The sequence below is a fragment of the Amblyomma maculatum genome, chromosome 1 (genome assembly GCF_055883805.1).
Source record: "Amblyomma maculatum isolate TAMU_Amacu chromosome 1, ASM5588380v1, whole genome shotgun sequence".
NCBI lineage: Eukaryota > Metazoa > Arthropoda > Arachnida > Ixodida > Ixodidae > Amblyomma > Amblyomma maculatum.
Window position 1 is genome coordinate 277260255 of NC_139344.1, and position 288358 is coordinate 277548612.

Consider the following 288358-nt stretch of genomic DNA (forward strand, 5'->3'; position numbering starts at 1 on the left):
ACGAAATTTTAAGGGCTGTACGAGTAAGTACATTCGACACATTAACTAGGAACATTTCGAAATCGCTTAACGTCACTGTTTTTGCTGCGTGCGTTTATTCGTGAAACATTCTCGTTCTCTATATGGCTAACGCGTCATATCATTTTTTACGAAATATTTTATTCTTTTTTTTCTTTTAACATAAGAGCTTACCCCAGGAATCAGACTGCGAAGGAAAGTGACGAAGCCCCTGTTCTATGGGACATAAAAGACAGCGCTCTCGCAGTGATCAGCGAAATTAAGTCAAATAAATCAGATTTGAACCTAACAGGAACGATGTGCTAAGTATGGTAGCGCAAAGGGAGGTACGTACTCATCACCTGGTGTAAAGATAGTTTATTACACAAGCCTTCATTTGTATAAGTCGCAGGCCGAGAGGCCGCGGCTGCACCGAAGATAGGGTGCCTCGATAATACCACCTGCAAATTAGAAATGTACCGTTCGCATTGTTCGATCAATGCGTTTCAATATTTTCGTCAAAATCACGCCGCCTGAGAACACTCGAAGACGCCAATGTTTGTTCCAGCAATTAGGTCTCATGCTGGCATGAGCGCTCAAAACAGGCGGTGATGAAAAGTTGTTTGCTGAGCCTTTTCATCCCTCGGGGTGATCTAGGTATAGCCAAGCCGCCTTTTCAGACTGGTTGGACCGAAAAGAGAGGAGGATACATATCGAAGGTAAGAACCTAGATACTGTGGCCACAGCTCGCTTCCCATGTTGCCCACGCGCTGGACATTACGGACGCCCATTTATCAATTTGAGGCGACGACCCAGACCAATGTCAACCAAATGTTTCGTCTGTCCAAGTGATATTTCTGGTTCTCATTATGGGTGTCAATCAACTGACATGACCTCGCTAGAGGTATGAACTATCAGTTTGATTAAAGTTGTTTTGAGATGTGTCTGGCCGTTAGTTTTTTTAATCTTCAATACAATAATGCCACATTTGTGTATTCTCACGGTGTAATGTCTGTCAACTACTTGCTTCGGTTAACTGAGCTGTGTGCTGCCTCGGGTAGACAATAGAGTGCGCTCACCTTGCATCGTGTGGTCAGAATACCAAACCGGCCGCAAGCAGGTATTTATCAAGAAGCTAGGAACGTTTGTGACTGCAGCATGTTTGAAAAAACGAAATACTATTTTCAAGCGTTGATATCTATGCCAGCATATCCTGCCACATCCTCCCTTTCGGACTCACAACGTACGTAATATTAAAATATTAATAGAATTATGTTTGCTCTGCAGTTTATACTCACTAAATAAATTTTAGTTCGTAATTTAGTTAAGCTTATTTGCTATTATGTCTACTTTAATCTCCTTAATCCGGAGCCCTTCACCACGACGCCTCTTCTAGTCGATGCCACTTTGGGACGTTAGATCCCATATGCCAACACAAATGCCTACTTTAAACGGTTCTCTCTTAGGACTTAGAAGCGAAGTGTGCGATAAGAACCGACCTTCAAGCAACGAAAGCGACAGGAAGTGCCTACAGCTGGGAAAGGGCCGCAAGATGGAAATAAATGAAAGCATGGTAATTAGGAGAGATCACCATTGCTTGAGTAGTTCATCTATAGAGCTGCCAAAAGAAGAGATGAAATTAGACTTAATAATGTGTCCTTATTTCTTTCTTCGCTGCCGTGCGCATTTAAGCAAAAGTGTCTGCCTTCTCTTCGGCAAATTTGCTTTACTTCCATCTTTTTTTTTTTTTTTTTCCTGAAAGGATTCCTGACAGCTGGCAGTCCACGATGGCACTTCATCCCTCCCGTGTCGAGCATAACTTGAAAATATTGGGAAATCTGTATTCTAAATGCTGATGTTTGTCAGACTGCACTAAAAGTAAGGAAACGACTATAGAACAGAGGTGTATAGACTACATTAGGTGAATGCATTTTGTATAGACTTAAAAGAAAAAAAAAAAGGTCCCTAGGTCAATGCTGTGAGAATGATCGTAATGTTAAGAGCATTCTTTTCTTCTATAGAATGTGTTGGGAGAATAATTCTTTTATAGACCTAAATAAAGGCCCGCAGATGTGAAATGATGCATATTGTTACAGCATTTTTTTATTTTTCAACGTCACCACAACAGCATATAAAACCCCTGGCAAGTTTGCATGAACAAGGCCAGTAATCCTTTTGAGACTCGCCGTACAGCTCGGGCCGCTTTAATTATGTTTTGCTGTTTTAAAAAAAAGACGTCTGCAAAGTGAGTATTTTCACTGCATGACAGCTTGTGTCACTAAGATGTCACACTCAAACTGCCTGTTTTTATGTGATATAACAAATACTGAACACAATGTCAAGAAATGTGATGCAAGTTACGTAAATACTGTCAGTACTACTATTAATCATGCTTAATGTGTTGTGAGTGGTGTTAGGCGGTCATGCGTGGACGTGACTCCCCCCCCCCCCCCCCCCCCCCCCTTAAAAAAAAAAACAGAAACATGGCGGCTGTTGACGGCGTTCACTGGGGCTCTTTCTGCGGTCGCAGCTTGGCCCGATGTACGCGCTGCCTGAGTGTTCCAATTCAAAAGCGAAGGAAGTGCTCTATTTCGAAATGATTTTCCGCACTACGCATTGAAGTGTCAATGGCGGCACTCGTTTACTTTGATGCTTTCACTGTCCGGGTGCCGAATGGTGTGCTCCTACCCTTGCCGAAAAGTACATCCGCCACGTTTCCGATTTTATGGGTTTCGGCGTAGTATGAACAGGGGTTTTGAGCGAACTAGGTTAGCATCGGTGACAATGTTTTGCATGTTTTGATGAAGGCGTCTCAGTTACACGCAGCAAGCAGGAGAGAATTGTGCCGTCTTGAGATAAGCTAATCTTGTTAGGCGGCTGAAGGGATTCATTTTGATATAATTTGCCGGTTGCTTAGTAAAAGCGCGAGCCATTTAAGCAGCTGGCGTGCAGGACGTCTTCGTGCGCTGCCGGGGTCGAATTCCAAGCGACATACGTCCATTGCAGGCACAATGTGTCTGACAAGCTGCCCATCATCTGCCCTTGAAGCAAAGCGCCAAAATGTTGGAGCGGAAACCGCGTTTTGAGGTGCACAGAGTTTTATCTCATAGCCAAGGTACGCAGCATGTTGAAACCGGCATGGCATATAACTTGACTTCGATAGCCAGATTTATTTAGACGCCTGCGGATGGCAACAAAGTCCAAATGAAGCATTATTGGACCTTTTTCAACAATACTGGGTCGAGTTTGTTATACTAATATCATCACTGTTTTTCATCGGGGAACTGTACTTAGGCAATTTTGGTGAGCCTAAAAATAGAAAGTGGTGCTAATAATTACCAGAGGACAACTTTTGTTGAACTATACTTACGTGCAGCACTCGTTCCCCTCGCATCTTGGCTGCTAAGAAACCCTGTGCACGCTCTACGCTGCCAACATTTTGCGTCCGCGCACTGCGGGTAAGCGGATGAGGGGCCGCGGAGAGTATAAGTGGCACGGGGTAACCCACCAGCATGGAGCCTGTTTGGGCAGCAGACGAACGAAGTCTTTCCACCTTAAGCGATACTCGGCAGTCAGCTCATGAAGACACCCTACAAGGAAACACGTTTGATGGTACTCTTTTAAACAGTGATTCAATCGCAGCACCCCTCCATTGTGCCTTGTTCGTTAATCAGGCCATTGCGGGTGTCCAACACCTGCTTACGACAACCATCAGGCGTCGGTGTGCGGCAATCTTCAATGGCGATGCCTGCGAGAACATCATGCACTGTGACCAGAATCTGCAGTAGTTTATTTGATCAAAACGAAGGTATTGCTAGGTTTATGCTCATATATGTGGCTACTCCAAAATTAAGAAAATCAGAACCTTCTATTCCTTTGCGCTGATTTTTGTTCGTTCTATAGGTTGGTAGTAAGGTGCAGTTGGTCATAGAGAGAGGGAAAATAACGGATACCAGGTCTCGTTTTTGCGCGCCCCTGTTTGTACAACTCTTCTCATTTACTGCTATTATTTCGCAGTAATTTGAGTTCAAATCACTGCCAGGCATAAGTCAATTCATTGCTCCATTCTATCCGCTGGTCGACTTTTTCGACGAGAGGTCTTCTCTTAGCGGTGGTGGCAAAAAACGTTTTCAATGTGATAGGGAGGTGCTACGTGAGGCTTTAAGAAGCGTGCTGACTTTTCCTAACAAACACCACGCTCCGCGATCGCGTCTCTGTTATCGCATAATCAGATGTTCCTTTGGCTGCATTAAAGTTTTAGCTGTGCGAGAATGGGGGAGGGGAGGGGGGTTATTTCGTCAACGTGAGAAGTTGGGCTAGTTGGTAAGTATTTATGTGAAAAAAGGTGCTCCTTGAAGAAACATTGAACGTAAGAGTAACCAAAGGCAATCCAGCGTCGCGCCCGCTTTCAGGAGACATTTTTAGATTTTGTTAAAATATAAACATGTTACCACTTGGATACCTACCCCAGTCACAACGCCCTGAGGATAATTCTAGTTTGTCATAGCAAAGTCCACGAGGTCTAATGAGCAATATGGCCTCACTCGCTCGCTACTTTAAAAGGCGTTTTTAAAGGCATTCCCATAACTAATTGTTGAGGTTGCACTACCATCAAGGTAAAGTCAACATCTTTAGAACACTAGATATGGCTATCAACATCAATGCAAATATCAGTTGTGACACTGGGAACACGGCAACATGCTCATTCACTCTTGCTCATGTGAGCGTCATGGGCTGCTACTCTGCCACACGCACCGAAAGCATATATGACACCTTCCTCTAGGCGGGGGCATCCTCAGCAGGGTCCCATACTCACGGACACATTCCTTCCTGCACTTGGCCTCTGTGTCGAAGCGGTTGTCGTTGCCATCGCAGCCGCCGTACACGAACAGCTTGCACGAGTTGGTCTTGCTGTCGTAGTACCACTTGGTGGACGCGTCCTCGCAGTTGCCGGGGTCCTTCTTCAGGTTGCACGCCTTGTTGTGCGCCGCATGGCCTGCGCAGAGATTCGTCCGTCATCTCGCTGTGGAAGTTTTTTTATGTCACTGGTAAACATTAGGGATAAAAGACGGCAAAATCAAACGCACTCTTTAATGCAATCGAACTCACATACACACCGACAGAGGTTGACAAGACTGGATCTTTGTAGCCATTCTAATATTTTGGTTTTATTGCCTTCGAATATATATATATATATATATATATATATATATATATATATATATATATATATATATATATATATATATATATATATATATATATATATATATATATATATATATATATATGCGGGAATCAGACTATGAGGAGGTGGTCGCGGTATTTGCGAATGGCCCCGGTGGAACGGGCACAACGTGGTTCTTGCAAGTGGAGTCCTTTCTCAACTAACAGAATTGGCTCACCTCCTTTGTCGAAATACAAATAAATAAGTGCGTAAAAATATTAAACGGGCTTAAAAATATATACGCACAAAACATAGCAGCGTGTCTCTCCTTTCTGGCTTTGATTTACTATTATGAGAATTTGTATGCAGGAAGGGCGCTTATTATAACTAAGTAAAAAACGTTGTTTTCCGTTTCCTTCTTAGTTTACTCTTTTTCCTGTTTGCCCGGGACAATAGCAATGAATAAAAACAATGGTCCCAAGGCAGAAAGAAGGCGCCTACCACAGAGTAGTGCAAACTGGCTGCTTCGCGAGTAGATGAGTATCATTTCCGCCTTATCTTGAAGGCCTGCCGCGTTTACGACGTTCACAGAGGTAGCCTTTGCCAAGACCTTCCATTCAAAACGTGTGGATAGACCAACAAGTTGTCTATAAAGAGGCTCGTTCTGCCCAGCGAAAGCAGTGTTTTAGTCCAGCGACGACAAATAGGTGTTGTTTTCGTTCACAGCAGAAAGACATGAATATCGCTCCTGGTCATTTCCATAACGCCATAACGTTAAAGGCCCGGCCCGCTCGCCGGAAAAATGAAGTGTCGGCTTTATCGGCGTTATCAGCGAAAACTCACCGGGCATGACCCTGCCAGTTTGTAGTTAGCAGCCAGTCGGCAAAAAATACCACAGGGTCGTGTCAAAAATGCGATAAAATACTCTGTAGTTCTGTTGTAACTTCAGTCTTTTTTGTAGTTCTGTGCTGTTTTTCGGTAGCACTTTTCTGTTATAACAACAGAAGATTCCGATGTTATGACAGAAATTCATGTTGTCACAACCGGTTCATTGTCGAAAACCGCGAAGAAATTCTGTTGTTTTCTGTAGTATTTCCCCACTGGTAGCTGACATGGTCGGACACTGGTTGGTCAGAGTGTTGTATGACGTCACGAAAACACGTCAGATGGCAGAGGAGTGACAATTCAATTTTCTCCTTTGAGATGGAAGGGTGCTTCGTGCTTGGAGCAGCAGACTTGAGCCCTCGTATTGAAGTAAACATTTTTGCAGGCTAGTTGGTTCATTGCAGATAAAAGGTAAAACTGCGCGAAGATACAGGACAAAAGACGAAGGAACAAAAAAAACGACAACACGGGCGCAGACTTCCAAATGCTTCATCATGAACGAAAATACATGCTATATAGGTGCGGAACCAAAGCGCGCAACTATTGCTATCATTCACATAAGACGAGATAAAAGGTAAAAAGATAAAACAAATACTATCGTAAGCTTCTTTTACTATATGAGTAGACATCTCATCATTGCAGAAGGCCAGACAAAAGGCAGAGCACTCAAACATCAGATCCCAAGAAGTATAACATGAAAAAAAAAAATAAATAAATAAACACCACAATCAGGTTGAGCAAAGATGAGTGACAATTTGCAGATTAAAGAGTCGAAAAAGAAAAACAAAACAAAGTAAGGTTATAGTAGGAGGAAGATGAGGAGGAGGAAAGGCAGGGAGGTTAACCGGTAAGGTAAGGCTATAAAAACGTCATGTAGGTGTACGGGTAAAACAACGGTGCGTGAAGGTATTAACAGAGCTGAAAAGAAAAGGTGACCATTAAAACCAGGGGAAATACCCTTTAAGGTAAGATAACAATGGCAAAATGAAAAAACAGCGCCTTAGTTCGTCATGTATATAGCATGTGCTTTCGTGAATGATTAAACAGCTGGAAGTCTGCGCCCGTGTTGTCGTTTTTTTGTTCCTTCGTCTCTTATCTTGTTCCTTCGTGCAGTTTTACCTTTTACCTCGTGTATTCCTCATGCGTTTTCACAGATTGTGTCCTGTCTCTCATCTAATGCATGCGAATTCGAGAAAAGCAGCATTATTTCCTTGTGGACTGCCATTGGGGTTCGTTGGTGTCACTAGTTCTAGTTCTAAAAAATTGTTCACATATAGCTAAATCGTAACTTTGAACATTTCTTCACAACGTAACACCACACTGCTGATCTCTGCACTCACGCAAAGACTTGTGACCGTGAATATGTAAGCGCCTTGAGGTGTTTGTCAAAAAGGGAACAAAGTTTTGCTGCCGTTCAGAGCCGAAAATTGTTTATTAAGCCCAAAGTATATGATACATCTCAAATCTAACTATTCAATTTTTGCTTTCACATTTAATAGTTATTTTCATACTAAAACTGCTGTCACGCCACCTTAGGGCTGTCACATTTCGCTTTGAGAACCTAATTCGGAGTTGCTAACGGCAGATTTTCTCTGAGGCAACGTATTTGACAGTCCATCAGCCAACAACGTGAAATTAAGATGCGTTTCTTTTTTCTTGGCTGAATAACAGTAACTGTGGTGTTCAAATTGGGTTCTTTTTTTTTTTATTAAAATGTATATTTGCAACAGCGATGCTGCTCAATTAAGTTTCGAACACCTTTATTTTCTGCTGAACATGCCGCACTTTCCCCGTATATGATAATCACCGCCATAAGAAGAAAATATTGTGGCTTAGTAGTTGCAAGGACAGTAACACCACGGACGCGGTAAAACCTCCAGGTTGACCCTGTGCACTCAACGTTGTGCTGAGGTATGCTGCTATTGCGCTCTGTGTCAGGACAGGTTATTGGGGCGTCTGGCAAGTGCGGGGGTTGTTAATCGCATAACGTAACGTCTCTCCTTGCCTCAAACTTAAGGCTAGAAAGAGAGAGAGGGTGCGAGATTCCTAAGCTAACTGCACAAACCAGTTCCGCGTTTTATTTAATTATGTTTCGCCGTCGTCATCGGTAAATGGCCTGCAAGCCGGTGCCATAGCCGGCTAATACCAGTCCGATGGGTTCGACCGCTGCTTCGAGAGATCCCCGCTGCCGCCGAGCTGGACGCGCGCGCTTTCCCACGCTGTTCTCCGCCGCAGCATCCCGAAGGCGCAGAGGGGACGCGCGTAGCCTTGACGCGCGCAAGGATAACGGGTACGGCGCTTCGTTGGCCGGCGCGGTGCCGTCATGGCCTTCGGCCCCTTATCTCGCCATCGCGTGCGCGCGCCAGAGGTTGCGTGGACTCCTTTCGAGCGATTGCAACGGCATTCCCGGTTAGCAAATGGCACAAAAATCAAAGCCGGCGGGTCCTGCTTCTGTGGTCGAGTTCCAGAAAGCTCACCCACGAACAGCGCCAGCTGACGTGCGTGTCATGTTGATGGTGATCTGCCGCCCTGAGACCTCTGCGACGCGAGCCGAGAAAGTTCATCTCACCTATCTGCTGCCCCGCTCAGCATGTTTTGTGCTCGATATATATATATTTTTTTCTGTCCTTTGAGTGTAGAAGATAAGGCGGGGAGCAATTCCGCTGCAAGCTCATATACCGCATGCGGACCACGACTCATCGGGTAAATATCGAATACTGCCGCCTGCCCGGCAGGCGCAACTTAAAAAGCCCGCACGCCAGCTGCGAAACACTCTTCCAGCTCGCGAAAGTGTCGGCAGCCGGCACCCCGCGTCGCGGAAGAAGTGGGCGCACCGAAAGAAACGCATCAGGCGAAGATGGCTAGGCTTAACTTCAATGAAGACACACAGCGACGCTTCCTGCGGCATTGCTGGCAAAAGGATAGCCAAATTGAAACCTTACTCCTAACCTGTGTGTTTCTTGCTTGACTCTGCCAAGGTCACATACTATCGCTGCATCCCAGTCTAAACACACACACACACACACACACACACACACACACACACACACACACACACACACACACACACACACACACACACACACACACACACACACACACACACACACACACACACACACACACACACACACACACACACACACACACACACACACACACACACACACACACACACACACACACACACACACACACACACACACACACACACACACACACACACACACACACACACACACACACACACACACACACACACACACACACACACACACACACACACACACACACACACACACACACACACACACACACACACACACACACACACACACACACACACACACACACACACACACACACACACACACACACACACACACACACACACACACACACACACACACACACACACACACACACACACACACACACACACACACACACACACACACACACACACACACACACACACACACACACACACACACACACACACACACACACACACACACACACACACACACACACACACACACACACACACACACACACACACACACACACACACACACACACACACACACACACACACACACACACACACACACACACACACACACACACACACACACACACACACACACACACACACACACACACACACACACACACACACACACACACACACACACACACACACACACACACACACACACACACACACACACACACACACACACACACACACACACACACACACACACACACACACACACACACACACACACACACACACACACACACACACACACACACACACACACACACACACACACACACACACACACACACACACACACACACACACACACACACACACACACACACACACACACACACACACACACACACACACACACACACACACACACACACACACACACACACACACACACACACACACACACACACACACACACACACACACACACACACACACACACACACACACACACACACACACACACACACACACACACACACACACACACACACACACACACACACACACACACACACACACACACACACACACACACACACACACACACACACACACACACACACACACACACACACACACACACACACACACACACACACACACACACACACACACACACACACACACACACACACACACACACACACACACACACACACACACACACACACACACACACACACACACACACACACACACACACACACACACACACACACACACACACACACACACACACACACACACACACACACACACACACACACACACACACACACACACACACACACACACACACACACACACACACACACACACACACACACACACACACACACACACACACACACACACACACACACACACACACACACACACACACACACACACACACACACACACACACACACACACACACACACACACACAACGAAGCCACGCCAAAAACCTGACACAATATCTTCAGTTTTGTCGTCTTATCATTACGTATAAGGCTTTTCTATCGCTGTGTAGCACTTTTTTTTTGTAGTTCTGTAGTTTATTTCTGTGGTACATTTCTGCAATCTGCAGTTATGTACTACTTTTCTTAGTAACTATATTAAGTTATAATCTTACTAAATAAATTTATACTGTCACGACAGCTTCAAGGTCGAAACCCGTACTGAAATTCTGCAGTGACAATACAAAATGTCCTGTATTTTTCAACTGGGATTTGAAAGCGCGTGACTGCGGCGCCATTCAGAGCAAACCATCAAAAACATTAATCCTGCAGCTGTTCGCACTTAGTTTTCTTCTTTTCTTTTTTTTTTACCTTAATGGAAGAGATGAGATAGTGAAAGACGGAAGCAAGCGCACTGCCGAGAAATAAATTTACCAATGAAAGTAGGACTCCTAGTATTCGAGCACTGTACGCAGACGTCATAGACAGAAAATAAGTCTGTGTCGTCTGCGTACCGCTCAAATAATTTTATTCTTACCCGCACGCCCAAATTTCCGCCGTTCTGGAGCGCGACACTAACACCAACCTCCGTCTTTCCCCTCCCCCCTCCTCTTCCCAAAGAAAAAAAAAAACGTTATAGCGAGCCTTCTACGTAGAACGGAAGTCACTGTTGTGATGCCTCGTGGGGTACGATAATAAATCCGGTTTATGACGGCTACTATCTTTCACTGGAGGTTTTACACGTGCTAGGATATTACTCCAAGACGTTTCGAAGGTACTAGATACTTGCCGGCGTCGCAGTCGAAACCAGAGTGGACTGCTGTGGCGACATACCAGCGATGAACGAGACAGATACCCAGTTTACGCTGTAGAGTTTAGCCGTAGATTTTTATCCCTACGCAGGATTCGTATGCAGTGCATCGCATACTAAGGAGTTTCTCGCTTCTTTTCCATCGTCCACGGCTTAAAATGAGTCCATGCAGTGCACCTGACCTGCCACATGTTTCTTGAAGCGTGTTTCCGTACAAAGTCTCGCCTACTCGAATTTCATTGCCTATATTGACTGCCTTTTTTTTTTTTTCATCAATGTAAGAAACGCTTCTTTCAGGAAGTCGAACCCCGCCTTTAGTGTCTGCCATTCGGGTGAGTACAAAACCAAGAATAGTGTAACCAATGGCCAGCGCTACGGGAAAAAAATGTGGGCAGAATAGAAAATGTACCAGAACGCGAACCGCTTTTGGCGCACTTGGCCGTTCTCGTTCCTGTTTTAAGCATTGCCCATCCTTTTCGAGGCAGCGTGCCAGGTACATACATTTCGAAATACACGCCCTCTTTCTCGTTCATCTTTCATGGCGGTCCTCTGAGGGGGCTCAGCAGCTAAAGCGTATAGCCCTATACTAACTGCGACGCCTCAGTTCCGGCTTTGTTGCGTGTGAAAACTGAGGTAGTTGCCAAGTGCTGACAGTAATTCCGAACAAAACTTTCAACTTGATTCAATGCGATGTGCGGCTTTCAATTAGCAGCCTTTTTATCAAACTGCAGTGAATGTGCAGTTGTTCAATTGAAAAAAAAAAAAAAAGTAGCGATCACATCCACCTCCGTTATCTCATAAACACTTTGCACTGCACCACGTATGAGCTATGCGGTGAAGCTTATGTAAAATTCGTTTGCGCCTCGTTTGTTTGTTTGTTTTTCTCATTATTTCATTACATGCTGTACGTTTTATATGTCCCAAATGTTATTGTTGTAATCCCCACTCCCCTCTGTAATGTTGTACCTTGAGGGTACCAATAAAATAAAAAATAAATAACCAACGAGAGAGTTGAAACGTTTAAATACGGTAAATGATTAAGTAATCGATAGAAGCCGCATTATTTAATTTAAAAAGAAAGAAAATCGAGGCAAGGTGCGAAGAGAAGTGCATCAACCCTGCTAGATGCAAGGGGTCCTCCCGGGGCCCACAGCTGAGCAACGAACAAGGACGACAGAAAGACCACACACAGGCGCTGATGCCCAAATTGCCACTCTACGTGATTTCTCCTCCTATACACGCGGTATGTGTTTCAGGATGAACCTTTAATGCCACACGAGAGCAGTGGTGCATGCAGTGCTATGTCACGGCACCTGCATAAGGGACTGTAAGGTGAAACCGTATCAACGCACCTCATGATATAAGCTATAAAACTTAGAGACAAAGTTGACAAGGTCGCACACCGTTGTACATAATCCCGGAACAATAGAACATGTGTCGGAAAAGACTAACCATCAAGGTTTCTGGGTCTTCTGCGTGCTAAACTAAATTGGTCGGAAAAAATCCAAAATAAACACCACCAGTGATAAAAGTTCACATACACGCTATCCATTTCCTTGCAGTGAACGGTCGTATCTAAGTTTGTCCGCACCGCACAATTTTAGGCATATGTAGAGATTAACTAATAAAAGAGGAAAAACACCAAGTGCGTAAAGGTCACAATAAAAAAGGTCATTCGCAGTACAGATCTGATCGCCATCAGGCAAGATCCTCTGACAACAGGCCACTGACATGTTGCGACAAAGCATCGAAGACCTCGGAGATGAAGTTGGTGACCAAGATGTGACACAGGAAGCGCAATAGATTACAATGTTTGTGGTTCGGATAAACAGAGGCGAGGGGCAATACCGGCTTTATGGCCTTCAGCATCTCGAAGGCCACTATGAATAAAAGTGCTCTAGTGAGGCTATCAGTTGCGAGCGTACACAAGTGAGCAAGGTGACCAAGGTGAGGCTTATCTGCCCCTAAAGCCTTTTTTTTTTTTTCTTTTTTAAGAAACTTGGAGGAAACAAAAAAAAAAAACGTTGATTGCATTTGCACTTAAGGATACGACTTCGGCCCGAAAATCTCGATGTCACAAGTGTGACGACTCTCTCTTAAAGAACATTAGATTTACTTTTGCCTTAGGGGGAGCGGAAAGAAGTCAGTTACGAAAACAGGTCTGCAAGTGTTGGGGGATATACACACACCATTAGTTTGTCATTAAAAATAGTAAAATTGAGTTTATGAAGCTAACGATGGCTAACTAAGCCAACGATGACGCAGGGAAGCGTGTCATACCGTAAAGAAACGCCTCAGCCACAAATTCGATCGTCGGATGCGGACCTTGAAATGTGCTGCAAGTAAAACGAAATTGTGGAAACCTCTCGGCTTAGGCTTTTGGGTTACTGTGATCAGCATCGGAAATACATTTGAGTCCAGCTTTTGAGACAAAATATAATGGCCAGAATTTTTTGCACACCATAAAATGAGCAATTTCATAAGATAAGAGTGGCACATTATCTTTGTGCTCCGCCGGCTAGCGGTATTCCGCAGAGCAGGATTTCGCCATCTATCGAACTGCCGATTCGTTGAACTCGTTCGATATCGTCACGCTGATGCTGTCTTGTTCCACAGCCTGTTAATTCATGCCTCCTTCGCCTACCACCAATCCAACGGTGAAAAGGAACACCTATATGTATTTCAAGCCGTTTGGCCAAATAAAAGGGACGTCACAAGTAGAAACGGTTGCCATCAGCCTCGCTTACCATCTCTCTCAATGGAGGAATTTGAGCGCTCACTACGCTAGTAAAATCCTGCAGTAATCTTGAGGTTGCATTTAGCGGGCCTGTAGCTGCTTCCACGTGGATACGTTCATTCTCACCCGTTGGTGCGTTTCGTTACACGCGGCGCCTTTCGGGTGGCAGTCTACTGCACAGATTGCTCCGCAGTTCAGACCCTTACTAAATGTAGCTGCTGTCTTTGGTGCGCTTCACACAGCAGGCAGAATGGGATCCTCCTCGCACTGTCTCGGCATCGGGTCTCTGATACAAAGCTCTCTCGCGTAAATACATTCGTATTCGATACTATAGGTGCGCCTATACGGTGCGCGGGTGTTATTCAGGCATGCACATCGAACGACACTTACGACTCGGTCGGCCCGCCACGCAGAGCTTGCTCGCGACTAGATATCGCACATACAGGAGATATTTGTGTTATCCCGCCTTTAGCCCCCATTCCGCGATCAGCAAACCGGACTTGACGTTTGCGGCTTTTCCGCTAAGTAGAGCGCACGAAAAGAAAACGCAATCTCTGATCGGAAAAGCACTACTGGGACATCGCCCAGGTCGGTAGTCGCCGCACGTGTCACCCTTGTTCCTGTAGCTCGAACGCAAGTTGATTGTGTCCGCTGTGAAGTTTCGGGCCGAGTCAATCGCACTTGCTTTTAATATTAGGCACAGAAATTCCAGCCACTCCTAATTGAAACGGCAGCTCTGCGCGGTACAAGATGTCACGCCAGATTACCGCTTCGATGTAGAGATTGTCTCTCCAAGTGTGTTTGTGAAGTACGTATTTCTGCTTGAAGCGCGAAATTGTTTTCGTACCGGAATATGAGATGCTCATTGGACCGCATTCGCCTACACATGGTGAAACAAGCAAACTACAGAATATCGCCGAAACTATGTGGCACGTGGTGTCTATGTCAGAAACGCACAAGATGGTTAACGTCAGCCGAGCAAGAACTGGGTCGCAAGTTCGCGGTCGACTGAGAAAAAAATCGCATGCACGTAAACTGGTTCCAGGTAGTGATCTCCATCGGCACCGCGTCGCGCTGCTGTTTATTTTTTTTTTCTTTAACAGTAACGGTATGCGACTTGGAGACAATGAAAACTATCCACTAGAGCTGCGCTTTTCTCTATACCTCAGTCCAAGAGAAAAGATAAGATTGAGAACGAGTCCAAGAAAGACTTGTAGCGAATTGGAAGCTGGAGAACCCAGAAAAACTCTAAACGTAAATGCAAAAGCCAAGAATGCAGGCCAGAAACGCGCATTAAAGAGCATGCGAGAATGTCCTACGTGAAGAGATGAATGCACTGAGCTAGAAGAATTGAATGGGGACCAGGAAACATTCAGGACGACATTAGCAACACAGTGCGAGAATCCCGGCCGACTATTTCGGTGCCCATTTCCTCATAATATGCGGTAACATATCTTCCCGTGGCGAATGGAAAAAACAGCAACCACTGACATACAAGTTTGCTTGCCCTTTTATTGTATGTATAAAGCCCTCTGTAACCACTTTTTACAATCCGACAGATGTTAAAGCTCAAGTAGAGGCTTTATTACGTAGCGGCATAGCGGAGCTTAAAGAAACTGTGAATCTAGCTGCTTCACTGGGCGGCGTAGCCCCAGAAATCTATGAACGCGGGCAAACAAATACATCTCGATCAGCGTTAGAAGTGTATTCTGTACGTGTAATGAACACGAGTTACCGCCGACAAACGTACATTGAGGACAAGCACGTAAGGCCCAAAATGGAATGATTTGCGAGCGTGTGACGATTCGAGGTATTGATTACCCCTCAACGGTGCCGTGTTCCGCAAGAAGCAGACGGGACAAACTGCATGTCCCGTATGCTTGTCCGATGAAGAACAGCCAATTAATCGAAGCGCCGTGGACGAAACTGGTCGCCTTTTCACATGGCCGACCAACGGTGCAACGCGTTCCCGTAGACCGCGTTCTTGCCACATATAACCTAGATGAGACTCTAAATTCAAGCCCCAAAGAAAGCATCACGCAACTTCGCAAGGGATCTGACAACTGCCGCATAGCAATTAACGGTGTCTACTTACACACTAGTGAAAGGGAGATGATGAGGAGCAGACAGACCAGGGACTTCATGTTGGCGGCGCAAGAGGCACAAAAGCGAGCCCTCTCCTCGGCGGCTCGTTTAAATACAGCGCCCAACCGGTTGCACTCGGGTCACCTGACGACGCGAGCACCGCGGCGGCAAAGTGGAACAGCTCCCCCACCGCACGCCGCCGCTAACGACTTGACGCGGGAACCCGGAAACCATCAGCCAGCGGTCGCGCCCTTCAGCCCCGCGACCGCGTCTGACCTACTGGCGACGCTGAAGAAAACCGAATCAAAACGCCTCGGATTAGCAAGCACACAGGACGTGGACCCGTTGTTCCTCCCACATTGCCCACACTATCGCGCTTTCGTCATCCCACACGCGGGTGGGAGAAACCAAGGTTACCTCCTCCACTCTCATCTCGAGGGTCGTCCTCTGGCCGATCAGAGCAGCCCTCGCAGCAGTGCGCGGTCGGAGGCGATGCATAGCGAGAGTGAACAACCGTTGCTCTCCCTATAAGCCAGACGAAAGAGCATATCCTATTAAACGACGCTGATAACAAGAAGATAGGGACATGCACGATGAGGTATGAAAAATCAATTCAAGAGGCGGACGGAAGTGATTAAGAATAATTAAATGTAGCCTAATTTAAATGAAAAAAAAAAAAAAAAGCACCGCTTCTGTTAGCTCAGGAGCGCAACTGACGGCACGATGCACGGCTCGCTGCAAACATGCTGCGTAAAAAATCACCGTGACGAAAAAAAAAAAAAAAAAGCTAGAAAAAGCACTGTAAGTTTCTTCAGCCCCTTACATTTACCGGTGACGTCCCCGAGAGCAAGTTGCAGCGCTATTTGTTATCTTGGTTTTTATTATTCTCCCGAGGCCCACTTTTTTTTTTTTTTTTTTTTTTGTTGCCCTCGTTATTTCGTCACTGCTGCACAGAGCGCATCTATGGATGTTTTACGCTCCTTGTCATATTATGATTTCTGGACACCGACGGTAGGTTACTTTTTGTTCTAAACGGCGAGTGTTTCTTCGCGTACATACGCGCGTCATGTGCATACTTAGCAAACATTTCGCGCAACAACCGCGGACCCAATCCTGGATTTGGCCTAGTTGGTGCGAGATGTAGGCATTAAGCGCTGTGGCTAATGAGGAGTGAATTGGTGGAAGTTGGTAGATGGCGTGCACATCAAGCACGCAAAAACATGGAGTAGCTAACAATGAGTCTTCGCACGATTTGGCAAGCCCTGGGAACACTTTGGCGTTAACCATGGGCTCCTTGTTCCTGGGTTTGTTGCGTAGCATGTAGTAAGCCACCATCGATCAGTCGTGACTTCAGGCTCCCACTGCACGGCAGCAACGTGCCGGCAGGTTGTACTCGTTGTGTTCAAAGCTGTTCTATCTTTCTCGTTTTCGTTCTCGCTCATCATCATCATCAGCCAGACCATACCCACTGCAGTGCGAAGGCTTCTTCCATATTCCTCCAATGAACCCGGTCCTGCGCTAGCTGCATCCACTTGAGCCCTGCGAACTTCTTAACCTCATCCGCCCACCTAACTTTCTGCCGCCCCCTGCTACGCTTTCCTTCCCTTGGAATCCAATTTGATACCTTAAGCGACCATCGATTATCCTCTCTTCGCACTACATGCCCTGTCCATGCCCATTTCTTCTTGATTTCCACTAGAATGTCAGTGGCATGAGTTATTTCTCTGACCCACTCTGCACGGTTTCTATCTCTTAACGGTATACAGATCCTTTTCCGTTCCCTAGATTTCTACGTTGTCCTGAATTTAAGGGGAACCATTTTCGTTAGCTTCCACGTTTCAGTCCCATAATTTTTCTCTGCTAGCTTCAAAATCAGTTATTCAATCCAGAATATCAACTTGGATTTGGTTTTCCATCTAGAACTCAACAGCGTAGGAAACATGCACTGACTTTCAACACCTTTAGACACTTTACCTCCGAAAGTAGCAGCTCGATTAGCAGGACATGCACCATCTGTGATAGCCACGGTCGGAGATGCCCAAGATTCTGAAATCAGAGTGACACTATCATATCGGGAATTCCAGCACCTGCGTCTCCTCGCCTCCTCGCCTCCAGCCGCCACTGAAGAGACGCTTTCCACGCTCTCGCTCCCGCGCGGCCCTCCTAGCATGAATTTCGTTTGACACAGCGCTTCCAAAGTTTGCAGGTTCGCCCTCTGTGCACTGTCACCGGCGCAGTTCTCGCTGGTCTTCAATGACCGCCCTGCTACGCCGCCAATGGGCCTCTGACTCGGCGCCGAAGTGGAGCCTCTCGAGTGCGATGCATTTCCTCCGCATCATCCGTAGCTGCACGCGACACCGCGGCGGCCATCCGCGCGGGCTGATTTTTTTTTCCCCTCCTAGTTCTGGCCGAGTTCTCTCCCGTTGAGCGCTTACACGTCCTAGTTCCAGCCACTGACATAACTCATCAAGACATTTAGACCCAAATAAAGACAGGAGTGAGATATGGCAATAAACATTTCGCGGCCCTCCTATCAGCGATAACATCACTCCAGAGCCATGGGCGAAAGCGAAAAACGGGAAAGCCACCATGCCAGCCTTTTTTTTTTTTCTTTTTTTCTTTTCGCCTCCCTGTCTGTGACCACTTCTCTCCATCTTCTCATCCTACTTCTTCCGTTCTTTCTCTTATCCCCGTCCATCTCCGTTATTCTATCTTTCATTCCATGCTGCTTCGGTCGGTGACCTTGAACGGACTTCAGCCATTAGACGGCTAAGGGTGTGCCCTGTATAAGGTCTCATGCCGCAAAACGAGAACAAGCGCTGGTCTCATGTCGCTGTTCTTGTGTTCTGCGCTGTTAACTCCTAGGCTACAATAATTTAAGCTCACTGAGAGAACCGCGAACGGCGCTTTGAGCGCCAGATTTTAGAGTATTGCGCCTTTATGAGGGCGTGGAACGAGCGCGGTGGTCAAAACAACCTATGTTCGGGGCCCTGTTTTATGTTTCTGCTTTTATGAGGCATGTTGCTGAGGCCAGGTAGCATCACTGCCGCAACCAGTGACAGCACATTAGACCTTTTCATATGATCGGCCTGTGCACGGCCTATTCTAGGCAAACTCGTCCGAGAGTTACCGCCACCGTTGCTCAGATAGTGTTGATCGGTAGCCGGCGGCGCTCTCAAAAATGCATGGGCTGTCGGTTCGTTCCTATCTTTAAAAAAAACAAAACAAAGGGGGGGCTTTCTGGTGAATAAAATGCGCTCTATGCAAAAAAAAAAAAATGAATGATGTACTGCATAGCGTTCCAATTATGAAGAAACATGCACAGAATTGGCCAGTGCTAAGGAAAAGAAACGCGGATTGCAAACTAAAACAAGGAACGCAACAACCCCTCCTTTAGACCTGATGACGTCGTTTTGCACAAAATTTGCGTCGTTCCGCGCTCATAGGCCTCATGTTTTCATTGCGTCACATTAATTTGATGATTTTGTTTTTGTTGTTTGCCTTTTCACCAGAGTGCGCGTGTCTCCGCGGCAGTGATAGTTGTAAGGGCGTCAGGCAAGCATTTCGCCTCCTTAAGTGTCACTGTGGTGGCAATGAGCCACACAGGGAGGGAAATTGCCATCGGGAATGTACTTTCTGAGAGCAACGTACAACGCACGCCCTTTGTCTCGTCCTCTATTTTTGTAAGGCGACAGCGCTGCGCCTGTCTTCTACGACAGGCGTATTGCAAGGCCCAGCTGCGAGGCGGTGTGTTAGTTGCTGAGCTGGCACTTTCCGAAACCGCACAGATGAAAACTTTCCACTCTGAGCTGGTAGAAAGGAAACACCGCCTGGCTCGCAATATCGTGCTTGGCACGAAGATGTACAAGTTTAAGTTCGTTAAGCATGGCACTGACACAGGCATATTTAAAGGGGTGGCGGGGGGGGGGGGGGGGGGGGTACTCTATAGGAGGTCACCGTCACCCCTCCAATCAAGAAATTTCACATGTAAAATAACACTAGCTGAAACCCCCCCCCCCCCCCTTTTTTTTTTTTTTCTTGTGGAAAAAAGCTAGAGAATCATGGTTCAAATTGGTCTAGGGGCAGATTTTAAGGGGGGGGGGGGGGGGGGGGGAGCAATAAAAGAGGTCACCCCTCCAATCGAGAAATTTTACATAAAATATCACACTAGCTGGACCCTGTCTACATCGCCTGTCCTGTCTACATCTGTGTTGTCCCCGTCTCTTTTTTGCGCTATGTCTTCGAGGGACCCCATCTGTTACTGAAAAAAAACAACTAAAAAATACATGCTGCACAAGGGTCCTCCCAGACAACTTCACCATCTGGAGTTGTTTGACATGTAGTAAAGTGAGACAGCACTAGGGCGCCTTGCGTTTTACCTCCATCGAAACGCGGCCACCGCGGCCGAGGCCGAACCCACGCCTATTATTTCAGCAGTCGAGTGCCCTAACTACTTATACACTGCGGCCGGAGTTTAACAGCAGAAAAATAAAAAAAGTATATAAGCGCCTTACATGTATGTTGACGAAACAATAAACATGATCACAACGAAGTGGTCAGCTTGATAGTGGGTACATAGGGCACAGAAGGGCCCGTCGAAACTACCTTCTGCTCGGTCTGTCTTAAGGCGGACTCATGGGATTCCGAACACAAATGAGAATATGCGATTTCTGGACGGTTGCATTGAGATGTAAGTACGGTAGTGACATATTCGTTCTTCTTTGACATGTCGCTTAACGTTATAGCTGTGACACAAGCGATGATGCCACAGCCTCGAGCCCCGATGACCGACGGAGAATGTCATGATCCCGCATTAATGTACTCAATGCCCAGTGTACCAGTGACGAAGGACGAGGTCAAGAAAGCATTAGAAACTATGAAAAGGGGGAAATTAGCAGGACAGGATCAGATAACTACAGATTTGCTGAAGGACGGGGAGGATATTGTGCTTTAAAAACTGGCCACCCTGTATACGCAGTGCCTGGTGTTATCGACGGTACCGGAATCATGGAAGAACGCAAACATTATCCTCATTCATAAGAAAGGGGACGCTAAGGACCTTAAAAATTACAGACCAATCAGCTTACTGTCTGTTATGTATAAGGTATTTACTAAGGTAATCGCTAATAGAATAAGGGCAACTTTAGACTGCAACCAAGCAAAAGAACAAGCAGGTTTTCGGAAAGGGTACTCTACTATCGATCATATCCACACCATCAACCAGGTGATAGAAAAATGCTCGGAATATAACCAGCCCTGATACATAGTATTCATTGATTACTCATTACGTTATGCCTTCATTTAAAGCGTGGAATGATTCCTTGTTACACTTCTTTCGTAACAGGCATACAGGTAAATACGTACACCAAGCGCCCGTGGTGTACGTGTCTTCCTTCTGTGTGTCCTGTCCTTTTGCGCTAACAAGATGAATTTTGAGGTAAATAAAAGCGCATCGGAACCGCGAAACAAACAAACAGCAGATATTTACGTCAAACGCGTGCCCGTAAACACTAGTGGATAGCAGACGACGTGAGCGAGCGTCCACACTCAGGGCTGGTCACGAGGGGAGCGCGCGCTTGTTGCCATCTGTTGGGATCAAGCGGTAGGTGCATTTACCTCGATGGAGTCGCCCACTGCTCCTTTTGTGCTGCCAGAGCGTGCGCTCTATTTCTCCCTTTGTTGGGTCCACACAGAGCGCGTAATTACATTGCGATGTAATAGGCATAAAATAGCAGATTAAATTAATTATTTAATTGATATAATAATGAACAATAACTAAACATTAAATTGATTAGCCCGCGCGCACGCTCGACTGCAGGGTCACATTAACCTTCGGGGTCAACTGCATCAACACACAGCCTGTGGAGTTTTTACAGAAACAACGCTGTCAACCTTTGGAGTTTGCAAGGCAATAATCGGTGGCTACGATTTAAAGCATATCAAGCTAGCTTCTGAGCAGTGGGATTCTAAAGCGCAAATAAATCTCCTGAAATCTGAAGCGCTGCCCTTGTCGTTTTGCGCGAAAGCGGCATCAGCGTGAATTCATAACGCTCCACAGATACAGAGCAAAGAACCAAAAGGTATTCACAGTTAAAATTCCAGCTACTCAATCCAGTGCACTCTTCTCATTAAATTGGATATGCTTTAAGTTCAGAACTTATCAGTTGAATGAAGGCACGTTGTGTAGCCTCGCTATTGACGCACATTTATGACAGATGTAGACGGTTTAATATACGAGTAAGCAACGACTACTTATGGAAAAAAAAAAATGGGCATGTACAGCCCTGCAGAAGTAAGGAGAGCGGTAAATCTCGAGCTTACTTTCCTCATATCATTAAAAAAAAAAGAGAGAGAAGTGAGCCAGACAAGATAATCCTTCTAGCACTCTAAAAACCTTACTTTTATAAACATTACAGAAATATGTCGCCATCTTGCTTACAATGTAAGAACTAAAAATTAGGTTTTGAGATGTTTACAGTCTAAAAAATCTCGAAAGGACCACGAAACGCTGTGCACTACAACTAGAAAACTCGCACCAACAATCAGTAATTCATCAGTTATCTATGCAATGCAAAGATCTTTGTGCTAGTTTCACTAAAATAAAAGATATCGGCGAGCAAAAAGGATGCTCCTCCTAATCCCTCTCAACTCCGTGCAAGCCGGCACGGAAGAAAAGAAAAATAGCATGGTTTCAGCTAAGGTTATACCAAGTTAGACGTGCGAAAGCACGGTTTAATTCGGCTTAGCCGTTGTCGGCATTTGTTTTCTTTTCTCCAAGTTTCGATTTGGTTACGCTCTAGGCTATGCACACACATTAGGCAACGCGTTCACGTTTAAGGCGTCTTCTCTCCCCTTCCAACTCAGCCCGCCGGACTTGGTGCGCTTCTTTGGCCGAGACAGTAGAAGGAGCCGGCTCACTCGCCATCCTGGCCTGGTCTGGCGTGCCGTAGCAATTGTGCGGTGCGCCTATGCAGGCAACCATGGCACGCAGCAAGATGTTATTGTTTTTGCTTGTTATTTTTAGTTTTTATATTATTCTTTTATCCCACCAATTATTATGGACTATTTTGTTAGTATTTGTACCATTTTTACATGCCTTACTAATGCTTTCATTAGTTATTGGTTTACAGGAAAGGAAAGGCGCAGTATCTGTCACGAACATCCTGGTGACCCGGACCTCGTCAAACAGTAATCAGGTCGTGACTCGTGACGGCGCCGCACCGCACCCCGTCCCTCCGTCCACTTTGGAGCCCCCACGAGAGGGCGCATCAAGGACGCCGAGTTGACGTCAACGGGAAGAGGGCCCCAAGATCAACGGGAAGCGTAACGTCCTAATTTGTTGCAAGCGGTCGACACGAGTATTTTTTTTTTAATTGTTCGCAAATTACAGGGCCCACGTACAGCTTTTAAATTTGACTCCAATATTCACAAAGATCACCTCTACTGATTTTTCCCCCATTATAATATTGCCATAGTAGGGCAACTTAAGAAAACGTAACTTAAGAAAACGCAACTGCATGGCGGAGGGCGCAACTTCCGAATCTCCCGAAAAGAACTGCTTTCCGCGGCAATTGCGCAAACCGTAGGAAAGAGTGCATGTTCCTCTCGAGACCGGCCGTACCCTAATAGACACCCTCGTTCCCATGGGGGAAAAATCCTTCTTCCTTCTTCCATGCCCTCGCCACACTGAGCAGGGTTCGCCGCAAAATGGTGACTCTGGTCGACCTAGCTGTAGGGTGCTTCGATAACAGCGTCTCTATGCTGACCTACCAGCCATTTGCTAACTGCGGAAAAAGTTGCGAGTCAGGTAACACAGTTTCCCACGAACGAAGACGGTCGCTCGAATGCGGGTCGCAGCCGCATTTTCGCTCGGTGCAGTACTTGGATTTCGGAGCTGTAGTGTTGAATCACGGTGTTTTGTTCAACTCGAGCAGATTATAGCGCGACCAACAACCTTATCTCGATCGGACTGAAAAACCGCAACCATGATCGGGCCAAAATCGTCGGCTTATGCGCACAAATTTCCGACTTGCATGCGTGAGCCTCACGAGATCTCATTTAGATAGAATGTTTCTCCAGTGCGCCCGACGTAGCACTAGCCTTTTTGAAAGGTATAGATAGGCACCTACATATACCACTTATTCACTGCTGCAGGTAATTTGCTTCACGGTTTACTTCAATCGACTACCGTGCCTAAGGATGAGGGATCGAATCTCGTTCGCGGCGACCGCTTTTCGTTGGAGGCGAAAAGCAAGGCACCCATGGGCTGTGCGATGTCAGTGCACGTTAAAGAACCTCAAGTGGACGAAATTTCCGGAGTCCTCCACCGTGGTGTATCATAGCCTGAGTCGCTTGGGAGGATAAACCGCACAAACCAAACCACTTCAATCTGACTTCACTTGTCGTGACCGCCTGAGCGGCAGCGGGAACCGTTGGCTTTTGGAGCGGTTAACTGCTTGGTTATGCATGCTGCAGATGGAGCTGTCCGCAGCTCCGTTGTCCATGCTTTGACTCAAGAAGTCCCGAAACTACACTTCCACAGCTTCTGCTGCTATTTCAATCGCACAGTGTGCCCTGAAGTGGTCCACATATAGTTTTCTTAGAAGTGAATAAGTAAACTGCATCGAAAAAAGGTATTAGCTACATTTAGAAGGAAATTAATTGCTGCATTTAGAGTGAGAGAGTGAAAAGAAAAAAACAAAAACTTGCATCGTCTTGGTCTTTTTTTTTTTTTTCCTGCCCTAAGTTTTCTTATCTATAACGGTCCCTGAAGCGCGTCGTCTGCATTTGTCGGGAAACGATTACATGATATAGTGCGGTTTTCCAATCGAGACGACCAACAAAACGGAACAGCAGAACTCCGTTTTTTTTTTTTCCATTTTTGTTTTCTTGCCCTCACGTGGCGGCATAAAGACTAGTCAAAATCAGAAATGTCTTTTCACAAAGTAAAAGTAACAGACACCTATCGAGCACTAATGTGCTCATAGAGTTTAGAAACGCTATGACTGCGCCGACCCTGATTAGGAGGCTTCTCGCGAATGGCGCCTAGGTGGAGAGGAATGACCTGGAGTTGCGAATAGGCCGTTTTCTAAAGTGCTCCACGGAAAACCAGATGTGAGGTCCATGTGTTACTGCCAGGACAGCCGACGTTCACGGAAGCGATGTTTTTTTATTTATTTTTTTTTTCATGTTCCGGCCGATTTCTTTCACTATGCATGGCCTGCAGTTGAAAAAGTACGTACGCACACCCTTGTAAAAGTATAAGAATGTCGATGACGCAGTACCCGTCTAGGAGAAACCGATGCATACACCAGCCAGACGCCTCCTGCAAGCAGCTAGCAGCAATGTGAAACGCAGATTCACTGAGTTTACTTCACCGATTTTAAGTTAATTTAACAGATGCGTTCGTCCTCTCTCTTTTTTTCGTTTTTACATTTGAGCACGCTTCTGCATTACAAGTACCTATCACGAGCGCATGCTGTGGCACCTCGGCGAGCCCAGTTGAGACTCGAGTTGAGCCTGGTTGGCCTCTGGGACAGGTCAAAACTCGCGTCTACCCTCGTGACTGCCATAGTCGCCATTCAGTCCAGCCCTCATGTACGTTGATGGGCTTGCGCTCAGTCTAGTGCTCGGCCGATCGCGAACCACCATTCGGCCCTACACGATTGGCCGATGAGGTTGACTGCCGGTCAGAAAACCACGCTCGACAGTCGGCCAGTGCCGTTTAGGTCCAAGCCCCTGGACGGCAACCAAATCTTTGATGAACACGACATCAACATGCTTCGCTGTACAGATCTCGCCGGCTTAAAGATTTGCGTGAAGTAAGCCCGAGTTCATGATCACTTGACACGAGGTCTCAAAAAGCATCGGAGAATGCTACCGATAGCAAGTTGAAGGAAAAAGCTCCATTCGACGTCGTTTCGACCTGGCACCCCTTAGTTCTGAGCCCGGAACTGCTGGAACCGAGAAGCTTCTCGCTGGTCGCAACGTCTCGGAGAAATATGCGAACAGTGGCGGGACGACGGTTGAGCAAGTGTGCGTGGGCTTCAGCACGCCTTCCGCGAGCCGCCGAGGCCTTTGCCCTCGATGTCGCTCATCTGTGGGCTTGTGAGCGGTGGCCTGTGCTAGCCACCCCATGTGTCGCCCTCGCACCTCGAGGTCACCGTTGCATGTAGGTCGCTTAAAGCACCCTGGGCGAGGGGTGTCGGCGCCGCCTCTGCAACTGCGCTACGCTAGAGCCGTTCAAGTAGGCTTGCCCGTCATGAGATACGGATGATGGCGCATTAATTTGCCGAGCTGTCACATCGGCTTTCTTTCGGGTGTGTGTGTGTGTGTGTGTGTGTGTGTGTGTGTGTGTGTGTGTGTGTGTGTGTGTGTGTGTGTGTGTGTGTGTGTGTGTGTGTGTGTGTGTGTGTGTGTGTGTGTGTGTGTGTGTGTGTGTGTGTGTGTGTGTGTGTGTGTGTGTGTGTGTGTGTGTGTGTGTGTGTGTGTGTGTGTGTGTGTGTGTGTGTGTGTGCGTGCGTGTGCGTGTGTGTGTGTGTGTGTGTGCGTGTGCGTGTGCGTGTGCGTGTGTGTGTGTGTGTGTGTGTGTGTGTGTGTGTGTGTGTGTGTGTGCGTGTGTGTGTGTGTGTGTGTGTGTGTGTGTGTGTGTGTGTGTGTGTGTGTGTGTGTGTGTGTGTGTGTGTGTGGTTGAAGACACGTACTGCACATATATGGCATGTAAGTCACCTCATGCCCTTAACTGTAGAGTCTGAGAGAATTGAACACACAAGTGACAAGTGGTGCGTGTTCAAGACATATGGGACATGTTGCGTTCTACGAGTGTGCATGGTTTCCTCAAGTGCGTGAGTGCCACCCGTGTATGTGGTACTTTGAGGTTTTCTGGTGAAGTGCATCGTGTGCATGTTTCTGCTTTTGTACTGGATGTGAGAGTACAGAGTTCTTTGTAATTGTGACGATGTTTGTTCAGTGACAAGTGATGTTTGTCCAAGACATGTGCGGCATGTTGCGTTTCACGAGTGTCGTTAAATGTGTACATGGTCTCTTCAATAACTCGGACCGCAAGTGAAACCTCACTGTACTATGACATCATCACCCTTCATTCATACCCTCTCTTTTACTTCCTCTTCTCCCTTCTCCAGTGTGTAGTAGCTGGCCGGGGTCTCTTTACCACCGGCCGACCTCTCCACCTTTATTTTCATTAAATTACTCTCTCTCTCTCTTTCTCTCTCCGAGAGCACTGCAAGTAGTACGTGTTTCAGTCACAGAGTTCTTAATGAACAGCAGCCATGTCCAGCGAAGACCTGCAGGACCAAGCAATCAAGTCCGGTTGGCTGACCACGCATTCGCTGCAGCCGTGGACGCTGGAGCCCTTTACTAAGGGACCTGCCGCTCAATTCAACGTTGAATCCTCTTCAAAGGCAGTAAAATTTCGCTCACTTAATTAACAACAATATCATGTCCAGAAATTCTGGACAAACCAAGCGCATGTTTTAAACGCAAAGCTGCAATGAAGGCGATTTTTATTTTTCGTAGATTAAGATTGCACCATGATAGTTGACATACCCGCTGATGACCCCTCGCAATCCACCAATATATTTGCATTTTTTTAATCAAAAACGAACCGCATTGGTTTTCTATGGGAGACAGGACGATGCCATTACGGAAGAAACTTTAAAATCAAGATGCAGCGATGCATTGCAAGGTTAGACCATTTCAACCAGTATGTTCATAATAGTTATATATATATATATATATATATATATATATATATATATATATATATATATATATATATATATATATATATATATATATATATATATATATATATAAGGTCCCGCTGTGGTGGTGAAGTAGTTAGGCCGCTCGACTACTGTGCCCAAGGATGCGGGATCGAATCCCGGCCGCGGCGGCCACTTTTCGATGGAGGCGAAAACCATAAGCCAGACCAAACCATATTCGACTGTTGCCTTGCGATTAAAACTGATATCCTGGAAAGCTGGACTTGTTTGACGCACATAATAAAATATTTTCACATGTTACCAGAACTAATATGGCACATAGTGAATACACTAACTGTGGGCACAATAGGCACATAATACTAAATTCAGGTGACTGCTATAGACTGTAGTCGCATGCAACTTGAGAAAAAAGTGGCTTAATTGCCCCTTAAAAGGATCCCCCAGCAGCTAATGGCGTCGACCTATTCTCATGACCGTCTTAGTTGGTCCCCTCCCTTTAGACCTGCTAGGGGTGCGGTCTGTATAGACACCATTCTAGGGGCACAACGCAAGGTGGGCCAGATGAAATGAGGTTCGTCACGGCTTGATCAGATGAATGCCGGCTTCATGAGAGTAGGTCGACGGCATTGGGTGCACGGAGTTCCTCTAGGGGCAAAAATGTTTTTTTCGGGTTGTATCCGACTGTACTAATGAAAATCTTTCGCTGTGCCAAATTATCTGCTGATGCCTCATTAGTTATTTTTATACATACAGATTTGAAAGCTGCTAAATAACACCTGAAAAAAGCGTTCGTTCCTAATCGTAATGCGTTAAGGAAGGATGAAGAGGAGAAAGAGGAGAACAGGGAAGAGAACCGGAGCGACGACGAACAGGGTAATATGGGGACAGGAGACTGGCCTGAGGAGGAGGAGGAGGAGGAGGAGGAGGAGGAGGAGGAGGAGGAGGAGGAGGAGGAGGAGGAGGAGGAGGAGGAGGAGGAGGAGGAGGAAACGATTAAGATTTTGTTTCCGGAGGTAGCACGATTCCTTTGCAACCCAAGTGACGATGCGGAGGGCTCCTCCGGCATTCCACCGCAACTCCTCAGGAGATACAAGAAAGCTTCCGAGGGGGTGACTGGTAGATGTGTTTGACTGTCGCATGGCAAAATTTATCGGTCAGGTGAGGAATTAAAGCCATGCCTTGTGCATTCTCAAGAGTAAGTAACTCGGCGATGTAGTCTGCAAAAGCAGGCCATAAGGTGGTTCTGCGCAAGCCTGGATAAGCTATAGTAGCCAAAAATGGGGGGAAGCAATCCAATTCCTTTTTTATCAGGCCTTGAGCGAGGTGCGAGGAGGTTCGCCGTGCTTCGCAACGTCAAATGGTCCTTGTTCTCCGCTGCGCTTCCTTGAATGTTATTGCAATGAAGACTTGCGACTATTCTAATTCAGGGGCACGTGTACAAGCGTGTCGAAGGAAGCGTTCTAAGAAAACTGTAAAGTGGGGAGTTCATTTGTTTATGTTGCCAAATAGCTGAACTCATCTTGCCTATCTTCCCATTCGGTCCCTTTCCATTGCCGGGGATGAACAAATCTTATTATGCGTCACAGTGATTATCCGCACGTCGGTCGCACGTGCGGGGGATAATTCCTTTCAAAGCGCCAGCGTTAAAGGCCCCGTTCCACAGAAAATTCGGAGGTGTCGATGTAGTGAGCGAAAAATTCCTATCATGTATCTGACGAGTGGCAGGTGACGTGGCCGGTACTGATTGGTCGATAGGTTGTGTGACATCACGAAACTACATGACATGCCAGGAGCTGCGTACCTTGGTACCTATACTTTGAATCGGAGGAAGAGTTGAGAATTTTCCCCTGTTTCAGTGCTTTCCGAAAACTAATTTGCGTTCCGCTATTCATGCGTCACTCTATCAAAATTGCTTTAACTCACAAAATGCCTTCCTTTGCCACCTCATGAGTGATTCCATTTCTCTCCAAACTTTCTATTGCCATTTAACTTGCTCGTTGCAGAGTCTTCGTCACTAGTAGTGTCGGAAGAGCTCATGGCAAGCGACTATTGGTACCTGAAGTTCGCACCAACAAATTTCTCTTTACTACTACTACTTTTACTACTGATAGTTTTCGTTTACTCCACCCATATTCTTTGTAGCTTACTGTACCGCGACACCTTCAGCGAATTCGATTAATCTTTCACTTGACGTAACTGCGTCCATGCTGAAGCGCCCATGCTGCGTCGCAAAGGCCATTACACTCGCAAAGTTCCATCGACGTCTTCGTGCAAATTTCATAATCGCGTATTACGGTGTATCGCTGCCCTTGGCGCAAATGTGTGCGCGTGCATGTAATGAGCGGAAAACACGGGGATATAAGTGGGCACGCTGCTTGCACTCGAAATGTTGGGCAGCGAGGAGGGAACTGAAAGATGGGTACAGAAAGAGTGCGAAGAGATAATTCCCCCCCCCCCCCCCCACGGGGTCATGGCCAGAGGGAGCTGTCGAGACGGCTATGCATAACCATGATTTGCCGCCCACGTATACGGTTAAGGACCTGTACCTGTGGCCCGACAGATGCCCCGTGATCAGGGGATCACCTCTATGGCGCTAATGGCGCATCGGGAAAAAAAAAGTAAAAAACAAACATCTTTCACGCGTTTGGATCAAGTATCGCGTTATAACTGCAGCTGAAGCCGCAGTAGGAAGTAGTTTTTGGAACGGAACGGATTTACTTCGTGCGCCTCGCGGAGGGCTCGAAATTTGCTACTGTTGCTCAGTGGTTTCTAAGATATATGTATACCTGCCTCGAGTTCGTGGTATTTGTCTCCCTGCTGCAAGGCATTTAGCAAGGACCACAGAAGAAAGACACCCTTGGGGAGGAAATTTCTGTGGGAAAATAAATCAAAAGCGCAAAACTTTACCTTTCCCTCTTCCCCCCCCCCCCCTTTTTTTTTTCTTTTTTCCGCGAAGAAAACCTAAAGAACGCGTTGTGCAAGTAGTATTCTTTTCCTCCTCTAAATTCCTCCCGGCATAAAGCCAACAGCGTACATCTCAGCCACAGACACACAGAACTCCACAGTATCGGTTACGAGATATTAATGTTGTTTTGTTTTGTTTTGTTTTTTCTAACATATGACCAGAAACTGCTGACATGTCCATTGCCGACCAACGCTTATCGGGTAACGATTAAAACAGCATATCACCGACGCTGCAAAACAGCCGCCGAAAGACTGCAGAATGTGACGTTCAGGACAATTAGGCATGCATAGGGTAAAGCCGCTGCGCAATATTTATCATGTAGTGAAAAAAACCGTAAACGCGCCTCTAATGCGATACCAGCTAGGTTCAACAGATTCCTCTGTGATGTTTAGTTCGATTATAAAAAGTAACGTTTAACAGCTCTCAGCTGACAGGTTTAAGCAAAAACCTAAGAGTGGCGGAATACCTGCGCTTTTCAACAAAGATCTCAGCTTCTTATGGCAGCCCGTTTTTGGTGGCAGGGTGGATTAGGCGACCTCTGCCCCTACAGCGCTTTGACATCATCTGCTTCAAGCTCCCAAACTGAAACAAATCTACCTACAGAAACACAAGACACATGCACAACTACTATTTCCTTTTTTTTTCTCTCTCTCTCTAGTCTTTTTTATTCGCAACAGGTGCACCCTTGCGCAAAAGAGGAGAGACCACGCGTTTTGACAAAACTGCACGCCAGCTTTTTCTGACGATGAAGCGGTTATTTCTAAGGCATGCATGCATAGGGTAGCCTCAATAATATGCTTGCCACATTGCCCAATCAAAGTCGTCAGGGGTATCTTTTGATAGAGAAGAATAATAATTGCAGCGGGTCACGTGGTCTCTCCGCTTTTGTGCAGGTGTGTACCTGTGACACAAAACAAAATACGCTCCTGCCTTTAATATCTTACCTGTCCGCGGCTCCTCGGCTCTCGCGGATCTTCGTTCGCTTCCACTAACCCATCATCGGCATGCATTTGGCAGCTCGCTTAACCACTAATACTTTAATCAGAGCCTTCCACACACACACTCATTAATATCTCGTCGTAAGCAGCGCCTGTGCAAGATCATCGCACGCAGGCGCACAGTCCCACTTTAACCAAACCCTACACGAACCTGCCTGCGTGTCATGGCCTAGGAGCCTCGCTCGGAATCCAAAGATCCCTCCGGGTTCGATTCCCAAGCCAAGTGATGCCGGAAAAAATACGCTCGACGAGACAACGCGCTCGAAATCACTCACCTCCAGCTGCTGCTCCTTCTTTGATACGGAAGAAAAATATCTGGAAGCGTTTTTTGTTGTTGTCGTTGTTGTTGTTGTTGTTGTTGGTGGTGGTGTTGTTGTTCTGCTTATCTATTCTGAAGCATCTTTCTCGTCTTCTCGGTAAAGCTCCCATTATAAGAATTTCAGTGCGCGAAGTTTTTGCGACTTATTCAATTTCCTGGAACCCCGCCGGGATGGCGCAGTGGTTACGGCACTCGAATACTGTTCCCAAGGATGCGGGATCGAATCCCGGCCTCGGCGGCCGCTTATCGGTGGAGGCGAAAAGCAAGGTGCCCGTGTGCTGTACGATGTCAATGCACGTTAAAGAACCCCAGGGGGTCGAAATTTCTGGACTCCTCCACTACGGCGTCTCTCATAGCCTGAGTCGATTTGGGACGTTAAACCCCACAAACCAAACCATCATTTCCTGGAGAGATTCCTGGGATGTTGAGAGGGAGGGATAAAAATAAAGAAAAAGAAATATGTAGAACGAAATGTCTCGGCGGCGCTATGGCAACAAGATGATGGCACCGAGGAGAATGCAGCACCCTCTATCGAAACCAGCCTTATTCGATAACTTGTAAAAAAAAAAAAACAATAATAATAATAATAATAATAATAATAATAATAATAATAAAAAAGTTAGCGGCGACGGATGGTTAGTTGAAACAACTCCGTTCATCACGATGTCGCCGCTTTCCGTTCAGCTTGACAGGAGACAGGAAGCAACGCGGGAATTTTTTTTTTTTTTTTTTTTTTTTTTTTTTTTTTTTTTTGCGCGCGTTTCTAAAGAAAATTGGGTCCGTCCGGCCGCGCCACCAACTACGCCTCCGGAAGCGACGCGGGATCAGAGGGACGCAATGCGCCGCAGATTGCGCGTCACGGCCGGTGCGATCCGTGCGTCCGCTCTCGCCGAGCGGGCGAGATCTCGTTTCGCCCTGACTGTCGAAGGTCGCGAGAACGCCGTACGATAGGACGGCCGTGAACAGATGCTGGAGCGTGCGGTAGAAGGTGCACACATAATTTTACGAGTATCCGAGCTCGCATTCCGGTTGTGTTGCTAAAGGTGCTTCATCCTTCGCAGCTTACGTTCTATCGGGGTGGCTTATCTTAAGCAACTGAAAATAAAAAAGGCACCGACCTCGGCCGTTTTTTTTTTTTTCTTTTTTTGACAGCCGCAAAATAATAAATAAAAACAATGCGGCACAAAGACTAAAACGTTTTATTCCATGTAAAACGCTGTCTTAGGGCAAACATCCTTTGAGGCAAGCGACCTTAGGACACTGTGCTGTGTTGATGTCGCCGCTCTCGGCAGCCCTCATAGTGTACTGCTGCAGTGACCTGCGACTTTCAGACCACGTTTCTGTTTCCCTTCTTAAACGCCAATTTTCCCTTTTTCCCGATGCAGGGTGTCTAACGGGAACACCCTTCCGGTTAACATCCCTGCCTTTTTCTTGACCATTTCTTTATCTCACATGGTCTTTACCCTAGGAAGAGCAAGCACACTTTTTACACATACAGTTAAAACTCGCTTTAACGAAGCTGCGAAATATTTCATTAAATCGGGAACATCGTTAAATCGAGGAAGACGTCTCAGTCACTTAATCTGATAAAGTCTATTATTATATGGTGTCGCGGTATCAATGAAGTACCGCGGCATCATATTTGCGAAGCGTAAATGCGCTGAAAATTGAATCCTGCTTTTGAAGGACCTAACTTAAATGAAGGCCCAAGAAAGCTTAAGTGTTACGTCATCTTTAAACGCAATACCACACTATTCTATGTTGCTACAATGAAACTGCGGCCCGCGCAACTACCCACAACGATATTTCATGAAAAGAAACAACAAAAATTTTACTTTGACAAGAAGGGTCCCAAGCGACTAAATTTCTTTCCCAGCAAAGACGTCGCTGATTTTTGCTTGCTTGTGGTTTGTGAGCAACATCTGGCGGGATTTTTAGTGCGTTCTTTTCTCATATGTTCCGGCAAACTGCCGCAGCAGATTAAGGGCAGCCATATATTTGCCCCGGTGTTGGCATGCAGCACCGCTGCTGACACCGGGTCGACGCCGGCTCTCTACTGCTGGCGAAATCTCGTGAATTAAAATACTTAAAAGTCGCATTTCGCACCGCGCAATTTGGCAAAAGCGGGACGTAGTTGCTGTACCGTGTTACCGTTGGCTCGCAGTCAGTACATTCTTGAGCGTTTTGTACAAAATAGACCAAAAACAGACATTTTTACCTTCATTTTTCCGCAAAAGGTTCGTTAAATCGGTACGGATAGCGAAATTAGTTTCGTTATTTCGAGTTACTGAAAGCATTGGACCATATGAGCGTCTGAGGGGGAATCCGGATATATTCGTTAAATCGGGACTTTCATTAAATCGGTTTTCGTTAAACCGAGTTTTCACTGTATTCCATGAGTCATGCCTATGAAATTCTGTTACAAACGAGATCTACAGAACATCTGGTTCACCTGTACAAAAATAAATTAACGCTTATAGTCGGTAGTTTAACAAAACTTATAGTCGGATTAGTTTTTTATTGGTTACCTGTTAACAACCAACATCGACATCACTAAATTAAAGGCTAGAAGTTAAAAACGCAGCGGCCAGTGATTACGATGGTACATTTTTATGCTTTCTAAAAATTTGACCTCACAGGAGATCACAAAAATTTGTCCTCTACGCAGAAAACTCGTTAGAACCCTTCAGGCGCGGTCCAGACGCCACCTGTCAAATTTTTGAAGTGACCTACGTCAGAAGTTTTTTGACACCAATTACTCATTACACAAATTTGGTATGGGGTGCCTGTCCGAATTTACGAAAAAAAAAATCCAAGCACATTGCACTGCAGGGACCCTTATTGAACATCCTTTACTCCACTTTTCCGCGAATACGGAAATATCATACATGGCATGTCCCAGTGCCACTAGTGCTCGAATTTTAGAACCGAAATGATAAATATTACTAGCTTTCTTCCTCCCCTCAGTCAACATTCCTTAATAGAAAAACTCCTGAATAATAATTTTTCGTTTTCTGGTTTTTACAGGAAAGGAAAGGAAAGGAGCAGTATCTGTCTCTTTTTATGAGGACACCTGAACCGCGCCGTGAGGGAAGGGAAGAAGGTGGGAGTGAAAGTGGAAAGAAAGGAAGAGGCGTCGTAGTGGAGGACTGCGGAGAAATTTGACCACGTGGGGATCTTTAACGTGCACTGGCATCGTACAGCACACGGACTCCGTTTAGTCTCCATCAAAACGCAGCCGCCGGCGGTCGGGTTCGAACCCGGGTATCCGGAGTGGTAGTCGGGCGCCCTAATCACTGCGCCGCCGCGGCGGGCACCTAAATAAAGCAGACGTTGTAAACTGGAAAGTTTATTTTTTTTTTTTTCTTCTCGGGATGCCTAGCGGTAACAAACGATGCAAAGAGAATTTCCTCAGACGTTAACAGCATGAACTGCAATGTCCACCTTGCAAAAGTAACTTACGCCGGTTAGCATAATTATCTTGTTACCGGTGCTCTGACAGCCTTGTCGTCGTGTTAAACTTTGCTTCTCTTTTCCGTTTCTGTCAGATTCATTGCCAAATAGAAATTTGTGCGAGCTGATGGAAAGCTTTTTTTTTTTTTTTTCATCAACCATCTCACAGCCCATGGCCGTCGCCTGTCGTCCTAGTCAAGAAAAAGACGGAACTCTGCGGTTTTGTGTTGATTATCTCAAGTTGAATAGCATCACAAAAAAAGATGTCTACCCGCTACCCCGCATCGACGACTCCATCGACAGACTTCGCCGGACTCAGTATTTTTCATCCATCGACTTGAAAAGCGGTTACTGGCAGATAGAAGTTGACGAATGGGACCGTGAGAAGACAGCATTTGTTACCCCCGGTGGTCTTTACGAGTTTAAAGTACTGTCTTTTGGCCTGTTATCCCCGGCGACTTTTCAGCGGATGATGGACTCGGTCCTCACTGGCCTTAAATGGTAGATTTGCTTAGTTTACTTGGATGACGTCATTGTGTTCTCTGAAACGTTTGAACAGCACCTTGGATGTCTGAGAAGTGTGCTGGATGCTCTTTATTTGGCTAATTTGACACTAAAGCTGGAGAAATGTCTCTTCGGTTACACAAAGCTGAAGTTTCTTGGCCATGTGATTGATGCAGACGGCGTCAAGCCCGATCCCGATAAAATTGTCCCCATAGCGAAATTCCCTGTTCCCACGAACAAGAAAAGTGTAAAACGTTTCCTGTGTTTCTGCGCCTACTACCGCCGCTTCATACCTGACTTCACGATTTATGATCCGCTGACATGTCTGACACTTGACGAGTTTGTCTGGTCCTCCGAGCAACAAGAAGCTTTCGAGGAGTTGCGCAAACACCTCCTATACTTGCGCACTTCGACGGGACAACTGACACCGAGGTGCACACTGATGCCAATGGCGCTGGACTCGGTGCTGTACTCGTGCATCATCAGGCTGGCATCGAAAGAGTGATAGCGTACGCGAGCCACACTCTTTCTCGTACTGAGCGGAATTATTCCACATCGGAAAAAGAGTGTCTGGCCGTTGTGTGGGCCACTATGAAGTTCCGGCCCTACCTTTATGGTCGCCCTTTCAAGGTGATAACCGATCAGCATTCCCTGTGCTGGCTGGCGAGTCTTCGAGACCCATCTGGTCGTCTGGCCCAGTTGGAGCCTGCGGCTGCAGGAATTCGATTACACAATTGTCTATAAATCTGGGAGAAAACATGAAGACGCCGACACGTTGTCACGTGCCTCTATAGAGAAAGGTGATGACGAGATGGACGGTGAGACAAATGAAAGTCATTTCCTTGGTGTGGTCAGTGACACACAATTGATGACACGACATCAAGCAGACGACGAATTCCGACCCGTTATTGACCACCTGGAGGGTCGTACTGCTGACGTGCCCCGTCATCTTTCCAGATCTCTCTCTTCGTTTTATTTGCGCAACGGTGTTCTGTTCAAACGCAACTGAAGTACTGGAACTCAGCCCTATCTCCTCATTGTTACTTCAGATCTGCGTGACGACATCCTCTCGCTTGTCACGACGAACCAGCCGCCGGACATTTAGGTTTCGCCCGCACGCTTGCTCGAGTTCAAATCTACTACTAGCCAAAATTTGATTCCACTATTCACCAGTACGTTAGGAGCTGCCGCCAGTGCCAACGCCGTAAGGCACCACCGCTCAAGTCTGCAGGCTTGCTGCAGCCAATTACACCCCCCGCTGCTTTCTTCAACCAAGTCGGTATCGATCTTCTGGGCCCCTTCCCTAGGTCTGCAGCCGGTAACAATGGGGTGATAGTTGCGACCGACTATTTAACGAGGTATGCAGAAACGAAGGCGGTGGAACTGGGCACTTCTTCCGAGGTCGCCAATTTTTTCATGCATCAAATCGTCTTGAGGGTGCTCCATCGTGATTACTGACAGAGGCACAGCGTTTACGGCACAGCTTATTCGAGACATGTTCGAACTCAGCCAAGACGGCATATCACCCTCAAAGCAATGGGCTGACGAAAAGATTAAATAGGACCATCGCCGATATGATCTCGATGTATGTGGACGCACAACACAAGAACTGGGATGAGATCCTTCCTTATGCATACGATTATAACATCGCCATGCAAGAAACAACTCGGTTCACTCCGTTTCGTCTCATCTACGGAAGAGACGTCCAGACGATGTTGGACGCCATGATACCGTTCACTTCTGAAGACAAGCCGTTGGCGCTGGAAGCTGAGCTATTCTCTCAACGCGCTGAGGAAGCGCGCCAACTTGCACGCCTCAACATTCAACACCAGCAGTCTGTGGATGCGCGCCGGTGCAACCTTCGACACCGGCCCGTCAATTCAGCACCTGCGGAACAAGTTTGGGTTTGGACTGCAGTGAGACTCCCGGAACTGTCGGAAAAACTGATGTGCCGCTACTTCGGTCCCTACAGAATACTGCGCCGTGTAACGGACGTCACATATGAAGTGGTTCCCAACGGTATTAGCCAGCCTAACCGTCGCCAGCCTCGCTCCGATGTTGGCGAAGGAGATGATAAAGAGGTCGTGACAGCCACCGCTGAGAAGATAGACGATGTTCAGCGACATACTCTTCGATTTCCCTGGCTCGTTGTCCGCAGGGTGGTCGTCGCGCGGTGGGGGGAAAACCCTGCAGGCCTAGTTCACGATAGGGACACTGGCAAAAGAGATGGCCAGGCTCGCCACAGTGATAACAGAGGGGCCTTCGATCAATAGTACGCCAGATGTCTGATCTTCGCCGAGGCGGTCGTGTACTGGGCCGGCTGCATGCATGCCAGATGATCTTGAGATACAGGAGAAATTGGCGCCGGAGCTGGTGCAGTAGACAAAGGCGGCGTTGGAGCTTGTCGTACACGGACAAATGGCGCTCATGATGGGGCAGAAGGTCCCAAAACATCCGCGTATTTTGGAACTCTGCACTCTGCTGGGTAAGATTGTAGGTCATCACCCAGTGACTGAGGCCTGATGGCTAGACGTACCTCGTCGCGAACGATATCAGCAATAAAAGCACCCTGCGGTTGAGGCACAACGCAAAGCTTTTGTAGTTCGTCTCACATCACAGAGCGAATGAATTCGCGGAACGATTCACCGGTGACTCCATAAGCCGGAAGCGACTCAATAGGGGATGCAGAGAAATATGGTCTATTGTAAGCGTTAGCCCGCTGTTGAAGGACCTTCTCCATTGTCGATGCCTCTGACAAGAAATCGGTCACGGTAGCCGGAAGACTGCGCACAAGGCCAGCAAACAGCTGTTATTTTACGCCGCGCATTAAATGGCGCAGTTTCTTGTCCTCCGTCACGGCGGGATTGACACGGCGGAACAGTCGCGTCATATCTTCCACGTACATTATGACGGTTTCATTTGGCATCTGGAAACGAGACTGGATTGCCCGCTCAGCTCGTTCTCGGCGGTCTGGACTAATGTAGCCCTCGAGAATTCGACGGCGAAACTCGCACCAGGAAGACCAAATCGCTTCGCGGTTCTCGTACCATGTGCGAGCACCGTCTTCGAGGCTGAAGAAGACGTATCTAAGCTTCGCGGTGTCATCCCAGTGATAAAGAGCAGAGACTCGCTCGAACTGGGAGACCCAGTCTTCTACGTCTTCCTCCGGTTTACCGTAGAATGACTTCGGTACTCGCGGAGTGTGCAGGGTGTAGAGATGAGTACCTTGCGCAGGGTGTTGAGAGGCAAGCTGCAGCGGCCGGCTCGGGTTACACTTGCTGTTGGGCTAGTTGGTTCAAATCCATATTTGGGAACACAGCGCGGAACAGGACGCAACACAAGAGAACGAAGGTAGCGCTCCGTCCTGTCTACCTTCGTTCTCTTGTGTTGCGTCCTGTTCCGCGCTGTGCTCCCCAATTACGGCTCGGGTTGCTGCGACGCCCCCCCTTGCATGGCTGCTCGGAGGGCAGGCCCTGAAATTGACTCCAACGGTCCATGTTCGGGTGGCAGGTCGAGGTTGCTTCGGCTAACATGGTGGATCGGTGTCTCAAGAAGAGCAGAGATAGAGTCCCGGTCGAGAGGAGGAGTGCGGGACATAAAGTACTGAGCCGCTACCCAGCACCTACACCAAATATGTCACAAATATCTAAAATCGACACAACTCAGTTGACAGAGACAGTCTTGTGGTCAGCGCTCGTAGCTCCCAACTGCGCGAGCTCTTTCTTCTTTCTCTGCCAGCTGGTAAACTGATGGCAATATATCATCAGTCTCCGTAAAACGCTCCCACACAGTGCAATCATTTTCTAGATTATGCCCAATAATAGATTTATAATTCAAACCTTTATTGCAAATTGGGCTGCTCATAATTTATTGAAGAAAACATAGAACAACGGTCATAAGTTAGAAATGTGAGCATTACTGCGCGAGTTATTTCTTGTGCCAGAAAAATATTTGTAACCTTAAATAATTTGTTTAAATCGAGAAAAGCTTGTTCTTGATTTAAACAAATTTGGAGGTCAAATATGCATGACTGCTGCGACACCTGTGCGCCAAGGTGCGTGGCGTCATATTGACTGGTTAATATTTCCTGTACATATACATATATGGCGTAGTTATGGAAGGTTACAAATATTTTTCTGTGACAAGAAATAACTCGCGCAGTAATGCTCACATTTCTAACTAATGGCCGTTGTTCTTTTAGTTAGCTATATTTTCTTCAACAAATTATGAGCAGCCCAATTTGCCATAAAGGTTTGAATTATAAATCTGTTATTGGGCATAATCTAGAAAATGATTGCACTGTGTGGGAGCGTTTTACGAAGACTGATGATATAGGAGGCGATTCATTCAATCTTCCGCGGCTCTCCAAGGAGATCACCATGCCTGATAATTAACTCCTTACCAGGATATCGAGCTAACACGTTGTTTGACATACTAATCAATCTTCCCATAGCGGTGCCAAAATTGAACTAGCTACCACTGAATTTCTAGCAAGCACAGACAGCGCCGTCAGTGTGTTGTCATGAGTACTTGTATTTTAAATGTGGCTATATAAACACAAAATTCATTTATTGTGCTCCGAAATCCTAACCTGAAATTAACGGGTGTATATATATATATATAGTTTCATTTTTGTGACGTAATTAAGTACACCTGCTCTTACATTGTACTAAGTATTGCTCCTTCTGCCTGGCCCTACTAATTATTAAGTGCATGATTTAATTCTACAAAATGATCCGTGAATTTTCATGTTCTCAGCAAGTAAAAAAAAGAAAAAGGAAGAGCGTGTGCTTATGCTGGTAACTTTCAATCCAGCGCGTTATGCCGAAGTGCATGATTTAAAATTCACTCACCTAGGACCAAAGAGTCCACGTTTTTATTCGTAACAATTTTTATGCAGTCGCGTGAAAGTGTCCTATTGGAAGTGCGCGCACAGTTGTGCTCTTCTAGTTTATCGATGCGGTTGATTTTCAGGCGAACAACGCCGATGTATTTGACTGTGCTCGAAAGCGGCAGGTAAAACACTTTTTTTTAACTCGACAGTTCTCCAGAAAATCCAGCGTCGGCGTACGTGGAGTTGGCAGGTGACATGGCGAACCACTGATCGACTTGTCACCAGGTTGTGTGACGTCCCTAGACCAGCAGCTGCAGGCAACTCCTGCAGTGAGGTGGGAATGGAACTATCTGGGAGTCTTAGATTTCGTGTTCACGTTCGTACGGCGTGGGTAAAGCAGGGATTTATATCTATAACATCGGATGGGCTTTCGTATACAATGCGCTATCTTTTGATTGTATGCTATTGACTATGTGCGAGAAAACAGAGACAGAAATTAAAAGATTAGCGACTAAGCGAACAGCAAAGTGCGCGAACGATGATCCGTGAGGGGAGCCGCGGAGGGATTATGTACTCTCCAAGGCTGTAACTGCGGCTGTAGTGATGATCGTCTGGAGGTCTGAGTGCGTGTCTGCGCGTGGCGCGGTCTGAAAAGCTCGTGCACCTAAAATGACGATTGCGCTGAAGAATCTTAGAGAACACGGGAGAAACAAAGAAAAAAGAAAGAGAAAATCATTTTCTGAGGCGCGCACGTCAAGCTGTTCTCCAGGATTCCACCGCGCAAAGACCAGGGTCTTCCAAAAACTGCGTACCAGTTTGGCCACGCATGGTGGTCGAGGAAGACGTAGTCATCGTTTCGCACTTGCGGAGCGCTTGCAGTTTATGCGAACTAGAAAAGTGTGCGCGGTTTCAGAACACGCACCGCTATGTGTCTACGCTGAGAATAGATAAGGCCACTCCTCAGCGAACGCTCACCAATGCAAGCGCGCAGAGCCGTACGCGATGCCTTGTACCAGGCGAACAATTAGGGACACTATTTTTCAACTGATATATACATTCGGCCGCGTATTTCGCGCTGTCCCTCTAATTCTCGAGATTGGGTTCCACGCATGCGCGTGCGTGGGCTTGTGTGTGTGTGTGTGTGTGTGTGTGTGTGTGTGTGTGTGTGTGTGTGTGTGTGTGTGTGTGTGTGTGTGTGTGTGTGTGTGTGTGTGTGTGTGTGTGTGTGTGTGTGTGTGTGTGTGTGTGTGTGTGTGTGTGTGTGTGTGTGTGTGTGTGTGTGTGTGTGTGTGTGTGTGTGTGTGTGTGTCTGTGCGTGCGTGCGTGTGTGTGTGTGCGTGCGTGCGTGCGTGCGTGCGTGCGCGCGCGCGTGTGCGTATGTGGGTGACCCAGATAACTTGAGCCAAGGGTTAAAAGATGAAATATTTGAGGTAGGCCAGGGAAACCGGTTGCACACAGCTGTCAACAGTCTTGCGCACCGCGGACAATTGTAGCGAAAGTTACACTGCCCTAGGTTTTCAACGCCGGCGTGGCACCGTACGTGTGCCGTTGCCAAGTTGGAGGAGGAAAGAAGAAAAAGAAGAAGGAAAAAAAATAAGAAGAAGAAGACAGATAACTCGGTAGTTGATAGGGGCGAACGAAATACAAAGAGTTGTTGCTAGGACAGAAGTTTCGTTTGAACCTTGTGACGGCGGCACATTAAATCCTGGTGTCCGCAGAAAATTTCGCTGCAACACAGCTTTCGTTCTATCACTAGGTTCGAGCCATGCTTAAACCCTCACAATTTTTCGTTTCGGGGTTACTAAATTACGTTCAATTGTTCTAAATTACGAAATATTGACTTTAGACAATAAGTGTAGTTTGCAGTTGGCGAGCACCTTCAGAAACCTCCATTCCCTTATTTGCGATAAAGAAATCCTCACGTGTATCTTTTTTTTCCGAGCTTAAAAGAAAGCCCGCGAAATGCAAATAAAATCACGTGACTAGCGCATTCGCACTCGAATCTTTGACGAAGCAAACCTACACAGCACCATGGACAGAAACATTGGTAACGGATCCAAAACCCCTTCCAGCCAACACTGAAGGGCCAGGAAGAGATCACCGACAACGCCACATAATTGATACACATGACCAGCACATCAGTCTCTGCATTTATACCGACGCCGCCCTATATCATGACGATGCAACCGGCATCACGTTTGCAACCACCGCTTACTACCGGGAGGGTTCACAGCTGCACCACAGTGGTCGCAGGTACTGGTCCGCAACTGAACTCGAGTTAACGGCCATCGATGAGGCCCTTCAACACTGCACCAAAGGAACAGATCGTTTCATCCACATCTATGTGCACCGACAGTCAAGAGGCTATAAAAACCCTGCAAGTCCGTTCTTACAAGACCTCAGTACAACAACGCATCAAACAGCGCTGCCGCTACCTGCGAGAGACCTCACAAGTCTCGGTACGGGTTCACTGGACACCTGGACATCACGCACAAGAAACTGGGAACAGAATGGCCCACGAGGCCGCTGGCACGCAGCTAGAGGAAGACCGCCGACATAGTCTTGATGTGGGCCCGTCCAACTCGGACCACCCTTACTGTTCTCCCGTCTCCTTCATCATACTGGACTCTGTCATCACGCCGCTTAAACATGAACGGAGGGGTTTGTTGTGGGACCTTGTCCTCGATATTACTCCTCCGATCCCTTCCGGCCTCTCTCGTCCTGCCCAAGTTCTAACTCACAAGGCGCGAGCCGGTGCAGGCCATACACACCGGACATCCTGAGTCAATGGCGCCGAACCAAGATCAGCTGCCCCAACTGCCCTGCTGACTCCGTTGTCCTGCAGCGCTTGATCTGGACCTGTCCTGGCACGGCTGGCCTCCGCGCACGCTACACATCTGCTCACCACATTCAGAGTTACGAAGACTGGACAGCCCCCAATACCAACGCCAAGCGCAAGCTTAGTGCCCTGCTAGACTTCATGTCGGAGTCTGGCGCCCTCAACCTCACCTAACCCACCCCCTTCCCCTCTAGGCCTCAGGTAATCCTCATAAATAAAGGTTTTTGAATGAATGAATGAATGAATGAATGAATGAATGAATGAATGAATGAATGAGTCGACGGCCCCTTCGCAGCGGCAAGGTGACATGTTTTAACCCTTGCCTTAAGTTAACTGGGACACCCGGTCCCAGTTAATAAATGAATGCAGCCCAGAAACACTATTTTAATGAGGCAGTTCTCCATGCCCTTCACAATTTTTCCACTTCACTAAAAATTATCTGGAATAATTAAGTTGCTTGCTCATTGAACTTTATCGTCTTTCTGTGTAATCTGCGTTATGGTGAAGGTGATCCCGAAAAACGTCTGTGTGCTGCCAGATACAGCGCATCAGGAACACTACGCGTACAAAATTGATTCCGAATCATTCACTGCTGTATATATCTTTGTATATACATGTATATATCTTTCATCCTTTTTTGTAAATATATTTCTCCGTGAAGTAAAACTTGCTGCTGGGCTAGTTGGTTCATGATCGTACGGGGAAAAATAAGCGCAAAAAAAGACAAACACAAAAGAGGAGATAGGACAGCAATTACTTTTCCCCGTACGATATTTCTCCCTGTTACAATAATATGCCAGAATTTAAAAATCGTTTACATTTAAAAAAACCCCTTACCATTTATTTCCGATAAGGAAAGCCTCACGTCGTTATATATATATATATATATATATATATATATATATATATATATATGGTTGGTTTGGTTGGTTTGTGGGGTTTAACGTCCCAAAGCAACTTAGGCTATGAGAGACGCCGTAGTGGAGGGCTGCGGAAATTTCGACCACCTGGGGTTCTTTAACGTGCACTGACATCGCACAGCACACGGGCGCCTTGCTTTTCGCCTCCACCGAAAAGCGGCCGCCGAGGCCGGGATTCGATCCCGCGTCCTTGGGAACAGTAGTCGAGCGCCGTAACCACTGCGCCACCCCGTATATATATATATATATATATATATATATATATATATATATATATATATATATATATATAAGGGAAATGAGGGTGCTCGTTATAATACATGAAGGAAAGAAGCCAACAGTCGGCGAGGCCAAGGAAAGCGTTGGGGATGGTACTTTGTCTTTTTTTTTTTTTTAATGTTTACTTGGATAATCACAGAAATTAGTAATGTAATCTGTTAGGGGAAAGATAATTAAACACAAAGTAGAAGAAAAAACAATGTGCCGATGGTGGGAACCGAACCCACGACCTCTGAATATCGCGTCCGGTGCTCTTCCAACTGAGCTACATCGGCCGCTGTCCCGCCTGCTACTTGCTTGGGTATTTATGTTGTCTGTATACGAACCTTGAGAGTGTTATGTTGTCTGTATACGAACCTTGAGAGTGGCGCTGGTGAACACTCCCTTGGATTTAGCAGAAGGCACTATTGTATCATTTCTGTTACGTGTTACCGCCAACTACTGCACATTTGAAGCCAAGAGCCACTGGAGACAGCCCCTTCCCCCCCCCCCCCCCCCCCACAAGAAAAAAGAAAGAAAAAAAAAACATCTCTACACTACAAGAAATACCATTGAATAAGAGCGTATTGCATTACAAATCTTTGGGTATTCAAAAACATAAAGATGTACAATAAACAGGTGTCTTTTTCAGTCTCCATAACAATGCAGAGAGCAGCCATGAGTTTTTCAACAGAATATTGTTGCACAAGAATCTGTAGATTATTCGTTTTTCTGCCCTTAATCACACAGGTTCCTGTGGTCTAGTCCCCGTTAACAGTCACTGTGCGTATAATTAAGCAAATAACTTGCCTCAAGAGCTAATTGATAATAAGGAGCGATGTTTAAAATCCCTGTAATCCACATCTTTTAAACCTGCATGAGGACAATAGCTTTAACTAAAATGACTAGCCAGAAAATTCTTGACCAAGCATTTGCTTCTGCCAATACTTTAAGAGTGCTCCCCTCTGCGCCGAAGAATATTATGTCACATTATTCTCCCATCTTAATTTGTTATTATGTACCATTTAAGCAGTATTATTTATTTAATTTAACAATATTATCAGTCCTATGCAGGGCTAAGATAAGAGTGTGTGGCTTATATCAAAAGTACACTCACAGTAGTAAACTAAGACATTACACATCAATTACAGTCATAACCAAAGGAAAAAAAAAAGTGAACAGCATACCTACCATTGCGGATCCAGCAACTGAGACAACCGAGAGAATTACTCACGGCACTTAGCATATACAATATTATTGGTAAGTTTATTACAACCTCACTTCGGACACAGTGGCTAGCACACGTGGAAGACACATACAGAAGGTAGGTGGACAGTTCATCGTGCGATAGCCACTACATCTGACTCTAGCAACCAACAAGCCCAAATATGAGCCTTGGTAGTGCAGTCTCGCGCTCTTTCGATAAAAAAAGAATACTTCATGCAGTCTTTTGAAAATCCTTTTTTTGTTTTGTTCTTTTTCCATGTGCTTAGAATTTTCGTTCCGCATTATTCGGGATGTGGACTCTGCTATATATACCGTTTGATTTAAATCAAGACTAGGCCATTTATGATGGATTAAAAGGAGCTAAGCTTTTTTTTCCCCCTTAACTGTACATTTTTAAGGAGTCGGCGCAAACTGACTGCCGGGCCTAGGCTGGGCCGAGTCTTTGTAGCACGGGCCCGGGCTCGGCCCGGGCTTCCAGCTATGGGCCAGGGCTGGGCTCGGGCTTCAAACAGTCGGCTTGGGCCAGGCATAGGCCACAAAATCAGGCCTGTGCAGTGCTCTATGCACAGCAATGACTGCCTCATATATATGAGATTTATCTTCATTGCCAGGCAAGTAAAAAGTAAGTGCTGCTACAAGAAATATAGGTGAAATGTTTTCTGTTTGCAATCGACATCATGTCCCTTAAGCACTCCATATTCCGGGTCTTTATGTCATTGTTTGTCACGAGCACAACATCAAATTCAAGCCGGTGGAGCAAGACCAGAGCTCCTTCACTGAGAGCCACACTGTTTCAAAGTAAGATCAAAATATTTCATTCGCCCAATATTCTGAACACGTAAGAGCTTCCAGTGCCTTCTCAAGCTCAGCATCATTAGAAGCATTATGCAGCTAGCCGCGTGTTTCATTAAGGGTAAGTGCTTTACCAGGATGTTTTATGCCAGTTTATTTTCTGCAGAGCCACCTCAGCCGTGCTTGGGCTGTGTGAAAATTGTAGATACAGTGAAAGCTCGTTAATTCAAACCTTGATAATTCGGTTTTTCAGATAATTTGAAATACACTACTTGGTCCGTCCAAGCTCCATAAAGATCTGTGTATAAAAAAGCTCGTTAGTTCAAATGCGAGTCGGTTCCACTACGAATAATTCGAACTATGTGCCGCCGCGTCTGGGTGGCTTGGCGCACATCACGCGGCAAAAAAAAAGGAAAGAAACATCTCCTCGATCGGAAGGCATAATTAGAGGCTCTGCACGGCCAAAATGGGGACAGAACATGGAACCAGGTAAAACCATGGATGGGGGTAAAACTTAAATGGAGCCATGACCAGCGTAGCGGCCGGCGGCGTTCGAGAAAGGGGAAGGCGGCTGCGGCAAGGTCAGTGCATGGCCGCGGTGGCGGCTGCCTGCTCTTTCTTCTGCTCAACCTCCGTAGTTCGCAACTAAATACTCGTTAATTTCAGCCCTGTTAATTTGGAAATAGGGATAAGTACAGTCGGCGCGGTCCCAGCCAACGCCCGTGAAAGGCTATGATCTCGGACGAGCACTATGGGTTAAACTTTTTTTTTTCGATAGCCATCTATCTTTCCACCCATCAGTCGCCAACAGAAGCACGCGAGTCAGCCGCGATCATGATGCAGGTTTTTAGCACCGCTCGCTTCAAAAGCCGCTTGTCGTGCATTCCAATAATTGGAGTGGCAGTAGATGGCACCCGCCCCAGTCACTCATAGCATGATAAAAAGGAGGCTTGCACAACCGGACAAGCGCTGGCACTTTGCCACGTTTGCTCCTCCCCCTTCCCCCTGCTGGAGCTAAAGTCAAAAGATAAACACGCCCTTATTGCTGCGCAGCATCTTGGCACACTGCCAAGAAATGTGTTGAGGACTGTGAGGGCACGAAACAACAAAGGGATGCGCTGACGTCTTATGTTTTTTTTTGTTTTTTTTTTTTTTTCAGATTCGCAGGCACAAATCGGGGCTGGGTAGGTTCATTATGTGAGTGGGTTCGTTACGCGACTAAATACAGTATATTTACTGTAATATACAAATGGTTCTTGTCAGTTTTTTTGATGACATTCGATAATTCGAACATTAGATAATTCGAACTTTTTCCCCCGGTCCCGTGAAGTTCGAATTACCGAGCTTTTACTGTATATATTTCACTACATGGAAAAGCTTGATGAATGGCACCCATCTCTGTTTGGCTATAATCTATCAGCCACTACTGCAGAGCTACAGCTAGATTATCGCACAACTCTTTGAACATATTTAGAGCTTCAGAGGTACAGGAAATAGCCTTAAATTACCATTTCCTGTACAATGTACAGCGTTTGTAAAAAATATACGGCCCAAGGGGCTCCAGAAAACTCTCCTGGGATACCTAAGTGCATTAAAAGTGAGGACAAGGTTTTGTCATCACATACAAGATAGCAAAAGCTGGATGTGCACTACGAGCCCCATCACAGAACTTGTAAGCGAAACCCTTGGGCCGTATATTTTTGACAAAGGCTCTACATTACATTGATATGTTTCACAAAGAAAATTTTCCTCTATTCAAAATATTTTAGGAGTCACGTTTTGCAAAATGGGAATCTTTACGGATTTTCATAGCAGAAATAGGAACCAGCCTGTTTCTTGCATGTTATTGCAAAAAGGACTCAATATAGATTTTTTTTCCTCAAACAAGAGAACTCTACATTACTTGTGTGAGTATATAACAACATTAGGCAATTCTCGTGAACCTGTGCATTCGGCATACATTGAAACAATAAGAGGCACCAGAAATCAGACGCAAAAGCAGTCGACATCATGTGATCAAAAACAAAGTAAACTGAGTGAGTAGATTATAAATGTTGAGAAAGAATATAGGAACCAAAATAAAACTGAACACAACAATCAAGCAAAGTAACAGTTAAGGTCAACTACTGTTGCCTACACAGCTATATTAATTGTAGCAAGCACTGAAGACGACGAAGTCCAGAGGTGTGAAAAAGAGGAAAAAGCGCGCTAGCTCCAAGACTGAGCTCAAACCCTGTTACGGAACCTTGAGCCCTGCCTCGGATGCAACTGTGAGGGTCCTCGTTTACGTGACAATATAACATTATGTTCAGTGTTCCACGAGGTGATTACAGGACATTTTTAAAAAGACATAGATTATTAGCACTGTCTCAGTTATTGCATACCTCTAATTTTACTTGGTAGTTCTGCTTACTGGAAAATAGCACAGCTGCAATGTTGGCATATACAGTACAAACATTTAGAGAAGTCATTTAAGCATAAAGAACATGAAAAAGGCCTTATTAATAGACTGTTGTGGCAATCCATGTGAAGTGTTGAGAAATCGTAGGCACCATTTTAGTTCATTATGTGTGCTTTCATGGAGCACTCTGATAAAAAAAAAATTTGACGGTGCATCACAAAACTATCACGCCCAAACTGTTTCCTTTGCATGTAACAAAAATTACGGCACTTCAGTTCTCCTTAAGGGTAGATGTGATAGCATCTTTAGCACCTCCTTATCATTCAGTGTAACAAATTCTCACTTTAGTGAGTCATATGCACCGCAAAGCTTTCACTAGATGCCCTCATAACACGCTCGATACCAACCACCCTTTGTTACTTTGACTGGCTGCGACGGGTCTTTATTTGCTATCTACTAGTCGAAGATGAGAGTCTGGTATCGCATGTCACAAATACAGTTATGTGCCTCTACAGCCTGGGGAAGACAAGCAGGCAAGAAACTCATGTCGAGGAAAATGTTGAATATCATTGCCAGTGTGAGATATGAGCACGATGTTTGCAGAGCTCAGCCTGAGATTCCCAAATAGCAGAGCCTTGACTGCACTGAAAAAGCTCTAGAAGAAAGTGTCAACGCATGTTTGGCACGTCCTTTTCCTTGTACATTTGTGCTTTATTTATGTTAAAGCAGTGAAAATAAGAAATTACCCCTTGCGGTGTATGCGCTGTGTGCCTGCCTGGCATGCAGAAAACCAGAGTTCAACCCCAATGGTGGCAAATTCATTTGGACACCCTCATAGAAGAATCTCCTTGTCAATCTTGGCATCATTTGGACCCTTCCCCAAATTTTGCAATTTATTTGATTGTAGAGAGTTCGAAATTCCCCACAGAGGTGATGTGATTGTTGTTGACATTGGGATTTTTTTACGAGAATGTTGACATGCAAATGGTTTTGGATCGATGCCAAGCCAACAGCAACGGCGGTGGCTTTTTGGTGGAACAAGCTGTATACGCTATCGCACATCATTTTGACATCATGTGTGACAGCTAGACTTGATGATTTCCTCAACCTAAAGCCTTGTTGACATATTTTAATAAAGAAGCCAATAATGCACGAAAGAAATAACAGTGGCCACACAACCAGCGTTGCACTTGTGCCGGTAGTATCAAGCTGCTAGAGATCTCTTGTGCCCCGTCACGACTGCACAAAAAAAAAAAAAAAAAAAAAGAGAATAACAACAAATGAGCCTGGAAGTGTCATCATTTGGAGAGCCTGGCAGAAAAAGATTAGTTAATGTTACAGAAATGCTGAATTTGAATGCCACCTCACACTGCTTTACATAGCGCATTGTGAGTCACACTGATCGCACAGTCATCAGTGTGATTCGCATAGCTAGCAGCACAGCTCACTGATAGTTTTCATCAAAACCTAATATACTTCTAACAAGACAGCAACACTGATTGCGTTACCCATATTACAAGTAGCGTAAAATTGCTGGAGGTTTACGAAGTGGTACACAGCGTTGAATAAGAAAAATTCGCATCGGGAAATATATATATGAATTGAATTTAGTATGTCTTCCACAGACTTGGAACCCCACGACAACCGCTCTGGTCTAAAAGGCAATATCCAATCCAAGTATGTTATCGACAAGGGCAGCAGAGTACATGGGTCAGGGTTAGGGCTAGTGTGTAACTTGCATGAGATTCTAAAGTGCATAACAAAGAAGGATACAACAAGAGCGCTACATGGTTTTCAGTATAAAAGAAAAATGCAGAAAATTTCTCCAGTTGTATGATAGACACTTGCCGCAATAGCACAGGCAGATAAACACCCAGTGTGCCTCTCCACTTCTCGTGAAGGTCAATAGTGCCACAGGTTTAGGCAGAACTCTGCATGAGAAAGATTTTTCTTCAGAGCTTTAGGGCACTACACTGTAAACTGCAGTAAAGAGATTTAAGGTAGCAGAATATGCTCACTTGCTCAATTTTGACTCTGAGAAGCTTAGTAACAAATGAGAAGCTAAGTTTCTCATTTGTCAAAACAGAAATAAAAAATAACATGCATGAAACTTCTAGAAGTTTTGTACTGTGAAACTCCAAGCTTTGACTCGGGCACAATGAAGCACAGTTTTGACCAATTTAACCATTTCAGATAATCTGAAGCATAAACAAAAATTCATCAGATTGGCAGAACTGGTACAGCTGGAGCCACCTTTACATATGCAGTTCCTGTGATAGATAACACTGTAAAGCATTTTAGAATGGCATTGCCATGGAATAAGCAACAACACAGCATTTACCAAAGTAAGTTTATACACGTTAATTTGTACAGGTTTGCAGCACAATACTCATGCACACTTTGCAATAATGCCTACTAAATCACACAGCACTGTGTAAAATAGAGCCACACTTTGAAGAAGAGCTCACAGTAAGTAGCTGGCCATACATACAATGCTGAAGTTGGATGGTGGCAGCAGTGGTGGTGATACCAAAATGATATCATGCTATTTCCATAAAAGTTGTATGCTGGTTCACTTGCTGGCTGCCATCTGTGTTCAAAGCTAATACGCAGCAGTTGCAATGGCCAGTGTCAAACATGGCTGAACAGTGTAGCCACTGTGATGGATCCATCCTGTGAAGCAGTGGCACAAGTACTGCAGTCCACAGCCAATGACCAGTCTACGGTGACAACATGGCTCTTGTGGTTGCCAATAGACAGGACATTGGTGAAGCTGCCATTTTCTTCCTGCATTGAGGTGAAGATGTGAGTACATGTGAGAAAAAAATGTGGCATACGACCAGTAATGGCATCACCCCTCGCCACCCCAAAAATTTGCCAGAAAGCCAAAAAATGTGCCGTGCCTCAGTTGGACACTGACGAGGTTGGTGGTTCATGATTGTACAGCCTGATTGGTCCCATGACGGGTATGGGAATCTCTCACCACTGCCTTTTGTTCATTTACCCTTGCGAAGAGAAATGTACAAAGACAACATGACTGTCTAACATTTTGTGCCTTATTCCCTCCATCCAACCCCCCCTGCACCACCCCATCGAGAACATCTCTGGCACCGTCACTGTCTATGACAACTAAAAATATAATATTAAATATTAAACTTAATTGCATTTAAGTTAAGCTATATATATGGTACCACTGGAAAGCTATCACATGTATGCTATAGCAATTGCATGTTATGACTCATGAAAAATGGCCAATAACTGGCTTAACTGCTATAACTCTTTATAATTTTGAGACTAGAGACTGAATGATTAGGTAAATGATTTTACTATTTTCGTTAGGCAAAAAAAAATTAAGTCTGAACTGCGCTTCAGGCATCAAAAGCAGTCAGCTTCGGCAAATGAACAAGCAATTGCTGAAGAATGGGCATGCAACTAGAGAAAATTCCCATGCACACAGCACTGAATGATATGCAAGCTTTCCAAAATGCCTATAAATTTGCTGTTAGTCACTATAAGAGAAATCAAAGCATTTAATAAAGCGAAAAAATTTCTAGGATGAAATTAATTCATGTAAACATCTTGAAAACACGGTCTGCAGTAGGATAATGGATGCCACAGCAAGCCATGAACAAATCGTTACACATCTCTCAACATGTCAGTGCTTACAAAGCACCCTTTTGTGGTCCTTATGACTGCAGATTATGCTTTTGTGGAATGCACATAATGCCAAATCATAACGATATGCTTGTCTGCCAATACAGGCCTCTCCCATCGGAGAGGTGAGATATGAAAGTGGATAAGTGGGGATTATTCTATTTGGCGCATTTTACCAAAGGTCAAGTTACGCAGAATTAATTGGTTCTTAATCCCAAGAAAAGATGACTTTAGGAAAACAGCAAGCATCTGTTCTGTGAGGCTCCAGGTTGTTGGCGTTTTTAAAGGTATTAAATTTGCACTGATAATGCGGTTTAGCTCTGTTAGAGATCGATGCAGTGTGTTTCCATGCTTGATAGAGTAGTGAGACAAAATTTTATTATGTTACTGATGTTGGTCAAATAATGTGCAGAACAGGACTTCACTTCCCACAGTGAATATTAAATAATTATTTAGGTCATAATTTATTTACACTAGCTTTGGTTTTAACTGCAAAACGTGTCAACTATACTGTAACTGTCACAGTGTACTTGTGACGAGGCACCCTGCCAAACACAGCTGGTGATCATATAGACTAAAAAAATTTCTGACGTGACAGCTATGCACCACCCAAGATGAGTTAGTAGTTGTAGTTCTAATACTCAATGTCAGCATTTATCATAGCTTGTCCTGAAAGCTTGTGGATGCTGTGGTGCGTACCGATCGAGTAAACAAGTTTCATTACATTGACAACAGTGTCACAAGGTGCTGCTTTTTAAAGACGGCCACACACAATCTTTAAAGTGCGTGCTCTAAGCTATGTTCAATATTGATACTTTATGAAACAGATGTACGTATAAGTAGAAACAAAATGGACCACAGAGATATCTGAACTCTGAAATTTTATGTCAGGGCCCCTTTAATTGCACAGCCAATTAAATGAACAGCTTATGATTCCAGTCACGATTCACCTCAAATTCACTAGTTCTGATGAATGCAACCCTGACAAGTTCAGGATGTTTGGTTATCATGTCGACTACCTGTGAAACAAAAATGCAATATACACTGAACATTTCTTAGTGAAAGCAAATCTTCAAGAGTTACTCTTATGATGTGTTTGTAACTTGTCATTACCCTCGTGTAAAGTAGCATCTAGGCTGAGGTCATTATGCTCATAGCCAAACTTATCAAAAACTTTCTTTGAACCTAGTATTTGTAATTATGGATTTTTCTGTTGCTTTTCTGGCACTATTGCATGCATATCTCCACTGCACCCCCTTTACACAACAGCTTGCTGAGAACCTGCAGGGTAATGTAAATAAAATAAAGCTTAATTCTTGCTGAAGGCACCACAGAGTCACAGAAAGCTTTTTGCATGTCTGCAGAAGCAGCTAGGCAGGAAAGGGAAGAAGACACCTCTATCACTCTGCAGTGGCATGTGTAGTTCGGAGTAGGTGGGATGAAGTGGGGAGTTGAATGAAGTAGCCCATTCTCAATGGGACATGGACAAAAGCTTGCCACCTTTCCTCTCCTGCATGGCCTTCACTGTAGATCCCCAAAATATTGTCAGCACGTATAGTAAGTCATCAAAAAGAAAGGCACATATTGTTACAAACCTTGTAAACAATCCCAGAGTTGGGTGCACAGGTTAAAATGTGCTCACTGTCAGCACCCAGTGAAAAGAGTTTTCCAACTGGCCGGAATCCTGACGGTCCCATACAGCCAGCATGGAGAGGAAAATTGGCCACTTTTTGGCCTGTTTTGTACACATTCCACTGCCTTAGCTGCAAAGGGAGAAAGGAAAACAATATACTTGCAGTAACTCTTCAGATATTATTCACAGTTCACCAAGTAAGAGCCCAGCAGTGATGCCCAGAAGAATGTTGATGCAAAAAGCTGTATATGTCAGCACCAACCATTCATGAAGGAATGTAGTTTTATTTTGGACAACTGAGTGTACTCTATAGCCTTGCTGAACTTTCAAGCAGCTGCCCTCTGCCAAATGAAAAGATGACTTTAAAAACAAAATGCCTTCAGTTGTATATAAGAGGTAGATAGCTGCAAGAATTTTGGGAGGAGATCAAGAAAAATTCCTGTATGGAGCATGGGGAGGGAGGGTGCTGCTGGCACTGGAGATACATTACTAACAAAAGCACAAGAAAATTAGTGGGGAGGAGGTGAACTGAATTTCAAAGGAGGGGAAGGGTTCATTTAGGCCTCCTTGGACACATGCCTGGTATATAACCAAGGACTACCACCCAAAGTATGACTTGTAATGCATGAAAACTGGCCGGAGCTCATTGTAAGAGAGGCTCACAGCACTGACCCATGGTATGTCTGAGAATCAGAAAAATAAATGAAGCCCTAAGTGACACGCAGGATATGCTCTTCACTGAAAGTATTTGCGGGAACCCTTTTGAGCTTTCTCCAGCAACTGCTGTTGAACCTCACTCAAGAGAGGGTGAAAGGCATAGTAACTGCCGTGCAAAGTGAAGCTTCCCAACCTCTTCTCCTTTGGCAGCCCATCCTCTTCACTCCATGGTCTGGTGGCACTGTGAGCCACATATAGTAACTCCCCTGTCCTACAGTCACTGGATATTTCTTTTTCAGAGCACTTTGTGCCCCACCAGCTAGCACACCATTGCAACAAGCATGTTCCTAGTAGTCTTCCTCCCTGCATTCACAGTGCCGTAACTGTAGTGGTAAACTTATGGAACTACTATAACCAGTTGGTAAAATAAAAATAAACCATTCTTTACTTTTTTGCAATTAACATTCAGATGAAAGTGGGAAGAGCAACTGGCACCCCTGTGCATGTTTGACATGAAAGCACAGATGCATTGAAAAATGTTTGCTAGTGGGGAAGGAAATGAAGTACAGTGGCTAGCAAGCAGCCATCATTGTCACTTCAGTGAATGCAACGACCAGTGATGTGTGTCCTATCTCTTCTTCTTTCACTTGTCTTTCTCTTTGCTCACCCTTTCCTATATGCACATGGCAGTAATAATGGTAGAGATCGTGCCAGCTGACAGGCGCCTGCCTACATTCCTCTTCATTTCATATTAACCACCTATTCTGCTACTTGTAAGGGGGGGTAGGGGGTTCAGGTGTGATGTAATTCATGATATTGATACGTAGCAAGAAGGTTAGCTCGAGAATGCAACGGCTGATAACTTAAGTGAATGTTCGGGTAGGCGCCAACCTTCTCGTAGCACCAGCTACCGTTGATACAGATTCGTATTCCTTCCGCGTCACTACTGTTGATCGTCGTCTTCTTCAACATCCAGCGATGCAGGGCATATATGTAACATTACCCCCCCACGAAAAGCACAGTCCTGGTGTGCATTATGTCGAACTACTGCAGGTGTAGTACGGCTTCATTCGGGCGACATGAACGATCTCGGTACATGGCATAGCAGACTGCTACGGCGGATGCACAGGGGTGACCTCGTATGTCACGGAAGTGACTGGCCGTAAAACACGGTAAGGACCTGCGTAGCGTGGCAAGAGCTTCTCACACAGCCCAACTCTACGAGCGGGAGTCCAGAGCAAGACGAGAGAGCCCGGAGAGTAGTGGACATCCCGATGACGAGGATCATGGCGGTGTTTCTGGGAATTTAGGAAGGAAGCTAGTCGGCGGCGAGCAATAATACGAGCGGCGTCAGCTCGAGATATGGCGTCACGAACATAGGAGCTGGCATTAACGGTGGGAGGCAGTACGCTGTCAAACGGAAGGGGAGGGTCACGGCCGTATAGAAGATAGAAGGGTGAGTAGCCCATTGTGTCGTGATGGGAGGAATTATATGCGAACGTTACAAACGGCAAAGTAACATCCCAGCCACGGTGATCATCCGATACACACATTGACAACATGTCCCTGAGCGTGCGGTTGAGGCGTTCGGTGAGGCCGTTCGTTTGTGGATGGTAAGCGGTGGTGAAATAGTGCTTAATGGAGCAGTACCGGAGAATTTCGTCGACTACTCGAGCAAGAAAGCAATGGCCACGGTCAATGAGCAGCTGGCGTGGAGCACCATGGAGCAGGATGACGTCGTGGAGAAGAAACGCAGCCACGTCAGTTGCACAGTTGGTGGGTATCGCTCGGGTGACAGCGTAGCACGTAGTATAATCCGTGGCCACCGCAATCCATTTATTCCCCGACGAAGAGAGTCGGAAAGGACCGAGGAGGTCAAGGCTAACTCGGGAAAACGGGTCTACTCGAATGTCGATCGGCTGCAGGTATCCAGCAGGCACCCCCGAGGGCTTCTTCCATCGCTGACACCGGTCACAAGAAGCCACCTAACGACGAACAAAGCGGTAGAGGCCTGGCCAAAAGAAACTGCGGCGGACGCTGTCCTGCAGGTATCCAGCAGGCACCCCCGAGGGCTTCTTCCATCGCTGACACCGGTCACAAGAAGCCACCTAACGACGAACAAAGCGGTAGAGGCCTGGCCAAAAGAAACTGCGGCGGACGCTGTCGTACGTGCGAGATAGACCAAGATGACCCGCAGTGGACGCGTCGTGCAGTTGCTGTAGAACGGTGGCACACAGGTGTTCGGGGACTATGAGCAGAAGCTCGGCGCCATCTGGTTTCATATTCCGCCGGTATAAGGTGCCGTTGTGGAGCACAAACAAAGCAAGGGTAGCATCAAGGTGATTAGCGCTGAGGCGATTGATAATGCTGCAAAGCTTGGGATCTAAGCGCTGTTGATGGCGAATGTTTAAAAGGTCAGAAATGGCCAACACACATGTGTCATCGTCACACTCGCTTGTAGGTGATGGATCTACCGTGTTGCGGGAGAGGCAGTCGGCATCACCGTGCTGCCGGCCGAACTTGTGGATGACAGAAAAAGTGTATTCCTGAAGGCGGAGGGCGCAACGCCCCAGGCGACCAGTAGGGTCCTTTAGCATAGAAAGCCAACATAAGGCGTGGTGGTCGGCGATGATGGAGAACGGGCGGCCAAACAAGCAAGGGCGAAACTTTGTAATGGCCCACACGAGGGCTAAGCACTCACGTTCTGTGATCGAGTAATTCCGCTCAGCCGCGGAAAAGAGGCGACTGGCATAAGCAATGACGCGAGTGTGACCCATCTGCTGTTGGGCGAGAATGGCACCAATACCGCGACCATTGGCGTCGGTGCGTACCTCCGTTGGTGCCGAGGGATTTAAGTGTGCCAGGATGGGTGGGTTGGTGAGGGCCACAATGAGCGCAGAAATTGCTTGAGATTGTTCTTGGTCCCAGCAAAATGGAGCATCGTTCTTGAGAAGATTTGTGAGTGGACGAGCCATCTCCGCAAAGTTGGGACGAACTGCCGAAAATAGGAGCAAAGGCCTAGAAAACTATGCATGTCACTGATACAGCGGGGTGTAGGAAATGCACTTACAGCACATATTTTATCTAGGTCGGGTTGAATGCCCCGTGCGTCGACCACGTGACCGAGCACCTTGAGTTCACATCGGCCGAAGCTACACTTCTTCGAGTTAAGCTGAAGGCCAGCTCTTCGGAAGACTCCAAGAATGGCATCAAGGTGATGGAGATGGCTCTCGAAGGTCGAGGAAAAGACAATAACGTCATTGAGATAACATAAGCACGTCGTCCATTTGAAACCATGCAAAAGAGAGTCCATCATGCGCTTGAATGTTGCGGGCGCATTACACAGACCAAAAGGCATCACCTTGTATTGGTACAGGCCATCGGGTGTGATGAAGGCGGTCTTCTCTCAGTCCCGTTCGTCAACAGCGATCTGCCAATAACCGGAACGAAGATCAATCAAAGAAAAATAGCTGACACCGTGCAAGCAGTCAAGGGCATCATCTATCCTGGGGAGCGAGTAAACGTCCTTCTTTGTAATTTTGTTGAGGTGTCAGTAGTCAACGCAGAACCTCCAGGTATTGTCCTTCTTTTTAACAAGCATGACAGGTGATGCTCAGGGACTGCTGGAAGGCTCTATAATGTTCCTTGCCAACATCTTGTGGACTTCATCTTGTATGAGGCGACGTTCAGAAATGGCACTTGGTAAGGTCGTCTGTGAATTGGGCAGGCATCTCCGGTATCGATGCGATGTGTAACAAGGGACGTTTGACCCAAGGGTCGGTCACCAAAATCAAAAATATCACTGTACGATGTCAGAAGGGTCGTAAGTGCTTTAGCACGATCAGGGCGCCAGTCAGGAGCAACCATGCCGGATATACGGACCTCCTGAGGTGGGAACGGTGCAGGTCATGTCAGCACTCCAGCAATAGGGTCACGTAAAAAAGCAGCCACATTAAACTTCTGAGAAATGCCCTCAGGAAGAACTTGCACAAAAAAGCTGAAGTTCAGGACTGGAATATAAGTGCTGTTATTCGCTACATGCACTATATTGTGAGGTAGAGCGATGCTACGCTGAAGTGTCACGTCGGTTATGGGGCAAACAACGCAGTCGCCATCCGGAACGGAAGGAAAAGGCGACATGAGCACATACACTGCGGCTTCTGGTGGTAGACGACTAAATGTAGCGGAGCGGAGAAGGAGCGTTGAAGTTTCAGGAGCTTTGTTGTCAGGGCAGAGGGGCAGGTCTAGATGAATCAGTCCAGAAGAACAGTCAATGAGAGCGGAGTGCTCTGTTAAAAAGTCGAATCCTAATATAATTTATTGAGGGCAACTGGTGAGGACTGTAAATAGCACAGGGATGTGGCGGTCAGAAATGGTAACTCTCGCAGTACACATAACAATGACAGTAGCTGTGTTGCCATCAGCAACACAAACGGTAGACGAGGAAGCAGGTGTGAGGACTTTGTTGAGGCGTCGACGGAGCAAGGAACTGAGAACAGAAATGTGGGTGCCAGTGTCAATAAGGGCAGAAACTGAGACTCCGTCCACAAGAATATCAATGAGGTTACGTCTAGGTGCGGGGGTCAGTTCCGAGTTGACAGTCCAGGTCGGGAATGCAGCATCACTCCAGGGCGCTGCACTCGCTAGTTTCTCGAGTAGGTGCCAGCGTAGGTGCCATGGAGAGGAGTTGTGGCGAGATACCGGTGAACGGGATCGACGAGCCAGTGGGGATGGAGATCGGCTGGAGCGACAGGCAGTGGGGACGGTTTCGTTGCGAGGCTCATCTTGTTGAGAAAGATCATTTCCAGGTCCATCGTAGGCAGGGCGGAGCTCCTTTGGTTGGGCAGGGAAGTGTCGAGGTTCTTGGTAGTATCGGTGGTCGGCATTGTAATAGGAGCGAGGAGCGAAGAAGGTACGGCTACGGCAATAACGCGATGTGTGTCCGGCACGACAGCAAATCAAGCGAATTGGCCTGCCGTCTGAGGTGCACCACTCAGCAGGATTGCGAATAAGGTAGCGACGTGGAGAAGGTGGGCTGGCAGTAGCAGCAGCCATTACAGGAACAGAGTGGTATGGTGGCGTGGGCGACACGGGGCTGGAGGAGAGGCCGACGTTTGCAAGTCCTTCGCGAACTACGGCCTGTATCATGGCCACGGTGTCGGGTAGCGGAGACTTGAGTGGTGTAGGAGCTAAGGCCTCGAGTTCTCTCCGGACGATCCGAGTCATGTTCGTGGGATGAGAAGGCTGTTGCAAAGGGGCCATATCATCGCAGAATGATGTAGCTGTGGTGTTTGGAAGGCGCTCAAAGCGATGTATGAGGCGTCGTTGTTTAGCCTGCTCAAATTTTCGACAGACTTGAAGCACTGAGTCGACGGTGGAGCAATTCATGCAGAACAGGATGTTGAATGCATCATCCGCAGTGCCCTTGAGGATATGGCCTACCTTGTCATTTTCCGTCATTGAGCAGTTAACCTTGCGACACAACGCAAGCACGTCTTGAATGTAGGCAAGGTAGGACTTCGTGGAGGATTGGATGCAAGACGAAAGTTCTGTTTTTGCTGCGACAGCTCGACCAATGGGCTTCCCGAGCAGGTCCTGAAGCTTTTGCTTACAGATTGCCCACGTCACCAGCTCTCGTTCGTGATTTTGGAACAACGTGCGAGCTGTTCCCGCCAAATAGAAAATGATGTTGGCCAGCATAATGGTCGCGTCCCAGTGGTTGTTCTTGCTGCAGCGCTCGTACTCATCCAGCCAATCTTCCACGTCTGTCTTGTCTTCGCCATTAAATATGGGAGGGTGGCGGATTTTCGTGAGCATGACTGGCTGAGCCGAAGTTGCCGTGGTGGTAGGGGCTGCCTCGGAGGTCATAGTGGTAGTTGTCGATGTCGTTGAGAGGCCAGGTAGATGACGGCCACTGCGCAAATCCAGCTTTTGGCAGCACAAGGGGTAATCTGTGCGCACGGGGATCTTTGGTCACCTCCACCAAGATGATACATAGAAAGAAGGTTAGCTCGAGAACGCAACGACTGATAACTTAAGTGAATGTTCGGGTAGGCGCCAACTTTCTCGTAGCACCAGCTACCGTTGCTACAGATTTGTCTTCCTTCCGCGTCACTACTGTTGATCGTCGTCTTCTTCAATATCCAGCGATGCAGGGCATATATGTAACAATATCATCATTACTTTAGCTCATAACCCTTTCAAGCAATGCATATACATTCGTACATACGAGCTCATCAACGTTACATCCTTGTAGACCTTGGAGGACCCAGCAATGAAATCCACTCCTGTTCTTTGCACAGGTTACACTATGGATAGCTATCAAGTTCACGCCGATGAGTGACGTGTTGGGCCCCACAAGTGAAATTTTCAGCAGAGTGAAACATGTGCACATCAATGCATGTTTGAGCATCATGATGCAGCCAGCCCATGCATCTTCTACACCAGAGCCATAACCAATGGCATATAAAAGCTTCTGCATATATATTTACATGGAGCATTTACATGGAACACCTCAGAGGGCATGGCGAAACCTTGAAGGATGCAGGGATGAATCTGCTCCTGTTCTTTGAACAGGTTCGTGTGAAACTTACACCCTGTTTTCGCAGCGACGATAGGTTAATTATTGTCCTATACCGTGCCTGGCTCAGTGCATTTTGTTGCATGGTGAAGCATGAAGTGCGTTTCTAATTTTACTTGCTGGGGACACGGAGGTAAATCCAGAGCTAAATACAGACATGCAAACTTTCTCATGAAAATGAAAGCGAAACTGCAGGCCTCAATTAATGTCATTCCTTTCTTCCCGTCTTCACTGGAGAAAACTGAACACTAAATTTACAGAGCTAAACAAGACGCTTAGCAAGTATAGTTGAAAGAAAGAGAATTTGCTCACTAGCAGTTGGAGGTTCATTCTCTTCTTTCAGCAACAAAAAAAACTGAATAACTTAGAGGAGAACTCTACAAGCTTGAAAAGAATTCTAGGGGGCACTTTGGATCACTAAACTGTGATGAGGTGAAAGCCCCTATCGCGTGGTGGCCCAAAGACATCCACTACGGCACCGCTTTCTCTCTGTTTTCACTCCCACCTTCGCGATATATGCCATTAAAGAGGATGACGATGGATAACAGAGAGAGAGACGACGACGCTGAAGCAACGGTTGGTGCTTGCCAGAACACTTACGTCTGTCATCAGCTGTTGTGCTTTCCCAAACTAACCTTCTGCCACGTATTATCTTGGTGGAGGTGAATCATGATCCCCGTGCGCACCGATTAGCCTATTTAAGCTGCCAAAAGCTGGATTTGCGCAGCGGCCGCCACCTACCTGAGATCACAACAACATCAAAAACAGCCATGATGACCTCCGAGGCAGCCCCTACCACTGCAGCAACATCACCTCAGCCAGCAGTACTCAAGAAAATTTGCCACCCCCCCACCTTGAATGGCGACAACAACCCAGACGTTGACGATTGGCTAGATTGTGAGCACTGCAGCAGGAACAACCACTGGGACGCAACAATCATGCTTGCTAAAATCATCTTCTATTTGGCGGGAATAGCTTGCACATGGTTCCAAAATCACGAACAAGAGCTCGTTACTTGAGACATCTGCAAGAAAAAGCTTCAGGACTTGTTCAGGAAGCCCATTGGGCAGGCTCTGGCTGCAAAAACGGCACTTTCTTCTCGTGCCCAATCCCCCACAGAGTCCTACCTTGCCTACAATCAAGACATGCTTGCGTTGTGTTGCAAGGTCAACAGCTCCATGCCAGACAGTGACAAGGTAGGGCATATCCTCAAGGGTATCGCGGATGATGTGTTCCACATCCTATTCTGCATGGATTGCTCTACCGTCGACTCGGTTCTTCAAGTCTGCCAAACATTCGAGCAGGCTAAACAAAGACGTCTCGTACATCGCTTTGAGCATCTTCCGAACATGGCGACTACCTCATCCTGCGATGGCCTGGCCCCTTTGCAGCAGCCCTCCCATCGCACGACCGTGACTCGGATCGTCCGGAGAGAACTCAAGGCCCTAACTTCTGCACCACTCCCGTCTCTGCTGCCCGACACCGTGGCCATGATACAGGCCGTTGTCCGCCAGGAACTTGCAAATGTCAGCCTATCCTCCAGCCCCATGCCACCCCTGCCACCATCGCACCCTGTACCTTCAGTGGCAGCAGCCACCAGCCCAGCCTCCCCACGTCGCTACCTTGGTTACAATCCTGCAGAGTGGCGCACCTCAGACGACAGGCTAATCTGCTTCATTTGCTGTTGAGCAGGCAACACTTCACGTTATTGCCGAAGCCGTACCTTCCTCACCCCTCGCTCCTATTACAACGCTGACCGTCGGTTCTACTATGGACCTCAACACTTTGCTGCCCAACCAGAGGAGCCCCGCCCCGCCTATGATGGACCTGGACACTTTCCTCCTCAACCAGATGAGCCTCGCACCGAAACTGTCTCTACTGCTCGTCACTCCAGCCGATCTCCATCTCCCCGGGCTCGTCGATCCCATTCCCCTATACCTCGTCGCAGCTCCTCCCCATCATACGCCAGCACGTACTCGGGAAATTAGCAAATGCAATGCCCGGGAGTGACAATGCATTACTGACCTCAGCACCCAGACGTAACCTCATTCATATTCTTGTGGATAGAGTCCCTATTTTTGCACTTATTGACACTGGCGCTCACATTTCTGTCCTCAGTTCCTCGCCTCGCCGATGCCTCAAGAAAGTCCTCACACCCGCCACCTCATCATCTACCGTTTGTGTCGCGGATGGCAACACAGCTACTGTGATTGGTATGTGTACTGCACGAATTAGCATTGCCGGCCGCCACATCCCTGTGTTATTTACAGTCCTCACCAGTTGCCCTCAAGACATTATATTAGGCCTCGACTTTTTAACTGCACACCTGCTCTCATGGACTGTTCTTCTGGACTGCTTCATCTAGACCTGCCGCTCTGTCCTGACAAACAAGCTCATAAAACTTCAATGCTCTATCTTCGCTCCGCTGCATTTACTCGCCTGCCACCTGAAGCCGCTGTGTATGTGCTCATGTCGTCTAAGCCCCGCTTTGACCGAGCCGTATGAACGTGCCTGCGTGTCCTTTAACGTGAATGCAAAGGTCTTAGCAGGCTGATTGTGATATCACCCTCCCATATGAAAGGAGAGCCCCGAGTTGGCAGCTCCTGCTAAATTTAATGTTAGGAAGCCCTATGTCCAGTTAGTGCTCGACCATGTCAGCTGCCAGCTACCGCCTCCCACGACTTCTTCTTCTAGCCTTTGGATGCAACGGACGGACGGTCACCGAGAGTATGAGCCCTTAAAGGCTTTCGCCTTAAAAGCTAAATTTTTAATGATTTGTTTTGTGCCAAACTTCGAGCAACAGCCACATCTACTGAGAGAGTATATAAGTTGGACAAAAAAAGGATAATAAAACTAGACCAGCCATACTCAACTTTTTTTTACTAAAAAAAAAATAGCAGCACTGAATAAATTATTGGGGGGGTTAGCTTGGGGCTAATCATGAATTATCATGTGCTGGTATGGTCAGCACTGGTTTTTCATGGTTTACTTTGACTTTCCACAATTTTTCTTGATTCAAACTGGCACACCTGTAACTATTACTGACAGCACTGAGAAATATTCATTGCTCTCTCCTCAATGTCAAGCAATATTCGACAAGCTGCATCGCATAGGGTAACTGGGGCAAATATGAAGCTTCTCAAAGATTCTCAGATGAATTTTGTCAATTTTATCAGGCCAAAAAGACGAAGATGGAAAATTTAGAACTGCGAAAAGTAAGTTCCTGTACTTCCATTGAAGAAACTTAATTAGAGGCTATGACCAACCAGAAAGAAGATTTAGCAACCTCAAGAAACTTTTTGAACCGTTTAATCACATGCCAACTGGTGTAGTAGGACCTAGAGCAGTTTCTACATGGAAATAGGCTGCACATAAAGCTTTGCTTATGAGGAATAGAGATCTATGTGATTAGTGATGAACTGCTGAAATCTTCACACAAAAAATCACCGTCTCTCCGATAATCGAAAGTAGATGTAAGCATGAAACGTGTTTGTTACCAGTGTAGCACAATGGGAAGCGTGCTCAGCATCTCTTGCTGCGTTTTCTTTTTTCACACAAGCAGTAACATAGTGAACAGCTAGATTAGAGCCCACTACTGGCCGTGCCGATGGATAACGGCACGGGATCTGTCGTGGATAATTCTGGTCGGCACGTGCATTCTGTAACTCATGTGGCACTGTCGCCTCACTTGTCAAGTGCCACCAGGAATGTACATGCACTGCTTGGATTGCTGGACAGCGCATACACTCCTTCACGCCGCACGCTGGCTTCCCCCAGTGCGGGTCTATAAAAAGACAAGTGTTGACGCACGCACTGCTTCAGTATCAGCTCAGCATATAGGCACCAGGGGGTGACTCCCAAAACTTTGTTTAGGTTCACCTTCGCATTCTCCTTTCAATTCGCTTTTGCGTTCTCCTCCAATTTGCTACCGTATTCTCGCTACGCTAGATCAACAACAGGTGCTAAAAGCATTTCATGCTTAATGTTCTAGCCTGACAAATCTCAGGTGAAAGAGTGCTTTCATTGACCTGAGAAACTGTCATTGCCATAAGAAAATAGATACAAATATTGCAAAAAACAATACAATATTTGTATATAAATAAGTCTGCGGCATTCTCTTCAGGCTCTGACAGATAAAAGCATATGCGACATTTTTTTAAAGTTCTTTGTCCTAAGGCAGTTATGACGAATTAACCTTTCAAATGTAAAAAGTTTGAAAATTATAGTATGATAGCCAATAGTGTTTTCATATGTAAACAGATTATGTTTCAACTATCAGTCCTAAGGGCTTACTGGTCCATCCTTTAGCAATTTTCAATGGTCCAGCATGTGAAAACAAGCAATAATAAATATTAAAGCCTCATGCTTCATTATTCAATAATAATAAATTAAGGATGCTCTTAAGGCATCTGCACTGAGATAAGGTACCTTTAAAATTTGGCCCTTAATATTCAAATCATGGTAGGGGTAACATTAAGAGATAGGAAGCGTGCAGAGTGGGTCAGAGAAATAACTCAAGTTACCGACATTCTAGTGGAAATTAAGAAGAAGAAATGGACATGGGCAGGACATGTAGTGCAAAGAAAGGAGAACCGATGGTCGCTTAGGGTAACAAACTGGATTTCAAGGGAAGGAAAGCGTAGCAGGGGGCAGCAGAAAGTTAGGTGGGCGGATGAGATTAAGAAGTTCGCAGGGGTCAAGTGGATGGAGCTAGCACAGAACCGGGTTAAGTGGAGAAATATGGGAGAGGCCTTCGCCCTGCAGTGGGTATAGTCAGGCTGATGACGATGATTATTATTATTATTATTCAAATCATGTTTGAAAATTTTGACATTCAAATGCCTCTACAAGATACCATTTGGAAAAAAAATATATATATATACACAATAGCAATAACTATAACAAACTATTAGTCAAAAAATTGCCTCTTATGCCATAAGCTTTTTCTGAGAATCATTATTTTTTAGCTTTACAGGGTTTAGCTTTCCAAAGTGACTCAGGCTACGAAGGACACAATAGTGAAGGGCTCCAAAGAATTTCAACCCCCTGGGGTACTTAAACGTGCAACAATATTGCACAGTACACAAGTCTCACCTCCATTGAAATGTGGCCCAGCCACCAGGAATGAACTTATGTCTCCTGGCTCGGTGGTCAGATTCTCTAACCTGAGCCAAGTGGCAGGGTGATTATTTTTAATACGCCCTTACTGATGTAACAGGGGCAGACTTCATTTCTCATGTACTCTAATGAATCTGCAAACTGCTTTAGAGAATAAAAGAAAGCCATTCTTGGTAGGGATACCTTTATATCACGAAGACAAGACTTGCATTATGACTGGATGCATTCTTACTATTGAATAAGATGGCACTGAGTGCCTAAACCATGGTCAGAGAAAAAAAAGTTGCAAAGAGCATTCAACTGATTTCGAGTGGGATTAACGAATACAGGTTAGGGGAAACTAACAAACAGCTGTCCGGCAATGAAGCTTTAGTACCGGTAAAGAGGCTGCCAATTATTCTAGTTCAGTAAAAAATTATGACTCAATATTTGTTATTCAGTGTCTGCCCCATTTTAATCTGTTTTTTCTTCATCTTATAATTCTTATGAGTATGCTAGGTTTGATGGTACATTAAAAATTTCTACAGACAATTATGATAATGCCTAATGTGAAATTTTGATGCAGCGTTTTTCCGATCTACTGAGGCCAAGAATTTGAGAGGTGTTTGCATGTATGTGTTAGTAGTTAGAAAGCACTCCTTATTTTTCTCAGGAGTCAAAGAGTATTCCTCAGAAGAAAAGAAAGAAGAGCCATGAGGGAGCAGCATAGAGCTCATGGCTCTACTTTCTCTTCTTCTGAGAAATTCTCTCTGGCTCGTGACTCTCTCATGGCTTGTGGCTCATGACGCTCTTTGCTGCAGCTCTACTGCTGAATGGGCGAATAAGAGCTGCGCCCTAAAACAACCTCCACATTAAGGTGGCGCATATAGAAAGCCAACTGTTTCAAGATTGTATTGAAAAGCTTCCACCAGAAAAGTCTTTTTAAAACAATGTTTGAGCGCTGAACCACACCTTGAATGCAAACATAGAGAAACAAAACACAGCACAGAGCTTCTGTGCAGAAATGATACTTACAGTGCCCTCTGCTCCTATTGTGAAGCACGTGGCTTCGTCACCACTGAACTGCAAAGAAAAAACTTCGGTCTCATGGGCCACCCAGTTTGCGATGCATTCATGTGTTCTGACATCTGCAAAAAAGTCATTTAAGCGCCATGTCATAACATGGAAATAGAAGCACGGCAAACCTTATGAAGTATGCATAGTGGTTTATTAAAAGTCAAACAGAGACAATGTGCTTGAAATGTATTTTCGCTACTACAGGCTGAGTTCAACCTTCCACGGATATTGCACTGAGAAACTTTAATTTGATAGGTAGGGTATATGCAAATATTAGAATCTGAGTATGAATCAGAAATGTTTGTTATTTGATTCATATTCATATTCGAAAAACATATATTCGAAAATTTCCGAAAACACCAAAAATTTTCTGTTCTTTCATCGCACTGTGCGCTTCACCGCAATGATTCACCGCGTTGGCTGTGCAGTGAAGTATCCCCAAAACGCAACGGGGCCATTTTGCGAAGAGGGATCTTCTCTTTTGTGAAGAGGGCCTTCACGACCAGTGTACATAAACTAAAGCACTGGACAAAACCAGGAAAAACATTGTTCTTATTTCAGTTTCATCTAAAATGCAGACCACCATAGTGCAGGAGTTCATCAGATAAAATTACAGCGACGCAAATGGTTTTCGGCAGTTCTTGCAGGCCAATTCGATAATTCGACCTTTTAGTTAATTAATACAGACATTTTATCTGATCCCTTGAAAGCCAAATTAATGAGAGTTTATTGTATTCAGCAGCAATATAATAGCTCCACCTAGTTTCATAAAGGCCCATCCTATGCAAAAAAGAAAAATGGTATGTAGAATCCTGCACAAAATGCATACTGCATTTTTCAGTATGGTATACACTTCTGTGCAATTTTCATTTAAATTTATTTGCAAACACCATGTGGATTTTGACACAAACAAGACGAACAATGTTTGCGATTTTCAATTTTTCATTCTTTCTTCACTGATCAGATACTATGATATTCGATTTGATATTCGAAGACATTTTTTTCCTATATTCGTATTTAATTTATATTCAAAAATTTCAAAAGTGAAAGCTCGTTAATTCGAGCTACACTGCTTGGTCCGGCCAAGCTCCATGTAGATCTGTGTACAAAAAAGCACGTTAATTCGAACGTCAATCGGTTCCCCTAAGATAATTCGAACTACGTGCCGCCACATCTAGGCGGCTTGGCGTACAGTATGCGGCAAAAAAAAAAAACACCTTCGCGAAAGATCGGTGTAGTTAGAGGCTGTGCACGTTCAAAATGAGGACGGAAGAAGAGACCACGTGAAACCATGGCAGAGTGGGTAAAGACTAATTGACGCCATGACCGGCGCGGCGGCTGGAGGCGCCGGAAGGGGGTGGGGCTGGCGGCCGCGGTTGCCTGCTCTCTCTTCCGCGCAACCTCCGAAACTCGCAACTAAATGCTCGTTAATTCGAACCCCGTTCATTCGCAAATACGAATAGGCACTGTCGGCGCGGTCCCAGCCAACGCGCATGAAAAGCAACGTCCGACGGGCGCGCATGGCAGAAGTAGAATATGGTGGCGAAGGCTGGGCCCAAAAGCAGCGCAGCGGTACCGCAGCATAGCCACAGGTCGGGGGGCCAACCACTCAGATTAAGAAATTATACTACTAAAAATGAAAAGTATCAATTTACATAAAAAGAATAGACATTTTGATAACTTCGCTTGTGAATGAGGTAAGGTATTTTATTAAGACATTCTTAATAAAAAAAAAAAAAATCTTGCAGCACTCTTATCGCTCCCCCCCCCCCCCCCCCTTTCCCCCTGATGTTGCATCGGTCAGGCGGCGCTGCCAGAGGTAACCACAGCAACGGAGATAACGAAGCTGACGAAGCATGAAACGGTTTCTTATCACTGTCTACTGTGGTGTGGGCCTTGGTGCGCCCGGGAAAGCGTATAAATTTAGTTCGCAAGTCTGAAAATGTCCCTTTTGCGAAGATTTCGACATCCTTGCTGATTGCTGCTCTGTCGCCGTTTGGTGAGATTTAATATCCCCCGGCAGCCGTGTCTTTTTTTTTTTTTGGTTTCGTGCCCTTCGTCGTGTGGGCAGTGCGAAGCCTTTTAGCAGCATTGTATTGCGCTAAGCATTTTATTGCAAGATAAGCCCGCACAAATTGAGGAAGTGATGCTCTGTGGCACGTTGCGACAGCGTGGACTCGACCGTCGATTACACTGCTCCCCGGCTAACTTTCACCAGTGAGCAGATCTGGAGGTTGCACACAGACTCAATGTATGCTCTAATGCTCCTGTGTTAAGCCCGTTTGTTGATGCTAAAGCTGTCTGGACTGGTGCAACCTTGAAATCGCCTTGAAAATTGCTGTATACTTTCTGCCGAAGAATTTAAATTTGAAGAGTAATCCCAGTGCTCTATGCTCCACGTATGTTTTGATGCACCTACTTTCATGACATTTTTATTTCAATCGCAGCTCTCATAGCTTTGTTTTCTGTACATTCATGTTTCTTATCTGATGATGTTTTGTGGCAGGCACTTCAAGCCTTTTCCATGCCTCTGCTGTGATCATTGAGATGATTAGCCCGCTTAAACAGCGCTACTGTTTGTGCTGTTTGCGACATGCATTTTTATTGTTGTGATTTGTTGCTGTGTTTTATTGGTTGATGCAATAAACCATGAATATGAAAACCATAATTGTTCACTTGGTACACTTGGTACACTCTGTTGTGAACTGGGCACGACTGCCCTGTTGCACCAGTGTTTCTGGACCGCATCTTACTGTGCTGAGGGACAAAGTAAATGGTCAAAGTACTTGCATGACTTGCAGCAGTATTTGTATTATGAATTTGCATGTGTTGCTGCCTTTCTATGCTGCCACCTTTGCCAACCACTTTAATTGTGCTGGAGCAACTGCTTATAAACAAGGGCGTAAACAACAGAAACTCGAGTTCTTTTAGATGGCAAAGGTTGGCGCGCGCTGAAAGGCAACAACCTTCAAAAGATGCAGGCTCGTCGATGCAATGCAGCGGTGTTTTAAAAAGCTTCTTTATAATTCGCGCCAAAGTGAACGTATGCGTGACGTCATGGCCCCCCAATTTTCATTGGTCGCTGGAGCCCATGAGCCGCCATGTTTTGTATGTATGGGAGTCTGTGGAGCCTTCGTTACCATAGTATATATACCTTGGAACGCGTGCTATGGGTTACGCGGGAAAAACTTTTCTTTTTTTTTGCGAGAGTCGTCCATTCTTCCAGCCATCAGTCGTCAATGAACGTATGCGGTCAGCCGTGATTATGATGGCGACTTTTAGAATCGTTCGCTTCAAAAGGCATTTGCTGCTACCGCTCGTTCCAATAACTGAGTGGCAGTCGACAGCCCGCCCCAATCGGCCATGGCATAATAAAGCAATGTACTGTAAACGAGGCTTGCAGAACCGGACAAGCGCTGGCACTCTGCCAAGTTCACTTACCCCCTTGCTAGAGCTAACGTCAAAAGGTAAACACATCGTGATGTTATCGCTGCCCAGCATCTTGGTGCACCGCCAAGAAATGCATTGTGGACCCTGTGACCGTGACAGCGCGAAACAGAGGCACTAGCGATGCCTTCTTCTTTTTTTCAAATTCTTAGGCAAGAATTGGAGGTGGGTGGGTTCACTATGCAAGCGGGTTCGTTACGCGAGTAAATACGGTAAATTTACCATAATGCAAAAGGTTCTTGTTAGATTTTTGAGGCCATTCGATAATTCGAAAATTGGATAATTCGAACTTTTTTTCCCGGTCCCTTGAAGTTCGAATTAATGAGCTTTTACTTTTTTTTTATTCACATACCCCCACTATTTAGCAAAATGAAGATTTGACATGAATAATAACCTTCACTTTGTCAAGAATGGCCAACATTTACTAGCATGCACAGGTACAGTTTCGATATGAGCAGAAAAAGTCAATTTGCACACAAGAGGCAATTCTGTTTTCTTCCCCACTGGAACTGAAAATGTCTAATTGGCACTATCCATCCAAAGAAGAACAATCTAGGGCAAATAAAGAAACGTATGCACTTTTCATCAAGAAACTGTGCAATAAAGACATGAGCGAGAAAGTGAATAGAACAGCTGCTCACTGTCCCAGTCATTGCCTAGCCCATATCTTTTCGACACAGTTTCTTCAACCAACTCGTCCAAAAACATGCTATCTTGTACTTTTCATTCATTCATATATTTATGGTGTAATCTATGGTTGAATATATTCCCTTAGATATATTCTCTTTCATACTGGCGCTACCAGCACATGACCTACAAAGACAACAAAGTCCCGCAAACAACAGTTAAAATGGGTATTCCCATTTGTGCCACATAGTGCTGTGAGACAAGCTCATAGCACCAACATTTCCAATGCACCTGAGAACGAAAATGAGAGGCCAAATATGAGCTCAAAAAAAAAAAAAAAAAAGAAGGTTTATAAATCAATCAGTCAATCAAAATGAAAGAGCTCTAGCTGCCATTCCAAGAGATGCACTTCATTCACTGAGTTTTCTCCCCCACTTTCTACTTCGTCACATTCGTATTTCCTTGAGTGTGGCAAACTGTACAACTGCCTGGCCAAGAATTTTCATGCACTCACTTTTTGAACAATGGCTCATACATAGTAACTAACATGTGAAAAACACAAAGAATGAGAAAAACGGGTTTTCAATGCTGTACCCTGTGTTACAGAAATGTTAGTGCCCAAAGAGTTGGTGCTTTCGATTGCTTTGCATAAAGAGTAAATTGCACTACCACAATCAGCACTAAGGTCACTGAATCTCCAGGTTCACTATGCACAAATCAAGCACGAAAACAAATATTACACGTTTCTGCACACTTGCAACAATGCGACTGGCCTACCACAAGAAATAAAGAGAAGAAAACACAGACAATGGAAACCACGAAGCACTAGCTTCAAACACAGGACAGGTAAGGGACATAGAAACATGAAAATCAGGCCAATAATAAACACTAATCTGTGCACAAAAGCCTCTCACCTGTGAGGCACTATATATATGCTCTTCAAGAAATGCTAGTAATATTTTTATGCTCCCATGAAGCAAGGTTTCTTTTCTCTAGAGACAGCAGCTTACTAACTAGTGCACGTAGCTTGCCTTATAGGCTTTGGTGATGGACAATATGCCTTTGACAATGCAAACTCCAGTGCTTAAGATCTGCTGATTTTTAACAGGAGCACATCCTACTCTTGTATTTTTGTTATATGTGTAAGCCATTTCAAGATGGACTCTATACATTGTCTTAAGACTAAATCTTTCTTGCAAAGTGGCTCTTTTAACACTGTGAAACAACAAACTATCATTATGTTTTCAGAATATGTCTTCATAAATACCTTAAAAGTAATGCTGAAAGGCTGCAGTATGATCAAATATGCTGACATGTTTGATTTGTCTTCCAAGGTACTTCCATGAAGGAAGTACATGCAATGGCCCTTGTCATAATTCCATGAGTATGCTCACCAAAAAGACATATGTCACCTCCTGATGTACCACATAGTAGGAGCTGGCCATTGTGACTGAACACACAACAATTCACAGAAGTGCTGCATTTGAGGTGCCCCTGCGAAACCACACAAGAATAACACATATTAAAGGTCAATCTTTGCACATCAAAATGCATATTTTGCACAATCTACAGGCATGTACACTTGGCTAAAATTTCATCATTACCCCATGCAGCCAGTATTAAAGATCATCTGAATTCATTAAAGCCTTTACAACCTTAAAAAGTGAAAATAAATTATTAACACACAGTTTTCAGCACTCTTCAGTCATTCATTCATTTTAGACATTTAGTGTTATATTTTTACTACCATACTGCATTACTTGAACGGTTTACTGTTATTTTGTCTCTTTGCTAACTGACTATATAATGCATGTTCTAAATACAGTTTTAATCCGGGTATAATGAAAAAAGAAAAGAGAAAAGCACATGGGCGAAAATAAGGCGCCCGTGTGCTGTGCGATGTCAGTGCATATTAAAGAACCTCAGGTGGCCAAAATTTCCGGAGCTCTCCACTACGGCATCTTTAATAGCTTGAGCCGCTCTTTTTTTTCTTTTTAAGCATCCTGTAAGCCTTGCTAGGCTTTTACAAGAGTGGGCGAACTAATGGGGCCGCTATACAAAAGGCAAAACATCTTTGCTTTGGGACGTTAAACACTATCTTTTTTTATTGCTGCGTTAAAGCTGTGACAGTAAAAGATAAAGATTAGTTAAAATTAGCCAGGATTTAACTCCATCTAAACTGATTAAGACATGCGAAAGCACGGTTTGACATGGTTTTGCTTGGCGGTTTAACATTGAGAAACTAGCACCGTGATGTCAGTGCACGTAAAGGTCCTGAGGTGCTGAAAATTATTCTGTAGCCTTCCACTACAGTGCCTCTTTCTCTCCCACCTTATTCCTTTCCCATACGGCATGGCTCAGGAGTCCACTGAGAAGTGTAAAAGATACTACACCTGTCCTTTCCAAAGCACCAATATGCAATTTACAAAGAGTTTGCAAGGCCCCCATGTACTATGTAGTCAGTGCACCTTAAAGGACCGCAGGTGGTCAAAATTTCCGAAGCCCTCCACTATGGCACCTCTAGCTCATAGCCTGAGTCACTTTGGGACATTAAACCCTATAAACTAAACTAAAAGTCCTTGATTTGCTTTTGGGTAAAAAAAAGCACAGTTAAAAGTCCTTGATTTGCTTTTGGGTAAAGAAAAGCACAGTATCTGCCTCACTCCTCAATGGACACTTACACAAAGCGGACATACAAATGTTAGATGATTTTGCTAGGCTCTCAGCCTCTGGGTTAATGCTTTCATGCTAAAAATCAAATTGCAGTCAGCTAAAAATAAAATAAAACGTTTCACACACAGCCCAACTCAGAAAAAAACAGTAGACTTCCTCTGATAACGGAACCTCACAAATGTATTCAATTTATTCAAAGATCAGTTTAAAGGGGGCACAGTTTTGAAAGTGGTCAAGAGATCTTTTTTTTTTTTCTAAATACTTGAATCTGCTTGTACACCTTGTTTTCGATGCTATCCCGAATTTTCATTGCTGAAATAAACTGGGAGGTACCCTAAAAAATTGTTTCATGAACCACAGTCACCCTGCATACTGAGGAAATTTTTGAACAATTGCACTTATCTACGATATGGTTATTTGACAAGGTGATCACCTTGTGAACCTGATTCGTTATGAATGTTTTATCTATACTGACACATATCTTTGTTGCACTCCTGGAACCACACTGAAGGTGAAGATATTGTTTCTCAAAGCTTTAGTTTTAAATGTCTGGTATGACATTTCTTCTCAGTGTAGATATTTCTACAGCAATGGTTGGCAAAAATTCAAGTGAAAATTTGTATCGCATAGAAAAATATCTTGACCTGTAGCGTGCTGGTAGAAATGCAACGAATATTGAACTAGCCTTCAGCCACATTCTGTTAACTCTAGAGACTCTTTGCAAGGATCAAGAAAGAAGTACTCTGTAGAAAAAAAATTTTCTTGATATACAACCGTGAAATTCTGTAACAGTAGTTATAATGTTATTTTCAATAAGTTCAGGAAGTTTTATGCAAACTGATCAAAAAAATTAAAATTTTTGCTGAGAGTTGCGCCCCACTCATAACAGAACTGCACAAAACAAAACAAAATAGTGGGAGTTCAAGCATGCCTTGAACCTAGTGAAAAAGCGAAAGCCGTGAGTGTTGTAACGATAGCCTCTTTAACACCCGCTTTTTAATCCGAGGTTTTTTCACAATTTTTATTTAAATTAGGTTTTGGGGAAAGGAAGGGGCCTGATACTTTTAAGTGGATGCCGCGGAATTGTGGACACCTGCACCTAACCAGGTCAAGATCATGTTTTCATTTTTTTCCTTGTATATTGCACATTGCTTTATAAGAAAGGAAAGGTGCAGTATCTGTCAGACTAAGGAGAAGGAAGATGGGAGTTTGACTTTTAAGATTGTTCAAGGTGAAAACCTTCCTGTCGCTGACAGCTCGAAAAGCTAGCGTAGTGAAGCTTTCGCTTCGAAGTGGACGCCACAGAATTGTAGACCCCTACACCTAACCAAGTCAAGATCACGTTTTCATATTTTTTTCTTGTATATTGTACATTGATTTACAAGAAATGAAAGGCACAGTATCTGTCAGACTCGAGGGAAGGAAGATGGGAGTTTGACCTTCAAGGCTGTTTAAGGTGAAAACCTCTGTGATGCTGACGGCTTGAAAAGCTGGCATAGTGAAGCTTTCGCTTCAAAAGGTTATATGAGAAAATACACATGCCATTAGAAAATCAAGGAATTAAAAAAGCATAAATACATAAATGCAAAGGATTTCACGTGAAAAAATATTAGGTACTCTAAAAAAAAAAAGAACGTTCTCAGAAATTCAACACAGAAACTGCAGGCTAGCCGTTCATGCAGTTGTGAATCTTAGGCTTTTCTCTGACCACTACTTTCCTTTATTGCCTACAGAAAATTAGAATGATGTTAGCCTAATGATGTTAGCCTAAAGACTGCTTGCAACTCTCATGCTTCTGAAAAAAAAAAAAAAGAATACTCCACATGAAGAGGTTATGAGCTGGCTCCAGCTGACATGATGTCTTTTCTTCTACTCAGTCGTATTTCCAGCACTCTAAAATAATTCAACACATTTTTCTCGCTAACAAACAAAAGAAAACAATAAAAGTAAAATTTCATATGCTTTCCTTGTTTTCAAAGACCATCGGGTAAAGACTAAGGGGCCCTCCTGGGAATGCCTGACTGAATTTTCATAAAATAAATTTTTTCCTCCTCCTCCTAAAAAGCTTCCCCCTCCCTCTCCCTTGTTTTTTCATCTAGTATCTTTGTTATATAGTGATGATGTTGGGTAGAAACACAGTGAAGCTAAATTTCAAAATCAAATAGTGACAAGGTCATTTATAGCTAGACAGACTACAATTCACGAATTCCCATGGTTTGCATGGAGGGTAAACGACTGCTCCATTATTTTATGAAGCTTCTTCGATAAAGTTCATTGCCCTGTAATATCAAACACATGCACATTAGCAGACAGTAACCGGGCTCTAATTCAGCGTCCTGAAATATCAAAGCAAATGCACATATAGAACGACTAACCTCAGCTTTTAATATAGGGCAATTTTTTTTTTGTTTTGGGGATAGTGGTTGCAGTACAAAGCATTAGGTGTCTATACTAACTTGTAACTGCTTGCTTTTCAGATCCCACAGGAGTAGCTTTCCAGGGATTGGTGCAGCTGCCATCACTGAAGATTCCGAGCGGAGTGAACTGACCACCACTGGTTCCACTGGACTGCACGCTAGGCATGCAATGCTAGAACCAATAGAAATATTTTGATATGCTCATGTCCTAAAGGTGAGAAGTTGAGTGCTGATAGATGAAGAGACGCATTTCCTATGATGCCATAAACTCACTGTTTGTTGTGATCTGCATTTAGCCCCATTGTAACACAAAATTTGCTGTGACAAAACTGAAAGTGCAAGGGAAGACTGTACAAATGTATTCCCTCACTATCTTTGAACAAAAGTTTCTGCTTTTACATTCTTTTCTTGCCTATGAGAAGGCTGTACTAAATTATGTGGCAAGCCAACAAAATTTCCCACTGAATGTGGCACTGTGTGCATGGTTTCAGTAGCAAATATAAAAACATACTTCTTTGCTTCAGAACATTTAGCATTATTTTTGTTTCATATGAAATTATAGTTGTCTCAGTTCATCCAAAAAAGAGGTATTGTTAATAATGCAGTGACGCAGCTAACACTTTATTACGTTACCGGCCATCCTTCTTTTTGAATTTTCACCCAAAATGGTCTTGAGATAAGTGCCAACATTTGTTGACTGAACAAAAATTTTTGCTGGACGAGCCCTACTCACTGCAGACGGGATACAGAGCGCCACAAAACACATAACGAGCTAGACTCATCTGGAGCCACAAATGATAATCACCCTTTGAAGAGCATGGCATTGTCCAAGCCTGCTAGCAAATTTAACATCTGTCGCAGCTGAATTGCGATAGACACTGCACCCCTAACAAATTTCCCTTCCACCTCTATGCATGGCAGAGTTGGACTATTCCATTCGTGGACCTTCACATAATCCTATGGTCACTCCTAATGGCTGCTGTCATGCATATAAAAATACATAACCTAATAGACTCAACACGACAGCCAGCAACAGTGATAATGCGTGTCAGTTTAGTGAACAATTCTTAATAAGGAATGCACTGCACAGGAGATGTCTGGCAGCAGCTACTAAAGACAATATCTGCTTCGAAATGCAGCCACATGCCCCCACAAGACAGATGCGTATGAACATACACTTCAAGATCACCACTTGCAGTCTAACTTCACTTTTTTGTTGTGTGCAGTACAGCACATGAGCACTTACTCAAGAGCAATGCGCACTGCACTCAGACTAGTCATTTTAAAATAAGTGTTCTTTCTCTTCTAGGTGATTTACAGAACTGAAATACCCAGGTTCAAACTTGATTGCAGTAACGCATTTCGATGAACATGAAATGCAAAGGTGCCCTTGTGCTGTGCGATGTCAGTGCACGTTAAAGATCCCCAGGTGGTCAAAATTATTCTGTAGCACTCCACTATAGCACCTCTTCTCTCACTCCCACGCAACTCTGTTCCCTCATGGCGCCACTCAGGTGTCCACCGAGAAGTGTGAAAAATACAGTGCCTTTCCTTACCTCAAAAACCAAACCGAACACTAAGCTACAAGGCAGAGTTCAGTAGGTGTTGTGTAAAACTTGTAAATAAGAAACTCTGAAGCTGTCAGATTTATCTTACCTCCAGTTCGTGCTAAGGCTATATTTTTTATTTTAACTAGTGCAGCACCCAATTTTGCAACAGTGCTCATTAGTTCTTTTAGCAACACTGAATCATTATAACAATTTAGCTTAGAAGCCATGGTCTATAAAATACTGCTACATAAATACTTCTCTTTGCACTGCACAAGCCTGACTTCATGAAGTGAGAAGGGATTTCATTTTACACTAAACTGCAAAGTAGTTTCCATTGCTCAGTGCTTGAGAGCAACTAAATGGCAGCTGAAGAAGCAGCTTGTCATTTACTTAGTTTTGTAAATGCAATTTGCACTAAAAAACAAGAAAGGAGAAAAGGTTGTGCTTAGCAAAGTTTACAGTCATCAACAATCTTGAGTGCAAGATTTTATTGGTTCGCAAGCAATTACTGCCTGCAAGGGCTACACTAACCTGTGCTCTTTAAGAACTGATGAAGACTCTGGCACAATATCGAAAAGAGGTCGCCGCTCCTTGGTGTCGTACAACCTCAGGTTTCCCTGCTTAAGCCCGTAAACCAACTGGAAAGAAGACAGTAACAATACAGGGGCACATTTATTTCCTCAAATTATTAAATGAATACTCTAGTTGGGCATTTCAAATAGATAACTGTGCCAGAAAATTTGTAAATTAGAGGCTCCGTATTTAAAATTTTCAATTAAAAACTAAAAGCCATTACTCATGTTCAAAAGTCCCAACACTGCAATAACCATTAAATACCTTTTTATCAGCTTTCTTCATTATCCTTTACCATCTATCAGGCTTGCAGCCCTGTAATTCCACTATTCCAGTAGCGGTCAGCGATTTCATTCTTTGTGAAATGCTTGATGAGCAAAGTTTTATCTTTGCCATGATAAAACACCAAGATAGAAGCAGCTCTGCATTAAGAAAGGTGGTCCAGATCTCAGTCAAAGGCAGCACAAGCCAAAGCTTTCTCTTTTCTACTTTTAAAAAAGGCCTCCATCGTATGCTAATTCTATTAACAAAAAATCAACTAAACTGGTCAGCTTACTCTATATCGATCTTGACATTCTACTGCAACTAGGATGTGACTGGCAAACAGACTCACGAGTATTTTTTTTTATGTTTTTTTTTTTTATTTCTCTCATGTTTTGCCTCTGTGCAGCCACATAGCAAAATCTGCTAAATCCCCTTCTCACTGTAGCCATTAACATAGGACTTCTGTTGTGCCAGTACTGAAAGTATTTGTTTGATGCGGATCTATCAGGAGTATGTACCACATGGCTTTTTTCAACTAGAAACCAATGCATGTTGTGATAACATAAGAGCATGCATGCTTTTTGAGCCTAAAGCAAAAATAAATGCCAAAGTACACATACCCCTACTCACCCCCTGAAATGAATGAATATATCTTAGCATATTTGTCTCTTAGCACTCCTTCAGCCTAGTTAGTGACTCACCAAAAACATATTCCCCACAAATATATTTTATACTGCCACTGTTAAACCATCAACACAAAGAGCAATAGAAACAATGCTACCTGTAGCAGAAAAGAAATAGAATGCCCCACTAACGGTGCCTTTCACATGATAGGCTGCATGCCCCTTTGATTCACTGAATCTTTAGAATCATCTTTGCAACAGTTAATGATTTGTTGCTTGCCTTGCACATCTACAAGTGCACTGAAGCAGGAATGCAAGTACCAGAAGTTTATAAACTTTCACTCCACTAGTGGCCTTGTGGATGTTCAGTTTGCTCTTGAAGATAATATTTGATGAACCATTTTATTCAAGAACAAATTTCAAACAATTTCTTTGCAGCTTTTCCACACCACAGACTCATTTTCCTCATGGCTGTCAGCACAACTTAGCTTGTTCAATTAGAATAAATTGCATCAGTTAACATCATTCCTTTTGCGTGCATTCTTTGTGGATCACACAATAAGTTTGCCTTTACCCACATATTGCGGCTACCAGAAAATTTAGGCTGTCCCATCTAAATCGCTTGCAGCAGATCTATTCAGCATGTGTGCTAGCTAAACATCTATACACAAACTGTTACTCAAATTGGGGAAAATGTTAAAATTTTCAGACTTTATTGAAGAGTATGCCAAGACTAAAAATCCCTTCCATCCACCCAGGCACTTAATTTTTTCAGACTAGACCTCATACCTCCACATCATGAATTAACACTGGTTTCAATGTCTCAAATAAACTTCCTGGGTTCGTTCCCCGGACCAGGACAAATTTTTCTTTAACAATGAAGTTTCTGAGAAAGCTGTATAGCTTTCCTTAGTAGCTGGATGGCTGCGCTTGGGTGGTCGATGAATATTTACTCCCTTATTATAAATTGCCTTTGACTCAGTCCTGTCAAAAGAACGGAGTAAACAAATGAGCATGTTTTAAACATCTTAAATCACTCATCTTTGCAAAATAGAAAAAGAAAACAAAATTTGCAATGACTGCAGAATTATCAGAGGTACTGTAAAATGTGGAGGCATCAATCTTTTATTCAAAGCATTTTTTTGCACTCATCCCACAATCCTAGTTTAAAATGGTAATGTGGATGATCTCGAACACTTCAGCACTTAAATTAGTGTTCAAATTTTTGCACAATGCAACTTCTATATAGGTATTTGACAGTATTCATTCAGGAGGCATGTATTAATGTACATGGCACCATGATAATTTCAGGCGATGAGCGTACAAACGTTTACGCAGTGCCTCAAAGGTTCATCTTAGTTTTGTTCAAGTACAAGACCCATGCTTTGTGGATCAACCTGCTGGCACAGAGCACAGCACAACTATGTCAACATTGACCAGGAAATTACAACCAATTCCACTTCAGCCAAGAGCTAGCAACACTACAACAATGCCTTCACATCTGCTGGCATGCACCAGCCATACACACAGGAAGTTCTGCCCTACACAGAGCAGTGCACCCAGCCATATTTGGTTTCCAAGCCCGAGAAAGGGTGTACTGCAGCACTAACGACTATTGTACACTTGTGGATACAACAACAGAGCACTTGAACATAATCACCACTTGCCAAGTGATCGTGCTTGTGCACCCACTCCAAGGCTGTCACACAAGACTTGGAGACAATAGTGGCCAGTGTTCTTGGAGAGGGGTTGGAACTCCAGACCCTACAGTGCAGACAGGAAAAGACTAGCATTTGGAGTCGCGAACGATGCATGCAAAGTCAAGCTGGAGTAAAAATTCTGTCTTAAAATTGTGGCCCACTTTATTACGCCGGCTGTGTCGGCACTGGCCAGTGTGCCTGAATTGCTGAACTTGCAGTGGGTGATGCATGACTGGTGCTCATTGTACTCCTCCTAGAAATCGGGAAGAGTCAGTCTGTGCGGTGGCAGCACACCAACACACTAAACAATGACACTCACTTGATTAAGCAAGAGTAACTTGTCCTCCTCACCTGCCAGCAGGGAGCAGAGTCAAGGCATGGGTGGCATTATGATAAAAACTGGTTTTATTCACAAATGACACAGCTTGCTTTATATACAAGGAAAATCAGCTTTTACCAGAGGAGCTCTTCAAGAAAAAAGTTGACGTAGTTGCTCGTTCCAGCTTCTCTGCAAGCCGACTTAATGCTACATCCTGAAATAGGTGCATGCTGTAGCAGTTCATTCCAGCGCTTGGCAAAAGATGTATTACGTGCATGCAACTCTGGGTACTCGCGACATTTTCACAACGGCAGTGCATTACGCACCTTCAGTTGTAAAGAAGATGCTGCTGAGGAGTCTTGGGACAATGTTTGGTTTTCAGAGGTGCTATTGGCTAGGGGTCGTTTTGTTTTGTCTGCCAGAAAAACAAAAAGAAAAGAAGTGGCAACATTAGCAAATAAAGAAGTTGAAGGCATATCCTTTACATATGCTAATGCAACTTGACTACTACATATCCCAAGCATCTAGTAATTTAACCACATAACATCAACCTTTACCTATACAGGCTCATTTTACCTCCTATAATTCATATCGAGCTAGCCTGAAAAAAACACAGAATATGTCTTGCAATGTAAAGTTCTGCTGCAAGGAAAGATTGCTACTTAAATAGAGCACCTAGTGTTAAGGCACTTTAAATGTTCCTACACGAGCAATCAGTCAACGCTGAAGTAATCATAGCAAGCATAAATTAAACTATGGTGTGTGGCGAGTGCAACAGGCCAAGCTAAAGGTCCATACTCTTAGATTCAGACCCTTGAGGGACTCGGCAAGCTCAACGACTGGTTGAGGCAGTGGAAGCAGTTGTTACGTTCAGCTGCAATGAAAAGTATGGCGTTGCATCAACGGCACCTGTCGGTTAACAAGCCTGCTATGCAACTACTGTGACAATCAAGTTACTTAAATGCCACAATCAATTGTACCAGAACTGGTGCACCTCCAAGACCATAAACACTGCAGCCCCATCCACAGTGTCAGAGGCCACGTAGCAACAAATAGGTTTGCCAAATTAGACGTGTTTGTGTAGCAATGCACGCCTCACGTTATCTTCACATCTGGTCCAACGATGCTTTGCAGTGCAGCTGAGTGGCGCATCTACTTCCGCTACTTCAACCAATCGTCCAGTACTCCAAGGAATCAATCCCTTGGGAGATCAAAGTTAGAATATAGCCCAGTTGAAAACATCTACTCTCAAAGTTACATCAGGGATTAAAAAGAGTTTAAAGGCCAACTGCAACAAAATTTTATTTTGGTTACAATGCCTCAGTGAAATTGATGACCCCCAAGCCTAATTACAAAGAGGTTTCATGCTTCCCAAGAAAGAAGCTGTGTTGTTACAAGTGTTTCAGGTTGCGTAGCAGACAACATGTGCACGGGGCAATTCACCAGAAGTGATGTAGAAAAGGGCACTTGAGAACCATCCTCAGGTTGGACGGATGAAAGGATTGCAGACACCGTGTAGTAAAAGCAGGAGGCAGAAATGAGTCTTGGAGGTTCTAGGTTTGTTACAGTGGTGAAGTTTTATAACTTTCACCACGATTACCATGCCAAAGCACTGTACAGCTGTCGGGGGTACAAACAACACAGCATTCAAGAATGTGCATGATACACACATTTCAGAAGTAGGGAGAACGTAGGATAAAACGAATTGCAGTCTATGCTGGTGGTGTACGTTCACGCATAGTACTGCAAATTCATGTGACTGATATTCACGTCTCTCGCAATACCAGAATATAATGCATAACCACTGACCGAGGTTTCTACGAGCAGCAGGAAGCCACCAAAATGTCACAACTACACTGCCCGATGGTCCGACTATGCCCGTTCCTATGTCATTTCCAGCTCTTAGTAATGAACGCCCTTTTTCCAGTTACAGTTAGAAAAATGACGGTTTTTGTGACCAATTCCTGAAACATTCGCAGCGATACTAGCAGAAAACACTCCTTTAAAGAGAGAAAAGTTTTGTTGCAATTGGCTCTTAAGAAAGAAGCCTGCTGTAGATAATAAATATACAAGGCCAGTCTGTAAGAAACTCAAGTGTCAGAAAATTTATCATATAATAAACTACATGACTGAAAGCATTGAGCGCCGACCAATCATTAAAACAACAATGACATTTAAGCCCCGCTACGGGGGCCTTGTTCACAATGAAAAAAAAGGAACTGAAGTTTGGTTATACATATTTCATGATTTGACGTAAGCAGTGGGAGTACATCAGTGGTACATTTCCTTCGTTACGATTAAACGCGTTTGCTGTCGTTTGAATATGAAGAGATTCCAGGTAAAGCCTTGTAGTCTTGTTCTTTTCTTTTTCAATTATCTTCACACTATCCCCGTCGATGGCATGGCCCTTGGCGACAGCATGCGAAAATCTTAACTGGTCTAACTGGTTTAAGGAATACATTCCCAGTTGATCCCAGTTGGGGATCCATCGTTATCCAACTGGGAACCAACTGGTATGAACTGGAAAATTGTTCCTTAAACCAATTGGACCAGTTAGGATTTTCGCCTGGGAGCCAGAGCATGCTGTCGCCAAGGGCCATGACATCGACTGGGATAGTGTGAAGATAATTGGAAAAGAAAAGAACAAGACTACAAGGCTTTACCTGGAATCTGTTCATAGTCAAACGACAGCAAACACACTTAATCGCAACGAAGGAAATCTACCACCGATATACTCCCGCTGCTTACATCAAACCATGAAACATATATAACCAACCTTCAGTTCCTTTTCTTTCATTGTGAACAAGTCCCCCATAGCAGGGCTGAAACGTGATTGTTGTTTTAACGATTGGTCGGTGCTCGATGCTTTCCGCCATGAATATGCCCGACCAGACGGGTTTCCATCAAACCCTAGATTTCATAATAAATTACAAAATTCACACCTCTCAGACTAGAAACACACATCAACAACATTGTTTATAAAAACATATTCAGTGCCTTGCATTAACTGTACAGTTGGCTCCCCTGTGATTAAGTAATAGATCATGACAGGTAAGCTGAGCTATCCCTTCCGCAAATCACAACATAGTAATAGCAAACTATTACATGAAAGCATGAATAAAATATGTCAGTACGTATCGTTAGCTTGGTAAAAGTGCCACTAACTTTGTTCTTCTGCAGGCTGCTTTTTCGGCTCAGCCTGCAGTTTACGACCTGTAACTGGTGATGTCTGGATGTTGCCAAATGTCCGCATCAATGCGGGTAGAATCCTTCTGCCCCCCTCTGCAACTGGAGCCTCTCTGCAAAATAATGCAGCATGGAAATTAACTAACTGAAGCATTTCATTTATTACATTCCCAACTAAAGAGTCAGCACAGCAAGCATGACCTTAAGCCAGGAAGCAGTTAGCTTGCCTGCCAAAGATGCACAGGCATTCTGAGTGATATTAAATTTGCCCAATGCTGTACCAAGAATGGAAGAAAATAGCTTTGAATTATAAAATAAAAACAAAATTCTTGTACCCAGCAGCAAGAATCACCTGCCATGTCCTCAAAGATACATCAATTTATACATGCAGTGTTAAATTAGATCAGTATGTAGAAAAAAAATATGTGTGTCTATCCACAACTTCAGGTCAATAGCCATCAGCATTATTTTGCTATCTTGTAAAGCAATACACTAGGCTTAAAAGATGTTTCAGTGTCAAAGCAACACAGTGAGGCATGCAATAGTGAAGAACACTGGATTCACTTTCACCACATGAAGTCCTCCAAGATGCTGCAAAACCAAGACACAGAACAGTTTTCATATTTCACCACCAACAAAAAGGGCAACAGCTAGGAAATTCTGATATCAGGCACAACAGCCCAATGCCACTATCACTGAGCTACTGTCATAGGTAAGCGTGACCTCATCGACCCACCACGAGGCTCAATCTGGCTGCTGAACCCAAAGTTACAGGATCAAATCCCAGCCACAGCAGTTGCATTTTGATGTAGGTGAAAAGGCAAAACTCCATGTGCTGTACAATGTCATAGCATGTTAAAAAGTGAAGGTGCTTGAAATTCACCTGCAGTGCTCTACTATCTTGTCCCTATACAACTCATGCAGCTTTCAGACATTAAATCCCATATACCATCAAGCACCACACTATAAAGAGCCTTAGCAGTGGGTGTTTGCTTAGAATTCTTCTACCAAAGTGGATGGCTTGCTTGACTGGAAATCAATGGGGATCAAAATTTACGCTTACTTTTGAGCATCAGAGATACAATAAACATATGACACTGTTTACCGCACCTGTAATAACTCAATAAGTTTTTTGCACAACACTAGCTAGAAGAAAATGAGCTGCCTGAAGCTGTCCAAAAAAAAGGGCTGCAACTGCACCCAGCACCAAGGAACAAAGCAATGTGCTAAGCATACATGAAATCTGCCATTTTTTTTCCTCTAGTACTTCAATGTACAGTTAATTATGCACTGTATTTGCATATGGGATTGAGCCCTGCAGATATACGAATTGCTTACTCTCATTACGCAAGCTATCCACGAGAACAAGCAAGAGTGCTCCACAAGAATGCACTGATCAATGTTGTATTAAGTTCAAAAATGGTCTGGTTTGGTTTAGAGGATTTAATGCCCAAAAGTGACTTGGGCAATGAGGGACGCTGTGATGGAAGGCTCCAGAAATATCGACCACCTGGAGTTTTTTAACATGCACTAACATTGCACAGCCCACGGGCGCCTTGCTTTTCGCCTCCAGCGAAAAGCGACTGCCATGGCCAGGGTTCAATCCCACATCCTTGGGATAAGCAGTCAAGCTCCCTAACCACTGAGTCATTATGGCAGGACAGTTAAAATTGATTTTTAAAAGCTGACCTGCCCATGACAGTGCAGTGTAGTACTTCTAGCATACCAACCCAATGCTCAACTATACTACTCTTGGACAGCACGGAACTTGGACAAAAGAACTCAATATAACCTTTCCTTCTCCACCCCCCCCCCCCCCCCCACCTTTCCTTCCACATTGGTCATGAAACAAAACCTAAAACCTAAACTTAATTTCCAGAGGTGGGAAATAGTTGCATTCACATCAATAGGAAGTCCAAAATTGAAATATAAGAACTGTGCTTGAATAGGCCTAAATATATCAACTAAAATTAAAAAAAGAATAAGATTGAAAAAGCAAAACCTCTTTCAAGAACATGCGCCTTTAATATGGGTCCAGACAAGTACTGCTACAATGACAACACTCAAGTGCTACTTGCAGTTTCGAGCATAAAACACTAGGATGCCTGCTATATATAACCGCTAGAAATGTGCTCCTAATCACTGCTTTCAATCTGTCCAGCTGGCATATTTTGAAGCCTACAAGCACCGCATAGCATGCAGGTAATGAACACGACTGAACTCACTGAGCTATCACATAAAAGTCATCCATAGGCTCTTCAGGGGCAATGAGAACATCTGCTGTTTCACACACTTCTGGCCTGCCAGCTGCCAGCTGCATCAAAAAACAAAGGACAGACATTTAACAACCTTGCCACACAATATGAAAATGCACTGAAAATGCAGCTTATAAGCTGGAGAGGGGGGGCGGGGGTAGAGACTTTGTGCTTGGCATCATTCCTTCAGTTGACTTCACTACAAATAAACCAGTTCTGTGGTAACAAATAAAATAAAATGTGGTGCACCTGGTGGTCAGACATTGAGGACAGACATAGGTAAAATGGTATGGGGAGAAACGACTTCACAAAATTTGAACAGACTAATCTTGTTGCAAAACAAAAGCCAATCGAGCAATAGAAAATGTACCGTTTTATGATCATACTGAAATTCTTTTCCAGAAAAATAAAATAGTAAAAGCTGACAATATTTACAAGTACAAACTCATAAAAAATTACTCTAGAGCGGTACAAGGAAAGCTCGATTCTTTTCTCACACTAGCCAATCTATAGAAACAGCATTATACTTACCCTCACCGCCATCAACTGCCATGGAAAATTCCTTTCTCGCGAACTAACTATGGCCATCAACGAATTGCTCACACACTTCCAAGCACACTAAACGACTTCACAAAGAAAAACATAACCGTAATGGAACTGAGCAAGAAGCATATCTTAGAAATATTTCTGTAAACAGCTTGCCTCAAAGATTAAAAATGGGTTTCTATCCTGTTTTTTTTTTCTTATTGTGAATAAGCCTATATTATTTATTTTACTCATTGTATAATATTCAATGTGTAGTTTTGCATACAATTATATATTATTTGTATTTTGCATCTGTATATGACAGTGTAATCAATTTTACTCTCTACAATCATTGAAGAAAATGTTATACCAAACAGTTGCCTGGGTGGCCGGAGCATTGTGCAGCTTTTTCTCCCGTCCCCCTTTTTCGCCATGTATCCCTTTCTTGGTGAAAATAAAATGTGTGTGAAAAAAAAAAAAATAATAAGTCTTCTGATGTTGTGGGAGCAGGCATATACTGCACACAGGTTAGACAAATTGCTTAATACCACTGTAACTTTTTTATGCTTTCTCAAAGTTATGGTGGGATACCTTAGCTAATTTTTGAAAGTCTTTTTTAAAGACCAATGGAAGCAGATAAATATGAAGGTACTAACTCACATCAATACAGACGAACATATTATTATGATAGAAGTGACCTCAACTGCCTTTTGTTTTTGATATGAAAGTTCAAAGTTTACATATAAAAATATATTAAATATGCTAACACCAATGACACCTCCAGCTGGAGTCCTGTGGAGTTCCAAAAAAATTTTTTTTTCTTCCACATTCCATGCAGTCTTTTTGTGGCAATAGTTTTACCTATTTCTAAACAATGATAAAAGAATATCTAATCAAACACATCACTTTCAGTGCTTATAATAATGTCAGCACTACATAACTAGAAAAAAAATCAAACTAACAGAAGGTAACTAAACTTTAAATGATGAGAAACAATGCCAGAACACAAACTACCCCTGGCAGGTTTCTATGCAAGGCGCAAAACATCTGAACATGTACAAACAGATGCACTTTGATGCAATAGGAGTGCTCAGAGGGCACTGACCTGCTGCTTCAGAGATTCGTTTTCCTCTTGCAAGAACTGCATCTTGTTCATGTCCTCATCATAGCTTAGAAGTGTTGGTAGAGCTAATTTTAGAAAATGGAATACCAGAAGTGCTTTGAATATAATGTTCCCAAGAGCAAGAATAGCTCTACTAATAGACAACTGAATGATAGAAAACATTAGGTTTCAGCCTTCAGGGAGTCAAGCACGTATTTTACATCAACACTGTAGATTGGGGTACCAGTTGGTTAGACATAATATATTAGAAACAGTAATGTCGCCCCCTATTTTACATGGTATCTTAAAGCTACATTCTATTCAAAATTGTGTATTACATTGCTTCTTTTTAACACTAATTTATAAAAATTCCTGATATAATGTTTATACTCTGCAGTCATGGGGGATCACATACCATCAGGAAGCATGATAAAAGTGATAACCAATGCTATCAACACTATGATAAGGCAACCAGCTACTAAAAGTGTGCTTTGTAGTATAGCCAAGAAATGCTGAGATGCAAATCATATCCCGATTAAATTTGCTGCATGAATAAGCTGACCCAGTTATTTTGAACATTCTAATCACCATAATGAAAGATAATTATACATATAAGCTGCTCTGTCATTTGTTCTGTTTGTATTAACTTCCTGCATCGGCATATTTACGAGGCAAAGAAAGTTATACACTAGATCTTAATTTCTGAGAACTCTAAAATGACACTGTACATGCAGCAACTATGCTTTGTTTCACTAATACCACCGAAAGTGTATCATAGACAGCAATGACACAAACACCATATGCAGGACCATGGTCCACAGACTAACCCATGCTTTGATACACGACACTTAAGAAATTCCTTAAAGAGATTATCATCATCTCTTGCCACTGGCGTGTGAAGTAAACTTGAAAATTTGGGTTGTCTTCCACACTCTTCAGAAATGGGAGAGCTGAAAAAAGCAAAAAAAAAAAAAAGACAAAAATGAAATTGTCAGAAAAATTAATGGAAAAACATGACCACCACACCTAGTACTACGTTTTACGTCTTCCTTATATTAATGGCGACATTATAACCCAATTCAAGCTTGGGCACACTCTACTGGACAAGTCGCTAAAAGGACATGCCACTTTGCTACTTCTTTGTACCACCACTGCCAAAAATTCTCTTGTGTTTATCTTTAATTTTCTAACATTCTCCCCAAGTTAAGATTTTTGTTGCTTTTGTTACTTTGCATAGCCCTTTCATATATATATATATATATATATATATATATTTGTCTCCAAACACTAGACTGAACACTAAATATGATACAGAACAGAAAACTTTCTGGGCAGAAAGCTCAGATATCTATAAGGTAAAAACAATGGTTGAACCAACAATCTATTGGAAAGTTTTTTTTTTTTTTTTTTTATAACAGTACACACAAAACATGTCATAACTTAATCAGGGCATAAGGAGCTCTTTACAGGAATTGTTACTATCAAATTACAGCTGTGAAAACAGTCAGCACCTTTGGGATTAGTAATGTGAAGAAAGAGAAATCCCAGGCAGGTTCCACATAAATAATTCCTTTAGTTAACCATCAAAATTAATTGTTAACAAAGCTGAAATTATCAAAACGGAAATAAAACTAAAGGCCACCAGCAGCTCATGTTAAGAGCTGGAAACCAGAGAGAAACTATAAGCGACACAAAAGCACTCTTCACTCATCCTGCTATTTTGCAAGTTGCACCCTTTGCTGCACTGAGCAAATACCCTAGGACAATTATGACCTGACACACTAGCAGACGTGAGCCTGCAAGTTTACAAGTTCTGGTTCATTTAAATGGCGGCAGTTTAGTTTCTAGTCTCAGTAAAGCACCATGCGCCAAAGACTACGCACCAAACCATTCTTTCCACTCAGCCTGGCCATGTAATTCGGCAGCCATCTTGTCGAAGAACTCTGTAAGTTTGTCTTGCCGGCCATTGGTGACACATGTAACGACATACATACGCAGTAGGGCCATCTCCAGCTTTCTCACAGTAGGAATAAAAGACTGCTCAAGGCGCCGGAAAATGTGGGTGTCTAAGTGGCTCCAGGTGTCTCTCAGACCTACCAAGTCCATTGATTCTACACAGCTGCTCAAATGTTCCACTACACGGTCAGGCTGCAAAGAACAAACATGCATCATGTGCTAATGCTCAAAGCGTGAATATGAAAAATAGTTCAGGAGCATGAAACAAAAATCTGGCCAAAAGTCTTCAATAAAGCTGGCCGACGTCAGTGAACCAGCTCCGAAATTGTGATGTTTAACACAGCTGCCAATGAAATTCATGTTATGGAAACAAGCCAGACTATTAACTGGAAAGAGCAGTGAACAGATAAGGGACTGTAATTTAAGAAAGCAAAGAACAAGATAGTTTTTAAGTTAAACAAATTTAAGGCACAAAGGGGGCAGCAGTCACTACAGGTTAAGAGTAATCAGAAATCATGAGGCTGTCCTTTTCAAGGTGAACTCGACACTGGTGGCAGTGTAATGGCAAAAGTGCCTACTGTATCCTTTACTTGAGAGTCATTAAGCAGACATATCATTAAAAAAAATAGCCAGATATTAGCAATAAGAAGCACAGTCAGTTATTTGATTGCTTGCGATGCAACTATACAAAACATTCAAAATTCTTCTCTGCAACACAGCCCAACAGACCTTATCATACCATTCCATTAAAATAATCATGAAGTTCTGAAAACCCTTCCAGAAACTATCAGAGGTGCATCTCATATTGTAACAATGGCAAAATGAACAATGGAACATAAACCTCAAAACAAGTGAAAACCGGCATGGAAACAGCAGAGCAATGGATGCAAACAAATGCAGTATTGCACATGTACATGCCTCTCCCTTTATGCCATATTCACGCTGGCTACTACTTTCTCTGTAATGTGCCAAATGGGAATCTTGTCTGCTGTTGAATGAACAATACTTCTCTAAACAAAGCAAGTTAAAGCGAAGGTTTATAGAGCCACTTCAAAGAACAGATTACTAGTTTCACCATGCAGTCCCTGTTGGTAATGCTGCATTACTATTTTATCACCCAATCTCTGCCTTTTGCATGGGAGCTAATGGCACAGTGCCAACTAACACTTCAGCCCTACTATTACACGTCACAGCACTGTTACGTATGCCTGTAGTTTGAGGTTTAACAGCCCCAAAGCAACTCGGGCTAAGACTGATGCTATATAGTGGACGGTTCCAGACAATTTCGACCACCTAGGGCACTAACATGCACAGACTATGCACACTACAGCCTAGAGTTTGAAAAGTAACCACTGCATTCCAGACTCATAATTTCCAATAATGGGTAAATGTGGACCCATAACAATGCTGCTAGAAGCAGAATATTAACAAGAAAAGACAATACAATGATGCAAAAGGCAAAGGTAGTGCAAATGCTATTACATGCACACTTGGGACAACAAACTGCAGCCCAATGTTATTTGGTGGAAGTGCAAGCAAGTTCCTGGAATGTGCAAGGCTAGCCAAGGAAAAACAACTGCAGTTTTAGTAAAATGCATACCCAAAGCGCATAAGGCTCTAGACCAGTTGTATGCATGAGCAACAGATGACGGCAGTTACGGCACTGCTTCTATCAAGAATGTGGTTCTCTATGACTGTGCAATAGTGTGCCATCGGTGTCTATTTTAACCCTGTATCACAGTAAATTAGCAGAAACTTCTGTAGCCATCAAGAAATGCCACAAACAGGAATGAAATAAAAATTTTGATACCTTTATTACAAAAAAAATGAAGCACTGACTGAGCGACTATAGACTGTTCACATCACTCCAACTCAACTAGCAGCTGGCCCTCATCAACAGTTTGGCCTGGCTTGACGAACACACTTTTGATTTTGCCCATGGCAGCAGACACCAAGCTATTCTGCATCTTCATTGCTTCAATGACACACACCTCTTGGTGCTCTGCAACCATATCACCCACTTTCACAGTCACATGCTTGACAACACCTGGCATTGGTGCCTCCACAATCTTGCTAGTGTCAGCCTTGGGCTTTTCAGGCATTTTGCTCAAGAAATCAGCAGCCTCCTGCAAAAGCACCTTTGCATTCAGTGACGTGCCTTCAAAGGAAATCCTGAAGTTTCCCGAAAAGTCACGCTGAAGGATCTGTAGAATGTACTCATCACCAGAGACTGCAGCCTTCACCAGGGGCTGGGAGAGATCAGCTGGGAGTGTGACGTTGAACTTGCTGTCCCCAATATGAACGCAGTAACTGCTATCGCCTAGCTGACTGATGATAACTGAAGTCGTCTTGCCTTCCACCATCACTGCCACATCCCAGCAGTCAAGCCTCTCTGCAGTTGCAACCTTATGTCCATTTAAAAACTTGCGAGCAAGCAATTCATCCTGTAAAAACAGAGCTGCTGCCAAGCACGAGAAGTGAGTGGTCTCTTTTCCAGACAGTTCTTTGCCCTTGAAGCCATCAGGATAGATTCGTGGCAGATACCCAGTATCAATGTCCCCTTTAATAAAATGAGGCTCTGAAAGAACTGCCCTCAGCAGGCTTATGTTATGGGTCACACCACGGATGACATAAGCATCCAAAGCCTTTAGCATTGTCTGCCGTGCAGCCTCTCTGTCATTTCCATATGTAACCAACTTGCAGATCATTGGATCATAGTAGATGCTGATTTCACTGCCTTCAATGATACCACTGTCACAGCGCACATTCGGAATGTGGTTTGGCTCAATGTACCGATGCAACCGACCAATTGAGGGCAGACCAAAATGCTTGAACGGATCTTCTGCGTAAACCCTGCACTCAAATGCCCAGCCACGGAGAGGAATGTCCTTTTGAGATATTCGCAATGGGTGACCTTTAGCAACCCGGATCATCTGATGCACAATGTCCACGCCTGTAACACACTCTGTGATCGGGTGCTCCACCTGAAGACGGGTGTTCATCTCAAGGAAATAGAAGTTCTTCTTCGAATCCACAAGAAACTCGACAGTACCTGCTGAATCGTAGCCCACCGCCAGTGCTAGCTGCACTGCTTGCTCGCCCATGGCTTTTCGCGTGTCGGCGTCCAGGAACGTGCTCGGACACTCTTCAATAACCTTCTGGTTCCTTCGCTGAATGGAACATTCACGTTCGTTCAGGTAGACAGCATTTCCATGCTTATCACACATCAGCTGGACCTCAATGTGGCGCGGCTTGTCAATGAACTTTTCCACCAGCAGTCTGTCATCTCCAAAGCTTGACTTGGCCTCTTCAGATGAGAAACGAAACCCGTCAATGGCTTCCTTGTCGTTCCAGGCGATGCGCATTCCTTTCCCTCCGCCGCCGGCGGAAGCCTTGATCATGACTGGATAGCCAATCGTTTGCGCAATCTTAACGCACTCCTCGGGCGTCTGGACCACTCCATCAAATCCTGGAATGCAATTCACTTTTGCTGCATTTGCTATGCGCTTGCTTTCAATCTTGTCGCCCATCATGCTAATGGCTTTAGAATTAGGGCCAATGAAAGTGACACCGGCTTCGGTGAGCTTAGCGGCAAAGTCCATGTTTTCGGACAGGAAACCATACCCAGGATGAACAGCATCGGCGCCAGACTTCTTAACAACGTCGAGGATGGCGTCGACGCGCAGGTAGCTCTGACTGGTAGGCGCTGGTCCTATGCAGTACGCTTCGTCGGCGAGCTTGACGTGCAAGTTGCGCGAATCAACGTCGCTGTGCACGGCTACAGTCTTGATGCCCATCAGCTTGCAAGTGTGAATCACTCGACAGGCAATCTCGCCTCTATTCGCGATGAGGATTTTCTTGAACTTATCCTCTTTAGGATCTATCGGGTCTGTCGTGTAAATAGACGTCCATGACTGACTCCGCACCAGCGGCGCGCAGAGCCGGAGCCTATGCCTTCCAAACAGCGACAGCAAATTTGACGTGACAACGAAGCAAGGAGCCATATTGCTGCCTACCCGCTTCGCTGGCGAGTGGAGAGCCAGGCTAGGCGAACATGCCGCTCACAACAAACCGGACTAGCTAACCGCGCATGCGCATCGGCGTGGCAACCACTACACGAACATGACACATGAAACGCCCCCCAGTTACTTTCCCGCGAATTAGTACTACTTAAAAGACTTCATTGGCACCTTGTTGGCTTTCATCGCGATTAGTCAGTGGCACAGCACAGTAGTGCTCAATACAATGTCATCACGAAAACAATTGCAACGGCTTATTACATGCAGTGAAGTTACTTACTCGGAAACCTTTATCTTTGTCAGCCTTAACTTCGGAGTCAAACGCCTTAAGGGACGTGAAAAAACCACGATAGCGCAAATAATCCCGGACTAAATCATCAGCGAATTGTGACGCCGCCATAACAGTACACACACAAGCATAAGACGACGCACAACTGCTGAGTACTCCGTAGGATGCAGCAGTGCGTGTGCTGGCTGTGCGCCGACATATGAGCGGTATACAGTTATGAGGCGACACGTGAGTTCCTGTAAGGTGGACTGTGTTGCCGTACGCACGCAATACGCCCAGGCAAGGCAATCGATATTTGTACTCTCAGGAGAAACCTTTTCCTCCCTACTCACGTTACGTTCCTCTTTCCTTTATTTAGAGAACATTAAGTACACAGCGCAATCACAGCGATAACGTGTGCCCCTAGAGAAGAAAGATAATTCTGAGGTCGCTTTTTTTTTTTTTTCGCTTTAGAAATAAAACACGTAAAGGTATGTAGAACACAGCGATAAAAGTTGAACAATATTTAGTTTTTCCGCTACTCGCTAGAGGACGCGTGAGGCGGACCAAACATTTGTACGATTGTACGGAACGTCGGCGACGTCTGTACTGTCGGTACCAGTTGGTACAGAATGCACAAAGACCTTCCGTTCACTGTTTGGCTTGCAAAATTAGTATTTACTGCAAAACATTTCTCTCTCTCTCTCTCTGCATTTATTTCCCCTGCTGTGGGAAATAAATTTTTACCAAACCAATTTTGTCAACCGCTTTACAGGAGAGCTGGAGTGCTGATGCGCAATTGTTTGTGCGTTCGTCAAGCTTACGAAGAATGCACGAAACGGCAATTTTCTGTCACCGCGCTTTATTATTACTAGTTGCGAAACTTCCCATAGCGTCCTTGCTTAAAAAAAAAAAAAAAAAAAAAAAAAAAAGAGGCTGTCCAAGTCAGTCAAAATTCAAATTCTTTACTAATAGTGGCGGCGCCCGCGGGCTTTAACAGAAACTGTGTCCAAATCGCAAGATTGTTTCATCTGGCAACAAATTTGGTTGAAAAGATGCAGAGAATTATTTAGGCGTAAAGCCTCAAAAATAATTAAAAATAAAAAAAAACAAGGAAATGAAACGCTTTTTAGACGGCAATGACGACAATGATCGATGTAGTGTTCATTGGCAGCTTTTAGATGGCGCTACAATTTATGAGCACTAAAAACATGCTTAAAAGCTAGTCTCTCTCTCTTTTTAAGTGCGTGTGCTTTGATGTTTTTCTTTCATACGAAAGCATGAGATCACGGAAATAATAGCCCTGATGATCTAGAACACTCCTGATAACCAGACATGATCAGACATGCTAGTCTACGGGGAGGCGTTCGTGTGCTGTGCGATGTACGTCAGTGCACGTCAAATCTCCATGTGGCCGAAATTACTCCGTAGCCCTCCACAAAGGCATAACAACCGTACACCTTGCTCGCTTTCCGCTTTTACTCCCATCTTCCTTCCTTCCCTTACGGCGCGGTTCAGGTGTCCACGGAAAGCGTGACAGAGAGACAGATACCATGGACCTTGCAGATACTGCGCCTTTCCTTTTCTGCAAACCAATTATGATTATACAAGACCGTCTAACGTTGGTCCGTGGTCCTTATAGTGGTACCAGTGGTACTGCGTACCACCGCGCTGCGTACAGTGCTCAGCCTGATCATGATATGCATAAAAAAAAAAAAAAAAAAAAGGAAGCTAATTTTTTTTCTTTTTTCCTACCTTTATGACAGTTAGGTTTCCTACCACATAGTGGCGCCACAAGCGCGCGAACGCGCGTTTGACGCGCGTAGAGTTCGCGCGCGCGCGAGTGCGTGGCGTCGCGCCAGGCATTTTTAGCGGCAGTCATCTGGCCACCCCTAACACAGGAAGTGATGTTTAAAACGGCTGTGATGTCAAGATCTGAGAACACGCCTGGTGGCGCCGTTAGCGACTCGCGAGTGATTTCCTAATAATGGCAGGGATGTTGGCGATGTCTTGGTGAGGTCGGTGGTGCGGTGTCTTGTGAGGCACGATGTGGGGACGCTTCAAGTCGTCTTGGAACAATAACTTCATCGTGCTTTTAGCGGCGTTGGACTTTGCAGTGTGTGCAGTGCTGGAAGAGGAGGCAGTAGGTAAGACAGTACTTTTCGTTTGCTGGATTTTTCTCCATGCACTGACGGGAGCATCCCTGCGCGTCCCGTACTTTGAAAAGAATGCTTAAATATCCGGAACGTCAAATGACTTGACAGTGTCGCACCCTCATGTGTTGTAGTAGTACTGTAATGGCAATCATATAGCTGATTTTAAGAAATAATCGAGCTACTTTCCAGTTATTTTCACGTAAGTTTTCAGCGTAGCCCACCGAAGCAAAACAGCCTCTTTTGTCAGCAGCCGGTCACCCCGATTCCTAAAGAAGCCCTGTTCGTTGGTTATTGGGTAATAATCGCTGTGTGGCTTTACTGCAGTGGCTTCAGGTAGCGCGAAGCTCAAGGAAGGCTTATCGTTTAATATCTTGTGTAGCATATAGGAATGTTTTGTGCAGCGCTTGCGTCTGCTGATAAACGAACATTTTAAGTTAATGATCTCGGGGCAATCAAAAGAAGTGCTACGTTGAGAACTTGTTTCCATTCAAATGTAGGACTTTTAAGCCAGGTAGCTCGAAAAACGTCAGTGGCGTGACAACTTTCATCCATCAAAATTCGGCACATTGGACTTGGAGCACTTGCGCATTTTGTCGGAAAGTACAGGGGCATTTATGACGTATCAAAGTCATGTTTTATTGATGGTACCGATGAAATGCTTAGTTCAGATGTGATACTCAAGATTTCAGTTCTGGTTACAGAATGGGCTACTGCTTTTTATTTCTGATGTGCTCGGTACGGCTCTTGCTTGAATTTAATGGGCTCTGACATGTGAAGTCGCCTACAATATGTGTTCATTAGTTCAGTGCGCGAACGTACTATCCCATCTGATGTGTACACATTGCGTTGCTCGTGTCGACCGCCACTGCTCACAGCGGGTCGCCCGCGATGACATTGGTGTCGCGTCTGAAAAAAACAACGTTCGATCGTTTCTCGCCGCTGTAGTGTTAATTTTGCTATGAGATGCTGCGCGCACGGAAGGGAACATGAAGGGAAAGGCAATGGTAAGCGTATTAATCACGGCGTCTGTCACGGCGGAGTGATGCTCCGGAGAAGAGGCCTTCCCTTGTCCTCCGTTCTGTTGCGGCAGCTCGCGCGCTTGCTTGCTCGCGCATCACGGTGCTCCGTGCCTCGTGCGCTTTCGCCGACTGCACTCGGCAAGCAGCGCGACAGGGGAAAGGCGTGTGATAGCCATGCGTGCGCGTTCGACCGTGCCGCGCGGGGTAGCGCCCCTGGTCTTCCAGGTGAACGTGACTCATCATCCGGATGGTGGCCGCTGCCCCCCTGACGACCGGCTGTGCGCCTCTTTGACGCATGCCTCTCCTCTGTTGCGGGGCCAGTTGTCGCGTTACTTTGCTTGTGGCTTGCCCCGCTGAATCACCGCACTTCGGGCGCGCATGCACACGAGTGAGATCAGCGCGATAACGCGAAATCGTGGGCGGCAGGGTAGGGTTGAAATATCTTCGCGATGCGTCTATATCGGTCGTCACTTGCAGGCTCGACAAGGAATGGTCTATTATATGCAGCTCAGGACGGTGCTTTCGGGCCGGTTACAACAGTTTACCACTTGTTTACGCCGCTATCATTAGGCCAGACATTCACCTCATTAATGTCAGATGTCGAAAGTTGATAATTTGTTTTCGTGGAGCTCGCGTGTTGTGAATTTTTCTGCCAGATTGGAGCTTTTTAAATATGCAAGACTGCCTTAGATCTCGCAGAAAAAGCGCCTACATTCAATAAAATTACGACGTGTTGTTACTTGCAAGCTACTCACTGGCCATACCATTTGGGATAGTCGACTCGCCTCGACTTAACCTGACCTCGCTATCGTGAATTTTAAGCACCTACCACCGTTTCAGTTCCACAGAATGGAGTGCTTGGGCTAGTTTAGATTCGAATCACTTTCAAGCAAGCAGTTAATATGTACTAATTGTATTGTATTGTATTGTATTGTATTGGGTTTAATGGCGCATAGGTAACTAAGGCCGTCATGCGCCAAACACAGGGTTGATTGTGTGTTGTGTTAGAAAGACCATGTACTAATCGCTGTCGTGGCATCAGACAAGTTTTATATATCCTCCTTGCATCAGACTAGCGTCATTGTGCATCCACCGCATTGACTCCCGGGCAGTGAATGGTTTCGTGGGCGCTTCGAGGGCCCAGACCGCTGAAGACCCATTCCGTGTATGGTTTTTTTTTTTTTTTTATTCTTTCTGTAGTGTTGTGGTGTGTGTGCCGGCGGAGGAGGCAGGTGATGCGACTACGCGGGGTCGAAGTACGGTAATCCTGTGTAATCATGATAATAAACATTGTTGAAATACTGCAGCTTCGTTCAGCAAAAGCCGCATATTCTCCGAGAATATAGGGTAAACAACACTATGCATCAGTGTAGTTGATGTCGCGGACTAGACACTTTGCAACATGACGCCGCGGTCATTCATCCCCGAGGCAAGTTACGCTTTCTTAACCAAGCGGCACTTACGGTCTGCGCGCCGCCCACAGCACACCAGTTGCAGACACGTTATGGATGAGCCCCTTGCTTGCCTATACTATGTAGAGCGCGGTTAGAAGATAGCGCTTAAAATTAGAAACAAGTTTTCCTTTTAGCTCAACTTAATCACAAATATCTCCATCCCTGTTGCGTTCAGAGTTGGACAGTAATAAATGCTTGCTCTTAAAAGCGTGCAGTTTCAAGTAGTCGGTACAGTTTGATAAAACCAGATACCATTCCGCGAGGCTCTGGCGGGGCCAACTGAAGTCGTCACTCTAAATATTCACCCCCAGGCATTGCAACCGTAGTGCAGATATCGACGAGCTGCGTAGACTCATTATAGAGAAAAGCAAAATATGAAGTTCTCGTAGCCGTTTAGTCTTAAAATGAAGAGCTTTTTTTTTTTCTTTCACTTCCATGTGTCTCTGACACCTTTCTTTTGTTTTATGCGTTTTTTGGGATGTACAATGTTCTGCGACTTTATCGGAACCAGTCGAGGCGGGAAAATTTTCCAAGACGGTTCCGATATAGTTTCAGAACACTGTTCCTCGCCGTATTCACGAATCTGACGTAAATGTCACTGTCGTGCTATTGTTGTCGCCTTAAGCTGCTTATCCGTTGGATACCAAATGTTCTGGAGCTGTTCCGAAGTTCTTTGCGTTGAAATGCGACTGCGCCGTTTGTTGACTCAGATGTCAGGCGCTTGAACGCCTACATCTGCTGCGCGAACTCAGCAAGCACACGTCGCTTACGTTGTTAAAGGTTTTTACCCGTGACGAGAAAAAGGAAGGCACGAATTGCCTTCGTTAAAAAAGAATGGCAGGGCTTTAACGCAATTAAATGGAGTAGGACGTGTGAAAGTTTTTGCGCACAGGTGGGGTTGATGCAGACGACGACGTATGTACAACGCGAGGGCGTGTTGCAGTTTAACAGGTGGGCTGATCGGTTGCAACGATAAGCCGTATACTTGCTCACTCGAGAAATTCCTGAATTCGAATCCGTTCCGCTCTGGCGTCTTTTTTTTTTTCTTTTTTTTTTTTTTCCGAGCTCGGCAGGTGCAAGCCACAACATTTTAGTCTGTGTTTAACTGTGTGAAGTGGTGCGCTGCTTTTGAAGTAAAACAAGGGGGTGTATAGGGAAATCACTGGTTCATTGACCTGTTGGAGTAAGATAAAAAAAAAAAAAAGATTGCATGACTTTTGTGAAATTTCCATGTGGCGCAACCATCCTCTCAAAGCCGATTAGGCAGGAGGGCTTCAGCTGTTATTCCTCACTAATCGACCACGTACGCGCGGAGGAACAATGTCAGCGCCTACTCGTGGCATATTCTTGTTTTCTTCAGATTTTGAGGACGTCTGCGTCCCTGTTCCTCGCCCATTTTTCAAAGCTGTCGGCGGGTACGATACGCACTCGCCGGGAAACGGCAGAGTGACGGGAAGCGGTGGGAGTGGTGGCCAGGTCTTGTGCGATCCGCCATCCGGTGTCGACTATAGACAGTTGCGCGCATCTTTCCACACCTCACATTACCTCTGCGTCCTCGCCGTCAGATAGCTTTGCACCGGCTGTGCAGCCTCGGGAGGGGGTTGCTGTCGACTCTTGATACTGGGGTTCCTGCGAACTCCGTCCGTCGGAAACCCTGCCGTTCTGGCGAACGGGCGCCGAACCGATCAGCGCGTGCTGTACCGGTTGTGCTTGGGGAAATGAAACAAGGTTTCAAAAACGGAAGCCTTCTTCCGATTCCAAGCCAGGTGAATGAATGTTCCTCGAACCATTTTCATGACACTCGACACACAACGGCACGTAGGAACAGCAGCGCGTTGCCGTATTTGGCGCGCGGCTGTCCGGATACGCTAAAACTCTTTCAAGTCGGCTAAAGTTTAAAAAAGCGGAACGAAAAAGAAATCTAGCCTGTGCTTTAATGCTGTCATGTTACTTTTAAATCTTGGGATACCGCAATTAATATTTTCACGGTGGAAACTCCGCGCGCTGAATCTGAGCTGCATCGCGGCGTGATACACATGAACAAGTAATTTTATGGTGGTGTGGTAGTTTCTGTCAGACACCGTTTTTAAATTTCGCGACCTTTCGATAAATTTATTTAACTTTCAGAAAGTATAATAAACTTTAGTTTTCGCGACTTCAGCAGTGGTCGTTATTCGTTTTTCGTGGACACGTCGAGCGTAATGACGGGAGCTTTGCGTTTGCATTTTTCTCACCCCAGTTTGTTGCGTAAAAAAAAAAAAAAAAAAAAAAAAAAATAGCACAAGGCATGGGATCTTCTGGTACGTATTTCTTGAGATTTTAGAAAACATGTTACACTTGTGTGTTCACGACTTCAAGAATATTTTATCCTTTCTCGTGGCACGTCAAGTAAAGAGAAAGGAGCTTCTGAAGGTTTTGCCTACATTTTTCTCAAAACGGCATTTTTGGAGCATTATGTGCCTTGTTCTTGCGGACTGTGGACGTAAACAATTTTCTAGATTTTAGTCAATGCATATTTTACTTGATTGGAACCAGAATCAGCCTAACCCGTTTGTATTTTATGGCGAAAAGAACTTGTTCGAAGCAGTTCTACAGCACCGAGAAGTAAAATATGATGATGATGACGGTGAAAAATACGTTTAGTTCAATAGAAAATTTGGGGAGCTCATTGGATTGAGCTGCACCCCAATTGGACCTGTTGGTGATCACCTCCACCTGTAGGTGCAGCATCTCCTCCCACCTCTCAGTCGTCGGATTATCTGTAATTCTCTATTGCTTGAAACTCATAATTCTCATAGTAGAAAACTCATAAGCTCATAATAGAAAAAGGACACATAAGTGAAAAATACAATTATAAACAAACAACCAATGCTAGACAAAGTATATTAACCCAGTTTTGAGCTCTACTACACCGATTTAGAAGTTTCCTAGCAAATTTCGTAGTCATAGCTTTTGTTCCGGCTACCCTACAGCTAATCTTCGAAAAATCGTGGGAGCGGGGGCGGTTTGGATTTCGTCACTGCACCTCGCATTTGGAGCTCGTCACCTGATGGCGGTACCCCAGTGGTGCAGTGCGGGTGCACGTGGCGCGTGAGGGACCTCGTGGTCACGCGTTACTGTTCAAGGCACACGGTAGCCGGGCGCGCTTTGGCCGAACGTGACTTGTGGGATGCGCAAGGTTTTTGCTCGCCCTCGTTGCACCTTGAGGTGTTACGCAAGCGCAAAGCACGTCGACAAGGGCCGCAGGCGAGAGAAGGTTGCGTTGTCCGACCTTGCTGTGACATTTATTTTTTTCTGCGTTTCCTTCCGCCGCGCTGCCGGCTTCAGCTACGTACAAGAGTTAACCTTGCGAAAGTGTGGCGTATGAAACCAGGACCGGAAATGTTTGCTTGTCTCTGTCGCCGTGAATTCGGGCTGGAAGGCGGAAAAGCGGGAGTCTGTGACTTAGTTTCCGTAGCGCAAAGGGGGTGGAAATGCAAGATAGCGAGTTGTATCAAAGGCATATATGCTGTGGGCAAGTGCACGCGACCTGACGTTCGGCTAAATGTGGAGGCTCCTGAAGCAGGTTGCTTGGAATTTTCACACGAGGTCCCTACTGATGTCTCCAATTTCTTCTGTCGTGTGCCAATACAACTTGCATACTCAGCTTCGTAACTGCACGCGATGGGGCAGGTGAGCTAGATGGTTTCTTTTAGTGCGCTGATAAAAGCTGTTCTCGATTTGCCCGCGTATTCTTTGAACACTTTTGCACGATAGCGTATGCAGCTCGTTTGGTCGAAAAGGTGTCGCCATAACCCAGACTTGAGAACAACGCGTCGGAAAAGATATACGCACGTGATTTCAGATCGAAACTGTGTACGCAGCCGTTCTTTATGCTGCGTTCAGGGTGGTACCATGTCATTTCTCTTCCAATTTAGCTTCCATCTGCTATAGTCAAGTTAGAGACTAGTCAGATAGGGATTCGAACAGACGACATATGTACCTGAGTCCGATCATTGCAAGTGAGACAGATCCTACACCCCGATCTGCCGTTGCCGAAAAGCCAGGCGCCCGTGTGCTGTGCGATGTCAGTGCCCGATAAAGAACTCCAGGTGGTCTAAATTTCCGGAGCCCTCCACTGCGGCCTCTCTCATAGCCTTAGTCGCTTTGAGACATTAAAACCCGCTATTATAACGTTCGTGAGGTCCATGTGACGGGCCTGTGGCGGACTATGTGACGTTGGCTTGGAGAAATGCGCTCTCAGGCGCAAGCACGGTGCGGGACTACAACATAAGGCGTTGGAGGCTGGACGCCGATCCAAAGATGAAAGGCGAAACGAAGGAAGGTCGCAGCAAGTTCGTCCGGTCGCACGCCCAGACCTCGCGGATGCGCTGATGTTGGCAGCCATCAGAAAGGCGCCATTGTCGTGATTTCCGCCACCGCGGTAGCTGGCCACGTATAGTCACGTCGCTTGTCGTAAGAGCTTCCCCTGCTCAAGTTGACTCAACCAACCTCGGCTCCCGCAAGGCCCCGTTCCAGGAAGGTATACCTGGTCGATGAGCAGCATGCTGTAGATGAAAACAGGAGCGCTCGCTAGTGAGGCCACGTAACAGGCGTGCGAGTTTTCAACGCCGTGGGTAACGGCCCACACTGCTGTGGCGTCCATAGCGCTGTACTTCTGGCCGTGGCGTAATAACCGAGGAAGCAGGTCTTCCCTCTTGGACGAAGCTTGTTACACGCTTCCTGATCTATGGTGGGGGCTGAAGCTACATCATTCGGATAAGCAGCCGAAGAAGTGAAGCGTAGCACGAATTGGAACGCTGGTGAGTGCGGTTTTACGCGTCATAGAGCTCGTTCCGCCGAAAAGCAGTCGAATTTGGTGCATACGGATAGCGTATGGCTCCTCGTTCGCGTACATGCACTTTCCTTTAAAATAGGCCTATGTGACGTAGGTTGAACTCTTGCTTCTGTCGTGTGCACGGAAATACTGTTTTCATTCTACGTCAGGGAGAGGTGGGAAGGATTGTTAAGCGAGCATGCCCTATTCGGCTACCCTACACCTTTTAATGCGAAAGCCTTTAATGGCACATCGTTGTCGTCAGCAAAAGTGTCACGCTTTTGCGGCGGCTCTGATACTTAAAAAAATATATTAATAAACCTTGCCTCCCGAATCGAACCTCCATCCCTTGGATCCCAGCGCTTTACCACTGCGCCACGCCCCGGATCGTGAAACGCTCTTCATAACTCCCCAATTCTCCTTGTCTACAGTAAGAATGATAGCAGGATTCCACGAGTGATAGCTACTGCGCCTTTCCTTTCCTGTAGACGAATTATAGAACGCCGGTGAACTTTGATGCGTTCAATGAAATACTGGTTGTGTTCGACAAAGAGCGTGCGATGTACCATCACGACAGGTCATGACGTCACAAGGCGAGTCATGCATATACGAAGCTGACCCCACCGGGCGTCCGATCCAGGCGTCCGTGCGCCCTTTCATTTGCCGCTTCCCCGAACGCAGCACCACACAGCAAACAGAAGCAGACCCAGATGTCTAGGAGGCGTTAGCACAGCAGGCATCAGCGGCGTTTGAAATTGATTTACAGGATAGGAAAGGCGCAGCATCTGTCATAATTATCCGCGGACACATGTACCACGCCGTAAAGGAAGGGAGGAATGTGAAACAGTAGTCACGCACTCGAAGCATCATTCACCGTCACATTCGCAACAAATGAGTAGCAGAATGCGGAACTCAAACTTTCGCCTTTCACCACTTGAGTCGCCAAAGTGTCTCGTATTTTTTTCATTTTTGCTGCTAAGTTGAATGGTCGCACAGGAAGCGGCTCCGACTTTGTAAACGGCGTTTAGGAGGTTGTAAACGGAGTATTCATTATTTGCTGATGACGTACCATCGCGCCTCATGGCATCACGTTCTGAACTGTTCTTACCAACGCACGGAGCTAATCAGTGCATTTGATGACTTAACCATATATCAAACTGTAGTGCTAAAAGACAAGAAGCCAGCGCTAGGAACTGCGTGTGCTTGTCCTGCCGTTATCCTCTCCTGAAGTTCTTTTTGGGCTAATGTTTGAAATGCGCCTGTTTGCAGCTTTCACAGGCTCTTTTACTTTTTACCGTTTCCCGCATGTCGGTTTTGTGTGTGTGCATGCCTCGTAGCACTGCTCAAGCTGCTGGAATGATCTGGGCGAGAAGGAAAGGCGGAAATAGTCGACCTTAGCCTATTGGAGTAGCATGGTAATATGAGCAATGCTAGCATTGGCTCCTTGGTCGGTGACTGTCCTTTTCGAGCGCCATTGTGCACCGCGTCGCACACACGTCAAGAGTTCGTCTCGCCATTGTGGCAGGACGGGCCATCACAGTAACTGTCGCGCTTCGGCCTTGAGAAGGGCTCGTTGACCACGAAGATCGCGTCGAGAAGCTTCATTGTTCTTCCGATGCCTCCCTTCCTCTCGTTGGCACTTTCGTAACGCAGTCGTCAGCCTTGTTCCTTTCGTGCCACTCCTCGAACTGGATTAAAGCAATCAGCTGACGCGGCCGCTGGTGATTCACCGTGCGCCGCGTGTCAGCCAGCGACGGGCGCTGCTGCGTCTCGCCAAGTTCCTCGCCGTCGTCAGTCCGCGCGCGATTATGCGAGGCGGAAGTGGAAATCGAACGCGCCTGTACGAAGTAAGGGAACACGGGAGGCGGTTTGATTGACGCGCAAGCTGTCCGTCGTGTTGGACATTCCTCGCTCGCTGTGTGTAAGTGGGCCAGTAATAATGCCCGGCGGACTTTGCGCGGTCTGATTTCGGAGTGCACGGAGGGCGATCGTCTTGTGCAGTTCGCGCGCGAAAGCAGGCTCAGCACGTTCATATCGCCTTGTTCAGCGCAGTGTGCTGCGACGAAACGCGGGCACTGCTGGCGAACAGTTTGCGTAACCGGGGACTGCCAACAAACGCCTCGATAGCATTTTGACATTCATCTCAATTGCGTAGTAAGCGTGGACAGTGTCGCCAGGTTACGCGGCTCTCGGCGTTGCGCTGCGCCTGATCAATATCGACAGTAAAGGCACCGTTATGCTTCTAGCTCACTGGGATTGCGCAGTCAGGAGGCATTACCCAGACAAGAAGTTGTAGTGGCTCAATTGTTTTTTTTTTTTTTTTTTTTTTTATTTCTGTTAGTGGAATAATAGTAACTACTTTTGTCGCGCTGGCGAGCATATTTGCCCTCAATATAAATTACCTGACAGAAATATAGAAATGCTACTACTTATTTCTGGTGATTTCGGGCAAAGTCGCAAAATGAGACAATCTCGAGTATTAGTTCCGCGAAGTAAAGGGGACAGGTTTTTAGGGCCAAATTTAACAATATCGTTGTAATATTCTGAGACCGGTACACGCCGAGCTGCGGAGCGGTAGAGGTAATAATAATTGGTTCACAGGAAGCGAAAGTCGCATTATCTGGCACACTTGCTGTAGACACCTGAACCACGCCGTAAGGGAGGAAGGTAGGAGAGAAAGTGGATAGAGAGAAAGAGAAGCCGTAGTGAAGGGCTACGGAGTAATTTCGACCACCTGGGGATCTTTAACGTACGCTGACATCGCACAGCACACGGATGCCTCTTCGTTTCAATAGAGCCGAAACGAAGAGGCGTCCGCGTACTGTGCGATGTCAGTTTGTTCAGTTTCTGAGCATCGCCTACACTTAATACGCGCACACATACGGAGCTGTACGCGTTTCTTTCAACTCGGCCATAAAACGTGCTAGGAAAACGCCTGGAAAGCAGTGACCCCGCCCTTGCAGCATATGCGCCAAACCAGAAAAGCTGCGCCATCCTGATGAGGGGGGGGGGGGGGGCGGAATTGCTCCAATTAGCTCCAAACTTGCTGCTTTCGAATGCGCCGGCTCTTCAGGAAGACGTAACTTTGGTCATCGCTGTTTCAGAATGCTAACGTCCGTTGAAGCCAACTCGTAACGAACTTGACCGCCTCGCGGCAACGTAACTTCCATGGCACAGTTCTCCTGCCATAAACGCGAGCCACTATCCAAGTTAAAGAACCCCAAGTGGTCGAAATTTCCGGAGTCCTCCACTACGGCGTCTCTCATAGCCTGAGTCGCTTTGGGACGTTAAACCCCACAAACCAACCAACCAACCATTTTGAGCCACTGGCCTACTAAAGAAGAAAGAAAAAAAACCGAGTAGCGCACATCGAGGTGGAGGCCCATCAATGTCCATAGGCTTGCGTGTCGTCTTGAGATTCCGACTGGTTGGCTGATTATACCCATCAACCGAACGAAGATTGTGTTTAATGATGACTCAGCGGTAATTTGATGGCTTAATTCACTTGCGCAAATATGGCAATTTGTGCGTATACGGCACACTGCATCTGTCAGAATATTGTCTTTGCTGAGCGTTAACGAGAGACAGCTTATGGGAAGAGCTCGCGCCGCCACGTTCTGCGCGGCGACTGTAGACAGTGTTCGAGGCTACGTTGTCAAAATTTTGGACCGAATAACTGGCAACCATTCTATTAATAACTGCCGCGGTGGTGCAGCGGTTAGGGCGCTCGACTTCTGTGCCCCAGCATGCGGAATCGAATCCCGGACGCGGTAGCCGCTTATCGATAGAGGCGAATAGCAAGGCGCCCGTGTGCTGTGCGATGTCAGTGCACGTTAAAGAACCCCAGGTGGTCGAAATCTCCGGAGCCTTCCACAACGGCGTCTCTCATAGCCTGAGTCGCTTTGGGACGTTAAACCCCACAAACCAAACCATTTTTAGCGCTGCCGACGGCGAAAGTGGCTGCGGCGCCCATCCTAATGGGCGCAATCGCATTTGCTTCTCATGGGCTTGTCATTCACTTCAGTTGTGCAAGATGGCATGACCCCGGTGCTCCGCCATTTGTTTTTAAAATTGAAGATTGGGGAGGGGCGCACTGCTTCAAAGTTTTCCAGATTGGAAACTTGGGTACCCCAGATTTCTATACCGGAGTTTGTTCTAAAGCGCTCAGTTCGGAAACGTCAGTGCTCCAAATCGCATTAGCAATAGCATCTCTGAGGAAGCGTCTGAAATATTTAGCGACCGCTGGACTGAAGCAGATATGTTTTACTTGTTTGTGAAACGTGTACAACCACGTAGGTTGGGGGCGGCTGTTTGTCGGAACGCCGCTGCGCCTCGAGTTCACGACAAGCCTCCGCGACCGCATAGTTTGGCGACAGAGCCGCCTTGTCGCCACTTCAATGCTGTAGATGCTCGCGTCTCCATCGATCGCGCGCCTTCCAGGTCGCTGCACTTCGTCTTGGCGCCGCAGCGTGTGTTGCAGCTGATAGCGCGATCATGATAACAGCCACCTATAGCAGCTGTTCAGCTCCGAGCCGTTGTTATCTCTGGGACGTCTGTGTTAAGCCGCCTTAATTGCGTTTGTTTGCGTTGCAGTCGTTGTCAACTGCAAGGCTGTTGCTAAGACGCAAACTGCGAACAAATGTTTTTGTCGCGCCTATGCACTTGGCAATCACCATGAAAGAGGCGTACATGCCATTGAATATAAAAAGCTTATCTCGCCCGGGTCATTTTTCCGCGAGTGTCCTTGTAGCATGTATATACTTATAGGGTGAATACCGATGGAGAAACGTGCTCCTGTTAGTTAAAGGAGTATAGACATCTAATTTTTGCGTTCTTGTTTTATTCTTTGTAATGATGCGTGAAGTATTACTGTGCATGGATTGCCACTTAGTATTCGATTACGACCGCTAAATAATTTGTAATCGATTTTTTTTTTTTTTTGCTCACCTGTTTCGGTTTCAACAGCCGATCGATGGCTGTAACGTCAAATCAAGTCTAGGTCACATGAGCGATGAGCAGCAATGTGATCGTTCCTCTGTCGTTTTAATTCCCCACAACGCTAAATCCGCCCGTCTCAAAAGCAGTTATCGCAAGAAATGAATAAGCGATTATGCCACTGGTTTTTAACCCCTCACGCTACCTAGACTTTGACGTACAGCCATCGCTCGGCTGCTGAAACCGAAACCAAAACAGGCGAGAAAAGAAAGTTGATCATAAAATCATAAAGCGGTTGTAGGCGAAAACCGTGTCCATGTACAATGATGTTTTACGCAGCATTAACAAAAAGGAAGCCAAAAATTAATGTCCATACTCATAATGGAGCGCTTACACGCATGTCGGTGCCCATAGTCGTCAGCGAATGAAACGCGATATTGCTTACACTGCGCGTATTTTTCTCGTCTGGTCTGCGTTGAAAGGGGTGGCACCTGTGAAGCGGCGTTTTTGCCACTGGCGCACTTCCTTCCGAAGCGTCAAATTTACCGCACACCTCGAGCTCGCGTTATCTAGTCGCATCCGTCGACGACTGTTCTACATGCATACGTATCGTGGTAAGACACTGCGTGCGATGCCTCGAGGTGAGCGCGGCCGACGCGTCCGGGAGAGCCTTCGTGCCGCGGCTCACCGCGTATCTGCCTAGACGCAACCCAGCGGGCGTTCGCGCTGGGCTTCCATAAAACTGCGGCCTCGTTGTAGCGGCTCTCCGCACACAGCGATAAATCTGCACACCAAGGTACTGTGGCCTAGCTAAGAACCCTAAAACGCCTCCCCTCTCGCTGGTGTGTATGCTCATCAATCTGCGTGCACCCTCCCTCCCCCCGTTGCCGTCTTTTAACCGGAAACCCCTTCACTCTCTTGTCTCGCCGGAAACACCCTATAACAGTGGGGCGTATTTTGTTTTTCTTTTGCTCGTCCCACTTGGGCATTCGCACCGTTGTGTGAAGAAGTGCAGTCTTTTTTGCAAGGCCTCTTCGTAAATTGATTTAGTGTTGGTTGTGGTAGGCAGCAGTGCACGCGTTCGTAAAAAAAAAAAAAAAAATGCAACGGTACTAACCACGGAAAGGAAATCGTCGTAGATATTTTGCAGAAGTGGTCTTGGTTTTGTATGGTGTGGTGTGAATAGTAACGAGAATGAACATACCGAGGTGCTGCGCTACCCCACTTTTTCTACGAAGCTACCGCGCCGTACAAACTTTAGCACCTCCGCAATCTCTCTGAACTTTTCCCTGCTTCGTCTGTGTACTCTTTTTGCATCGCTCATCGTATGTGTGTATATTTAAATCAAATGTTTCACGTCATTATCGCCCCTTCCGTCGTCGTTGTAAAAGTACTGTGCACGTCTTGCGACCCTCGGATTACTCCCATTTCAGCGTGTATGTAATGTGCTCTTGTGATTAATCACCTCATCCGCGCACTAATTGCAGCTGAGGAGGGGAAAATGGTGAAAAAATTAGCCGAAATTCTCGGATAGTTCGCGCTGGTGGGGAAAGTGGGGCCTATCCCTCGAGTCTCTGATGAATGGCTTCGCGTATCGCGGAAAATGAGCGCCGAAATTGCGAGGCTATCTCGCGGTTGCGTTTAGAGAACACGTGGGTTAATGGGCGCGTGAGAGGGGTGGGGGAAGCGAAAGCTGTTAAACGCAGTGACAGGCCCTTCGCTCTAATTCAACGGTGCTTGAAGCACCGCGCGAACGGCGGACAAAACCCGTTCTCTGCATCAGTTCACTATTCCCTCCCCCTCAACCGCAGTAGTATAGTTTCACCGATGGAACTTAACCCTGCGTTTATCGTTTTTTGAGTGTCTTCGTGCGGCTCCAACCGCCTACCAAAATCGGGCAGACCAGATCGTGGACCTTGTAGCGACGATCGATACGAACCGACCCACGGCCTCTTCAGTCCCCTTTCTGCAAATTTAATTCCCCGTCTACGAGGTACTCGCAGATGCATGGTCATGCAACATGCCCTCATCTTTTCGCATCTGCAAACAAGGGGCAGCATGGCCGCGCTGTATAGTTTTTTTTTGTTTTGTTTTGTTTTTTATTTCTTGATGCGCGCACGCGACTCCTTGTGTTGTGTAGCGGGCGTGAATGTGGACGAAGCGCTTGGTTGGCTCCTACGGATGTTGGTCGAAAAGCCTCGGTCGACACGTTCCTTTCGTCTGCGCCAAAATACTGTGCGCGATGGCTCTCCTGAGAAGCCTCTTCCAGTTTCAGTGGCTGTGCGGTGCAGTAACTATAACAAGTTCTACATAATCGGGGTCGTTAGATGAGGTAGTACAACCTGACCTTTCTATTATCTACACCTGGCTCTGCGTGCCAAGAGGCCGAATGCCGGAAGCGGGCCCTGTAACGCCGTCACATAAGCAGCAGGACCAAGCGACTCACGTGGCGCAATTGCGTCTAACAATGTCGCTAGCTGCTGCACTCGTGACCCCGACAGCTGCTCGGCCTTTCTCAAGAGCTGCCTCCAACGCAACACGTGCACTGCTTCGTGTCGACAGCACTCGGCGGTCGTCGCATTGCGTTTAAGCTCACCAGTTGGGCCGCACAAGCTGACGGTCGCTGGCGAAACGCTAGGCTGCTACCGACTGCTTAGCGTCGGCGACGCGTGGCGACGGTTTCGACAAGCCCGCGCTTCAAGAAAAAGTTGTATGCAGGTCCAACCCTGAACGCCTAAGTGTGGCACGCATCTCAGCTACCAGACCGCTACACAGGGAGAGTCACCTGTGAAATAAATTGCACTTGGTGGGCATTCTGCTCAGGACGACTGATCCTGTTGTAACCGACCGAGAGAAGCAACTGAGCAAGCAATCCTGACAAGAATAAACTTCACTCGCCCGCTGCCCACGGTGTAACAGTCTCATTTGTTTAGAGCTGAAGTGAGCGCGGCAGCGCGGCGACTGACCATCGCTCCTAGGCGGCACCTTTTTCTGAGCTTCGCTAATCTGGAGCCTCCGACACTATTATTTTTCTGTAGAAGTGTGACCATAAATTGGACAAAGCTCTATACGCTTTATTGTCCATGCATTCGAACTCGAGTTGCCAGTCTTCGCCATTCCATACTGTAGCGTGTAGTTGTGCCGAAGCGAAGTAAATCTGTAATTTGTACTTCGGTGGATTTAGGCCAAACGGTTTCTTATTATTATTTTTTTTTTAACTTGTACAACTTAGCCCCGTGACATTGTATAGCTGAGCAGCTGTTACCCTGAACTCCGCCAGCAAGCAGCATTTTCTGGTTGTTGCTCATTTCTCCATGTCACCTATGCGATCTTTGTGAATAAGGTCCTTAATTTTGAGGCTGACGGCGGCGAGAAAGTTTTGTTGACGACCCGTATTTACTCTGACCTCTCGTGAAGGCCTGAAAGAGGCGGGTTTTCGAGCGTCGCAGCCCCGCTGGCCATCGAGCAGTGGTCTCTCACCGTGCAGGTGGCCGCTGCCATTGTGCCGTCGAGTGAAGCTCTAACTGCCCATAAATCGCCCAAAGTACAATTTACTCCGGTGCGCCGCATTCCTGCGCCATCCTCGCTCGGACACTCGCGTAACGTTTTCGCGTTTTGGCGCCGTTGTTTCATGTATGTACATAGTCGGGAGTTCGATGCTTCTGTATGCTGAGCACGCTTCCCTGGATACGAGGAAATTTGAGGACGAGTTATTCTCTGGAATGCACGAGAAATGTGCCCAGCGCTTCGCAGAACGCGAGTGGCAAAACGCAATATCTTTGTCGTTGTCCGTCTCATTTCTGTTTCCATGGGCAGCATTCTCTTCGCTGTTGCTAGGCGCCTTACGGGTCCCCGGTCTAGAGTTCTGTCTGTGGTCTGCGCTCTCACCGATTCAAGCTACATTTGTTTGGTCACGTAAAGGATCGCCTGTCTGATCGATTCTGCCCTTCGCCGCGTAAGTGGCACTTTGTGTCAAGTCTCCTCCATTGACAGCATATGCCGCTCAAATACTTCCATTGCAGAGTGATTGCCTGCGTTGGAAATATATACTCGTACGCCGCGAAGGTCGGCCGCCCGTTCGCAATGTTGTCCTGGCTGACGTCTGTCGTAATGCTGCCGCTGCTACGTGGCTGGACTGTTTCGAGCCTTTCAGTTTACCGCTGCGATGCGGGTGTCTTTTTTGGGGCCCGCCAACGCGCACTTGTATTCGCACTGACCCGTGCCGGGCTAACGTATCTGGGTGGTGGCGCGGCCAGTGCCAGGCCAGCTCGTTCGGCGGGTCGCGCATGCGTGCTTCCCGGTTGTGCGACCTCGCCAGCGCCGGTCAGGGCCGAGCGGTGGATCTGTGCAGTGTTTCACTTTGGGAAATAGCTGGCGATTTCGTTCCACTGTTGTTTTCTCTCTCCGTGGCGCCCAGCGGTCGTACGCTTTCGTTCCTTTCTGTAACATTCTCGTGAGGTGGTGACACAGTGTCCCAACCAAATGTGCTTTGGTTGTGCGAGGTTTGCACCTGCGAGGAAGCCCTCACACGTCCAGAACTATTCTCCGCGTTCTCATTTCGGTGGCCGTTAATGCAGCTTGTTCTGGTGTGTCCTGTTCGCATATCGTCTTTAATTTCCTACACATGGACACAAACCATCCAAGATGATATTGCCCCATCGCCTCCAGAGTCATTGTGTTGAGCTCTGTACATCTTCATCCCATCCAGGCAACCTCTTGAGAGCGCCAAGGGCGCTTAGGCTGGTTGAGTTACCAGGGCAGTTCCGAGGGCGGGTGTCTCTTTTTTGTCGTACTCACCCGCCCCAGTGCGCGCTCGTTGTCCCCTTTCGTCGGCGAAATTCGCGTGTGCAGTGAGCGAGTGCTCGAGAGGGCTTCTTCAGTCGCTTTGCTGGGGGCGTCGCTTCGTTTACTCGCTCTTTCCCGAGCGCCGGGCGTCCGCCGCGACACATGTGCCTTCTCAGTGACACTGCTCCGCTGTTCGCGCCCCTCGCGCGCCAAGGTCGAGAGGGCAGGCACCCGCGACGCTCTCCTAATCCTTTTGACCCTTCTTGCTTGTTTTGCCGCTACTCATGCGCCTTGTCGCATGGAAGAACGATCCCTCCACTTCTACATAGTCGGGGGTACACCACCAGTTCTGTATATTTTAAGCTGCCGCGCCGTTCTCCGGGAACTCTTGCCATTCGGTTTGCAGTGTGCCGTGGGGGGACGTCCAACGAAGGGTTGAAAAAGAACCTCGCAATTTCGCGCCTTCTCGCCAGTGAAGCTTCCTCAAACTGCAGACAGGGCGGCGGCAAGTTTTCCAATTGCGTTCTGGACATCACGTGCATCTCTGCGGCCCATTGCGCCACAATCTGGCTGTCCACATTCTGGACCCTAATCTCGCTTTGCATCGCTACATTTGAAGTGGAGGCGTTTTATTTTTTATTTTTCTGCATCTTGTACGAGCGTATTTGATAGAATGGGAGTATAATAGGGCTAGGAACAAAAATGCGGCGAGGCAGGTGGAGTAAATTTGTTGTCGACACACTAGGCCCCGTCGGTATATTTTACTTGGCCCGTTCCACGCCTAGAAATCTGATTACCGGCAAGTGAAAGCAGCAATGGCAGAAGCCTCTGGCGCCGTCTCTCCTTTCAGGACGTCGCAACGCACGAACTTGAGCAATCCTTGTCTCGAAGCCCTCTGGCGGTCCTCTGCAGAGCACACGAAACGGAACTGTGTGTTCACGCAGCAGCGATACTGCATAGAAATAAAAGCAGATAATGAGCACATTGCCGTAAGCACTGCAGTTACAGGATTAGATCTTCAGCACACCGCTCCAACACCCAGTCTGCTCACAGGTGTGTACACTGACCCGTCAAAGTCCCCAGGCCACGAGGTCCGCTTTTATAAACCCTGTAGTGGGGTATTTAAGACAGCCATGGAGAACTTGATAGCCTGTGAAGTAGTGGGTGAAACTGATAAAAATTCAATTCTGTGACCCAGCAACGTTTGACGGAGGGATATGAGGACGTTGCTATGTCGACTGAAAGTGGTAGTGGAGTTCGCCTTCCTGAACCTAAATCTAAGCAGACGACGGTCGAACGCGAAACCATGGCGAGCCATTTCAGCTTTCAGTGCAAAGCGCCGCATACCAGTAACAACGCAGCACTAAACACAATATTTTCCCAAAGTCCAGAAACACTCTGGGCTTGCTATCTTGACAAAAACGCCCTGTAGGCGGCCGACGATAGTGTGCGCTCAGGAGGTTTGCTAAATATGTCAGCAGTCAGTGAAAAGAAAGGTGAGCTTTTGAACCAGACCATAATACTAGCTGTATAGAATTATTTAAGACCATAGCTGTCTGTCCTAAAACTCACTTGCCAGTCCATCGCGTGCTTGTCCGCTCACTCTTTACGCATGCCGCTATGCTCCCTAGCAATCCTCGGGCGTGCACAGGGCTGTCGTGGTCCATCGCTATTGGCCACTGAACGGTTACCTGCACCTGTACAGTCGCGAGTTCATACCTTCAATACTGCGTACAACCGAAATGTGGCTTTGTTATCTGCTGCTTGTTGACATGGATCGTGGGCGACGTTGGAGACGCAGATGGAAGCTCTGTGTTTCCGGTTTAAAAGGAGATGAGGATGCCACACATGCGTACGTGCGTACTCCGTGACCGAGGTCTGGGCAGCGATCGAGTTTTTCATTGAGCGTTCTTGGCCGAACGAATCTTGCGCCAACTGCCCTCTCCTGCGGCGACGGAGTGCCCCGCGGCCTCCGATTTCCTTTCCTCTGCCTGAGGCGCCGTTGTTTAGTCTCGGGCGGGTCCCAGATGTGTGAGGCCGCCCTCGGATTCTTTTTGTCGCTTTTTTCGTGCAGCGCTCTTCGGCCTGTCGGTCTGCACGCGCGCTGGCGGCCAGCGCTGCCGCCGCGTGGACGGATGATCGACTGAGGAACGGACAGGGGGGTACCATCTGGCCTGCAACTACAGGGTCCTGCCCCTCTCTGTTGCTCGCGGGAGAAATTGAGGCACATTTCGTCGTCTTTTGTTCGTTCATTCGCTTCCCGCGTCTTGCGCATCACGATCACGGGCCACGAAAGCGGCCAGGTGGTGGCCCAGCAGCTGAAGGCGTGCCGTTTACGGTGACGGCGTGCGCAGATTAGGACCGCCATCATGCGCAGCCCGCCTTTTGCGCGCGAGCAATTTTGTTAAGGAACCGGTTCGGCCAACTCGTGCTCAGGCGCCAATCATGCAGCCCCGAAAATTAGCGCTCCGGGTGCCTTTTCTTTTGGGGCCGATGAAAGAGCGGCAGCTCGGCCTCTTGGGCTTCTCGCTTGCCTCAGGTTTGATTTTTCGGTGATCGTATTCGGTCAAGTCATCTTTGTGCTAAACTGGAAGATGCTCATGACGGGCCTCGTCACTCTATTAATCTCTGCTCCACTTTTCAGCCCGGTCAGGTTCGAGCGGGTCGTTCGCATGGAAGTGGCGAGCTTTTAGGAAGACGATGTCCCCGGAGGTTGTGAAATTCCACGGGTAAAATTTTCGCTGCCTCTCCGTGCATTGTAATGCTTCCCGCCATAACCTCCGATTTTTTTTTTACCGTTGGCGCCAAAATATCGACTAGGGGGTATTTATTTTTTTGCCCTTTTTATGACTGTAGATCGGCCTGTTCGCATTTCACCAGAGCCTCACGCCTGGTGTTGTGGCGACATCACGATTAAAACCGGTAAAAGAAAAAAGCCGATGTTGCGATGTCGTCTTCCGTCATTTTGTTTTGGCGTCATCCTCGTGAAGTCCGGCTATGTATAATTTCTCCAGCATATATTGGGCGACGGAATTATGAATTCAAGTTTAGTGCCATGAAATGCTCTTTCTCGGACAATGGGCGCTGCTGAAAAGAAAAAAAAAAAAAGGTCCCGCGGATTCACCCGCATTTGTCAACGGTGCAACCAACAAAACACGCACGTCAGCATTCAAGTCAACTTCACCGTATGGGACAATTCCTAGCAGGCAGCCGCAACTTTTAAATGCAGTAAGAGGTCTTTCAATCATACTTCAGAGCTTAAAATAACTTATCCTAAGCGTTTCAGTAAAACCTAAGACATTCCGGTCGTGAGTGTAGTCTAGGATTCGACGGAAGCTCGTCTGGTCAGGCATGGTGCTGAACAAATGGAAGGTCACCGACCATGTCAAGGAAACAAGTTTCGATGAGGGACCCGTGCGGGTTCCGAAACGTCGAAACTTGTTTCCTTGGCGTGGTCAGTGACCTTCCATTTATTCACATTGGAGTCCTCATGAGAAGATGCAGGACGCTCCAGCTTCTGAATCCACACCATCCAGCGGACAAATGTTTTTCAGGGGCAACGGAAACATCGGTGCACGGACGCATCGTGATGCGGTTGGCGTGTCAGCAGCATTTTGGTTTGCACGTGGTGAATGCTAAGTATGCGATCGAACGTCGAACTCTTGCTTGCTTACCTCGCGTGCTGTTCGAATCTGGCACGTCACCTGTTGTGTACGCATATCGTGTGCAGGCTAAATATGGAGCACATGCGATTTTGTTCAGTGCCTCGACCTGCTGCACTCTTTATGTCGCGGTGCTCAAGTTCCTGTGGAAGCGCTCAAACCCACATGTTTACTGCTTCTAGTCGTAATTATTTACATTTGTTTTTTTACCTCTATAGAAGTCGAGTTATGCTTCTGTAAGACACGCCACACGGAGCTCTGCTGAATAATTCCGACCACTTGGGGTTGCAAAGCGTATAATTTTGCGTCTCGCCTCCACGTGTGGACGCGGTGGCCATCGGTGCGTGCCATATTTCAGTGCACGTCGCCGGGCAGACCTACATTTTTTTGCCGAAAACAGCGACAAGAAAAAAACTTTTTGCGCAAAAGAAAAGTGAGCAAGTACGACCGAATGGCGTTCCAAAAACGACTGGCGACGGCCGTCCTCCGTAAATGGCGAAACACCTGGTTATGATACCAGGAGGAGGGGAAGGAGAGGCGGTGTGGTTAGCTTGAAGAAGAAACCTGTTGGGCTACCCTGCACTGGGGGAAGAGAGGGCGTGAAGGTTTAATTAAAAAAGGTGGTGAGAGGAACCTGAAGACAAAAAGCGTGCGACGAAGTCGTAGCCTGTCGTGCAGGCCCGACGCTGTCAAGAAACGGAGGCTTTTGCCGCCGACGGTCGCCACCGTCCGAGAACCCATCAGCGGGCGTGGATCAAGGCGCTGCAGCGCATGACCGCCTTTCGTCACTTATGCGGGGCGTTCACAAAGAATGCGTACTATGGTCTCATCGAACCCGCAGATGGCAGGCAAATAAGCCATGCTGGTAACAAAGGAGTATAGTGGTTCGTGAATGCACTGAGGAAAGAGTCACCTCGTGGCGTTTAGACGAACTAGGGCATTTTGCAATCTCTACCGCACAAGCACGAAGTCTATAACCAGCCTTGATTGAATCCCACCGCAAATGAACGCGAAATAAACTTTGATGGCGCTTTTCTATTTCGCACGCGACTCTCATGCTTCGACTCGTCACGCCCCCCCTTCCCCCCTCTTTTTTTTTTTTTTTTTCGGCTCCCCACTTAGGCCGAAGTGCCAACCTTATGCAGTAAAGTTTACGGCGAAAGCTTTTCTAGGCTCATGGAACGAAATCCCGTGCGCGAGATCTGTCAACGCCTCCTATTAGGAGGCGTTGGATCTGTGCGCGAGATTCCAGGTGTGCTGTCCTTGTCTAGCGTTTTTTTTTTTCTTTAATAATACCGTAAGCCTTCTTCAGACTCATACTGGAGTGGGTCAAGTCAATCGTACATAACAATAGTGCAAACATCTGCAATCCCACCTCTCACATCTGCAATGCCACACTTGAACGCGCGCCAAGGAACGCCACGCGACAGGAGCAATGGTGTACCGTCCAAACTTGCCGGAGAAAGTGTGATAGATACTGCGCCTTTCCTTTTCTGTAATCCAATTATAATTATATGTAGCACTGCAACGAACGCTGATACGAGGCAAGCGATGAGAGATAAAGATAGGAGAGGAAGGGTATAGGCTTTTGCCATTCTCCTCATAAGAGGCATCTAAAAGACACTCTTAATTTTTTTTTCGTTGTCAGCACCTGAGAGCGGCGCGGTCCGCTGCGTCTCCGCAGGGACAGCGGGTCGCCGCGTGCCGCCGAAGCTCGAAGTTTGAAAAATGTAAATCAACTCGGTTTTGATGTGTGCGTCATGAACGCTCATTGGCATTGTACTTTGCATAATGCAGACATTTTGTAGCCAACCTCATACACCTCTGGTGCTATTGCATATGCCATTCATTGCCTCGCCATTTAAATGCACACTCGTGTTTGGGTGCGGGGAAGTTTTGCAGACTGGCCCGCCATCAATTTGTCATGATGTGCGGCTTTTCTACCCGCATGCATTGCTGTCTGCACGAAATTGTATCGCGCGGCTCTTCACGCCTGAGCTTGATTTCTTGGCGCTCGTTCCTAGCGAGCGATTCTTTAGCGCACTCGTGTCTCTTGCTTTACTGCTTGTTTTGGGATGCGCTATAATATTGTAGTGATTCCTTGCTTTAGTGCACAACCGCAGTTAAAACAGAAAAAAGTTCTTGAAATGGTTAGTCTCTGCCTGTGGTGCGTACAGCCACGTGGCCTGGTTGGTTGGTCAGGCATTTTCTGCTCATTACTGCCAGCGCGAATATTCTTGTCTCGAGGATAGCGCAGCAGGCATTCCTTTTACGCTGTATCCAGCAGTGCGCGGCGAGCGTGGCCTGACTTGGGTTTTTTCGCCCTACCATGGTGCCTGTCGAGCGATGGACGCAGCAAACTGTGCCGTCCGTTCTGCTCCCTCGCGCCGATCTTTCCGTGGCTCCCGGTATGCAGCGGCTGCTGCCTCATTAGCACCGCCGGAGGGCTGTCGTCTATCTTCACGTCCTCAATCAAGCCGTTATGTTTGCACCTCGGCCACTTGACCCGCTATATATCGCGAGGGATGCTTTTCTCGCAAGGTGTGCTCACCGGCGGTAGCTTGTGCTCTCTGTGGGCGATTCTTCCGGGACACTGTCCGCGATGCCGGACTCTTGGGAAACGGCAAGCACTTTCCTTTCTCCGCCTTTGCGTCGTCGTGAATACTGGATGGAGGAGGCGCGTTTTCTCTCCGCTTTCACGCTTCTCGGTACGAACGAGAAAGCATAGACGCATTCCTTGGCTCTTTTTGCAAATTTCCACGTTTTCTTTTTCCTCCTCGGTTGCGCGCTTCCTTTCGCGTCTTCGCTCGGCCGCGGTTGTTTGCGAGGCCGTTATCTCGCGAGCGCCTTGCGCGGTATTCACGCGGAGACTGTGGCCTCTGGTGGCTTCAGTGTCTTCTGACGCGCGGTCTGGTACTTTTGTTTAGGCTTGTTGCACCATCTCCGTAACAATTCCCTGAAGGAACTCAATCCCCCGCAGTGTGTTTGGCGCGCCAGAGGGAAAAGACGGTCGGAGAGCGGCTGCTATTCCGAAGCGCGCCTCGAGTTCGGCGCGGTGACCGCCAGCCCGCGCGGCGGAATTGGTTCACTGGGGCTCCCACGACGAAGGCCGCTGGTATAATCTGACGGCTGACCTGAGAGGCTGCGGCGCGACGCCGGACCACATCATTTGGGGCGCTCCACTAAGATGTCGCCCGTCTTTTCTTTTTCTCTGTGTCGTGACAGAAACAAAGAAAAAAGAAACAAAAAAGACGGGCGCGCTCAACTTCGCTGCGGTCGCAGAAGAGGGTCGCGGCGGTTTCGTTGCCTGGCCCCTTTGGCGGCGGCTCTGCTGCTTCTTCCGATGCTAATTGCTGTAATCGCGACCAAGCAAAGATTCCTCTTGCTGTTTTTAGCCGCCTTTGGCGCTTAGCGAGACCGCCTCTTTTGTCCGGGCTTAGTTTCGTGCCCCCCGGCGAGCTGCATCTGAGCCGCGTCGTTTGCGTTGTTGAAAAGGTCAAGGGTCCACTTTGTCACGGGGGGGGGGGGGGGGGGGGGGGGAGCCGTCGCATGTGCGCTGGTGCTCACACCTTTTCGCCTTCTCTATGTGTGGGGTCTGTTTCCGTTCCGCTTTCTCGCATTTTATTATCAACGAAGGAAGGCTAGCTTGAGAAATTGCTCGTTGAGGCCGAAAGTCCAGCAGAGGCAGGCGTACTCTAGAGTCCTCGGCGTCGTCGTCGTCTTTGCTGGCGCAAGACCTTCCGGCCCAGCTTCCGTCCTGGCCGGAAAGTGAGGCGCGCGGCATCGTCTCGCGCCGCTCCCAGGCCGTGTTCCTGTTTATAGTCGGCGCTGTCGTGGAGGGAGTAGATAGTGAGCCTTTGCAACATGGCTGGCAGCAGATCGATTCCTAGATACCTTAGAACCGCCGGCTATCGTCGATGCGGCCAGCGAGAACGCTTTCGCCGTATATCTTCCTAGTGCAACTGTATCCGCCCCGGGGCCCTGTAGCGCGGCGAATGAAAGGCATTACTCCTTCTCGATATCAGGCTTTTCGTAGAGGAAGCTTTGCTCTTATTAAAGGATCCCGCTGCGCACGCGCAGTGGCTGAGTAGACGCATACCGAATGCCTCCGGCACATGCGGAATGCTCCACCCTGTCAATGCGTGTGCGCAGGGGAAGCGTCCGGTGATCTCCGCCGCGCAGTTTCTTTGCATCGGATGAGGGAGTTGTCGAAATTCCTCCTCTCTGGACAGTCGGAAACCGGTTTCGCTGCAGCTTCCACAGTGCTTGCGCGCGGTGAACACGACTGTCCAGTGAACAATATGGCAGCGCCCAGGGAGCCCAAAATGCAAAGGTCTTTAGGCGCTCGAGAGTGCATGCTTCGGACTGGCACTCTGGGAGAATGTTTTTTGTACAACCCCTCCTGACAGGCGTCGCACGATACCGAAGGCACCCAAGGCCGTGGAGTTGTCGGATCGATGTGGTTGCTTCTCTGCTTGTCGGTGTGTCGGAAGCTGCGCGTGACCGCCTGTTTTTCTTAGCGCACGCAGGCGCTGCTTTGAGCCCTTCTCCATGGAAAGGGCCAGTCTTCGCGCTGTCAAACCCATCCATTACGCTCATTTTCCACAACTCGAGCACTGTTTTAGTCTCTTGCTTTGAAGCGAGCTGTACGTATTCGGTCGCGAAATGGTTTGTTTCGAAAGCTCTCATACGGTCGCCAGCGCCGAGCTACATTCTTGCTTGTGCCCAACTCTTGATTGGCCCGCCAGATCGTGACGACACATTTAGTGCACAGTGCTTTCATTCATTCATTTATTAAACGGTGTCGTCGGTTTAACCTGTGCTTTCAGACTAAAGAGGAAAAAGAAAAAAAAAAAACCGACGGAGTGGAGCGAATTTTGACCCAGGAATTTCTTGTGGGAAGCGAGTACACTAGGAAATGTTAGTGAAATTACAGGCATTTTTAAAGGAAAATTTGTTTCCATCATGAGCCAATAACAGAAACACGTGAACGAAAAAAAAAAAAGAAAAAAGTAATTATCTGTTTTTGGAGACGCTAGCTCACAGACTCGCGAACGACTGGGCACATGGGCATTTGAAGGCATGCAAACATGTCTGTTCAAATTCTTACCGCAAACTGCCTCGGTTAGCAGACTCATGCTAAACGAGAAGCGATGTGGTAAGACACCCACGAAACGCTGTCCGAAAAACGGTTGTGTCAGAATATCGATACGAAGCATGCTAAAAGTGACGTGGAAGTCCGTCAGAGGTGCCTATAGAAGCATATAGTGGGCCAGAACAGATTTGAAGAGAAAATCCCTGCCAGAGTGGTATTTGCATTTCGTTGACCTATTCGCCGCATGGGTGGCTATGCAGCGGCTGTTGCGAGGTCAAATGTATGGGGTCAAATGTTCACAACGTCGTTGGGCTCGCAAAGCTTTCGCCTTTAAAAATGCTGTTAACAGAAAGCGTGTTAAAATACAGCAAAGCTTTACATAATTTTTGTCATTTTAGGCAGAAAAATGTGCGAAATAAGAGAATGAAAACAAAACATAGCATAACAGATCATTTCTGTCAATTTCACGCAAGTTTTATTTAGTCGTAAACAGAAGTAGTTTGAGGTGAAAAGAAGTCGCCTCTCCCGCACCACTAATGTATCACAGGGGAGAAGTTAGCCAATTGTGAAATAAAATAAAGCGGTATAGTACCGAAAATTGTTTTTGTAAGAAAAATAGAAAGATGAAAAAAAAAAAAAGGAGGAGGGAGGAAGTGGGGAAGAAAGGGAGAAGAGATAGTCTACCATCATCGCGGTTCCCAGCCAAGGGAGCGGGCTCGGAGCGGCTTTTATTTAAACACATTTGATTTACATTAAATGATCTCTTCCGTTGTATCCTTCATGTTCGTTGCGATTTTCTTCCTTCAGTTCTTTTGCAGTGTCCGGTCTCTTGGTCCTTTTGTCGTCTTCTTTCTCGGTCTTCGGTCGTTTCTTATTTTCTTCTTCCCTGGTATTTTCTTGTGGTCGACTTTGTTTTCTCTTTCAGTTTCTGTTTTTGCTATCTTTTTTTTTTCCTTTTTACATTTTTCCCGTTCTCCAAAGTCTAGTTTTTGTTTTTCTTTTACATTGTCATGTTTTTCGGTAGCCTTTCTTTGTGCGAGTCATAGGGGCGGGTACGTTTGCACCCACCGGCGTTGGTCTGGGTGGCCCCCATGATCTCCACACATAAGGAATTTTTTTTTTTCCCTAAGCGTAAGAATGCTCCAAGATTTCTTTAATCATTTCTTCTAATATGTTAACGGTTTGTGTCTTTTTAATGATCTCTGGTTTCTTTTGTGAAATGTTTTTGCCTAATCTTTTTATTAGTTTTTCTCTCTGGCTTTTTGTTAATTTCCACTCTTCTAAGTAGTGGTAAAAAAAATTTAATGGCAGACACATAAAAAGAAATCACAGGAAAACATTTCTTACAGTACGCCGTAGCTATCGCCGTATCAGACTGCCCCGCGTGAAGACTGCTTAAGATTTCACGTTAAAACCCTGCCATTTTTTATATGTGTGATCTTTTTACTTAGTGTGTATTCAGATTGCTTAATTAGCGGACAGCGACCACAGGTTTTGTTAGCTTCTTTCTCATGATGGAAAAAGTACTTACCTTCGTGACCGGTCGACACTTGCTCGCGAAGCCTTGCATTGCATTTATTTTGTCAGAACAGATTTTGAGCCGTTTTTAAGTCTGAATATGGATTTTTGCAGATGGGTTTTATCTACTAGTTTTAAATTCTAGACGGCCTGTTTTCATTGCGGCGCGTCAAGACAGTGCCCGCCGTACAGCGTTCATTATATCTGAATCGATTTAATTTGGTTCACCTTGCTGTTTTGTCGCTTTCGCTAGCAGCAGCCGCGTTATGCCTGGGATCTGTGTGTGATTGTGCTCCCAATTTCTTTTTCGCCTCTCCCACATTGCGGCTGAACGCAGCTGTTCTGTTGAACCCGATACATGCCAGACGGTCGCGTTGTTTGCGCCTGCCTGGAATTCGTGATGAGTCAGATGTGTCCATCGTACGTCGCCGCTACTTTACCGCCCCCTCGACCTTCGGCTGTGTTATGTTCACGCGCCGCTCCCGCCTCGCCCTCATATATATTCCGCCCGCGAACACTGCGCCGAATGTGTCTTCCTCGCTTTATTATTTTATTTATTTATTTTTTTAAACCCGCACTTCGCCTCTTCGCAACTTCATACCGTGGGGCACTGCCTCGTGTTTTCGCGCCGCGCAGGATACACGTGCGTGCTTTATTTCCCTCGTTGTATTTGTTTTTCAGCTCTATCATATTGCGTGGTGTTTTTAAGACGGGAGACGAAATAAAACACCGGCACAATTTAAACCAGAGCGCGCATCCAGCGCCTGTGAAACTGGATGAATGGCTTCCACTGTGTCGGTTCCTCTGCCATGCATTTCCCGCCGCCGACACGCGCTCTCGCACATTGCTTACGTCCTGTCAACCTGTCGTGGAAAAAACAGCCGTCGGTTGTGTTGTCCGCTTTTACCTTCCTTCGGATCCGCACGGTGCTCGCGTGGTTGCTGGGCAAAGATACGCGGCGTCCTCTCTCAGCAGGTTTATTGTTTCAAGCGTTTATTGTAGAGAAGCGAGCGCCCTGCGGAGCCATTAGTCACCACGTTGGCATGGCTGCAGTGTGATAGCGCGGTGAACGTTCGATGCGGACGCGCTTCACGTTATAGTTAAGCTCCGATTCGTGGACAGGAAACTGCGACGCGAATGGGGCCCGCTGATGTTCGTGACTGTTTGCAGACCCGCCGCTTATGTAAATAGAAAAAAAAAAAAAGGGGGGGGCGGGGGAAGTGAGCGGTCGCCTCGCAGAAAGTAGTGGCCACTAATGACCGGTTCGCGCCGGCGTCTGTGACAGAGATGGCGCGTGCGCGGCAGAGAGCCGTCGAAAGTGCTCGACGGCCATGTTTGGCATGTCGAGTGAAAACTAAGCGAGGCCGCATTGGGGCTGTTTGGTTCGTGATTCTCTTCTTTGGGCACTCTTTGAATTGTTCAAGCGTGCGGAACTAGGCTGTTTGGTTTGGAACAGTTTCAACGTCAAGGCGATTGGAAGGAGATTGGTGGCAGGGAAAAAACAGTCAGGCGTTGCGCCAGTGACGAAGGACGACGTTAAGAAAGCAATGGAAACTATGAAAAGGGGAAAGCAGCTGGAGAGGATCAGATAACTATAGATTTGTTGAACAACAAGGGGGGGGGGGGGATATCGTGCTAGAAAAACTAGCCACGCAGTGCCTGATGTCATCGACGGTATCGGAACCATGGAAGAATGCAAACATTATCCTCATTCATAAGAAAGGGGACACTAAGGACCTTAAAAATTACTGACCAATCAGCTTACTGTCTGTTATGTATAAGGTATTTACTAAGGTAATCGCTAATAGAATCAGGGCAACCTTACACTGCAATCAAGCAAAGGATCAAGCAGAGTTTCGGAAACGGTACTCTACTATCGATCATATCCATACCATCAACCAGGTGATAGAAAAATGCTCGGAATATAACCAGCCCTTATACATAGCATTCATTGATTACGAAAAAGCATTTGACTCAGTAGAAACCTCGGCGGTGATGCAGGCATTGCGAAATCATGGGGTAGACGAGCCGTACGTGAAAGTGCTGGAATATATATATAGTGGCTGCACTGCAACCATAGTTCTGCATAAAGAAAGTAACAAAATTCCTATAAAGAAAGATGTTAGGCAAGGAGACACGATCTCCCCAGTACAATTCACAGCTTGCTTAGAGGAAGTATTCAGAGACTTGGAATGGGAGCAGTTAGGGATAAGGGTAGATGGAGAATACCTCAGTAATCTGCGATTTGCTGATGACATTGCCTTGCTAAGCAACTCGGGGGATGAACTGCAAATAATGATTGATGACCTAGACAAGAAAAGTAGAAATGTAGGCTTGAAAATCAATATGCAGAAGACTAAGGTAATGTTCAACAGCCTCGGGAAGGAACAGCAGTTTACATTAGGTAGCGAAATACTGGAAGTAGTAGGCGAATATGTTTACTTAGGACAGGTAGTAACCGCAGATCCAGACCATGAAAAGGAAATAACAAGAAGAATAAGATTGGGATGGAGCGCATTTGGCAAGCACTCGTAGATTATTATCGCTCAAGGGGAAAGTATACAACAGTTGCATCTTACCTGTACTAACTTATGGGGCTGAAACGTGGAGGCTAACGAAGAGGGTTCTACTTAATCTGAGGAAAACGCAGAGGGCTATGGAACGAAAAATGGTAGGGGTAACATTAAGAGATAGGAAGCGTGCAGAGTGGGTCAGAGACATAACTCAAGTTAGACATTCTATTGGAAATCAAGAAGAAATGGGCATGGGCAGGACATTTAGTGCGAAGAGAGGATAACCGATGGTCGCGGCGGATGAGTTAAAGGAGTTCGCAGGGGTCAAGTGGATGCAGCTAGCACAGAACCGGGTTAATTGGATAAATATGGGAGAGGCCTTCGCCCTGCAGTGGGTATAGTCAGGCTTATGATGATGATGACGATGGACGTAAAGGGGCGGTGTTGCTGCTTTTGCACTGTCCCAAAGATGACGGTCCTCAAACGACGCATCGCAAACCGTGCTGTAAAATGATTTTCTGTGTGCTGCGATTTTTCTGCTTCAGAGGACTCCGCTGTAGTTTGGTGCGGCACTGAATAAAACTGCATCTCTAAATGTGTTCGCACCGCTCATGTTTTACGCCTGAGGCCCGTTTCACATGGGTGCAGTCGGTGACGCCGCAGTGCGATTTCGCACAGCGCTTTCACATGCAGCGAACCCGCGTGCGAATCCAGTGAGAGATTCCTGGCGCAGAGCATGTTTGATTTATATATGCAGATGTATTTTTAGATTCTCAACGATAACTCGCACGTATTTATGAAAACGGGCAATCTTTCGGCATACAAAAAGCGCGGTGCTGCGCCAAATGAAACCACTCGGACGTGAAAATAGGGTTGTCTCATGGGGGCGCGCGCTCCCCTTGGATACTGGGCCTCCCAGCCCGTTGCACGTCACCATATGTCACATGACGTCGCGGCGCTCCTCGGCTCCTCATTGGTCATTGGTCAGTCGCAGAACGACCCCGGGCTGGAGCGACGTTCACTCTGCGGCTAGACCGACGAGAATCGCAGCGTCGCAGGGCGATAATCGCATCATGTGAAACGGGCCTGAGACGGTCGGATTAGAAGGAAACGCGGTCTCTCTGTTCTCGGGCGCTGTACGGACGTTTCAAGGGCGTCCTACAGTCGATGCCAAGTCGTTCTGTTTTAGCTATCCCGGTGGAGTGAACGCGTTCAAAAATGCCTAGAAATAGCGCATTTTAAATGGAAACACATCATTTGCAGGAATAAATCTTACCCGCGGCGCACATAATTTGTTCAAAACTTTTTTTAATTATACGCCTAATTAACGAACACTCGCCCCTTAAATATTAATTACGCAGTTCGGTGGTTAGTGCCAATTGGTGGTTTGAAGCCGGATACAAGGCGATGCCGTATGAATTTTTGAAACGACGAAAAACTCGATTCGTAAAGCCCTTCCTTCCAACGCGAGGAATACCGGCACTTCTTTCTTTCGCTGAATTGAAACGGAGTGCGCAGGAAGCTCTGCTCGGACGTGACGTCAGCTGATCAGATGTTGCTGTGGTTACGGCGCTCAGTTCGAATACAGTGAAGTTCACTGTAGTTCGAACCACGTTTGAACTGCGGGCCATATGTCATGTACATTATTTTGCTTCGCAGATTGGCGAAAGAAAAAGGGCAGCCGTTGCCAACTGCTTGGTCGTGTACATTATGAGAGCGACGGGGCGAAATAAAGTACATTGCACGTCGTAGTAGAGCAGGCAGTTTGAATTTGGCGCCGTACTCACTGGAACTCACCACCAGCAGACGTCCAGTCTGCCCCGAGCTTGATGCGCGTCTGAAGAGCTCAGTTTCGGTTTCGTGCAGAAAGAAGCTCCGGATTTAATCGACCTGAAGAGCTTTTCAAAACGAGTTTTTATTTGTTTCACAAACTGATGTGTCATGCATCGTCTTGTCCACGGCTTCGAACTTTCCGTGACGCTAACCGTCGCTCTGCGTTATTTAAAAAAAAAAAAATCAATAATGGCGTAAATAGAAGAGTTTCGCAACAATTTTTGATTTGCTGCGGCTGAGAGCTACTCCCTGCAAATATATATTATTCCTTTTTTCGAGTCTCCATGTTTAGGAAATTTTGAGTGTCCGCTAAACACCCGGTATTTGGCTTACACGTACGTGTAGTTTTCGGTTGTAGTGTGTTTGTGCGGCAGGGAAGGTTCTCGTCTCTCATTTCTGTCACACCTCCGCTGCTGGGCGCGGACGATGTACTCTACCCGCTTAACTCATCGTGGTCGCCGGCGTGGAACATCGGGCCTCGCACTGTGTGCAAAGCAATCCTGGTGCAGGCAGCATGCGCTGCTTTTCCGCGCTTCACTTGAAGCAAAGCAGCGCCGTCTCGCCGAGCCTGCAGGTCCACTAGCGAGGTGGGCGGGGTCGGTCATCTGCAAAGTGGGCCAGCTGGTGGCAGAGGCTGTGGACGTCGTCTCCCGCGCACCACCCTCTCTCCGCTCTCTGCCGCCAAAAAACTGTGCAGTGTTGAGGACGCGATAGCCGGCGTCGGATAACCTGAGGCCGATTTCAGTGAGGCTTTATCGATGGCCGGCAGCAGCCGCTGACCGCTGAACGACCCTTCGTAGTTGCTGCGAGTGTTGTATCAAAATGGCTCGCGATTAGCGGACGTGCTGTACGCAACGGTGTAGCTTTATTTAGAAGGGGGTTTCCCCGGCGCGGCCTAGCTGTCAGCCAAACAGGAAATGACCTCTCGTTCCCTGAAGCGGAGGGGGACGATCTTTGCGTGTCTACAGCGCGGCCTTTCCCCGTTGTAGACCGCGTCGAACCCGGCGATTAGAGATAAAAGGACGCTCTTCCCTCCCTGCCGACCTCCCCATCCTTGCACTTTCTGTCGTTCCTGCCGCGTTTTGGCGAGGAAGAGCGCTGTCCTGTCTGACGTGCCCGCGCCCGGGGTGCGGCAGTTGGAAACTGTGATCCGGTGCTATTCTCCCCTTGGGCCCCCTCTCCACTAAGCTTGTGGTGCCTCCGGGCAGTCCTGCGGTCTGTTTCCGAGTGACGAATGGCCGCCTTCGCCCAGAGGGCGCGCGTTCTCCGCATGGTGTACGGGTTGCTGGCGCGCTATTTATTATTGTAACGGATGGCACTACCCTGGAGGAGGAGCAGGAGGAGGAGAGTCATACGTTTTATTTCTCCTCTGTTTTATTTTTCACCTTATTGTGAGTCGTCCGAGCCCCGTGGTACCCGTGGGTCGTTTCTATCGCAGCGTGAAACGCAGCTCGTCGCAGCAGGACTGTCGTGCTATGTGCGCTCGGGCCACAAGTGGACACTAGAAGTCTCAAGTTTGCCGCGTAGGCAGCCTGACGCCTGTTACCAGTGGTCGTTTTCTGCAGACGAGTTCCAGGTGCCAGCGCTCGCTGACATCCAGAGCATAGTTTGTTGACGATTCTGACACCGACAGCCTCACTGCCGTCACTGCATCACTGCCTTGACATAAACGGGGCGAACGACAACGTAAACAGGGAACTCCTGTGGAATATATTAAAAGAATGAGGTATCGGTTATGAGATAATAGTTCCTACGGGAAATATACCGGGATAGCAAAGTAGAAATTACATGGGAAGGGATAAGAAGTACGGAAGCTGTCAAAGTATGCAAAGGATTAAGACAAGGCTGTCCTCTATCACCGCTGCCGTTCATGCTTTATATGATAAACCTGGAACGGAGGATACAAGAAAGTAACCTAGGTTTTAACCTGTCATATAGATTAGGTGGAAAGGCGGTAGAGAAGCGCCTCCCCGGTTTGATGTATGCAGACGATATTGTGCTGCTAGCTGAGAGTCTGGAAGAATTGCAAACTCTGGTTAACTATTGCGGAGACGAAGGGGACGCTCTAGGCTTCAGTTTTAGCGAAGGTAAGTCGGGTCTGATGATTTTCAACGGCTCAACTGATCAGGGTCTTAAAATACTAGGCCATGAAATACCCAGAGTAGCAGAATATAAATATCTCGGGGTATGGGTAAACGAAGGATTGGCATACATTGGAAAACATGAGCGATCACTCAAGGCCAAAGTGCGAAGGAATGCCGGGATAATGAAACATGGGGCATTGTGGGCATACATGGCAGTAATTGAATTACAGTAATGGAATTACTGTAATTTAATTACTTTTCTCGGTAATTTGTAATGTAATGAATTCCTTTTTCGGGTTGGTAATTTAGTAATGTAATGAATTACTTTTTGGCAGTAATTTCGCAGCAAAAGTAATTAATTCCTTTCGAAATTACTTTTACTAAAATGCGCCACTAGGACAAAGTAGAGTGCCGCAAAAGCAGGAACGGCGTGCGGCAAGAGAAGCCAGCGTAACGGATCGGCAAAGGGGGACATAGTTGAGCAGAACAGTGCGTCTGAGACCTCAACCATTCTCCAAGCAGCAGGATACAAGGCGTCAAGGGAATGCTGAAGGGAGAGATGGTGCCAGAAGGCTGGAGCTGAAAACTAGTTTGGAGCGCGGCGTAGCGCCACTCCCTGTTGCGTCGGCTAGGGCACAGTGGTGCCTGGTTACACTCAACACCACGGGGCGAAGGAGGATTGGGGTTGGGGGAGATAGGCAGAAGGGTCCATGACGTGAGGCACCGGGGCTTGAGCATTACTGAGCAGTGAGCACAAATGTGCTGACATCGATTCTTGGGACCGCGGAAGCAATAAATAAGCAAGCTTCTTCGGGACTTTCAAATGGCGGAGACAGCTCCGGGCCAGCAAGACGCTGGGTTCGCCGGTCATTTCAGGACCGTTCGACCGTGTTTTTTTGTTGTTTTTTGCGGTAGTCTTGTTTTTTTAATGGCACGTACTGTAGGAGAGCGAACGAATAGCTCTCTGGGGCGGAATTTGGCGGGAAGACGAAAGATTGTGTGTGCTTCGCGTCTAGAGAACAAGTTGTTTTGTTTACTAGCTTTGCTTAGTTTTTGCATGGATGGAAACTAGATAGTAATTTAAAAGTAATTTAATTACTCAGTAGAAGTAATTGTAATGTAATTTCATTACTTTTTGGGAGCAGTAATGAGTGATGTAATTTAATTACTTTTGTGCGATTTTCAGCAAAGTAATTAGTAATGTAATTTAATTCCTTTTCAAAAGTAATTTTGCCATGTATGATTGTGGGGATACAACAAGTAGGAGGTTTTGAGGGGTATTTGGAAAGGAATTATGGTGCCCGGACTTACTTTCGGAAATGCGGTTTTGTGCCTAAAATCAGAGGTACAGTCGACATTAGAAATAAATCATAGAGCCGTCAGACGATTAGCACTAGGTGCCCACGGCAAAACCACAAATGAGGCGGTACAGGGAGATATGGGCTGGGCATCTTTCGAAGTACGGGTAGCTCAGAGTAAAATATTATATGATGAACGCCTGAGGAAATTGGACAGTAACAGATGGGCAGCTAAAGTATTTAAATACCTATACCTAAAAAGCGCTGACTCACAATGGAGGAAAAGAACTAGGAAACTAACTAAGTATGCTAGTCACAAGGACGGAGAAATAAAGAGCATTAAGCAACAGGTGAAAAACACAGAAGGTAAAAATTTGATAAATTCGATGGAAAAGAAACAGAGTGTGGAATTTTACCGAAAGTGGAAAAGGCAGATTAGGAAGGAAGCTTTCTTTGATAACTCAAGAGACAGTGCCCTACTTTTTGAAGCTAGATCAGGGTGCCTTAGAACACGCAGCTATAAAAAGAAATTTAACAATGAAGATGACACGTGTGCTGCATGTGGTAACTTCAGTGAAACAATTGATCATATTATACTCGAATGTAATGGTATCCATCCGAAAGTCGATGCAGGCGCAGTCACTCTTCCTGAAGCTCTGGGGTTTAGAGATACCAGTGGCCGGGTGAATAAACCGTCGGTGGAAGCTAGCAAAAAACGACTGGAAGATTGGTGGCTTAAAAGCAGAGAAGTGACATAATGTTAGTAATGTAGAAACAAAAATTTAATAAATAGAATGATGGTTTAGTTAACCAATCTAAAACAATAATTATGATATAGGGAGAAAAATGAGCATGATAGCTACTGCTACCACCCCGTTTCAAAGGGGACGCTCCTATATTCCATTTCATTCATTCTTCGATTCTCCGTCATTGGTGGTTGTTTGCAGAGGACAAGGTAGACGCTTGGGCAAGTTGGTTCAACAGCGCTAAGACGTCGAGATAAGAGGTCGATATAATAGCAACTTTTCCAAGCGCCTACCTTGTCTGCATTCATTTCTAGTGCAATGGGCTCAGCGTCTCCTCTCGTCCTCGTCTTATGCGCTGCACCGATAAAATTGCAGAGGACGACATGCTCGTCTAGAGCGTTCGAGCGGTGCGTAGTACGGATAGCGGCATTTCTTACGCTGAGAACAGAAGACTTCTTAACGCGATAGACCCGTTACGGCGTCGCTGTTGTGAGCGAAAAATCACTGGCCATGGCGCTGCCAGGTGGCAGCTGACGAGACCACATGATGCCAGTAAGTTGGGAGGAGCTGCCAACTCGTGCTGCTGTGGAGCTAGGTGGTAAGGTGGAAAAGAATCAGCGTTCCAGTCCTCTTAGGAACGCTGCACCTAGGCTGCAAAGGGCAAGTTCGTACGGCTTTGTTAAAGCGTGACTTGTCGGTCACCTGCGCTATCGCGTCATAAGACGAACCCACGTTTCGGTATGGATATCTTCACGTGTGTCTGCCCGCACCTCTGATAGTGCCGCTTGGCGAGGCCAAGCGCTCGTCAGACGTGCGTGTCCGGCCAATGCACTCCGCGAGGTATCTTTGCCGCGATGAAGCTGTCGTCGAGAGGGGCTCTTTCCCGACCAGTTCATGTATCTGGTAGAAACGCTGAGCGCCGCCTTTGCGGCTTCTCTCCTTCCGTTCGCTTTGGCAGCGTTACAACCGCGAATGGTTAGGAAGCCCATGTAATGAAGTTGAGCCACCCATGTGCGGAGCTGGAAAAGGTGCTTGTTTTTTAGCTTCAAAACAGCTGAACGCCGCACTTGAAATTTATCAAGCGTGTGTTGTCCACAAAGTCGGTCGTCTCGCAGCGCTGCTACCGCCGGAACCGCGAATTCTTGGCCGCGGTTGTGCATCTGAGGGTCCTGGATAAAAATCGCGAGAATAAAAATGACGTGCGCTGTATTGTCATTGAATGAAGCGGCTATCGTTTGTCGTGCCATTCCCGCGTGCTGTGCGGCGCCTTCATATAACGATAGGTTCAATTCAATTTTATTATGTCAGCGTTGTGTACATTCCAGCATATACAATACAAAAGGATAAAAGCGCATTTAACTCGTCGATATGGCTCATGCTTTCCAGCGTTCGCACAATCGATTCAAGAACTTCATTTATGAAAGAGTGGCCGACCGAGCAGTTGAGCAGCGCGTGGTGTTGTAGTCCTCCAGAGTAAAGTCCAGTTTGTTTGTAAATTCGGCTGCGCTGCTGACCGAAAGAGCTGCACGATGTTTGCTGAACAAACGCTAGCGACATGGTTGTTGTTTTTTAGCCAACAGCTATTGGTGGTAACATTTATTTCAGATATAAATGATAATAAAAGAGTGAAGGCCTGATCTGCGTTCGGAATCGCAGGCCGAGAGCGCCCATCGACTGGCGGCTCTGCCCTGCCCGCAACAGGTCGGCCGCCTGAGCGCGCGGGAAGCGCTTCCTGGAAGGCAGCCAGCTGGCCTTGGTCTCTGGCTTCTACTGCTGCGTGGAACTGCGGCGGTATTGACCTGGGGCGCTTCGATGGAAGGCACCCGCGGGCGGAGCCGATGAGACGAGAGTATACGTCGGCAGCGTTGCCGTGCCGAGCTCGCGGCGAGGCATCGCCCCACTAATTCTGCGCGTATATATATTATGCCTGCCTCACCTTCTTTGCGCGCGCGTCATCAATAACCTTGTGGGACGACAGCCTGCTTTGACCTGACGGCTCGAGATAAATTTCGTGCGCGCAGACTTGGTGGAAAGTACGCCCGTGTCTGCGTCGAGCAGCGGTCGCAAGCAACTTCTGCTCTGGCTTCTTTTCGTCCTCGTTCGCAAGAGACAAGAGAGCAGTCGGTTGGTGCGAAGTTACGAGCATTGTAACGTTCTGTTTCGTTTATCAACCCTATCGCATTTTTTGGTCTCAATAACTTCCGCCCCTTGTGCAAAATGTCCGGTTGTTTTCGTTTAAAAACTGAAACATCTGCTTAGACGCTGCCTATTGTTACATTTCAGTTTCTCCAAACTTATTCCTTGCAGCAGCGTTTTTTGTGTGTGCGGGCTAACGTGAAAATGCCGGTGGCTGCGAGTGGGAGGCGCGTTATACCTGCTCCCGTTTCTCGGAAGTCAAGCCTGGCTGCGATACCTTGCGCTAGCGGACGGGGTGCTAATTCTGGATTCCCCTGCAGACCCGTGGTTCCCGCTCCAGAGCCGGTGTGCGTTTCATAGCCTGTCTGCGTTTTGGAGAGAAAAGAGAATGTGAACAAGACGGTTTGAAAAATATGGTGGTGAGATCGTTGTGCGTAATAGGTTAATGGCGAATGGTGGCCATATTAGTGGCCATATTAAAATTGTCGTGTCGCACAGTTCGCACACTTCTCGATTCAAAGCAGCGCTCTACCTCCGTTCTTTTCACCAAAGCATGTAGATAACTAAATATTGTGCTGAACCTCAACTCTGCTCTCGAAAAAAAAAAAAAAAAGTTGGCCGTGGTTTAGCTTTGATTAACCCTATTTGAATTGCGAAAGCAACGGCGGAAGCTTCTTTTGCCTGCTAGATTATTCCCCCATCACGCCCTATCAGTGTAAGATATTACATTATTGGGGACACTTAAGGTCATCCTTTAAGGGTATGACGCGAGAGCATATACGCTACCAGCCCCCATATAAAGTCACGCTTCAACCAAGCCGTATGGACGTGCCTGCGTGTCGCAGGGGTAACGAGAATGCAAACGGTTCTGGTAGGCTGATTCTGATATCCCACTCCCATATGAAAGAAGCGACCCGAGTTGGCAGCTCCTGCCCGTGGCGTAGGGGTAACGAATTCAAATGTCACGGCAGGCTGAGGAGACCGTATACCTACGCCTCTTCACGACGTAGCTGCGGTCACCCGAGGTCTCGATTTGGCTGTCGGGGTATTGCTTTCGCAATATAAAGCACGCAACTTTTCCTTCACCCCTTTCTTCGCTTCTACCCCGCCGCGGTGGTGCAGTGGTTAGGGTGCTCGTCTGCTGTGCCGAAGGACGCGGATCGAATCCCGCTCTTCGATGGAGGCGGAAAGCAAGGCGCCCGTGTGCTACGCGATGTCAGTGCACGTTAAAGAACCCCAGGTAGTCGTAGTTTCAGGAGCCTTCCACTACGGCGTCTCTCATCGGCTGAGTCGCTTTCGGACGTTAAACCCCGTAAACCAAACCAAACCATTTTTCGCTTCGCACCGCGAAAATTGGCAATATATATATATATATATATATATATAATATATATATATATATATATATATATATATATATATATATATATATATATATATATATATATATATATCCCGACAAAAGCAAGCGCTGCTTTACGCCAAGCTTAGAGGAGCGTTGTACTTGCGCAATTTGTGGCAAGGCGACATTGAAATCTGTGCTTACTTGGCTGTGAACATTCAACGCGCCTTCAACAATGCCGAGGGTTGTTAGAAGGAGGTGGCAGAAGTTTCGGGCCTCTACTTTTGAACTGTTAAGGCAGAACTTTGGGCTACTTGTAAATGGTCCCTGCAGTACAGCTACAGTAAATGGTAGCTCACGCTACAAAAAGTAGCGTGAGCTGTAACGTCCACTTTTGCGCTTCAGCGGTGACCTAATAGGTTAACAGTTTGGGCAGCTAATGTCCGTCATTGCGTTTAAAGGTGGTTTTCTTGCCGTTAATTTCGGGTAACGTAGAGGTACCAACAACCAGATTCACTGCATCAAGCTGCAACAAAAATACGCTGTCATGAGTCTCCAGTACGAGTGCTTGGCAGAGCGAAACACATTTCATTTTCATGCGCTAGCAAGTAATCGATTGCATGCTAACGGAACTTTACTTTTCGTACTGCTTCGCCTTGTACTCCAGGTAGTGGGCTATTAAAAAAGTTTAACCATGCTCGTAAACTAAAATGCTCAATGAATTTAGAGCGGTGACATTCTGGAGGATGGGGAAGAGCGGTCAGCCTCGCCTCGCTCTCCCACAGACTGGTCCTTTACGCAGAACCGTGCATTACGCCAAGGTGTATTCGCTCTGATTTTAGCTGCGTCTGGAGTAGAAAGGGGCAGTAAAGGGTCTGTGGACATAGCACGGAGTTTCTGCCTGCACGCGATCTCAAAGTGCACCGCCGCATCTCCCCGCGGGGTGTACGAAAACATCCGAAGCTCCATTCCAAACAGCCTGCGGCGAAGGGAAGGAGGCAGGTTTGGCAATCGATCACGTCCCAACCAATGCCGATTTCCACGCTGCCTTTGCTCGGAGTGCTCGCAGCTTCTTGACGTGCGCGCTCAGTGAACGCGAGCCTCTCGATCGAGCGAGGCGCTCTGTGCGGGTTTGGAAACACATACTATGTAAATTTGCTCATAGACGGCGGCATTTCCTCCGGCCACATTCGATCGAAACTGAGCACTTAGCATGCAGTTTTGCTACTTTGTGAAATGGTGTAGTACATATGCGCATAGCCGCGGCCCGTGTTGTCGTGCTAAAACAGGAACGCTGTCGGGGTCTGTCCCGTCCTGTCAACAGTTGTGTTGTCCTTTTTTTCTTGTTTTTTGAGCGATTTTTTCTAAAAACATTTACCGACTTTCCCAAACCAAGCTTCTGTTACTGTCTTGATCTACTTAGCTGATTTTTGGCGCACCAGTGGGCAGCCTGTTCCTCCCTCTCACTCCCTGCCGGGGTGGTGGTTAGGGCGTTCGACTACTGTGCCCATGGATGCGGGATCGAATCCTGGTCTCGGTGGCCGCCTTTCGGGGGAGGTGAAAAGTTTGGCACCCTTGTGCTGTACGATGTCAGTGCACGTTAAAGAACAGCAGGTGGTCTAAATTTCCGGAGCCCTCCACTACGGCGTCTTTCATAGCCTGCGTCGCTTTTGGACGTTAAACAGCATAAACCGAACCAAACCTCCCTCTCACTCCGTCTTCTTTCTTTTCAACGCTGCTTGTGCTTCACGGAGTCGGTGACCGAGACATAGTGCACCTTGTGATGACTGTTCCTTGTCTGCGCAATGCTCACGTACAGCATGATTCCTAATTTCACTGAGCCACCGACAAAGAGTGTTATAGACCAGATTTTTTTACCCTCACGCACAGGCTGCTCCCTTCTCTACACCAGGCGCCGTCTGTTGGGCGCGCGCGGCCAGGGGACTGCGGGTCGCGCGCCAGACTGCCTTTCACATGTAATATAAGCGCGCGCTTTGCTTTTTACATTTTTGATGTTGCGCATGAGAATATAGAATTTTGAATCTGACTGCATGGTGTGAGATGTAACCGGATCGGCGAGCTTCGCGCTGAAGGTTGCTTACGTAAAACCTGTGTTTTCGGTCACCAGTGGTTCATTTTTCGCTTTCGTTTGCCGTTCCTTAACGGGAGTTTAAGTCCGACTATAACAGACGCTTGGGCCAGTTAGTAAGCCATGAGGGCAAGCAGCGAAAAAAAAAAAAAGAAAAAGCCGTGGACCTACGTCCCCGTTTGTTTTTGTTTTTTTCGCTGTCTTCACTCTCCGACTACAAGCAATCCAAATTGTTATTTCCTTATTTCGGATAGAGGTCGGCGTGCAAAACGGTTGTAGTAGCCCTTTGTTGTTAGTATCTGCCTGAGACGAAACAAACCCAATTTCATTACGTGCTATGACCTGTCCCGAACGGCTAAACAGCTCTTTCACACACACCGATAGCATTGAAATATAATGTACTCGTATTCAGCTGCTACTGTGTTAATATTTGTTCAATACCTAAAAGGATTCGAGAAATGGTGTTGTTCCCTCCAGCAGTGGCTCTATGGTTAGGGCTCTTGAACCGGAAGACGTGGGTTCGATCACGCAAGCTATGACCGCTCTTCGATGAAGACGAAGCTGAAGGCGCTTGTGTAGTGTGCGATGTCAGCGCACGTTAAAGAACCTCAGGTATTCGTTAAATCTCTGGAGCACTTCACTACGGCGTACCTCACAGCCGATGCCACTGAGTTTTCATGCTCCAGCCATCATTTCTTTGCTGCTGTTTCTTCCTTTGGCATATACGACAATGTACGTGCGGGAATTAAAAACAAAAGACATGTATCATGCTTGACATGCAGCCGCTGCTGCGGTTTGATAGGCGTAATATTTTCAGGGGATAAAAAGAAACGATCTTAATGTGGCGGTGTTTATAAATAAAGCGCAACAAAACTTAGCTGCTGTTAATTTGTCGACTCAGATGAGCACACCGCGATAATTTGTTGATGTTACTGGCACACCACGCAAACGACAGCACAGCCTCATTGGTGAGGTTCGAAATTCCTGGCAGGAAAGAAGGAAGAAGAGCTCATTGGAAGTGGAATTATATGCGAGTCGTACGCAAGAGTAATGCTTGCAGTTGCTCACAAATGTTTTCTCGTCAGTAAGGCACTGAAACGGCAGCATTATAGCGCGGCTGCGTGCTAGTTAACGTGAACGTCAAACTAAATCCCACAAATAAAGAGTCAATTTTAACTCTACGACAACGCAAATAAACTTGCTCCAACACAACCGTGCAGTGATTATATTTTTGGCAATATTCTCTAGCGCCCGAAGGCTAGCCTTGGCTACCAGGCAGGCGCAGCTACGGCGATACCGCGACCCCGCAGTACCCAAGGAAGCATCCGTGCGGCAGCGTGCCAATCGGCAAAAAATGGCCGCGCCCGGGAGCGGCTAAAAAACCTGGCGCAAACAGAGGGAGGGGGCATTGTGCTCGCGCCGCGTCAATCAAAATTTTCGAACTCCAGTTTCGCCTAAATGTGATTAATCTGAAACCGGGTTGATTGCACTGCAGGACAGTGCTCGCTCCCAATGAAGGCTCTAGTTCTAGATTGTTGTGTGCGCAAACTAATTCCCATCCGCCAGTGGGTGTGATTCGTTTTTGTCACGCACGGAGGGCGGCGCTCATAGATCTCTCCCGCTGACTCGCTACAAGGGTGACGTGTGCTGCGCGCTGCAGTTGGGAGGCAACCATATGCCTGACGCAAAGCACAGGAGGTCCAATGAAATTGGAAATCGATTCCCTTTTCTTTTCTTTTCTTTTTTTTTTTTTTCTCGCTAGTCTACAGGGCACTACGGCGATGACTGTTTTGAGATGAAAAGCAACTCACTTGATGGGCTGTTTTGTTTGCTGATTTTTTTTTTTTTGGATAAGTTCTACAAATGTATGTCGACAATACGCACAACAAAACCTGTCAATCTTCGAGATTATAATATCAACTCACCCACCAAACGAATGATTTCGCTATGGTATATTACAGTAGTGCAACCACAAAGCATTATCTGTTCTGCGTCGCGTCAGTGTTTTGTCTGTGCCGTCACCGGAGGCGAAATTCCGGCGTTAGGCAGGAATTGGTGGGGTGGGGCCATTGACCACGCATTGGCAGCGACTTCCGGATTAATCCGAGTCCCGTTTCTCCCCCGCTGTTGTCCGCCATGCACCCGCAGTAGGTTTCCGTCTTCGCTGAATAGGATGATTAGCTGCCGACAGGCGATAATTGCGCGGAACATCTGGAGACGCCAGTTTGTATTCCCCCTTATATACTTGGTCGCCCTCTGCTGCGGGAGCCAAACGACAGCTCTGGTAGACAAGATGCTGACGTGACGCCGCCACGCCGGGCAAGTGCCACTTGGTGGTGATCTGCGCCATTCTAGGCATCGCTCGTTATTTCCACCTAAATAGCATTTATAGCCACGTACGAAATATAGTTCATAGTGTCGCAATTTGTGGAAACGGTAATATGGAAGAGCCATGATTTGTAAGATAATACCTAATGTTTCGAAGATACAAACGACGCTGAAATTTTTAAGAGAAAAAATACGTCGGCATGAAAATGGTGGCGGTCGTGCTACCAGCTCCTAGTTGAGTGTTTTGAGAATGTATATTTGCTATCGTTCGCTTGTTAATATGATAAAGCACCTTCTTAACGATGTAAATTATCAGTTTTGTTGGCTTCGCCAGGAGGTTTTTCTTTTTTTTTTCTTTTTTCTGGGAAGCTCTCGGGTTTGCTATCGTTGGCAGTCATACACCCATCCGTGTCAGGTGACATTTTTTATTTGTACATCGCAAGTTATAAAAGTAATTTCTGAGCTAGCTAACCTAATTTTCCTTATGCGGTCGTAGTGCAGAGGTGGCGCAATTTTGGAAAGTGTGGTCATTCAGACGAAGCTTTATTCCATAGGTCGGTTTTCGCAGTCTTTAACTTGAAGAAAACGTCTGCGTGCCAGCGCATTATGTCCGTTCACTCCTTTTTCGTGATGTGCTTTCGCCGTGTAAGCGATGTTCACTTTTGATGACGCACCTCACGCTCATCCATTGTGTCAGGATGTGCGAAGTCGCTTTTCTGACCGGCGGTCGGGAGGGCTGCTGATGAGTCTTGCGATTACCGGGGTGGTCGTTTTTGTTGCAACCAGTGGCCCCTCGAACACATAATCAAGGCCCGCTGAAATGAAAATTGTGCAGTCAGCCCAACTTTCATTGCGAATGTGTGTCTTTCACGTTACGTGCGCTCAATTATGCCAGCCTTCGCGGCAATATTCAGAAATGAGGGGAAATGACTGGGAATTCTCGAGAGGGAGTTCTTGGAGAATTTTGTCGAGGTGCGATCTGACGTTGACGCGACTGTCGAGGATCGACTTCCCTTTTTAACGGGGCTGTGGAGATCACTCGCAGTCGCAAGTGCAACGGTCGGCTTCTGCTCCACTGTGTTGAAGCAAGCTTCGCTGGCGTGCGGCGGTTTTCTTTCTTCGCGTCAGCCGCTGTAAGGACGGGGTGCTCTCTGAATGCATGCTGATGGGCGCAGTTAATTCAAAAGTGTGCAGGGCCTCCTCGCATGACCGGAAGAACCGTGATTTCAGCCTCTCATCGCTCTTCTCACGAGTCAGTGAAAAGTGGAGGGTTCGTCGCCGTTTTGGGCCACGTGAAATCATGAGAGCCGGGGCGCGACTGCAGCGGTCAGTTTCCTTGTTCAGTGCTGAAGTTCGAGTACGCGCGCAAAAAGACAACGGTCTACTTTCAAGTGCTTTTCACTCGGGGCGAGCATGCGCATTGAGGCGTACACGCCATCGCAGGGGCGACAAAGATGAAAAAACTGGGCTACTTTTTGCATTTCGCCCCTGTGATTATTCATAAGTGTACGCACTCGCTCTAAAGGAAAGGCAGTTGGAATGTGGGTTTTGTAGCGCTCTCTGTTTTGTGTCCTTCCGTGCTCTCGGATACAATATCGATGGAACCCCCCCCCCCCCCCCCTCTTCCTCTTTTCCCGTGGCGTGAGCTTGAGAGGAGATATCTTCCGGCTGCGTTGCGGCACTCTTTTGGCGTTTTTCCTCTTTCTTTTTTTTTTTTTTTTTTTTTTTCTGAGGGGCGAAACTGAATGGCTTTTCCTGACTCCAGTGAGACCCTGCGAATTGTTGGGAGAGGGATGCACATGTGCTCTTCACCCATAGTACTCGTAATTACTCTTGCTGGGCATGTTTTGAGCACGGACTTTTTTTACAACTTGCATTCTGTCCCGCCAGCAACGCGATGTGCTTAGGCTGCTCTGGAAAAAGTGCGAAAAGGCTGCTTTGAAGAAAACAAACTGCGCAAACGAGGAGTGCCGGCGTTTTATCGCAACGATGCGGAGCGTACGCACATGCATTCGTACTTCCGGTTTGTTGACTGGAAGGGAAAAGCTCTCGTCGGAAGAGAAGGAAATGGAAAAGTTTGCAGGTCGCCGCCGTCGCTGGAGTCTCGAAAGCCGTGTTTGCTCCCTGTCAAAGTTTCTTCTTGGCGGGCCGCCTCCTTTTTCGCGCCCCTGGTTTCATCCGCGAGGGACACCGTGTTATGTGGTTAGTGCGGAGGCCGTTCGTTCGTCGCGCACTTGTTTGTGCCTGCGCGGCGTCACGGCGGTTTTTCTATCCGGCCGCGCCATATTTACGAGGCTGTTTGTTTTTCTTCTTTCGGTCCGCCTTCTATTCCCGGCACGAAAGCGGGCCCACTCCTCGGCTTCGAGGAATCTGAGGCCGCCGGTGGCAGACGAAGCGCAGAACGCTGTCTTTCCGTTGGTCCGGAAGAGCATGCGTAAACTCTCGAAACTGTGTGTAGCGCGAGATTCAGCTCTTGCGGTATTTGCATTTCACGATATATTGAAAATTGGACGCCCTTTCCGGTTTCCCACACCTCCTCATTTTTCGGCCAGCGCCGTTGACATCGGGTGGCAGCCTCCGCTGATGAGCCCTGCTACATCCCCACGGTAGCAACTTTGCGGATGGTTCCCGCGGCGGCGTGTTCTCCTCCTTACCACCCTTTGTGTGGTTCTTGTAGCAACTCCGGTCGAGCATTCCTTCTCTCGCGAACGGGGGCTTAACATATGTTGCTGTAAAACACATCAGTCGTTCCTTGGCCAGTCAGGGTTAGGTGGCCAGTCAGCTCTGCAGATCTCAGCCAGGCACGCCAGATTGATGGCGGGGATCGAGGGCGATGGGGGTGAGTTGACCGAAGTGGGGTGGGATGGAGCAACTTGGCCAAAAGTGGTCCGAAAGCGGAATAATCGACTGATATGTGTGCTTAGATCAATTTTTCGGAAGATGTGGGTGTGAGTGATGGAAAGTAAAAAGAGAGGGGGCCTGTGGTTGCCCTGTTTATAGAAGCATAATTCGTGGAAGAGCGAATATTCGATGAGAGGTTGGGAGTATGTTGAGTTCGGTCCATGGGATTAATTCCTGCCTGCTGCAGGAGCCATCTAAGTGTGGTGGCTACCGGAGAGTCGAGTTATTTGGCGGCCCTCTCTGCAGTTGAATGCGTTCCAAGATCTGAAACAAGAGACTCGTGGCGTGGAGGTGTGCAATGTGATCCAAGGACAGCCTTATTGTAAAGGATGTAGAGAGTGCGCTCTGTGTTCGCTCTTTCAGACTTGGAAACTTTTGCTGGTCAGTTTGCTGTCTGCTTTTATGCAGTGATTTCCCTGTCTTTGGTTGACGCTATTAAAGAATGCTGACCTTTGCTGGCGTTGTGGCTCGTGTTTGGTCGAGCGCACTTGGGCAACTTGATTACTATCCATATCTCTCTCCTGCTGCATTCCTCGGCGCGTGACGCGAGCGTCTCCATTTCTTGCGACATCGCGAATGTTGCTCCGCCGCGCACGCCCCCAGCTCGGCTGGCGTGTGACGCGACTGATGCGCATGCACGCGCTCATGTTTTCCAATAGGGTGTCCCGCTTTTGAAATGCCTCGCTCGTGTCGACACATTCCGGGACGAGAGCAATCTTTGCTGCTTTGCGGCCGCGTTAATACGCGCGTGTAAACATGCTCGGCCGTCAGCGGAAGCGTGCTTTGACAACCTCGACCCCCGTGTATGGGAGTCCCGCTACGCTGCTATTGCTCACCCAGTCCTAAAGTGTACCTTCACTACGCGATGGAAAGAATGCGCTTTGTAAATTTTCATTTTACATCAATATCTAATGATGCAATTTTTAAGTTGCTTAATAGCGCTTTGGTGACCTTGATGGGAGAGCCGATGGTAGAACTGTGCGGCGCGCTTGTTTTCCCTTTCGTCTATCTTCGCTTGGAGATTCCATCATTTCGCTATTGTCAGCGGAGAACCCTCGATGAGGCCGCTACTCAAATGCGTTTTGCGGCATATTCAGCGGGAGCGGATCGATGTGCCCAATATGTCTGTGGTGCGCGTGATTCATGCCATATATGTATACCTGTATAGTCTCCCTTTTCGTGTACTGACGCCGCAATATTATAACGATTCCCGAGTGGAGCTCCCTACGCGTATTGTGTCACGCGGCTCAAGTCGTGCCGTATGGTTTCTCTGCGCGGATGAGTCACGCGGCCGCTTCTCTTTTCATTCATCTCGGATGCTGCGCAATGCGCGTCTTGCCTCGTGCACGCGCCTTCTTTCACTCGTGCTGGGTTGTCACTGAAGGCAGGCCACATGTGGTGGGCCGGCTCGACACGGCGCTGACTGCTGCGTGCTGCAGAAAGCGTTCAGCTCCCTTGCCCGGTCCGCCACGCCTGAAATTTATGTTCGGCCCCAGTACCGAAGTTACCGGATCGTCTCATGGAAATGGCTGCTCGTGTTCAGTTCAATTCCTGTGCCGCTGATCAGCCGGCTTCGGACATTTAAGCTCCTTGCTTTGTCATTCTGAATGTATTTTGTCGAGCTTTCTTACTGGCATGCGCAAAAAATAAATGGCGGTCGATTTAGCTTGGTTAGGCCAGATGTGAATTAGGTGTCCTAGCATTTGGATTTTGTGTCACACATACTCATGGGCCCTAATCTATCGCATTATTTGAAGGACCACCTGACATAGATATAAAGCCCCGGTTTAACAAGCCTTACGACCGCACCTGCATGGCCTATACAGGATGCTTCACCAAGTATTAAAAAGATTACACGGTCTCTTGAGACGTATCTTCAGAGGTGAACGGTGAAAGCCCAGTAGTAGTCATTAGGAGTAATTTGTCTTTATTATTTATTGCTAAGCTTGTCAGTCATTTCTAATCGCAATCGTTACAAGTCGTCGTCAGACGTATTTGTCATTACAAGTCATTATTGGTCGCTATAACCTCTATGAATCACTATCAATCATATTTTCTTCTTCAATCTGTCTTCATACGGCGGACATTTCCTGATGACGCATCTGGCGGTTACTTTCTGCCGACGTACTTTTCGCCTTAAAAAAAGCGCAGTACAACGAACCTTGGTGAGAGTAGTGGCCTATCGTCGCAAGCTGGCGCCTCTTCAGCCGAGGCTGAAGAGGCGAAGACAAAAGATCCAGCATTTAATGAACTTTACTCACTCACTTTGCTGTCAAGTAGCGTTCCTCGGAGTTTTTCACATTAAGTAGTTAATTGAGATGAATTCTGCAAATGCTTTACTATTCAGTTTGGTGCCAGTGGGTTTCATCAAGTTGTGGATGGTTCGAAAACGGCCTGTCTAGTTTTTTTATTTATTTATTTATTATTCATTTATTTTTTTCTGCCAGCGTACCTCCGACATAGCCGATGTTGTATTTTTTCGGCGTTTGAAGAAAGCCCGCTAAATATTACAAAAAAAAGTCACATGACTGCGCTCCTAAATTATAATATTGCAGCGCTTCCAACAATGTTTGGACTAACGAAACGTGTACTCTGACCACGCCGATTGAGCGGCCGGGCTGCACCACGGTGAAGAAAACCAAGCCTGCCTTGAATTAAGCGACTTCAGCGCTTGTTCTTCCTTTTTGTTTTGTCAGTGTGATAGCTCGATAAAAGCTACGTCCGAGTTGGCTTAGGTGTCGGTGGCCTGCTCATCGCTTATCGTTGGTCCTAGCTCGAGCTTTCCATGCTCCGGCAGAATCTGCTCGCGCACTTTCGGGACTATGCCGACAGTGGCGTCGGCCGCTCATTTTCAGACGGCGAGCGTGCACGCTTCATTGATTCAAAACGCGTTTGGCGGCGCTGCAATACGATAGCGCAAGGCCCAAGTCACGTGGTATAGCTTTTTTTTTTTTCTATTTCGCGCGCTTTCTTTAAATGCTAAAAAAAAAAAAAAAAAAAAAAAAACTGATGTAGGAGGTACAGCCTTTTTCAAAAGTGTAGAGCCCGAGGGGTCTGCCGTGTAGCGGCGCTGATTTAGCGTTAGTGAAGGTCCTTCCAAATGGAGAGGGTAGGACAAAAAAATCTTCTTACCATCAAGAGCTTCGGAACACTGGACATGCGTTACAAGCCACACGAAGCGGTTCAGAAGTAGACCCCCTGGGCTCTACATTTTTGCCAAAGACTTTACATTAGTAAAAAAAAACGTTGAGTCGGTTGTGTCTGAATACCCTCTACAATTAACTTAATGAAAGGCACCTGTCCCTAAACTGAATGTTCAAGTTTTTCATAGTTCATCATAGTTAATTGACTAATTACATGAAATATAAAAAGAAAATGTTCTGTGGAGCAGTGTGCTATACGTCGTTGGTTTATTGTAGCGCTGGGAAAGCTGAGGATTATGTCCCCCAAACCTGTCCCATATCCCAGTCAAACCGGTTTCGCCGAGGCTCGTGACAAGGTCTATAGGGTCTGGCCCGGGATTCGAGCTGGCAAGCGAACCATCGACACAGACCTGTGTGTGTCGCACGAGCGTCGCTGCTGCAAAGAGCCCGGAGGCTTCGTACATCGCACATTGGCTAAATGGCGGAGTGAACCGTATCCATGGTTGGCCTCCATCGAAAAACGCCCGCCGCGGCCAGGATTTCATCCCGCGTCCCTGGGTTCAGCTGTCGACCGCCCTAATCACTGAGCCACCGCAGCGGAGCATCCCAACCGTCCTAAAGCAATAAAAAAAAATCTTAAAATGTGATTCGCAGTTCTACCTGTTACGTGATCTTTTAGGGGGGCGCAGTTAGGAATTCCATGTGATGGGCTCAGTTTTCGCTGCTTTCCGTGCACCTGCTTTTTCCTCGGATGTCGGAAATATGTCACGCAGCCGGAAGGGCGGCACCAGTCTTGCCTGTAGTGAGGGAGTGCACGCGCGGAAAGGTACGAAGCGGGGATGTCGAAAGCCGGGTCGCAGTGAGAGCGATGCGGAGCAACACGCAAGCGCGCTGCACGTGGTCTCGCTGTGCGCGCCCGATTCACCGTCGCCGACGCACGACCTTCATTCGCGTCGTCCATCGAGGGCTTTCCGAAACTGCACCGGGTGTGTCTGCCAGCCGAATGCTGCGTTGGAGGAGCTGTTTTTCATTCGCAGTCACTAGTTAGGAAATCCATGTAGAACCATGGGAGCTCAGCGGTTCTAAACAATTGTAGTTCCCGCGGTTGCTGAAGTCGGATAAAACTCGAGAACTTTACCCCAGGTGGCCGAAATTTCCGGAGAGCTCCACTACGGCCTCGTAGCCTGAGTTGCTTTGGAGCGTTAAACCCCACAAGCCAACTCACTCTTTCAAGAGCGCAGCGGTAAATGTGCATCTACCGATTGTCGTTACGCCATGCATGACCTTGCGTGGCAACGCAGGATGTGGCCGATAAACGAGGGTTAATCATATTAACCGCGCAGTAATGACGCCAATGGCTGCAGCGGGAGAGCACCTTTTGCTTCGTCTGCACCCGACTGTGGTGTGATATCGCCGGTGGCACCACAGATTGCTTTGTACAGCTGCCTCCTTGTGTCGGACAGTTGGCGATGCGGGCCTTCTTACCCAGACACATGTGGGCGAAAGCCATCAGGCAACTTTTCACTTGCAGATGTCACGGTTGGAAAGGGCGGGTGTTCCAAAACAACTCGCTGTCGCTGGAGGAAAGTTTGGGCGTCGCTAGAACAACGAGCCGTAGGCAGGAGGAGGCAAAAAAAAAAAAAAAAAAGAAGAAAAAAAAGCAGGCTTTCAGCTAAGGTCAAACCGAGGTGGACGTGCAAAATACGGTGTAATTCGGTTTAACTGTTGGTAAAGGTGTTCTTTATTTTTTTTTTTCTTCTCTAAGTTGCAGTTAGGTTATACTCTAGGCTATGCACACACATTAGGCAACGTGTTCACGTTTACGGCGTCTTCTCTCCCATTCCAACTCAGCCCGCCACACACGCCACGATCTTCGGCCGGTACTAGAGTCACTAGATAAGTTTTAAAACTTATCTGGTGACTGTAACCGAGACAGTAGAAGGACCGTGCTCACTCGCCATCCTGGCGTGGTCTGACGCGCCGTGGCAATTGCGCGGTGCGCCTATGCAGGCAACCATGGCGCGCAGCAAGATGTTCTTGCTTGTTATTTTTAGTTTTTATTTTATTATTTTATCCCGCTAATTGGTATTTGTACCATTTTTACATGACCTGCTAATGCTTTCATTAGGGATTGGTTTACAGGAAAGGAAAGGCGCAGTATCTGTGGCGCACATCCTGGAGGCCCGGTTAGACAACGTGAAATAGTGCATTCGCATAAAAAATTGCTGTCGTACCGTATGCATTCGATCGAATTTCAGCCTCGGCCCCAACACAAAACTGGATCGACTATGAAGAATATGAGCTGTCCGAGTTGGTGTAGTCGTCCTATATTGTTGTATGTTCCTTTGTCGTGCACGTTCCTGTGCTCTGTTTTTTTTTTTTTTTTTTCGTTAACAAGCACGAGAAAGCAGCATGCACGAGAAAGCTGCAAATGAAGTTTGTGGACAGTGCAATTACCCTTGTCTTGCAGTAAATGCTGGATCTGCCAAACAATTAAGCTGATGCTTGTTTGTGAGCAAGAGGTCATGCAAACGTTAGACTGTTTTCCCAGCCTCTGAATCTTCGGATTAGTGCCTTCGCACTAAAAGAAAAGAAAAAAAAGCGCGTGCGTGTGGCGTTCGCAGCAGCTTTTTTGATATCCATGAAAAGGCAAATTTCTACTTTGTCATTCCTTTAGGAACTCGGTCGTCACTCGTTTTCATAATCATCTGCTTCTCTACTTTGCATTTATTTGATAGATGTGGAGGTGATTTTACCAACAAAAAGCGTCATGTTCGTCTTTCGGGTTTTTTTTTTTTTTTTTTTTTTTTTTTTTTTTTTTTTTTTTTTTAGCGCACGCTCGTGTGCCTGCTCGACTGTACTTGCTCCAAAATAAATTTTCTGCTACGAGACCTGCTCCAAAGGACCTGGGTATATTTTTTTCTCTCTTTGCTTTACCTCCTGCTGAAACTCGGCAGCTTGTAAAGCACAAGCGATACGCCAGCAAATCTTCACTAAACAATCGATTACGTGAAAAACAAACGGGGTGCTGTGGTTAAACACCAAGCATCTCGAGTTTATCGCGAAACGTGTCATGAACCTTTCTTGAACTGAAAGCAGTTCCTTTGCATCTTTCCTTTGACTCCGCCGCGTGATGCGTCCGTTCGTCGTGTGGTCGACGGAGTCGCTGTGACATCGCGCCGACTCATTGCGCTGTTTACGACTCCGGCGATACGTGGGCCGTTTTCGAAAAGGTCACTGCTGCGGCTTCTTCCTGGTTCTCCCGCCTTTCTCCGTTTTGCTTCTTGTGCTTTGTTTTGTGAAGGGGCATGTTGCGTGGGTGAAGTTGGGCGACGTGGCCATGAGATAAGAACAGAGCCGTCGAATCGGGTGGAGGGAATCAAATGCAAGAGGCAAAATTTGCGCGCGTCCCAAGTTGGTGCCGCCAGTTTGGGAGGCCGCGGCCTTTGGGGTGCCTCGCTGCTTGGAACAGCTGTAGGGCGCGCCCAGACAAGGCTCGGAGGTCGCTTTTTCCTGTATTTATCTTACGTGGCTGTCGCCCTACTGATTGTGCCTTAAGGTTGCTTTTTGTGTTTACTTTTGCTCTTATTAAAGGGTTGGCCTCTAGGTCGGGACTTTGTTCTGCTGTTTCAGCGCATCTGAAAGTCGGGCGCATGAGATGTCGCGCAGACACGTCCAATTTTCTTGTCTCATGGCGGCCAAATTCCACCGTCTCTTCCCCTCACCCTCCTCCTTAACTATTCCCGCAATGTTTCGCTCTTTCGTATTTCTGCCATCGGCCATACCATGCTGAATACGCCGGTTCTCGTCCGATCTTTCGTATTTCACTCGCAAGATAGCTGCAAGCATTGTAGATGCGTGCGAAACTATCCACGCATGTTTTTGACTTCGTGTCGGGCTTATTCCCGCGATGGCTCGGTGGTTAGGGCGCTCGAGCTGCGCATGCATGTGATGTGGGAGCGACCAGGTCCCTTGACGTATTTTTCATGCGAGCATCTTTTTGCACTGGCCACGAGACCTCGCATTCGCAAACGTGCAAGGTTCCGGTTCACTTCGAGGAAACCCAGGTGGCCGAGATCGACATGGACCATTTTGCTTGTCATGTGTAAATTTGCGCCTAGTACAGCAGTTTTTAATGCTTCCGATAGACAAGCTTCCTCCAGCTGATAGCATCTCCTTGCGACCAGCGAAAAGCTCGTGGTTGATGGTCGATCGTTTGTGAATAGTATGATTGAGGGTCCACGAGTCGGATCACTATCTCCGTGGTCTGGATCCACTCTTTAATTGATGCGGCACAAGTTCTGTAAAACCGATTTTACGCGTTGTCTTAATGGCGGGAAACCCTTAAGCAATCAATTTTAACTCATTTTTTTTCTTGGTTTACCCGCCGTTGCCAGGTAAACCTCGGTATTTTCGAACACGTACACTTTTTGTGTGTGTGTGTGTGTTCTGTCAATTTCGTAGTTTAGATTTCTACCAGACGGACGTAGACAGTTATTTCTGCAGACAGATTTCAGCGGAGACATGTATCGAAAAAGCAACGAAGACATCACGGACATGGTAGTTAGCCGTTTGCTGTCGAAACTTGGTGTTTAATAGCTGGCATTATCGTGGTATTTATTAGTATTGCGAAGGTTTGTTTTTAGTTTTCTGCCCGCCTGACATGATTTCCGCGAGTGCATTTGTCAGCAACTGCGTGGTGAGACTCCCCCGCTGTTCCGAAACTTATCGCCACAGCGTGCGAGGCAGCCTGACGACCAGCAGTTTTGTTAATGAACGCCAGGCGTTAATGTGAGCCTGCGCAGTGGGTGTGGAAAAGCGCCAGCCACCCGCCGAGTGCGCGTTGCGCATCCGGCTGAATGGCGCAACGATTTGACTGGCCCGGAAAACAAAGCGGGCCGCCCGTCGTCAGTTGCGTTCTCGGTCGTTTGTGCCATTTGTTAAGGCTTTTGATTCCACCGGCTGGGTCAGTGGTTAGTGCGCCACGTTGGGGCCGCATTAAGCGCTAATGTATTAAGGTAATTATTTTTATTGACGCCGGCGGCATAGCATCTTACTTTCTGCGTAAAGCCTGGAGCAATATCCGCGTCAAGCTGTTACCCAACTTGAACTGCGTCAGCCGTCGTTTGCAGAGGTCGCACGGAATGAATGCGACAGTATCGCAGCAGTGGAAACAAGGTCGCCAGGTCTGCCTATAGGAGGGGAATTCTGCTTTCCCCGTTTTCCTCTCGCTCTGTGCCCGTGGATTCAGCGGAAGGCGCTTTCTGTGCGCTCGTGTCCGTCGTTGCCCGTCGCGACTGTCGGCGCTCGAATGTGGCCTGCATGCTCGTTCGTCCGAAAGAAGGAACGAGGGATTGAACGTCGTGTATCCATTACGGGACACGCGGCGGCTACTTGAAAGAGGGATGCGCGGTTTCAGACGTTCCTCGCTTTGGAGGGACGCAGGCCGCCAACTCTTCCGCCGCCGTTATACCCGCGCCTCCAGTGTCGTCGGGTGCGCACTTTTCGCGTTGCGCAATCTTGGCTGCGTGGCAGATGCGTCTTGCGCCACTTGTTGACGTTGTAATGAACTGCGTGCGCCAGCCTCTCTCTGGTATATTTTACATTTGTTTTGACTGCCTCTATGCGTGCGCGCGTCTTTTTACCTATTCGCTCTTTTTGCCCTTCTCGGGAACTGATGCGGTCGTCAATCGCGCTCTTCCGAAGCCTGCTTGTTGTGCACTCCTCTGCCGTGTCGAACGATTTTAAATGGCAAGGTAGAGGAAAGCGAGCGAAAAAACAGACGACTATATATGCGACCAATTGGCTTCGTTTTTCGGCCAAAGACGCACTTATATAGTTTCCTCTGGGGACATGGGAACAAAAGATCGTAATTCTCGCGTCATATTTTTCCGACATTGCTGCCTTGTACTTATTTTAAGGCGTAACGGTGCCACGAATCGGCCGACCCTTGAGCGAGCGATCGCTTCTCCTTCTGGAAGCTTGTGCGGACGCGGTTCATTTTGTAGCTCATTTATTTGTTGGCTTGATGATCTGAAAATCGCCAGCGGATATGTTCAGTGCGTTCAACACCGCCATGCTGACTTCGATTTCCGCAGATGTGTTACTTTGCACCGGGGTGTTAAGGGGCAGCGAAAACTAGGGCGGGGTGAGCGCGTCTTGACGTTTCAGTGTCGAGGCCACGGCAGATCGAGGAAGGAAAATAGCCGCTGTTGTAAAGTGGAGGATGTTGCGCTTTTATTTAATTTATTTGTTTCCTTTTTTCACTACACTGAGCTCAGGACCACGTGCAACCCTTGGCTTGTGAGTAAATTTATATTTTCTCTTTCCCTTTAGACGCATAAAATTTTAAAGCTGGCCAGTGCGAAACTGCTCTGTTCCTCGCCATATACTCTCCTTGTGCTCGAAACTGGCATACAGGAGCCTCAGGCGACAGTCTGCGCTTTAACTGCGCACGGTATAGCCACAGTCGATAAGTGCGACTTCGGACAGGTCTTCATTTTTCCACTCTCAGCCGAAGAACGCTTGGAGATCTGATCTGAGAGAGGGAGAGAGAGTAATGTTGTCGGTTACGTTGAGGTCGAAAGTCCGGAATACCTACCTCTTATTGAGTCTTCGTACTTGAAAATGCCGCGGTTACTGGTCTTGTTCACAGGTAAAGCCTAAACCACTTTTTCGATGCCTTTGCTGCGTTCCAGCTAACTTTCACCGTCCTTCGTGGCATTAGCCTTCCGTTGTAGCATCAAGAAAATAAATAAATGATGTTTGGCTGTCCAAAGCGAAATATTAAATGTGAGAGCCATGTCCCACTTGAACTTCCATCGCACTATAGCTTCATCGAGGACGCTCATAAGTGCATGGCGTAACCTTTTATTGCAACAGTTTGGTATACATCGCACGGCACATTCTTTACCCTCAATCGCGACGGTAGTTTATGCAACAAACTCGGAAAGATATTCCATTTGAGCACCACAGAAAATAACTCGGCGTTGAGATATCTGCAGCTGTTACTGCGCAAGTGGCAGCTTCTTTTTACCTTCTTCCTGCCTTATTTGCAAACTTGGCTACGATCATGTGGCGGAAAATCAAGGCCGAGGGAGGGCTTCGGGAGATTAGCTGCATTGACCTCGCGCACATCGAGAGTTGCATTTTCGACACGCGGCGCACTGCAGTGTGCAGAGCTGACTGGCGCGCACTTTCACCTCGAAGTCGGAGTTTCTGACTTTTGTTCGTCCACGGGTTTCACGCATGGAGAGAATGCAGTTAGCAGTTTTTTTCGAATGTTTGGCCAGCGCCTGCACGTGCGCTGGCCGGTTTGGACAACCAGCTAATCACCCTCGTGGCTTGTAGAAATATAACGAATGGCGCAGGAAAGAAGAAAAAAGATGCCTGGACAAACGGAATGATCGTGAAGCGTGCTGTACTTGGGCGTGCCCCGCTGTAGTGAGACGCCTGCCGCTGCTAGATGCTACCGCGTTACCGCGTATAAATGCCTGGTCAAAAGCTTCGTTTGTATATTTCCGTTGCTTTTGAGTGACACCAGAACTTCATCCCCCCCCCCCCCCCCCTAAAAAAAAAGTAAAATGTTCATTTTTTTATCGTGCATATACTTGAAAGGTACTCCCTCACTCAATAAAACCAAACAGCAAGTTGAGCATGCTATCTGCGCCATCCTGTTTTTATTGTCAAAATTGGTTTTCTATGAAAGCTAAAATGACGCCTAGCATCTCGCACCTTTTCCTCTTTTTCGTGTTTTGTGGGTTTGGTCAACGTAAAATTCCTACTACAACCTCGGTTACAGTAAAAAAAAAGTAAACAAAGCAGAAAGTCTGGTGGAGGGGAGGGACAAAGCCCATGCATGTGCGTACTTGGAGGGGCTCTGCCATAAAAATGTAACGAATGGTTTCAGTGCTAAGTCGCTGACATTGCATCTGCTTCCCCACGCTTTCCTCACGCGCTTACGTGCACCGGTGGTCGCTAGGTGCATCATCCGCAATACAGTCATAACCACTTTTGCCATATTTTTCGCCCTTCACGCTGGGCACGTCATCTTTGGGAGGCCTACCCGTTGGTAACAGTGCGAGAGTAAATGAACGACGTTGAAACCACGGTCCCTTTGGCTTCTGAAAGATTAAGAAACGGAAGGGTAAAGGGTTAACGCAATAAGTAACTATTACCAGCTGGAGCTGTCGTAAAGCTTAAGCTGCAGTAGCTCCGAATGGCTCGCTTCCGGGAAGCCGCCTGCTAGGATGAAGCACCGCACGGGTACCAAGCGTCTGGCTAGTTATACAACGTCTTAGATGTTTACAAATTATGTGCGCAGATTTTTTTTTTTTTTTTTTTTTCTGTTTTAACATGACCCGGCAGTTGCTGCTTGTATTCCTCTCGTTCACTCGCCCATCATCACCTGCACAGTTTAGCGGGCACAAGGCGATGCATGGAGGCAACCTCGCGCACGATATCTCGTACGTTGAATTCGCTCAGGCATGTATTCTCCCACCCACGCGACTATCAAAAACACCTCGACAAAAAGTGCTGCGTCCCTTGACAGATTTCGCGCGCGAAGTGGGAATGGCACCGTAAATGCGAAGCGCGCACGTACACACACAGAGAGAGAGAGTACGAGCATGAAGAATAAAGAATAATACGTCACTTTGTAATGCTTTCGCATGCATACACATAAGCAATGTCTGTGCCGAATTTTTAGCCCTTTCGGCATGGGCTCGTTACGCGGCCGCAGTTATGGTGGGTTCGTTGGAAACGGTGTCTTCTTCGACTCCGGGGCTCGAAAAAGCAAAAATAAGCGCCTTCTGTACAGAGTCGAGTGTTTGTTCTTTAAATGGTGGTTGAAGTCTTTTTCTTCGTCCTAAGTCAACGCCAAGTGCCTGCAGATGTGCGCGTGTTTACGCTTCGTTCGTGTATACGAATGGAATAAGTGCACTAAAAGCCGGCCCTAGTTCAATGGTCTGGGGTCTTTTTTCCGGGTTTGTAGCCTCTTCGACCGCCGACCCATGTGCCAAAGCATTTCTTTTTCAGCTTTTGCGAACTATAAAATAAAAATAAGAATCTGGCAGTCAGCTGTGCCCACTCCTGTGCCGGCTGTCGCGTCTTTCTACTTTACTTGTGTCTACATGGTCGTCTGTCATTTTCCTTTTCCTCCTTCGCCGCTGGATCCACAGGCGCTCGCGGTCTGGTTTCGTGTGCTCTCGCGCTGAAAGAAACACTCGAGTAATCCGGATCGCTGCACATAGCTACAGCGCCCCAGTCTTCCGTCGACTAGTCAGACAGATCGCACCTTCTCTTTTAGTTTAGAGTTTGACCTGCCGTTAAAAACAAACCAGGCTACTTCCTGCTTATTTAATCGTTTGGAGAAATCATATGTGGGTTCTTCCGGAACAGATCTTACCTTCAAATCTCTTGCCCTTCATACAGAAATATATATTATCTTAAAATGGCAAACCGTTTCGAAGGCATCTCGATATGTCCCCGCTGTGCTTCGTCAACTAAATGGAAATCTGAACCGAGTGCCGTTAAACGCTGCGTGTTAGCAGCCCAAGTTTGGCAGTCAAGTCGAATCACATTCCGGGAATGTCCAACTCGAAGCGGCAGCGGTAACGCGGCCCTTCTGTACTTCTAAAAAAAAAATAATAATAATAATAGCGCGAACAACGGGGACGAAGGGTAGAAAAACACTGTACAAGCTCTGTCCGGGGCGTGGCACAGTGGCACAGTGTGCCACTGCGATTTTTCATTTATTAAATAGCGCTTGTCTTGTGTTTTTCTACCCTTCGTCTCAGTTGTTCGCGCTGTTATTTTTTGGAAAATGTATCACCAACTCGCCCGCCTTGCTATCGTGTCGAATTTCATTTCATCAGTACTTCGTTTCAAACATCAGGTGCATCCGTAACAACAACAACAACAAAAAAAAAAAGTTGAACGATTTCTCCGCACTGGTTTCATGGCGCAAAACTGAAAAGGAGCACAACTACCTCGCTTCTCTTAAAACGCGCTCAGAAGAGACAGGTGCTGAAGCAGAAATGAGGCGCCATTGAGCGCGGTATGCCTTTCCTAAATGCATTTCGTGCTTAGATCTACTCTTCACGACGAGACCGACTGTGGTAACTATAAAACGACAAACTCAAAATATAAATTCACAAATTTCGATTGTTTCGCTAGAAATCGAGCCTTTTTTATCAAGCTGGGGACAAACGCATTGTTTAAGCCTGAGATAAAGCAGTTATTTTTCGCTCACCACAAGCAACGCACTATTTTTGGTCGCGGACATAGGCTGCACAAACAAGAGCTAGCTCACTTGGCAGCGTTGTGCCTAGGGTTCATATTCATGTGAATTTTGGAGTCCCGACTTTCCCTTGTCGGGATAGTTAAAGTCTGAATAGTTCTGTAGCTCATAATGTGAGGCGACGAAACTGGCTTGCGCTTTCGGCCGGCCCACTGCTCTACGCGCTGAGGCCCTACCGTAGGCTGACGTGGGATGGCACGCTATCCTATGCACCCGCAGCGTTGTGGCAGGCAGTGCAATTACTGTCATCAGTTCTGCATCTTTCATTTGTACGGTGACAACTGTGGTGTCTGCGCCATTATTTCACACGTGCGGCGGCTGTATCGTGGGCGAAGCAATGCTATCGTTTGCTCTAGATTGTACAGGCAATGCTGCAGGTGAATCTGGGCGTCCCCATGAAGTACAGGCCAACTTTTATGAACACATCTTGAAGAAAATTACTCATTCATAATCAATGACTAATAATTTAGCAATTATTAATCACTATTTACAAATTAATAATTACGACCAAATAAATACTTGATTACTAATTACTACTGAGTAATAATGACTAATAAATAATAATTACGAATTAATGACAGTTGCGTAATCAATTCATTAATTACTAATTAATGCCGCGCACCCGGTAAAATCAACCACACAACAGTAAACGTAGAACAACTGCAAAGATACAAGGAGCGCTATCTCGTCGCTGCCAAGCAGAATTCACTGAATAAATGCACTCGCAGAATGTGAGAGTAGTCGCTCGCTTTACTCGTAGCAGCATTCATCGCTACATGCGCAACAGTCGCGTAGCAGAACGCAGCACTCAGAATCCAGAATGCAGTTTTTGCCTTTCATCAGTTTATAGTCGCCAGTGTCCTCGAATTTTTATTTTTTCAACTCCTGCTGATTTTTTTCAACGGCGACGTGAAACATAAAATTAAGGTGCCTGTTTGACGTAGAAGCGAACACATTGATAATGCTGCAGCTATATCTGGGAGAAAAATGACCAGCTGCAATGTTGAGCCCCGCTTTATTGTGGGTATGCAGCATAGACTGATCAATTATTTCAATAGAATATTCTCTGTTTTCCTTTTCTTTTTCAGTTACCGGGCCTTTGCTTTGCAAGCTCTTTTTATGTGTGCTTATGATGACGCGCCTCGACCCAATATATGAGACATTCTGCGCCACGCGCCGTTACATGGTGTCAGCACCGCTCTCTTATATGTATATCGCTTCATCGGCCAAAATTCACAAGGCTCTAATGCGATGTCGCTAAGGGTCCCGTGTCGCAGAAAATCCGGAGTCATTCTCGTTGTCCGTGGACGAAAAATCCGGATGAAAAATTCAGGAGCGGTTTGAAATTTTCAGATTGACGCTAAATTTCTCAAGGAAGTTCCGTGGCGAAAGGAAGACAATTTAGCGGAAATGAAAACAAAGTCAACTTTTTCAGTTGGGGTGGAAGTCGAACCGCCAGACACACGCGCGCTCATAGGTCGCGAAGGCTCGCTGGTTCAAGCTGGGAAAAAAAAAAAAAAAAAAAAGAAAGGAAGAAAAAGAAAGAAAAAAAAAAGAAGAAAACGTGCAAGGGAGCGCGCGCCGCTGGATTCAGTCGGGCCGTGGCGAGGGAAAAGCGCGCAGCGAGCGGTAGACACTAGTAGACACCCATCCTTCACCCTCAGAAGCCGGTCGTTCTCGACAAATACGTCATAGCTGCGACTCGACGGGCCAGCGCAGGTAACGGGAAAGCTGGCTTCTCGAAGGAGAACATGAGAGAGCTTTGATGTGCATTTTCGTTGCTTTGCGGTGCGCGTATCACTGTAGCATTTTGCAGACTATCTCGGGTACCTGATCGAAACACTGGGCTCCTTCGCTTAAAAGGTCCTTCCCTGGACAGTGGCCCTTTAAGCGAAGTTAACTCAAACAGTACGCTCTCGGTCCTTGCCGAGTTGGGACCAGCAAATATCTCCAACGCGCTCTTTGTATCTTTCAGACATTTACCCAACGGAAAAACTGCTGCTGGAGATGCCCCGTAGTTTATCACACAGTGCACTGGCAATTGATGCTGTTTGCGCAGCGATGCAAACGCCGTGGAGAAGCGAATTCGTGACGCGACGACCATAGAACACACGGCTAGCAGACGACGCGGCTGACTCCGCTCCCGGATTTACTCAACTCCTTGCTCAACTCCGCCTCCCGTGCCCCCCCCCCCCCCCCCCCCCCCCCCCCCCCCCCCGTTCACAAACCTCGCGCTGCGACATGATAATGGCACTGTTCGCAATCTGTTCGTCGATACGAACTGTGTCACATAATTTGTGTTCAAGTGTTTAAAACTAAGGGAAACTTCCGCATTTGGGAAGTCTAATGCAGAGCTATGGTGGCGCAGAGCCCTCGCTTCCACTTTTTCTGCTGTTCGCTGTTGATAGTGAACATCGACACCATTGACCCTTTTCTGCGTTCACCTGAAGCCAAAACGGCAGCCAGACGCGCAGCAGATGTGCGATATTCTTCGCGGCACTCACGCACATCATACCTGGCACATCAGAGCATAACTGCGGCCGGCTTCCCAGTAACTCTCCCAGAGCCGTATGTTTCTATGTATATGTTTCCTGCGCCTTACGACACGGCACGGATGCTGCTGGCAGCTAGCATACGAAGTTCTCCCGTAGCTCGATTGCGAAGCGCCATCCAGGAGTCTGGTAGCGTAGCCGCGTAGCTTTCGCTGCGTTGCACCTGATGTATGAAACGGAGTATAGCAGTGGCTACGCTGCATTTGCCCTCTGCGAATTTGAGAATACTACAGAGGCACTGTAACAACACAGCTGTTATATCTAGTTCAGTGTACCGGGGGTCGAGTCTGCGACGTCGAATAACAGGCCATGGCCGAGCAGACGAACGGTTAGCACCGCAGTAGCATTGTCGGGGCGGATCAAAACTAATGGTAATTATGTTCAGGCGCGCCGCGTCATCTACCAGAGTTGGCGCGTGCGCGCGCTCATCGAGGACACGTTCGACGCGACTTGGTCTTGGTTTTCTGCTTTGTCAACGTGGGGCTAGCTGAGGCGACATACCTCGAACGCTGCAGCAGCAGCACAACGATTTTGTGATCGATTCTATGCGGCCACGGAGGCGGATGGGGTGCGAGCGAGTTTGCGTAGCGGACGGCCCGTGGTGGTGGTGCATTGTTCTCTGTCCCGCGCACACTGCCGTCGGTAAAGATAATGGCCTTTTGTCCCGCATGGTCGTGGCTGGGGCAGCGCCGACCGGAGGACGCGCTGGCGTTGCGTCCATGTTCGTCGCTTTGAAGCCGGTTCATGCATCGATGCTTTTCGCCTAGGATCTTGTCTTCCCAGGCCGACTTGTTAGTAAATTGCACTCGTTTATGGCGTACATGACGGCTCTTATTCCAACTTTTGCTGTGTAGAGGAGGCGGCGCCAGACGCACGCGGTCGGTGATGAGCGCCCATAATGCATCTGTTTTCTTTATGCTTTAAGGTAAACCATATTTAATGTGGAAAAAAAGTTGCCCTCTTGTTCCACGAGGGGCAATTTATGTGAACGGCGGAATTTTTTATCCACTTTATGAATGCCCAATGAACTGGAACTTAATGGAAACCAATTAATTGGTGCCAACTGGCAATTGTTCCGTAAGCCAGTTAGACCAGTTACGATGTTCACCAGGATGTGCCTGGCATTGTTATGATGCCCACTGGGGATATTTAGCATTTTGCAATATGTTAATTCATGCAGAACCTTTGCCAAAACAACTGTGCAGCCAGGCATTCGTGGTGCTGTTCGTCTGCACAAAGTGTTAACATTGTGCGGCCTTGCTTGTTTTCCCAAAAAATATATGCTTTCACTTCATTGACAGCGGTGATTTTTTGTCGAAGACAGCTGAAGGTTTGAATTGGAACTTCGAGGGTTTTAATTTTCCCCTTAATGTTTTGTATTTCAGATGTCCGGCAAGATTTTTTTAGGTATGAGCGTGTACATCCCAAAGTTCTTAGTCACGGGCGAAGACGGCGGGATGTCTTGAGCCTAAAAAACACTGTAAGTGTTGGATTACAATTTTTTTTTTTTTCATGATTATATTAGTAATAACGGCTGCAGCTATTAGCTGGCCTCTTAGCAGTGGCTGTACTGTTCATTTCACATGCATGTGCTAATTGCACAAAATTCTATGTGCAGTTTAATCTAGGTTGTGCGTAGATGAAAAGGTAGTGAAGATATTAGAATAGAAATTGTGCACACATCAGGGACATTAAAATGATCCTGTGTCATCTTTGTAATGGACTTGCAGACCTTTGACAGAGCTTTGTACTAATGAAAGAAAGGCAACAGACCTACCTGTGAAGCGTGCGAAGTAATGATCACTGTAAACTACATCTCAATTACGTGCTCAAAACTCAAGAAACTTGAGAGTATTTTACTATATTTTCAATCAATCAATCATTCTTTATTTTGTCATTAAATACATTGCGTTGTCTATACAAGCAGGAGCACAGAATTTGTTCAAGAGTTGTGAAAGGGGGTTCATATCATTAATAATGTCATAAAGCAGTCGTGCAAAAAGAAGACAGAAAAAAAAAAACTATACATAGAAACATCAGACGTCATTTGGGCAGTAAAAGTAAAACATTTAAGATATTGACAAAATGTGCCGCTTTAGCTCCTTGATCCTCTGCACTGCTCTGCTGTGTAGAGGATCGTTGCATAGAAAGAGGTTGTTAGTAGTTATTTATGCTTCTAATGTGTGGTGGTAACACCTCACCATCGTAACACCTCAATTTTCGGAACCTGCAAATCATTATAATCAGGACAAGGCACTTTAGGCGGGGAAGGGATGTTAGAGAAGTACTTGTTAAATTCATTGGTGATCACTGTTTCTTCACTGATTATGCCATTGGCTACAGTACCTTGTTTTGTTCGGAATCCTTGTTGAGAGCCTGCCGAATGACTTTCAAATAGCAGCGCCCTTTTTCCAGCGTGTGTTGTTTTGTCGTCAAAGTACCTCTGCTTATACTAGGTTATCAGCATGGCAAGATATTTTTTGTTCATTTTGTAGTGCTGTTCCAGGCGCATGTTATATGGTTCATGTTCCAGTTTAAACATACCGTATTTTCCGGTTTACAAGACGCACCTTTGTATAAGAAGCACCCTTCATATTTCGAGGCTTTCAATACAAAAATTGGTATATAAGATGCGCCCTTGTATAAGATGTACCTCAATTTATTCAGGTTAGGGCAATAGGACTTTATGTGCTTACTCGGCCATTGCATGCTATGTGCCTGAAAGAAAATTTGTTACGTGCGCATGCGGATGATTGAAAAAAAAAAAAGATGCAGCACATATGCCCAAAAAAAACTTCCGCTCAGGGCTTTGTTATTACTCAAAGCCCTGAAGGCTTCATCTTGGTATGGGGTCGCCGATTTCTTGCGACAGCGCTCAGGCGTCCATTTTGCGCTCATAATCACTGCGCTGATCGTCACTGCGTGTGGGCGCTCTGCCCACATGGCAAAGCACATGCAGGAAAGAGAAAACACATATTCAATAGTTACCAAACAGTGTTGTAAATCGTAACTGGAAAAGAGAGTCTGCTCAATCTGCCTTGTCTTGGCAGGGTGGGAAGGGCGAGAAGCATGGAGGTAGCCACCTTTTTGGCATTCTGCCAGTGAGACGGCTGTAATCAGGATAAAGTTTGCCTATGAACACTGCTTAAAACGAAAAAAAAAAAAAAAAAGAAATGCACATAAGACACTCCGTTGTATAGGATGCACTACCGAAAAATGAAAAAAAAAAAAAATGCATCTAATACACCAGAAAATACGGTATTATTTTTGCACCTGATAGACTTTTAGAGACCATTAGTGATCCATGGCTTCCTCTCTTCTTAGTAACAGATTGTATTGCTGTTCTTGATACAATATGTGTTTGTACTATTTGTAGAAATTAATCATATCTGATGTCAACTGAATTGCCTTTGTAGACAACTTCCCATGTTTCTTGTGATAATGTCTAACATTAAAGGGCCCATGAAAAGCTGATTACGAATCTCATCAATAGTCACCACAAAGCAAATATTTTTAAGCTATCTTTATTAGCTCTGAAGATATGGCCAATCTAAAATGATGCTCCTTCTCTTCCCCCATCAACTTAGCTCACACCGGCTCGCAAGAAAAAAAGTACCTAAGTCGCGACTTGTAACTTGGGGACCTCCAATGAGCGAGCGCCCGTAGCAAGTCCATGCGAAATTCCATGGGAGGTTTGCGCTCTGTACGTGTGGGGAGGGGTCGCCTTGTAAAGCGTATAATTTGTAAATTATACGCTCCACGAAAAGCATGCAGATTTGATTCAAATACACATAAGGACCACCTCGATAGATTTCTTGCATCAGAATATTACTGCAAGCAGCATTTTGGGGCCCCCTTAATCAGTTGCTGGAGGCAGTGGTTGTTAGTATGTCGTATGCATAGCTGTACGAATCATAATTTAAGGTACCATTGTTGAGGTAATATGCATAGTCAATAATGTATCTAACTCGTGGATATTCTTTTTTATTCTGTGGGGATCAATAGATTATGCTTATTATATTGCGATTCCTTGAAGCGTCGTGTGCTTCCGATGACCTTCGAACAGCTTCAAGGTGAAGTTGGAACTTAAGCCACAGCCACTTTAGGTAGCTATGTTCTTACCAAAGGTCAATGTCAAAGTCAAGGTCAAAGGTCTATTGACGTGGGACGTAGCTTAATGCATAAGCAGTGGCGAGACACGATCGCTGACGTCAGTCTCAAGTATATATAGAGGCTCGCTGCACGCTTCGGCTGCAGCTATCACCTCACACTAGGTTTAACCGAAGCTAAACCACAGCCAATTTTTTTGTGTGGCAACACTTTGGAAGATTTTCGATTAGATTGAATTGCAATAAATAATTTCTCACTCCACTCACAAGCAACTGTATCAGAATGAATTTTATACGGCAGACAGTTATTAATGTAAATACCTACACCACCATGCTGACCAGCCAACGATGTTATTGATGATTGCCTGTTTTGTATTTCCAGCTGATAGCCAAGAACTTTTAGGTTAGGTTATTATTTTTAAGCCAGGTCTCTGATAATGCAGGGATGTCAAATTCATGTTTCAGTTCTGAACAAAGATGAGGAAATTAAAATGGCACTGTGGACTTCGAATGTTGAGATGTATCAGCGATAAGTGGAATGATGACCGATTTGGAATTCAAAATCGTCTGGGTGGATTAAAGATAGCGTCATGTTGTTAGTGCTCTTTCAGTGAACCGGCCATTCAAATTCAAAGTGATCAGAGATCGGACAGCAACAAGGTTTTTTGAACAGTTCTGCCCATCATTTTCCTAATTTTGATAACACACTGGTCTGTCCAAATAAATTTCCAGTTATATTCCTTTTTTAGATTCAGGGGATCACGAAAAAAGTGACTTCTGTGCAGGACTAATGTGGTCAAATAAAACTTTCTGGGAGTCATTGGGAAACCCGAGGTCTTTGGTTGTTAGTCGTACTTTCTTTTGGAACGCATTTTTCTTTTCTCGCGAGGTGAAACGAATGACAGTGTTGTTAGATTTGGGATTGCTTGGTATAGGTACTCTGTATGCAATATCAATGTCAGAGGCTTTAACTGGACATTCTATTTTCTGGCCTATGTCAGTCAATAACACCGTTGTCTTCCTCGGAACTGTTAAGGGTGGCAAGGATTTCCAAGTTGTTTAGACAAGAATATTGTCCAAGTTTCTGAGTTTGTTGTGTTGCTTCCATGGGGTTTCATCAGGTTGCTGACAGCAGTCTTTTTATCAATTTGCTGACAGCTGTCTTCAAAGCAGAGTTTTCGGCAACAACTTTTTCATGGTTATTCTTAGGTCATATTGGTTACCAAGGAAATCTAGTGTTGCTTTGACATTGTTCAGTTCAGTTTTCTAATTCATAGCTTTTTGTTCGCTTAGCTGCAGTTCAGCTCATTCGCATATAAGTTTTTCAAACCGTGCTGTGAATGTCTGTTTAAGTATTTTTTATTCTTTCTCAAGTTCTGCATTGGTCGGCATTGTAGGTGGCATTGTAGGACAAGGAATTCAATTGAATAATTAAATTGCATTCTTTGCCATCTTATTTTTAGGGGAACATGCAGATGGGGCGGTGTCATGTGTCATTATTGGAACCTGTGAGGTATTTGTATAAATAAATAAATAAATAAATAAATAAATAAATAAATAAATAAATAAATAAATAAATAAATAAATAAATTATATCTTTAATAAAGGAATTACAGTTTAAAATTTTATTGTTGCAAACATATCTTTAACCTTGTGTTTTGCACATGGCAGTCTTATTTTCTTATGTTCCATAAAACCCAACACAACAGTGACAATTATTTGTCTGAATGTGTAATTACTATCTTTCCAGACTCATCAAGATGTTCTTCAGGTTTCATTCAAGGCATTTGGTCAGCCTTACACACTAGACCTGCGAATGAAAAAAGATTTGTTGCCATTAAATTATTTTGAAAAGCACCATGAAAACAGTAGTCACATCATAGATCATCCCATGAAGAGGGTAAGTGGCTTCATTGTAGCGCTTACAAATAAGTTTTTTGTTAATATTTTTGCTTATGTTGTTATGCTGTTGTCCTTTCTCCACGTAGACCAACAAGCACTGCTATTATCACGGCACAGTTCAAGGACAGAAAAACTCGTGGGTTGCTGTTAGCACATGTAATGGACTAAGGTGAGCGAGATTCATTTCTTACCACAGGGTCACAGTTAGTATGTTTGCCATTTCTAATTGTTTACTGTTGGCGTTTAGTCTCAAGTTACTGCACAGGTATAGTAAATCTTTTAGACATTGATAAGTGGAGATAAGGACAATTCACTGCAACTTGTAAGGCACTTTCTCCTTGTAAATTATTATTATGGCAACTTCAGAGGCTGTAGTTTTATTTCTGTAGCATAATTCATTGTGCAGGTTGATATTGTCATGTCTTATTGCAGCTGCATGGACCAAGTGTTGGAAGATTCATTGCGCTCTATAAATTTTCTGGCATGATTTTTCCCACACCTAAGTTCATTTGATTTCTTGTTATTTGCTGTTACTTTTCTATTTTTTTATCTTATGGAGAGAGAAGCTAGCAGTGTGAACTACCAGACCTTGCGACTTTCCTCAATCTGCATTGCTGTGCAGCATCACTGTCTGTGCATGAGTTTCACTTGGAAAGCTTGCACATTGCAAAACATCGACAAATTTAGGTTATCTAGAAATATGGAAGCTTTGTTTGTGTTGATAATAAGTTATTCAAATCAGTGCGTTTAGAACTCGGCAGCTTTACATAAAGTTACCAAGTCTGAAAATTTGGATAACTTATCTGTGCAGTGCGTGTAACATTGCCTTCTGCATTAGTTGCCTTGCTTGCTCTTTTATGATTGAGAGGGTGTAGATGTTTTAGTATTCCTGAAATAAGGAAGTCAGTGACTGTCTCCAGTGCTGAACCTGGAAATTTTATGCGAAGTGTATGCAGCTCGTTTACTCAAAAAGCTGCCGCCATACCTCAGTGTCGTCTCGGGTGTTTTTGGTAGTTGTTGGAAGTGTGCGGAACGTGGCAGGAAAAATATAGGCCTCTAGTCAATCGATAAATGCTAGGTAATAGATGGGGAGTGTGGTGGGCTATTGGTGGTTAGTACTAAAGCCGTGATTGATTAAATATCGATAATTTAAAATGATAAAAGTTGAATCAATAAATAGAAAACAATGGAAAATTAGAAAGAATAAAAGTGAAAGAGAAAAGAATAAAAAAATTAAAAAGCAAATACGGAGTCATTTCATCATAGTCTGTCGTAGGTAAAAAAATTCGTAGTCCATCTTAACTAAACATTTGTCGCACTAAATGTGCTGAGCCATTGCATTATAGTCCACTGTAGCAAAAAAGAAGATGAAGCAAATGAATGCACACTACTGGGTCTATTCTTAATGCGAAGCTTAAGTACCCTCCTAATTTTTTTAGTTGGGCTTCTTACATTGAATAAGTCTCAAATGTCATGCGGCCATGGTGTCTTATTTTTATTGTCCATTAAAGTGCAGTGCATTATATTAGCTAGCTTTGTAAGTTGTTCTAGCTGTGCAGTGCTCACTTTTATGCTGAAACGTGAGCAGTAGTGCAACATTCGCTTTTTTGTTTCCCCCTTTTCCCTACAGTGGAGTTGTGTTCGATGGGACTGAGATTCATTATATTCACCCTGACCCTCCCGAGCATTTGTTCTTTAAAGCATCTGATATGAAAGAGAAGACCTGGAGATGTGGTATGTATTGCTACCATACTAGCTTCAAATTTTTCTCAAGCCCTTACAATAAGGCTTTAAAATTTAGAGAAATGCGTCATAAGACATACAAGCTTTTCTGCACAAAAAACTGTGCACTCAAAAACATCATTTCTAGCTCTCTATTAAACTCTTGGTTGACTTTTTATCTGGCCAGGATTCAATGACTCATGGAACCTATGGGGTGATGCCCACAAGCGGGTAAGGCTCTATTTTTTTTTTTAGCTCTTTTTCACTTTTTCAGTGTCTTTTGCCTTGGTTGAGTTGCTCGCTAAAATGTTTGTTTCTTTTTTGTCTTACTTAGACAAAGAGGTCTGTTGTGATTCAACCACCTTACAAAAGTAATGCAAGATCTCGTTACGTAGAGCTTTTAATTGTCAACGATAACAAAGAGGCAAGTTGTCTTTTCATTTTATTGTGCTGGGCCACACTTTTTTTTACACTGCAGTAGTTTGTATATTTATTTTTGGCATATTATTACAGTTCATAAAGATGAAGCGAAATAAAGAAGCAGTTTTTGAGAGAAGCAAGGAAATAGCGAACATAGTCAATGCGGTGAGTTTGCATGCTTCATTTTCCAGTGCATGTCACTAGGCTAGACTTCTGTGTAGCTTAAGGCAGGGCAGTCTCTTTGCCATGATGGAGAAAGCAATGGATGAAGGCAGTGCATGTGTAGACTGCTATATGACGAAGTGAACTTTTTTTTCTTAGCAGCATCTCCCTTCATTAGCGTTACTCACCAGTTCTTTTGGCATCTGGTTTTATGTGGCTTAACTTCTTGCTTTCATTGCAGCTATATGCCCCATTGAATATATTTATTGCACTGGTTGGAGTTATTGTTTGGACAGAGCATGATGAGATAGTCATGTCATCTGATGGGGATGCTACATTAACCAAGTTTTTACAATATCGGCGAGAACGGCTTGCTCGAGAGCACCCAAATGACAATGCTCAACTAATAACGTGAGTAATATGTCAGACTGCATTTGATATTTGCAGTTTCTTGTGTGCATTGGTATCTTGCTACCCATACAACCAACTAATGGCGTTTTTTTTTTTTAACTGTTCAAATGATATTCAATGTTAAATTTTCATGAGTACATTACCTAAGCATTCAAATGGCAACTCTAGGGTCTTTTTGAGTATTTAAGGTTAATGCTTACATTATATATTTCCTAAAGCCCCTTTCTTTTTTATAATCAGCCACTTTTAAGGTACTGCTTAAACAAATTTTAGCTATACACACAAAAATGAAATGATCTGAAATGGGCTGCACAGCAGAAGGTTTGGCTTTGCGTGACATAGCATTGCATTTGAATATCATCAGCAGAATCCTTGCACATAGTTAAATTGCTTCTAGTGACTCCAAGTAATGACTTTATTCATAAAACATCCAAAATTTCTTAAACGATCATGTTTCCTTCTCATTTTAGAATGCAGCTCTTATGTGCCCATTCGGCGCGTGGAGCCATGTCGCAGCTGGTGCTCTTGCCATTGTAACAGAGCGAAAAAGCCACGAGAGAGTCACAAGCCAGAGATAATTTCTCAGAAGAAGAGCTACAAGCTCTGTGCTACAGTGAACATAGGTGGTATGCACTGGTGCGAAGCCACACCGCGGCGCTGAGGTGCTAAGATGCCGTCTGCCATTTTTGCAGTGCACGTAGCAGACAACCTAGTGCATTGCTGGTGCGGGTCTCGTAGTCTGAACACTTTGTTAGCGACTCATGTTGTAGACTGCTGGCCATGGCCCCGCAGTGGCGTTTGGACAGCAAAATGTTTGGACCAATGCGCGTTGCAGCCAGTTGAAAAACAACGGTTCATGATGCCATTATGCACAGTTTACGGCTGCACGAACCGGTCGCAAAATGAATCAACGCAATGATGAAATTTTGCCGCATGTGGGGCTCTTCTCGATAACAACAATTACGAGACACTTCGACTAAAGTGGTGAAAGGCGAAAGCCTTGAGTGCCACATTCTGCTACGCATTTGTTGCGAATGTGGCGGTGAATGATGCTTCGAGTAAAGAGGGTGACCACTGTTTCACATTCCTCCAGTTCTTTACGGCGTGGTACATGTGTCCGCGGAGAATTGTGACAGATACTGCGCCTTTTGGCATGCCTGTGGGTGGCATGCTCTCACCGCTCCAATTGTGAGAGCATGCCACCCACAACTCAGCCATGCAGGTACAGTGGGCGTGGACAACTTCGCCCTCAGCTTCTATAAGGAGCCATGGTAGCAGCGGTTTTTTATGGTATGACTGCGAATGGCACATGCCCAAAAACGCACAGAGCAGGAAATGGCTAATTTTACTGCATGCTCATTACTGGCTCGCAATAGTGGTATAAAAACACATACCTGTCCGATCGCAGTGACGTTACCATCACGCAGCCTTTGGCTGTTGAACCAGACCACTCATAAGGTAATTATGCAACTGCAACGATTTTTTGCATTTTAACTGCTCTCTAGTCAAAAAGCTTGTGCTGTGCACTAAATAGTAGTATATGTCTGCTGTATCCACACCGTCGGTCAACTCTGTTGGCCTATGTAAAAGGGTCGTCGCCGCCGCATTTCCTGACTTTTGCCACGTATCGATCGCGTTCAACGCTGAACAGACCTTTCGCATAGTCGCTCAGTTTCATCACTTCCGCTGGTCAGAGGCACAGTGCAGTTGACAAGGCAGCACACGTTTCGTTGCCACACCAAAACTAAATCATAATCCACATATAAAGCACTGCGGCCACGAGCCATGATACCTGCACCAGCATAATGCACTAGATTGTCAGCTGCATGCAGAACACCATCATGAACCGTTGTTTTTCAACTAGCTGCAATGTGCAGTAGTTCAAACGTTTTGCCGTCTAAGCGCCACCGCGGGACCATGGTCGGCAATCCACACCACGAACGCAAACAAAGCGCTGCAACCACGAGACCCGCACCTGCACGAGACACGACACGACACTTGCACCAGCAGTGCACTAGGTCGTCTGCCGCATGCACCGCAAAAATGGCGGGCAGCGTCGTAGCACCGCAATGCCGCGGCACAGCTGTGCGCCAGTGCATACCACCTATACTGTGAAGCGGACGGGAGTAATTTTTTTCTGCAAAAATGAGAAAGGATGCAGTGACGCTGCTGTCGGCCATTCTTGAACGTGTTTACACGCATTGCTATGGAGTTTCTGAGGTCGCCTGCAAGCAGAATTGTTAACTCGTATTGCGCCGCGTGCCTGCGCAGCAAGTACCCCGAGAGCGTTTTGACAGCAAAACAGCAACTGCGCAAGTGCCATTGCAATCCGTAGGTGTTCTGGTGGCGCTGCCATTGCAATCTGTTGAAATTGGCCCGAAGTGGGCGTCATTTTTAGGGATGCAAAGGCTCCTGTCCGCTACACAATATATTCTGGTTCATTGTGTCTTTGCCGCTCACTCATTGCTCTTCTTTCTCTTCTTCTGGGAAATTCTTTTTAGCTCGTGAAAAAAATAGTGTGCTTTATAACTGCACATGCATACATACATGCATACATGCATACATACATACATACATACATACATACATACATACATACATACATACATACATACATACATACATACATACATACATACAAACAAACAAACAAACCATAACATACAAGCGTCTTTCAAATTCTTGGCCTCAGGATGTCGTAAAAATGCTGTGATGAAGTTTTGCATTAGGGTGTATCGTAATCATCGTTAGAATTTTTGTGAACTAGATGCCCACAAGTAAGTTATGCTTGTGATACAGTAAACATGAGGATTCTTGTAGGACTGTTTCCATTCATTTCATGATATGGAAAATTTCAAAATGGGTTCGAATAGGCCCGAAATTCCCTGATGATAGCGCATAGTTTAACGTAAATGGTCTGGCTAGAACATGCAGTAAAAGTTTCATTGAGATCCGTAAGCCCTGGAGTTGGCCTTTAATAACTTTTTTAACATTCAGTGAAGCTCATTATAGTGGTGGTACAAAAAAAGCCTTTCATTGCACTTTGAATGTTGTTTTCAGACCTTTATTTTCCCACTTCACCTTACTTGTAGCGGTTTTTACCACTTAGGCTGATGCGTGTCTTGGTGTACAGTTGAACCTTGTTCTCTTGAAGCAGCAAAGCAAATTTAGATAGGTGGCTTGGTACAAGAAAATCTGTAGGCAGCTATGTGCAAGAGACACTTGAATGGGAGTAGCACAGTATATTAAACAAGCTAATGCAAAGGTAATACTTTGCAGAAAATGTTGCCTTGGCCGTCCTTTGCAAAGATTGAATGTGGAGTGGCTTCTTGTATATTACTGTAAGCTATCTACAAGCAGCCACTTTTTTCATGACAGAATGAACTCTCGGGCTTGATGTTTGGTTCAGATGCTCAAATAGTTCCCATATATTAAAACTGCACACAGTCAGAAAATGCTTCTAACTGGTGTAGTGTTGTGCTTCACATATTTACTGATTGTTGCCCTTGAATGAATGCAGAAAAGGCACCTACAAAGTTACTAATCATAATTCTAGTTATGACTGGGTAGAACAAATTTTTTTTTATGAGCATTGCAGTGTTTTTCTGCTTATTCTGTCATATTTATCCAATATACATAATTCTAAAAGGATGCTTGAAAGGAAGTACCTTACATCAGTCTGTCTGTGGTCTCTGAATTGCTCATTTACTCATATTAATCCTTTGTTATCTTTTTTTTCTTTAGAGACATCGTGCTAGACAGCAGTGTTGTTGGAAAGGCACTCAAGGGGCCCATCTGCACATACGAATACTCTGGCGGTGTTAACAAGGTAAGCATTTATTTGAGCCAGCCTCAAAATAATGTAGGGTTACAGAACGACAAAGCACTATGCACGTCTTGAATCCTTCATGTTTGGGTGGCATTTTGACAGTGACAAAATAGCCAAGTTAGTTACTGGTGAAAAAAAAAGAAAACTGAACAGTGGCAGCCCTGAGAATTTTTCACTACAAAAATGAACAAATGATTGTTCCTGTGTTGTTTCAACATACTTGTAGTCTTAATTATATGCCTTAAGTTTAATTTGCCTTTGGTGCCTAGAAGAACAATGTGCTGGCTTGCAGTAACACGTATATGCCAAAGTGAAGTTCTTTATAATAGCAGAAAGTTTATCATGCTACAGTAAGAAGTGGCATACCAATTTCTGGTCATTGTCATGCATTGTCACCATTTAATAAAGAATAGCAGGCTTTCTTTTGAGACCATGGAAAAAAACAAGCAACTCTGAAGTTGTTTTGAGAAATGTTTTTAATAAATGAAATATTTACATGATTTTGCTAAACATATGTGCCAGAATGCATTCTAAATATTTTTTAAAATTTATGCATAATATAAAGGAAAAATGTGTAAACTTGCTGAAAAAAAAAAAGGCAAAAAGTTAAAAACTTCATAAATTTTGAAATAAAAATTATGATAAAATAATTCAGATTATACAAAGTGTGCTACATTGCCTGTTTTCTTGGGTGGGAAATTGTGCCACGCCTATCTTTTTTTTTTCTTGCGTGTGTGTTCGGAACCAGTGTCCATCTAGTTCCCATTGCGATTGTTGTGTCTGAGATACCCGTTTCCTTAACTTTAGCAGTAAGGTGCAGGGAAAGAACTAATATGATATGTGGTGAAGCCCATCTTGAAGGCATGTCATCTTCATAATTACATTGCTAAGTTGCTAAAGACATTCATTTTTCAGCTCTGTCTTCTGCTCACAGTACAGCTTAGCTTTTGCATTTTTTACCTTTTCGTGGTTTATCCTTTGCACATTTTGCAAAGGGTGATGGATTTCGATCTGGTTTGCCATCGAGATTTGCTCAAGGAGCTCTTCGTTGATAGCTAGGCTGTCAAACATGGCTCAGTGTGGTTGCAAGAGTCCTTTTACCTTTTTTTCTTTTTTTTTCTTGGTGTTCTGGAGAAGCCATCACACGTGCTGAAGCTTCCCTTCCTGCTGAAACCCTATCATTTGTTGAAGCCGTAGTGAATAGAGATAAAGCCAAAATTGAAAGTATGCTTGCCTTTAGCTGCAGTTGCAGCTTGATTGTCGCCTAAGTAACTATTGAAGCTGAGGTCGGAGCTCGTGAATGACCGCAATAGCAAAGAGTCTGAAGACTCTTTGCTATTGCGGTCATTACATAAAAATCCACAGTAGAAGCAGCGGAATCACGTGACTTGCGCTGAATTCCTAATGTGACCTGATGTGAGCTTGACTCCATTTTTATTAGACACCTTTAGCGTAGTATGTACTGGATCACCGTTAGCGTTACCGGAGTGCTGGGAGTTCGCCCGCTGCTAGTGTGCACAGGCTGATTGGTCCTGACGCATGGCAGCTCGCCTCGAGAGCACCAGATGGTGCCAAGTGCCCGCCTACTAAGTGCATGCCTGCTGCATCGGGACCAATCACTGTGCAAGCACTGCTGGTAGGCACACTCATGGTGCTCTGGTAATGCTAAGAGTAATACAGTAACAGCAAAAGGTGTATATTGACATTTGAGACCACTGCGCTTCAAATAATTCTTTCTACTATGTAGCTGCTGAAAAGGGAGTGAGCTTGATGAAAACCAAAACTACCATTGTCAAACTATGTCCTAGAAGGAGCTACATGCATGCTGTGCACAGAAATTTGGGTGCACCAGTAAAACCATTGATCAAATGCTTGGCACTGGAATGGTCCTGAAAGAGTTCATTTTCATACCTTATGCAAAGCATCAGTGTCACTTAATGATGAGAGATTAAGCATAGCATCTTCATTGTACACTTGCCAAATCATTTGCAGCGTTTTCGTTTTGATAGCTAATTTTCCTGGATTCTGCCAGAGAAAAAAAAAATGTTTGTCAATTGGAGCTCTACCTTTAATATGGTTAATATGGTGCAGTTTGTCCTGGCTGGTTTGCTCAGAAACAGCCCTTCTTGTGCCAGTCTGTTGTGTGTGGACCATTTATTCTGCCCATCTAGTAGATGTGAACATTATTTATGCATCATAAACATCACTTTCATCAATCGTCGAAACTATTTTACTGGGGTAGTAGACATTATGGCAGCTCACATGTTATACGTTTACTTAGATGGTAAGCATAGCAGGTAGCAGGCTGAGGCAGTGATTGGACAACTGAATTAAGCTGAGTTGCATGACATTTGTGCATTTGGCAATCTACTATACTTCTATTGCGCCAGCTTCAGACTGGCAGTGCTCATTCTTGTGCTAGTGAATGAAATGAAAGAGGAACATCCTCAGTAATCTTGAGAAAAACTGTCATTTTACCTTGAAGATATTTTAGAGCGCAACCTCTGTACACAGCAAAATTTGTATTTTCTTTCTTCTGTGTCCGTTGTAAGGGCTTAAAGTTAATTTAGGTTATGGATGTATGTTGCAGAATAATTAGCTGTACAAAGAATTAGCTCGAAAACATGGCCAAAAGTACTTTTATTTCATAAAAAAAATGCAGAAAAGAGAACACCAGTGGTAAATGTCAGAGTTCTCATAAGCTGCTTGCTTGTGTGGTGTGATAATTAATGCGTGTTATTTGGCTATGATGGTTGCGTATGCTGATTGAGTTGAGAATTGGCTATAAGGAATTGCAAACAACATGCAGGGAAAGAACAAAGCAAAATACAAGAAAAGCATTTCGTTGTATTTTTTGGGGGGGAGGGGGGGTTGCTAGTGCAGCACTTTTCATGGCAGGTTTTAAAAAACCTTGCCTTGTGGTAGTTTGGCTGCCACACAGTACTTGTTCATCACCGGCAATCAAGGAAGGTTAAAGAACTAATTATCCAAAATAAACTAAGCTTATTGGCATATACTATGATGGCGGCATAAATCTGAGTGGAATTTTAAGCAACACGGTATACTGAGAATGACAAAACATATGTTCAAGCACATTGTTTGTTCTTTCCATCACTTATTTTTAAAAGTGATATGATTACGGCAATGTGCATTGGTTTTTACTGCCAAGTGCTGTGCTGCATGTGTGGCTGTAGAGCAGATAGTACAAGAGAAAATCGAAACCAGCATCATATACACTGATTCCTTGAGCAGGCTCACAGCACTGCAGCCAAGAAATGCTTTATAGGAAATATCGTACACAATATAGTGAGTCACATCTCAGAAATATAACATAAGGTTCTGCTGGGCCCCAGCCATATTGGGATTGAGGGTAACGAGAAAATGGATGGCATGTGCTATACAAGTCTGGCTTGGTCAAATAAAACAAGGGACATTGTCACACATGAATTGTTTGAAGTTAATGTAGAGTGAACTAAGAAATAAATGGCATGCTGCATGGAAAGACCAGGTTAACAACAAATTGCATTCTATAAAACCCATAGTAGGAGAATGAAAGACAAGTAGACACCAGGAATGGTTTATTGAAGTGATTTTATGTCACTTTTGCCTAGGACACACCAACCCTACTCACAACTTTCTGCTGACAAAACAAGAAAAACCTGTCTGAGAAGTGTGGCAATGAACTCACTGTAAACCCCATCTTAATGTTGTGTACACAGCTTAAAGAACTAAAAGAAATATTTTACAATGAACACGTCTCATTGCACCCCATGCTGCTTTTAAGTGAACAAGCACTTGTTGACTCCACAAATTTTTAAGTGCCTCAGACAAGGCAGCATTTTAATTAAACTATAGGTATCAGAATATTTTGCTCATGACAAATTCTAACCTTGTGTTTGGTGATTCATAGCCTTGGATGCTTTTCCACCTTAAGAACTCAATATAACTTACTTATTTACATGCTATTGAATGTAGCTTTGTTTAGTAGCAAATGAGAAAGAAAATTGGTTGTTTAAACTGTTTGTCATCTTTATTATTCTATCACTTCCTTTTTCAGGATCATCATGAAGTGGTTGGTGTTGTAGCCACTACTGTGGCACATGAGTTGGGTCACAACTTTGGCATGGAGCACGATGATAAGGACACCAAGTGCCACTGCCCTGAAAAGAGGTGTATCATGGCATCATCAACAAGGTTGGCTTTTATCTGTTCTTTTGCCTGTTGAAATAAGCTTTAATCGCTGCATTATGTTGGTGGGTGGCATGCCACAGTGCCATCAAAAGGCTCTTTATGATATAGTTACCAACTACTTTTGTTTAGAAAGGATGCTTTTAGCAAGAGCTCTCTCGGCATCTCGAAATATTATAGCCATGTTGGTGAAGAGATTCTTGCATTGGGTGTTTACACCTGGCATCTTGGCCTCAGATTCAGTCCGATTACTAGTACTTTGAACTCCAACTTCTGCAGAAAGGGGTATCATGTTCTGGTAGTGAGTGGGCAGCTTCTCTACAGACATGCTTTTTAATACTGACATAATTGGCATAGAGAAGATGCTTTCAGGGCTCAGCATTGATAACTAAAAGTACACCCCGCACTTATTTATGTATGTCCAGGCCATGTTGTGATGCCAAGCTGATTAGTTCTTGAAGGCTGCCCTGCCTTCAAAATAAAGGGTCTGCGAGCCATGGTCTCACGCGACGAGTGACAAATCCAATCTTTTTTAAAAAACACTTTACTCCGGATTAATGAAAAGGCACTCGGAAAAGAAACAACATCAGGCACCACTGTGCTGCAAACATGCGGTCTCGACTCGAGACAAATCAATACCTAGAATAAAACAGAACGAGGGCCAGGCCTTTAACGCGGCAAGACAAAACACACTGCAGCGCGAATAGCGCAATGCGATGTGGCCAAAGGGTTCCAAGCAGTGTAACGAACATTGCCTGTCGCGTGGCAGCGACTACGGAAAAAAGCCTAACCCATCTCCGAAGGAATGACTTTGAGCAAGGCTCTGCTCCACTGTCCGTGTGCCTCAGACATGCCTGTGGTGCTCGGCGGCCACGCAACTGCCCCTCGCAAGGTTTCCGCCTGACAAAAGCCTCGAGCCGTGCTTCCTACACCCTTTTCTATCCTCGTTCCGCGCCGATAGCATGATGTCTTCATGATTGACAGTTCTCATGCCCGGGCAAGCATCAATACAAATAGAAAAAAGTGCGCACGGGTGGAAACTAATAGGGGCCACAGTGCCCCATATGCTTTAGTGTTATTTACTGACACATGAAACTACTCCTTTCATGGGAACATCTGCTTTTGCATTCATGATTTAGTGTTTGTAGACCTTCTCTTAAGGTGGGAGATAAAAGGAAGGTGGAAAGAAGAAAGAGGCTTTCTGTCAACTGTGCAGCATCAAGATCAAGGTGTTGACCTTGTTCAAGAAGGGGGGGAAGCAGTCATATATGATTTGTATTTTGTACTTTTTTAAACCTTCATCATAAAAAATGAGGAGGGGAGGGAATTATTGTACTTTATCAGCTAAAAAGTTTTAACCGCTCCTTCCCTCACCTCAATCCCTCTTGCTAAACCTGCACCCATGTAGAGTGTTTGTAAAGACAAAAAAATAAGCTAATAGTAATATTGTGCTTGTAGGAATGCAAACAGACCATGTAAGGTGTAGCAGTCTAATATTATGCCGTTAATTGTGCCTGTAAGAGTTTTGTAGTACATTCACAAGAGTAGAAAGGCAGTGCAGCTTTTTTTACAATGTATGGAAATGCCTTTTGGTGACCATTGTTCTTCAACAGCAACCCACCCAGTCCAAGTCAATGGTCGTCATGCTCCAAGCAGTACCTGCAGTCATCATTTGAGCAGGGCATGGACTTCTGTCTCTGGAATTTGCCTGAAGATATCATGGGTCCTGTCTGTGGAAATGGCTTTCTTGAAGAGGATGAACAATGCGACTGTGGGCCCATGGAGGTGCGCTTCTTTCAAGTTGTAGGCTGCCTACACTTGCTAACGTGCAGTTGTGCATCGAGGTGGAACGAAGGGAGTAGACAGACACTGTGCTGCACAAGGGAGAGTCAAGATTGGTTTCTAAGAGGGTCCTATACTTCTCAGATGACTCGGTGATCCCGCATCACCTGGCAGGAATGGGCTAGTTTATGTCTTCAAACTTTATGCCAGTTGTCCACATTACACAGTCCTAACAACTGGGCCAGAGTGGGAAACATGAACTGCTGCTCTGTCTGTCACGAACACAAGCTCGGAGGTCGAATTTCACCTGAGCGAAATCTCTGTACTCCTGAGCATGCATGCACATGCACATACGCCTGTGCACACGCAGTCATGCTTTTAGTATGGCTGTGTTGAACCCACTGCTTTTAACTCTTCTTTTAAATAAAACCCTGCTTTTACTGACACTGCTTGATATGATGCATTGAAAATGCATAGTTGCTACAAAATAAACACCTGTGTAAAAAGTTGCACAGATTCGTGTAGCAGTATTCTTTCAAGTGGTGCTGCTTTTAGTAACAGTATCTTTGTGCATCTGTGTAGATGAGGTGGTAGGCCTCATATTTCATTGCCATAATGAATGCATGTGATTTGGCTAAAAAACTGCACATGTTTATGTAATCCTCATGCATTCTCAGAGCTTTCAGTTGAAGTAAATCTGAAGCCACAACTGCATCACTTCAAATAAAATATGGGAGCGAGGAATTCATATTGATAAGAATTTTGCATCTTTTCTCTTTCAGTTTTGCAAAAATCCATGCTGTGACGCAGCGACCTGCAAGTTCAAGCCGCATGCTGTATGTGCGATTGGTGCTTGCTGTGATGTCTCTACATGTCAGGTAATTTCTAGCCTGAGATGCCATCGGGGAATTTGTCTGCTAATCACATTGTCTGCACAAAACCTCTACACTGACAGGAACAGTGCCACCTGCCAGGTCTGTAGTTAAACGCTCTACATGGTCACTTTCCATTAGCACGGTCTTGCATTTGTGGGCATAAGGAAAGCCCCAACAGCATAAACTTTTTTTTCTATTGTGTAGCTTGTTTTATACAGAGGTGCTGTAAATTTCTCAAAAAGTTTTGTAGTGAATGTGTGTATAGTGAGACGTAAATGAGGTGCACTGGTAGGAAGCCTTTCTGTGTGAATGTACAAGTAGGCTGAGCTCTATGAGGGAATAATGTCTGATAATCAAAATTCTCATTGCTGGTATTATAGTACAGTTTGTTGTTTTAAACTACCTTATGATGTGCCTGTGTGTGCATGCAAAGTAACGAAATAAGCCATACAACACTGTCGCATGTAGTAGTGCCAGCTAAGGCTGAAGCTTGTCAATTCTTAAGTTGCCGTAAATGTTTTTCAGTCATTATAGTCATCATGTTTCCCTCCTGAAAATTTGTCAGGTTGGGTACATTTCAGTTTAGTTTGCAGGAACATGTATTTGCACATTTAAAATATGCTGCTATCTTGCGTACTACTGGTTAATAACTTTTTTCTTTCTGCACATGTGCATTGAATGCGTATTTGGCTGGTTAGTTTGTTTTCGAGGTATAAAGTCTCATCTAATTTTCCATTTTCATTTAGGTCGTGAAAGCAGCCACATTATGTCGAGATTCTGTGACGGAGTGTGATCTGCCAGAATACTGTGATGGAGTGTCAGAGTTCTGTCCAGTAGACGTCTTTGTACAAGATGGAACAGAATGTGGGGGAGGCAAGGTGAGAGGCTGAATATTTCAATGTTCTTTTGATTCTTAGTTACTAGTCACTTATGAAAATTAGTGTGTAATTTTATGCTTGACCAGACCCTAGTCTTCAGTTTGAAAACAAAGATAGCAAAAGAGGGAGTAATACCCCAACCCTTTGCTTTTTTTGGTTTCAAAAACTGTTGAATTTTTTGTATATTCTCTTCTGCTTACTTTGTTTTGTTTGTTTGTTCTGAAAATGTAAATTTTTGCCTTCTTCCTTGATGAAATAAATGAAATCTTGCAAAAAAGGTTCCAGCTTAATTTTTTTTTTTTTTTCTGTTCATTTATGTTTTTGCACGTAAACTTGTAAACAGAGCAGGTTTAGCAGCTGCAAAGCATGTGAATCTACAATGTATTTCATTTTGTGCATACACTGAACTGTAATCTCTATAGACGCTTTTGGTTTTGGTTTGGGCGTTCTGGTTTTGGCAGCTGCCGGTGCGCTGGCGCCCAGCTGCAAGGTGCTGCGTACCCGCTATCGCTGAGGACAACGAGCTGGTAGATATCACAGAAACTTCGTGTGAATGCGCATAGCATGTACAGGTGCTACAAAATGTTTTATATAATCACCTAGCTCATTTATAGCATCATCTGAATATACCTGCATTGGCTAGAATGTGTCAACAAACTCGTCCGCCATTGGCGAGGTTTTTTTTTTTTTTTTTTTTTTTTTTTTTTTTTTTTTTTTCATCGGTTGTCTCGCTAGTGCTTTCTGTGGACAACATAGTTTACTGTCAAACTAAACAGATTATAAGCTGACTATCACCTGAAGCCTTTCTTTTCAATATTTTTGGCTAAACAGTGAAAACGTGTTCAGACCCGCTGGTTGAGACGTATTAGGATTTTTTTTTTTTTTTTTTTGCGATGTTTATTGTCTTGGGGCATAAAGGGAATGTTATGAAGGCTGAAGGGTATGGTCAAATAAATGGGAAAATGTTCACCGTTGAGCATTGTGCTCAATACTTACTACTGGATATGAACGCGAATGTAATCCTCCGATAATTGGCAAGGTACTTTTTTACCTCCCTTAAATGTCTTGGCTTCAAAAGACTTTTACGCTGCTCAAAGGCCACGTCAGGCGCTCAGCGACGTTCGTCTTAGCTTCAGTGAAAGTAAGACTGGAAACTGCACCAGGGTTCAGCACCCGCAGATCTGAACAAGTAGACATATAAAAATCTCATCATGCTGAAATTCACCACTGATCCTTGCTTTAATTATATAAAAACAGCAATTATTGCATGTATTGCATCAGTACTTGCCTGAAGTAAGCATGCATACAGGTTCGCAGACATGCACACGGTGACCTTCCCTCTCAGCACAATAAATTCATTATGAATGCGTAGACATTAATAGCCATACGAAGATACTTTTTAATATCCTACTGAAATAACGAGGCAGCAGTACAAAAATGCAGTATATAACTCCTGTGAAAACATCAGGGTCGTTCTCGCATTTCTGCAGCTAATGCCGGCGCTGAAATAAGCTGGTGAGTGAGGTTTATGATAGTCATTTCCTTACACTTCACAGGCGCTCTAGTCTCTCCGAAAGAAACATATCAACTCGCGGTACTCCACCAAGAAATACGGGGCCATACGTCATAATGTGCACCATATGTAGAAAGCATTGTCTATTTTTTCACTAATAAACCACATATAATATGGTGAGGCAACCAAAAAGAGAATAAAATAATATGCCTCTGCCCGTGCCACTAGGTATAACAGGCTCTCTCCCGGGTCATTAGCTCTACTTCCCCTCAGATCGCTTCAACAAGACAGAGGACACCCGCACCTAAGCGGAGGTGTTTAAAAGCCAGTCGGCACCCTTACACAAGCTGTTCAGCATCTCTCCACAGTGGCCACCGATGCGTTCCAAAAGCCAGAAATGATGGCCGCCCTAGTGGCGCCACCTGTTGGAGGCAGCGGAACTGCTCTCTAAAAGGTCTATACAGGGTGTTTCAGTAAGACTTTAGGTAACTTTAAAAAAAAAAGCGAGCTCAAAACAGAAAAAAAGTATTTGAAGGAGCAATCTTCCCGCCGTAGCAGACACGAATATTTCAAAACTACTCTAATCTACAACTGATTAAATAAACCCTCTAATTAACGTTTTAATTGTTGCAATTTGGTGGTTAGTCTCAGGGAGGAGTTTACAGCTCTGAACAAGATGATGCCATGTGTGTTTTTGAAAGGAAGAAAAACTCATTTTCTAAAGCCCTGCAGTGCGAAAAAATCACACTTCTTTTTTTTTTTATGAAACCGAAACTGATGTGGCATCGTCTTGTTCACAGCTTCAAACTCCCCATTGAAACTGAGCACCCCATTGTAATAAATTGAATTAATTGTGTTTTGTTAATTAGCTTTATAATTATAGTAGTTTTGCAGCATATTGTGTCTGCCGCAGCAGAATCTTTGTTCCTTCGAATACTTTTTTTTCTATTTTGAGCTTGCTATATATTTAAATTACTTAGTCTTCCCTGAAACACCTTGTATAGTAGTACAGATTAGCCACGTCTTCCTTTTGTATACTGAGGTATGTGCTCCTGCTGTCACGAGTTTTTGAAATGCAACTTTTGGCAAAGAAATTAGATTCCATAGCATCCAGGTTGTATTGCTTGTCATTTAAGGGTGCACTCAGAAATTTGCAAACTCATAATTAGGCATTTCTTATTTGTTATCGGCTCTATGCAAGCACAGAAAAGAAATATAATTAATATTGCATTCTATAAACTTCTGACTATGAGAGTACATAGAAGTTATTCCTTGCTGAACTTTTTCTCATGGAGTATGCTGTGCAAGCATGTGCTGTCAAATAACTGGAAGTGTTTCCTTTGCAGGCATACTGCTTCGGTAAACAGTGCCGTTCTCATGACGACCAGTGCCAGCTGCTGTGGGGTTCTAGTGGGCGTATGGCGGACCAGCGGTGCTTTGAGCGCAATGATGATGGGGAGGTAAATGCCAATTGTGGATATAACCGCCTCAACAAGACGTACAAGAAGTGCAACAAAGAGTAAGTTTCACAAATCTATTGGTGCTCAAAACGTTTATTCTCCAGCTGAACCCACTTGCATACCCACACGTACACTGAAACCCGCACTGCGCACTCAACCTCCACAGGGAGGAGAGCGATTCGCTGATATGAAACATGCCTCCAGTTCACAAGGGGATGCTAATTGAATGCCATTCTCCAGCAGCACACGCGCTCTGTCACTCAGTCTCGAGGCGCGCGAGAAGCAAGACATCGCTGTGCTCACAAAGTAGTAAAGAGGTATGTGCGCCGCCAGCGCGCAATAGGCAGCACTGTGATTTCTCTCTCAGTGACCGCAGGGTCGCTTTAAATGAGTGTGGCAACCAATGCAAGGTATGTCTGTCGGGAATCGCTGGACTTCACTCGACAGACTCGAGCTGCTGTGTAAGTTGCAGGGCCTCATGCAGGCGAGCTTGCGTACACACTGGTGTGTGTGTGGGTGGACAAAGGGGCCGGTAGACAAGAACAGCAGCATACATATCTTGCATTGTCTCACGAGAGCGGCAGTCGAAGCGGGCTCAGTCTTCTCGTCAAAATGCCACTGAAAAAAGGCCATAGGGTGCTGGGGCCGAACCGTGGCCAAATGACAGTGATAAGTTGCTCGGCCACCTCTCCACCACCTGAGACGGGAGAAGGGAAAAGAGGAGAAAATCGCAGGATGCAGGCAGTGGCCATGCAAAGGCAACGGTGAAATTCCCAAATCCCACAAACTTGTGGGATTTGGTTCAAAAACAGCTATTTCCATTGGAAGCGCAGTTATACAACAAAAAATAGGGAGGTAATGATAAGACTTCAACAGTATGCAGCCATCTTCACTGCTGAGTGTTACACAGTCTGTCACGGTAGAAAATTTAGCCAACGAGAATATCACAAACAGTATAATTTATGCAGACTTCCAGGTGTACTCGCTGCTCTTCACTATAAAATACAGTCACACCACTACTTGGGGACAACATGCATAGTATTTATTTGTTCATACTGCAGACCCAGTGAAGGATCCTGGCAGGAGGGGCAACAATTCCAAAGGTAAACACAAAAGCATAAAGTGCAAAAACATGAACATAAAATTTACACAAGTACAAGCAAGATGTAGAAAAACAGCAAATCAATGCACAGCCTGTTCTAAAGAATCAAAGTCCTGAAGTGATGATAATGGCAGGTTATTCCATTCGGTTATGGTGCACGGGAAAAAAGAAAATTTGAAGATGTTAGTTCTGGCAAAGTAAGGTGTTAGTGATTCGGTGTGCGTATTTCTTTTTGCCCTAGATGATGCCGATAACTGTAGCCACAACTGATGGACATGACATAATATTCTGCTGGGTCCCAGATCATGTTAGAATTAAAGGCAATGATTGAGTGGGCATATGCACTGCATATGCTCACAACCAACAAAAAAAAAAAAAAAAAGTGAATATGCTCTGTAAAGGTTGCATGAAGCTGTTATACTATAAACTAAACGAAAAATGGCAGTCTGCATGGAATAACAAACTACATTTGGCAGAACCCATGTTAAGAGAATGGAAATCGTACATGCACACCAGGAATGCTGCAAGGAAGCAATCTTATGCTGCTTTGATATAGGACACATGCACGCATGTGCATACACACACAAACACGCCTACCTACCTAACGGATAATTCAATACTGACAAGTGCAAATTCACTTGTCACTGGTCTGTCTCGCTTTGTGTCGCTTGTAATTGTACCTTGTCATAGCCTTTAGTTTTTGCTGACTGCATCTATGCGCTGATCTCATACTGTTCTGCAACATTTTTCTTTTTATGGCCACTCGCGACAGCACTGACAGTTTGCAACTACTCGTCAAGGGAGAACCGTCTTTGCTTCAGTGTTCCTGCGCGATTTACACTCATTTTGCCGATCCACACCAAACGCTGCTCTGTACATGCTGATGAACAAAAAAAAATTGCTCGAACCGCGTGTCCTCAACTTTGTTTAACCAGTGCAGAATTTGAATGCATAGGCTTAACGCATAGTCTGACTCGGGGCAAAGAGAAGGGAAGTGCCAGCAAGCCCTCGCTGAAGTTTGTCATTTCATAGGCTCCCAGTTAGGTCGATGCAGAAGGAGCCGCTGCAGTGCCACCTTCTTCAATGTTTATGTGGGCTGTTCAGAGTTTGCCGCTTTTGGTTTCCATGTCTGCAGCTGACTACAGGTGTGCCACAGTTCACTGCAGCTTGCTTTTGAGGCGGAAGCCTTTAATGGCTCCTTGTCAAGGTCATCTGCCGTTAGTAGAAACTGTCACAGCTTTCCAGTCTCCTGATTGGTCTCCCTGTGTCATGACAACACTGTCGCTAGGCACAGGTGTGCGCCTCCTGAATCTGCGCGCACACATGACGTCGCTGTCGTTGGGCGTGGGTGTCTGAGTGGTTCGGCGCTGCGTGGGATGACTCATTGCATCGGCGCACACGGCCAGACATGGGCGTAGAGTATGTTGGAGGCCTTTAACGTACAAGCATCCACATAACAATGTACGAGTTGTGTGCTTCCGTGGCATTTCTGACACAACAAATCACCATTGGCAATGGCATCAGGCTTCGCCGTTTCACACTTTACTCTTGACAAAGTGTCTTCCGTAATTTTTTTAGCACCACCTCTGAATAGGAGCATAGAGGTCGTTGTGCCTTTAGTTTTGCTGTTTGCCAATAGGCTACTCTAGCACCGTTTGTCAAAACGTTCAGTTGTTCTGTCCTCTGTACATGTTTTTCTTTTCATTTGTGTGGCAGTTACCATAACTACTGCAAAGTTTGGATTTTCCTGAGCTGTCTTTGCTGTGGTGTCGACCATGCCCTCCGTAACTAATTGGCGGCTGTGGGGAGCAATGAAAATGCCGCTATGTATGTTCATTGTAAATGAGCGAATCGGCAATTGAGGGCACCCAAATTCCTTCATTGTGTAGGCAAATTCATCGTACTGGTCTTCGTTGTAGAGTGCAGTCTATATGAAAGATACGAATTTGGCAGGCAGAGACCTACAATATCCTTCGTTATACACATCATTTCGTTGTAGAGGCATTTCACTGTAATGCATTTGGAGAAAAGTCTTTTCGTTTAAGGCGCCTACCTTTAAACACTACAATTTTAGTGCGGCCATTGTGACCTCTTGGCTTGCCGGGATGCATCCCAATAGCAGGCTAAGATTGTATCAGCCAATAGCTTAAGGTAAAAGTCAAATATTATGTGTAACCCATGAACCAGAGCAAATTTTCTTAAATAACTAGCACCCGAATATAGCAGCCTCAAGCCACACACCTTTAGCTTTTCTGTTACATCTGATTATTATTAACTGTACATATATAAAATTACCCTCGTGCTGTGCTTAACTGCATCCCAAAAGACTGAATGCTCTAGCTGCTTTCTCCTACTTGTGGTTGCTAAATGAAATCTGTTTGGTCTACCTGGTAAAAGTTTGTTTTGAAACCTTTAAATGTGAATTTGTGATGCTGATATTGTGCTGTAAAAATATCTAGATTACTCTGTATGATCAAAGCTCTAGCTGGCACAGTGCATTTTTATTGTGTGCGTTTTACTTGTTGTAAAACATTCTTTTCCTTTTGATTGGTTAGCCTGATGTGAGAAATGGTTGCAGTTAAGAAGGTAGGAGATAAAATAAAATAGGAAAGTTTATGAAATCTTTGAGTTTTATCAGTGGAATTGTTTGGGTAGCATAAAAAGTTGCTAACTTCATCAACTTTTTCAGGGATGTTATGTGTGGAACCTTGCACTGTGTGCACCTGAATGAGCGACTGGAATTCGGCATAGAATCAGCAGCTGTGCAGTCCAAATTTTACATTGATGAAAATGACAAACGATATACATGTCGATCAGCCATTGTGGACTTGGGCTTATTCACTGCTGATGTTGGCCAGTCTCCAAATGGTGCTAAATGTGGCACGAACAAGGTTTGTTGACTTGCGGTGCTTATTAGTCGTTCTATTACTACCTGAAAGAGTGAGCTTCTGTTGTTTTGTATCGGTTACAGCTAGCTTACTTTCATTGCAGTCTTCAGATGATGGTTGATAAGCTGTTTTTATGTCTTACTAGTGTATGAATGAAGGTTAGACTTTCACTTGAAAGTGAATGTCAGCGGGTCTGTTTGATAGAAGTTACTGCTCTGTTTTTTGGAATAGTCATGTTGTCCTTCGGGGGGGGGGGGGGGGGGGGGGGGGGTTGCATGTACCAAACACTGAGTTCCTGGATTTCTAAGTTCTGCAAGGCTGTTGTTAATATTCATTATTGCCTCTCTAAAGAGAACAATTTATGGTCCCTGATGGAAATTAACTGAACATGACTACTCATAATGGCCAGCATGTTAGCTTTTCAGTTATTGGTCCCTGATGGAAATTAACTGAACATGACTACTCATAATGGCCAGCATGTTAGCTTTTCAGTTATTGCGTTGAATTATTATTTGACCTTCCAACTTGTTTCATTTCAAATAGTTCTATTTTTCGCATTGATTTTATTTTTGTGGTTTATGTTATTGATCATTATCTTGTAACTTCAAGCTTTCAAAATAGTCTGCGTCATATCTAACTCCAACTAACTCCAGCTACTTAATCATGCAAAGTTCTTTCATTCGACATCTTTCTTGGTGGCCGTACTTGATTGTGTCATGTGCACTGCATGCCATGTTCACACAATGCTTTCATTTTCATGCAGACTCAAATTATTTTTCGTGTTACATTCATGGCTGCATTATATTTGTGCAAAATGGTATACTTCCAATGTACTGAAATCGTGAAATGTAATAACCCAGAAATAAATCATTAGCACCTAATGCATTGATTAGAACAGGACAGAAAGCATTTCTAAGTGTTTACTTCTCTTTAATGCATAGCCAGATTACCAGGCAAAATCATCGGAGCCCTGCTATTGCTGATAACTGATATATACAGTAGAGACCACTTTTTGGACTCTCTGAAAACCGAAAAAACTTTGGAGAAACTAAGCATTTTAGAAATAAAATTTCACAGGAAAAATCACTTTATGACAACTTGAATTTTATTATATAGTGGACGAAGGGGCCAGCAGCTTTGTGCCCATTCTCATGTTTCACACTGCTATCTTTTTGCACGCTGTTTATTGACAATGATGGGCGGCAGTTGCTTTATCTCAGCATTTGATCGCCATACTGCCTTTAGCACATCGTGGATGAACGTGCGGGCTTTCACGAAGTCCAGGCGTGGGAGTGAACCTATCATTGTTAGAACTGCGTTGCGCCTGCCGTACAAAAAGCAGAAGGCTATAAAGCGAAGCTAGTTATAGAAAAAAAAAAAAAAATTATTTCTAAAAACCATTCATGAAATAAGTGGTACATTACTGTATGCACTGGGCTTGCATATAATCAGAGGCATTTTTCCTGTCATTAAAAGGCAAATTTTGACTGTGTTACAGTTGAACAGTTGAGGCTACGAGCATGAGCTCCCTGCTTTAAAAAGCGCCGCCAGTCTCTTCTGTTGACTGTCTCCGTGAAGCCATTATTCACCCATGCCCTTTGCTGCTACATCTTCGCTATTTGGTGCGAAAGGACTCTGCACAAATGAGTTCTGTGAACATGCACTACCATTAAAGTTTCGGCAGTGAACAATGTCAGAGCACCATGGGTTCACAGCAGCATGTTTGCAGCGTGTGAATCTGCACAGAATATCAGCCCTGCCGTTTAAGGGCTCACTTTTAAGCTTGAATTTTGCTCTATGTGATCAAATTTTTGTCCTCCTTGACGTTGGAATTAATGATGTTCCCCTGTACACAATAAATGGAAGCTTGATAATTGGCGATGGTGTCTCTGCAAGGACAAACGAGGTTTGGAAAATTGAGCAGTTAGTTGCAATACATCCAAAATGCCACGTTCATACGTTGGCTTTATAATGCATATCACAGTGCCACGAAAAAGTCTGAATAATCACAATAATCAAGCGTGGGCAGGCTTTGAATTTTCAATTGGCAACTGTAGTAACAACGCTGATATAGTAAGATTCTTGCTGGCTGGCCTGGGTGGCTTTTCTGTGCAAGGGTTCTACTCGGTGTAGCACCTGTGTGACCAAAAAGGAGCAGGTGGCACCAAGCTGCTAATAAAATGTTCTTTTGTGTTCTTTGCAGGCTTGTATGAACCAGAAGTGTGTTCCTCTTGAAAAAATCTATGGTGTGAAATGTCCTTATGACTGTTACAATAATGGGGTAAGTTTTCTTTATTATTCTAATTTTTTTTTTTGTATTTTTAGTTGGAAAGAATACTAATAATGAAAACTGATTGCAAATGAAATATTTTGAATACCGTCATATACTACCAGCGCATGTAGTTTGAACCAAAAAAAAGAAAGAATAAAATGCTCACAAAACACAACTGCAAAAAAGAAAGACGCGCTACAAACAAATATTGTTTCCACCCGTCATCAGCATAATTTGCATTCCTCTATTGAAGCCAAACATTCAGTTTGAGAGGGAGAGCCATGTAGTAGTCATAATAGCACATTTTAGTTTGTACGTTAATATCTTGTCTACCGTTCTTTGGGCAGCAATAGACCTTATGCAAAATTGCTGGCATCTAGCGGCTGCCGCACAGGCTTCCGCCATGTTGGAGGGTAGCTGAATTCAGGAGCGGCAAGCGGCATAGTAGGGGGTTGCGTGGCCGGCTGGGTTAATGCTCGTTCTCGCCGATAATGCCTACATACTGTTGTCCCTTGTTGTACGCAAAACTAAAATAAGGATGTTGAAGAAAACAAAATATATCTCCCGCGGTGTGTTACACTTGTCCGTAGACAGACTGCGCATCGCCTTTTCGCGTTAAAGATCTGCAAGAGTGTTGCTCTTGATTTTCTTGTTGCGCCAAATTATCCCAGCTTTTATGGCTTCATGCATACAAGCCGTCGAGAGATGTTCTACATCAAGTATACATCGGGTATCCCAATAGAAAACGTCGCAGCACTTCAAAGGCTCCAGACTGTTCTCTTAAAATCCAACGTGAAACTTTAATATCTTTACACATTCGATTCATGGATGAATCAAATATAGTCTACTACGTCCAGGCTTTTGTTACTGAGATGCGTCTACAGAACACGACTTGCAAAAGGTATGACACAAAGTATACATGGCAGCAACTGCCAATACCGTAAGCTGCTCTTGTCTAGCTGAAGTTTGCGCGATTGTTGTTGCTGCAGTGATGGCGATCAACGTGCTGCTTACTTGTTTTTTTATTAGTCAGAGTTTTTTTCTCTGCGAGTTATGTGAGGTGCATCAAAAAGGAGTTCCACCTTAATTTTGACCACACTGGTTTTGTTTTCTCCCATCCATATCTTTGAATAATGCCGTTTTTTTCTTTTACCCCTCCCCCCCCCCCCTCCCCCCCCCCCCCCTCCCCTTCCCAAACAGAAAAGTGAAAACAAACTTTTCTCCAATGCTAGCAACTGGAACAGACTCTTAATGGGCTTCAGTGGTTGATGCCTGTCTCACTACTGGGCCCAGACATGACCTAGACAATGGAAAAAAAGACTGAAATACTTCAATTCCGTCAAGAATTACGGAAAGAAAAAGGAAAAAAAAAATGCAGCATAGGAGAAGAGCTAGAATGGCTGTGCTTGAAAAAAAGCTCATTCCAGAATACATTGCTCAAATATGCATCCATGAAGGAGTTTGACATTGCGTCTGGGTATAAGGCAGACCTCTGTGATGTGACTATGCAGGCAGCAGTATCTGTTAATGTATCGATTTTCACGAAATGGAACCACGATGTGACGGTGACAGCTACATATCTGAGAAGGATCAGCGTGCGGAATGACGTCGCTGACCTGCCGCATTTCACCGGCAAATTCACCTGGTCGGGAGTTTTAGTCAATAACATATAGAATAGGGGATTGCTACATGGTTGTTTACACGCTAACGAGATACATCAGCCGTTAAACGTCCAGACAGAGGATGGGAACAGGATGGGAACAGTAGTGCATGCGCTGTATTGGGAATTGTGAAGGTTCATCGGAGCGCAGTGGTTATTAGGCACCGGTCTTATATTTTAAAGAAGAAAAAATACCTATCTTTGTGTACGCGTATTCACACAACATACTATGGAACGGCGATGATTGAGGCCGAGCGCCGAGCACGGTAACAAGTTGAGCCTTGCCCACGCTGAATTCAAAGGCATCCTGTGGCAGCTGACGCAGCGTAATGTCATTGCAGACATATTTGACACCCGGAAGCCTTATCAAACTGTTTCATGGACACGTATTTGAGCAGCGTTTTAAGCAATCCACTGGATCATCAACGCGGGTTTTGCCATTTGTTGCTAGGCTAATGTCGCCGTTCGCAAGAAGTTTTGGCCGTGCTGTATCGCTTTACGAAGTAAAATTGGAATGTAGGCAGTGTGGACAAGTCATTTGTCTATAATTCCTTTTTTGCTCTGAATGCAAGCAAATAGCACAGAAACCACAGCACAAAACAGACGGAGCTACAGCGCGACGGCAGCAGCCGTAGCAGCGCAGCCGGCTTTACTCAACCCTTCAACAAGACGTTGCGTAGTGTGGTTTGCTGAAGGTCCGATATATGGCAGCAATTTTGCATAAGGTCTATTGCTGTCAATGAGAAAAATAATATCGCAGTTTGACTTAATGCTCGCATGACAAAAGAACTTACTGAAAGCTGTCATGAAGCAACGTTAGGTCGGCAGATACCTCCTTACTGGAGTGATGCCAGAAGTCAATTATCTGAGGGCATGGTGCAAGGTACTGCTGTCAAGACTCGGCAAAACTACCATATTTACACGAATGTAAGTTGACCCCCCCCCCCCCATATCGCATGTCCAGAAAAAAAACAAAAACAAAAAAAACAACAACATACCGGCAGATGCTTTCGACAACAAAAATTTATTGCCTGGCTGTACTAGTCGTCTCCACTTCAAATCACATATTTCTGTGATATACGCTGCAAGCTTGGCCTCCAGCTCTGGATAGCATACCAACTATATCCCTTGGAAGCTTCTTTGCTTGGCATCACAGTTGAAAATTTTGTCTCGCAGCCACCGCCACTTCTGCATAACCTGTTTAGAAGCTTCGAACTTGCTGCTCACAGCACAGTTGTTTCTTTGGCATAAATTATAACCGCCTTCTTGAACGCTGCGTGGAACAAGCGCTGGATGCTTTTTGGACTGGAGAGCTCTTGACGAAGCATGTGGCCAGTCGTAAAGTCATAAGTGCAAACGCGCGAACTCAAGGAATGATCGGTGTCTGCTCTTCCATCAGCCATCAACACTGCCTGGAAGTGCCGCCGTGTCACGTGACCTGACGCGACTGACGTGCAAAAAGCGAGCATCGTCGCCGTAGAGCAAACAAATTCGTTGTATCGTCCCTGATATGGTTTTTATCTCACTTTTATTAACAGTGCCAAGTCAAGTTGAAACCCCCCCCACCTCAGATGTTTTAATTTTAGAAAAGGGGTCGACTAACAATCATTTAGAACGGTACTCCTGAAACGGATCGGAGCTGCGATGCAAATGGATCCATCCCTTCTGCTCCCTCTCTCATCCATCCCTCTCTCAACACCAGAAGACAAAGCACTGGTTGTGGAATGCCTAGCTAACTGCAGTATTCACAATGGCATGTAGCTTTGCTTAGCTCTCGTGTCAGTTTTGCAGAACCGGAAGCGTATGTTCCAATTGCTGTCCTAAATTGAAGGCACGAAAAACAAACCGCACATATTGATATCCCAGTGTATGAACAGTGCTGTATGTAGCTTGGTTACGTGTTGGCTGGCTTTGAGCCTGATGCTTCTATCATACACTTTTTTCCTGTCCTCTTTGGCTTAAGATGCACAGTTTCTGGATCTTAACTGATTAGATTTGGGAGCAATCAGATTGGTTGCTGACAGATCATTGCAGCAATGCGTGTGGCCCACATCTTCACCTCTTTTTACTACAGTGGGCTGCTGCATACCATGTCTCTCACCATAGTGATCTACAACGAGAGGTGACTACATTGCGGCATAATGTGCAAGCCTGATTTGGCATAAGGTCTAGCATTATCACTAATGTGCTTTTGCTGTGTGTTGGTAGTTGAGTCTATACTTAAAGAGCACGTTAACTCGTATGACAAGTGCAAGATATTTCCATCTTGCACTATGTTTTGCCGCGAGTTAAGGGGAGAATAGGGGTAATACGACGTGGAAAGAATTGAACAGCAAATACTATTCGTAAACTATTCGAAGTGTTGAATATTTGCACAGGCCTACTTTTTATTCTTCTTTAGTAGTGGGCCTCCATATCAAGGCCTCAATAAAGGGGCTCACTGCTCAGAAGGATAATGTTACACTGTAATAACTAGTGGCATGCGCAGTTAAAAACTTAGGCTGAGACATACACTGCTATTGTATCTCTAGTTGTTATGATGTTGCACAAACATCTCTGGTTGTTATGGTGTTGCACAAACTGTTGTTAGCATGATGATCTGCTGGTTGTGCAGGTTTGCAATAGCCGTGGCAATTGCCATTGCATGGTGGGCTATGCTCCTCCATACTGCAATTACCCGGGCCCTGGTGGGAGTTCAGACAGTGGCCCAGCTTCAGACCCATCAGGTATGTACCGACTTGCACCAGTGGATGACTTGTGTGATAGTTGTGCAGTAAAATGTCTGTAGGAAGCATGCTTTCACATTTCAGTAAGGAATAGCAGTGCCTATTAGAGCCGTACAAGTTCGGTTTTCACGCTCTTACTTCAATCTTGTTGTGGCCGGTGTGCTAAGCCATATTTTTGGGCACAGTTGGCATTGCGAATATCCAGTAGAATTGATGATGCGACTAGGTCTGACGTGAATTTCAGTATAGTAAAGTAAAATTTCCTGTCTTGTTTAAAAGCATTAAGGTTTGTTGCACAGTATGGCGCCAAATGTGCCATACTGTGCAAGACCAATTAAGTACTGCCATTCTGATAAGAATAGGAAAAATTATGCCAGACTGCTCGAAACTCAGTGCTGTGCACTGACTGTCTAGGCAGATGTAACCTTTGTTGTCACTGCTGTTTCAAATGTTAAGGTCCACTGCAGGCAGATTTGTCAAAGGATGCTTCAGCCAAGCCTAGGGCTGATGAAGGCTGGCTTTACTCTCAATGATATGGCACCAACTGAGTTTGAATAATACATAGTTGTTTCTGAGTGAGGCAAGAAAGCATGGCAAGCCTAGCTAACATAAATGCAAAGCCGGAAATGTTTTAATGTGGAGTTGATTGTTTGTCAGGCTACTTCTTACTGGAAACTAAACTATCATTAATGGATATAAACAGATTATTATTATTATTATAGTAACTCTGGGGATGAACTGCAAATAATGATTGATGACCTAGACAGGAAAAGTAGAAAGGTAGGCTTAAAAATCAATATGCGAAAGACTAAGGTAATGTTCGACAGCCTCGGGAAGAACCAGCAGTTTACGTTAGGTAGTGAAGCACTGGAAGTAGTGGGCGAATATGTCTACTTAGGACAGGTAGTAATCGCAGATCCGGACCATGAAAAGGAAATAACAAGAAGAATAAGATTGGATGGAGCGCATTTGGCAAGCACTCGGAGATTATGACTAGCAGCTTACCGGTATCTCTCAAGAGGAGAGTATACAACAGTGGCATCCTACCTGTACTCACCTATGGGGCTGAAACGTGGAGGCTAAGCAAGAGGCTTCTACTTAAGTTGAGGACAACTCAGAGGGCTATGGAACGAAAAATGGTAGGGGTAACATTAAGAGATAGGAAGCGTGCAGAGTGGGTCAGAGAAATAACTCGAGTTACTGACATTCTTCTAGTGAAAATTAAGAAGAAGAAATGGGCATGGGCAGGACATGTAGTGCGAAGAGAGGATAACCGATGGTCGTTTAGGGTAACGAACTGGATTCCAAGAGAAGGAAAGCGTAGCAGAGGTCAGTAGAAAGTTAGGTGGGCGGATGAGGTTAAAAAGTTCGCAGGGGTCAAGTGGATGCAGCTAGCACAGAACCGGGTTATTTGGAGAAATATGGGAGAGGCCTTCACCCTGCAGTGGGTATAGTCAGGCTGATTATTATTATTATTAAAGCCTTTTAAGCTTTATACTGAAAAGTGGAGACAAACAAATCAATTTGAGCTACTGTGCTCACAAGTATATTCCAAGTGCTAGTAAAACCCACATATAATAAGAGACTTTTTTTTTTATTTTATTTCAGATTTGTGCCTCATGTTATTTGCAGATCCGAACAGTTTTCAGCCAAAATTCTCAGTTACAGTCTCGTTATTATTCACCGCGCTATCAGTATCAGGCTTCTGGCGAGAGGGGCGGTGGCGTTGGTTGACAGTTTTGATGGTTTCGGTTTCGTCATTTCACCACACTAACCTCTCAAACGGAAGCAGGCCTAGCGCACCTTGCACAATGCTGGGTCTGCAAAAGCAGCACTCGGCATTTTTCACTGGTATCTCGCGAACCTTTCCAGCTATGCTGGCCACAACCCACAGCTGGTTCTGGGACACTTGCCAGCTGCTGGGGTGATAGTAGTAACCATGAAAAGTTGGTCACATCAGTTGCCTCGGCATATGTGCACAGTTCCAAACTTATTTGCATAGCTTTCACTGTATGGTGCTCCATCACTTGCATCTAAGAATAAGTAAGCTAAGCATGCTCTTTCTAAGAGATACTAAGCTACTTAAAATTGGTCTTATCAGACTTTTCATAAAGCAAGCACATTCACTGAAGTATGTTACCTTTTGCTTTTCTCAGGCCATAGAAAACTGCAAACGGCAGGAACAGGCATTGGGCAGTAATGAGCATCAAAAATGCAGCATTTAGCTTCAGCCGTGAGAGGTGGCGTAGAACAGTGCAGTGGAGTCGGGACATGCATTTTGTTTATTGTGTACTCAGGCAACACGAGATACCACTATATTAAGCTACTACCATAGTAAAAAGTGGTGGACTGAAGGATAATTTTTGTACTATTTCCCAAAGGCTGTAGATAAATATGATAAAAAAAAAACTGATAACTGTGTATTTTGCCTGAAATGGTTGGAAAGATAGTGTCATCCTATCTGTGGCATGTTCCTATCTGTTCCTATCTATGTGCCAGCCTATCTGTTCTTATAAATGAAATGCATGTCATAGTGCTGAGCAGATTACTAATGTGCGTTTCATTCTGTCTTTTTCTTACAGCCGGTTACAGCTTTATGGTGTCCATGTATATAATTTTCCTCTGCATTGTGCCTCTGGCTGTGATCACCAGTTTTTCCATATACTACTTCCGACGTCACTTGAAGACATGGTGGATGACGAAAGCTCGCAAGGCGGCAATAAAGTATGCCAGCTTTGTTACCATGCTGTACTGGGCATGTTTAATCTAAAGAGTGAATATACCGCTGTTTATGACGAGTAATAACGGCATGTTTTACACTTTCATTACCTCGGATTTTTGTGTTACGACATATTCAAGTATGAGGTCATTTGTACTAGTATTTGCATTATAATGAAATTATGTGTTCATGTGTAAATAATTTTTTTATAAGAAAAATTATATCAAAGTCCTATGTTAGCATGCACATCCTGTGTACATTAACACAGGATTCAGTCACAGTGTTAGTATGCACTGGATATGTTTGCATCCTGCAGGATATGTTTTCAAACTGTAGCCTAGTGTGTTTGCTCTAGTTGAGTGCAACTTTTTTCATGCTCCTTGGCTTTGAAGTGTATTTCCCAATTATGCTGCTAAATGTGGTCAGGCTGGCACCCAGGCATTTTACGACGAAGGGACGCTGAAGACAAGTATCGTAATTTTCTGCTTCCTCTCACAAACCGGTTCAGAGCATTCTTATGATTCATGGAACCATTCGAACACAGCTCAGAGACCGTATTCACTGAATTTATTCATATTTGGACAATTCTTTTATAAAGGAAAAAGCACCTAACATGATTCTCTTTCTGTGCTGGTGGTAGCGACATTGTTGCGTACAGGCAGCATTTATTTCATTTATTGATACTTACTGTCAGCCTTTGCAGGCTACTGCAGGACAGTTAGTATGTTTGCAGTTGCTCCACCTATATCTCGCAATGAAAAAGAAATGCACCTTCTAGAAGGCCAGTGACCTCTTAAAAGCAAAGCGGATAGGTAGCTTTGCCACAGCACACCCCTCAGTTTGTGAATAATGAGTGAATTTGTGACATCAACTTAGATGCCATTGTGAAAGTTCTCATAGTTAAGTATTAGATATTTCAGTATTAGATAGAAGCTATCTGTTTGCTTTGATGTGGTTATTGAGGCTTATACTAAAAGCATGGTCCTCTGGTTACATACTCGGGCTGATGTGACTGAGATGGACAAGTGGTGATATTGTTGCAAGAGTCTCAATTCTGTGTCTTTGTGGAGGCCTATTGTATGGCCAAATTGTCCACTGCTATCTTATGTAGCTTATTCTAGAAAATGCATACTCATATTTTATCTTAGCACCCCTAAATGAAAGGAATTGCTAATGATGTGTGCAGGCAGGAACTATATTCAGGGCGCTTTGTCTAGCAATATGAGGCATGACTGCAAGCTGTGCAGCTTATCACAAAAGTACATAGTCCAGAAAAACCATGTGTAAGGAGAAGGTGACCTTCAAATGGTATTAATCATTTCTGCTTCTTCCTTGTGTAGCTGCACTCTGCGAACATGTTTCCAACTTGTTGCAACAGTTTGACCTTCCCTAAAATTTCTTGTTACATTATTTGTGGGGCAGGTAATTGCAAGTAATTACCAAAAAAATATAAAGGAGAGCAATGGAACAGCTGTGTCAGGGAAAAAAGTAAACAGCACTATGCATACTAAAGATGCTGTGGAGATTTATTGTGGTGCATCTGTAAACATGGTTGATCTTAACCTCATGTTCGGCTGCACTGCCATTTTTTTGTTCTTTTTTCTAGCTTTTTATTGTTAATTAATTTGCAGTGCCTTTTTCACAAAGAGTTAAGGGAACATAGCTCATTGGAGCTAAGCTGTTGGTAACAATGTTGCTAATGATTTTGCAGCAAAAATGGAGCTCAAACATGGCTTACGCTGGTTATATGTCAGAATGAACAGCTGAAAGTTGTCCATTTAGCACCTTGTTTCCCCAAATTCAACCGGATGTATGGCCTGTCGGTTAAAGATGCAGACTGTGGGAAGCTTTAACATGGTGTAGCTCACACTAAGGATTCAACTTTGTGCTCCAAGTTGCACTGGTATGCTGCTTGGACCTTGACGTGGACTGTGCCTCTTTCTTTCTTCAGGAGTCGTGCCCAACAGGTGGGCCTTGATCGGCGAGGGGGCCGCCCCCTGTCCAAGTTTAATATAGATGCCGAGGCCATAAAGGCGCTCAACATTTCGGCTCCAGTGACCCAGCCCATGGTCCCACAGCAGCCACTAGCACCAAGCGCACCGCCATTACCGCCTTCACAGCACCAAAAGCCACACCGCAGTGTCAGCCGTGAACGTGGCAGCTTTCGCAATGTGGACATCTCGGGGCCAGTGCTTCAGAGCTCAAGCAACACCCATGTGGCCCCAACACGGCCAGCACCTTCCAGACCTGCACCTGCCCGGCCTGCCCCAGGGCGGCCCGTGGGTGTCCAGCGAGCTCCTTCGTGTCCATCACAGGTCAGTATGCGGAGTTACTGTTCATGGAAACTTAATTTACAAACTTTGCCACTGGATGTGCGCATGGTTTGGGGTTTAGGGCTTACTCACTTGGCAGCAGACAGTATTAAATTTTCCTGGCTGTTGCTTTATTCCTGGCTGCATAAGTGATTAAAGTATCATGTGAGTAACTTAAACACGTAGTTGTCCGAAAAGCATTCTGTAGAAAGAAAAATCCTGACCAGCTCTGCATGTCAGGTTGTAATAGAGCCAGATCAGTGCTGCCTGTGTCTACCATAGTGGAAAATACCTGCAAATGGAGGTGACCATCTAAGCATGTTACTGAAAATGGAGCATCGGTAGCTTCGCAGGCTCTGTGTATGTGGCGAGCAGCAGTGACGGAGGAGGAACAGTAAACAGAGCAGGCTTCAGACATTAGTGCTCTTATATTCTCAACACTTAATGTAATTAGTAATTTTTTTTTTCTAGCATATACAAAATCTCGTACAAAAATTCACAATAGTTGGAAATTGGGTCATTGAAACACAAGGTTTTGTTGAGTAAGTAGTACTTGAGAAATCGGGGCTCACTCATTTTTACAGGGATCACTGTGTTAGGTTCACTGAAAGTGCATAGTTTATTTTCACATCATGCCAAAGCATGTCAACACAGGTGTGTTGAATTTGCGAGCTGCTGCTGTGAGAGCGCGGCAGTTAAATTGTTGAAAGAAACACTAGTATTGTGTATCTTGTGAGGTGATGAAACATATGATATACACGGATAGTTCTGTTGCATGTATTATATAGAGGTGATGCCATATATGCCATACTGTATGATATTGTGTGGGTACTAATAGCCAGTTATCCACTGTGCTTATGCTTGAGAGCAAAAACTGTTATCAGATCCCACTCTTGAACAGCATGCCACTGAGAATGTATGGAAATAACAAATATGAGCAATCTAAATTTTGCGATCTATGTATCAAACATAAATGTCAGTTTTTTTTTAACAATACAGTGAAAGCTCGTTAATTTGAACCTCGATAATTCGAATTTTCGGATAATTTGAACTACACTACTTGGTCTGGCCAAGCTCCATAGAGATCTGTTTATAAAAAAGCCCGTTAATTCGAACGTGAGTCTGTTCCCCTACGGATAATTCGAACTACGTGCCACGGCATCTGGGCGGCTCAATTGGCTCACAGCATGTGGCCGAAAAAAAAAAAAATCTCCGCGAAAGACCGGCATAGTTAGGAGCTGCGCACGACCAAAACTGGGACATAAGATGAAACCATGTGAAACTAAGGCAGAGTGGGTAAAGCCTAATCAGGCGGCCGCAGCGGCGGCTGCCTGCTCTTTCTTCCGCGCAACCTCCGAAACTCACAACTAAATGCTCGTTAATTCGAACCATGTTAATTCGGAAATACGGATAATCACTGTTGGTGCGCTTTAGCCAATGCCCATGAAAAGCTATGACGTCGGACAGGAGTGCCCTACGGGTTACGCAGGAATTTTTTTTTTTTTTTGCAAGAGTTGTCCATTCTTTCAGCCATCAGTCATCAACAAAAGTGCGCAGTAAGCCGCGATTATAACACTGACTTTTAGAATCGTTTGCTTCAAAAGGCGTTTGTTGCTACCGCGCGTTCCAAGGAATGAGTGGCAGTCGACGGCGCCCGCCCCAATCGCCCATGGCTTGATAAGGCGAACGTACTGAAAACGAGGCCTGTAGAACCAGACAAGCGCTGGCACTCTGCAAAGTCACTTCCCCCCTTGCTAGAGCTAATGTCAAAAGGTAAACACACCATAATGTTATCGCTGCGCAGCATCTTGGCGCACTGCCAAGAAATGCGTTGTGGACCATGACAGCACGAAATGGAAGGAGGTGCTAACAACCAACGCCTTTGCAAAGATCGGAGGTGGGTGGGTTCATTATGCGAGCGGGTTTGTTACGCGAGTAAATACGGTAAATTTACCGTAATGCAAATAATTCTTGTCAGTTTTTTTGCGGCCATTCGATAATTCGAACATCGGATAACTCTAACCTTTCTCCCGGTCCTGTGAAATTCAAATTAACGAGCTTTTATTGTATACATGATACTAGAAAGGCAGAAGAAATTATATTCTTATGAGTAATAAAATTGGTTTGCATATGTTTGTCAAAGGACATGCTTGTATCAAGCACACTATTTTGAGAAGCGTTATTTACTGCATTTACTGATAAGCTTGAAAAAGCACTCCAGTGCAATATAGAATGCATTAAATTTGTCTGCAACAAAAGCACTGCTAACTTTAGCACAATCTCTGAAAAAGCTTTGAATTTGTAATGTGCAATTGTATACGTACTGTCCAGTAGTTTCGAAGTTGGATGACTATTTTTTCTCATTTTTTGCATCTAATAATAATAATAATAATAATTGGTTCACAGGAAAGGGAAGGCGCAGTATCTGTCACATTTGTTTCTGTGGACACCTGAACCATACCGTAAAGGAAGGGAGGAAGGTGGGAGTGAAAGTGGAAAGAGAGAAAGAGGAGCCGTAGTGGAGGGCTACAGAGTAATTCGACCACCTGGGGATCTTTAACATGCGCTGACATCGCACAGCACCCGACGCCTCTGTTTCGCCTCCATCGAAACGCAGCCGCTGGCGGTCTGGATCGAACCTGGGTACTCCGGCACAGTAGTCGGGCGTCTTACCACTGGACCACTGCGGTGGGGATTTTTTACATCTACATTTGTGCTTTTTGGATAAATCTCATAAAAGATCATGATTTCAAGATACTCATTTGTAGGCACAGTGCTGGTCTTCTACATCCGGAACCATCAGATTTTAGTCTGATGGTTAGTTTTGACTCCACACCGGCAGCATTTTTAATTAAGCTTTGAATGCAGGGCTGTTATTTTGGAGGCAGCAAACACAGTGACAGGCAGTGTACTCCTTCCTGTTGGCTGTCATGCCTGCATCGTAATGTTTACAACAAAAAAGGCATTTACCATATGTGCAGTGTTGGAGCTAGGGAGTAGTTTCACATAGGGACATGGACGTCATTGCTGAGACTCACTCACAGGCTTTAGTGTTGACTACAACACGCTGTGTTATATTTTATGTTCGAGGTGCTTCCTAATAGAAACTGGGATCCATGCACCCCAGAAGGACTTAGCTTAGAATTTAGCCGTGCTTTCATTTTCTGCCTGCATGTACGAAGTAACAATTTAAAAAGTCTAGCAAGGGCATCCACAGTACTTTTTTCAGGGTGTGGGCGCCTATCGCTTATAGAGGTTCTTGTGTTTCCACCTATCAAATGAGGGTAAAAACAACACTCGAAACAATGCAGACTCTGAACCCTGGCCTACTCTTTCTTCTGCACACTTATATAACTGTTTATTTTGGTCGGACAAATGGCATGTCAAGGTAGTCTTGGGAGTAAAAACTGGCTGTATGACCTCTCTGCAGGGGAGCATGCGTGGGCGCTCACGAGTAGCACGCTCGGCAAGCCAGCGCAGCAACGGTCCGCGGCCAGCACATCCACCTCCACCACGGCCACCTGCACCCCCTGACGGATCTTTGTATGATGACTGTGCCACAAGCCTCGAGTTTGAAGGCACGCCGCTCGCCTTTGTGCATGATGGGCCAAACAATGTGCAGCATCCTGTTCTGAATAGGCCATTGCCTGCACGACCCACACCTGCCAGCTCTCAGCCCACAGCAGTCAACTCCCGACCCACACCAGTCAACTTACGCTCCACAGCAGGAGGGGTAGCCGCACTGGCACAGAAGTTTGAAAGGAATGCAGCAGAGTCTTCCCAGCCACATCATGGGAGGGCGCAGCCCACGGGAGGGCAGCGGTCTTTCACAACACTTTCATGAGCATCCTCGTAGCACACTGGCATTTTACACTGCACTTGGCAAGCAGTTTCTTGGTCTGGATTTACTGCCCTGACATGGCCACATCTGAGGTTTAAGGTGTGGGAAATCTGTACACTCTGCATGTCAAGCACAGCAGTGGCTGTTGACCTCATGAATTCTCACTGCGCACCGTAGTCGATGCTGGAGTCTCGTGAACATGACGATTTCATGCTTGTAATCTCGTGGCATTACTGAAAGACAAAAGGGACCAGATCCTGCTAGATGTCATTTATTTATTTTTTATTTTTTCTTTTAGCTGAGACTGTTTTGCAAATAGGAGCATATACCAAGCTGTCGTGGTATGTGCGACAACAGAGGCACAAAAAAACAGTGAATGCCACCTTTGTTCCAGCACATGGCCACTTCATTGTATCGGCTGGGACATGTCATGTCTCAAGTTTAGGGACTCAATCAAAAGGGGTAGTGCTGAGCTGTGGATCTTGGCCTTCATGCATTTTTCCTTATTAAGCGGCATTTTATTATTTTGCAACCTTTGTGTACTTCTTAAGAAACCAGTAAGTCCTGTCATTTTATTTGAACCTTGTTTTATTATAAGGCATAGTTATTCAGTAGAACCTCGCTGTTACGTTTGCATTTTCTCAGCTGCTACATTTTAGTGAGCCAGCTCTGCTGTAGCTCACATAGAAATGCATGTAATACAACTTCTGCTGTCATTTAGCAACTTCAGTGCTGTTCTTGCATGATATGTTGCAGATGCCACCTTGCTGTGCTCATGCTAGCATTTTGGCAGCCTATGTTTAGCATGTGCGGCACTATGACAGCACACCTGCCAAAATGGGACTCCATGCTCAATTGACATGCCACACCTGCGCTGATGCACAGCATGCTTATGGGCAGCGTGAATTTTGGCTCAATCCCATCACAGCTGTGGTGCGAGTGTGAATGACTGAAGGCACGAAAACAGAAATAAGTTCCTGTAGGTGGTGTTCAGGCAGCGCCGTATAAGATGCAGTTGCACGAGTTGGCTCTGAGGCTTTCGTTTCTGTGATTCACATTTATTATCATCACCTGCAGTTTAGGTTCCAGTATAAGAAGTCCGTGTAGAATTAAAGTGTTTACTGCAAAAACAGTAAGCAGTGCAGAAGCAAACGTCTGCTGCAGTTAGCCCACTCTGCGTATGCTCCCTCTTCACTTCTGCCACACTTCCACCGACATGTAAGCAATTAAAAGGGCCCTGAAATGATAATTTCAGTAATATTCCAGTGCAAGATATCCATACAGGTGGTCTTTGTTAGTGTGAGTGTTTGAGTCAAATTTAAAAGCTCTGCGTACTGCGTGTAATTTACAAATGATGTTTAAAAAGTGCTCCTGGCGACTACTGGCAATCGATTAGGGTGACACCTCCCCGCGTGCCCACTCATTGGATGCTCCCAAGTGACGTGAGCAGGACGGGGTGCAATGAGGCACTGTTACGACTTTTTTCTAAATTTTTCTTGCACACTGGCTTGCGCTGAGTTGAGAGGGGAGAGAGGCGTCATTTTTGATCACCAATATCTTCGGTGTTATAGAAGCTAGCTTAAAAATTTGTGCGTTGTGCAAAGGACTCAAGTAGAACTTTTAGAGCTTTTTATGGTCTCTTTAAAGAAAAAACTGCAGACTGCACTGTACCAGTTTTTAGCACGCTGTATTCAGCAACTGTTTTTACCTGGCGGGCACATTTATTTCCTGCGGTCTCATGAAAACGTAACAGCGTTGTTTTGTAGTGTGGTCATACAGATTTGTCCATAGTGCTTTGCACGGTGCATGTGTACTCAATTTCAGCAACTTGTACGCAGTACAACAAAGGCGTATTTTCAAACACACATGCACACATATGCGGATATTATCTTTCTTTCGGAAGAGTTATTTCAGGCTATTTGGTAATTGTCTTGAGAAGCCATGAGGAATTGCGCAAAAAACATGACACAACAGAAGGGCAAGTAGACGGACACGACGTCCTGTCTACGTGCTCTTCTGTTGGGTCCTGTTTTTAGCGCAATTCCTCACATCTTCTCATGCCTTCTTTTGGAGTTTTTGCGCTGCCTTAAAGGGACAGTCTATTGCCGAAGACGAGTATAAAAATATTGGCATATTCTGGTAGATCTTACCACTTGGTGGCAGTATCGAGGGAAGAACTTGCGGTTAAGCAAGGAATTTATATTGTAAATAGATCAGGAAAGTCAGTTTTTTGCAGATGGTGACTCCATATTGTGTCCTTTCATTGCTACTAACAGGTCATCCGTTTTGAGCATCTCAAGTAAATATACTACCTTTTATGACTATGCCACAGCGTGATAGAACAGGTATTTGTGTTCATATCAGCTTAAGACAGCCTACTGTTTTCTCTTTCAATAAATTGCAGCTTCATTTATTAGTTAATCTTGTTTGATTCACTTTTAAAATGTGTTGAAAACAGAAAACCAAAGACACTGCCATACTTGTGGTACTGCCATCAGCAGCGCTGCTATAGCTGCTATAGGAAAAATGGTCACTGGGTTTATTTAGTTTATTATCAATTATAGTTATAACAAAATCTGTGCATCTTGGTTAATGACAGGTTCTGCATGCGCCTTAAGTGGCACGGCAGTTGTTTCCATAGAGCTGCATAGAGTTACTGTACTAATGGTATGTCGTGTCCACGATGTCAGTGTTTGCAGACGTAGACTGCCATGGAGAAAACGGGACTACCATATAGAAAAATTAAGTTTTAAACGGTTCTGCCTTGTTTCTCAGTTCCACAGATGAGTGTTCATTAATTTTAGGAGGGAGCTTTCCAATGAAGCAAGCTAAAATTGTTGAAAAAGTCAGTAGAATGTCCCTTTAAGTCATTGCAAGTTTTTCAAGGCTGCAATGTCTTGCTCTGTTCATTCCACTACACTTTCCTTTCGCCACTTGCAGCACAATATATGGCAGTGGATAATGCTAAACGGCTGAAGGGTGTCGTCCAAAATTGTTTGAATTACTGCAGGTAAAGTTAAAGCTCATACATGCTCAAATTTTAGAGGCGGACAATTTTTGGGGCGTGTAATATTTATATTAAGCTCATTTATAAGTCATTATTTTATTAACAGAAACACCTACCGCAACTTAACAGTGTAATCAGACAAAGTGAGGACAGGCACAAAGTGCGTGCCGGTATCCTAAGAAAAAGAAAGATTGGATACATTGTTTACATTTAGGGAACTTGCTGTTAACGTTCAGCTATAAAACCCGCCAGGGTGGCGCAGTGGTTAGGGCGCTAGACTACTGGCCCAAGGATGCGGGAACGAATCCTGGTTTCGGTGGCTGCTTTTTGGTGGAAGCGAAAAGCTAGGCGCCCGTATGCTTCGTGATGTCAGTGCACGTTAAAGAACCCCAGTTGGTCAAAATTTCCAGAGTTCTCAACCACGGTGTCTCTCGTAGCCTGAGTCTCTTTAGGACATTGAACCCCAGAAACTAAACCAGCCAAACCATTTTGCAATGAAATATAATACAGCTTAAAATTTGTCACCATTCGTGCTTGAAGCATATGTATTTTAGCCCTGGAACAACTGCTATTGCAGCTGTGCATCTGCTCGGGCAAGATTGAGGCGAGTGCATCCTGCAGTGAGTGTGACTGAAAGTTTGAGTGTGATCGGTAGCAAATTACTGCAATGCTAAAGTCCACTCACTCAGAGTGCACTAGATCTTACCCATCTAACAGATGTGTAAGCTGCGTAAGTGGCTAATGTTGCTTTTAATTCAGTCGTTTCAAAGCTGTAACCAAACATGTTATTCGGTCACTGATCAGCTCTTCATAGACTAGGCACTGCTTACCAGGTACCCTGTATCCATAGTTCTCAAAAGGCATTAATGCCAGCATGCTGTACTATTGCACTTCGTATGACTTGTAATGCATGGCACAGTGGCCTCGGCACTTTATGGGAGTCGTGCGGCTGACAAGCGGCACCCATGAAAACGCAAGAAAAATGATTCTACCATTTGAACAATCAGCAGCCTCCCCTCTATGTTGTGTGCTCGTGGCACTGGCAATTCATTATCGCATGCCTAGTGCCAGCACATTTGCTTCTGTGCTGTCATAATTCCTGGCTTATACAAATACAAGGTGCTCAAAGCATTTCAGCTTGTTTCGTTCATTTCCTAATATCTTAATATCACTTATGAATAATGCTTACTAAGCTGTGCTGTGCAAGTCATGGAACTCTGTTACAGCAAGCATAAATGTTATTTGTTTTCATAAACCTCTGCTTTTTTCACCCCTTCCTTAAAACCTCCTTTCACATTATGATCCAGGTGGAGAGATGCATACTGAATGTACGAGAGGCATTTGAAAGAGTTTTATGGCTTGCAAATGTAAATTCGACACAGTGTCAATGAAGGTTCGAAGAGGCATGCAATGCGATAGTAGTGTGTGCTGTTGCTAAACTAATCGTAGGTCTCCATTCTGAGCATGAAAGCACTACGGCTAAATAGTGAGTTTGCTGATGGCTGAGAAAAATAACATTCATGTTGCCTTGAGAAGACACAGCAGGGGCAGCTGCGATAGCTGTAAAGGCAGGATTCTTTCCTTTTTTTTTCAAGCATGTCATATGCTAGCATCACCATGCATCCGAGAAGTGCTCTGGCCAATCAGTTACGTGTTGCGATTCATATTACTGTACTAGGTGCATTGACAGGTTGTTTCACCATCAAGGTCAATATTTTGCATACCGTCTAGAATCACAGGTGTATTCAAGCATGCATACCTGCATCCTGCATTTGTTAGCACTAAGAATAAAACATTTTGCAGCCATTTTGCTCATACCTCTTGACATGAGTGGAAATTCAATGTGGAAACACTCACCTGGCTGACAGCTGCATCTTTTTCATGTCATTTTGGAAATGGCGCTGTAAGCCACAAGAACTGTGCCTTGCTGGTGTGCATGTCAGTGTGCTCATGGGGACTTGCTTTGACATGCAGGAAGTCTTGTGAAGTTGCTGGGGTGCCTGAAAACATTTCCCGATGGCAGTCCCTGTACATATGTGGCAATTTGGACACTGGTGTATGCAGTTTCCAGGACAGGATGGAGACCAATACTCGGTGCATATAATGGGCTGTGCCCTTAGCTTGCTGTATTTATGGCCCTGCGTTTGTGGAGCATGGCCTTTCCCTTGCGCTGGTATCAGTTGAAGTTGGTTGTTTTGCATCCAGTGTTGAGCAGGGATCTGTTGTAAGCAGATTTCTGCATTGAGTGTGCAGTGCTGCTTGGCTGTTTTGAGGATGCACTCCTACTTAATGTTCTGCTATGGTACAAAGCTCATTGCATGCTGTTTTGATGTAGTGTGCTTTCAACCTTTATAATCACACAACAGTTTGCAAGGCTTAGAAGCTCTACAAGTAGTCTTGCACCATAATGCCTTTGAATGAATGCTGCCGTGCAAGCTTTGACATTTGTTCACTCACTTTGATGCGTCTGCTGTCGCTTGCATGGCAAACATTGGGCTTGTGATAGGTAGTGCAACTTTCGTCTGTGTTCTTGGTTTTAATATCCAATGATTGTATGTTTTAATAAATGAAGAAGCATGTAGGGTCTTAGAATTTTAATTCCTTGAAATACAGTGCAGCAAAGCTATCTATAAAGGAGCCTTACCATTCACCATAGAGTGGCTTTGTAATAATGCAGTATCCTGCAGTTGCAATCCAAAAGTGAGCCAGAACAAGATGAGATTTTTGGATGTGGCATGTGTGAGCCATGTTTGGTTATGCAATATGTGAGATAGCCATATTGTGCCGTGTGCCACAAAGTGAACCTAGTATTGCAACACTTTTTTTTCTTCAGTTACAGCATAAACAAGTCCACATTGCGACATCAGTTTCTCTAGAGCACAACTTGATAGATTTCATTTTGCAACCAGTATTAGACGCTGCTGTGACTGAGGAAACGAGCTGTTGTCAGTGCTGGGCTTAGCAAGAGTTTCTTTGTGTGTGATACAGAGACAACCCACAAGTTGTGATGAAGCTCACATACAAGTGGCATTGTTTGCACTGATGGTGCAAAGCAAAAAAACAAGCTTCTTCTGGGTTCTACATCAGTGATCCTCCTGCCACAAGTCCTCGCTGTGCATGTTTGTTTTTGTAAGTGCCTATTTATAGACATTGTACATCTATTCATTTCCTGTATTTGTGTGTGTGAACAGGAGGCATGTGGTTCCTTTCAAGGGCTTTTCCTCTGCCATTGTTTCTGATTGGCATGTGCAGGCCACGCATTTCAAGTGCACGTGGCAGTTGTTACAGTAGAATGAAGGTCAGACCACACAATGACATAGCATTCAGTCTTGCGAGATAACCGAAGTTTACATCCATGCCCGTGTGCAATATAGACGAGCTGTACATTTCTTGTGCAGGACTACCACTAGTGCAGTTTCAAAGTGTGAATGTCACAGTTTTATTTTCTTCCTGTACATATGTATTTACTGTGTTGAGCAAAGGTTGCTTCTGTGAACAAGCATATATAAATAATTAAATATAAATATATATATATATATACATAGACGTATACATATGTACATAATAAACTGTTTATTTATGAAATTTCTGTGCTTTGACTGGCCTCTACTTCTTTGTGTGCATTGATGCGGGAGAAGATAGCAAAATGCAGCTTGTTTTCCTTCTTGCTGCATTTTCCTTCTTGTCCTTACCTCTTATGATCAGAGTGTTTTTTCCTTTGCATTCTACATTGCTGTAATCTGAATAGCATTCCCATGCATTCCACAGAAGTTCAGCTGCAGCCAAAATAATACAGAACATGCTTTTAAGCTTTTTCTACCTTCCCAAGAAAAAAACACCAATGCTTGTAACAGTGCCATTTTCCAACATATGCATATAAAGTCTCACCTAATTTTTAGAAGGGTAAGGTGTGAGAGAGGTTTGATCGGCGAAGCCTGTTCATTATTATAATGACCACGACCACACAGGCATGTGCAAATATCGAGATCATGTGAACTATGGCAGAATTGCATACTAGAGCTATGTGGCAGTGGGCACGTGTTAGTGTATGCAATGTGAGCCCCTCCCTAATATGCTAGCTTGCTCACCTGCACATTTTTGCTGGGCATGGCATTTACCACAGAAAAACCATAAATACCACCATTTGCATGGTTTCTTCCTTTTCGCACATGCAAGTAAGTAGTCTTTGTCAAACATATACGGCCCAAGGGTTTTGTTTCCAAGCCCTCTGACTGGGCTCAAAGCGCATCTCCAGCGTTCGCAAAGTCACATGTGGCGACAACTATCTCAACCTTAGGTATCCCGGGAAGGTTTTCAGAAGCCCCATTACAGGGCTCGAAGCAAACCCCTCGGGGAGCATATTTTTGACAGACTACATTAAGCCTCAATAGCTTCTACGTCATGGCTGTTGCTAGATGTTCATCATAAAACTGCTAGTCTTGATTCTTATTTATGCATCTTATTTCTTCAGTCCCAGTTGATTGTCATGACAATGGCTGTTCACCAGTTATCTAATGTGGCTTACAAATTAAATGCTGTAGGTAGCATGGTATATAGTTTACACTATTTTCAGCTAACAACCAATTTTTCTTAACCATAAGTTGATCTTTTACCGACATCTTAATGGATACTTATTCATTCCTCTAGGAAGTAAATCTGGGAACTATGGCCATAAAGCCTGTAATTGTGCACTTAGCGCAGAATGCCTTGCCTCTTTAGTAGCAAGCAGCTTGAATGGTAGTTATAGAAGAGGTTCCATGATTTTTACGAACTTCAACGTACTTCTCAGCATTTCTATCCCATAACTTAAGCATTCATAAGCACGTACTTTGCTGCAGCATTATTCTCTAGGCACTTAGAAGTTTTTACTGAAGTATTTCCAGGTCCATTTACAGTAGTCACTTACTTAGTACACATTACAGTAGTGTTACTTAGTCATACATTCAATGAAGGAGATTCTAACTTGCAAAACCAATGCATGAGTGGATTTCTTGTCCAAGATGTACTATCCTTCTGGCATCAGTTGCTTCCAGAAGGCTCATGTTGACCTTGCAAAGCAGGGCAAGTGCGAGAGCATCTGCCAAATAGTTTTTTATGCAGCTTTTCACTGCATATTGTTACTATGCCTTTCTCATTCAAAGGACAGCTGACAATAGCAGATATTCAGTCACTGCGTGCTCATAGCCTTCCTCGCCAAGATTGCACGAGTTTTTTTTTTTTTTTAAATGAGCCAAACTCGCCCACACAAGAACAGAAAAATGCAAAAGAAAATATAGTGCTGTTCAAGCTGTTAACTTCTAGCCATCAAAAATTTATGCAAATAATTTGATCAATATGAAAATGTACACTTTGGATCTGTACTTTTTTATTGTGAAACCGTAAACAAGACATATTTCGTTATGAAAACTTTATTTCTTTAGTAATATTTCAAACCCTTGTTATGAGAAAAATGCTTAAAAATGATTTTTATGTAAAGTAAGCAGAAACGTGACTAGAACGTACAGTCTTCAATTGGGCACTGTGATGTTTCACCAACGCAGTAAAATAAATGTGAACAGGCTTCTGCCACTGATGCAAATGTGATGACATTTTTTATTCTGTTCCCACTTCAGCAGCAGAGAAGTAAACTAGCTAGAATGTATGGGATCTAAAGTTTGTTTCATTTCAAAGTAACTTCTTATTGTTGACTCATATCGAAATGGTAGATGCAGACAGTACACAAAATAACGGGACCGCTGCTTGCCTAGTGATTTCTGGTTCATTTCTGTCATTTCTTCAGTAGCAATGAAATCAGGAAGCCGATACTAACTAGACCAGCCATACACTTTAAAGACAAATGTAGCTGAGATGTTTCCTCGGTGACAGGGCTAATAATCCCTTCGTTACCATCACCTTTTGGGTTCATATCTTCCACCAATCTATTACAACAGACTGCAGTCAGTTGTGAGTAGAGTAGGAGAAGGAATAAATGAAACTATATATGCTCAAAACAATGCAAGCTATAAGGCTCAAGCTGACAAAAAAAGGCTCTCTGGAATGGATTTGGCTCATTTTCATCCATACATCAGCAGGATCTGGCTCATTTTTTATTTGACACAAATTGCGCATAGATGTTTTAAGTGTTACGGGGCAACATTTGCTATATTTTCAGCGGAAAAAATCAATGAATGTGCTTGCCATTATAGTAGAATTTTACTTAGTTTCGACTTGTGGATTTCGCTCATTGCTTTAAAAAATATCTTATTTCCTAAGCACTGCTCCATGACTACTACCTGCAATATCTTTACGTCCTGAACTGATTCCTGCATGTCTACGAGAGAAAATTTGATTCTTTACCTTTTACTGTTAATTTCAAGAGAAGATAAAAAGCAGTAGATTAACAAAAGAATAACAATGCACTAAAGCATATTTGGCAGGTGCTTTCAAGTTGTGACAAGTGGCTTATCAAATTCCTCGAAAGGAAAGTTTTAACTGACGTAGCATACCAGAACTCTTGCTGGAGCCATAACCTAATGGTTTAGGAAAGCAAAAAAGACACTGAGAATGGCTCGACGAGCTGTTGTAACAAAATGATAAGGGTTATTGACAGCAGCTTAGCAAATGGAGAAAAAAAATGTGTGTTAATGATATTTAGAAAAAGACTTCCACTGGACTTATGATGCACACAGCAAATAGGTGGTATTTTAGGGTAATAGCATATATTGGTAAGGGAGACATGGCTGTAGGCAGGATAGAATTGGGTAGGGTGATGAAGCTGGGCAGTTTACTAGAATAGTGTGATTCTGGCAGAGGACTTGACTGAGTGGAGATTAGTGAGGTCTTTATTCAGCAGTGTAGTTGACAAAGCCCATAATTATGATTATTTCCTAACAGACCAGAGCCCCTCGCAGTTGTCTACTTATTTACTTCCCAGAACAAGGAGCTCTGCACTTTTATCAATCCACATGCACTGCCCTTTTCAACCTATTGCGAGAAAATTACAGCTGGCAATATGTGGCCTAGCCACCATGAGCTGTGTGCCTGCTTACCTTCTTGCACTAGCATGTATCTAAATATTTACATACTGAGAGCTGCAAGCCCAATTTTTAAAATACATGTCGGTCCATTTTCATTGCAAGGTGCTGCTCAGGTTTGAGAGATTGATTACAGAAGCTTTGGTTATCATTTCTTTTGCAATAATAATGTAATATATACTTTAGTTAAAATGAGTTCTGAATAGGCCGTATTGGTGAAAAAAACAATCGTTCCTATACAAAAAAAAGGCTCCCTTCATCTGCAAAAAAATAAAGTTTCAGTGCCATCCTCATCTTCAACAGAAGCAGCACAATACCATTAGGTCAGTGGCATGTACAACACCCACAATGACAACGAGGAACAGCAATGCTTTGACTATGTTACTGCTAAATTGCATCACACCAAAGTATGGTTTCTGAAGATCATCACTAGCACAGAACAAATGCATGCTTTGCTAATTCTAGTGCAGTTCAACCATTTAGTGTATTGAGCTAGGTAATTCATGAACAAAATTATGCATGAAAAGGCTCCATCCACAAAATTTCATTTCTGATTGACTTTACACCCTAGATAAAATAAAATGTGTATTCTGCGATAGAGAACTTGGAACAGCCACATTCTATCCTTTTGCAGCAGTATCCCTTCAAACTGCCTTATACTTCTACAAAATGAAGCTCGATAATATGGCATGAATGCCTTGAACGCAAAATAACATTTCAGGGTTCCAAGATGAAAGTGTCAAAGAAGCCCATTTCAAACAGCTGATTAGTAGGTATATGGGCTTAAGTACTTGACTATGAAGGATGTGCAAAAAGAAAAAGGTAAGGTGCTCACAACATGAAAGTAAATAGCATGGTACCAGTGCATATGACTTTTCACATCCATTCCTTTGTCTTACAACAGCGAGGTATACACCACTGATGCCACATTACCAAAAGACATGAACATGAACTAGGGCAGATGGAGAATACCTCAGTAATCTGCGATTTGCTGATGACATTGCCTTGCTAAGTAACTCAGGAGATGAATTGCAAAGAATGATTGATGACCTAGACAGGAAAGGTAGAAAGGTGGGCTTGAAAATCAATATGCAGAAGACGGAAGGTACAGCAGTTTACGTTAGGCAGTGAAGCACTAGATGTAGTAGGCGAATATGTCTACTTAGGCCCGGTAGTAACTGCAGATCCGGACCATGAAAGGGAAATAACGAGGAGAATAAGAATGGGATGGAGCGCATTTGGCAAGCACTCGCACATTATGACTAGCAGCTTACCGGTGTCGCTCAAGAGGAAAGTATACAACAGTTGCATCTTACCTGTACTTACCTATGGGGCTGAAACGTGGAGCCTAACAAAGAGGGTTTCTACTTAAGTTGAAGACAATGCAGAGGGCTATGGAAAGAAAAATGGTAGGGATAATGCTAAGAGATAGGAAACGTGCAGAGTGGGTAAGAGAAATAACTCAAGTCACTCACATTCTAGTGGAAATCAAGAAGAAATGGGCATGGGCAGGACATGTAGCGCGAAGAAAGGATAATCGATGGTTGCTTAGGGTAGCAAACTAGATTCCAAGGGAAGGAAAGCGTAGCAGGGGGCGGCAGAAAGCTAGGTGGGCGGATTAGGTTAAGAAGTTCACAGGGGTCAAGTGGATGCAGCTAGCACAGGACCAGGTTAATTGGAGGAATGTGGGAGAAGCCTTCGCCCTGCAGTGGGTATAGTAAGGCTAATGATGATGATCACCTTGCACTTATAACATTGATCGTGCAGTGACTGTGGCAGCAAGCCCAATAATAAACCCCGTTATTTTAGCTATGCTGAGTTCTCCATGCTTTTGCAAGAATAAGGGTTACTGATGAAGCCAAGCACGAAGGTAATAAAATAATTATGTAATTGTTGGTGCCACTTCTGCCCTGCTGGTACCCACGAATGCCACATCTTGAACATGACGACATCCCTGCTGAAAACAAATTTCTTGCAAAAAGCCATGTTAAGGCATTAGCATAACAATTTTTAATTTTTATGGATGGTTTGGTTTGTGGGGTAACGTTCCAAAGCGACGTCATAGTGAAGGGCTCCAGAAAGCAGCCACCATGGCTAGGATTCGATCCCACATCCTTGGGCACAGTTGCCAAACACCTTAACCACTGCAACACCACGGCAGGGTATTTGTAAATTTTTATAAAATGAAGCATAGACATAACTATCGCTTCCCATTTGCATTGGCTAGCTGATGTACAGAATGGCTATTCAGAAACTTCACACCATCCTGTGTAGAATGCTGTCGCATACTAAACGAGGTGGAAATTCTTGCATTATTTTGTTCTCAATTATGACATTCAATGACGTCCACCATTTATTTGGCTTTAAACATAAAACTACAGGCCGATGACACTATACCACAGAGGCCTTGAACACTGGGATCTTGAGTCAGATTTGGCCCTCAGGACCTTGTCGTATGGTCCACCGCCATTCGCAATTTCAGCCTTTGTTCCAACTCTTCCATGCTCAATCAATCTTTGCTTCTCTTTCCCGATTTGTTTATTGCTGTTCACGATTGAGACCAGCCAGCTCCTAGCCATGTTTAGCTTTTAAATTGGTGCTTAGACAAACTTTATGCGGAAACCTAGGAAATCTACCTTCGCAATATCCAAGTGGTTGTGGGCATCATCGGGCGTACTGCTTTGTACCTTTTCCCTTCCTTCACCTTTTATGGAGTTAGTTTTGTGGAATTTCGCATGTGTTATGGCATGTTATGGATGACAAGAGTTCGCTAGTTCAGCTTCACAGCAAGATGAGTTTGAGACATCTGCAGTGGAGGAACTGAAAATACGCTCTTTGTAGCAAGTAGCATTTATAAGAGGAGAAATTGCAATTTGTAACAGCAATTTCAGGTTTCGCAATAGGAGAAAATGGCATTTTGTAGCAGATGCACCAGCTCTGTAGGTGAAGATCTAGTGCTTTGAAGGAAAATTTTCACTTTGCAGAATAGAAGAAAAGAAAGTGCAGTAAAATTTTGGCTTCAGGAGCTTGTCACTCACTATGATCCTACCAAACAAACAAAAAATGTAAACCAGTATTCCATCTAAGAGCACTTTCAAAAATACCCCAAACTTGCTTAGGCAAATTAAAAAAATGTATTTTCTGAATGCTATAGTAATTATTTAGAGTGAAAATAACGAGACATATACAGTTGTGTCCTCAGAACATTCCAATGGCCAAATAATGCAAAAAATTGAGAAAACTATCTTACTATTCTGAGCAACAACTTTCATAAGCAAGCACAGTCAGACTTGCCATAGTTGCAAAACATTCTTCATACTTATTCTACAGTGATGAAATTCAGCAGAGCTAGTCCCAGCAGCGACATATACTAGCTCCGCATATCTCAATGAAATCAAGAAAGCGGCCCAAAAGCATACTCTTTAGGTTAGTGTCCTCCCAGAAACAACTGCTGTGTATAAGCAAGTGATCGTTCAATAAAATCAGAGTTATTAGTAGTGTAGTTTCTCATATAGTACTTCATTTCTATACTCCCTGGCTCTCAGCCATAAATGTCTGTTAACTATGCACAAACTAGTCTTCAAGAATGTCTTCCCATTTTGTGCAAATTTTTAAAGGGCTGGGATCACTACCAAGCCATTGTCATGGCTTTTATACCCCTGTCAAGCGCGCAAGTTAAGTGCACTTACGGGAAGTGCACTTCTGAGACTTCGAGTGCTTCGAGTCACACTTTGGCATACGCGGTGCTAAACGGGAAAACAGAGTGCACTCACAGTAAAAAAAATGGCGGCGGACAAACAGCTCGCTTTTTAAAGATGTACATTAAACAGAAAAAATATATTCCAAAATTAATTGTTGCACATTGAATTTAAATAAAAAATAAAACATAACCTATATTTTGTCAAACGAAAATTATAACAGTGTACTAAGTGTATTTCAAAAACATTTCAAGTCAAGACCAGCCGAGACAGCTTCCTAGCCTGCACTAAACTGTACCTACTCAGACCAACATGGCAAAGTGCAACGACGCACCATCTGACGATGTTCTGATGCCACTATAACCAAATAATTTTATTAAACACTGTTAAATAGCTATAATGAACCTCTGTGTCCTTTTTTCATGCATTACATTTTGTACCAGTAAAATCGCTGGTGACAAGGCTACGCAGTCGGCCAGAAAGTGCGTTTCCCACAACATACTTCAATCAAAGTGTACTTTTCTGCGAGTGCACTCCATTTGCGGTGTTTAGATTGGGCAAAGTGTACTTATAGCGAGTGACACTCTCGGTAAGTGCACTTAACTTGTGCGCTTGACAGGGGTATTAGTTCCGTCCCCACCCCCTTTTCTGTATGCCATGCGGTCTGCTGTTCAAAAATCAAACAAACAAACAATGAATTGCAAGCACAAGCACAATGGCAAGATGAGCATGCATCACTTTACCAAGGTGAAGGTAACATATCCTGGGAGCACGCCACTTTATTACAGGAGCGGTAGAAATACAAGCTTTTGCAAGACATGTGGAATTGTTCAACAGTGTGCATACCCATAGTCAAAAAGCATACATTTTGATATAAAACTCCTGCAAAAATATTCTTACATGCTTAACAAGTAACAGGTACAAAATATTGATTATGCATATGCAAATACTGCTTTGGAATAATTCCCAGGTGCAGTGAAAACGCTTAACTGATAAAGTAGTGTTGTTAAAAAAAAACTGCTATTGCTGACCTTGAGCAAATAAATCATCGCAAATTAAGGAAGGGCTTATACTTGACTCTGAGTTTACTTATCCTGATAAACACAGACCAACCAAATATAATCAAAGACCAATAAAACACAATTCCACCAATTCTGGTGCTTCAAGCTACACAAAGTTCTGGGACAGAAGTAAGATCAACTTATAAGTTAAAGTGTTGCCCTATATGTGAAGGCTTCTTATTTGATGGGCGCTCCCTTGAGAGAAGCACAGGTAACAGGCTGACCATTCACGAGGAATGCGCAGCCACTCCACTCTGCCACTAATGTTGCAGAAACCTTCATGTCCACCTGCAGCTTCTCCCAAATCTTCTTTTTGGGATTTAGCTGGCCATCAGGTTGAATGCTGGCATCCTCATAGCCTTCAACAAACACTCGGTCCCCTGGACTGCAGTTGCTGCAAACAGAAAGAAAACATTTGCTTCAGACTACCACATTAAATGAGTTGCACTTCTTTGAGCTGCCATTCCATTAGTGGCTAATGTTGGTAACTGGGGCAGTTCCACTCTTACGCGTGATAATGTCTTGAGAGAGAATGTTAATGCTTGGCAATGCTTACTGATAGCGCTGTTAAGAAAATTTTGGCACAAGAACATTCTGATGCAGAAACAGATATTCCAAACAGGCACACACAGTACTGAGATGTGTATGTGGTCAACATTATGGTGTTCTGCAATTAATAAAATGTTTCAATTGGTTTGGTTTATAGACTTCAACCACATGCAATTCTTTACATGTACACATCTGTTGCATCTACAAAAACAAAAACACATTTTTGCCATAATGCTAAGTAGAAACATCTGTCACAAGAGTACCTGCACTAGCACACAGTGAGGTTGCTGTATAATAACCAAAAGCATGCTTCTACTCACCTTGGTGGTTTGAGAGGCTCGACTTGTCGTGGCTCCTGGATTGAAGCACAGAGCACCATGGCTTGCGATTCCACGCCTCGCATTTTTGATGGCTTCAAGTTGCACAGCAAAACAAAATTCTGGTTGAGAAGAGCCTCTTTTGGTACCAAGTTCCGAAGGCCACTGACAACAGTGCGGGGTCCAGCAGGTTCACCTAAGTCCACACGAGACACATATAACGCGTCCGCGTCTGGATGGTCATTCACTTCGATGATGCGTCCAACCCTCAAATCAAGGCGCTGGGGAGTCACTTCATCGAACACAGCTTTCGTTGGCGGAGGGTAGGCATCAGCTGCCAGCTTCTGGAGTTTCGGGTCGTTGAATATTTCTCTGATCGGATCTAGAAGCCGGTTCAATTGCACTTCGACCATTGCCTTCAAGTCACCTGGGTGTAACTTAAGATTCTTGAAGTCGTCTTCTAGCTCTTCATAGCTCGAATAGGTGATGTTGCCGCCATGTGCCTCGTCACGCTCGATGACAAGCTCTGCGCCCTTCTGAAGAGGCACCAGCACATGCTTCACAAAAGCAAGAACACCGTTGTCCTCGAGGTTTCCCGGCTCGCAGAAAGCTTTCTTCAACTTCTTTTTCACAGCTGCCGGCGAGTCAAGCAAATCGATCTTCGAATCTTCCTCCGATGAACTCATTTTGCCTCCTGACAGGCCAGGTACCATGGGATTCATGAGGTGAATGCGCTTTTCATAGCCCAGCTGAGGCAGGTACTTCTCGGCGAAAGTAAATATCTTACGCTGGTCGACACCACCAAACTGTGCATCGACATGCAAATATTCTTCATCCAGGGCTTGTAATAATGGGTACAGCATGCTGCTCAGAAGCGGATGCTCGACTTGCTTCACCACCTCGGCCCCAGCCTTCTTTGCGTCATGCTCAGTTACCAAGGACACCAGCCGGTAGACATCCATAGAGAACTCTTTACTCAGCTGATATGTGGAGCCTTTCACAAACTTCAGTTTTTCGAGCGGCACCCCAATTGACTTCAGCATCGCCTTGATTACTTGCTCATAGTATTGAGTTCGCAGTTCTAGCAAGCTCCAAGGAGCCTTCATGTTATCCAAATATGCATGCAAGTCAGCGAAAAGAATGGTTACCTCACATCCTGCTTTCAAGAAGTCGGCAATCTTCGACATAGGTACGAAGTAAGCAACATGGGGCTTGCCAGTTGTAGCCGTGCCCCAGTAGATTTTCAGATCTCGTTCCTTCATGATTTCATTCATTCGGGCTTCACCGAGCACTTCCTGGAGGTTTCTCGTAACCAAATTCACCTTTGCCGAAACAGCTGCGCTCCCTCCATTCGCTTCAACGGTGTGTTCTGCCATTGTAGGCGCTGCCGTGCAAAATGCGAGAGGTGAAATAAAGCTATCCTACTGATACGACACCCGCACTACAAGCATACGGTACGCCAACACGTGTGGCAGCTGTACTCCGCTATTCCACGCAACACACCAAAGGTTGACGTAAGTGCGCGTAGATATATCACGGGCGGCGCCTGAGGGCGCTCTGCGCAATAGTTCGCATCGGTCGTCACGGATCGTTTTTTGTGACAGTTAAACTAAAAAATAAACTATTTACATTACTACGGCATGTATTAAAGATGTATTACAAAAAATATGACCATATATTAAACGCCAAATTTAGCATATGCGTGTGCTCAAGCACTGCGGCGACGCTAAAGGCTAAAGTGGCTAAAGCGCTAAAGCATAGAGTTTTTCCTTTCTCCGCGCGGGGGTAGGAGCGGTGAGCGAGGTAGCGGAGGCAGCGGAGGTACCGCCAAGCTACAGTGCTCTAGAATCTGTAGCCAAGCTTTGATACCGCTGCTGCCGCGAAACCTCCTCGTTTGTGCACCGATTTGCTTCAGGTTTACACGAACCAGTTTCTGTCAAGCGATGCGACCATGCAACTGCCTGCTCAAGGAGGAAAAAAAAAAAAAAGTACCGGATTTGTTTGGATGGCGTCGACTATTTCGTGGCTTTGCTTGGATTCAATTTGTTTTCGTTGCGGTTGAAGTGAAATTACTCTAGTACACTGTAGGGAAATGAAGTGAAGCACAACTTTACCAACTTTACTGTGAAAAAAAAAAAAAAAAAAAGATGGGTGTAGGGAAGGTGGTTCGATGGTCACACGTGCCTCCGAGGCCATGAAGATCCCGGGCGATACAGGAACACAGGCCGGCATTGGATGATCGCCATGGTAGAAGATCGCAGCGCACGTTAAAGATCCCCAGGTGGTCGAAATTACTCCGTAGCCCTCTACTACGGCTCCTCTTTCTCTCTTTCCACTTTCATTCCCACCTTCATCACTTCCCTTACGGCGCGGTTCAGGTGTCCACATAAGTGTGACAGATACTGCGCCTTTCCCTTCCTATGAACCAATCAATCTTCGCTGGCCTTTAGCGGGGATACAGTGTTCTAGAAGGTTCTAGAGCACTGTAGCGGGGATCAGGCATGGGAGGAAGATTTGAGATGGGCCCAACAATCCTAAATGAAATGGAAGATGCTATTTCACTGCAGAAGCGGTACTGTTGGCCTAAGCTCTGAATTAAAGAATTTTGAATTAAGAAATCGTTTCTGGAGGGGCTTTTCTTTTTTTTTCTCTTTTTTTTTTTAGTGTGCGTACTTTATGCGCATCGCTACTGCACAGCAGTCTGAAAACATTAAGCTAATATTCATATGATCTTACATGTGTAAATGATTCCAAAATGACCCAGATATTATGCGGCAGGTGCTTGTTCGTTTTCAGTTCTGAAATGCGTCCTGCAGTTTGGGGAGCGCGCGTGACAGGCGAAAGGTGGACGCCACTCTCTCAGTTCGCAGTCAGCGAGGCGAGCGGTATGCGTTTCCGCCGAAAGCGAAGATAAAATCGCTAAATATGGGTGGCTCGACCTATTGCTGTGTTAACCAATGTCACAACAGCTATAAAAACACTGCAGGCAAGGTGTCGCAGATAAAATTTTATCGTTTCCTTGGAGATCCTACGAAACGGAAAAGAGGGAGCGCTGGATTCAGGCAGTGCTTTTGCATATTTATTTGAATCCTCGATAGATAAGCCCTTTTCTTTACCATTAAAAGGAACAGAGAGTTGTTTTTACATTTGTATATATTTATTTTTTTTGCATTCAACAACATCACAAAATCATCTCTGAAAGCATTCATGAGGAGACGTGCCGTTGCATAGGGAAGGAATGCCGCCTGCAGCTGCCTGCAGTTAAAAAGCAGGTGCATCTGTGTACGGCGCATTCACACTTGCGAGTCGTGCCGTATGACGGAAGCACGAAGAATAGGCCGTAACCACTAGAAGCAATTAAGGCGCTGGACAATCCCCTTCATCCTCTATTTTACTGATAAAGGGTTGATAGTCCACCATTGTACCCTTTGGACACCTCTCCCTGAACCATATTGCAGTCAACTGGCAACATTCTTCAGTTTACATAGCAGGAGGAACTTGACTCTTTTCGTTTCTTCAAATAATGCGACAGTGTCCTCGGGGACCGAGGCATTTTGGTTTGGGAAAAAGACTTGTGAAGAAACTGACACGGATTTCCGCAAGTGGTCAATTTCAGCCGCTGTACAGCACATTTTAAATAACCTGTAAATTTACCTGTAAGCTGTAAATTTTCTTTACCTCAAGGCGTATATGTCGTAGTCAACACTTCTTGTTTCCACTTGACCGCCATGCACATGTTTGCTCGTATAAAGCCGTCGTACAGTTTTCAAGATCTTTTTTTTTTTTTTTTTTAATATACATCCAGCTGTGGTTTTTAATGCGTTTAAATCCGCATACAAGCAGGCGTCGACTCGTCCGCGGTGCATTTTTTCAGCGATGTCTACTGCGCGTCTGCTATGCGGATCGGTTGACGGACACACTGGGCATCATGGCATCCGAGATCACCTCCGCGCGCGCGAGGGTGATCTCGGAGGCCATGTGGGCGTCTAGTTAGCGCGGGGAGGGCCGTGCGGCGGCGCTGGTGATGCGGCATCTGTAAAATCACTATTGCAACCGCCTATAGTGAACTAGAATACAACCGCCGAAGCCACGGCTCCGCGGCCGCCATATTGTTCCAGCTTGTTTCTAGCAGCATCTGAACCTGCAGAGGGGCGTCTGAATGGGCTCAGTTCTTCAAATTTTCGGGCCACAGGTTTAAGAAGTCGTGCTTAGATTGTAAGGAAAAAAGTAAGGAAAGAAGCTACCTAGGTGTCACAATAAATTCTAATCTTGGCTTAACTATGCATATAAATAACATAATAGGGAAGGCAAATAAAAAATTAGGATACTTATAAGACGATCGTTCAGACTTGCCACACCGGAAACAAAACTAATAGCTTACGAAATGATAGTGCGGCCAGTGTTTGAATATGCGTGTGAAGTCCGGGACCCTCACTGGACCCTCACTGCCCTCACAATAAGTGTCTAACATCAAAACTAGAACAAGTGCAAAGACGTGCGCTGCGTTTCATTTTTTCGAAGTACAGAAGACAGGAACACATTTCCCCATTCTATAGTTGAGCTGACATACCTCCACTAGAGGTCCGAAGGAAGATAAAAAGATTGAATCTGTTTTATAGTATTATAAATAACAAGACACTCATTGACAAACGCAAATACATCGAAGTAAGTAAGTAAGTAAGTAAGTAAGTAAGTAAGTAAGTAAGTAAGTAAGTAAGTAAGTAAGTAAGTAAGTAAGTAAGTAAGTAAGTAAGTAAGTAAGTAAGTAAGTAAGTAAGTAAGTAAGTAAGTAAGTAAGTAAGTAAGTAAGTAAGTAAGTAAGTAAGTAAGTAAGTAAGTAAGTAAGTAAGTAAGTAAGTAAGTAAGTAAGTAAGTAAGTAAGTAAGTAAGTAAGTAAGTAAGTAAGTAAGTAAGTAAGTAAGTAAGTAAGTAAGTAAGTAAGTAAGTAAGTAAGTAAGTAAGTAAGTAAGTAAGTAAGTAAGTAAGTAAGTAAGTAAGTAAGTAAGTAAGTAAGTAAGTAAGTAAGTAAGTAAGTAAGTAAGTAAGTAAGTAAGTAAGTAAGTAAGTAAGTAAGTAAGTAAGTAAGTAAGTAAGTAAGTAAGTAAGTAAGTAAGTAAGTAAGTAAGTAAGTAAGTAAGTAAGTAAGTAAGTAAGTAAGTAAGTAAGTAAGTAAGTAAGTAAGTAAGTAAGTAAGTAAGTAAGTAAGTAAGTAAGTAAGTAAGTAAGTAAGTAAGTAAGTAAGTAAGTAAGTAAGTAAGTAAGTAAGTAAGTAAGTAAGTAAGTAAGTAAGTAAGTAAGTAAGTAAGTAAGTAAGTAAGTAAGTAAGTAAGTAAGTAAGTAAGTAAGTAAGTAAGTAAGTAAGTAAGTAAGTAAGTAAGTAAGTAAGTAAGTAAGTAAGTAAGTAAGTAAGTAAGTAAGTAAGTAAGTAAGTAAGTAAGTAAGTAAGTAAGTAAGTAAGTAAGTAAGTAAGTAAGTAAGTAAGTAAGTAAGTAAGTAAGTAAGTAAGTAAGTAAGTAAGTAAGTAAGTAAGTAAGTAAGTAAGTAAGTAAGTAAGTAAGTAAGTAAGTAAGTAAGTAAGTAAGTAAGTAAGTAAGTAAGTAAGTAAGTAAGTAAGTAAGTAAGTAAGTAAGTAAGTAAGTAAGTAAGTAAGTAAGTAAGTAAGTAAGTAAGTAAGTAAGTAAGTAAGTAAGTAAGTAAGTAAGTAAGTAAGTAAGTAAGTAAGTAAGTAAGTAAGTAAGTAAGTAAGTAAGTAAGTAAGTAAGTAAGTAAGTAAGTAAGTAAGTAAGTAAGTAAGTAAGTAAGTAAGTAAGTAAGTAAGTAAGTAAGTAAGTAAGTAAGTAAGTAAGTAAGTAAGTAAGTAAGTAAGTAAGTAAGTAAGTAAGTAAGTAAGTAAGTAAGTAAGTAAGTAAGTAAGTAAGTAAGTAAGTAAGTAAGTAAGTAAGTAAGTAAGTAAGTAAGTAAGTAAGTAAGTAAGTAAGTAAGTAAGTAAGTAAGTAAGTAAGTAAGTAAGTAAGTAAGTAAGTAAGTAAGTAAGTAAGTAAGTAAGTAAGTAAGTAAGTAAGTAAGTAAGTAAGTAAGTAAGTAAGTAAGTAAGTAAGTAAGTAAGTAAGTAAGTAAGTAAGTAAGTAAGTAAGTAAGTAAGTAAGTAAGTAAGTAAGTAAGTAAGTAAGTAAGTAAGTAAGTAAGTAAGTAAGTAAGTAAGTAAGTAAGTAAGTAAGTAAGTAAGTAAGTAAGTAAGTAAGTAAGTAAGTAAGTAAGTAAGTAAGTAAGTAAGTAAGTAAGTAAGTAAGTAAGTAAGTAAGTAAGTAAGTAAGTAAATAAATAAATAAATAAATAAATAAAAGGCAGAATTCGGCTTCTGTACGAATAATGGTTTGTGAAATGAAAGAGTGTAACGAAGGCAGTAGCTGAATGCATCGACTGTAAGCAATTTATGGATGATCCGAGCAGGTAAGGAAATTGTCTCTGGTTGGGTAACATGCATTAACCAAAGATTTAGCTTGCACGTAATCAATTTTAGTGCTGTAGCTTTTTCTGGTATCGTCAAATCCTCATGTCATTTATGATTACACAACGCCCTTAAAATTCATGAACGTTGTTGGTGAGATCATAGTGTATGCTGATATAGCATTTATTTCATACAACTCCCGTCTGCTAAATTTAATTACTGTGCTGCAATATGGAGCAGCTAAAGGAAGAGAGAATACTTGAGAACAAATGCTCAACTGTAATTTTGTTACTCTTACAAGGACGTACTACATTTTGTGTGTATGTTGTTTGGGAAGCAGAAGTAAATCAGATAAATAAAAATGAAATGAACATTGTAGAAGCTCCGCGAGTTTGTCCCGCATTATTTTTACAGCCCCTGCTCGCATTCCAACGCTCTTAGAGGTACATTTAAGATATAAATTCGGCAAGCTGGATGGCTGCATTTCGTCTTGAAACGACGCTATAAAGTGCTTAAATGGAAGCCAGCTCGAAAAGCGTACGTCACGCGACCAGTGAGTAGGATTCAACGATAAGCGAGGGCCGGAATGCTCATCACGTTCCATGAAAAATGGTGCAAAGAGAATCTGCGTCCACTTTCGCGTGAGTCATGCCATTGCGGGAGGTTGCTATTCAAAAGATGAGACACAGTGTGCTATTTGATTCCTTATAATTTGACTTCCACCCGTCCAGTGCTCAGTGGCGTCGAGCATGGAAAAAACAAAGAATTTTGTGAAACAGATCGAAGTTTCACGAAGCAGGAACACGCCGCAATTCAATCACGAGAAAGTACAACCCTATGTTCTAAAATGTCCGATATTATTTCAAAAATCGGCTCTGTGTTGTTTATGTTATAAGTGCGCTTCCCCATCAAGACAAGCCTTATCGAATGCTATATTTTGAGATGAGGCAAGCATTATGTTCACTGATTACGACACTCACAGCTCAATTAAAGGTCAACTCCGGCTATTTTTCGATGCTCACAGATATCAACGAAATTTGCACCAGAAGTTCTTCTCAACGTCAACATTGCATATTCAAAAAAGCACAGTTGAGGACGCTTTAGTTTTTCGCAAAGTAATTTTAAAGACAGCGCTCCGGGATCCGCGACTCGCGCTGCCAGACAGGAAACTTTTACGGCCAACACTGTGCTTGATGACGTCACAGTCGTGCGTGCAGGTGTTTTCGAGCAGACGGCGGCAATAATGCAACGGCCCTACTGGGCGCGGCTTGTACAGTGTGGCTATAGTGTGGCGTCGCCTGTGCGATCCTATGAGGTGCTGCTGGCCCAGGGCAGGGTGACAGTGGCGCTACTCAGAAACAGCCTGGCACGACACAGGCAAGGCCAATTTCCCGAAAAAAAAAAAAAAAAAAAAAAAAAAAGCTTCGCGACAAATTGAATCCTGCGATCCGGCGCCCCCTCTACACCTGAGAACGCATGTATACGCTCGGAACATTTCACGCGGGCTATGCTACCAACACAGGATGGTTCTGATAGAAGAGTTTGGTCTCGAGAGTACTAGGCGATGATTGAAATCGGATGCTGTGTCGACGATCTTTCCGCATACGACATAAGCTAAACCGCCTGCCGCAGTCCGCCGGTGCCGGCGCGGCGGATTGTTTACGAGCCACAGTCAGAAAAGAAAATGCATGCTATAATCTGTTGATATCTTAAACAATACGCGATTGGATGAAGTAATGTTAAAAAAGAAAAAAAAAAAACCTTTCTCAGGGTCGCTCATCTGCGACGAGATTCTGTGGATAACTGCGATAGAAGCGAATTTCTGCTCGCAGCTCACAGCTGCCGATATATATGGGATTAAAACGCTAGACACGGCCACGGCCGGTCTCGAGGGAGAGCGCGCGCTCTTTCTTACGGCCTTCTCAATCGCCGCGTGAACAATGGGAACTTTTCTCCTCGAGTCACGCTTTCCGCCACCGCAAGGGGCGCGACCTGCTCACTGTTCGCTCTGCATCTGCTTCAGCGGCGGCGGGTGGCTTTTGCATGGTTTCGCGCTGTCGCTCGCTTGTTTCGTGGTGTGTACAGCCCCGGAATAAAAGAACACGGAAGGTAGATACTCCAGCGGCATGTCAGCGTACTTTACACGTGAACCGAGTCTTTATATAGGTATAAAAACACTGTCGCTCTGCAAACGTTCTACAAGCTTATGACATGCATTGCGGCATGGTAGCTACTTTTGTCCATTTTAATCCGAATTCACACATATTCCGGTTTTCTTTACGTCGCTGGATATATCGTTTAGTTAATCAACTTTGGGTGTGACGCTTGCGCTATTCTTCTTGAAACTAGCGAAAGAAGCAGCCCCATGTAGTACGCTCTTCTACGAGGACAATATTCTAGCGGATTGCATTATCCGAAACCAGAGCTTGTTGCCCTATTAGACAGGCATTTTTTTTTTCGATAAAGCTGCCGTGCACCTACTACACACAAATGTTCTTGAAGTACTTAAGATCCTGATTCAGTCAGCATTTCAGAATTCAACACTGAGTTGCCCGAAAGGAATTGACAACAGCTATGTTATTAGGTCCGCTTCTTTGATATCTTCTTCTCAATTAATTATACCAGGAAAGTGACAGAAAAGACCGAGAGGCCAACTCCTTATGTGCACAAGCCGTGCAGGAAGATTTTGAGACTGAATTTTCTAGACGCAGGTCGCATTTTGCTGAATTGATGAATATATAGTGCAATGTGTAATTGAAGGACACATTTTTTATTTTTATTTTATTTTTATTTTATTTTTTATTTTTCGATTCTGCTTAACTGTTTATGCCCATTTCCTTGATTAAAAGTAGTCGCGAGACTACATATACATCTTCGGTCTTTCAACCGACTGATATGTTTTGAACGAAGCTAGAACAGCCCACTCCACTAGACAAGTGACATTTTTACTATATGAGTAGATTTTTGTTCTTTACTCTGAATCTAGCTGAGACGCGCCATGAATTTTTGCCGGTGCCTCTTCTGATGTAAACGAAAACGGTAGCGGTTCACATAATTTCCACCCAACAGTTCACCATGCACTCACTTCAGGTCGCGCTACATCTGCTTAAAACATTCAAAGGCACATTGCATAGCCTGGTAAATTTCTTTTTGTACAAAACTTAGGGGTAAAAAATGTTGAAGTGTACCCGAAGCTTCATTCGACCGTGCACGGCCGCACTGACGAAGGAGCGCGCGCTTGAGCGGATTGTTGACTGTATTTTATTCCTCGTACACGATAAATGTTCTATGTTGATTACGGACTTTGTATAAACCATAAGGGGCGAAATGTCAGGACCTGCCGGTTGCAACTGACGCGGGCGAAGCTAAAAGCGAGCGCGCGTTTCCTTTGCTCGTGAACGGCTCCGAGCAGCAGTGGGGCGGTGGCGACCCCACCGAGGCGCGGCGGGCGGTGGAAACAGACCCCATTGGAGAGGCCGTAAGAGAAAAAAGCGCTCTCTCCCTCGAGACCGGCCGTGACACGGCACACCTTGCCTTGCCGTCACGACCTTGCCGTCTCGACCTGGCCTTCTTTCACAAGTGGTGGAGGTGAAATTCGATCCCCTTGCTGCATTGGGCCCTGCATCTTGCTGGAGCTACGTTCCGGTCGCCGTTTGGCAACTGCCACCATTGTCATGTCAACCGAGAGCAGTCCCGACCCGGCCGCGTATTGACAAACCATATCCCGTAGGAGCACTCGAGCAGACGACGCTCTGACGCGCAAGCACGTGACACAACGTCACTTTCGCGAGTAGCAGCGACACTGTTTCTCCCTAGCGCCTTGTGACGAGACTACTCATGGTTTCAGTTTCGTTTCATGCAGGGCTCGCATTTACGTTTTTTTCCCGCTGGTGTTTGTCAAAGGTACTCATGTTTCGGTGTCGTTTTCGCGCAGCGCCCGTATTTTCGCACGGCTGTCGGCTGAAGTTCAGGTAAAAATAACGCGAATCGCCGTCGGCTAAAAGTTCGGTCACGCGATCACGTTAATTTCGGTCCAGTGACCACTGCGCGGGCTTTTTGCTCTGGTGTTCTGTAAACGTCGGTCGGTTACCGGTCACGTGTTACGTAAATTTCAGTCCAGTGGTCACTTGCGCGGCTGTTCTTGTTCTGGTATTTTCTGGAATCGTCGCTCGGCTCGGCTACACACCGAAGTTTGCACTTCTCCCCATCCGCATAGCTCCACGCATTTCGTCCGGTGCTTCTGGGTTGTACGCACGTGCACTTGGCTCATCCGTTGCGCGCTGCGCTAACCAGGGTGATTTTGTGCTTGCCGAACTTGTGTGTCAATTGCGGATAACTAGAGATGATGGACGAGCTCCTGCAGAGCCGCTCGAGCTCGTAAAAGATGAGCTCGCGTCAAAAGGGCTCGGATCAGTGTATCGCGCGAACCTGACAAACGAGGCAGCCGTCAACGAATGGCTGGAAGCCTACAGCGTCGAAACCAACAAGTCTTGGATTGTGCAAAAGGTTCAAAAGGATGGAGAAAGATACGTACTTTGCCGATCAGCCAGTATTGCTCATAGCAGTATATTTCAATCATTGTCAAATCATTTATACTCGGCTAGTGCTATATGTGGGTTGAATTTCAGTCAATTTAACAAAAAGTGGAGCTACATTTCTCGCTTATACACTGGAGTCGAAAGTACACGAGCGCAATATATTAGGCGATAGTTTCCATGCAGACCAATGCAGTTAGCTGGCAAGCGCGAGAGGAGGCTTTTGAAGGAAGTCATCACCTCGAAGCTAAATGACTAATTGTAGAAATGATGACACAAAGTGCTAGTCACATGCCGTCAATCTGATAACTTTCCCTTGTAAACGTTCGTAAAATCAGTTTACAGAAAAAAAAAAATCTTAGCCAAAGAACTTATACTGAGTGAACATCTAGTGAATATCTGCCACAAATGTTAATAATATATCATTATAGTATACATTATAATGTCCACGTTGAAGAGAGTAGAAAGTGGACATGTACCGAATACCCACATATGCCCACACATCTCTTGATGAGATATTAAATGATATTCTGTAGATATGTAGCCAACATCTTTTTAGGGATCAGAGCAATTGCTGAAAAGTGCCAAAGAAGATAATTGTTTATCCAAGGTAAAAATTTCCTACTGGTTTCTTGCGGGGATCCTACTAGTTCCAGTAGTGCAGGTTTATAAACACATTCCCCATAGCCACTGGAATCGGTAGCGGCTGGGTCTCCCTGCAGAAGGTCGGTTGGGTGCATTGGTTCTGGTGGGCCTGTTGACCTATGAAAATCTTGGTGCAGCAGCTGCCTAGGGCCGCACTATCAAAATGAAGACAAGGGCAAAGGTTTCATAAGTATGAATCATACTTTATTATTTTCCATGTCTACAAAAGTTCTGCAATCTGCGTGGACACTTTTGTCTTGCTGTGTGGTACTGCTGCAGGTGTTCCAGCTTCAATCAGATGTTGCAATGAAGTTAGCTGCACAGCAAGATTTTTTTCAGAAAAACATACAGCACCACACTACTTTAATTTGAATATCAACAATTTGGAAAGCAGCCATTCAAGAACAATGCATTTGGATTACGTTTGTGTACTTGCATCGCCAAGGGCTTAGATTACTTCCAACCAAAGCCATCATCTCAGCTTTTAGACATTAGTTGATGGCATGGTACCCTGCCAATTTAACAGTCAAACCATTCCATATGTGACACACCACAAATTGTTAGTGCTGTGCTTCGCATGCTATACAGCTGCTTACAGTGCGATCAATCATGTTTCTGTCTAGTTTGAGCTTTTTCAGAATCAGTGCGTGGCGAGCCTGTGTATGCATTTGGACCAGAATATGAGAGTGAAAGTGTGTGCAATGACAACTGGTGCATGTGGAGAATATGCACTTCATGTGTTATATGTAGACTATGCGAGACAAGTGCAATCCACTGTGTGCGTGGTCTTCTCTATAACTCGAACCAATTCACTGCACTACAACATTGTCATCAACCATTTGTATCCTCATTCTCCTTTTATTTCCCTTTCCTCCCTTCTCTAGTGTGGAGCAGCACGCTAGGGTCATATTGCTGCTGGCTGAACTCTCCACCTTTCTTTTCGTTGAATTATTTTCATCGCTATCTTGCTTATTCACTGTGCTTTGGGCCTCCTTGCAAACACAAATGTGGCTATTTGCAATTCAAAGTAGGTTCTTTGATGGCTGCATGGCTGCCCAGTGTCATTTGTAGAACTGAAGTCACATCTGCCACTTTTTCCTGCCGAAAAGTTGAAGGCATTTGCCAGTAAAACAAACTGCTTCTGCATAAATGGTTTACAATGTATTGCTTGCCGTGCATTTACTAAACAGCAAAGGCATTGTTTCACCTAAATTTAGAAGCAGTGTATTTTAGTTTTGTTTAGTATAGTGTCCCAAATTGACTTAGGCTTTGCAGGATTCTGTAGTGTAGGTCTCCGGCTCATTTTTGACCAATGATTTTTTTTTAACATGCACTGACATCACACAGTAAATGGGTGCCTTACATTTTTCTATATCAAAACATGGTCACTATGGCTGGGATCGAACTCAGGTCCCTCAAATTTAAATGCCTAAAACTGGTTGTTTCATACTATCTCCTAGACGACTTTCATCGGGGTAGCCTTGTAGTACCTAATTTACTATAGCCACAAGTCCTTGTAGTACCTAATTTACTATAAACACACTTATGGCACATGATGATGACATTAACAAGCGTTTCTTTGAAATGTTGGATTGCTAGCTGACCAGTGTGCAAACCATAAGGGAGTGATGTCAAAATACTCTGGTTCTCCCCTCTTCAAGTGTTGCTATAATTTGTGAGCTTCATCCTTTAATTTTGTAGCAATGATTCCTTCTTCAAAAAGATTGGTAGGCATAATGGTGCATGTACAACATGTCACCTAATTCAGAAGCTTTTGAAGCGGCTGTAAGATAGTTTGGAATTCAAGTTAGCCAAGGTCACTTTGAGATGTATACAAGGAATAAACAGTTGTTGTGAAAACCAGCACTTAATAATTATTTGACTCAATATTGAACTGCACCATTCTGCGTAAGCATGTTATGGGGTGCCCACAACTTCAAAAATAAACACTGTTGTTTCTTCTTGCCATGACACTTGAGCAGAATACCAATCACATACATAAAGAGTTACAAAAAACAAATTACACAGCATGCTATGCCACTGCCTCTGCTTAACAGGTGCAGTTAAGTTAGCTATTGCGCTCAACAAATGCCTATTCAACACAGTGCTCTCAAACAAGCGTGAGTACTTTAAGAGGGTGGAAATTCTGGCTGGTTGGTGCATGATCTGTGGCTAAAAACAGCGCTAACACGAGACGAAGCAGACGAAACAGCGTCGTGTCCCCTCTGCTTCGTCTCGTGTCAGCGCTGTTTTTAGCCACAGAAGCGTGAGTACTTGGTTATCGAGTTCACCTAATATCCCACTACTTTCAGAATCAATAGTTTGACGTCGCCAGATTATGGGCTTCAGAAAAGGGCGGTTGCCGCTATGACCAGGGCACCGTAATCATGCGTGCGTTCACAAAACGAGAGCATGTTTTCATTTCAAGGATTATTACCGCTAATTTCAGAAAACTGGCTTCGCTGTTCCAGCATGTTGCCATATGAAACATTTCCGTATTTAAATGCCGGAAACTGGAAAAAGAAAGAAAAAAAAAAACAATCCTGAGTGAAAACAGCTGCTCACAAGGTAGCATAAAATGAGAGACGGCCTTTGAGATGTAATTTAGCATCGATAGTAGTCTGCATTTGCCCTTGGGTAGGCCAGTAGCTTTAGCATCCTTAGCGAAGACCCCCGAGCAGCGATGCAGCATCACAGCAAATGTTGCACAAATACACCACGTAACCAAGTTTTTTTTTATCTCTTTTTTTTTCCCCCCTTTTTACCCCCCATATTCCAGCGGTACTTATCTAAATATTGCAGTGCTACTAACCAAGGCACTTTCAACGATTAGTGGCTCCAAGGCGAGCTCCAACGGCGCTGCGCAGCTTTCTTGGAATCGACACACTTACACATCCAGCACCAGCACAGTCGGCATCCAGCATGTTTAGGCAGCAAAAGTTCAGCAGTCGTGGCTTCACAAAATCGCTTGCTGTCAGAGTCAAACACCAGACTTCGAGATGACGGCCAAGACACTTGTTTCGAACTGCAAACATCACAGTATCCAGCATCCAAATGGCACGGCTTGGGCCACTGCATTTATAAAGCCTCAAAACTGCGGCCGCAGCACCCCATAAGCCACAGGCACTACCACTAAGCCATAGTAGAAGGATACGCGTTTGTCTGGTTAACCAACGCCCCAATGCCAGCGTCGGCGAAGCAACGGCGCGAGCGTGTGCGCCGCCATCTTCCTTTGGCATAAAAAAAAAAATAAAAACAAGCAAAAAACAACTTAAAGGAAGTGACGTCGTGTCACGTGCTTGTGCGTCAGAGCGTCGTCTGCTCGAGTGCTCCTACGGGATATGGTTTGTCAATACGCGACCCGGCCGGACCCTCTACCTCGGCTGCACCGCCGCCTCCGACTGTGGCCAGACGACAACGCGACCCGCCTCTGTTCGCTGGTCGTCGCGACGAGAACGTGGATGACTGGCTCGACAGCTATGAACGCTGCAGTGCCTACAACCGGTAGGACGATACTTTAAAATTTCTCAACGTTTCTCTCTACCTCATTGAGGTCGCTAGAAACTGGTTCATTAATTGCGAACCCCACACTACTAACTGGACCACCTTCAAACAGCAGTTCCGACAATATTTTGCCGACCCGGCAGTTCGGACTGAGATTACGAAGAACAAGCTCGCTTCCCGTCTTCAAGGTCCCGATGAGTCATATGCGTCTTACACAGAGGCCGTACTTGCACTTTGCCGGCGAATTAGTCCCACCATGCCGTAACCTGAACGCGTACACCACGTCTTAAAAGGAATCAAATCTGTGGCTTTTTACACCCTAGTTGCCCAGAATCCTTCAAGTGTTGATTCCATTATTACGACCTGCCAACGCCTCGACCAGCTGCAGGCCTCCCGATTGCAGCTCGGCTTCGCTACTGGCCCGGCCTCTGCTGACCTCGATCTGTGGGCAATGATTCGAGAGATCATCCGCGAGGAGCTCCAAGCCCTCAATCCTTTCTGTCGACACGGGTGCGATCATTCTTCAGCACCTTCTAATGACGCCGGTCTCTGCAACATTATTAAAGAAGAGTTGGCAACAACAACCCACCCTATGGTATCCGAACCTCCTGCAACCCGCCCAGAGCCAACCTACGCGCACATCGCTGCATCCCCCCCTCCTTTGGTCCCCCCGCCCCGACCGGCACCACCAAGGCACCACCTACAATCACGCCAATGCAATGGCGACGGCTCAACCTGCACCACACTATTACGCACCTTGGCGCCCCTCCCGACCAGTCTGCTACTACTGTGGCATTAGAGGACATATATCCCGCTTCTGTCGTCGTCGCCGCCTACAGAACGAGCGTCGTGGTTACGACACCTTCGAAAGTGTCATGCCTTTAACTTCATATTATCAACGCCGGTTTATTCCCAGCCTACCTCGACGATCCTCTCCGCCTCCAGTATCTTCGTCTGAACCTAGTGGGAGCCATGTATCCCGACGCCGATCCCCATCATCGGGTGTAGGTAAAAACGTCCCCGGAAAATAGGTCCCCGGAAGATACGCGTCCCCTGAAAGAACGTCACCGGAATAAACGGCCCCTGAAGAAGCGGCAACTAGGAAAAATCGTCCCCAAGGCAAAAACTGGCCCTAAAATGATTTCTTCCGGAACTCACAGGAAAAAGAAAAGATACACATTTTATGCCAGTCTTCCCTGGCTTTGAGTGAAATATAATAACTTGGAACCAATGTCCTCTGAGCGCCCGAAATATTTACGAGAACTGCGTAAAAGCATGGTGAAAGAGCCATCTGGCTCTTTACACGTTGCGCATTTCCGAGCTCCTCGAGACAGGTATAATCAGCTTGGTAATACTGCCCACTGTGAAAGGTACAAGCCGAACGGCGCGGGGTAGTCACGGGCAACCGCCCAAAGCAGAAGACGTCACTAGAACTGCCTCCCAGGCCTTCTGGGGACGAGGTTCAACCGTTCCTCTGATGATGGTGTAAAATGGTGATAAAGGTGTAAGCAGGATGAGGCTTAACCGGTCGGTGCACCATGGACACCCTAAAGCATCGCTCCAAGCTTCTGGTCCGGTAAAGCCGGTGGTAAGCTCGCCTTTTCCCCGCAAACAAAGCGAACACGAGGCGCTGTCACGGTATTACCGCTGCCATCATTTTTTTTTTTTTTTTTTTTTACGAATGCCCACCTCAGTTCGATGTTCGCAGTCATTTCCAAGCCGAAAGGTGAAACCGCTGTAATAAAGTTAACATACATCATTCGTCATTGCAGCTCGCCACGCGGAAACGCAGTCTACGTCCTATAGCAAAAGGGGACATTTTTTCCTACTTCTCAAATAGGGACATTTTTTCCGCGGACGTTTTTACCGGACGCCCCCATCATCGTGGTCTTGAACTTTGCTCGTCCACAACGGACTGATTTGCGCAGTTTCCTCGGCCTGACGTCCTATTTCCGGCGTTTTATAAGGCATTTTGCAACTATTGCTGTTCCACTTCAAGAACTACTTAAAGCACGCAGCCCTTTCGTGTGGACTGAACAAAAGCACGCCCTCACATCAGATCCTGTTCTTGGCCACTTCAGCGACAGCGCTCCAACCACCCCGCACACTGATGCCAGTGATCACGGTCTTGGCGCTGTACTTCTGCAGCGCGATGCAACTTCGCGTGAGAAAGTCAGAGAGAAAGCCTTCGCCAGTCAGACCATGACTCCAGCTGAGAAAAGCTGCATCATTACCGAGCAGGAATGCATGCCTTGCCGTCGTCTGGGCTGTCTAAAAATTTCGCCCTTACCTATACGGTCGGCACTTCACAGTTGTGGCCAATCACCATGCTCTTTGCTGGCTGTCTTCGCTGAAAAATTTGACAGGCGGACTTGGCCGTTGGATTCTACGCCTGCAAGAATACCATTTCGACGTCACTTATAAATCGGTTCGCCAACACCAAGACGCCGACGCTTTTATTGCGAAAACAATACTGCTAGCACTTCGAGCGTTTGGCGTGTCGTTTCGCCTCCATACATGACCTTTCACGTGACCGTGTGACGTCACGCCAGACCGAGAGACGGGGCCCCACATGGAGGAAGGAAAGAACTTAAGAGAGGCCCTGACGTCATTTTTTTGAAGCCGGCGCGGCCGCGCCGCGATCGGACGCTCCAACGTCTCTCCTCCTCCTTCTTTCTCCGCGACGCTCACGTTGCTGGTGGCCCGAGTTTTCATAGCAACAGCGTCGCCGTCGCTAATGGCCCGACTTGGCTAACCCTAAATTTTGACGTCACTTCCGCCACACTTTCTCCAATGCATTGGGAATGGCAAGGGCCTCTCCTAAGTTGTTTCCTTCTTCCATGGGGCCCCAGTTCGCACCATCGGATGGTGGCGGCGAGTCCATACACGGCGCTGTGTCGCAGCCGAGAGAGGGCGCTCACTGCTTGTGACGTCACGCTAGGAGGATAAATGGGGCTGTGGCTCGGCTCCTCGCAGTATTCGGGGCGCAGCCTTACAGTATGTCGGTATATGGGACGTTGGCGTGCCCTCTCACGGCGCGGGCTACTGTCGTTCGGTCAATTCTGTTCTCGTTCCTGACGTATGTTGCCTGCATAACACCTCTGCCGGCACGTACCAAGCTGCAGCTTGAGAGAATCTTCTTCCGTTTCCTGTGGAACGGAATGATAGATCAAATCGGGAGGCCTGTGGTGAAACAGCCTCGGGACAAGGGAGGCCTTGGCCTCCCCGACCTGTGCATAGTAACCGCAGTGCTACACGTCAGATGGACCCAGACAGCCCTGAATTCAGACATGTCCTTGACTCGAAGCTTGACCTCGTTCTTCCTGAGCACCCGCCTTCGTCTTTTTTTCGCAAAGCACGTTTTCCCACTGTGTTCCCCGTTCTGGCTCTCCTTCGCCCTTTTATGCCCAAGCAAACTGCTTGGAGCGACTCAGAGGCCTCCAGGCCGACATAGATATTCTGGCAGTACCGTTAAAAGATCTAGCCAATCTTTTGACGCCGAAGCTCCCCCCTAGGTATATTCAAACAGATCTGTCCAATATGCGTCCAAGCTGGAATCTGATACTGGCAAACTTTTTGGATGCAAGCAGAGCAACGTTCATGTATCGCTTTGCACACGGACGGCTCCCCATCCGCAGCAAGGCATTCACACGAGCGAGCTTGCATCCAGTTTGCTCGTTCTGTGGTGGTCGTGAAGACATTGTGCACATCTTTACACAATGTCTCCTCCCAGCAGCCCTCCTTCGACGAGTGGCTACCTTGTTTAGCATTCCAGGAGTGCCTTGTCAAACTGTCAGGTACCTCAACCCGTTACCCAGGCATGCTGTGAAACAGTTTGTGCTCTTGCTCGTTGAGTGCATGTACCAAGTCTGGTACCAAGTACCGCAGATCCGGACCACGAAAAGGAAATAACAAGAATACGATTGGGATGGAGCGCATTTGGCAAGCACTCGCAGATTATGACTAGCAGCTTACCGGTATCGCTCAAGAGGAAAGTATACAACAGTTGCATCTTGCCTGTACTCACCTATGGGGCTGAAACGTGGAGGCTAACCAAGAGAGTTCTACTTAAGTTGAGGACAACCTAGAGGGCTATGGAACGAAAAATGGTAGGGGTAACATTAAGAGATAGAAAGCGGGCAGAGTGGGTCAGAGAAATAACTCAAGTTACCGACATTCTAGTAGAAATTAAGAAGAAGAAATGGACATGGGCAGGACATGTAGTGCGAAGAGAGGATAACCGATGGTCACTGAGGGTAACAAACTGGATTCCAAGGGAAGGAAAGCGTAGCAGGGGGCGGCAGAAAGTTAGGTGGGCGGATGAGATTAAGAAGTTCGCAGGGGTCAAGTGGATGCAGCTAGCACAGAACCGGGTTAAGTGGAGGAATATGGGAGAGGCCTTCGCCCTGCAGTGGGCATAATCAGGCTGATGATGATGATGATGACCAAGTCTGGTCTGCCAGGTGCGCCGCTGCATTTTCGCTCAGTGTTCCAGGCCTTCATGAGGTGCTCGCACGAGTTCGCAGGGAGGTCTGGTTTCACCTAAGCCGTGAGCAGCGTCACCTCAGCGAGCAAGAGTTCGTAGACACGTGGAGCAGGCCACCGATTATTTGCGAGGTTTCTGGGCGTACCATTACAGTGTCAATATGAAGCCCTTTAAAGTTACAGTTGTCCTTCAGGACATCCGAGGTCCAAAGAAGGTCCGGTCTCCCTGTGTTTGGCCTGCTATCACAGCGGGGACCTTAAACGCAGTTGGCATAGTGTTCGGTTACTGCTGTGTGCGTGTCACCACACGACTGCCCCCTTGCCAGGGTACGGCCGTCATCCCGAATCAAAATCCTCCTCCCCCCGGACATCCGGGAGGAGGGGGAGGTACCGGGGATGATGTATGAATGATGACGGGCAGATAGGTTATGTGAGACCTTGAGGTGCAGCGCCTTCTGGAGCCAAACCTCCTCCCATCTGACAACGGTACAAGAAGTGAATTAAGCTACTAGAAGCAACCAGAAGCAACCAACAGCAGCATCCGTGCTTTCGCATTACTCCAATGTAGATTCTGCAGTGCTCTAATTTTTTTCTCGCTGTCCATTTTCGGAATCAGCCTGCTGTTTTTCTTCCCAATGCATTTCCACCTCTGATCACAGCCGACCATCTCTTCCCCCGAAGCATATCACAACAGTTTCTTTTGACGACTCTGAGAACTAACACGCTCTCCGCTCACAGCAATTAGCCGATGCCTACTGCCGTCCCATCATCGACCGCCTTAACGGCGCTTCGGAGCCGTCCAATGCTAGGCTTCGCCGACAGCTTCGCAATTTCAAGCTAGAAGATGGCATCCTACGCCGCTACGTGTATTGCCCTGATGTAACACGCTGGATTCCAGTCGTGCCGCGTGTGCTTCGCCCACGTAGTAGTAGTAGTACACGTGGCTTTCACGTGACGTCACGCTCGGTGGAGCGCGCTGCGGCGGCCATGCTGGTGCATCGCTGATGCTGTCAGTTGCCAACAGTGCCGAGTCGGAAGCGCAGTAGGAGAGCCGCGCGCGCGTTTCCTTGCGCGTTCTGTTAACCTTGATGCTTTTCGAGTCAAATGCCGCCGCTTCTCAGCAAGCAGCCTTTAAACGCTACCTACCACTCGGAACTTACGGTGTTTGAGCGCGTACGGTACGCGGAAAAAGTGTGCCTCTGCGCCAACATCGACCCATTCAATCTGCGACCGGGAACGGACACGGGAAGCGATGTTGACTTGTTGCCGGAGATTTCACACAGTGACATCGTCAATTACCTTGTTTTTTTCTGCAAACGTTTTGACATTTGAAGAAATGAAGGCTTTTAAGTCGACCGAAGCACATAATTATTTAACCAGCGGTTGGGAAAGAGCTTGTCAGCAAAACAGCTCCAGGATGGCAAGGTGGTTCTTATTGGGAAGGTAAGCATAAAGATTTTTTTTTTGTTAGAGAGTGGTCGAGAGGGAGAAAAGTAATGTTTACTCAGTCCACAAGTGATCGAGCGTAAAGTAAAAAGAATGTTTACAACCTGTCAAGCTAGAGAATCGTTTCTGCACACGTCTCGACGATATGAGATGACACCACTTGTCATCCTTTTTTACGTGCATACGTTGTTCAGTTTGCGAACCTACCAAGTTATTGCGCGAAAAAGAAATGGCATCGCGTTAGAAGACTGATATCACTCGCTTGAGATTTGCCGACCAACAAATTACGTCTCACCTGTCGCGTCGCGCGATTTTTGTGTGCTTTCCTAACTAATCAAGCTCGCCGCTGTTGCCGGTTCGGTAGCGCGATAAGATTGACAGCGACGTGCGCCCGTGGAGAAATGAACCCAACATTAATATGTACCTTGCCACATTTCTGTTCCAGGTGAACCACTCACAAAGGTTGCGAGACCAGCCTCTACAGCTCTGCGTGTTTTATCCGAGCCAGCCACAGACCCCATCGCTTCGCGGTTAACTATTTCGTGCGGTCATCTTGGTGTTCTATGATATTAGGGAGATGAAAGAAGTTGGTGTTTGCTGATTTCGCCCAACAGGTGCGGTTGGAGCATCCAACAACAGCGCAGATAACCATTGCGAAGCTTGAGAAGTTTTACTGTGAGACTGCTTCGACGCTTTGGCTGCACCATGGCGGAATAGTATCCCAGGATTCCTAGCGCGCTCCTAGCCATGACGTCAGTGCAAGCCATGTAGCTACTGCAGGCCACCTTGGTTTTGACAAAACCTACGACCGCGTGAAAAAATGATTCTTTTGGCCTGGCTCCAGCGTAGCTAAATACGTCGCTTCCTGCCCTCTGTGCCAACGTCGCAAACGGCCGACTTCTTCACCCGCTGGCCACCTACAACCCCTTCCCTGTCCTGCCACGCCATTCGACGTAGTCGGCATCGACTTATATGGTCCCCTACCTCTCTTCGATGGGGGTAACCATTGGATTATAACAGCTGTCGACCACCTTACACGCTATGCTGAGGCAGCATCTGTACCGACTGGTTCCGACCAAGAGGTAGCTAATTTCTTTTTGCGATCAATTGTATTGCGTCATGGCGCTCCTCGAGTGCTCTTAAAGGCCCACTGTCCACCCTCCGGTCGAAAATATTTTCTTCCCCGGTGACTGTGAGACTTCGCCCCTGGAACGCAAGGCCGCAAAATGTTTTTGAAAAGAGTAACTAATAACGCAGTTACAGCCACCGCAATCACCCTATTCTATCCTTCCTCTCTCCTTCCGTTCCCTCGCAAAGGTTTTTCACTCTCCTGCCCGAGGTCGTCTAGCCTCCGCAATACAAATTCCCCTTCCTTCTCCGCGTTTGGCGGGAGGTGGGGCGTGGCTCTCCGCGAGCGCGAAAAAAAAAAAAAAAACGGTCGAGGGAGCGCGCGCCGCTGGATTCAGTCTGGCCGTGGTGAGGGAAAAGCGCGCTGCGAGCGGTAGACACCCATCCTTCTCCCGTCAGTCAGCGAGACGGACCAATGGACGTCGTTCGCGGTACGTACGTCATTATCGGGGCCCGTCGGGCCAGCGCAGGAAACGGTGAAGCTGGCTTCTCAAAGGAGAGCAAAAGGGAGCTTTGAATTGCATTTTCGATGCTTTGCGGCGCGCGTGTCGCTGTAGAATTTTGCACAGACTATCTCCGGTACCTGATCGAAACACTGGGCTCTTTTTCTTAAAAGGGCCTTCCCTGGACAGTGGCCCTCCGCGAGACGCCCTTCTTATCGATAGTCGTTGCCGAAGTTCTTCACGCGTCATCTACCCTCCATAAGACAAATTCAAGCTACCATCCCCAGACTAACGGTCTGACTGAGATTTCATCGCACCCTATCGGACATGATCATATCCATGTACATCACATCGGATCATAGAACTTGGGACACTATTCTACCATTCGTCCCATTCGCCTATAATACAGCAGTACAGCGGACTACCGGTTACTCTCCGTTTTTCCTCGTTTATGGCCGTTGTTGTTGTTGTCCAAATAACTTATGGCACATACCCACAGAGGGGGATCGGCCAAGAATTGGGTAGCAAAGAATATTTTTTTTTAAATATACTTGCATAAAAAAATGATTTGAGGGATAGAGGAAAGGAAACAAAACGGGAAATAAGTGAAATATAAAATGAAAAGTGGTAACACTCACGGGAGATTGACACTACAATTATAGAACAAATGATGTTTAAATATTTAGCAAGGCAAACGATTTGAGTCCAGTAAAAAATTTTGTATGGCGGTAAAAACAGACCTGTGACTGTGCCCAAGGATGGTGGCGCCAAATGATAACAATGTCGGGCTGTTTAAACTAAGGCCAAGCTGTTGCAATGGCCTTTCCATCAACTGTTTTCTCAACGTAGTAAAGCGGCGGCAAAACAATAAAAAGTGATCTAATGTTTCTTGTTCACCGCAAAATGCGCAGACAGGAGACAGTGCCAAACCAGACCTGTAAAGATAGAAATTTAAATGTGGGATACGGCATCGCAGCCTTGTTAGTGAAATCTCAAGTTGCCGTGAATGATATTATTTTCTATTCCAAGAATAATTTAGATGCAGGTAGTCATCAGAGCTTAAAAGATGTCCATTTTTTATATTTAATAGAACGTTTCTTCGAAACCTCGCTGCGGTGATGTACGCGGTCGCCGGAAGGATAGATAATACGGGGGCCATTAAGGGACTCTTTTGCCAAATTGTCAGCATATTCATTTAAAGTCACATTGCTGTGGCCTGGTACCCATACCATATGTACAATTTTCAAATGTCTAGGGATCAGGGAGACAAAGGTTTTTACTATTGCAGAATCCACCGACGTAGAGAGAGATGAACACAAGGATAGAAAGTCGGAAATTACAGCCACTTTAGAAAATGAGGAGTCTAATTTCTGTAAAGCGAGTACCACAGCCAGAAACTCCGCTTCAAAAATTGGGGTGAAGTCCGGAAGCCGGACAGAAAAAGACCAGTCTAAATGTGGACAATATATACCCACACCCGCCTTTTCATTACTTTGAGATGCGTCAGTAGCTACAACTAAATTAGCAGAAAGGCTTCTTAAATGATCTTCTAATAATCCGTTTAGAATAACGGATGATAAGTTTTTAGCATTATTCGGGAATATGTCGTCAAAGACAATTTCAATAGATGAACCGATGGTTTGTATGGGTAGAATACTAGGAAGAGAAACATTTAAAGGGTCCAGCAAATTTTTGACCGTAACAACCTGCGGGGTGTGAAATTTAGGCCAATAGACACCGAAAAAGGAGGTCGGTTGACAGCAAAAAATAGACATAGATCGGTGAAACTCTGATTCATATATCCTTAAGTACGTCTGAACGGTTAGAATTTGTAATCTATATATCAAGGGTGAAATCCGGGCTTCAAGGTAGAGCACATTGTTGGCAACAAATTTTGGAAGTCAAAGACACAACCGAAGCGCTTCTCGCTCCAAGAGAACAAGCGGTCGAATTTTATAAGCTGCTGATCCTGAAAACAAGACTGAACCGAACTCTAAAATTGGACGCACATACATAACATAAATCATTAAAAGGACATCTCTCCGCATTCCAGACCTGGGACGACTAATTCGGCGCAACATGGCCGTCCTCCCACTACAATTCTCGACACTTCCTTCTTCTCTACGCCCGACTACTTCTCCACATCAGTACCTGCCCAGTTCTCATCCCGTGTGGCCAGATGCCGTCATCTTGCCCGCCTCAACACAGCAGCGTGCCAGGAAGACCGCAATAGTCGTTACGATTCTACGCATCGCGTGGTCTCTTTTCGTCCTGGTGGCGAAGTACTGCTTTATACACCACTGCGCACCCCTGGTCTTTGTGACAAATTTCACCACTGCGCACCCCTGGTCTTAGTGACAAATTTCACCACCGCTACCTTGGTCCCTACGAAGTCACCAGCCAAACTTCCCCAGTGAACTACAGTGACAGCTGTTGATCCCCCAACCGATCGACGCCACCGTGGATACAGTGCTCTACCGTGGACTTGAAATTGTCCATGTTTCTTGCTTGAAGCCGTTCGTGCGCCGCGGTGCATCGGTTGGTTAGGAGTGGCCAGGCTGGCCGCATCCGACCCCCCGGACAAATTGTGGGAGCCTTTCATGGATATTCTCTCATTTCTACATACCATCGTCATCGTCCCGCGGAGCCTGCTTCGGCACGCGCCTGGGCTCGCCATCGGATTAAGATGCTAGACACGGCTACATCTTGCCTTGCCGTCACTCGTCCTTGCCGTCTCAACCTGGCTTTCACACTATATATATATATATATATATATATATATATATGTGTCGCTCGACAGTAAGGCTGTTCCACGAACAGAACGTTTACTATAGCGCTAATCAATTCCGAAGTGCCGTCCGCTGCAGCTTCGGTGTTAAACAGTTTAGGCCTAGCGTCGACTAGGGCGCAGCGCACGGCCAGAGCGCCGTTTTTCGGCGCTCTCGAGGGCAGCACCGTTGTGGTGAGCTCACTGCATTCAGTGCGGCAAGTGTTGCGAATTTGTCATCTACTTTTTGATGCGGCTGGGGTCGGTCATATTTTTATGTACCGCTTAATATTTATTACTCCGAGCAAACGATACTGAGAGGAGGGCTACATGGTATACGCTATCGGGCGCGTACTCTCGAAGCTTATCAGTCGATCGGCACACTATATATATGCAATGCCTATATGACTTGCTGCTCTTGAAACTTGCTTTAGTGTGCGAAGTGCACGTAGTTGAAGCTTCAAGGTATACTGCGCACACAAAAACAAGGACGAGAAAGGTTCACGACAATCGCACTTCTGCGCTTGTTGTGTACCTTTCTCGTCCTTGTTTTTGTGTGCGCAGTATACCTTGAAGATATGTCTGACCAACTCGCCCAACAACGCACTCTTTTAAACTAGTTGAAACTGCATGACCAGCCTGTGCGCTTTAAAGTTTTGCATCCGGGCTCGGCGCACCTTCCTTACCTTTCCATGAACAAACGCCGACACCGTCGCTGAGCTTCGTAATGGATAGTCGTGATCAGCAGATTGGTTACTATGGCACGTAAGACGTCAACAGGAATTTAAAAATTGGTTTTGCTCAGAGCGCAATCATTTTCGCAACATATCGACGGCCTATAACATTTTGTGCACGCTCGATTTTTATCCATGTCATTATTATTGCGAAATCAATACTATAATCCCATTTTCCGCCCTTCGCGTAGCTACGGTCGGTATAGGCATGTTTGACATTTAATTATCCCAGATGGCTGTGACGTCATACCAGGTGCGAGAGATGGGCTACCAAGTCGAGTCTTCGGGTGGCGGCGGGCGGTAGGCACGGCGCGCCGCGGATGAGATGATGACGTCACTGTGACGTCATACCAGCTGTGAGAGATGGGCTGCCAAGTCGAGTCGTCGGGTGGCGGTGGTCGGTAGGCACGGCGCGCTGCTACCGAGTGGAGGCGCTGCTGTCGCCTCTTCTTTCGAAGTTGAGAGAAGGAGGAGGAAAACGATGGGTATATAAATGCTCGCACTTGCTCAGCTGAGGCACTCGCTATGCATCCTGATAAACAGAAAGAAAAGTCCCGCCGTCTCGATGAAGCCAGGAAACGACAGCGGGCTACAGAGACAGATGGAGAACGGGAACAGCGTCTCGCTCGACGGTGCGCTCAAAATGCAGCTAGACGAGCGCATCGCGCTCCTCTTGAATCGTCCTCAACCGGTGACGACTCCGAATGAAATGTAATGGACGCTTTGAACAGTGAAGACTCTTTGTCGACGTGTTCACTCAGTAGTCAAGAACGTAGGAATGCAACTAGGCGGCAACGACGCGTCCCGTGTTACTCGTGTTAATACGTGTCTTGTGTTAATCGTACGGTCAACATGGTACACATACAATTTGCTACACTATGAGCTGAACTCGTAGTCATGCTATTATTGCTTTCGCAACCTACGGGGCTTAACTAAAGCTAAGCCCCACCTAATTTTTTTCAAGATATTAGTTTTGGTCCTTTAGCAGCGCGTAGAAAAAATATTTAATTAACAAATGTAATTCGATGGGAATGACATTAAATTTTCCGTGTGGCAGGGGTATTGCTGTGTAGATAATAATCTCATTCGCAGCGAGGCGTATTTAGGGTAGGTATCGAGAAAGAAAAAAAAAAGTATAACGATCGGTCGCCTTCATATACGCCGGATACTTGCATCAGGTTTGTGAGTGCATAAATGGCTTAAAAATTCTATGGAATTGATGCTACATACGGCAATAATTTAGCCGCATTCAAGATCGCTCGCTTGTTCTACCCTCATTGCCCATGCATGCTAACTTTTGCTTGTTTGTTTTTTTATTTATTGCATTTGGATGACTACAGTCCTACCTGTCCCTGTCCGATGACATCGAGGGCGACTCACCGACATCACACATAATATTTCACATGGTGCCGTACGTGACAGCGATTCACGTTCGCACACCTCGGCAGAACGGCAGCGGGTGCATGCAGCGCGGCTGTACGCTTGTGTCGTCATCATCTGGCGTCACTTAAGGCACTGCTCTCCGGGCTACGCGGGAGTTTCAACTTTGATTCAAGTTTTTTGCTTATTTAAGATTATTGCTTGCGTATATGTAAAAAAAAAAGAAATTGTAATCGCGTACTGTGATGACCAAGCCGTCAGCAATATAAATCAATCATTAACTCAGTACGGCCGAAAAATCGCCGGAGTTGCCCTTTAAATTTCTACCACCTTGACCTTATAACATTGTTGTCTTCACATGCAGATCGTTATTGAAGCATAATGTATATTCAAACACATAGCTCGCGGAGCCTTGTGTTGCTTGTGGGTGAAAATTTATCCCACTTTTTATAGTGCAGCGGAAATGGTAAAAAAAGGCCTTCTCGGATAACTGGCGGTTGCTGTACCCTAAAGCGTGGCAACCGGGCATACTTGTGAATTTACAGTCGTCTGCCCTGGTTTTGCAAAGCGCTAAGAGTGACAGGACACGTTCTGACGGACAACGTTCAAGCAGTTACCCTACTGGAGTACTGGCGTCCGGGAAGCCGACGGAGCATACCTCGTGACCGCGGGTAACCAGTCGGAGGTGCGGCTTTGCGTGGCGGCGGAGAGAAAACGGACGCGGTATTCTGCCACCCTATCAGCACACGCAGCCTATTGCAACGAAACACAAATGCCCTTATTGTGGTGCTTCTATTGCTTTTATGTCCTGTGAAACATCTGTGGGAGCTTGTCCAGCTACAGCTTCTGTGAGACAACGCCTCCGAAAGAAAGTTGGCCTGTAGTGGGATCGTGAATATGATTATCGCAAGTCTACACTGGATAATGGCTTTATCGGGGACTTTTGCGAATGTTTAAACGAGAACAGTCAATCTACCCTCGAGCTCCTTCTTCTTTCTCCCACATCACCCTCTCTTTCTCACTATGCTTAATGGCAAACATCTCGAAAGCGAAAAAGAAAGAAAGAAATATAGCTACCCGATTAAATAATTCTGTTCAAGGCATGGGAAACAAAGAAAATGCTATTATGCTTAATGTCCATGTATACGTATGTTATAGCGCTGCAGAAGCGTTGTTTTATTAAACTCAGACATTGGGGTAAATTGTGGTCTTCAAGGAAGTGTTCCGGCAGGTTTGCGCACGCAGTATTAGTTATAGCACAGATTTCGAATCTTATGAGTTTGATAATGGTGGTTAAAATGTTGGTGGCTCGCACTGAATGGTAGCTAGTAGTTGTAAATTATGAGTTACATGCTTCCTAATAAGTAAAACTGGAACTGGCTGATTATGCCGCACATGCACTAAATCCTGGCTGCGAGTTAACAGATCTATATGCATATGATCATGGTTTTATATACTCCAAAAACAAAAATTCAGTTTCGAAATTATTGTTCATTGGACGATTTTTCGGCCGCATTCGAAACAGCACTACTTTTGTTTTTGCTGTATTGATGGTGGGAGAGCAGCGCTTCAAAGGAAAGTCCTGATAACACAAGGTTGTCATCGTTAACCATGTCAGCAGGACCTCATCCAGGGAAAAGCAATGCGATGTCATCGGCGCAAACGTGCATATAGCGCCATTGCCTACGTTAACTAAATCATTTATGTAAAGGCAGAAGAGTACGGGCTCCAGTATCCTTCCCTGTGGCACGCCGGCTGTTATGTTGCTGAATGAGATACAATTTTAACTGCATGCTTGCCTTCGCAATTCCAAAGATATGACTGCAACAATGTATAAAATGCCTCCAGAAAACTGTAATAATTCAGTTCTTTGGATAAGGCAAAGCGATTAATTTGCTCAATGCTCTTGAGTAGCCGACAAACACACCCAGAGTGCGCTGCTGACGCTCAAAAGACTCATCTTTCTTCTTTCTGTTACAATAGTGTTGGTTCTGTTAAAAGCATTTTCATGCACCCAAACTAAGCACTTGTAATTATATGGTGCTTACTGAAAAGGAAGTGATGCGTTTATGTTTCAAAACTTTTTCAACATGCCGGAAGTATGGACATTGCCGAACATTGGAAAACATATTTTTATCACCATGTTCGTATATTACAGCCGCTGTGGTCTCCTGTAATGTTTCCGGCTGTACTGAGGCGGGGTCGACCTGGAGGTCAGCGCGGAAGGCATTTCCGAGCACGTCGGCGCTAGCAGTAGCGGCTGTCGTCTGGTATTCATGAGTGCGGTAAACTATAAAAAAATTGCATCCTTGAGGTTGCGTTTCCACGACTATAACTCATCCTGATGCATCCTCCGAAATAATCGCAAGGTATTGCTATCACCCCCATACACGTGGGCTGTGAAAAATGCAGTTACAACCTATTTCCGACGGCTTTGAAGCTTAACAGGTCCTAATTGTTTTACAGCTGTGCAGGTACCGACTGCTTTAAAAGACGCTGGTCGTTCTAGCGGCGCGTGAGCTCCTATAGAGGGAACCTGAACAATCCTTACGAAATGTAGCCATCCATCTGTTTTAATACTTTGGGGGCCCGCGCCAAGGGGGTTTAAAATACCGAGGGCTCTCCCGATTCGTGACACCCGCCGACACCTTCTCATCCCCACGAAGGCCAGAAGAGCTTCCGGCCGTGTTCTCCTGACCCCTATCAGGACGACCCCGAGGGACCATACACCAGATCATCGAACGATGTGAGAATAAACTCGTTGTTGAAACGATCCGCCTCTAGTCTCTGTGGGCCTCTCAGTCAGAGGAATCGCTCAAAATATGCATTAAATTACGGCTCCATCACCTGTAATCATGATGCCTAGATATGTCTTGCATGGAGTGGGCGCATCTAGCAGTTTCCAGTGTGATGACACTTGTGATGTCCGCATAATTTGTTACATTTGGGATGTCTGCATAGAAGTTTTAAAAAATTCGAAGACGTCCTATATGTAGACGCTTCCTGTAACGAAGACGACCCGCATAGGTTTACTATTTGCAGGGTGACACAACCTAAGCTATAGAAAGACCGGCAAGACTAACGATGTCGGAAACCTTCACAACCTGCAACTCTTTTGTAGCGGAAGAAGCAGTCATCGCAATAGTCTGCACTCGAGACACCACCACTTTGAGCGACTGTAAGCATGCTGCATACAATTATATCAAAAGGAAGTATCTCTACCGTCGCTCAGGGCATACTCGTCGACCTTGGCCCAACTGAACAAGAGAAATAGATCTGATGTGGATGCCAGCACATACGGGGAACTCAAGCAACGATGCAGCCCACACATACTCTTGAGTAGAAGCTGGCCGAGCTGTGGACGTCGCCTTGGACCTGGAGCCCTTTCACACCGTGATTACATGACAGACTCGGGAGAAGAACATACCCACCACCGCGACTATCCAGAGTGTTCCGGCGTCCAACAACGAACGCCCAGCGTGGAAGCAACAAGAAGAGCGTTTATTCGAGATTGCTTGCTGGTATATATAGCCTACAAGCGGCTGCATGATAACGGCCAGAGCGCATGCGCGACTGATACAATACATCTTTCTCGGTGTAATCTTTAAAAGTCTGAGAGCACAATACGCGACACTTGTTGGAAATTCTGGTCGTAGTGGAGACGATTGGGCTGTCTCTTTTGTCGGATGGATCGCCTTGGCACAAATTGCGTGGGCTGTATTGTAGACTGCGACGCTTTCACGTTTTCCTGGGAAATCTATTCGCTGCCAGAGTCATCTTCCGTTAAGTCGCTTCGGAATGGCTCGCGTGTGGCTAGAAGATCTAGTCGGTTGCGTCGAAGCACTTTGTTGTCCTCTGTAAGGACGCGATAGGACCTTGGTGCCACCAGGCCCATTACTCGAGCCTTGCAGTTCCATGCATTCCCTCGTACTCTTACAACTGCATCTTTTTTGAGTTCAGGCAGATTTTTCCCTATGAAGGGCCTTTGCTGGCGTGGTTGACGCAGGGACTTCTGTTGACTGGAGCATGACACGAAGTCTGGTATCCGAGTGCGTAACTTTCTGCCTTGAAGCTCTCCAGGGGAACGGCCTTCGGCTAGTGGAGCCGAGCGATAACCGAGAAGGCCCAACCACAAGTCTTCGTTGAGTTCGCCAGTCTTCTTCATTATTCTTTTGACAATTTGGACTCCCTTCTCAGCGAGACCATTGGACCGTGGGAATTGCAGACTGGACGTCACATGCTTGAAGTCGTATCTAGAGGCGAACAAAGCAAATTCATGTGATGAAAACTGAGGACCGTTGTCGGTGCAGACTTCCAACGGAATACCATACCGTGCAAAAATTGAGCTAAGCTTAACAATGACAGTGCATGTCGTTGTGTCGGTATGTTTTTCGACTTCAGGGAAGTTTGAAAATGCATCAAACACGCACAGGTAGGAGTTTCCGCCGTACATAAAGACGTCACCACCCACCCTGTACCAGGCATGGTCTGGGATCGGCTTAAGCACCACTGGTTCGGTTTCTTGTTTGTATGCGTATTTTTGACAAACAGAACAGGTCTTCACCATGGTTTCAATGCCCATATTCAGTCTCAGCCAGAATACCAAGCGACGGGCTCTCGCTTTGCACTTATTTATGCCTAAGTGACCTCCATGAATGCGACTAAGTATTTCAGCTCTCATATTCTTCGGAATGACGACCTTTGTCCCCTCCATAATAATACCCTGAACTTCTGATAACTCAGGACCAAAAGGTTTCATCCAGCCTTCAATTTCTTCTCCATTCCTTAGTTGCCGCAACACTGCAAGTCTGGGTCAGAGGCTGTCGCTTATTCTGCCAGTCGATCAAACATTTTCTTGCTTACAAGCTCTGAAGTCACGCTCACTGCATGAACGTCGACGTCATCAGTGAAGTCATCACGTTCGCTTGGAACGGCTGGCGACGATCATGAAAGCATATCGGCCAGGAACAGTTGTTCGCCTGGAACAAAGTGAAGAACGTAATCGTATCTTAGCAAGCGCAGAAAAAATCGTTGCAGTCTTGGTGGCATGTCACCAATGGCTTTCGAAGCAATTGCTATCAACGGTCTGTGGTCTGTTTCGATGGCGAACTTGCGGCCGTAAACGAAATGAAAAAATTTGTTCACAGCCGAAAGTAATGCCCATTGCTTCTTTCTCGATTTGCGCGTATCTTTGTTCTGCCTCCGTCATTACGCGTGATGCATAGGCGACCTGCCGCCAACTACCACCATAGTTCTGAAGAAGGGCAGAACGAATCCCATTTTTCGAAGCATCGGCAACGACCTTGGTCTCTTTAGCAGGATCGAAAATGGCTAGCAAAGGCGGACCGCTCAGTGCGTCACAGACAGCTTGCCATTCTTTACAGTGGTTTTCAGATAATTCAAAAAGGGCGTCTTTTTTAATGAGGCTTCGTAGAAGCGTTGTCCTTCCCGCTAGATGCGGTATATATTTCCCGAAGTAGTTCACTACCCCGATCATTCTGTGAACGCCGACTTTGTCCTTTCGCCGAGGCATTTCACCTAATGGTGCGGTCAGTGCGGGGTTAGGTCTTATTCCGTCTTTGTTTATGACGTCACCCAAAAAGTCAATTTCTGTGACACCGAATTTGCATTACGCCGCATTGAGCGTCAGGCTGGCCTAATTGGCTAGTTGCAAGGCTGTGCGGAGGCGAGTATAGTGCTCTTCCCTTGTGCTCCCCCATATGAATATGTCATCGACATAAATTCGGACCCCTGGGGCTTGGTCGAATATTTCATTCATAGTTCTCAGGAAAACCTCAGGCGCCGAAGCAATGCCGAAGGGAAGTCGCAAGAAACGGTAGCGCCGAAAGGGTGTTCCGATTGTGCATACCTTTGATGTAGATTCATCTAAGGGGATTTGGTGGAACCCCGAATGTGCGTCGATGCGAGAGAAAAAGGCGGCCCCGGCAAGCTCAGCCTCAATGTCATCTCGTTTAGGCATTTGATAATGTTCTCGCTTTAGGCACTCGTCAATTCGCCTGGGGTCAATACATATGCGCAGTTTCCCATCCTTTTTTTCTTGCTGCAACAAACGGATTCACCCAATCAGTGAGTTCGCTGACTGTGGCCACAATGCCAGCCCGCTCCATCCGATCCAGTTCTTCTCGCAGGGGTTCGAGCAACGCCAAGGGCACCCGTCGCACCGGCTGGACTACCGGTGTTGCATCCTCGCGCAGAACCATATGGTAAGGGCGTGCTAGGCAGCCGATGCCCTGAAACAACTCTGGAAATTCCTTAACCACTTGGTCAGTGCTGTTCGTGTGCACAGTGTTCACAGAACGCGACAACAGACCTAACGCTTCACTTGCAGACAGTTCCATTATGGCGTGGTTGCCCTTTTTTACAATGAGGAAGTCGAAGTACCCACTTTGGTCGTTCACAACCACTTGGAGCGTAGCCACGCCGATGTGCTTTATAACGTCACCGGTGTATGAGCGGAGGACGGAGGGGCTTGCTCTTAAACAAGACTTCGCTTTGAGCCTTTGAAAAACGGAGTAAGACAATAAAATCACTTGCGAGCCTGTGTCTACTTTCAGGGACACTACTTGGGAAGCCACTCTCGCGTGAATGACCCAATCAGCTTTGTTGCCTAAGCTGACGTCGTGTATTTCAAAACCTTCCTGCTCGCCGCGTACTTCGCTTACTTGAGACACGTTTTTGCAACAGACCGAAAAATGGTTAGCGCCACGGCACCGGAAGCATGTTTTGCCGAACGCTGGGTATCTGCCGCGTTCGTGGACGCGGTTTCACTTAGAGCATCTGGGGGGGGAATTCTGTAACGCTCTCAATTTCGCTCTCAAGTTGTAGAGCGTGACGTCAAATTGACGCGGCTTTCACGTGACCTTAAGACGTCAATCGTGACGGTTTACGGAATCGACCAATTGCCAGCGACTCGTAGCATGACTCCGCCCATGAGGTCCCCGTTCCGCGGTCGTGGCTACTGCTACATATTTGTCGCAACGCTAGCCGAGGCCGACGAGGGACCGTCTCCTAAGTTTTTATGAAACGGCGCAGTTAATACGCAGTAAATAAAATTAATAAATATTTATTCTGCTGAGGAACTGTATTTACAACTAACTAACATGAAGCATAAGGAGATACGTTTTAGGCTTCGCAATTAAATTTGCTCTTCAGTAACTTTTTGTCTCCGCGAGGGCACGCTGACGGTGTCAAAGAGTGCACATGGCGGCTTGCTAGAAAACAGCTGATTCCTCGGCTAGTTGCTATTTTTCGTGCGTCGCCTGAAATCGAGGTCCTGTGCGGATGTCGTGAGCAGCTGGAAAAATCCGGTTGAAAACAATGAAGGCTACGAACCTGCAGTGATCAGCGTGGTGAAAGCGTTGGGCATGAAAATCGACTAAGCCATCAGCTTACTGAAGAGTGTCAGCGTTGTCAAAGTGTTTACTATCGATGGCAAGAGCGACGAGTGGGAGGTATGTGGTCTGCTGTTCTGTTTGTTTAAAAGAAAATACAAGAAGATCATGAAGGCTACATTACTGTGTTTGCCGACAGAGGAACGTTTGCACTTGCAGTAAGGCAGGTGGCAGCTACTATGCAAGAGTTAGCAATTGCAGTGCGGGAAACGAGATCCGACACACGACCCTCCACCACGGACTCCTCATGCAAGCCACGGTGACAGTCACTCCTGTGCTTCGCAGCCAGTTGACTTCGGCCGCATCGGGCTCCGTTCCCGATATTCCGTTGATGTTTTGATGATTGTTTAGTCTCGGTACACAAACTGTGATGTTAATGCTTCCTTTGGTGTGTTCAGAGAAAGAAAATACTTTATTCAGAAATTTGCTATAGTGACCGAGGAGAGGACGAGCTTGTTCAGCCAGTTCTGGACAGGGATGTGTAGTATTCATGTTGAACGGTATGCCCCCCCCCCCCCCCCCCCCGTCCTTTTTTTTTTTTTTTTGACGGGAAAGGCAAACACATGACGCAAGCTTGGTGCGCGATGCCGGAGGCGAGCTGGTGAATCTGCTTAATTTCCCTAGTCTTACTATAAACAAGGGGCCCACCAGTGAGGTGTGCAGATTACCTTGAAGGCGAAGAATGTGTGCTAGTTTTGAAGTGCCATCATGGAGTCTGTGTAGTGTTTCAAAAAGATGTTCATTTTACACACATTCCTCATTCTATTACCTTTCCATGTTGTGTGCATTATGTACAAACCATTTTAATTGAAAGGCCAGTTTGCACAAAAGATGCTTTTTCTGATTATTTGTTGAAAATGACTTGGAAAATAAATTCCAAGGTCAAAAGTAGGTGACAATTATGTAAAGGGGTGCTTATCACATGTTTATGGTGCATGAAAGAGCGCTGAACAAGGGTTGAGGGGAGCCTCAGTTTGCAAGCCGAGCCCACATTTAGATTTTGGCTAGCAAACCAAGGTTCCTCCTCAACCCTTGTTTAGTGCTGTTTTGTATTGAGTAGCCATCTTATTTCTCTCGTTCTACCATGTTTATGGTGTAAAATATTTTTGAATGCTCATGTTTTAGCTGCCTCTACTGTCTTCAAGCTGCTCAGCAGTCCCCTTGCAGTTTTACACGTTTTATTAGTGTACTTACATAACATCTGCTCACACATTGCCTTAACAATGTATGTGTGATGCTTATTTTATTTTCACTACAATTTTGTAATCATTCAGCAATCATTGTGGGCACTGCAGCCTAGTATTTGTACACCATTCTCCTAACAGCTGTTACAGCATTTAGCACTGCGAGCAAGATCTCTAGTAGTATACCATCCAGCTGGCATTTTTACCTCTGATATGTAAGCGTTTTGCACACTGCACCATGCATACAGTACCTATTTGTATAGGTAGCTTCAATATGTTGAAAGGGAGCGGCTTCTTTGAGCCCAATAATTATTCTGCAATATACATGTCAATGTTGTATGGTCATTGTACATCAAGGTACCTAAGTGTGTTGGTATATATGATGTCTCTTTCTCAATAAAAACACTCGAGTGAAATACAGCGGCCAAGAAATAAGTGCTTCTACTGGGATATATGTGGCAGTAAAACATCTTGGTGCCATTTTCCGATTCCAATAAGTGTCATGGTTATTTATTACCTTGCTGTAACGCTACGCTTTTCGGTTTAAGCATGTTTACCACACAGCTAGTGACCGCAGCCAACTGTGCCAGGCTGCAAGGTGATAGCAGAGAAGGGACAGCAAGTTTGGTCTGGGATGACTTGGCATTGGTGTAAGCAGCCATGACTCCAGTGGGTAGTCACTGTCTCCTGCATAACCAAACAATGACATCCACTTAAGTCCGCCTTTTGCATGTTCTAGTATACAATCAAAGATCCATACCAACTAGCCCATAGTGAGGTGGTAAACATTCACAGGAATGTTGGCAACATATCACAGGGCTGTCCAAGCAAGCATCATTGTAAGGATAGCCTTGTAGCTTGACAGTGATATAAACAAAAATGTGTTAAGATTACCTGCACAACACAAGCGCTACGGTTTCTTAGGCAGTAAAGAGATTTCAAACATTGAATATTTGGTTGCTGGTGCCATAACACTAAATTTGTACATTAACAAGCATTCGTATGCATAACTAGTCCGTCTTATGCATGCAGCTTCAGCGAATTCAGACAATCGATCACTCGCCGAAATACAAGTCAGCTTCTCTGTAAGGCTCGTAATCCAACCAAAAGGTCTCGTTATCACACAACACTCTTCTAGTTCTTGCTGAAACGAAAAGAAGCAGGCGCTTTTTGCAGCGTACTCACACTTTCGAGTAGCGAACGTGTCGTAAGGAGGGAGCGTAACGAATGGGGGCAAGGCACTACAATCCCTAGTCCCTTCGTCCTGTATTTTGAGGTATATACAGGTATTGAACTTTCGTCAGGTGTCGCTGGGTAATCTCGAAGACAACAGCTGGAAAGAAAAGAGATCTTTCCTCTGTTCGTTTTTTAACATTGCGAGGGGGAACGAGTCCTTTCGGTTAGAAAACAAGACTTGCAGAGAAGCCAACTTACAGCAAGGGGTCGATTGCACATATTAATGCATATAATCAATATCGTTCGATAACCGACGCGGGTTTTTTACAGCTTACCCAAGAAAAAGTCGCAGGCGTTTAGCAGGCCTTCGTTCACCTTTCGGCGTGCAGGAGTACCGCTAGACGAACGCGTTGTTTGGAGTCCTTGGTCCCACGGGGCAACGAGGGTGAAAAGTGCGTATGTTCGCGTCGCAGATCTGTAATAAAATAGGCACAATACAAGTTTACAATGATGTTTCGAACTCGTAGCCAAGCACACACAGTCAAAACCAAAATTTACTCGCTACTGTGATGTTCACAACGTAGAACCCCTTGCCTAGCGACTTCTTTCCATATCGCACCACGGCGCCTTGACGACAATCAGCGTTCCGCCCGATGGCTTCCGCTATCAGCGTATGCACCTGCTGGTCGATGCCTATGCGATGCAAACGATGTTACGTTCCCGACGCAAGCTGGTAGCCCCCGATAGCAAAAAAACGCGGTGCGCATGCAGCCGCAGTGGCTGCGCACTCGTCCGTGAGCTGCGTGAGCCCCCGTTCATCGATGTTCGTCGGCAATCGCCGCACAGTCACTCCACTTTCTGCTGGTTTCCGAGTTGAACACAGTCGGAACAACTAGACCGGTACGTCAAACGCGTCTTCGTCCTCCCTTCTACGCCGTGGATCGCACCGACACAACTGTCACACAGCCAGCGCAACGCTATAGCAACGCAAGGAACACAGCCGCCATTTTCGCTCTACTCAGTTGACTGGTTTTGGGGTTACCTCGTTTCGCTCACAATTTCAGTCAATATTCAGCTCATGGGCAACGTCACCACTTTAGTCTTGTTGATGACGTACCCACAGTCACCGGTGAGATCAGTGATGACGCAAAATTTCAATATGGCCGCCGACCAATAGGAGCAGGGCAAGTTGAGCGGTTTGAGACTGGTTTTGTATTGAGAGCGTTACAGAATTCCCCCCCTGAGCTGCCGGCGTGTTTTTATCCGAGCAACTTCCTGTTCTCGTTGAGCCTCGTCCTGCTCTGAACATTCTGCACACTGTTCACAGTCTGAAAAGTTGCCTTGCTGGCGCGTTTCATTTCGTGCTACTTGCTTCTCCGCTTGAACCCATGTATTGTTTTGTTCGGCGCATACCTGTTCAGCCTTGCAAATTTCCTCCGACCTCAGTAAAGTAAGGTCCTTAACTTTCAGCATCTTTTCGCGCAATTTCGGATTATTTGTGTCAACGACAACCTGGTCCCTGACTATGGAGTCACTCAAGGTTCCAAAATTTCAGCTTCGTGCAAGTCTCCAAGTCCTGTGAAAGCGTTCGAAGGGTTCGCCCTCAGCTTGCGTTCTTGAATGAAAGACATACCGCTCGTACACTTCGTTCTGCTGCTCTTTGCAGTATTCCTCGAACTTCTTTGTAACAGTTTGATAATCTTCCTTGCTGTCGTTCTCCGAAAACAGAAAGTTGTTGAATACCTGAAGGGCGTCTTCCCCGGCTACGGTGAGCAGCAGTGTGGTTTTGGCTCCTTCCGCCCGGGGTTCTTTCGTCGACTCCGTGGCCTGTAGGAACAGCTCGAACCGCTGCTTGAAGAGGCTCCAGTTCTTCGCGGTGCTACCGGACAGCACCAGCGGCTGCGGTGGCTTCACTAAATTCATCGTGCAGTGCACAGTGACACCGCTTCAATCAGCGCGTTACTGCATACGTGAACGCCATCCCACTTCTGACACCCTGTTCCGGCGTCCAACAACGAACATGCAGCGTGGAAGCAACAAGGTGAAGAGCGTTTATTCGAGATTGCTTGCTGGTAAATATAGCCTACAAGTGGCTGCATGATAACGGCCAGAGCGCATGCGCGACTGATATAATACATAGAGAGCAACAGTTTGCGTGGAGAAAATTTCAAACTGATACACTCCCTAACAAATACATTCTTTCAAAGATCCTTAATTCGGAAATTATAGCCCAACCTGCGTTTCTGCAGGAAAATAACATCATTAAATTATTTAATTTGGGATTGAAGTGGACCCTATCTTCGAGATAACTAATGTCTAATGAATGAAGTAAGGGCATAAATGAAGTAAAAGAAAAGGAGGAATCATCTTAAAACAGCGCGAAAACACAGGACTAAAAGGAACAGGAGACGACACAACTGTTGTATTAATGAGCGCTTGTTTGAACACCGCAGATCAGTAAAAGGAGCTGTGTCGTCCAACCTTGCCGCTCATTGCCGGGAGTGTAAAGATTGTTACCCCCATTTGAACAGGACCAATATCTTGTTCAGTCACCCTGATCGGATATGCAGAGAGCTGGTCGAGGCGTTTCTGATAAATAAAGAGTTTGACGCGTGCGTAGCTACACCTTCCGTTAATCTTGAAGAAAAAGAGATTCACGCTCTCGGTGAATATTTAGCGATGAGGTGTTAGTGGGTGTTTGTCATGTGGGAGGTTGATAGGTTTGTTAGTTGTGTTGAAGTGTTCAATCCTGACTTTGCGCACGCGCACTGTTTCTAAAAGGGCACCGCGGTGGTTTTCACGTGTCTCGTCTTGATTTTATCTGGGTTGGTTCCTATATAACTACACCTTTCTACAAATAAAAATAAGCGCTTGTGTCGTCTGCCTGTTCCTTTTAGTCCTGTGTTTTCGCGCTGCTTTAAGATGAATCCAATCCAACTCGCCCAGTTTTCTATACTTGTAAAGGAGGAATGAAGTAAAGTCCAACGACGACCCGGATGTCCAATCACGAGCCGTGGCATGGGCCTGTATCGCCCGAGACTTTCACGATCTCGGAGGCACGTGCTGATCACCTTCCCTAGCCCTACCTTTCCATTCCACAATAAAGCGCTTCGCTTCACTTTCTGAATCAAACCTAAGTAAATTCGTCATACACATACGTCCCCTCGCTAAAGACAGAGACCAAGCTGGGCCAGACAGGCTGCCAAGACCATCGTTACTAAAACACGAGACCATCGAACAACGAGAAGCCAGACCAGCCCGTTGCCGAGAAACTCGCCAAGCGCGGAAGCGAGCCAAATTCAAAGCACCGCAATGACTGCGGCTGTGGCCAATGGCTAACACTCGTGAAACTTGGCTCAAGGATAGCTGAACCTCTACAATTTTCTCTCTCTGCCATATAAAGCTCCGGTGGTGCGGACGGTGAGCAATCGCGCGACAGTCAGTATTATTTCAGAACGGGAAGGTCTTTGTTTTTGCTGGTGTGTTTTAGGAAAACGACGTATCCTGATTTCTCAGGATGATATCAGCGTGCGACAGATCGAGAGTGCCTTGAATAATATCGTTGGATTCTGTGCTGTTAAGTGTACGAGCTGCCGCGAGTGCCCCAGACAGATATGCATATCATCAGCGTAAACAGTATTACAGCGGTAACGAATTAGTGAAAACTTGGAATCTGTGTTGTTCATGGTGATGCTTAATAAAGCGGGACATCAGAACGAAGTTTTGCAGTGTGCTGCGGAGGTCCGCGCGAAGGATGACTACCATATGGGTCCTGTGACCAGGGCAATGCAGTCGGGAAAAAGGCCTCTCACGAGTAGCCAGGTTGCGTTTCTTGGAGGTCGTAGAGAATGATAATGGCGTGGTGTGCAACATTACATAATGCTTTTAATATGTGGATGCCGATAACTGCATGAGCAAGTTAGGTGCTTCCATGTTCGGCAAACACTTGTGTTTGGATGCTTAGTTCAGCGTTTTATGTGCAGACTTGTTCCCTAAAGTCGAGAGATAATACTGATTGTTAATATCCGTTTCAGGGGAATTCAGAACCATTTTTTATCAGTTTTGTCACGAAAGCAATTTTTGATGCGGGGCGAAGGTTTCACATTGTCGCCGCTGGTTCGCTTTGTTTCCGAAGCATGGTAACATGGACTTTATTTATTCAGGCGGGAGGCGTTATATATGCGGCTTATACTACGGCGAAGTGTTGATAGCTGTTCTTGTTTATCGCTGCTTGCATGTGGCCTTATCATTTTGCCCCGTGAAAAGGGACTATGCTCATGTGACAGGATTGTACCGCTAACTACAGTTTCTATATTTGAAATTATGCTAATGTTCGAGACACCTGATTTCGAGAGTTGCTCGTCACCTTTAGTTTGAGCGCACCCGAGATGCGATGGACACTCACGACGACCAACGAGTGGCTTATTCACGGTGTTCAGAGTGTCGCCTGAATAGACAGATCTTTAGCAAGCATACTGACTGGCCATCATACTGCCGTTAGCACCCATCACATCACTATGGATGTGTCGTGTATGCAGAAGAGTCTCTTACTAGTTGGCGAACAAGCCCGATCTGTGTTGCAACTTGCAACGTCCAACGCCGGGGAAGTCGTGGAAGCAGCCGCGGTCAGAGAAACGCTTGCAAGCGGCGGCCGTTTGTATCGAGTGTCACCTGCACGAGGCCTCTGACAAAAGAAGGCATGCACGCGCTCACCTGCAGTCTCGGCATCATCCACGGCTACGAAATCATCTATGGTCATCATTCAAACACCCTGTTGCCTTCTAATCTTCACGCGAAAATCTTTCCGATCAGATGACTTGTTTAGGTGGTAGTGTTACAGGAGGGATGTCCGTATCGGAAAGACCTAGCCCGGAGAGAACTGTGCATAAAACTCCTTTGCCGACGTGGGACAGGTTTGTAAACGTATCCTTGAGGATGCGTACAAGCATAGAAAGAAAGAGAAGCTCGCTTCGATCCCTTACCCTGCGCAGTAAAATGTATATATAAAAAAAATATGACATGCCTTTTCCGTCGTGCCGACCATGTAATGATGAAAAGGTGAGCTTCCTGAGGCCAGCGTATTATAGGGAGCCGCTCTTCATTGCTCTAGTGCGAAATCCGTGGAATAATGTCGCACAAATAACAGCAGAATCCCTAACGGTTGAGAACCCCTTGGTAGAACCTGCCACTATAAGAATTTAGCTCAGGCCCTCTCGGCAACCCGCACGGACATCTCATAGCTGCAACAGTGGTTGCCTGCCCAATATTCGTGAGCTAGACATTGACGAAGTACGTCTACTAATGCGAACTCCACCGCAGCTTCAACTTGAAACATTCATGAACATTAAACAGATATTAAATGTTGCTCGGACGACGACTCCGGCAACCTCAAGGCACGATCTATAGGCCGTAATGGTTCAGAGCCAAAGACTCTTCGCCAATTCTGTGCCGAGTATATCTGGCCGGGTGTACTGTTGTCTAACAGCTCTGACTGCATTTCTTCCCTTGGCAGACCGTTCCTGTGACATCTGATTCCCGTCACCCAGTGTACCGTCGAAGGCGATAACTTACGCGTATCCAAACCCTATGGCTCTGTCGCCGGCTTCACTTTGCGGCCCGAACGCGGCCTTGCGAGGCCTCGACTTTTCGCTGCTGACCAGTTCCTGCATGAACCTCACAGGTTTCTTTGAAACGAACCGGTTCGAAGGGCACCAGGATGGCATACTGCGGGAGAAGCCCTGAAAGAACGATAAAATCAACAGCTAAAAGGGGCTATGTTTGGACGGTCGGTAGAAAGATCCTGACAAAGAATGAGGAATCCTCATTAATAGTGAGCCTTCATGATGGGCAGGACCTGGCTAAAATAGCACTAATCAATCCTGAATAACAATTTGGAAATTAAAAACCGCAGCAGACACAGGACAGCGGGAGGCGATGACATATACCCTTTTGAATAACTACATCTATGGTCTTCCTTGTCGTTTCTGCACGTTATTTCCCCATCACGTAAACTGTACAATGAGCTCACACATTGACATGTATTTAAGCTTCTTCCATGTAGACATTCGATCAGACAGACATAAAGAAGATAACCTGTCTGTTTTTCTTGTTGAGTTCAGCTTTCAGTTCAACGCCGTATATTTTACAGAAACTTAGTACACGCGTACCGCTGAGGTGTACACCCTTGTAATTTTTTGACGGTATCACGCCAGTGTCGACCGTTCGTTTGATAGGCGCTTTATGACAGAATGAATCGGCAAACTCACCGAGAGTTGCCGCATGCGCGCGACGGCCATGCAGGCCACGGTGGCCGTCGTCTACAAGGCTGTTCCAGGAGCTGCGCGCAGCCCCCGACCTTTCCCTTCGATCGTAATACTGGTGGCACTAGCACCGCCGAGGAGAAGGAGGAGGAGGAGAAGGAGGAGGAAAAAACCTAAATGAAACGCAGTATTAAGCGTCGAGAATGTCCTGGGCCAGGGTCACCAAGGCCAACTGGTCTTTCAGCTGGTCAGTGGGTAACCAAGCCCGCCACGTTGGGGGAGAAGGTTATGGAAAGTAAGGTGACTGAATTGCAACAGGGCAGGAGTGTTGTAAGTTAGCATAGGGTTCAGGACAATTCGGCCATGCGGGGCAATTATACGGCAGAGAAACTATCGGGCAGGAGTAAAGAGTGCATTTAGACATGTATGCGTCAAAGAATGCGTATCTGCGTGGTAGTCCGGCATTTATCCGGAAAAGGAAGCGTACAAAGAGTTTCTCTAATGTTATAGTGAATATTGATTTCTTTTTTCTAGTGAAGAGTATCGTCTCACGTGTATGGATAAGGCTAGGGAATCCCAGGCGCCCGGTGCTGAAGTTCGCAGGCGAGGCGGTGCAGTATACCTCATTTTCTGGGATACCGCGTAACCAGGAATCCACCTCAGTGTGACAGTGCGGGGACGTAGACTGGTAAGAGCTTTGCGTAGATCATCCTGCAATTCTTCAGGAATGATACCCGTATGAATGGCGCGTGTAGCTTGTATTGAACCAGTGTATATATGGTATATCCTGAAGGGTCAGGGGGTGCTAGTGAGAGGTCTTGAATACTGGCGACTATTGGTAGGGTCTCTAGAGTCGCTGTATGAGAAGTATCTGTGTAAAAACCAAGAGTATGTGTCAAAACTTTGCTGCCGCTCTCAACTGAATAAGCAGCCGCTCCGACGTTACTTCTTGATGCATCTGCGTAGACGATCGTCGAATTAGTAGGATAAACATAATTGGAAAGGCGAGCGGAACGTTTGCAGGAGCCGCGGGTCGCCCAGCTGCAACCAGCGTATTCAGCGTTTCTCGAACGAGCCTTGTGACCAATCCTTCGTTTGCTCTTGTTTTGTTTGCAGTTGTTTGCGGATATGGTTGTGGCCCACGATTTTGATAAGTGTGAAACGCAGATAGTGATATTCTTCGGAGGAATGCATACACTGCCACTATCAGCAATCTCCCTTACCCTCTTCGCTATGTTTCGGCTGGAATTCCAGGTAGTACGGTAAGCGAAGAAAGGGGCCGGGGGATGCGCGCATCTCCAGGAACAGCTTAGCAGACGACGGCTACCGTGGCTTGGTCTTCGTACGCATGCGGCAACTATCGGCGAGTTTGCCGATCCGTTCCGTCATAGGGCGCTGATCAAGCGAACGGTCGACGCTCGCGTGATACCGTTAAAAAATTGGGTGTACAGATGCGGACAGAAGTAAACGGAGCAAGCTTTTTCAGTCAAATTAAAATAACGCCTTCCGTAATGGAGATTAGAAAACAATATATGTCCAAGTAAAAGGCCACTTGCGTCTACTACCGGTTCACACATACCACGACTACCAGTTTCAAATATGCACCGCGCGAAAAATGGTAGAAGAAAAACGTGCTCCGTTTACCTTTGTCCGCACCGGTACAAACGGTACTGTTACCAAATCATTTTCCTAAACCGAACCGCAAAACATGGAGGTTCAGTAGCAATTTACTAATCAAGAATTACATTGACTGTAATGTTTTGCTTGAGTTTTCTTTCATATGCGAAGATGTCGAGTGCCTAACAGTAGCCTAAATAATGTGTTTAGTCATGCATCGACCACCGGATTCTTCTGTTAATGTTTTTCTTCGTCATTTTAATCGCTTAGATACATCACTGATTACCGCCTGAACGTATTTCCCGGTGGAGATCTTAATATTGACTTACTGAAGTCTCTTTTTTTCTGAAGAACAGCGCGACTTGGACAAGGACGGAAGGAAGACAACACAGACAGGCGCTGACTTGCAACTGATGTTTATTGCTCGGAACGTGGCCTTCACATAAACATCAGTTGCAAGTCAGCGCCTGTCCGTGTTGTCTTCCTTCCGTCCTTGTCCAAGTCGCTCTGTTCTTCAGAAAATGGCATACCAACTCGCCCAAGCATCAGTTCTAATTACTGAAGTCTCCTCCCATCCAAAAAACACCTGTATCAACAGTGGAATCCACGTATACTGCTAACGTCCTTTTAACGGGGCTTAGACTGGTAGGTCACCGCCTCTTGCGGCGGGGTATAGCTTGCCACCGGTGTTGTATCTGTTGTAGGCCGTCATTGCACCCGCCACCGCTTCGGTGGCGAACGACGGCTGTTGCAACGCGTGTCTTTCTCTCTCTCTTTTCTTCTTTTTTAGCCCGAAGTTCAGGACGCGTCACAATGCAATATGCTACACTTCTTGATGTCTTTATAGCTAATTTCAACAATGACTATGCTTTGTTCGGAATTTTACGCTGTGATATCAATGACCACTGCCCATTTTTGTAATTATACATGACATCATAACAAAAACAAATGCTCCATCCGCAGTGAAAACGTCACAAAGCATCACACCTGCCAATCTTGAAGCATTTTGAATTACGAATGAGAACTGGAGCGATGCATTTACTTCAGATAACGCTCATGATATATATATCAGCTTTTATTTTTTATTTATTTATTTATACAATACTGAAGACCAAAATGTTTGGCCCAAGCAGGTGAAAAGTAAATAATATGCCACGGTTTTATGCTACGGTTGAAAGCACTATACAGACAGAACTTTCAGGAAAAGGGCATAGAAAAGTCTTAAGAGATGCTGCAAACAATGGATCGACAATGACTCACTTAAAATGATTAAAAAGAAATCTGAGTTGTTTAAAAAACTGTAAAAGTAAAATCGTTGCGTGACTTGCAAAAATGTAAACAGCATTGCAATAAACTGACTTCTCACTTGAGAAGTGAGGATACAAAACACGTGGATAACGAGTCTACGACTGGTCGTCCTGATGAAGGCTCTCAGGTATGGGTACAAAATACTTAATCGCGCTTCAAGTAACAGAACTATTACTCAGCTTATTCTTGATGGTCGCATCGCAAGGTAGAGGGAACAAAGGATGAATAAAAATTTGTTGTATTTTTTTTTTTTTTTTTCAGATGCTGTAACGCAAAATTATCGATTGGAAGGCGTAAATCATAATACTGTCATGTGGTGGGGACAATGCCATGGGCACAAAAAACAACAACACAGACATACGTAATGGTACTGAAATCAACTTTTTATTGGGCTGACATACTCCCGTAAAAGGACTGAGTAACTCGGTGGCGGCGACAGCAACAAACGTGCTCGCTGGACGCTTAACTATTCGAATGCCCGTGGCGCTAGTTTGCTCAGCGCTCAATTTAAAGTCGGCGATGAAACATCTAGATAAAAACGCAAAGGTATCTAGCAACCTGGAACAAAGTGGAAACAGACACGTGTGGCTACAATCATTCGAGGTACTTCTCGGAGCATCTTGCGTGAGAACGAATATGACAAAGCCGCATTTCGGCGATACTGAAAGTAAACAAAGAAAAAAGCGCAAGATAGGCATACGCGACACATGGAGGGATAAGGCAGCAAGTCAGAGGCTGTCATCAGCAAGAAATAGTTTACAAAGGTTCGCGGCAGTATAAAAGTAAGTTCCTATACTATTTTATTAGATATTACCGATGAAAACGAAGTTTACAGTATTTCTGTCTGTCTAAATAGTAGCAGAGATTGTGACATGAACAACATTCAAACTGCACCTATAAAATACGTCACTGATTGCATAGCCCTCATTATCACGAATATTTATAATCTGGCATTATCCATTGTTATTTTTTTCCGAAGTTTATAAGTACCCAAAGTTGATGTTCATTAAAACGAAGGCAAGAATTATATGTCCAACTATCGTCCACTTGTAATCTTGACGGTTTTCTCTAAAGTATCAAAAAAAATTATCTACAAGAAACTTATCAACTTCTGTTTGAAATTCAAACTTATTTGCCCTCCGCAGCCTAACTTTATTAATGAGAAATCAACAGAAACAACGCTATTAGCTCAAAAAAGGAATTATACTAGATGCAATTTAAAATACTGTAAGTCTGTATTGCAGTTATTGTAGGCTTTTGAAAAACTTTGGCTGTTTTCGAGAAGCCAAAATAGGGCCATATCGGTCCTCACTTCAAGCAGTTACTGTTGGTGTACCACAATGTAACATATTAGGATCGCTTCTCTTTACGCTGCGCGTAAATTACACAGTAATAATTCACAAAAAAAATTTGTCATGCACGCAGTATGATACAAGCCCTTTTTTTTTTTTTCTGAAATCCTCCTTGGAAGTTCATTATTAATGAGGCGGTAAAATTGCTTAAAAATATGGAGTGTAAACAATGCACTACTCTTAAATACCGAAAAAGTAAAGTTCGGTTCAGCGCGAAAAATACAACTCAATAACTGAACTTCTACACAAAAATAGGAACCCCATAATTTCTGTACTGTGTATATTTCATTCTGCATGCCTTGTAAAAGGATAACTGGTGGTCCCTCGAGTGATTAGTAATCACTTTTTACCCGCACCTGCCCATATCTATGATGTAAATAAATATGAATTAGCTATCATTCGGCCGCCTTGAACGGGAATCTAACCCGTTAACTCGTCGTTGGCCATTACAGCTAACATGGTGGGTTACTGCGGTGTTTCCTTGCCAAAGCGCTGATTGCGTTTAGATTCCTGGCTGCTGTGGACTCGTGGAAATGCACTTTTCTTGCGATTCGAGATGACTGCATTTTTTTGTGATGCACAAACTGCAGAATCAAATTCATTGTTTGCCCATCAAAGATTTTTTTCCGGAGCCAGTTCTCCGGACCCTGTTGAGAAGCTATTAAAATATGGCGTCGGGTCTGCTGCGTCTCCATGTACCGGGCATTTCGAACTCATTTTCGTATAAACTGGGAACGCATTTCTGATCGCGCAGAAACGCGCAGTTTCAGGAGCCGAAGCCCACGATCTCCTTTGAATGCTGACGGTGATAGTGGAAGGATTTATTGATACACAGGTAAGTTGCCGAAGACGGGCGGGGCCCACAGTGAACAGAATAGCAATTCACTGCCTCAGCGCCTCACTCGCGCGCCGTGCATGGTTCAGTGGCCCTATCCGGGCGGTTCACCTTGAGCTCGACCTTGCAGGAGTATCTCGTAGAACCGGCAAGGAGACGAGGGAATGTAAAGACGTGAGGAGCTGCAGCAGGGAGTTATGTGAGCATATGAGGTAAAAAAAGAAAAACAAAACTGCGGACAGCGGCTGATACTGTACACAGCTCATGAAAGATCAAAGGGAGTTGCATTTGTACCCAGAAGGAGAAGACGATGATAATCGTGATTAGTAGCTGTGCCACTGAATGGGCTGATTATGGATGGTGACGAGCGTTCCTGCCGGGTCGCACCAGCAGCGTCGCCCTTTTTCGGTGTTATGTGGTGTTGATGTCGCCATCGTAGTATGTCGTATAGCTATATAACCCGCTCCGGTCAATGAGAATGTGCGTGATTACGTGGCTCATGCAAGTGGGTCGTTCTCCCTTATTCGCTGAGTGGAGGGCATCGACCTTTAACGTTGCCCACTAGGTTCACCATTACATAACATTCGAGCAGTTTGAGAACACATTGGTTGAGGCCTTAATGAGATCGTTCCACATTTAAGTTCATCTTCAAAGGTTCCTCGGCAGCTCCAACCTGACATATGCATATTTTTTTTTTTTTTTTTTTTACATATCTGCCTTTTGTTTCTACCGTCCTAAAGAGAACTGCAATTTGAAACCTCCTTAGCTTCGCTCCCGGCAGTCCTGGCAACGGAAGAATATGGCCTTGCACATACGCTATAGTAGCTGTACAACCTAGAAATTATCCCAAAGAAATGTCCTGTAAATAATTATGGCGTCGGAAGCTGTAGGACCCGTGAATGTCCTAGAACGCTTCGCCGTGCGCATTTCTTCTCAGGTGACCTTCTTACCAGCGGGGCCACAGATGATAATCGCTTGCCAGAATCGGTCATGGGCCTCCGCCTGACAAGGTTACGTTTGCTCGTTGAAGACAAAGGGACGCTGCAATATTGCGCATGCTCTCGCCAAATAAAAATTGCGAGTGTCTTTAGCGACTAAAGTATTGAAAGGCGAAAGCCCGAGAAGTCTCATCTTGTCTAGCGTTCCTGTCATCTGCAATCCCACACTTGAACGCGCACCGAGGAACGCCACGCGACAGCCGCCGCAAAAGCGGGACACACTTTGTCCACGACAGTATGAGCCATTAAAGGCTTTCGCCTTAATAATACGTTAGAACATCGAGCTTGATTAGACATGATGAAACACACAGCAGAATAGGTGACAACGCATAGGAGAGGCGCACGCCCGCACACACAAGCACGCGCGCACGCACGCAAACAAGAAACAATGACGGTGCTGCTCCTTGTGCGTGCGTGCGTGCGTGCCTGCGTGCGTGCGTGTGTGTGTGTGTGTGTGTGCGTGTGCGTGTGCGTGTGCGTGCGTGCGCGTGTGTGCGTGTGTGTGTGTGTGTGTGTGTGTGTGTGTGTGTGTGTGTGTGTGTGTGTGTGTGTGTGTGTGTGTGTGTGTGTGTGTGTGTGTACGCTTGTGTGTGTAGGATTGATTCGTGTTGCGCATGGGCTGAGCCTTTCTTAAGTGTCTGCGTCACCCAAAATATTCGCTTGCGCAGGCATAGTTGACGCACGGAAAGGCCACGGGCCGGGCCGAACCTCTTGCATGGCCACAAACAAAATCTGGATGGCAGAGCGATTTTCCTGGGGCACGGTTTAATCACCGCATACTTGCTCTCCCGGCGAGATACGCTAACAACTTGATGACTCCGAGCTGCTAGCAAAACTAATAGACACGTTCTGGCTTGTAAATGTGCATTTTAACTTGAAACATCACAGAAATCAATTGCTCTTGACTGTTTATTCACTACGCGATGATCTTCGTACGCACAACTAAAGCGTTGCGTCAAAGCTCTTTGCCATTGTGTTGGTGCGCACAATGGACGTCATAATGGCGCAGCGAGCAAGTTGGCGCAACCAAAGGAAAAAAAAATTAAGCGGCGTCTCAGCCGCTCAGCTACTGCGCCGCGGCCGTTTATCAGTGCCGCGCGGTCGCTGCAGTGAAATAGAACGTGTCACGTTTTCGGTGACTCAACGCCGCCCAGTCCACTGGCTGGAAGAAGAAACGGGTTGAGAGGAAAGGAGGAGAACAATGACAGGAGGAAGTAGGAGAGAAGAATGGGAAATAAAACGTAAAAGTAAGCCGTAGGAGAACTGAAGTACGAAGAAAGCAAGGGCCCCGGGCCCCAAGGAGTGCGCTACCATTATGTCTGTCTGTCTGTCGATGGAATCGATAGCGAACAGAAGGGAACGCAGAAAAGTGTGCTGAGTACGAAACGACGTGGCACAGAGTAGGCGAGTTCGTATGTGGCGCCATACGTTTTCGTTTTGGCTTCGTTTTTAAGGATTTTTTTTTCTTTCGAGCAACCAGCGTGACTAGACTAGGGGCATTCCGTCCGCTGGGGTTTGCCGCAGCGAATGAGCGTAGGTCGAAAAAGTGTGTGCTCGGCGCAAGCACTGGAGTGTGTATGTGCGCGCGCAAATGTAAAGGTCCTTTGAACTGGCGTTCATGTTTTGTATGAAACAGAATGAGTGCAGCAGACACATGCAGATGAAACGTGATGGGACAATTGTAAGGCAATACGAACCCTATTGCCTTTGGTTTATATATATGGGGTTTAACGTCCAAACCAACTCAGGCTGTGAGGGCCCAACCTGTCCAATCTGTTACTTTTCTTTTTTTTTTTTTTTTTTTTTTTTAGTAAATACGAATTATTACAACCTTTCAAATTTACACTTCGGGATGACGACTGTTGTTCTGGAGACGATGCGCGATCAGGTCATTGCAGCTGCCCAGACGTCGTCAAACGTTTGTGTTGCAGACAGACGCGGGCCATATCGTATAGTCGTGAATTCTTTCAGCCTAATACCGGATGTGCCAGTTAACTTTAGCCAAGGACTAAAACTATTGGTAGCAGGCAAGCGAAATTCGTTGCATACTGCTGGAAGCCACTTTGCACACGCCCGGGGATTTTGGGCTCGCAACTAAGTAAGATAGTTTTCTAAAATCCATAAGAATTGAATGAATGTGAAATTTAAAGTAACAGAATACCTTCAGGAGCCCCCATTCCATTATTTTCGATAAGAAAAGCCTTACCTTTTTTTTTTTTTTGCAATCTTCAAAGAAAGCCCGCGAAATAAAACGAAACCATGTGGCAAGCCCATTCGCACGCTACGACTGTACTGCTCTCAACCGTGGTCTGAGCGATTCAAATCAGCCACTGGCTCGGCTCCACGGCCTCGTTGTAGCGGTAGGCCGAGGTTGGCCATGGTTTCTGCGTTCGCGTAAGCCAGTTTGCGCTGACGCGTCAAAAAAATCATTTTACACGTCCGAAACGTACACGCTTTATCACATTATATCAGACGAGACCATCCTGTTCATCGGCGAGGACCAGTTTGAGGAGTGAGTCGAAGGGCTTCATTCGTTGTAACACCTGAAAAAAGATACCATCGCACTAACTGTTACAGTGCAGCAACCTTAAGCGCGTAGGACAATATGTGTCGGTTTGATGCACACCTTTAAGCTAGCCGCACAGTCGTTGAATGCCGAAGCACTTCCAAAGTCTCGCCTGTGCAGAATGATGCTTGCTTCTTTTATTCTTGGGCAAGCACCTGCAGAAAGCAAAATTCGAGGTCATGCAAGGTCATGAACTACGCCCGAAACCAGCACTGTGCGGTGGAGTGAAGAAAAACTGCGTTGTAGTGCCATCTAGGCGTCACATTTGGGATCGAGACAGCAGATGGGGGCCCTTTTTTTATCTTCGTAGTACGTGGCATGTCGCCCGATTCGCTTGAATAAAACATGTTCGCCAAAATGCTGAGCGACGCCGCTGCAGCAGCGATCTTGTGCCCTGCTTTTTACTTTGCCCTTTCTTATTGAGTGTTCGGGCTATCACAAGACAGCCAGTTCTCGCCGTGGCGTGATAGGACCGTTTCGTGACATCATGCCGCGGCGCGAGGTGGCAGCCATTTCTTCTTACTTGGTTTCCGTACCCAAAGCTGGCTTATCCTTGGGCTGCTGACTGTACAAAAACAATGGAATGATATCTCCCGACTCTTAGATCTCGCAGACGTGAAAAAAGGCTCGCAGCAGTGTTGCCGATCCGTCTTTTTCCCCCAACAACATCCGAAAGTGCTTGCTACGCGAGCAGCACGCATGGCGAATCTGCCGGGCGAGTTCTCCGTCCACGGGATCGCGCAAGGGCCGCAGTGCGGAGTTGATGGCGCGAAAGTCGGCAATATTTTAATAGGACAATTATGACAATATCTAATTATTGCGCCGACAAGACACTCGTAGAGGAGCAAACAGACTGTTCCTAGCGAGCGCAGCTGATCCTTCGTGGGCTAAATCTCGGTACTGGCGACACGTGGCTTTGGTTTTGTGAGAAGATAACGATATGCTAATCGCAAAGAAGGGTTTCCTCTAACTAAAGCCAGCTATACCTTCAAAAAGGTGGGGGTCAGGATTGAACACCAGCTCCTTATGCAGTGACATATTACCTTGAAGGATCACGACTGCTCTCTGTGATATAACGGTGTGGGTGAAGTACAGGTGCTTGATTCGGGGCAGACCAGCTTCCACCATAGCTTCAGCGGACGCATCGTCAATTGGACGCCCTCTGTCGATCTCGAAAGACTCTAGGTTGATACAGGATCGCACTGCGACAGAGGCAGAGGGAACGCAATGAAAAAGGATAGAAAAGACAGAGAGTATACGCTCATACGCCTACGAGGATACTCAGTTCACTATCATCATGGCGAATAAAGCAAAGCAGTCGCGCGAAAAAAAAAAAAATATCGAAACGGACACACATTTTACCGTAATCACTATATACTTCGTCTCACAAGCTGTTTGCACCACTGCGAAAAGCAATGGAGCCCCGGCCCAATCAGGATCACGCGCACTATTATAGATAATTGGGCTCCTGTGCGCCTCTCGTGCCCCGAATTGGCGTGGGAGACAGTGGGAGCACAATATCTATAGTAGTGCGCAGGGGCGAGAGGTTTATAGGAGAGCAGCACAGTTATCAATGATAATGAGCATGATCCCGATTGGGCCAGGTTTCCCCTGCCTTTCGCAGTGCTACAAATAGCTTCTGAGACAGAGTATAGCTGCCGGAGTTTCACCATTTCCATGAATTCAGGAGAAGAGTGCTCTTAAGGGGGTTCTCGCAAAAAGAACCATGGAACCTCCACAAGCAACACTTTCGCAGGAAAGAATTTGCTTCGTGACTCAATGTCATCACCTTACGGGAACACAAAGGAATGCTCTTTTCTGAACACAACACGACTTAATATTAGGGGAAATAAACCTTAAATTCCCGCGTGTGTTTACTGGAAGTGAGCAAATACTCGCGCATTTCAGGAAGTCTGTGAACAGTGTTTAGTCAACACATACGAATGCAGCCAATTCAAAGTGCACACAACAACTTAAATGTTAACAAGACGAACATCCATAAATTTTTCTCATTTGAAAGGGTTTGAATCGAAAGAGATAGTTTCCTTCCATACAAAATCTTCTTTACTGAGGACCAAAAAAAATAAAAAATAGAGGGTCTCTTAGATGTCTTTCAAGAGGAGAGAATTGCGAAAGCCTACCCTTCCTCTCCTATCATTTGCCTATCATCGTTTGCCTGTTATCGGCGTTCGTCGCAGTGCTACATATAATTATAATTGGTTTACAGGGAAGAAAAGGCGCTGTATCTGTCACACTTTCTCCGGCAAGTGTGAGTTTGGTCGGTACACCGTCGCTCCTGTCGCGTGGCCCTACTTTCCCCACCGGAAACAGCCGAAAGGAGAGCACGTACGAACGCAGCAGATACTGGCCAACGTGAGGCTTTTTCCACCGATGCACAGGACCTGCAGCTGAGGCCAACACTTTGCTAACATCTGGCAGACCCGATGGCCGGCGTAGCCCTGCCTTTTTCTGCAAGTAGAAGAGTGCCGCAAGCATGAAGGCCCGAAAACATAGAAAAGACGGGTCATAAGAACGCCAATACGTGGCTCTGCAAAGTACGCTCCAGTATCTCCATGCAGTGGTGACGAAGGGCAGGCCGAGATATTGCACGAACAGACATCACAAAGCCCGGTAGCGTTATATAATCCTTTCGCCAAGTCGGAAGACGTTTATCCAAGTATAGGGTTTTGGTGGAGGCTAAATTGTACAAGGGCAAGAATCGAACGAGAAATTTATTTTCCCAATAAAAATATTTTGAGGAGCTCCTTCAAGTACTGTGTACGGTGCGTTCACCTGAACAAAATAAAATATGCTTTCTCAGAAGATTGCCAGCTACGCTAACCATGCCGGTTAGCAGACTGATAGGTGGTAGACCAGGTGCCGCAAACAGCCGGTGGTATCTGGATAAATCATTTTATGACGACAAATTTTGAGGTGAGGAAATTATGAGAAAGGTTTGCCTCTTCTAATGGAGACTATTACATTTGAAGATAATAAATAGGACGTAAATTTATTTCCATATCCTAGAAGTGTGAATGCGCCATCCCATTTTTTTTTCTTGAATTTTTGGGTAAGCAGTCAACACTGAGAGCGGGTGCTAAACGCTTTGGAAGCACGACTCGACTCGAGTTAGCCTACAAGATCGAAAAGTGTTGGGGGAAGCCAATTTGCGCAAGCTGAAGACAGTTGCCTAAAATCCCGCAGTGCCTGGAAGTGGGAGACAATATCCTCAATGTTATAATATCAATACACAGATAACGTGTAAAAATTAAACAGCCAATTAATGTGGTAATTACCTAATAATCTGGCGATCTGAAATAGTCTCCGTAGCTCCTCTTTGTGTGCTGATACGTATACCACAAAGATTTGGTCTGTTCGCATCATGAGGAGAGGCAACGCAAACAGGCGAAAATGAAAGGCAGACACCTCTTGGAACTGATCTAAAATGGCGCCGAAAACAGGGCTTTTATAATATGGCGATCAAATAAAAGTAGACGAAAAAAAAAAGGGTGTCCGTGCCACCAAGTACAGCGGGTTAAACTTATCAGATGTGGACAAAATAACAGATATAAAAGTAAAAACGTGCTTATAATTGGGCCGCAGCCATTGGGAGGGCTGTTGAGAAAAGGCACATCAGATAAGTGAAGACAGTACTGCCGGGGTTTCTGAAACTCTGCCAGTCCTGTCTGCTTTTTGTGTTCCTCCTCGTCTATTTGCGCTGCCACCACCCGCTAGAGCTAATGTACCACCGTCCGCTAACTTAAAGCGAACGCCCAATCGTGTGGTATGCATTGACATTACCATCAGGGAGCGCTGGGCCCGAGTCCATGCAGCAGGGTTCTTTTGAGGCGGCCTCTGGTGGCGGGTGCTCGCGGCCACCTATTATGGCATCAATGCCAATGCTCTGTGGTGCTAATGCCAGTCCAGGCCAAGTGTTCAAGCTTTCGAGTCAAATTTGCAGACAGATGTGATAACGGATATGGCGGGAATAGCACGTGTTCCTTCATTTTTTTTTTTTTTTTTGCTCTCACGAAAAAAAGAGAGAGAGAGTATGCCCTTCATGGTTTATTCATCATTTCACGGGGAATCAGGTCTGTGCCTGTCTTTCGTTATGGAACAATATGAAAAATAAGGTGCAGTAGAGTATAACGTATAAAAACCACAGTAAGAGCGGCAATAATAATACAGTTAATCTCATAATAGGATTCAACGCCTTATCGACGCTCTACAGAATGTTATTTCTGCAGCACTGCACAGATCCAAACCTGGCTGGCAATTGTGTTCAAGTCGGGTATTTCTCTTCGCTTTTCTACGCCTCGATTATTATCTGTAAGTAGTTGCGACATTGTATAATATCACGTATTCATGTGACAGCTGCCTCAAGTGCTTTCAATACTAATAGGCAAAATTTTGTAGCAATCCCCCGATCATCGTATACGTGCCCGGTAAACGAAAACAGCAGCGCGCGTGCTGTTCGACTTCGAATCATGGCGCATCTCACTGCGGGTCTAAGGGTGGTACGATGAGGGTCCTGATGCGCCTGCATCCAGCTCCCAGGGACCACACTGCCTCGGGAAGAGTGATGTGGGACGCAGTTACGTACGCCACCGCCTCCAGGAAAGGGCACGCACTCGCCAGCCACAAAACCCTGGAAGGGGAGGGGTGCAAAACAAGGAGGGTAATTGTCGTAGCTCTACGTAAAGCGGTCAGTTGTATTTACTGCATGCCCAACTCTTCATTCATTGTAACAACCTGTTTGTGCGTAAGTTAAAGGAGGGTCATTAAAACTGGCAGGTGTTATTGCTGTAAAACGGATTACGGTGCGAAAGCACAGGCATTTTTTTTTTTTTTTTTCGTTTTACTTGTTTTAACTCGGTGCAATTGCTGCTTTTTACACGCTACTTACCTGATACAAACTCCCTGGGCCATGGCCTTCAGTAATTTCAGCTGTACATATGTAGCAATCTAGGCTCAGCCGCGTGAAATGATGGACGTTTAACTGTGGCCTCTGCGATAAGCTCCGGTGCACGAGAACAGAAAACTGGGCAAGTTGGAATGGAATCATCTTAAAGACGAAGAGGAACAGGAGATGACACGAGCGTCGTCTCCTGTTCCTCTTCGTCTTGTGCTTCGCGCTGCTTTACGATGAAAGCTCCGGTGCAACGGCGCGCTTTATCGTGGTGGCCATGGTTTAACCAAGGGTTTCTATACAGTGCCAAACTTTTTTTATGGCGCTATCGAGGAGCCGCCGTGTCCAATGGCGGAGGTTTAATCCTACATAAACCTGGTTATAACCAGTGAAAGCATCCGCCGCAGTGGCTCAGCAAAGAACACAAGGATGCGCCAAACATGCGTTTTTGCATCACACTAAAACGTCTTCAATGTAACCAATTTGCCAAACGGGCTCAGTCACTCGGGCAGCTCGGGCTGAGTTCTCAAAATGTCCAGCGATATGTCGCACTGTCAATGAAATTTTCACGCGTAGTGCGAATATTTTCATCCGCCTGAGTGACTTGCATTGTTGTCCTCCAAAGGCTGGGGAGGATCAGAACCATTATCATGTCGTGTATGATACCCCACTCTCATTTCTGACCGGTAGATAGCGAATTCCGTAAGGCTTGACTGGTGAATCTTCTTTTTGTTTTCAAGGTTCTCTGAAAGGCGTCCCAGTGGAAAATATCCAAAATTCAATAAAGGTGTTTGTTGCAAATACTGCAGTTGAATAACTAAGGAACGAAGATATACCTTTCTCATGAGGCCATGTTTCTCTGAGAGGGAGTTTCTGTGGAGTCTAAAGAAAAAAGACTTTACGGAGGGTTTTACTTCCATTTTCTTCACCCTTTTAAGGACAACTTGTCCTCATAATTGTAAGCCATCCTATACAGAGGAACCCGCATCAAGATATCAACTAGGTCGCTGTATAATTTCTTTTGTTTCACTCCGCTTAAGCATTCTGAAGAGAAACGTATCGTAACACGATGAACGAGGAATTACTACTTGAGACAAATACACTTTCAGGGCTCCACGTGCAACATTGCTTCAGGAAAAAACGAACTCTAGCAAAGCATTCTTTCGATGCAGTTGTATGACCGCGCAAAAAAACAAGTCTTTTAGGTCACGCAAATATATGACACGACAGACAGTTTGCCGAACAAACAAATGGGACAGACCGAGACACCCGCTGTTGACCGTACAGAAAAGGCTTGTGCGACTACACTGTCTTTCCCAGATTGAATCCTAAATAAAAACAGCGAAAATGTGATGCGTCTTCTACACATTAACACATTACATGAACAATACTTGTAGCATATGTCACACTTTGGCTGCCGAAAAAACGATGCGAACTCTCGCACGGGCAAGCACTGAAAGTTCTCTACCTTGCCAGCCTTGTTATGTCTCCCTATCAGCCTGCGTTTCCTAACCCCACATTAATTTGTTTTAACTGTCCATACCATATGTGTAAAATAACGTGGCTTACTATGCCATTCGCCGTGCCAAACTCTTGCGTATTTCCCCTAATTTATTACACTTCCCATTTTCTTGTAGTACACCATTGCAACGTTAACTACTTTTGTTATGCTATCATGATCATGCAGAAAACACTTATATCATTCGCATAAGACAAAATTTTCACTTCTCATGATTGAAGCTGAAAAAATGCTATTTTCTTACTATGCAGCAGGGATAAACAAAAGGGTTCTAAATAAATTGCAGAGAGCAATGGCGACATCGGGCAGCCCTTTCTCTCCTATGATCGCACAGAAATGTTATATCCGCAAGTCTTTTGTTTACAATTATACGTGCAGTACAACCTATGAATAATTATGGAACCAACCTTTGTGGATTCTATAAGGGGGAAAAGGTTGTCATGTGAGACGCGATCAAATGCCTTTTCGAGGCTGCAATAGACACTCTACAAAATTTAGCGCCATCTAGTGAAAGAAACACAAACTGCGCGGCGGCCATGTTTTCATCCGTCCGCCCACGCCTCCCCCAGAGTGCTGCTAACGTGCGCCTTCATGGAAACCGTGCATGCACCGCAAGCTGCGTTGGAATGCGATTGTTTCCTTTTTTAACCTCACAGTAGTCCCTGCTAGCACCAAGCTCTATTCGGAATGCCACCATGCTGCTGCGCGCTCTTCTGCAGCCAGCGCACTGTCGTAGATGCGCACGGCAACAAGGTATACGCGTGTATGCGACCGCTCGATTGCAATCCTAATCGGCTTTACAGGTGTCACTTGCATCATGTCAAGCATTGCTGCACGTCCCTCTGACTGGGAGCTAGCTCACAGAACGTAATAGCACCTAAACCAGCAAGGTTGTTTCACGTGCTATTGTGCCGTGTGAACTTGAAGGATAAGCTTATGCTGCAGTGGAGGACACGGGAGAAGGAGCAATGCATATATAACGAACGTATAGTGCAAATAGGTCGTTTGAAGCCTTTTGCACGTAGATTGCAATCGCCATTCTGTATCTGACTTACGACAAGGGCATGATTACCGAAAATACTTTTCACCGTCGTACGAAATGGTAGTGCTTAGTGCAGAGAGCAAAACGGTTGTCTAGGGCGCCCGAGCTGCGTGTTTCACGCTGCAAAAGCGGCTGCCAAACCCGCGGCGTCTTGTACAGCAGGAAAAGATGACATCTCACTAGTGTGCCGCAATATGCTCACTTCCAGCCTGTTTCGAAAAGCGTTATCGCCTGATTATGCGTGCGAAATCCGGTACGTGTCCAGAACGCGCAGCTCAAGTTTGCATTCTGTGCCTATAAATACCTGCCAGCGCGGCCGATAAAATAACGAAGCCTTCGTTTCACTTTTGTGTGTTTTATCGAGTCGCCCGATGGTTCGCTAATTGACAGCCACCTGAAATTCAGTTGATTTTGTAAGTATGCCGATTTCTTGTTTATTTCCTCTGTCAGATAGTAGACATCTGAAGACTTAACCTCATATGCAAGCGCTGACATGGGAAGGTTCGGTAAAGAGGAACTCGGCTGAAACGATAAGGTTGGTCTGTGGGGTTTAACGTCCCAAAGCGACTTATGCTACGAGAGACGCCATAGTGGAGGACTCCAGAAATTTCGACCACCTGGGGTTCTTTAACGTGCACTGAAATCGCACAGCGCACAACGTCCCAAAGCGACTTAGGCTATGAGAGACGCCATAGTGGAGGACTCCAGAAATTTCGACCACCTGGGGTTCTTTAACGTGCACTGACATCGCACAGCGCACTGGCGCCTTGCTATTCGCCTCCATCGAAAAGCGGCCGCCGAGGCCGGGATTCAATCCTGCGTCCTTGTAGTCAAGCGCCGTAACCACTGCGCCACCCCGGCGGGGTTGAAACGAAAAGAAATTTGAAAAGTCAATTCACATTACTGCGCAGTGTTTGTAGTCGGTGCAACTGGCTCTGTCCATAAAATCAGATTTACGTTAAGCCGTTAATGATGTGACGCGATAGCTTCTCTCTCCGCACGAACGAACGCGCACACACGCACGCACACGTGCGGACGATGTTTTCTTTATTCACGTTTTAAATTTTGTTTTTAGTTTTCTTTTATTTATTTATTTTACTCCTATCATTTATTTTCTTTATTTTTATTTTATTTATTATTTTACATTTTTATACACCAATACTCAGCAACAGCAAACATTGCCTTTTCATTCTGAGCCATTTCACACCTGAACACCTTGTTGAAATATTTCAATAATTCAATTACTCGGAAGACAACTTCGGTTCGTCAGAGTTTAGCACGGACAGTCAAAGAGCGTCACACCGACCCGGAATGCCAACAGGCATCCACTGATAAGATTCGCTTTCTTCTCCGAAGCGACGGTGATGCGCAAACCAAGCAAACTCGCGATCGTCTCTCATTGTCTATAGAGTAAATAGCAAAGGCATACAGACAAAAAACAACAAAACAATCTCAACATTAAAAAATTTTGGATACTGTATCTGGATATGGATGACGCTACGCGGATCAACGAGGGGTCCGTGCACGACTCGCAGAGCAGTTTGTAACTGCGCTCAGCAGCCCGTCCGATGGGCCCCGCCACGCTTCGGCTGTCAAAATACGCATCTAGGCGTCACTGACAGAAACCGCCAGGGACAGAGGAGAGGTCCCTCGACCAGGTAGTGTCTTCTCTTGACATCGAAAGGTCGGTCCAAGCGCAGTACACTAGGTTACAACGTGACAAGCGCGGACAGTACGGCGGGCACTGACGGACGGACATGGAGCTGACGGATGAAGCGATCAAAATATGGCCGCCAGTGCGGGATCCAACGTTGGCGGGATCAGCAGGCCGCTCACGGTTGCCAGACTTACGTTTGTAAACCCTCTATAGCACTGCACTACTGGGCTTGCGAAAGCATCCGTACACATCTCGAAATGTGAATATTTGTGAATATTGTGTCGCCTTTTATCCTACAAGTCTGATGGTCTCCTACAAGGCTCTTTTTTCCCGTTTGTAGTCTTTTAGCTAGTACTTTCATAAATATCTTGTAATAAGTATTAGCGAGACTGATTGGGGCGGTAAGCTCCTATTGAGGGCTGTTTCGTAGCATTTAGGTTTTAGGTATGAGAACCATGTGGGTAATAAGAAGAAATGAAGGTATACCTTATTGTTTTTATATTACGCGGTTAAAACGACGTGTAAAACAAGAGGCACGTCTTCCTTAAATGCTTTATAGGCCGTGCCCAAACCACCAGGGCTAAACGATTTCCCTGAGCCGAAATCATCGGTGACGACCTTTACTTCGCGTACACTTATCGGTGCTTCAAGGTGTGTTTTAACCTCTTCTAACATCGGCATACGCCCAAGAATTCGTTTTCAATTGCACTTGGGTTACTGAAAAGGTCTTCATTTTCCATGCCCTTAAGCGCCGAGGCATTAAAAAGGGGAGTGCGGAAACATACAACAAATTAAAAATATATAAGAAGACAAATATTCAAAGAGAGAAGAAAATATTAAGTATAAGAAATCTCAAAAGTAGCACGTAAAACTGAAAAAAAAAAAAAAACTGCACTAAGAAAAAGAAAATTCGAAACAAGAATAGCTAACACGTGGCATTGCATTAAATGAGCCTCATCAGTGACCAACATAATCAGCATAATTTGCTATGCAAGCCACAGCTGCGGGAGGGTGGTTCCAATCTATTGATCTGCGAGGAATAAAACTACATAAGAACGTTTTGGTATGGCAAAAAATGAATCCAATCTTGTGCTGATGAATGATAGTCGACACGGAAGGGGCAATAGGTGGGTGCAGTCATAAGATGTGTGTGCATTGGCTGGTGATAATAAAATTTATGAAAAAAGCACATGCGGAAAAATTTTCTACGCTGTGCTAGAGAAGGTAAAGAAAGGTCAGATTTCATTGTTCTTATACTTGCCGTCAAATTATAATTAGAAAGAATAAAACGAGCTGCGTTATTCTGAACTATAGCTCTAATGCAACCTAAAGGCTGGCTTGGTAAGGGTCCCAAATGGGGGCGGTATGCTCCAGTTTTGGAAGAACAGCTACTTTATAAAGTAGTAATTTTAAAGAGGCCGGAGCATTGCTGAAATTTTGGCGCAAATAACTTAATTCCTGGTTAGCGCTGCTATTAATTAGTTCGATGTGCGGTTTCCAGGTTTGTGATGACGATATAGGCATCCCCAAATACCGGTAGGGTGTTACGGATTCAAGTGGAATACAGTCCAGGGAAGAGGGAGTATTATTCTGTCCGGAAACTTTCATTAAACCGCGCTTTCAAGGGTTTAATTTCATTTGCCATTTATTGCACCAGAAAGTGATGTTATACAGATCCGTCTGAGGGCAGTGTTTGTCGTCTTCGGTATTCATTTCACGATATAAAACACTCATCAGCGTATAATTGTATGGTAGAAGAAACACAATTAGGCAAATCAATAATGTATATTAGAAACAGGAGCTGGTTTAGTAGCCCTATAAGGGAGCAGCATATTCCAGTTTTAATTGTACAAATGTCTTATAAAGCAGCGTTTTTAAGGAAACTGAGGCCTTGCCTTACTGAAATTGCGACGTAGATGCTCAAGCATGCGGTTAGCGTTGAGAAATTATTGATTAAATGTGCGGTTGCAACGATAGTGTTGAGGTTATGAATAGATCTAAGTTCAGTGTTAATCTTTATTGGATGCGTGCTGCGACGTGATACTATAGCATTAACTTTCATTTGTTAGTGTTAAGCTCATTTTCCATATTTTGAACCAATTAACAATGTTGTCAATGTTCGAGTGTAAACTCCTTGCGTCATTTTCTTTACAAACTGCCTGATAAACAACGCAGTCGTAGAGACAAATCAGGAGTATTGTTTTTAACGTCACCAAGAGACAGAAAAAAAGTTCGTCGCTTTTTAACTCTGCCTCGTCTTGCATAATTTTAGTCATTGCTTCTGGCTGAGTTCGAATCACCATGTTAATTACTTTCAAAACATCCCCTGTGTGTCCTTTTGTTGAATGAAACATTTTAACATAATACGCACGAAGGTATTCGGTGACAAGGTTTTCGTACGCCTTGAACGTTTGAAGGACTTCTGGAGCCTTGCTGTGTATACATGGTTCGTGCAACTTGTCTCACTTTTTCATCGATTCTTAGGCTATATCGACGGTTTTCGACTCCTATTACATGTTCTAGATGTCTTCACGGGAAAATAGGCGGGGTATATGTCGGAGAACTTTCGTAAAAATTTGTTGTATGCTATGTCCGGGTCACTTGTGAACTCCAACAGAGTGGTTTTTCTGTCTGCTTGCGCGAATCATTTGCTTTCCGTACTTTTAATACGAAAACCTTTATTAGCTCATGAGTAGCGTCCGCAGAAGCTGTGTGCGAGATGTGACTGCGAGATTCCGCGGGATATCTGTGGGATTCTGGTGTACAGTGACCGATAGTTTCTTTTCTTTCTAAAATTTATTTCTTTTCTTTCTATAAAAGAAAATAGAAGAAAGAAATGAAAGAAAAGAAGAAAATAAAAGGAAAAAAATATTCACACGCATTGCGCAAGACGTGCCCTTCCGAAATATATATAGGAGCCAGTGAGACTTCACGATCAGTCGTTAGCCCAAAGCAACCTGTTGTAGATCTCCACCGCTATGTGGAACAGGACGAGCAGCAGCAACCTTACAGAACTGAGTCAGGTCAGGCGCGATTGGTTGATGTCGCGTCCGAGTGCGTGGTGAATGCATACCAGCTTTAGATGCCAGGAACTTGCCTGTCCGTGAGGAGACTGTCACAGCCGACCACTGTAAGCACCTTCAGTGCTTTCGAACAAGCCCTCAGCAGTCTCTCTAACCCGTGTTCCAGATGAGCACTGCAAAGGGGACCACATGTTACTTGCTCAGGGAATAGAAACTGAAAGCCACGCTATTTTGCATAAATTAGGCTGTTCCGTGCAACATAAATAAATCTGTGTATGCGCAAGCGCGCGCGCGTGCGTGTGTGTGTGTGTGTGTGTGTGTGTGTGTGTGTGTGTGTGTGTGTGTGTGTGTGTGTGTGTGTGTGTGTGTGTGTGTGTGTGTGTGTGTGCGTGTGTGTGTGTGTGTGTGTGTGTGTGTGTGTGTGTGTGTGTGTGTGTGTGTGTGTGTGTGTGTGTGTGTGTGTGTGTGTGTGTGTGTGTGTGTGTGTGTGTGTGTGTGTGTGTGTGTGTGTGTGTGTGTGTGTGTGTGTGTGTGTGTGTGTGTGTGTGTGTGTGTGTGTTTGTGTGTGCGCGTGCGTGCGTGCGTGCGTGCGTGCGTGCGTGCGTGCGCCACTATCTGTTTCAAGTTCCCAGACCAAGGCGCCTGTGGAGGGAGCACTAGCTGTCGGGGGAGGAATGCGTGTGACTTGTGATGAAACGGCTGCATTTGCGGGATCCCCAAAAACCTTGCCTTGCCATCCCATCAGCAGCGAAGACGGCAAATTACAGGAGTTACTTCGGGGCTGCTTGGCCCCTTGCCCGATCCAAATACGAGCGCACTGACCAGGGAACTTGCTCAACGCGCGGCACTCCCGCATGCATGTGCATTTACGTATTTCCGAGTGATTTAAATTGTATGCGAGAACATATATCATTAAATTTTAATACTTTAATATAATAACGAACAACAACTACAATCAATCTCTAATAATTTGGCAAGTTTAATTCGTATATTATGGATGTCAGAACACAATTTGGGACGGTATTCATCAAGAAGGTGATACGCACGTGGCATAGCCGGGCCCACGCCTGCGTGTGTCAGGCATCGCTTCGAGAGCTGAAAAAGAAAGCGTGTAGACGCGGCTGTGTGCGTCTTAATACAACAGGCCACGACAGCAGCTAGAGAATGGTTGTGATCTGGATGCATTCTATGCGTTCCATCTGGGAATTAAATAATTCTTACCTTGAAGTGATAGGCTTTCAGTGGCCGAGCACCAGGCTGCCATTTCGCTGAAAAGCTACAACGGAGAGAACGCGTCATACTTTGCGCTGCATTTCAAGTCGGGAATAAAATTTCTCACCACTTGAAAGTTAGGCTGTAAGTTTATAAGGCAGAAAGGAAACTTGAAAAACAAAATTGAGAGAGGGGGGGGAGGCAAGCAGTGATTTGTACAAAGAGAGTTATAAATATCAGGGGCCGAATTACGCGACGATCACATCACAAAAGCTATCACAAACCCGTAAATCAGTCCGCGCACCTAATGGTTGACGGGTCTGCCGACCAGAATCGACCAATAGAAGTGGGGTTAGCCAATCGGTTTTTGAAAGATTTGTGACAGCTTTTGTGATTAGATAGTTGCGTAATTCGGGCCCTGCTGCTTAATATTTAGAGCAGAATTTGACCTCACTCCTTCAGGTTTGTATGCTGTGGCAACGGCTGACTTCATGACAAGTGCAACACGTGGCAGACTTTCTTGAGAAACTCTGGTTGCGGAAGAAACTTGATGGACATTATTCCACCACTTTCCTGGTGCTCGAACTCCCCCTTATGAAGGAAGTGCGGATATAAGCACAAGGTTTCATCTTAAGGATCTACGTAGATAAGTGCAAGGACAGGAAACCCTCGAAACCATTTTTCCCTGTTCCAGAGAGTACTACAGCATTTTGAAGCGCACTGTTCCCTCGTTGACGCAATATACGAGGGTAGTCTACCATTCAGGATGCGAACTGTAAATCGCCGTTGATGCACAGCCGTGGCGTTTTCTTTTTCTTTTTTTTTTTCTGACGCTGACACGTGATAAATGCACACATTTTCTTTTTAATTTTTTTTTTTTTTTGCGTATGAGGATGTAGATTTTTGGATCTGACTCCATGGTGTGAGATGCAAACGGATCCGCGAGCTTCGCGCTGAAGGTTACTCAGGCAAAACGCGTGTTTTCGGCCACCAGTGGTTCGCCTTTTTCTTTCGTTTACCGTTCCTTTAAGGGAATGTAAGTACGACTATAAGCAATACAAACTGTTATTTCCTTATTTCAGAGAGAAGTCGGCGTGCAAAACAATTGAGCGTAGTAGCTTTTTGCCGTTAGTATCTGCCTGAGACGAAACAAACACAATTTCATTACATGCTATGACCTGGCCCGAACGGCTAAACCCCTCTTTCACACACACCTATAGCATTAAAATATAATGTACTCGTCTTCAGCTGGCTACTGTGTCAATATTTGTTCAAAACTTAAAAGAAATAGAGAAACGATGTGCCCTCCAGCGGTGGCTCTATGGTTAGGGCTCTTGACTCCTGAACCCGAAGACATGTGTTCGATCATGGAAGGGATGGCGCTCTTCGATGAAGATGAAGCTGAAGGCGTCTGTGTAGTGTGCTGTAATCGCACGTTAAAGAACCCCAGGTAGTCGTTAAATTTCCGCAGCACTCCACTACGCCTCACAGACGATGCCACTTTTGGACGCTAAACTCCGTATACCCTTGAAAACTGAGTTGTTATGCTCTCAGTTCAGTTCAGTTCAGTTTAGTCATTCAGTCGTGTCCGACCCTTCGTGACCCTATTGACCATGTCACGCCACGCTTTCCGGTCTCTCACTATCTTCCTAACATCAGATAACTTCATCTGCAGTGCCTCGAGGATGCCATCTAACCATCGCGTTCGCTGCCTACCCCTTCTCCGGCGACCCTCAACTTTTCCCAACATCAAATCTTTCTCCAGCGACTCCTCTCTTCTCATCAGATGACCAAAGTAGCTGAGCATTAACTTTAGAATTTGACCCTCCAATGAGCAGTCAGGGTTTATGGTCGACAATATTGACTGATTTGATCTTCTGGCAGTCCAAGGAACTCTCAGGAGTCTTCGCCAGCACCACAATTCAAACGCGTCAATTCTTCGGCGGTCAGCCTTTTTCACAGTCCATGCTCCAGTTTCATGCTCTAGCTACCATTTATTTGCTGCTGTTTCTTCCTTTGGCATATACGACAATGTACGTGCAGGATTTAAAATATATATCATGCTTGACATGCAGGTGCTACAGTTTGATGGGCGCTAGAGTTTCCAGGGATAAAAAGAAACGATCTTAATGTGGCGCTGTTTATAAATAAAGCGCAACAAAACTTAGCTGCTTTTAACTTGTCGACTCAGATGAGCACACCGCGATAATTTGTTGATGTTACTGGCACACACCACGCAAACGACAGCACAGCCTCATTGGTGAGGTTCGAAATAGCTGGCATGAAGAAAGAAGAGCTCATTGGAAGTGGAACTATATGCGAGTCGTACGCAAGAGTAATGCTTGCAATGGCTAACAAACGTTTTCTCGTCAGTAAGGCACCGAAACGGCAACATTATAGCGCGGCTGCGTGCTAGTTAACGTGAACGTCAAACTAAATCCCACAAATAAAGAGTCGATTTTAACTCTACGACAACGCAAATAAACTTGCTCCAACACAACCGTGCAGTGATAATATTTTTGGCAATATTCTCTAGCGCCCGAAGGTTAGCTAAACGTGATTACCGGGCAGGCGCGGCCGCGGCGGTAGCCACCGTAGCGGCGGTACCGCGGCCCCGCAGCCCCCAAGGAAGTGGCCACGCGGCAGCGCGCCAATAGGCATAAAATGACCGCGCCCGGGAGCGGCTAAAAAATCTGCAGTAGCACTATAGTAGCACTACTATAGTGCCTAGAATATACTGGCTAGTGTGCTGTGCGGAGGGGTCTAACAATGGGACGAGGTGCCGCGCCGGCGATGCCTTCCAACTTTGGCCGCCAGGGGCACTGCTTGTCGGCGGTCCGTAGCGTAAACAAGGAATACCTGTGGAACATATTAAAAGAAGAAGGTGTCGGTCACGAGATAACAGATTTCCTACGGGAAATATACCGGGATAACAAAGTAGAAATTACAGTGGAAGGGATAACAAGTACGGAAACTGTCAATGTATGCAAATGATTAAGACAAGGTTGTTCTCACTGCTCTTCGTGCTTAATATGATAAATATCGAACGGAGGATACAAGAAAGTAACCTAGGTTTTAACCTGTCATATAGATTAGGCGGAAACGTGGTAGAGCAGAGCCTCCCCGGTTTAATGTATGCAGACGATATTGTGCTGTAAGCAGATAGCCAGGAAGACCTGCAAACTCTAGTTAAGTATTGCGGAGACGAAGAGGACGCCCTGGGCTTCAGTTTCAGCGCAGTTAAGGCGGGTCTGATGATTTTCAACGGCTCAACTGATAAGGTTGGTTTGGTTTGGTCTGTAGGGTTTAACGTCCCAAAGCGACTCAGGCTATGAGAGACGCCGTAGTAGAGGACTCCGTAAATTTCGACCACCTGTTGTTTTTTAACGTGCACTGACATCGCACAGCACACGGGCGCCTTGCTTTTCGCCTCCACCGAAAAGCGGCCGCCGAGGCCGGGATTCGATCCCGCGTCCTTAGGAACAGTAGTTGAGTGCCGTAACCACTGCGTCACCCCGGCGGGGTCTCAACTCATAAGGGTCTTAAAATACAGGGCCATGAAATACCCAAAGTGGAAGAATATAAATATCTCGGGGTATGAGTAAACGAAGGATTGGCATACAGTGAAAATCATGAGTAATCACTTAGGGCGAAAGGGCGAAGAAATGCCGGGATAATGAAGCATAGGGCATTGTGGGGATACAACAGGTATCAGGTGCGGAGGAGTATTTGGAAAGGAATCATGGTACCCGGGCTTACTTTCTGAAATACAGTTTTGTGCCTAAAAGCAGAGATGCAGTCGACATTATAAATAAATCAGAGAGCCGTCGGACGATTAGCACTGGGTGCCCACGGCAAAACCACAAATGAGGCGCTACAGGGAGATGTGGGCTGGGCATCTTTCGAAGTGCGGGAAGCTCAGAGTAAAATATTATATGCGGAACGCCTGAGGAAATTGGACAGTAACAGGTGGGCAGCTAAAGTATTTAAATACCTACATCTA

The 288358-nt window shown here is 45.4% G+C and overlaps 7 protein-coding genes and 2 long non-coding RNA genes across 13 annotated transcripts in view; 1 reads left to right on the forward strand and 8 right to left on the reverse strand.

Annotated features, from left to right (window-relative positions):
• LOC146206616 (mambaquaretin-1-like) overlaps nt 1-16279 on the reverse strand; it is a 16953-nt gene extending 674 nt beyond the window's left edge. Inside the window, exons 1-2 of the mRNA XM_084587050.1 lie at nt 16204-16279; nt 4814-4993 (exon numbers count right to left, since the gene is read on the reverse strand). Of these exons, the coding sequence (XP_084443176.1) occupies nt 4814-4993; nt 16204-16252 (229 nt within the window). The 5' untranslated portion in view covers nt 16253-16279. The remainder of the gene's footprint in view (nt 1-4813; nt 4994-16203) is intronic.
• A 32446-nt stretch (nt 16280-48725) lies between these two features.
• On the reverse strand, nt 48726-96049 carry LOC146206617 (WD repeat-containing protein 91). 3 transcript variants are annotated; one of them, XR_014704472.1, is made up of 18 exons: nt 95662-96048; nt 91290-91554; nt 90234-90356; nt 89410-89492; nt 87750-87838; nt 85504-85637; nt 82665-82753; nt 82477-82552; nt 82339-82370; nt 82181-82272; nt 81987-82083; nt 79391-79497; nt 77349-77481; nt 73614-73713; nt 68104-68216; nt 54697-54864; nt 51939-52234; nt 48726-51378 (listed from the first exon to the last, which is right to left on the reverse strand). XR_014704472.1 is itself a non-coding variant. In XM_084591374.1 (17 exons), the coding sequence occupies exons 1-17, from the start codon at nt 95779-95781 to the stop codon at nt 52079-52081; spliced, it is 1977 nt and encodes a 658-aa protein (XP_084447500.1). In that variant the 5' UTR covers nt 95782-96048; the 3' UTR covers nt 51425-52078. The 3 variants fall into 3 exon arrangements, 2 of the variants coding, with proteins under 2 accessions (XP_084447501.1, XP_084447500.1); XM_084591374.1 differs by lacking the exon at nt 48726-51378 and having other exon boundaries at nt 51425-52234; XM_084591375.1 differs by lacking the exons at nt 48726-51378; nt 54697-54864 and having other exon boundaries at nt 51423-52234; nt 95662-96049.
• On the reverse strand, nt 93160-95602 carry LOC146206618 (propionyl-CoA carboxylase alpha chain, mitochondrial-like). Its single transcript, XM_084591373.1, has one exon. The coding sequence runs from the start codon at nt 95364-95366 to the stop codon at nt 93225-93227; it is 2142 nt and encodes a 713-aa protein (XP_084447499.1). The 5' UTR covers nt 95367-95602; the 3' UTR covers nt 93160-93224.
• Nucleotides 96050-97555: 1506 nt separating the features above from the next.
• Nucleotides 97556-209717, forward strand: Meltrin (disintegrin and metalloproteinase domain-containing protein meltrin). 3 transcript variants are annotated; one of them, XM_084591376.1, is made up of 21 exons: nt 97556-97796; nt 161740-161834; nt 166214-166363; nt 166452-166534; nt 167996-168099; nt 168275-168318; nt 168422-168511; nt 168601-168672; nt 168911-169080; nt 172825-172909; nt 176967-177103; nt 178711-178882; nt 179662-179757; nt 180501-180632; nt 183492-183664; nt 187397-187598; nt 189799-189876; nt 194142-194253; nt 196836-196977; nt 198924-199287; nt 202715-209717. In XM_084591376.1, exons 1-21 carry the CDS (start codon nt 97697-97699, stop codon nt 203126-203128), a joined length of 3015 nt encoding a protein of 1004 aa, XP_084447502.1. In that variant the 5' UTR covers nt 97556-97696; the 3' UTR covers nt 203129-209717. The 3 variants fall into 3 exon arrangements, with proteins under 3 accessions (XP_084447502.1, XP_084447504.1, XP_084447503.1); XM_084591378.1 differs by having other exon boundaries at nt 208107-209717; XM_084591377.1 differs by lacking the exon at nt 97556-97796 and adding an exon at nt 110705-110825.
• A 7887-nt stretch (nt 209718-217604) lies between these two features.
• Nucleotides 217605-220302, reverse strand: TyrRS (Tyrosyl-tRNA synthetase). The gene is made up of 2 exons (XM_084591379.1): nt 218774-220302; nt 217605-218298 (listed from the first exon to the last, which is right to left on the reverse strand). Exons 1-2 carry the CDS (start codon nt 220144-220146, stop codon nt 218082-218084), a joined length of 1590 nt encoding a protein of 529 aa, XP_084447505.1. The 5' UTR covers nt 220147-220302; the 3' UTR covers nt 217605-218081.
• A 10278-nt stretch (nt 220303-230580) lies between these two features.
• LOC146206621 (uncharacterized) lies at nt 230581-233699 on the reverse strand. The gene is made up of 2 exons (XR_014704473.1): nt 233211-233699; nt 230581-230714 (listed from the first exon to the last, which is right to left on the reverse strand). It is a non-coding gene; the product is annotated as an uncharacterized LOC146206621 (long non-coding RNA).
• A 21675-nt stretch (nt 233700-255374) lies between these two features.
• Nucleotides 255375-257238, reverse strand: LOC146206622 (uncharacterized). The gene is made up of 3 exons (XR_014704474.1): nt 256616-257238; nt 256393-256532; nt 255375-255568 (listed from the first exon to the last, which is right to left on the reverse strand). It is a non-coding gene; the product is annotated as an uncharacterized LOC146206622 (long non-coding RNA).
• A 13657-nt stretch (nt 257239-270895) lies between these two features.
• On the reverse strand, nt 270896-273425 carry LOC146206623 (F-box only protein 41-like). The gene is made up of 4 exons (XM_084609598.1): nt 273344-273425; nt 272037-272195; nt 271054-271148; nt 270896-270970 (listed from the first exon to the last, which is right to left on the reverse strand). The coding sequence occupies exons 1-4, from the start codon at nt 273423-273425 to the stop codon at nt 270896-270898; spliced, it is 411 nt and encodes a 136-aa protein (XP_084465724.1).
• A 9773-nt stretch (nt 273426-283198) lies between these two features.
• The window catches only part of LOC146206624 (uncharacterized), a 43673-nt gene continuing 38513 nt past the window's right edge, over nt 283199-288358 (reverse strand). The window contains exons 4-6 of the mRNA XM_084575498.1: nt 284365-284419; nt 284190-284238; nt 283199-283316 (exon numbers count right to left, since the gene is read on the reverse strand). Coding sequence (XP_084431624.1) covers nt 283199-283316; nt 284190-284238; nt 284365-284419 — 222 coding nt within the window. The remainder of the gene's footprint in view (nt 283317-284189; nt 284239-284364; nt 284420-288358) is intronic.

Bases quoted from the DNA above. Each gene is read 5' to 3' on its own strand.
- LOC146206617 (XM_084591374.1), bottom strand. From the start codon at position 95,781: ATGGCGGCGTCACAATTCGCTGATGATTTAGTCCGGGATTATTTGCGC. The intron at 91,555-95,661 runs GTAAGTAACTTC...TGTTCTTTGCAG, and splicing joins ACAAAGATAAAGGTTTCCGA to CCTGACCGTGTAGTGGAACA. The intron at 54,865-68,103 runs GTAAGTATCATT...CTCCCTTTGCAG, and splicing joins CAATAGGAGCAGAGGGCACT to CTAAGGCAGTGGAATGTGTA.
- Meltrin (XM_084591376.1), top strand. From the start codon at position 97,697: ATGTGGGGACGCTTCAAGTCGTCTTGGAACAATAACTTCATCGTGCTT. The intron at 180,633-183,491 runs GTGAGAGGCTGA...TTTCCTTTGCAG, and splicing joins CAGAATGTGGGGGAGGCAAG to GCATACTGCTTCGGTAAACA. The intron at 194,254-196,835 runs GTATGTACCGAC...TTTTTCTTACAG, and splicing joins CCCAGCTTCAGACCCATCAG to CCGGTTACAGCTTTATGGTG.
- TyrRS (XM_084591379.1), bottom strand. From the start codon at position 220,146: ATGGCAGAACACACCGTTGAAGCGAATGGAGGGAGCGCAGCTGTTTCG. The intron at 218,299-218,773 runs GTGAGTAGAAGC...TTCTGTTTGCAG, and splicing joins GAGCCTCTCAAACCACCAAG to CAACTGCAGTCCAGGGGACC.
- LOC146206618 (XM_084591373.1), bottom strand. From the start codon at position 95,366: ATGGCTCCTTGCTTCGTTGTCACGTCAAATTTGCTGTCGCTGTTTGGA.
- LOC146206623 (XM_084609598.1), bottom strand. From the start codon at position 273,425: ATGTTAGCAAAGTGTTGGCCTCAGCTGCAGGTCCTGTGCATCGGTGGA. The intron at 272,196-273,343 runs GTACGTGCTCTC...CCTCTGTCGCAG, and splicing joins GGCCAGTATCTGCTGCGTTC to TGCGATCCTGTATCAACCTA. The intron at 270,971-271,053 runs GTGTGCATCAAA...ATCTTTTTTCAG, and splicing joins ACTGTGCGGCTAGCTTAAAG to GTGTTACAACGAATGAAGCC.